This window comes from Salarias fasciatus, chromosome 6 (genome assembly GCF_902148845.1).
Source record: "Salarias fasciatus chromosome 6, fSalaFa1.1, whole genome shotgun sequence".
Lineage (NCBI taxonomy): Eukaryota > Metazoa > Chordata > Actinopteri > Blenniiformes > Blenniidae > Salarias > Salarias fasciatus.
Window position 1 is genome coordinate 16,664,456 of NC_043750.1, and position 240,709 is coordinate 16,905,164.

A 240,709-nucleotide genomic window follows, 5' to 3' on the forward strand; every position below is an offset into this window, starting at 1 on the left:
ATTTATGTGCCTGCACACTTGTTGGAACATTATGTAGCTTAGGTGTATTCACACATCCTCATCTGTGTGTGTGTGTGTGTGTGTGTGTGTGTGTGTGTGTGTGTGTGCGACACAGAGAGAGAGAGAGCGAGAGGCAGAGTGATTTGCATACCAGTGTACCATAATGGGAATGCTCCACAAATCCTGGCCTCCAGCTCTGGTCCACCCTACCCCCTCTCTCTCCCTCCGTCTCTTTTTCAGGTTCAGCGCAGGTTCTCTAATACTATCACTCCAACCATATGGCGGGAGCATCAGTTAAATTGCTGCTGTTTCAGCGCTGCCTGGCCCGCGCACAGATCAAACACTAACACACACACACACACACGCAGTCAAGCACACATGCACATCCCCTGGCTGGCATGTGTACAGATCCAAACAATGCCATATGGCCCTTTCCTTTCTTCATTTACTGTACGTAACCCCGGCACAGCTGAAGGACAAGAGGAACCAGCCGCACACATCTTCGAAAGCTGTGGAAAACAAGCAAGAGGGATCAAGTAAATCAGTGCACACAGGACTTCGTGTTTGGTTTAAAGTCAGACTAGATCCCTGCCTTCATGCTACCCAAAGCCACTTAGGCTTCACCACTGACTACGCAGGATGAGAGAGTGAAGATTAAATTATGAGATTAAATTAACTGAATCTTATCAGCAATGCAATGTGCTGCAGATGCATTTTTTTTCCAAAGTATGGACCTATCCTGTTTGCATGCTTTTTACTCATGTAAAAGAAAGGTCAGAGATTTAACCTCAGAGGCCCGGGTTTATCAAAGAGCTGACCGAACAACACAATTTCTAACAACCTTATAAAATGCACGAGTGTGTGTGTGCATGTGCATGCATGTGTGTCTATTTTGTGGGAACATGACTGTGGATGTTTCCTCTCCTCCAAGCCATTAGAAGGGGCTCATATAACCAGCCTCTGGTCTTCAGAGAGACACACTCTATAAATACACACCACTTAAGGGCCTGTGGGGTACTCAGTACACACACATACAGTACGCTAACATACACACACACACACACACACACACACACACACACACACACACACACACACACACACACACACACACACACACACACGGATACACATCCAACAAGCAGTAGTTCCAAATCTCCCTATTAAGCCTTCAAATGGATGTTTATGCTTTTGCTTAATAGGAATAGGCCTCAAAACTACTTCAAAATTAAGCAAGGTCAAAAAAAAAAAGTTTGAGCTGAGCAGAAAATGCATTCCACCTTCCTAATCTCTGTCTTATTGCTCTCTTTAACTACTTCATACCGCACTCGTGTGGCTTTGATTAACAAAATGAACGAAATGTTTCATTTCTAAAAGGCTTCTGGGAGCCGAAGGTGGCATTTTTAGAGTTCAACGGTTTTTTGTTTTAATGTAAGGTGAGCTATTGCTCTCTTCATACATCACTGTGTGCTTTTAGAACTTTCTGCTAAAAGGAGATAAAACTGTGGAACAGATGTCCCTGTTGTCCTTCTGCCCTATGTGTGTGTGTGTGTGTGTGTGTGTGTGTGTGTGTGTGTGTGCGTGCGTGTGTCGCGTTTGTGGTGAGGGTTTGTGTGAGCGTGGAAACCTTTTGGCATTTATATTTTTAGCCTTTTAGCACCTTGTTTTGGCAGCATGTTCACTACTTTCATCTCGTACCTCAGTAATGGCCAGAACAGTACTGGACACATGCGCACGCGTGCATGCACGCACCCATGCGCGTGTGCATACACACACACACACACACACACATACACATACACACACAGATGTATGAGCAAGCGTACACATCTGCATACACACTTTAAAGTCGGGTTCTCTCCTCATGTTGATGGTCTTCAGAGATTCGGTGTCCTCTCTTCACCTGGCCCTGGGCATCCCAGAAACATTTTGACATCAGAATGTCTTGCCTGGTCATTTTTTGACTGCCCATTTAGAGGATCCCAGTGGAGATTCTGTCTGCTGGTATGTCTGTCTGCCAGTCTGAAAGTCTGTTTGTCCAGCTCATCAAAGTGCGCTTTTTCTAATAGAATTGCCATCTGTCTTTTTGTCTGTCTGTGCAAGCTCCCTGTCCATCTGTTTGACAGTGCATATGCATGTAACTCTCCCTCCCACTCTCTCTCTGCCCTCTCTTGTTTTTCTGTTCTCTCCAGTTATCAATCTTTTTGTTAATTTATCAGAAAGACCATCTGAGTAATTGTGGGACATCAGTCTGTCCATCTGTCTGTCTCCCTGAGCAGAGCGACTGGCGGAATATCGCTAAAACTATTGTACTTTGTCTATAGGTGTTGCAGAAAAACAGGCCATTACTTGCTGGATGTCTAATACAGCTGGAATGTATGGATGACTTTAAAATCCATAATGAAATATATTGGATTTGTTTATTCGGAAATTAGATGAAGCTATAAAACAAAATCCCTGTGGAGATATGCAGGTTCCTCTCATGCTGGTGAGAAAATGATCCGCAGAATAATATATGAAATATTTCAAATAAAAAAGAAAAATGCCGAGAATGCAGTTAAGCAATAAAACATAATTGCAATGTGGGATTCCTTGTAGAGTTGAATATTTCACAGCTGAGCCTGACACATCCCTGGGTCTTCTTTGTTCTTTGAAAGGATGCCTCGGTGTTGTTTAACAGTCATTGCAGGTTGATCAGTAAAGATAGTCCACGCATATATAAAAATATGGGACATGAAATTATCTGTTTAATAGTATACAATAACTTAAATACTCATGTTACCTTTGTATATATGAGAGATACATTTACATAGTCACACAGTCTATGTAGTCAATTCTCAGTTATCCAGATAACAACTCTCTCTCAACTGCAGCTGCCAACTAAAAATTTACACTTTCAACAACATGTCACAACTCTTCAGCTGCTCTTCTCAAGGTGGGAGTCTTGTTTTCCCAGAATAAAGGTGTTCACCTGGGTAAAGGAGCTGAAGTCTCGAATCAAACGCCCCTGCGTATGATAAGCTGGCTACATTAACGTGCCTTTAGTGAAACATGAAACAGCTTTTCGTTTTTTTTAGTCATTGACCCTTTTGTTGTGAAAGCAAGAAAAGCTGCAACAGAAATATGGAAGCATGTTATTGCTGTTTTCTGTCCTGATGCGGTTCACCCGTGCCTGATTGCATGATTCCAGTCACCTGGTGCTCTGGGCTTATAAAGAGCTGTCTCTCTGTGTTCTGGCTGCCAGTTCGTCTTGACTTTGAGTTGTGGATTACTGTGTCTGTGTGTCCTTATACCTTCCTCCCTTCTATATGACACATGGTTGTAAATTACTGTTTGCTGCTAATGTCTTGGGTGATGTTCCCATGCAAGCTCTAGAAATGGTTTCCAGCTCTTTTAGTTCAGGGACCCCATGCAGCCAGTTTGATCTCAGTTCGACAGGCCCGGTAAAAACATAGCACGATGATCTATAAAAACTGACAGGTTCAAAGTATTTTCTTACATTTAAGGCAAAAAACACCCCCAAAACAAGCACAGAAAATATTTTTGTTATATTTGTACATTTTACAAAACCTGCCAGGAACAACCTGTAATTTTCTTTGACAAAGTCAGCGTCGCTCTTCAGACTGATGTTGGTGGAAAAACAGGATTTCTGAAATGTTTTATGCTACATGCTCTCACAAACTGATGCAAACACTTGTAGCATCCAATATTGTGCCCGCCAATAATGGAATCATTTTCATTGCAACCACATTCTTTTCAGAGGTTTTGTACTCTTTGTTTATGGAAGTATTGTATATGGCATATCTGTCAGACACATCGATTGAGGACATGCTGACACAAGGTGACGGCGTTTGTCAACATCGACATGTTAATGTCTTCCGTCTAATTTTCAAAGTCACACCACAGGCTGAATTAAATCTGGACCATCTCTGGCATCTTGCTTCTATGTACACAACGTGCTCACCAGAAACTTAAAGTTGACTTTTGTTTCAACCCTGTGCTAACTATAATTAAGTCTAAATATCACATTGAATCAAATTTATTGGCGTGATGAGGGGAAAAATAATTCTACTGTAATCTGACAGCGAATCTCCTGCCTACAGTGGAGGTTCTGACATGAACGCAGAGTGACAGAGTGCTCATAAACACTGTCACTCACAGCCAAGACAAAAGTTCTGTTCTGCAGATAAATGTAAAAAATATGCTGTTTAGAATAAAAGGAATTCTGTTGGAGCCCAAAAATGAATGTGAAATATATTGGTAGCAGTCTGTCTGCAACAAGACAGTTCAATACAACATCATCTTAAAAACAGAGAGAAGAATGAAGATCGAAATGTTTAAAAATATGTCATAAAGCATATAATTGTTTGCTGGGTTATAGAACGTAGTGTTTGGATATGCTTATATAAATACAAGTTGGTGATATTTGAGCATGAAGAGTAACAATAACAACCTGCAGCAGTTCACTGAGACCGTCCAGTACACCAACAAAGCAGAATTAATTCATTTTCCATCGTTGGTTATATTTTTTCCAGGGTCACAGTTGTATTTAAGCCGATCCAAGCGATGTCGGAAAGCAAACACTTTGGGACAGGTTGCTTGTGTTTTTCAAGCAAACAGCATAAACAGAGAAACAAATTCAAACCTGAGGGCAATTCATCATCTTCAGTCAACCTGGCTCGGGTCTGGTGGGAGGGAAACTAACACTAACACGACAAGAACATGCAAAGTCATTAAAGAAACCAAGGCTGACATTCAAACCTTGCTGTGAGCCACTTAACCATTGAGCCACCCTGTCAGGCCCGGCATTATCCCCCCTTTCTAGACAAAGCTTGATGAAGTCTGCGGTGGCAGCTATCACAGTGCAGGAGGAAAGAAGTACGCACTAAGTAGTATACCTCAGGGGGCACCTCGGGGGACTGACACACATGTTTAAGGTGCTCCGAAGCTCCATCAGTTCAGCTCAGAGCGCGGAGAGCATGACATCCCTTAAGGTAGACAGACAGCGACGCGCTGAGCTTTTGCCTACATTTAACAGTAGTTTGCATGCCGCGATGCACCTGTGAGGCCTCGTGTGTGCATGTTTGAGTGCGTTTAATCCTCTATCTAATCCATTCAAATCAACAGATGTTAAAACATGAAACCCAACCTGGAATCATTAGCAGTTATTTACCTCATAAGTGTAAAAGTGATTAGTCACAAGTGCTCCTGTGAGAAGAAACTGATGCACACACTTTGGGTCGCAGTGATGTTTCGAGACGTGAGCCTCGGGGACGCTGACTGAATGTGTAAGTTTTCATTTCAAGAAATTGTTCTGTGGCTCTCTCTCTCTCTCTCTCTACTTTTGTGTGCATGTGTAAATGCACGTGCAATATATTTCTTTCATGGGGTGATCCATTACTCTGTCAGCTCTTTCCCATGATAGTTAAAAGAAACAGGAACACCGTGTCTGGATAAAATGGCTTCATCTTGGGAGACAACAGCGCCTCATTCCTTTATTTTTCTCAAACTCCCTCTCTCTTCTTTGATCGCTTACGCCTTGACTGTTACAGTCGACTGTATAGATCCTGTCTGTGTCTGTTGGAGTCTGCCTACCTGCTTCTCTGGATCACTCCAGCTCCCCCACTTTTTTTTTTTTCTATCTATGATCATTGATCATTTTTTCCTCCCGCTGTCCCTCTCTTTCCCCACTGTTGCTCACTCTGTCTGTTTCAAAGATACTCTGTGTGTAGTCTTTTTTGTCTCAGATAGTGATGCCATGGTGATATGCCTCCTGAATGAGGGATGATCGAAGTAGAGGCATTCTGCTTTTATGAAATTGCAATAAAGTGGCGCGCAAATATGCTCACATTCACAGTATTCTTTTCCTTTTTGTGGGTTTCTTTTTGTCTTCTCTCAGCCCCTCACACTCAGGCACAAAGACACACACAGACACACACACACACACATACACACACACACACACACAGCCAGAGGAATCAAAGTAGACTCATTTCACAGCCTGTTTTAAATGTTACTTCTTCAAAATACCCTGGTATTTACACATAATTATTTTTCATCATTTATAGACTGATATTTAATTGTTCCTTTCTTTTAATCAGTGTATTTTTTCTTCAAAAATAAAATACACTGCAACACAGTTGATAATTGGCGAGCTTGTCAATACCGGGGCTGGTTTGTTTCATGTTTGAATCCTGTACTGGCCAAATAAAACATTTGTTCCATCAGGGCAAAGTGGAATCGTATTGTGTGTGTTCTCACATTTGCTTTGCATTGAATGAAATAATTTGTTGATTGAAACATGTGATTCCTGAATCACAGTTGTGCAAGGTATCCTTCCAGAGGTTTAACTCTCAGCAGTTTTTAGGCGGGCACATAATTCTTATACATGGAAAATCCAATCCACGGCATGTGTAACAGAAGCAACTGAAATACTTTTTTTTTTTTTAAGAATATGATGATAAATGGGAACGCCATCAGGAAATCAGATTACCTTTTTCATACCTGTTGAACAGCTGTTGAGAATACAACCACATATGGTGAATAATGCTCACAGTTAAAAGCGGCCCATGTATTTTCCCTGTGATCTATTCAATCTCATGTGTCTGCTTGACTGATGAGCATCAAATTGACCATCTTCCGCGATTCATCTGTCTTCGAGGTATGGGGGCACTAGCGCTGAGCCCAGCTGATCGTTGGCAAAGGCAGAGCTCACCCTGGACAGGTCGACGGCACGTCACAGGGAAAACAGGAGAGACAGCCGATCGGACAGTCGGGCAGTTTCAGACCACGTTCATACAAGACAGAGCTGCAGAAAGCAGTATCATTTTTATGTTTCCTTTTGGAAAATTCCAAGACGGTGATGTTTTGATAAAAATCAGCTCACAGGACTGAAAACACCTTGAAAGCGCTGTAGATTCCACGTCATGGCATGACAATACAGAGCGATCGTGTAAATGACTGTAAATGAACACATTGAAAAAACTACTGACTGTAACTATGATGCAGATATTCCATTACTATAAATTTCATAAATTCAGCATTTTCCCAGTTCAGAATTAAATGAAATCAAGGGAATTTCAATAATGTTGTACTTGAAACTTAAAACCTGAGTATCAAGAGATCAAACAAATATATTTTTAATAATGAGGATAAAAAAAGTTTGATTTTAATTAGCCTGCATGATTTACTTTCAGACTGCTTGAGAACTAAGAACATGTACAGGAAGCAAGCAAACTGCACTAAAAGGCACTGTGTCCTCTTCAAATGGGGACATTACTCACGATGAGAAGAGAAGGCTAACCACTACACCACAGTCTGGTCCTTAAATATATCTTGTAGGTGAATTATTTTTACAGAAGAGATAGGTGGGCTATAGTTGTGGGAAGCTGGAGCATATCCCTGCAGATACACCCTGGACAGGTACACTGTTCTTTCACTGGGCTAACACAAAGATAAATTTGTCAACCACAATCCCACACCTGAATCCACCACTGTTGCAACCCGAGTCAGTAATTGTCTTAAAATTGTGGATTGTGAGAAGATCTGTAGGAAATCCATCCGAGTACAAGAAGAACGGGTAAGCTGTAAACATGCAGCATATTATATCAGAGAACAAAACTCTTGATAAATGAGCACAATACAATATTATACTTTGTATTTTAAGCACAAAAGCTCAGTGATGACATGCTTTAACATTTTTTTTTACTTCTCTTATTCCCTTGCTGTCTTTGCCCTTTGAAACTCTGAACACACTGAGGCAGTGTTCTCACTTGTGGTGCTGCTCCAGACAGAAGTTAAAAAAAAAGAAAAAAAGAAAAGATAAAAGTCTGCAGTCTGGTACGGCTTGCTTCATGCTCACAATGACAATTTTAAACACTGAATCCAAAGACGAAAAGCGAACACATGCTTGAACAGCTGTTGTGATGTTTACTCTGAAACATGGCTTCCACAACAATTCAGCATGCTGGACTGAATACAGCACAGTGCATGTTAAGTTACTGTGGAGAGATTCTTTCCAGCTCGGAACTCACAGATAGCCTAATGTGTGAAACGCGTGAGTAAAAAATAATAAATTGAAACAAGGCTTTCCACAATAATGCACATTAATGATAATAAAGTGCAGCCTTGCAGTTCATTAAGTCAGTCATGCCGGTCTTCTCACATTCCTTTGGTCCTTTCTCTCATCGGTCGAACCACATCAGAGACATCTAAAGTGCAGAGATCTACTTTTGAAAGTGGACTGGACCGCTTGTTTGGTATGCACCAGTGCACAGACTGCACCGACACTCCAGACACGGGTTTGCTTTCGCACCGCTTTGCAGGAAGGTGTGTTCTCAGCTTCGCTGACCCTTTTTGTCTCAAGTTTGCACGCTCACCGTGTACATGTGCCGGTGTTTGCCAGGTACTGCCGTTCAATCCCACAGCCCAAAAGCATGTATTGTACTTCAATTAGTGACCCTAAATTAATCATGGGCGTCAGTGTGAGTATTTGTGACTGTGTCTCTTTGTCCTGTGATGAACTGGTGACCTGTCCAGGACGCACCCTGCCTGCACCCACTGTTCGCTGGGATCAGCTCCAACGCCCTGCCATCTGAAGTTGGATAGTATGAATAGATGGATGGAAGCAACGAGTGCTTTGTTTTGTAGGCTTGTCTTTGTTTCTGCCTGGTGCCTGCAAAACGCTGCCATACGGCAGTTGCTCACCAAGCTATTTGGCCGTATTGATAAAAGTGGAAAAAAAAAGAAAAAAGTCTTGTGCATAATCCAACAGCCCTGAGGTTTGTAATACAAAACAAGTTCCACATAGCCAAACTTTTGTACTTAACTCTCGCTGGCTCAACATAACATTGCAATTAGAGAGAATTGGTGTCCTGATGTTTCCTATGTACTGTTAGAGAGTTTTATCATTTTACTCTAAATATAAGAGACAGAGGTAAGAAGTACTTCTACTACTACTCTTAGAAATAATGCTAATGATAATAATAATAATCAAGCTGATGATTAATTGTGCACACAACAATTATCTAAAGTTTCTTCTAGAATACTTAAGCTTTTGTTTACAGTCTGAACAACTCTCATGAAGATAAGAAAAAAAGAAAACCCTGTTTAATGTCAAGCTGCTTCTGCCAAAAAGCGCAGAGGAGAGATGAGAAGCGAGTCTGATGAGGTCAATACGACTGGCATTTTCACTTGTAATGACGGGAAATACTTAAGAGTGAAAACATTTTTTTCGCTCTTGAAAGGACTGCTGCAGACTGAGTCCCTGAGTCGTACCGAGCTGCAGCGATAAAATAAGAGTGGGAAAAGATAAGCTCCGTCAGCAATAAACCAACGATTGAGCAATTAAATTAAGATATCGTCTATTTAGTTTGGAAAAGCTCTCAGTTGGTTAGCAGCACATAATCAAAAGCAAACAGTCAGAGAGGATATCTTACAAAAAAACAGACCTAAATGGTGCAGCGATAGGGCGGAGAGCAGAAGTTAGGATGTCGCACTGACACATGGATGAAAAACCGGACCAAGAAGTCATTCCCTGATGAGTTTGTCTGATACAAACTAAACTGCATGAAAATCAGAGGGGTTTCTGCTCTTTAAATAGACTTAATATTATTATTGTATTAGCAAACCACTCTTATAATGTGCAGAACAAAGTTCTGTGTGAGTTCATGAGAAGTGTGATGGATTTTTACCAGTTAATCTTTTATGTTCAAACATAACCGAGTCTGGAGCAGGTCATGTTTGCAGCATAAATTAACTTTAAAAAGAGTGATCCGACAAAATCAAAGAGAGCTACTGCGATGGAACTGAAAAGCTTGACTTCAGCCTCAACCTTATCCTGAACCCCTGGATTTGAACAGTTCTTCATAGTAATTGGAATGTTTTGTCATGCCGGTTTAATTTATTGTAGGTTTTCATACTTGGTCAGCATATTGTTTGGTTTTCACCTTCCTTTTCTTTAAGTGAAGCTGGTTTTTTTGCTTCTACCTGGCACCATTTTGGTTCATTTTTAAATTCCTCTTCCTCATGCAGTCATCACATCTTTGGTGTTGTTTAACATACAAGTTTAAAATCAATTTATGCCTGACGTTCAAAATATATATGTCACATTCCTTTTGTAACTATTTCCTCTCCCATTGAGGTGATGGGTAAATTCTGCAACATCATGTTGGTATTTACTACAACTTTCAAAAAACCTGTTTAAAAGAATCAAAACAAAACTGTTATCCACACAAACGGCGAGGATGTTACTATTCATCATTTATATGAGGATAATGAAAAAGCTGATTTTTCTGCGCCCTGTGTTCACACGTTATCCCAAATATAATCAGAGCTGTGATGAGACCCACGACAGGAATGCTGAAGCTCACAAATCGCATCGTATTCTTTAATCCGTCTCTCTCCTACACCAGCTTCATCATGACCGCTGTGGTGTGGAGCTGGATCTTTTCCCAGCCGGGGACGCTGGACAGAAGGCAAGGTGAACCTACGACGGGTCACCAGGAAATTGTGAGAAACCAAACCTTGTCCTGCAGTACCTCTTCTAATAGTCTCGTCACTTACAACCGTCCGTCTCTCTCCTGGTGGAGTATAAGCTGCTTTTATTGCTTCTTTTGTCAAAAGTTTCTGTTAAATTTTAATCAGGTATTGACTGTTGTTAGTGTGAAGCATTTAGTAGATTCATTTGTCCTAAAACTGGCTGCTGATAGATTATGAGGGCTTTCATATTAATATTTACACAAGTTTTATTTGTCTACTCGTAATTGGCTTGCAAATGAAAATCCAAACTATCAAATGTTTGGTAATGCCTGTGAGAACCGTTGCTGTCTTTGGAGGCCGTCTTAATTCACAAATAAATACCAACACCTTGCCTTGCAGTGCCTCATTTACACGCCTGTCATTATATTTCATTTCGTTGCCATCCCCCTCGCCTTTGTTTCATGCCAAGCATGCAGGTCACCACAATACCTGATGAATAGGAAAGTGCAAATCAAACTAGTACAAACGCTGACGTATCTCTGCACAGTCAGAAACATTTGACCGGAGCCCGAGAGCCCTCCTGTTGAAGGTTTGACATATGTAAATCATAACATGAATGGCCTGTAAAATGTAATTACTGGATTTTTCACATGATTGAATGGTCTTATTGGGTTGAAATAATTGCTGGAATGGCTTTCAGCTACATTTATTTTAAAACTATGTGATGTGATAATGAAAGCCTTGCTTTTAAATGTAACCCTTGATTTAAAAAAGTTTGTGATTGATTTATGGCGAATGAGTTGTATTCACACTTGAACTATAGATCATACAGATCTATATTTGAAAATGTAAGAGATTTATAAGGTTTGAGGTCGAGTATTTCTGTGTGCATCTTTACATTGGTTTTTTTTCCAACTGTTCTCCCAAGATTATGCATGAAATCATATATGTTTTTCTCCACTGAATGGTTCAGCAGACAATTGGTTTCCATCTGCTTTTATTCATGTCAGAAGAGCTGAATCAGGTCAGCTGGATTTGGTCGTATGTCTTGAAAGACATTTTGCTCCTTTTCCAAGTGGCTTCGTCAGTCCGTGATGTCCTCCTCGCCAGGCTGGTGAGTCTGCTTTGATTTGTGTTATTCCGAGAAACTGATGCTTCAATTTCTTCAGGAAGATTTCTTTAAAAGTTATATAAACATGCTCTGTATAAACAGTAATTCCTGATACACTTCTAAGGCATACAGGTGATAATGTTATTGAACGTTATTTTTTGCAATTAATTAACTTTGAAACCAACTTTTTACAACAATTTGTTCTCCACTATCTGAAAACATGCATTTTGGTTTAACCGATGAACTGGCGACCTGTTCAGGGAGTTACTTTCCTTCACCTCTAGTCAGCTGGGATCAACTCCTCTGCAGCTGTTAGTCGGACGAAGCATCTCCAGCAAGTTATAGTTTCAGGGGTCAAGAGAGGTTGTCTGCACTTAGCGTGGACCGAGAGTTTTCCTCTCACAGTCTGAGGCTCATGGACCAACACAGTTATGAACGTACTCTTGCACGGAAACAAACTGTTCATGTCACTGATTAGTGCATGCGTGATAGTGCGCTCATTCTCTATTTCAATACTGGGTGTGGGGTAATTCATTACTTGCTTGGTGTTCATGTCGAACACAGCATCCTGTACATGAAGGAGGAATAGTACAGCAGGATGTGTTGCAATATGCTCTCGTATGGTAACAACAGAAGGAAAAGGGGGGCAGCAATGCATTCAGAGCACCAATGGCATGCGTGCTTTGTTGTCAGCATTTCTATAAGGCAGTGATGTGATGATCAAAGGCGAGATTTTCCACAGTGCTTGAATTTTAAATACAAACAGACCTGGTCGAACGGTGTTCATTAGATCAGGTTGATAATAAACATGCATTTTTGATTCAAATCAATTCATGAAATGTGGATTTTGAGGGGCTTCAGAGGTTTGCTTGTTCAGGATTGAAGAAGAACTCAAACATAACGTCATTAACACGATGCTACTTTGAAGAGAAACACCAACCAATAAACAACGTGCCTTTGAATTATAGATGGAAGCTCAGCTACAGAGCCGCCTGTGAACAACTATGCTGTCAGCCAAAGTTAGTAATTATTGTCAATGTGTGAATCCAAGCAGCAGTGAAACTAATTTTCCTTCCTGAAAAAGAAAATTTCTGCATTCTGTTATTATTTTGATTATTTATTTAGTAGATTCTTAATATCAGGGATTAATAGTTTGAGGAGAAACTTGTTTACTTAGATTTTCCAATGATCAGGTTGATGCCGCTTCAGTTTATTTGCTTTATTCTTTTCATCCCATCTCTTATCAAGGTGACGTTTCGAGTTCTATGAATTTCAATTATGAGGATTTCAACTCAACTGCAAACAGTTTATATAGATGCATAAAACTTTAAAAATGTTGCTAGATTGTTTTTAATTCATTGAAAATCTTGAGCTAATGAGCAATTTATAAATCACTGGGTGATGGTTATTATTCAAGCTCCTCTGCATGTTGCTACAGAGAGCCGGTCGCAAATTCAGGATCCACTTGCTAAGCAAGAGCGCTCACACGCCAGTGACAGGGAGTCCCTCCTGGCAGAGCCACGCCGGGTGCTTTCCAGCACTGTTGCACTATCGCTACCGAACAGGAAGGCGGCGACTGCCAAATGCCTTCCCTTGGCCCTCATCTTACAGAACAACAAACGTCTCTGAGGACCGAAACCACACCAGCATGCACAGGGTGAAGCGGCCACACCGGGATTTATGTTGACCATATGGAAAAAAGATCCAGGCTTCGGTGGGAATGATGAAGAACCCCGACGAAGCCAGCCTGACAGTCATGCATGAGCAGGACTCAACGCAACAGCTGGATGTGGACTGACTGATATCTCAGCGTGTGTGTGTTTCTTTTGTATTTATCTACACTTTCTATATGTTTCAGACATGTCTAGATTGAATAACGAATAAATAACACCCGCCGTGCTAATAGAATGACAGTCACACAAACTCATTTTCACACAAAGCATTTTCAGAGTCCTCAACTCACTTCAAGTACATAATTTTTGGACAAAAAGAAAAAATGGATAACAGAATATCCAGAGGAAACTCATGCACATGCAGGAAGACACCTGACGGAAAGACCCGGCACCTATTTGAACTCACAACTTGAAATTTTCCAAAGAAAACCCAAGATTTCTGCTGAATACATCGTACATGTTTTCAAAAACACCATCATGAGTCTGAAGTTAATTCACTGCAGTAGTCGGTTTTCACTGCTGCAGCACTGATCGCTCAGCTGCTAGCACGTTGCCCTCTGTATTTTAATCCTGGATCTGAGTGAGTGGACTTTCCTCCATTGTGATTAGGTTAATTGAATATCCCTTATACTTGAAATCGTCCTGGTATCTGGGATTTTCTCAGTATCCTCTGTCAAGCTCCCCCTCTAGGGAACTGAACGAACTCTGAAGATCTTATTTTGGATTTGATTAATCCATTGCACTCAACTTAACTTTACATCCTCCCGTTTGCATATTTCAGCACAGCTATACTCATTCAAATGCAACCTGGTTATTATTCAGATTCAGCTGATATAAATGTCTTTTAATTCGCTGCTGATGGCATGCACTCAGCCTGAGCCTGAGTTTTAGAGGCGTTGGTGATTTGTGTGGCTCTGGTCGCATAAACATATATGTGCTGAAATCAAACATGCTTGAAATGAGCATTGAGTGATTTGTGTGTGTTAGCAGCTGACCACCTTGGTAAGCATTTATTTTATGGAGTGCCTTTCAACAGATGATATAAGGGTGTGTGTGTGTGTGTGTGTGTGTGTGTGTGTGTGTGTGTGTGTGTGTGTGTGTGTGTGTGTGTGTGTGTGTGTGTGTGTGTGTGTGTGTGTGTGTGTGTGTGTGAGAGAGAGAGAGAGAGAGACACTGCAGGGTGCACCGTTTCCATTAATGTCTGTACTAAGATGCAACTCAGCTTTCTGAATTATGTAAATGAGGTGCTGTAAATTCATGACAGAATCAATGACTTTCATTTTTATCAAATCAATCAGGCCTCCATCAGTCCGCAAACTCCACACCACTGCAGGACGCACGCACACACACACACCCGCACAAACACACACCGCAACGGCTCTATATTAATCCTGCCAAGACAGGTCTTAGAATAATGAGTTTTGGAATGATGTGTATACAGTCATAAATATAATTTTTGCTTTTAACCATCAGCTGATTCATGATAATTTGTGTGTGTGTGTGTGTGTGTGTGTCCGTGCATGCAAGTGTGCGTGTGCGAAAAGGAGAGGGAGGGAAAGTAGTGCGGCCTTTGTGATGAGTCAACTATTGGGACGTTACCAAATGGATCTCAGCCTGATACACTTAAAGTCATGAAAGATGAAGAGCCTGTGCATTTTACTACGGCGCTGCATATAAAGTCACCCGTAGACTCACTCTCAAATGCACACAGAAAATTGCTAACATTATTAATGGTGTGCTTTTTTTTTCAAGCTGAATTCAGGTGTGTGGGTAAAAGTGGAGCAAATGGATTATTATGAATCATCATCTCAGGTCAGAGAGAGATGAGAACCTTGTGGAGATGGACTGTGTAGCATTTAGAGAGCTTTGTCGGTCGCAACTGTATAATATACTTCGTGAAATAAGACTTTCAACTAGTATTTTTTGTGTTTTCATTAATATCTTTTTCATTTCTGCAAGTTGAACCTCTTTCATTAGAAAAAACATGCCTTGTTCAAAGTGAATGGGAAATGAATTTGGCAGACGATAAAGATAGGTAAAGAGATTTGAATGGTATATTCCCTTTATAAGGGTTACAGGCAAAACACCAGACTTATTTGCATGTTGTTGAACAATAAGTCACTCACATCCAGGCTTTCACAAAGAGGGAACTTGTAGAAGCAGCTCCACAAACGCTGACCACCCACTTACTGCAGAAGAAGCTCAGGTCTGTGAGGATCAGCTGTCAATACTCCCTCCTACATCCAGAGACGAGAGATGCAGCTAGAACATGGAAGCCACTTGTTAGCACGTGCTTACTTTCGCCCAGTTTGGTCTGAAGCAGAGATTTTTTTTTTTGAAAGTTTGAGATTATTAGAGTCACTTCTCGCTGCTTGAAGTATATTACATCTGTCAAGACCTCCAGATGTTTTGTTTGGCTTTGCTAATGTTTGTCAGAATGTAAGATTGCATTGTTAGCGGCTGTTGGCAGTGACAGAACGGAGCGTTTCTCATGCTGGTCAGACACTCTCTTTTGAAATATGTGATAGATAAGTGCCCCTTAATGAGACTTGCCTCACACTGTGAAAACCACTTATCAGGAGAAAATGAGCCCTGTTTACACAAGATAAGGCCCTCTGTTGAATATAAGGCAGCACGATGGATCACAAGTATATCATTATCATGATAGCATTTGCATGACACATATTGCAATCAGCTAGATAATTTCCAACTTTGAAGTACCAATTTCAATCTTGTAACACAATTACAATACTCGACAACAGTGTTGCGTTTTGTCTGTCAAAGTAATGTGCCTCTCCAGCCGACACTGTACGACCAACACAAAACAGACTCAGCGGCGGTTCAGAAGTGTCTGTGTGGTAGATTGTAACTGATTAGTGCAACCGACAAATGACTGCTCCGTATTCACGCCGTTATGCAATTCATAAACTTTTGTTGACTTGGTCATGTTGCAGAATCTAACTTACTCGAACCGCCCTGCATGGATTTTGTTCACATTCGTTGGTGTGATGATAAATGGGGAAGCTCTATAAATTGTGAGCAAATAATGTCATTAATTGCCAAACTTTAGAACTTATCACACAAGCCTTCCACCATCCACACAAATACATGTAGCAAAAAAAAAAAAAAAAATTACATGATTTTTTATTACTTTTTATGTTTGTGTAATGCTGTATAGTTAAACTCTTTCACTCACATTGTTTAAAGATGTGTAACTACGCTCAGTGGCAGGGAATCACACAGATCACTTGAGAAATGTTTTGCTTTGACAGATTCAGAGGAAATACAGCCTGCATGTATCACCCCAGCAATGCAGCAACTGTTTGCCTGGATCAGCCCTTCTGAATGTCATAAAAGTGGACATTTTTTTTTTTTTTTTTTCTAGATGAAGTTGCAGCGGAGTAACAAGACCGCCTTGGATGATAAAAGTTATGGGTACAACTGTGGGGCTTTTCACGAGCCCCTTCCTCCACTGAATATGTTTAAAAGATTGTTTTCCTGACCGATTCTCATGTCAACTTCAGGCCAAAATCAAACTTTTCTACAATGTTGAGTAAATTGCCGAGTCACGCGAAATGAAATGTACATAGTAAATACTCGTACTCGTAAATAGTACAAATTAACAAAGGGATGTGATTGGAAATGCATGTATGCACACGCGCGTACACACACACACAAACACACCTGTCCTCTTTCTGTCTCTCTATGCTCTGCAGACCAACGTTGACTGGCGCTCAGTGGATCATTGAGAAATGACGATTCACATAAAAATAGTGTACGCTGTACATGTGATACAACTTTTAATGTTTGATTTCTCAGGTTATTTTTGTGAGTGACTCTGTCTCTGTCTTTGCCGTGCTGAAAGATGACGATCCGAATCACCGATATTCGACACAATGTGCAAAGAAATACAAGAACTTGATTGATGGAGAGCAGAAATATTATTTTATCAAAACCATACAAGTATAAAGTTATTCTATGGAGCAGAAGTGAGGAGAACTGATAGGTCGGCCCATGACTGCAGTCCTACTTTCTCAAGGTTCAATAGAAAATTAATTTTACTCGACGTTTGATTTAGTTTGAAAGACGGAAGGCTCCTATTAAGACACAGGTGTTGCTCTCATCTTCAATGCATTTCGAACAAACCACAAACTCCTGGCATGCTGAATTACACAGTTCTACCTTGGCTCTTCCTGTTTCGGTACATGACAAGCATCTGTCCACTTCAGTTTGCTGGCCTCTTCTTTTCTCTTCATTATTCTCCCAAGTTCCATCAATATCACATTGCCACTTCCTTCCTATATCAAATAAAGTCCAGTAGGGGCTTTTTCAGCGCAACCTTGATCTGCCATTGAGAGACAAATTCAATTGTCTGTGTCATCATGTTACAACAAGCATTGCATTTCATGGTTGCTCACCTTATATCCTCCTCATTATCTATAATATCAAACCTCATGTCAAGTATTTCAAACTACATTAGGGGCTCTTTCCTTCTGCTCTCATCAGTTTTAAAGTGCAGCAGATATACCTGCCACTTCTGGAGCTCGTCCACAGGCACAGAATGCCAGTTGAAAGCAGAGGTGCAGTGAAGTCGAAGTGCCGCAGAGCAGTGTCACCTGGTGAAAAACACATGCATCCTTTCAATGCATGCACAAACACTGCATAGAGCTGTTTGTCTTAATGATTGGTGCATCACAGGAAGTTCAAACAGCTGCGATGAGCTTGCAGGGATGTGTGAGTGAGTTTGGCAAGCCTCAGCCTGGAGTTTTTACATCCACTAATGCATTAATACATTCTTCCAGCTGATTTTCCTGGATTGTATTTCCTTCTCGCACTGGTACTTAATCAATACTTCTGCACAAATGCAACTCTGCCCTGGGCCTGTTATTTATATGGATCATTGCTCCAGGTTCCAGCTAATTATTGGGCGCATTATCAGCGTAGCGTGTTGAGTGTCTAAAGCTATAATTCTCAATTTAAATGAAAAGAACCAAATACGAACATCCGGACAAGAATCACACCAAGGAACTTTGTTAAGCAAGAGTTTGCTTAATATATATATTGCCTTTTTTTTTCTTCTGGAAATTATGGCGAGCTGTGCAGCAGCTTAAACAGATCATCTCCTTTTGTAAGTTAGTTTTTTCACCTTCCCATAATAAAATGTTGGGTATGCCAAGAATGAGAAAGAACAAAACATTTAGAAAAATGAATGTTTTCATTGCACTGCAATTGTTTTGCATCAATAAAAGCAGAGAGGAAAAAAAACACAAAATCCACCATACATCATCAACTGTAACAAAAAGAAAATCACTGACTTCAAAAAAGTACTTATTGAGTGCAGAAACGTCTTCATTTTCTCCATTTAGGGAAGATCAATATAGCTTCAGGTTTAGAGTTGTTTAGAACAAACTTAAAAGTAGGATCTGAAAATAAATAGCAAAAATAGGCAAGGTCAAAAAGGAAACTGTGTGTAGCTGCACTTTAACACATGCATTAATCAAACTATTAATCTGTTCAAGATTCATCATACCTATTTCTGTGTGTGTGTGTGTGTGTGTGTGTGTGTGTGTGTGTGTGTGTTTGTGCAGCTGTATTCCTTTGCTCACAGCATGCGTGTGTGTGTGTCTGTGTGTGTGTGTGCGAGCGCTGCTGTGTCTGTGTGCGTGTTAAAGTGCTGTTGGGGTGCAATCATTTCCTGTCTCCTGGTTTAGAAAAGATGTTGGCATGACAACATGACACTTGGGAAGGGTTGCAGGGTAGACATAGAGGGAAAAGAAGAAAACAGTGCTCTGTAGGTCCCATAAATAGAAAACTAGAGGCTTCGTGCCAGCTTTGAGAGGAAACTTCATGTTTTGGATTTGTTTGTGAATGTACCTCGAATGTGAAATCAACACTAAAAATACTCCTAAATGATGAGAAATATTAATATTAATATTATAATGGTGAATGTAATGTTGGTCCAAAATGTGACTGAAACAACTTATTGTCATCAAATAAAATAAATCTAAATTGTTTCAAATCTCCAGCACAAAGATATTTCAAACAGCACACTAACTCACTCAAGAGATAATCTTGTCTTTTTTTTTTTTTCAATCAATCAGATTTTATCTTTATAAACAACAAAATCAGATGCATTTCCTGGTTTATAAGAGGATAAGCCAGAATAAGCAGTCATTATGATACATTAAAGTCATCCAGTCCTGCTGGCACATTGATCCCTCCTATCAGTCATTTGCTCATATATTATTCATGAGAGTGGCATAATCCACCATTTCTCCATAACCACAGATACCAGCGCAGATACACTTAAACACTTGGGCGCGACTGCAGCTCGATGATGAAACTTGGTCATTATCTGCACAAACGTTTTTCCCAGCGTTTCCACTGTCGGTTTTGCTCTGTGTTCGCTTGAGTATATTAGTGGAAAGCAGATATCAGTGTTTATCATTCAGGATACTGTTATATGGTGGCATTTTTTTTTTTAAACTAAAAGAGAAGATAAAATATTGAATGAAAATGGAATACAGAGCAAAACAGAGGAGGGAGGAAAAAAAATCTCTGGATGTTATCACCTGAATTATTAATCAAGATAATTCAACTCTCAATGACAAGAATATCTATTGCTGCATTGCACCGCGCACACACATTTTACACAACCACAAGTAAGCAATTGCACGCACGCACACACGCACGCATGCACGCACGAGATGCTTTTTATCTCGCCTCCTCAACAGTTATCTCTTCAAAATGGGTCAAGAAAAAATGAAAATCGAGAAACTTCTCAATACATTGAAATAGTGAACGAGACGAGGAGAAGGACAGATACACAAGGGAGGGGAGAGACTGGTGCAAGGAGGAGGGGGGACGGGGAGAGCTGTTTGATAAGAAAAGTTCCCTTTAAAACTCACGAGATTGCAGAAGGCAAGTCACCTCATATTTGAAGATACTATATAAACTTTTGTTTTCTCCCTGTAGTGCACATGTGCACCAGCTGTAATGAACTCTTCCCAAAATATACTTTTTTTTTTTTTTTTTCAAAAAAGTCCCCATTCCCAAGTGAAACTGCAGTTTTTTTTCTTCTTGCATTTACTTATTTTTGCTCTCTGTTACCAAGACAACAGACATATAAAACTAATGCATTTCTTTTTCTTTTTTTTTTTTTCAGTTACAATTTGCCTGTGGCTTCTTTTCTCCTACAGGTCAAGAGGTCCGAACACATCCAGTATAATATATCATTTTTATAGAATAATGGCAAGTGATTCAACTATTTAAAATTCGAAAGAGAGTTTGCCTGACAGAGGAGGCAGAAGGAGATAAACACTGACGTGGATAGAGCGATGGTGCGAGAGGAAGCAGGAGAGGAAGAGAGAGTACGGAGGCTCGTATACCCACAGCGGCAAAACGTGAGCCAGAAGACAGATTTCACTGGCTGTACCGTCCAATAAGAGCAGCGGTTGCTTCCTGTGAGTTTGTTTCGTCTTTGGCGTGTTCGGTAAATGTCATTCAAAGCTGTTCACTGACGATGAGCTGTTAACATTTATTACAGTCTCACGCAAACGGCAGCGGACCCTCCTCCGCAGAGAGTTGTTCACCCCTACTCTCATCAGTTTTATGATCATTATATTTAGGTCTAAATAGAATCAGATTGAACTGACAAACCATGGCGCTTTATCAGTTTTGGCCATGTGGAAACTTTAAACGGCAAACAGCTTCTGCACACTTTGCCGAAGCACTTTTTAATCAAATTTTAAGGCTTTTTTTTTTTTTTTTACTTGAATCAACACATAATAGATGGAGGTCATGTTGGCCCACGAGCGCTCCAGCTCTGCTTTGATAAAGTGTGTGACTGCGGTGCTTTTCGCGCTGCCTGTCTCTCACTGTGCTTTTCGAGCCTTCCTGTGTCTCTCTGGTTTCCCTATAGACGGCTATTTTTACCGTTGCTCGAAACGTGCGTCTGGAGATTCATATGATAGTGCAGAAGTCATATAGTGCACGTACACATGCATCACTCTGTCAGAGTGAAGGACTGATGGAGGAGAACCCAAATGTGGACTTAATGGTCTCATTTTCAGGTGATACGGGAGGATTTCTACATTTGGTTCACAAATGATTAAATGAAAAGGCTCTCATTATGAATGAGCAACATACAGAACCAAGAACTGGCTTTAATAATAATGCAGCAGCTTGTGACACACTGTGGTATTTGTTGTACCACTTCTGTTCTATTTTTGCTTTTGCAGTCTTTCGCACCTTCTAAAATGATGAGAATATTGAGGTTAAGTGTGCGTGCGCACACACGCAAACACACGATCATTTAAAATACCATCGCACGGTGCAATTTTCAAACACGTCCTCACAGAAGACCTTCACAGTTGTGCACTTGGTTATTGACTTAAAAAAGGAACAGAAATAGTTGTTTCATGCAAAGTGTGTGTGTGTGTGTGTGTATGTGTGTGTGTGTGTGTGTGTGTGTGAGAGAGAGAGAGAAAGAGAGAGAGAGAGAGAGAGACCTTCCAGCCCTCTATCATTACTGAGGTGTTGCTGTGACACATCAGCTCCACTGTCAGCACTGAGGCAGCCAAGGGACTGATTCCGATGGAAGATACACGTTATCTCAGTGGTAACACCTCCTGCAAGAAAATTATTTCGGACCTTGTGAAAATGAGAATAACAAAACACCTGAGATAAACTATAAATACAATAACTGGTACTTGAAGGTAAATTCCCTCTTAGGGCTCTTGGTAGATATAAGCTGATGCTGCTTGCAGAGGGACATCTCACAAGTGGCTGCCATAACGGCAGCAGTTGAATAGTTTTCATTGATTGATTCATCGCAATAAGCTGCTTCTACACTGCACAAAAGTTTGGTTAAAAAGTAACAAAACTCCCTGCGCCAAGCTCTACAGATTCGGAGACTGTGTATTAAGCAGGACAGTTTCTGTTTATCATGAAAGTTGCTAATAATGAGCAAATAGTAGTCATTAAAGAAACTTCGTAGTTTCTCGTAGTTTCATAATCCTGACGTTACTGATATTGAGGTATCTTATGTTGGCAAATAAAACGTAACTTGTTTCCATTAGTTTTTGGAGTTAAAATGAGACTGGACCGAGCATCAGATGGAAAACTGGCTCTCTGAGTTGAGTTTGCATGTTTCTGTCATGTTTGTGTGGTTCCACAGCATGGAAGACCTTCCAGGTCTGCAACTGTTTTTAGTGATTAATTCTGAGGTATTTTCACTCTTATGAAATTTCAACATTCCTGACAAGACATTTTTGATTTTTTTTTTTAGTATGATCTAGTTGTTCCAAAAGTGGGGAGCATGCCCCCTCGGGGGGGCTCGCAGCCATTGTGGGGGGTCACAGCTCAATGATGTGATGACCAGCGCCATCATGCCGGTAAACCTCATTGAAAACCTGACCTGTCAGAGCCCACATTCTGTCCTGGCTGTGTGAGGAGATGGGCTCCGAGCACCCAGCTGTTCGGCTTCACTGTGAGTCTGATTTGATTTTGCAAAGCTAATGTTCAGGTTTAGTCTCTCTCTCTCTCTCTCTCTCTCTCTCTCTCTCTCTCTCTCTCTCTCTCTCTCTGCTGCTTGTCTGTTTTTGTGCAGACAGGTGATTTTTTTTAAACATCTTGAGGGAGCTGAATGTCGTAGATTGAAAACTTGTAAGACATTATGCACTTTAAGTAAATTTATTGTCGATGTGATTCTTTTTTCTTTATTTGATCGGTTATTGTTGAACTGTACTTTTCCATCAAATATTCAGTCGAAGCACAGCCAAGTTTTAATGAAAAATTAATATATGTGTATGTTCAGGTGGCTTATAAAGGAGTGGAAAAAACTTAAGTTGTCCTAAAAAATACAAACTTTTGATCTGATTTTATAAAGGCTAGTTTTTTAATTAGTTAGTTCAGAAGATATTAAGATTTTTTTTTCATGTGAACTTTAGTATCCAAAATAAAATATATTCAATGAAAGGATAGCAGCGGGTGCTTACTTTTTCATCAGATGTTGTTTGTCTTCGTGCTTTCACCTGAAATTAAAACAACCAGGACATAATTTATGAAAAATATGTTATGCTAATATATACTTGATTAAATTGTTACTTTTTATAGTCATTCCAGGAAACAGGGTTAATCAAACTCAAGCTTTAAAAAAAACAACAACAGAAAAAACAATTAAATCAGCTAAATTGCATGATTGAATTCATTATTTCTTAAACACTAAAAGAAACCCCCTTGCACAAAACAAGGGTTAAAATAGCGACAAGGTCAGCCTGGAAATTATAATAAACTCTGAAAACAACCAAAAGCATTAGTTTTGTTCAATTAAAGTATTTCATTTTAAACAGGGTAAATTTTGAAGAAACTACATTTGTTTTACTGCGTGATTTTTATTTGCCATGAATTTTCAATAGCATGCAAGCATGAATTATTGTTTTTGTCCTAATTCTAAAATATTTTAGTTAGAACATGATATTATCCACATTGTTAGTAGTCATCACTAGTAATTGAATTTCTTTACAAACTTACAATAAACCAAATTGTTGTATGAATGCCGGTGTTATTTGGAGGTTTGTATTTCTTTCACATGTGTTTCAATTAGTCATTCAAACTCATTATTTGTAGTCTCTGACCCATAGTAATCCTGTAGCATGGATTTACAGGATAAAACGGAATGGACCATGTGGAAATGTTTAATAAGAAATCCAATGGGATTTCAGCGCAGTATGTAAATGAATGGAAATCGCCTGTCATGCATCGTAAGCGGTGCTGCTGAATTCTTGGAAGATATTTCAAATAATTATGTTGAGATCATAAATAATGCAGAATATTTAAGGGATGTAAAATGCATACTTTCCTTTGGATTTATTTTGGTCCCCTGCTTTTTTAAAAGAAACAGCAAGTCTGAAATATGTTTCCATATGTGTGTGTGTGTGTGTGTGTGTGTGTATAATGCAGCAACATTTCACTGCCATTGTACAGCCTTCAGCAGTTAATGAATGCTGAACATATTGGAGTGTGTAAAACTTGGCATTTCGTCATCAGCTGGAATTCTGTTTTCTGAGCTCAGTTTTTCTGCATTGCTTGCTTTCGGTTTCTTGTGTTTAATCACGGATCTACTGGTTTGTAAAACAAAACACCACATTCACAAGAAATATGCTAATGCACTTGCACTGGGCAGCTCGAATAATTAACTGTTCAGTTCCTGCTTTTATTTTCATCCAGTGACTTGATGCATTGAGAACAAAATCAACAAACAACTGAAGGATTACTTGATGCAAGACATTTTTTTTTTTTTTTTTTGATTTAAGCCATTTTATTAAAGTTACTAAAGGAGATTTATTTAATTAAGAACCATCGGGTGACAGAGTTAATGTGATATTTCATCTCATGCCCACCAAACCAAAGTGCAACGATTATGAAAGATGACAGTCACAGGTTAAAAGCAGTCGAAACAATTCACAAATACAGATGTCAGGTCGACAGTTCAACACATCAGCCTCTGTGACACATAACTGAATTCACGCACGGAGCGAAGACTGAGTCACTTAATGTGTTTATAATCAGTTTCAAAACTGTTTGTACTCAAATGTCAGAAAATATCTTTTTGTTTGTAACAGGGATTAACAAATTAGCTTTGTGGATTTATGTCTAAAGTCTTTATTCATGCTCGATGATGCAATATCCTTTGTAACAATAAGACTGCTTCTTGATGATTTGTCTTAATGATATGGCCTGAACAGCATTAGAATTATTAGTTTACAGACAATAATCCTCTTCCACAACGAGTGGAAAGAGGAATTTGCTCCTTTCTAAGTAATCATCAATCATCATCACACTAAAGAATTCATGTTTTTCTAAATATCCAAAGGAAAAACATTTTGACTTTTATCTTTGACAGAGAGCTACAAAACAACTCTTCAATCTGATGGCACCTTTTAGCCAACGCTTGAGTTCACTGCCTCAAACTGGTGTGTTGTGTGTGAGTTGCGCTGTGTGGTGGGGAACCCTGGACTCTGGTAGCTTTTTGGGATATTTCACACTCAAATGAGCTTCATTTCGGCATCATGTCAAAGCTTTGAACCAGAAAATGTACCCACAACTCTCAGGCGCTTTCGGAGTGAGACTTCTTGTGTCTCTTACTTTGAGCTTTAAGAAAGATTTATTTTGGCTCGGAACAATTTTCTGACTCTACGGAGAGCAATGCTGCAGGTAGTACATCTTTTTAGAATCAATTTAAAGATTAAAGACCTTTTACTTAAAATCAATAATTCCGTTTATGTGCGTTACAATGAGGATATATAAATTGTGTATTGTATGTGTGTGTTTGCTGAGAGAATGTATTGTTCAAAGGAAATAGCTTCTATTCTGGTCTGCTTGACTCCTGACTCCACTGTTCTTCACTGATCCATTCTGAATTTATTGGGTAACGTCTCCCAAGCTTTTTTTCTTTTTTTTCCTTTTTTTACTCATCGGAGCATTTTCTACTTTTTATTTTGAACTGGAAATGACTGTTGCTGCTAAATTTTGTCCCACAATGGAAATATTTACATCAACTCCTCACTGTAAAACATGGAAGCCATGAAGCTACAGCACCTTGGTAGTTATTCGACAGGTTTTCTTGTTTGTTACTTCACCTCAAATTGTAGAAAATTCATTCTAGTCAAAAAGTCAGTGAGCAGAAAAATACTTGACTGGTCAGATACTAGTTACTCAGAGTTGACTGTTATGTCTAGTCATCTCAACTTGCACTGTAATGAAGATCTATGGCTGAAAGCCAGAATTTACTGGACATGGTAGATCGCCAGGTGGAGCAGCAGTTCAGACTGTGGGTGTCATGGTGCCTCTGCAGGTGCTGTCTTCAACTGCCACATTTTGAAAAGCACTGATATCACTTGTGGGCTCAGCACTCCAGGTCAGTGGTGAGTGCACTCACATTCCCATCTGGATCTTCACTGGCCTCTCTGTCTTTACTGCTGGGAGATAATTCACTTTTCTGTCATGTTTCCTTCACCTAATTACCAGAAGCATGCTCTCCCGAGATAAATCATGCCGATGATGCCTGTTTAAGCACTGTGCTGTGTTGCTTTAGTTCCAACATTTAACCCGTCAATCACTCTGCCAGATGTGCTTTGGAGAGGGCGGCCGATGGATGAAAGGAACTTTGGGAGAACTTATCACCCCACTCCCCCTGATGTGGCACGAAGATAGAAAGCGTAATTGACTCCTGCACATATATGTGTGTTTGAGTGGATGTGCATGCAGCCCACCGTGTTCCTCCGCTGAGCAGATCATTATATGGTTTACACCGCCAGACGCCGCATGACGTCTCCAGACTGTCACAGTTTTACATCGAAAAGTCACTTTTACACATAAACACACACAGGCGCACTCCGACAAATACATTTGACAATGTGCCACAGCATGCAGACACGGAGAGACAGCTCATAACACACACTTCATTTGGTCTGTGACAGCTCGGTACATGCTGTAGATGAAAGAATTGACAGTTCAAGGTGACGGCTACCTTTAATCAATCCAGTGCTGCGCAGTGTGACGTGAGCTCTGGGTACCGGATTTGTCTGTGTGTGTGTGTGTTTGTGGTTGTGGGCACACATATGTACGCCTCCTCTTTTGTAGTGTTGGTCTAGGCAGGGGGTAGCTGACAGGTGTCCCTTCTTCTTAGCCATGCAATTTATCACCCCACTGGTGGTAAGGACCTTTGCCTGAGTGCAAATGCCTATAGAACAAAATGCTCTCTTCAAGTTTGCTTTCTCGCTACAAACAATTACAAAACAAGTAGCTACAACCAGAAATGATGAAATAATCCCAAAACAAAAAAAACCCAGGAAAATGTAATGATATTGTTCTGTTATGCCATAGCCACAGAGTGAAATAAACTTTCTTTCTCCTCCGTTCAGTTTCTTGCATTCTCATTATCCATACACTGACAATGCCAGTGGAAAAAAAAAGTCAAGGCATGCTGTGCAGCCATGAAGATTTTAAATCTTTTGTTCTCCCTGGCTTAATAATAAAGAGTGTTTCAGGGCTTGGTATGAGCCAGCTGTCAGAAATAAACCATGGCTATCAATATCACTCCCTAGATATCATTATTTTAGTTCTTTTCAATTAATTATGAGAGCGTGGTGAGACGGTACTTTAGATCTCATTTCAGGGCCTAAATTGGTTTGTGAGCATAAAAACCTTTATTGTGTATGCCCTGCAGCGCCCCTGCATGCGCTCACGCACAAAAATGGGGCGTGAAGAGCGAGTTTGGATATGGAAGTTAAATGTATAATTTTGTAGCGTGAGATCACAACGTTTTGCTGGATATCGACCAGTTCATCATCAAGCGTCAAGGTTTTATTTGAGCTGAAGGACTTTCTCTTGATGGTGTGTTCCACCGGATGATTTCTTTTTTTTTTTTCACCCATTGAAATGCACATTCCTCCACTCTCTCCCTGGTAACAGTAGCTTTCTCTGTGGGGAGCCCCTTACCATCACCCCACCCACACTAACCCCCACAACCCCCCCTGTTCTATTCATCCTCTCTGCTGCTGTACCAAATCAACCAGGGGTGAGGGCTTCAGGGAGAATTGGGAGGCTGATTGGTTGTACAGGAAGCAGGAAGCCATGGTGAACAATACTAGCAGGAGGACGGGCCTTAAAGTTAAGATAAAGATCCAATTACTCTTTTTCCATTTTCTAATATGGCTTTAGCTTTCTGCTGTTTTCCTACCGCTCTAGACTTGCTGTCTTCATCCGCTCCATCCCTCTCTCTCTCTCTCTCTCTCTCTCTTCTCCCTCTCCTTGGCATTGGACGGAAGGAGTCAGGGTGATAAATAGGTGGTGTCCGATGTGCTTCTCCTCGCCTGTCGTTCTTTCTCTCCTTCTCCTCCACTCTCTTCCTCTCCGGTCTCGGCTCACCGCACTCCCAGCCCAACACCGTGTTCATTCCTGTCAGCAAAAAGAGAATCACTGGAACAGCCAGATCTGTGGCACACATGCGCAAATACACACGTGCACGCGCACTTGTGTGTAGTAGACTTTGCAGACTCACACAAGCGTGGATGATAGCGGACTTGATCAAATAGACCACTGGTGGTGTGTTAATGTATAATCTTCTCTCTGGTATTCCACCGTCACACACTGAGTTTACAGTACATGCACAAACAGACTTACAGCCAGAGTCCATTAGTGATCACAGTGTGCATAGTCTGAAAGAATTACCATCAGTAGATTCCAGCATCAGCGGTAGAAATGCAGTTATTTATCCCAAACACTTTCTTCTGCGTGAGGTGGGTGAAACATTTAATTTGGAAAAAGAAAGAGGGAGAGAGGGCGAGAAAGAGAGAACAGGAGTCCAGGAGAGAGACTGTGGTCAATACCTACCTTAGTCATGATTGATAGTCACCCTGGAGTCTAAGCTCAGTGTAGCTTTATTCTTTCTTCACTCCAGTGACATCTGTCCTCTCGAAAAAAAAGAAAAACCAACATCAAAGTAAATGCCTATATCTCAAGCAGCACCATATATTTAAGCCTAAAAGATCTCTGAGTAGTGCAGAGCTATTTGGACTGTTTCTCAAGTCTTATATTATCAGTATGTTCCAGATGAGAAATACACACCACACGCTGCATTCTGGTTCATAATAGCACAGCCTGCAGTTACAGTTGCTTTTCTGAAAACATTTGCAGTGTTGTGCACTTCCCTTGACCCCTTGCTAGGTAAGTGAGTGTGTCACTGGAGTTTTATTGAGGAACAACTGGTGTAAGCATCCCCTCAATGCCGCCATGCATCACCTGTTGTATAATTGAAGAAGCTGAGTGCCTGTTAATGATCTTCTGCTTGACCCTGGGCCTGCTATTTGCATTGTTTTTAGCTTAGCACATGGCTAATGGCTAGCCCAAAGGCACGTTAGCCTTGCTGAGGATCGAACACCAATTTCCCTCCGTGCCAAGGGCGAGCTTACCAAATCATTTGGAACATAAGAGGAAAGGTGCATGCTTTGCACACAAACGCACTCACTCCTTCTCTATATTTCCAGGCGCAACACAGACTGCTGCACAGCTGTGCACAAACACACTGTATACTGGAACCTATGTGGCCTGGGGGTTTGTTGAACAGGAGCAGTGAAAGGTGCTATTTATTTAGCTGATGAGAATCAAGCTGTAAGCAGACAGGCTGTAAGGAGAGGTGGTACCACTCCAAGGAAACCGGCTGTTTTCCTAACCTAGGCAGGCTCTTTCATAAAGGTCAGAGAGGGTGAGGTGCAAAGACAGTACGCCACAAAAGAAAATTGAGCCTGAACAGAACCCACTAAACACAGAGACACATTCCCACACCCCTTCCATTTCTCTGAACATGTCTTCAAATTGGGTTGTAAAATGTGTATCTCTCGGGCTTATACAAAATCCAATCTGCAACAAGGAGGGGGTGAGCAACAGAGCAAGTGATAAAAACAAATAAATCAATTTAGTTGCCAGATTTATTTTCCGATCACAGAGAGCAGTGAGTAATAAAAACTGTATTACACCAATGCTAAGCTTCGCTTGCATTTTTCATTGATGTGCATAGCGTGTGTGTGTGTGTGTGTGAGTGTGTGTGTGTGTGTGTGTGTGTGTGTGTGTGTGTGGTCTCCAGGGGCCAAAAACAGATTTGTAGGGTCAAAATGCTGGGCCCCATAATGCTTGACAGATTTTAAGGTTTTAGGGCTCAGGTACAGTAAGCTAAGGTCAAGGTAAAGATCTAGAGTGTTTGTGCAGAGAAGTGTGTGTTTGTGTGTGTGTGTGTGTGTGTGTGTGTGTGTTTGTGCACGTGTGGCAACCCATAAAGAAAGCAATTCAATTTTGGGGTCATGTCATGTGTTGTGGTTCAACTAAGGTTAGGGTTAGGTCAAGGTTAGAGTAATGATTAGGCAAGCAGTAGTTACATTTATTTCCAGAAGACTTACCCTAACCTCCGCTGTAAGTCAATACAATGTCCCCGAAAGGTATGAACACACAACATGTGTGTGTGTGTGTGCGTTCGCAAATAAATCTGTAAGAGATAGTTGCTTTTGTCGGTAACTAGAGCATTTTGTGTGTGCGTGCGTTTGTGGCAGAAATGTGAGTTTCTATTCACCGAGCAGATGCACAATGTCATAACCAATACACAGTAAAAGCCCACTGGGTACCATTTAACAACGCAGAGATATCTACCATGGTATATGCGTGGATATAAACAATGTTATAGCCCCATTCCTGGCCCAATGCTGTCCTTATGCTGTGTCTATACTTCACTCACTTTATGGAACTTATTATTGGAAAGTCAACAGGCATAAAAGAGCAGAGAAGCTCAGCCAGGGTTTTTGGAGTGTCATTTGGCAGGTGCAGTGAGGAGGATACTGGGAAAGGGGTAGCAAATTTGCCTCAAATCAAAAAACTATACAGGAAATAATTCACTTGGACTGTATGTCTCTAGGCACTCAACATTTAGAATGGGCTTTGCTACTTTAATTGAAAGGGAAAAGAGAGACAGGCAAAGAGAGAGAAAAGCTGTTACAAACAAGAGCATGATTTATGAAATCCATCCCTCTGTTCGTCCGAGTGAGCTCATTATGCATGCCCAACAGAGAGGGAGTGAGAAGACGGATGAGTCGTCCCCGTGGCAGAGGAAGAGGAATGGCGGCGCTAAACTCCGCCGGTAATCAACTGGTGAAATTAAACATCAAAAAAACAGGAATGATTGTGTGCGGCAAAGCGATTTGTCTGCAATTAGCGACCAGTCGCATAACTCACACACAGGAACACATAAACACATTCATGCCTAATGGGACAAGACGTGTCACAGGGTGTGTATTTGTGTGTGTGTACGCAGAAATACGACACAGGATAACCATAAAAACAGTAAGTTAATAAACTTGAGAGACATTAACAGCATCCAGGGCAATTGCTGAACAGCTACTTCATTTGTCAGTAGCTCTTATTGAATGCTTTCTGAAAAGCTGCTGCTTGTATTTATGACCTTTTCACTGTCATTAGTTTATACTAGTTTACTTCAGCTGGAGGAGGAAGTGAAGAAACACATACATTTAGAGGAATATAATGAAACATATCATGATGAAACATATTGAATCCCCCTCGCTTTAGCACCAGTATCTCAAGTTCAATCAACTTTGAATGATATAGTTACCTGTACATCTTAATTCATACATTTTAAAACCAAAGGATTCCTCTTACACACTCTGATCAACGTCCATGAAACTATCTTATTCATTAAGGAAGCATGCAGATCATAGAGCCAGCTCTGTTCTTTGTTCCATGATCGCTCTTAGCACCTTTGTGAACAATTCTTAGGAAACTCTTTGTCCCACTTCAGGACTCTTAGTAGAAAATCCTCTCAAATACTGATGGAAAACATGTTGATAAAAAAACATTATAATGCCAAGTGTTGACTTGATCTAAATAAACTATCAGCATTTAATTATGTTAACAGAAACTGTTACCCAGTTGAAATTAGAGGCCCTTTGAACTGTGTTTCCTGTTGTGCAATTTCAAGCTGAGAGACGATGCGAGCACGGTCATTGTAAACAATCTAAGTGATTAAGAGTCAGAGACATTTACTGCTTGCTTGTGTAGCTTTGATTAAATTATGTAGTTGTGTGTGTCAGCTCTGCAAGGATAGTCCCTGATTATGTTGTGAGCATTTGCTAAGGTGTCTAATGAATTTCCCTGCATTGCAATTAAGCGCTTTCAATATTGCATCCGCATTTTATTTCTCCCGCAGTTTCCTCCCGGCCTTCTCATCTCCATCTGACTTTGTCTCCTTGCGAAGTTCCGACAGACTTTTCTTCTTGTCTTTCAGATGTACTTTTTCACCTCTCCCACATTATGGAAGAATGAGAACAAGCAGAAACCTTGTCACGGCAGAAAGGGCCATACCAAAAAATCCATCTGTGACTCCTCGCAAAACATTTGGTTCTTGGCAATCGGTGGCACACTTGCAGGGCTGGGTGGTAAAATCTTGGAGAGCAGATTTAGAGTGTAATACTAACACATTACCCAGCTGGGGCATGCTCGCTCTATCCAGTAAAAAGGAGGAGCTCTCCACAACTTCACTTTGTGTTGTGAGGGAGCAGAAGGAACCCCCACCCGCTCCCTTCCACCACCCCCTGTCCTAACATGACTCAGAATGTATCTCTTTGCAGATTTTTTTCCCTCCCTCTGAACAGAAAATGCGTGACAGAGGCAACTTTTAGCTCAGACGACTTCTGTGAATTGCATGCGAATTGCATGTCGACCTTTCAGCTCATGCCATGAAGCAGGTGAAATGGAGTTGACCCTAACCCCGCTTCCCTGCTGCATGCAAAGAAAATGGAATCTAATAGGGTTCATTAGATCACACAAACTTTAGGGCCAAACACAAAACCCACATCGACCAGAGTGTCGTTCTGGACAATACCCAGCCCGCTCAATCTCTATTTACCCCCGCTGTCTTCAATCTGTCTTTTCCTCTTTACCTTTGACCTTTTCACTTTTGAGTTTCCTCATACCAATCTGCTCTCTCATCTTGTCGTCTATTCTTTCTCACTCCTGCCATACTACTGACCTTTAGGTTTCATTCTTCCTCTATTTCTCTACCTCTCCTCTCCTCCTGGTCTGGGCTGTAATTCAGCTTGTTTCAGGGCCAGTTAGGCAGCCAGTGGAGTTAATCTGTCTTTTCAGGTCATAAATCACTGCTTGGCATCGCTCTCTCTTCCTCTATCTCTTTCTCTATCTCTCTTCTTCTTTTCTCTCCATTCCTTCATTGCTCTTACCTGCTGCATTAACATGGAGCACACTGTGAGATGATTGCATCTGACAGTCAATGCCGGTGTCCCCCCGCATGCATGTGTGCGCGCTGGCGTGCGCCTGTGTGTGGTTATCACTGCTTTAACACCTAACAGATAAGGAGTGAAACTGCACAGTCTGGAAGTGCCACGGCCAATAAGAAAAGATTGTTAAAACGTCAAGACCAATGAGAAGTGATGCCTCTCTCTGCGGTGCAGTTTGGATTCCTGTGTACGTGACCGTGTGTGCGCACGTGCGTGCGTGTCTTTGTTTGTCGGCCTTTTCGCGGAGACAACAGTGGCACACGCCGCCACTTACAACAGATGGAATGTACTGGCTGAAAATTCATTCATCAGCTCAGCAAAAACTTCTAGAGGACAAATTCAAGCTGACTGAGCATAAATGTGTGTTTATGTGCACGGGCGCAGACCCGTGTGTGCATGTTGACACATCTACAACCAGGCAGGTGCATGGGAAACTGTTGGCCCCTGCAACAGACAAAACCACATCAGGAACTAGAGTGGCGGAATTGATGGGGGAAGAAAAACGCAAGAGAAAGAAGGGGGAAAGAGAGAAAACAGCTTAGCGTAGCAGGAGGGAGAGAAGAGAAAGAGGGGGAATGCAGGAGGAGAGTAAAGTTGAATAGCAGGAGGGCGGGAGCGGGAGAGCTGTTGAATGAATGTGTTGTGGATCTATTGTGCTCCCCTCCTGAATGGAGTGTTAGTAAGCTAAGTAGTAACTGGTGATTTACAGCTCAGAGACCATATCAGCTGAAGAGGGCCAACAATAGCCTTTCATAAGCAACATCCAGAGACCAGAGGAACCGTGTAGGACCGTGATCCGGATCTAGAGTGGTGCAAAGTGTTTTGGAAGTCGGTGGTTGCGGACAAGAAGACACTTCAGATGAGAGAAAGGAGCGAGAATGAGGGGAATCTAAAGGGAGGGTAGACACCGCAAAACTGAGTCTGAACTGAACAAACAAGGAGTTGCTACATTAAAATTTTTTACAACGTATTCCTATTTGATTTTCAGATTTTTTTTTTTTTTTTTTTTTGTTCCAAAAGCTGCCACGGGACGAAGAGACATGCAGAAAAATGTTCAAACATACTACAAAACCTTTTTTTATGAGCGTGCCTGAGGGTTATAAATGTCGACTTCGCTGATTATAGATTAGCAGGTTCCAAGAGATGATCTTTCTCACTATGTTCAACAAAGCAATTCTCCAAATTCTCTGAAAGCGCGGACACAGAAAATAGACTTTGACAACCACAGTCTATGTCAGTTATAACTTCTGAAGTTTCGATTTGCTAATCATGTTTTCAACCATTTTTTTTTGTCAACCTTTCACTTTCTTTGTCAGCCAATTCCCTGCACTCAGTGAGAAATGTGGGGATGCCAGTCATTATGAGCAAAGCCGCCCAGCATGGGGACCCTGAACGAAGACCTAGCCACGGCATTAGAACAACAAGCCCTGTGACGAATGGGAGAAAATAGAGGGGTAGCAGTGTGCGTGCGTGCGTGCGTGCGTGTGTGTGTGTGTGTGTGTGTGTGTGTGTGTGTGTGTGTGTGTGTGTAGCTACAAGTCTGTCGGTCTGATTTGTTGAGAAAGAGGGATTCAGCTGACCATTCGACTCTATTGCACTGCAGAGTTGTGATAAGGGACACACACACACACACACACACACACACACACACACACACACACACACAGACCCGCACACACCTAAGCAGAGTCTGCATCCTATACCGCAGAGCCCATTCTGCTCTGCATATAGATTGCGAGGAAGATAATCTGAGAGAAGGGTTCGGCAAAAGTGTCACAGAAAAGATTTGCTCATAAAAACACACTCCCTTGCACGTGCATACCGGAAAAGCAGACACACACACACACACATACACACACACATACACACACACACACACACACACACACACACAGGAGTGCTGCAGGAGCAACAGTTGGCTGCGGTTCGCCTCCCCAAACCCATGAGACCTCCTTTCAGAGACCCTGGAGACCTCAGCCTCCATCCTAATACTGCTCCATCCTTTTCCAATTCATCCTCTCCTCTGTTCCGTCGCTCCCCCTCCTCAGCCCTTCCCGCCCCAGAGAGTTCTCAGTTCTGACAGAACAGTTAATCATACACTCTCTGCAGGTCTCATCCGATGTGTGTGCATGTGCCCGTGAGTGTGCTAGTGTGTGTACAGGCATGCGTGTGTCCAGATGTACACCTCCACTTTCAGCAAAATAGAGAATCTATCTTCATCTCTGGGTTTTTTTTTTAACCTTTTTTGCAGTAATTTCTTTGCTTATGTATTTTGCTTATGAGTTTTAGAAATATACCAGCATGAACTGCACTATTCACAGTTTTTAATCTCAAAGCGTCACAGAATCTTGCTCAACCTATTGCATTTGAGGAAACATTTATCTTCTGTTTTCCTTGAATATTTGTTGTAATTTCCTGTTTTTATTTTTAGCTGAAAATCACAGAGATCTTAGGTAACCTAAAAAAAAGGCGTTTTGACTAAAAATGAATTGATGCCTCTGTAGATGACAGACCTGTTACAGATGTTGTCTTGGTCTTTCTAAGTTCCACGAAACAAGGCGTCACACATCTTGAACAACACAGTTTCATGGTAAAATGACTTTCTAAAGAAAAGAAAACTTCTCCTCTGTTCCTTACCAGTATACTTAAAGAACAATTTCTTTCTCACCTTTGTACCAGTCTTCTTTCTTTCATTGTGATTTCTTTCTTTCATGACACCATTTCTCCACACTGAAAAAGCATACAGTCTGGTGTGATGGCATTTTGCTGCATATGCATTGCCTTCCACCGAAAAATATCCATCCATCCATGTTCTACCCCAATGGAATGCTGGATATGATCACCGGTCCATCACAGATCCAACACAGAGAGACAGAACACCACACACATTTACATTCATATCTATAAGATATTGGCCTCAACTGGAAACAAATGTATCCCCCTCCAAAAAACCCAGTGCATTACTGTTATTGTTCTTATTATCATTATTAATACCATGATTACTACACCAAGTGGTCTGTAACTGGGGACCAAGTGATAACCACCGTGTATAGCCATGCATTGACTTTCAGTCCATCGTAGCAGTGCAGTTAATGCATACTAATTTTAGGAACATCCAGTATTGCAAATTTCTAATTGTCATTTAAATAGAATTGAAATTTAAAAGCAATGCAGAGGTTGTGAAAAAGAAAAAGGGACAGGGCAAGGTAATAGTAATTAATTAAACTGAAAAGAGAGTCCTGTTGACAGTGAAACCAAAGCATGGTATTTGGATTTTTTTTAGCATTTATTTCATGTATTGCTTTATTTATGATGATTAGGTGAACTGAATTAGTTCTCTAAGGTAGCTAACGTGTTATTTGGAGTGCATTTCATGGTTTAGTTCTTACAGAGATCTGGTGTAAACTGCATTTTCTCATTCACCTCATTTTATTTGAATTTCTCATCCACTTGCATCGTTTTGCTTTTGAATGAAACTGATGTTAGCTCACAAATAACCAGCACGTAAACAACATTGTAGTGCAATGTGTTTGAGAAGTCTGCGATGAAAGAGGCATTGAAGTGATCCAGCAGCTTAAATGATATGCCTTTTTGCTTTTCTGTCTTAAAAGTCAAAAGTCAAGAGCCACTTTGAACCCTGCTCCTCGGACTGGCCAATGAAAGAAAACCACTGCTGAACACACTCGCAATGAAAGGGATTCTTTAAGCTACTGCAGCTGCATCTGGGAAAATGAAATCTAGACATGTTTCTTGATTCAAGACCAATTTCTTCATAATTAATTGATCACTGTGTGGTAAACCCGTGATGAGAGGGTTTTGATGAGATGAGAGGGAGGCCGCCGAACCGAATCTGAGGATTTCTGATTTGACGCCAAGTCCGTGCAGTAGTCCATGTACCAATAATAAACAAACCGCATACGTTCCTGATCAATCATGTTCGAAGTATTGTGCAGGCAGGGACAGTCCAGTGTTGTAACCACAGGAGACCTTTTTTTCTTTACATACATCTATATTTAGTGCAGACCTGACGTTAGTTTACTCACAGTTGGATTAGAAATCTAAGGGATTGCCCATTTTGTTTTGTTTTTGGGGGGAACTCTAGTTTCCATTCAAGTGCCAAAAAAACAATGATTTATTTATCCAGAAAGCTAAAGCCTTAGCTTAAAACGAACTGTGAAAATTGCCATTCGACTAGCATTCCCTCACTGACATGAACTGTTATCAGGTGATTGAAACCAGGATTGGTCAACTGAAGGTTGTGACTTTCTGCATGCAAGCTGGAATTCTTCGTTTCTCCTCAGTTATAAATGTGAAATCAAGATGATCATGTTCAGATGCTATGGAGACTCATTCTTGCAAATAACAAGACTGTCATTACCGGCTTTAGATAATGTCTTGACTGCAATGTAACTGCTGACAGCAACGCAGCATTGCTATTAAAAGTATGCAGCCATATTGGAGATTTACAGATAGAAACTGATCCTAATGGGTAAAATTATTATAAAGTGCCACGGTAATCAGAAGAAAGGCGTCTTCAACTTGAGCGTTTGGAGGCTGGTGTTAGTGAATGAGCTCTATCTCCTTGAGTCATTGTGAGTATGAAAACGGATCGCTGCTAAAAGTTGTAACTTTCCACACTTTATCACCTTCGCCTGCGGTGAGAGACCTCAAGAAATGTTGACCAAGTTGTTATGAAGGGTTGTAAGGCAGCCCGTATTTTATTTTGAACCGTCCTTTGCAATACTTGGAAAATCTCTCAGCTTGTGAAGTGTGAACCTACTGGGCTTATGCTTGATTTTGATGCGTGAAACTACAAATGTGGTGAAAAAATGTGTTGCTTCTCACTATGCTGGCTCAGTTTGTAAGGGGGCTTTATTGGCACTGTTGGTCTGGACCGAAGCAACCTGACGAGTTAAAACTGATCAACTCAGCAGGGAGAGGCAGCAGTTACATTTAGTTTAATGATGGGGTTTTTGTTAGATATATGCCATGTCTTAATAAAAACAACAATCATTTTCATGCATGTTATATATCAGGACCTTTCGGGACACCCAAGATGACTTTACACAAACTTCTTAAAAGAAAGTTTGAAAGCAAGAAAGAAAATTAGCACCAACATTAAAAATCTTTCAAGGATTTGCAGTAGTCTTTAGCTGTTATAATTATTGTTGAATTTCTCCTCTGAAATTCTGTGGATCTTCTGGGGATGAATAAAATACATTCCACTACTATGAATTTAAGTTGTGGGTTTTCTCAGATGATAATAATAATGAAGAGTGAATCTTTAATTATAACAAATTTATTGGATTTTATACTGAACAGATATTGTAACATAAAAGTATATCAACCATATTTGTTGAAAAAAGGCTGTCCGTTGGCGCTTTCTCTCTCTCTCTATCTCTTTTACAGATGTTGCACTACAAATTTGACACTGCTGTTTTCTCTGCAGGCCCTTCATTCTGTAAGCAGGGTTCAAACTCAGGTCCCATCTCAGGGTCAAGAATGAGGTGTCACTGGGGGGATTTTTTTATTTTTAATAATTGTGCTTGTGATTCTAATAAAGGTCATTCGTCATTGTCAAAGGTATTAAGATAATATATAAATATTTGTCTTTGAAAAACAATCAGTTGGTGTCATGAAGAAAAAGGTAATCACATGTGTGTATCTGGCATATAGAAGAGTATACAGAATATTGAAATTTATGATTATTGATCACTTTGATCACATCGCTAAATCTTTCCGAAGGACTTCATGTTCACTTTCACAGGTTTCACTTACAGGGTAAAATAAATGAAGGTGGAATCAAACCACCCTTGTTCTTCCACATGCTGGGGGAGACATATATTGTACACCCCTCCTACTCTCTCTCTCTCTCTCTCTCTCTTGCTCAACACACACACACACACACACACACACACACACACATATCCATCAAGTGCACATGAAAGTGTGAGCACGAGTGAATATTACAAGTCAGCAATTTCGAGGTGTGAAAATTGCTGCTGCTCTCCAGGATATTTTTAATTTCCTATTAAACATCATTACACTTGCATGATTATGCACGGAAACCACACCTCTGCACATGCACACATCCACATTACGCTCACACACACACTAACACACCTTCTCTCTCTGTCAAAGACAAACTCACCAAGTTCACACTGTGACTGACCATGCGATTCTCATCCTTGTCCTCCATTTCATTAGATGGGGGGAGGGGCGGGGCGGGGGGGGGGGGGGGGGAGCTATTCTGGGAGAGTATGGTAACTCTTTGTTGGTTCCACAGCTGAAGAGATATCTCCAATAGCAACTGAGACCTACGGCCTCCGCCATCAACCCCGCCACGGCGTCCGGCTCTCAAAACAGGTGCCGGTGTGTGTTTTTCCAGCAGGCTCATCTGTCTGTGTGTGTGTGTGCAGCTTTTAAGTGTGTACCTGTGTTCTGCATGTGTGTTTGTGTGTACACAGGGCGACACAGGATGCGATCTATCACTCACAGATCTATAACGGTGGCACACAGCTAGGGATGAACACGTTAGTGTCAGTTGCAGACGAGGGAGACGGGCAGAGCAGAGGAGTGATGTGACTGTTATTGATCCAGCCTGGTAATTACAGCACGATTTATTACCAGAGAGAGAGGAGGGGGGAGGGAGAGACAGAAAGAGGAGGTATCATATTTAGTTTGGGGTTGTAAGTCAGGTTTTTTGGCGAGAGTGAACAAGGTCAGAGAGAGACAGAGATGGATCACTTTACCCCTCCTTCCCCCGAGTGCCGTGAGATCCGATCACTGTTGTGCTTTCTGACATCCTCCCCTGTCTTTTGGCTCTCCGCTCACTCCCATCTTCTATTTTTTTTACAGCCTCCATATGACCATATGACGCAGACGGCTCAACCACAATCACTTTTGTTTTCTTTAACACTCGCGCTTGCATTTAGCCTCGCCATGCCTGGTGCCTTCTTGTCTGTCAAGAAGCGTCACTTGCAATCAGTGCCGAGATGAAGTGTTGATATGATATGAAATGATGGTGTCTCTGTCACTCTAACGAGCAACAAGCCTGCTAGTGTTTTGCGGCTTGCAAAAGTGTGGGAGTGTTGGGCTGTTTACAGAGATGTGTGGGCGTTAAGCATGATCTTGTGGGTATGCGTGCGCATTTATGTGTGTTTCTGTTTGTGTGGAGGCAATATTGTTCCTGAATATGTAAAAGAGAAAAAAAAAAACTATGTTCTTTTTGGCGAACCACATCCTGTCTTTCAATGACTCACAAAAGAAAAACACTGCCGTGCCAAAAGCACACTGCTCTGATCCTAGTCTCTCATACACAGGTTCGGTTGCACGGGAGAAGAATGGATAATTTCCCCACTTACTAAAATGGTTGCTAATGAGATTTTACTTCCGGCCTGAAGGTTGTTTGAAAATAACTACTCATGTGGATAGTCATTAAGATTATTTACCTTCCTCATTCATCAGAGTTCTCCACTCTTACCAGGAATAAAAACCTCCTTGACAGTGCACTGCTAACTTTCAATATTTTTCAGCCAGTAGTATTTCATCGAGTAATACGGTTTATCGAGTGTGATTTTTGTACCTTAGAAACACGCCGTGAAGCCCCACTGTTACTGTAAATGTGTTTCTCCACTTGTATTACAATGCTGCCTGGAGGTTTGTCATTGCTGGTATCATGTACTGTGGGCTGGATTAGATTAAAATTAGCTATTTATCTGGGTCTGTAAAACAAAAATACATTTGACATTATTCCTAGCAGAGTATAGTTTACTGGTGTATGTTGCTATGGTAATCCTGCAATTGGCAGCGGTCCAGTAATAGATTGATTTGGGTCCGGTTATTCTATACACGGAACTCAAAAATGGAAAATGTCTTTTCTCTCTGTGTGCACGCACGTGCATGTGTATCTTTGGCTTATCAATCTGCAAGTGCTGTATTGATTGGCCAAAACATATTTCCTCTAATGTGCTCGGGGATGAAGGGTGAGACGAGTGGGGGGAGCCGAGCGGCGCTGGGTGGGACAGCTTTCACTTAGCCTCCCAGCTCTTAAGAGAACATCTATCTATCAACATTTCCAGGCACGGGGAGGGGTCAGGAGCGTATAGGTGGTTCGATCACACACACATCCACACACACACACACACACACACACACACACACACACACACACACACACACACACACACACACACACACACACATCCATGCGCACACGCAGAGGAGACATGATCATTGAAATAGCAACAACAGCACGCAGTCAACACACCTCAGCAAAGCGAGCCTGTTGTTGTTTACACTGTGGGAGGCAAAGAGCTGATACATCTCCGAGAGCTGCTAGTTTGAGCAATAGATCCTGTGCTCTGTGGAAACAGCCAAGAGAGGAGAGTGTCATTATTAGTGCCAAGGCGCAGGTTCCAGTGTGTGCTCAGTGCAAGTATGCAGCAATCTGTCCAATGTTTTGTTTTTAATTAGGAGTTTGTAACGTGACCGCGGTGCCGTCTGAGAGCCTGCTGCCCCGACTCCTGCAATGATGTGATGCATGGTGATGATAATGTCTCTCCCTGTTTTTACACTTGAGCTCCATTTGCTCTCTTCAGGCCCCACAGACAGGACGAGAGACTCACACAGCCACCATTTAGCTCTCAGCGGGGAGAGAGAAGAGGGGGAATCAGTCGCTCCTCCTCTCTTATCTCTCACTTAACAAAAGCCTCTGATGAAGACAACAAGCATTCTGCCTCCCGCTCTCTGTCTCTTTTGCTCTTCTCTCATTTATCTCTATGCTCTCCTCTGTTTAACAGTCAGAGTGCTAGTTGAACATGGCAGCCCTGACACTTTTCACACAGTCCTTTGTTGTGTGTGCTCTCACATGTTTGTGTGGCTGCATCCTTGCCCATACTGTTATGATTTCGGGACGGCGTGCGCCGTTAATGACATCTCTCTCAGCACTACTGAGAAGTTATTATCCTGTAGTTTGTGGCAATGAGTGTCTCTATGACTACCTTTAGGTCACACATGCATGAAAACACATGCACTTAATGGCCACCACCGCCAGCCGCCCCGTGTGCACTCATCTAGTTTTCATTTCAGGGTTATTGTCTCCAACTAGCACCGTAGCAGAAGTGGCTCTTTGCTTGTAATGTGGAGGAAATGGGTGAACAGCCTCTCTAATTACACTTCACCCACTGACACTAATTTACATACAAACACAGTCGCACTCCAGTCCAAACCATCATTATATCCAGATTCCACTTTGCAGGGCATGATATTTTGGCTGTTATACTTCATTCAAACTCCATTTCTCACCAGCCATGCTTAGTCATTACGCTGACTGAGAGCCACAAATAGGAGACTATGAGCAAATGTGTGAAATATACGTAAAATTAGTGAAAAGAATATGAAAATAGTGCTCATATGTTCCATGCATACTTGAACGTACAAACAGAACTGGCAGCTGTCATCTCTTTCAGACTATCTGTGAAATAGGACAATCTTTAAGTTATTGCTGTTTTCTTCTTCACATGTCCTCCACACACACACACACACACACACACACACACACACACACACACACACACACACACACACACACTCGCACGCACTAAATAAGCTCTATTGTAAGGCCATTACAATGTGAATGGGGGGCCCACCCGCTCCACTGAGATTTGTGTGAGTAAAGAGTATGTCAGTGCAAATAGGTTAGAGAGATTGATGAACTAGTGGAGAGTGAAAAGGGAACACCTAATCAAGTTAAAACAGCTTTGATTGACAAGCTGTGGCTGGCTGACTGACACTACAGACCTCGGTCCTATGGAGACGACGACTCTTAACAAATACATATGAGTGAGGGAGGGCTTTTTTTTTTTTTAACGGGAACATAACATCACATAATAATGTCAATGACTGAAGAAGTCCTTTTCATCATTATTATTACCATGCAAGAACACGAGTGAGTCCTTTCCCTTTTTTTTTTCTTTCTAAGTACTACAACTTGTGCAGGGGGCGAGAGGAAAATCAGTAAGGCGCACCATTAACCTGCACCGGTGCGTATCGGTGTGTGACATCCCTCATTCAACTGTGAGCTTTTACCGGGGCCCCGTGATCGCTGATGCCCGAGGAAAAGCCTGTTTGTGTCAATCAAACCGAGCCCCCTCCCCTTCTTTCGCTCCTATCTCCCACCCCCATCTCTGTCCCTCGACCGCCTCCACTTGTGCAGGCGCTCTTCAAAAACCGGCGCATTTACGCGCGACAGCCGGTTGTTAACGGGCAAGCCCGCGATCGGCGCGCCTCCATCTAGTCGCCGCCTAATCTCCACCTTAATAAGCCGCGATAAAGGGAGAGGGGAGATGACAGCGGGGTAGACAGGGGAGCGGGTGAAAGCGAAGAATGATGAAAAGGGGGAGGAGAACGGATCATTCCGGCTGGCCGCCCCTGCTGCACTAGTGGAGAGGAGAGAGAGAGAAAGAGAGAGAGGGGGAGAGAGAGAGAGAGAGAGGGGGAGAGATGGCACAACGCCTCAGCATCCAAAACATACGGGAGTGGTGCGCCACCGAGACCGGAGCCCCGGACTTACCCGTAGCAGCGTCGCGCTCAGCGCTCGCCGGCGCGCCTCTCCCCGCACAGCAGCGCCGCAGCCCCGGGTAGAGGTGAGTGAGCGCGCCGGAGCGGGTTCCTATCGCAAAGTTCAGCGACGAACTACCCAAAAAGATAAGATAAGAAAAAAACTCTATTGCAATTAGCTGCCACAATCAGTCCAACAATGTCTTAAGTTAATGTGTGTGCCATATCACTGAGATTTCATTGTGGTTTTTCTTTGTTTTTTTTTTTTTTGTTTGTTTTGTTTTTGTTTTAAAGGATCATCAATCTATGAAAATTAAGATTTATTTATTCCCATCCCTGCTTAATTTTTAATTCTAAATTGTTCTCAACGCCACGGTGCTTTAAATGTCAAACCATATAATAATGCTTGTTTAACTTAAAAATATGATATCGATATCGTGAAGTAGCTTTAACTCAACATTATTATCATATTATGACATTATCTAAATTGGCAAAATATAGTCTGTTTTTTAGATCATTATTTTTCTAATTCGAATTTGACTCTGGATGGGTTCAAAACTTTTCTCATATGGGTTTTTAAAATATCAAAACAGGAGATATGTGTATTCCATTCTGTTTTTTTTTCTTTTCTTTTTTTGTTTTTTGTATATATATATTCATACTTTAGATAGTATGAACACTCACTATATGTGATGGCAAAAACAGCGCAAAAAACTTTGAGGTGAAGTGTCAGCGTTAATCAAATTGCAGCGCCCTCCGGTGGCTCCAAATTGTCGCATAGCTACCTGTAGTAACAGGTTAAATCAGCTCTGTCAGTGGAGAAACTCGGCTGTATAGTAGGTCTCTCCTTTCAAAGCTCACTTTAAATTAGCCTCTTCCCACACCGAGTAAGAGCACACACTCTCCGCAGCACACGGTAGTTTTTCCTTTGCACTCTTCGTGTGTGTCAAGAGCATTTCCCAGAGATAGTACTCCCATCCGAGTGCCAGTTAGGATGACACACATTTCATTAAAGCAAATATTACAACTTTCTTCTGCGGCTTGGCCTGAATACAAAGAGAAGTGTGGAGTTCTTTTCATCCTCTTTTTCTGGTATCTTACTTATGGAATATGATTGGAGTCCCTCTTCAATGACCTTCTCTTTTCGCGTTTCACTAGAGGCAGGGAGGGTAAAAAAAAAAAAAAAGGATAGAAAACGTGAGGAAAGACTATTGATATTCAAACAGACAGAAGGAGAGAAAAAGGGGTGTAAAAAGACAGAGTGGGGGGTGGAGAGAAAAGAGAGAGAAAGAGATGCTGTGAGATCTTTTCTTCTCCGTGGCTCCCGGCACATACATTAAGATGCTAATCCTGGTCTTTTTTGTCTCTTTCTATAATTCATTGCATTTTGTTCCCCTCTCCGCTCTACTCTCCGTCTCTCATATTCTTGCGCTTTCTCTCGCTCTTCATTTCCTCTGTACTGTCACGGGCTCCCCCCAGATTAGTGCTCCTGGCAAAAGGATTCCAACTCTAATTTTGTGGTATTTCAGATGATTAGGTTCAGAAATAGGACAGAGGTGCTCGGAGTTTGGCACAATTAGAGGAAGTCTCCGTAGAGCTTTATGGGACTGATTAGTTGAGCACCAATCCACCTCCCCACTCTGCCATATTAGCACACAACCAGCTGTTGTTTATTTGTGAGGATTGACTTTTGTGTTGTGTTTGTGCTTTTAACTGTGATGTAATTTCAAATGTGCTGGTGTGTGTCTGTGTTTTGTGTGTGTGTGTGTGTGTGTGTGCCAGAGGTTGGCTAAGCCCTAAGGATGCAAGTTGTTTTCAATCAGCTCTGTAGTTACCAGCTGTGCCCTCACATTCCCCTGGGTGGCACAACCTAGGTACACACACGCCTGCGAGCACGCACACAGAGAACTAATGCATACTATTCAACCTTGCCCAACAAATTCACTCTTTTTCTTTTCTCCTTGTCCCCTTTCTCTGCAGATATTAATCATCGCTCGCTCTGTCTGTGCATGCACTTCTTCCGTGAGGATTTGAAGGAGAGCTCCTCGGCCGAATTTCCTCAATCAAGATCTTCGTTCCCCAATATCCGCCAGCAGCTCCTTTCTTCACCTGCCATGGTGACATGACACACCCCTGAGTGGCTTTGCTCCTGTCTCACACAGATAGACATCCTGGTGGGTTTGTCTGACCCCGATACTTCTGCACGCAACTCCCCAGATTCCGGCAAACCGAAAAAGACAACTGCTTCCCGCGACACACGCAACACACGTCTGCGGTTCACGATGTCCGTGGCTGTGCGATTCAGACGTCACCTGCGTCGCCTCCTGCTCCTGCTGGCCTCCTGTTGTCTCCTCTCGCTCCTCCTATCTGCATATTTTCTCTTTACAAACTCTACCCCCTCCATGCAGCTTGGGCAGTCTGCCGAGCCGGCCTGCTCTCAGCCGCTCTCCATGTCTCCTTATCGCCAGCTCCCGTACCCGTACCCTCCGAACCCGCCGCACACACACATCCACACCGACCCGGTGGTGCTGGTGCTGGTGGAGTCCCAGTACTCCCAGTTAGGTCAGGACATTGTGGCAATCCTGGAGTCTGCACATTTTCAGTTCCGCATGGAGATCGCCTCAGGAAAGGGCGACCTTCCGCCGCTGACAGAAAAGGGCCGTGGACGATATTCACTCATTATTTATGAGAATTTGTTAAAGTATGCACATGCAGACACATGGAACAGACAGCTGTTGCATCAATACTGTACTGAGTACAGAGTTGGCATCATCGGGTTCTTTCGTTCCACGGAGAACTCCCCATCTGTCCTGAAATTCAGAGGCCTGCCGCTGGTGCTGAGGACCAACCAGGCGCTCTGGGACTGCTGTGTAGTTTCCAGCTCGCCTCTGCTCCACCTGACCAAACCCGGCACAGATCGAGGGGCCTTACCCGGAGACGACTGGACCACTTTCACCTCCAACCACTCCACATTCCAGGCCGTACTGCACGCGCGGGCTAAAGAAGGCACGGGGGCGGGAAGCGGAGATAATCCGGGGCCTGGCTTCAGCCTCGGCCTCCAGGCCACCGTGGTTCAGGACATGGGACTTTATGACGGGGTGAGGCGAGTGCTCTTCGGCCAGGGACTGGGCTACTGGCTCCACAGACTCATCCTGGTGGATGCGATTTCCTACCTCACAGACAGGAAGCTGACTTTGGGCCTGGATCGGCACATACTGGTGGATATAGATGACATTTTTGTCGGGAAGGAGGGGACACGCATGAACGCCAAGGATGTGAAGGTACTGATAAAGATGAATGTGTGGTAATGTGCGTTAGAGAGAAGCTGTGGGACTCAGAGGATACCACTCAGTGTAGGACCAGGTTTCTCATTCTGGTATCAACTTCTATGAACAATAATTGATGGCAGTGAGTTGTGGAGATAATCAAGGTTTACATCATCCCAGGAAAAGATTGTTCTAGTAGTTTACTCCAGAGGAATTTTCCTCTGGCAGGGGTGTATTGAGGAGGTTGTGTGTGTGTGTGTGTGTGTGTGTGTGTGCTGTCTGTGCATGTATAATGCCTCCATGTGTTTGTGTATCAAGTGCATATGTGTTAGGGTACAATGAGAGGGTATTCTCAAGCGGAGTTTAAGCCAGAAGAGGCCATTTAGAGGGACAAAGATGTGGTGTGAAAGAGGGAGAGAGGAGGGGCGCGAGGGGAAAAGAGAGGTAGTGAATGACCCAGTGAAAAGATGAATGGCACTTATTCCTCTTTTCCCACGTTCCTCCTCTTAGGGAAACTAAAGGAGAGTCAGCCATGCAGCCCGCCTCTCAAAATAGCTTTTGTTTCGACACACACGCTTGCATGAGCAAACACACATATACAGATGGCCTTGCACCTTTGCGCATGTATGAACACAAAAATACTGTATTTGTAAACACTTAAAATACAGATATCTGTAGGATTTGAATATTTATAAGAGGAGCGAAAAATACATTTCTGGTTCGCTGGAGGGTTGAAAAACTCCTCAGCAGGCGGAATTTCGTTTGAAAACCGTGGTCACATCCTCCCTCTGCGTTCTATTCCTGAGAAGAAAAATAAATAGCGTTGTGTTGAGTTAGTGTGTGTGTGTGTGTGTGTGTGTGTGTGTGTGTGAGAGAGACAGAGAGAGAGAGAGATGGCACATCTCTGAGAAAGGTGAGATTTATGCTGCTTTGTGGTTACGCGCATCAGCCGAAGAACAGAAGAGCTTATGCATCTCACAGCAGCCACAGGATACACATGATCAGAAGTGTGTGTGTGTGTGTGTGTGTGGGTGAATGGGTGGGTGGGTAGTTGTTTTTTCAATTACAACACTATATTAGAATGTCACTTTCACCTGTCCTGTCAGGTTGTGACAAAAAAACGGGCCTCCCGTCCGTGGCTGGAAGTTGAGCATGAGATGAGAGCTAGAGGAAGAAAAAAAAAAAAAAAAAAGAAACTGAAGCATGCAGTGGGTGGTGAAGTGGAGAGGAATTCCACCCTTGAATGTAAAAAGGATGCTTGTATCTAGAAAAAGAAAAAAAGAGTGCATATTCATGTACGCACACACCGACAGTGGAAACGTTTCCTTGCACACACACACATTCACAAAATGAGCACACAAGCGCTCTCTAGTTGGAGTTTTCATTTTAAGTCTGCCTGACTCTTCAGCTTTGTAGCATAAATATACATGAGGATGAACCAGTGCCATAACAGAAGGGCAGAGAGATGGGGTTGGAGTAAGAGGTGGAGAGAAGGGGGGGGAGATGGCAAGACAGATAGAGAGCGGGTCAGGAAAAAAAGAGAGCGGTGCCACTTGAAAGATTCACACCACTTCCTCCACATTTCATCTCGCCTCTCTCCTTTAGGATAGCTGGCAATCATGGGGAGAACGACTCGAGGAAACAAGGAGAAAATAGTTGGAGGAGAGAGGGAGGTATGGAGTGAGGCGGTGCGCGGCGCCTAGAGGAAGAGCCAGCAGCGAACTTTTTGATTTCATTGAAACAAAATGCTGAAGGGAGATGGGGAAGCAGAGGAGGAGACGCTAAGAAGCGGGAATATGATGATTTGTAGCAGCCCGCCCCTCAGAGATGGAGAGCCTCAGGTAGACCTGTCAGATTACAGCACCAGCAAGGCTTTATGTTACAAACGTGTCTGCAGAAATACTCCAGGTATTTTCACAATCATCTGATCAACAAGTTCACCTGACTGCTTTTTCCTTTTTGTCTTTATATCTGAAGTATATACTGTCAGCCTTTTGGTTCCCTAATAAGCGAAAGTCCTCAGATTAAATGACCACATGTCAGCCTCACGTCCAGCTTTGGGTAAAGGTGACTGATGAAAAGATGGCCTCTAATTTTTATTTTTTCTATTAAAAAGATGAGTGGTTGTGGAATTCAAGAAATGATTTGATTACGGACATGCAGTCATTCCCCTGCTGATACGGAGGTTGCGTTAAGTTGCCTTCGCTCTGGAAGAGACGGATGGAAAAAAAAACACGTAAGCTGTTTTAGATTAAAATTTGGGTCAGAGCAGTCTGATTCATGGTCATGATGACATTACAGACCATGAAACTTCGTTTGGCAGGTTCATCACGGCATCTTTGAATATTGCCTGCCGAGCTCTGGAAACAGTATTCTAGTTGTGTAAAAATATAATCTATTTTATAAGCAAATAGCAGATATAATACTCCCCACGGTGAAAGATTTCACAATGAATAATTTTGAATGACACATTAAGAATGTGAAAATGTAAATCCGCTCTGATCCCTGGTGCTTCAGAAACAGCTTATGTCGAACATTGCATCAAAGTATGTAACCGAGGTTGTTATTGGCCAATTAGTAGAACAAGGTGTTTGCGGGGCCAGTGCTGGAAATCCCCTCTTACCTCTGAAAAGCCAACATTCAATCTCCTGTTCTGCCTGAGAGAGGAAGAGAAAGTGAAAGTGAAAGAGAGAGAGAGAGAGAGAGAGAGAGAGCGAGGCCAATTAAAATGCCACCCTCCTTCTCTCTGCACTCTTCATTAGTCTCACCCCACGAGTTCATCTGGTGACAAACAATACCTACACCCCCTTCTGTCTGCTCGCACACGCTCTCACACACACAGCTGTATTTCCTCTATTAAAATGATTCACAGGGAGGCACCCCGCCGATGACATTTCTCAAAATGAGGGATGATGCCAGTCAAAAACTCTCATCAATGGTATTCGCGCCGCTGCTCGTGTTTTTTAATTCATGCATGTAGGATCTCTCGTGGTCGTTAGGGAGGTGTCAGATCCTCATCTTCACTTCTCTCTTTATCACCTCCACCTTTCTCCCCTTACACCTCCTCCTCCTCCTTCAGCCACCTTCCTCCTCATTCACTCATGGCCTGAGTCATTGATCAGTATCTTTGCCCCATTTGTATTCCTCCCTGAACCCTTTCTCACCGCTCGCTCTTGCTCTTTTCCTCCCCAAGGTGTTTTCTGCAGCAAGTTTAGATGACACCTGGACACATGTGAATACACATTGTGTACATTGGCTTAGAAGCCACGCTCTTTTAGTATGACTGGTTGTGTTTGGCGTTATCTACCTGAAGACAGGTTGTGGCTCAGCGATGAGTGATGAGTTCATCTTCACTTGATTCCACTCTTTTCTGTCATGTCACACTTCTAGCTTTATTTTTTTAGCCTTTTTAGGTTTCAAAGTGGCGAAAAGGTGATAATAATGCACTGTAGTGTAATAATTGCTTTGAGAAAAAATATTATTTAAATCACCTCTCCGCTTTCTTGCATCATTTTAAAAATGGGACAGAGCGTCTTACATCAATCCACCAATTTTAATAGCTCAGATAGTTTATTTTTTCACCTGATCAAATACCAACTTGAACACAGTGTTCCCAGGAAAAGGCTTTGAAAATATCATGTTCGATTGCACATAATATCCTGTTTTGTTTCTGCTTTTCATTTTGAAATGGGAGCTGTGGATTTCTGATGCTGTGTTACTCAGCTGAGTTCTAGGATATTGACAGAAATAGCAAACAATATGTAGAAAAAGAGTCACTGCACGTGAATTGAGTGGTGCAGGAGGTAAAACCAGTGGGAAAAAGAAGGCATCAGGACATAGTTATACACTACTAATACACCAAATGAGGTCTTCTGTAATTTTATGTTGCTCCATTCCCTGTTTTGTGCCTCAGAAAAAGAATCAGTTCATTAAAGAAAAAGTTCAAATATGTGCCTCCGATGACACAGTGGAGCAGCTTTCACCATTTGCATTACTTTGCTTAATTTGGCGAGTCAAATAATTACGACTTTCATGTGGGCTAATAAAGCAGAAAATGCTATATTGCCTGTAGGCCTGAAGTGAAAGCCGGCTTTAAAACGTAACTCAGCAAGATGGCAGTTTTTCTACCATGACTCTACAGTGAGCGATATACGACTGACAAGAACGCCTCATAAGCACACTTGAAACGAATGAGCAAGAATGTCCAAGCTAAGGTGTTGTTTGTGCCTTTTTCATGACTCTAGTTTGATCTGAAAGAGAAGAAACCCAAAATGGAATTGCACAAAATGGACTCGTTTCAGATCCCGCTGAAGGTTTTTGGCTGATCCGTCCATAATTTATTGTGCGGTCCCATTTAGAGTTAATCTTTAGAACTAATTAAATATGATGCATATTTACTGCTTAAGTCAATCAAACTAAGCTCTTTTCATATCATTCTAGTACTTTGCCAAATGCTATTACATAAGTAATGAAGAAAGACATAAACAATGGATGAAGGATTTAAAAATCAGTGGAGAGATGAGAAAAACTGGAGGAAGTCGATTGAGTTTCGGTCTTTATGATGACAAGCGCGCAATTTTGTGCTAATGTATCATTTGTGGGTTGATATTCATTTAATTAAGGCAGCCTTGATAAGAAAGCTTGGGTTTTAGTCCGTAATGGCTTTTTAAAATAATAGAGTTGCAGGTGGTAAAGAGTAAAAAGACATGACGTATAAGATAGAAGAGGAGAACAGGGTGATGCTTGCAGCAGGATGCATCCTGACATCTGCTCTCATTCATACCCCCTGATCAGGAGAAGTTAAATTATCGCAGTCGTCCCTGCAGGGAGCTAAAAACTTTACGGGGAAGCTATTTCAGCCGTAACTCCAAGATCGAAGGAGGACAAAGTAAAGGTGTAACCCAGAAACAAATGAGTGCAATGATGCAATTACTTGGAAATAAAAACCTGTGTGGCATTCACAACAGAAGAAAGACAACATGATTGGGCAATAAAAGTAAGACAGTTTGTCATTTGTTTCAAAATGTTGGCTCATTTAGAATCTGATGGCGTTGACTCTTCAGAGAGGATGGAACAGGGGCAACAAAAGCACGTCCCAGCACTGAGAACAGCTGCAGCATTTGCCAATAATCAAGTTTATTGGCAACCAGTAAGTTAGAAAACAAAATGCTTGAGTGTTTTAGAGATAAAGATTAAAAGATGTTCTCTATTTTGTAAGAAACTGTGAAGAAATTTCAGTGAAAACTTCCTTAATATAAAATGTGCAGAGATTTGGATGATCCTTCCAGATGTGTTTCTGCCATTAAATTTAAAACGAGCGAATATATTTGATGAAATGGTAAAATGAATTGCTTTCAACAGCTGATATGGTGACTATGTTATATTAGGGATAAAATATGACTGTGTGAGACTTGTAAATCATTGGATCCTGTTCTCAGTTCCACGTCACATGTCAGCGTTTGGAATCTGAGCTTATTTGAATCCTCAAATGAAAACGTTTCTCAAAAAAAGTGTCTTAATAACTGTTTTGATTAATTAACCGTTTTTGTCTGTCCCCCTTGCTTTAAGTCCAAATAAACTCTTGGGAGTGTGGCTGAGTGCCACGCATTTTCTTCCACCAAATGAGGCCCGGGGTTTGCAGTCACAGCAATCACTGAAACTCAAAATCCTTGAGGGGCTGCCAAGAAGAATTTAGTGTAAGTGTAGCGATGCCAAAGCAATCACAAGTACCTTGGATACGTAAATGCGAGTGAATAGATGATTTTGTAAAATATTCCAATATAATAAGCTGCACTGTCTTCAATTTGACAAGTGAGAGTGGGAATGAGACAGAGGGGAGAAGTAAGCAAATGGAGGACTGGTATTAACCGGTAAGGTGCTCCTCCTGCTCAGCAAATAGAGCTGCCTGCCTGCCTGCCCCAGTTAAATCTGCTGGTCTAGTGTTTGCGTGGCGTACGGAGACGCACACATGCGATACGGTTGACAAATCAACAATTTATACGAACTCTTACAAAGGAATTAAAATCCATGAATGTGCCGAAGCTCATGTGCTCTCTGTTTTGCCTTCAATTCTGTTTTGTGCATAAAATCCCATTAGGACATTTATAATTTTCTAATTACTTTTATTATTTCGAATCTCCCAGCCAGGCTTGAGGCTGGGAAAAGAAAGAAAAGTGAAAGAGGGGAAGAAACAGTGGAAAGGCGAGAATGACAGAATGGGGATATAGTGAAGAGGTGGATGGTGTAAAGGGTTTTTGAAAGGCAGTGAATGCCAGCTGTCCAGATGCCTGTCTCCCATCTGTTTGAACCCCAACATCTAGCTGGCACCTCTTCCAGCGCTTACCACATGCACACATGCAAGTACACACCGACACACGAGTGCTGTCACTCTCACACTCACACACACACACACACACACGCACACTAACTGGCATCGCTTCTGACACCAGCGGTGTTAGGAAGCTGTGGGATTGGGCACAGAAATGAGGGCTATCACAAACCGCTAATCCCAGCGTGTGTTTACCTTCATCACTCGGATTGTCAAGATCTCTCACATGCTACATAGTCCCACCTCCTGCTAATCCAAATCTTCTTTCTTATAAAGTATCTCATATGGCCCAATTTTAAACCACTCTCAGCTTTGAGCTTAGTATCCAGTCGACAGATTGGCTCTGTATCGGTTAAAGCTCCCATCCTCCAAGATCTGCTGCTGTTACCCTCAGAAAAACAGCGGGAGCAGACTTCATTGTACCTCAGAGCCAGACTTGGAGTTTTGTTATACGCTCGCTGTGGATGTTTGCGGCCAAGAAGCTGGCTTCTGTTTTTTGCCGGCCATGGTTTGCACTGAGATGTCAGCCTTTCCTTAAGCTCTTTCTTCTGGAAAGTAAGGTTTCTGAGAATGACAGTCGGGTCCTGTCTGCAGTTTTTCCTCTTTGGTTTGGTTTTCTAATGTTTGGTTGTCACACACAGTTTTCAGTTTTCCTTGCAGAGGTTGTGGCTTCGGATACGTTTCTGTTATAATTATAAATATTTTGCCGTTGGATTGCAGATTTCTTATTTAGGTTCCAAAAGTTAAATTTGAATCATACAGGTCTCAATTTAAGTACATCTCATTAAAAGTCAACAAAAGATTTTAGAATGAACTAGAATCATCCTGGAAAAGCCATAATCAAAAGGGTTTCACTCTAATCTACAGTGGCTTGAAAAGTATTCCCACCCTTTGAACCAGATGTGGAAGATGCAGTAGCTGATGACCTGTCCAAGGTGAAACCAGCTGGGATCTGCTCCAGAAACCTCACCTTTACTGCCCAGACCGTATAAAGTGGTGGTAGTAGATGGATTTAAGGAGTTGGATGGAGGATATAATGACTGAACTACACAAATAATATTGTTTTGAAGAGTAATAGGCACATTATAATAGAATTGTTTTTTTTTTTTTTTTTTTTTTTGTCATTTTACACATTACAGCACAATTTGTCTCTGCACAGTGCAACATGTTAAAATTGCATCCATAAAAGATTAAATGTTTCAAAAGACTGCACACATCTGAAGCAAACTGCTATAAACATCAATAGATAAAAATACCTCATGCCTGTATTCACATTCCGTTTTCACATTTCAAATTGTGATGTCCGGAGGACGACTCCACTTTCAAGCTTGTTTGTATACAGACGGCGCTGTCTGTTGTCTGAGACATGACACGAACATGAATTCGGCAAAATGAATCGAGGGGAAGTTTTGTCACTTTGCCAATTAAATCGGCTCTTGTGTCTGTCACGTCGCTGAATAGCTTCATAAACTGTCTCGTCTGTCATTACGTCAGCTGAATTTGTGAGTGATTCTGTAATTTTATCCATCAAAAAATTTGACGTTCACGCCCATCTCATGCCCCAGTTGGTCCACCCTTATGGGTTTAGCGCTTCGTGTTTGGACTCAATTCCATGTCCCAGAAATCTGTGCAGTTTTTGAAGATCTCTCTCCGACACTCGGATATCAGTGGTATGTTGGTGAGATCTGTGGATGTATAAAAATAACCAGAGTTGTTATGTTGTTTGTAGCTTTCAATTCTGTTTGAAATCTCACCAAGAACCCAAATTTGGTTGATCAAGCAGATCTGTGTGAGCAATTTGTTTCCCCGTGAAAGTTTTTGCAATACGCACTGTGGTCTCAGGCTCTGAGCGATTTGAAGACCGGCTTCTCGGTTCGTTCTCTGATGTGCAAGATTTGAAAGCCGACTGCCGAACAACAACCTCTTTGATGGAATAAACTGCACAGTCACAACATCCAATTCAAGACATCCGTGGCTGCTTTTCGGTGGCTCAGTTTGAGTTTTCGAACAGCAGTGCGGTGCGGCTCCTTTCAGCCGCACTCAAATGCGAAACCATCTGTAAATTTCAACAAGTAGAGTTTTTAAAATGGCTTTCTGAACACAATGGCTTTTGCCACACAATGAAAACATAATTTTCCCTAGTCAGAAATAGAGGTGACAAAATGTTGACCGTCACCGTGTGCAGGCGAAAAAAAAAGAAAAAAAGAAAACTGTTGGGCTGTTTGTGGCTTTGAGGTTCTCGTGATTCACCACAAACATTTCCTCTGTGGGCCTTTTATTTATTTATTTCGCTATGGATGTTAGGTAGCGGAATACAAATGAGATATTTAAGCCAATATGCTGCACACTTGGACACACACCTACGCTGGCACTCACAGATACCAGCACACACGTAAATAATGCATTTTGACCGAGCGCATCAGGGGGTGTATATTGAGTTACAATGCAAAGCACTCAGCTACAAACTTAATTTAATTCTTAAGTCACACAAGCACCAGTGTGTGCGTGTGTGTTTAAAATGTAGAGGATGTCATTTCGGAGAAGATAGGATCAGATTAGGGGATTGTGCACATCTGTCAGCATGTGGCCATCTTCAACGCCATTAGATTAGAGCTAATGAAGATGCTCCGTGCATGCGCGTGTGTATTTACTGGTTTTAAAGATACACACTTCAGTACTGAGAGGCTAAAAACAGAGGGGGGAAGAGAACAGGGAGACTGCCTGGAACCAATTCCTTGCTCTGACTTCAGCCGCTCGGGTCGCGTAAATCAGGAAAGGTTGTCTGGGGATCGATTAAAAGCAGCATGATGAAAACTGGTAGTAGGCATGTGACGGGAAGAGCCACCGGCCTGAAATATAAGGAGAATCGTAAAAGCTTGATATGTAAACAAATTGCATGTAGGGTAAAACTGTGAGAAGTGATAGCAAGAAGAAAATGAGGTGGGAAAGTGCGAGGGTAGAGGGATATAGACAGAGAGAGAGAGAGAGATCTTTCCTCCGCACCGCTTCAGCCTTCCTTTCAAATTAGAACAGCCCTGTCTCCTGAGAATGTGACATTTTCACAGAGCAGGCGAGGGAGAGATGGAGGTTCAGAGAAGGGTGGGAGGAGAGGAAGACAAATGGGGTAGGGGGGGCACACAGGCGGCTGCAGGTTCTCAGAAGCAGGAAGACGGAAGAAGAGAGGGAGAGCCAAAAGAGAGGGGGAGGCATCGACAAAGGAGGAAGAAAAGAAAAGGCGGGTGCAGAGGTGCTCACTCAGTTGTGGTAGGGATGGATGGAGAGAGTGATGAGAAGGGAGGAGTGTGTGCGGGGGGGTTATTAGTGCACCCTCCAGAGGCTACTAATGCACTGACCTTCATTAACTCGCATTACTGTTGGTGTGTATGTGTGCGGAGTGTGCAACTCTCTTTAGTTAACACTCATTACAGAGTCTTTGTTTAAAGGCCAGTAAACTAATGAAGTCATTAAATAAGAGAAGAAAATCCCAATTTGAGTATTGAAATCAGGGACTGGCACGACTGAGCAGGAGGGACCAGCCAGTGGCAGGACACAGGGTAACCGATTCAACACCGTGTGGACAACATGTGTGTGACTGCTGCGACTGACGAAGCATCGGAGGAGCAGCTCAGACATCTCCAGGCTGCAGCAGGGGAGAAGAGTATAAACCTAAATATACATGAGACGTGAGATTCATATCTGTGAGATAAGAATTTTATCTGTGGAAATGCGGGTTTCGAAGATACAGCGTGCGACGGCCGTGTGTTTCAGTGCAGTTGTTTCTCTAATGTGCGTCTCTCCGTCCATCCACAGGCACTTCTCGAGACTCAGAAACAGCTGCGGTCTCAGATCTCCAACTTCACCTTCAACCTCGGCTTCTCTGGAAAATTTTACCACACAGGTTAGATTTAGATTTTTATTTTCACACGTACAACACCGTATTGACACATCCACCGATAAAAAGTATCAGTATGGTGAATTCAGCTATTTTTATTTGCTATATTTGGTGCTTTCGTCCAACTTTTAGATCAACTCCATCAACATTAAGTTTTCAGGGAGCTGTACTTTATTCCCACTGACACTGGAAAAGAGGCAGGATGCACAGTTTAACAGTTTACTGATAAACGTTTATGGATTGTGGGGGAAATCCATAGTACTGGGATCAAATACAGGCAAACAGAGATCCTGATTTCTAAAAAAACCCAGAACATAATATACCTTTACCTTAACACACGACTTTGCCAATCATGAGCTGTCCCTTGATTGATAATAGCCAATAAAAAAGTTGTGCGTTTTTTTAACCTTGATTATTGTTTGCATCTTTTAAGCAGAAGCTTTTGAAAACGGCACATCACAATAATTATATAATCTATAGCTTCATAGTTACGGAGTGATCTTTACCCCGGCATCTTTATGAGGTTATGACACAGTGTGGTGCATTCTGGGCCGTGCTGTGGCTCCACGGACATATTTTATTGATTTTCCAGTTAAAGAATCTAAATCTGCAGCAGGAGAACAAAGGTGTGAAATATGCTTCATAAGAAGAAGAAGAAAAAAAATGAAGCAAAACTGAACATAATTATAATTAGAAGAAATGTGACACAGATTGGAAGACATTAACATACCATCTGTTATTGCTATGGCATCACTTTTCATCACCATGGTATCAGACCACCTGATTTAGCAACACGAACTTCAGATGATTTTCTCGAACATTACATCACCGTGAGAAGTTCTGTGTGGCAGCGACTTTAGTTTCCTCTCAGTCTGCTTGGTTTTTGTCTCATTCTTTGTCGTTTTTTTTTTCCTCCCCCCCGTTTCATGTCTGTGCGTACGTGCGTGTTGCAGGCACGGTGGAGGAGGATGAAGGAGACGATCTACTACTGAAGTATGTAGATGAGTTTTGGTGGTTCCCCCACATGTGGAGCCACATGCAGCCTCACCTCTTCCACAACGAGTCCTCGCTGCTGGAGCAGATGGTCCTCAACAAGGAGTTTGCTCTGGTGAGTTGGAGATGGAACGCAGGCGAGCCCGCATCTTTCTCGCCGCTGTCTGTTTTCTTCTTGTGTGTCCTTTTAATCACTCCCGTTTGCCAAGATTACATTTTCTTCAAGGACATCTGGAGCTGTAAGTAATTGTTGCTACTTTGTCACGGCAGATTACATGATGTTTTCAGGTTGAAGTCCTTGATTTCCGCTGATTGACTTCACTCGGAGTTGAGTCAGAAGAGACTGCACCATTTTTTTTTTTTTTTTTTTTTACAATGTTATATAGTGGACAGCCTGGATGAACATTCCTCTGTACAGATTTCTGAGGATTATTATCAGAGTATTAAAACCGTCTTCTGTTGACAATAAGAAATGGTGTGATTTTTGAGAAAAGCAGATGATATTTTGCTCAAATGTGGAACACCTGTAGAGAAATATCAACCTCAGAAACTCAGTGATCAGTTAAGAACAATGCAACAGTTGAAACTATGTCCATTAAAATATAAAGCAGTTGTTTCTCATTAAGCAGTTATAAGGCAGTTAAAATAAAGTGCTTTACAAGTAAAATGTATTATTATTATTAAAATAATATAACTTCAACATTATAGGAGTTCTTATTGACTGATGCACTTTTATATGCATATAAACATCAACTCATTACATTTTACACTTTTGGCTTGAGTCATATCTTGAATGAGAATTTATTTTCTGAAAAGGCTTTGTTTAAACCCCAGAACAGAGGCGGAGCTTGAGTCTCAGTGCAGAGGGGGCGGAGCATTCTTGACGGGCCCTTATGATAGTAATTTTACCATTCAAACAATACCTCATGCTACCATCAAACAACACACTAATGCTCACTTTTATTGAGCCAATCAAACCTATATGCCTCCGAAAGCAGAATAAAGTCACAAACCAGTTCACAAACTTGTTCTGAAGAACAAATACACACACACACACACACACACACACACACACACACACACACACACACACACAAACAAATGCAACCTGACAGCTGTCAATCTCAGAGTGTCCGTTGTCCATGGTGCTGAAAACTCAGATTAAAAACTCACTGGCTAAATCTGTACCTTCTTTGATACAGCTTCAATATAAAATGAACAGAGCTGGTCAAAAATTACATAATCTGTTTAGATAGATATAGACACAGCTATCTATATCTTTTGGAATTCACGTATATCAGGAAAAAAAAATTGACTCGGTGGTCTCTTATAGTTGAGAGCAGCATTCTGATAAGGATAATATTTTTGAAGGTTTCACTGACTCACCAATGGCTCCGATGTTAGGTTTGGGAAGTACCACTAGCAGCTAGCATAGTGTTTAGCATATTGTTTAACTTCTCTCCAAAGAGTTCAGATCAAGTGCAAAAGAAAAGCCTCGTTCATGCTGCACAGCCAATCAGCGCTGACTTACAGCTCTGATGCATTCATGGACAGTCGTAATGTAAAAATTTGCAAATTGGAACCCACAGTCATATGCGTATACCTTCTCGCACACACTGCACATTTTATTATAATTTATTTACGAGTAAATGTGAACACATAACATGAAACAGGGCCCTATGACCTTGTGGGCCCTGGGGCGACTGCCCCCTTGCCCCCACTCTGGCTCCGCTACAGCCCCAGAACAATTCGTTTATTTTTCCATTCCACCTTTTCTTGTGTGCTTTCATCAAATTTCACATTTTTGGTTAATTTGTGTGGAAGAGTTCTGAGAGCTCTTTGGAATTTTGCTAAATAACAACAATGACAAGCAATAACATCATTCAAGTGTTCTGAGTGAGAAACATCTATTTGCAAACATCCCATATTGTTGTGTTGTTTTTTGGAAGTAAATTAAGGTAATACTCATTGAAGAGCCCCACTCATTTAGACACGCTGTAAAATAATACAGTACGTTACCTATTAATGGCTTAGAACTATACTTACCATTTTAAAGCGATACTTCAACATTTTGGCAAATTGGCCCATTTAGCGCAATTCATTAGTCATTTCGAACAGTATACTTACTTTTTTTGTGAGGGCAAGCTGTTGTTTATTCAGAGGTGAGTCGGGGAAGGTTTTCGGGACGGACACAATGGAAGTGGATGGTATTTTTGTTCCCCCTCGTCAAACTCATCAAATACACAATCCAACAACCCCAAAACACTTTGGTGGGCAAATTATAATCCGCACATTCACTACGCTGTGAAATATTAATGCAAAATCACCAGATTGAGTTGTTTATGCGAAGATTGCTAAGACGGAACTACTTGTCTGGGCGTAGTGATTTCAAAAGAAAAAGTAGGTCCCAGTATTTGCTCTAGTGTCGTAACGCTACAATATTATTTGTTGGTGTTCCACAGCGTAGTGAATGTGCGGATTATAATTTGCCCACCAAAGTGTTTTGGGGTTGTTGGATTGTGTATTTAATGAGTTTGACGAGGGGGAACCAAAATACCGTCCACTTCCATTGTGTCCGTCCCGAAAACCTTCCCCGACTCACCTCTGAATAAACAACAGCTCGCCCTCACAAAAAAAAGTAAGTATGCTGCTCGAAATGACTAATGAATTGCGCTAAATGGGCCAATTTGCCAAAATGTTGAAGTATCGCTTTAAGTTGCTGTCAAAAGCCACATCCAAAATCAAAAATCCAGAAAATATCAGGAATCAGATTTGATGTCTTGGATTTAGGTACAGTTTCCATCAGTAAGTCATGTAGAAAAAAAATGCACGTTGCCAATATCATCGATGTTGTCGTGAAGTAAATAATCAGGGGTAAAATCACTGGCCTGTGAATATTAATTCAGTGTAATTGAAACCTGACACATGCTGCAGCAGTGCAAAAACATAGTTTTACCACTGACAAATGAACAGAATGCAAATGACCTGTTGGCAAAGGTGCATTTATTTTCACAGGCACACCTGAGCCCTGCTTAATCTCTCCTGGTTAATCTGAAGTCCACAAGGTTGAGTGCCTTTGTTGCTCTGTTCTGCTCTGCTCTCTGCCCTGCACTTTATTTTACAGTGTTTTATGGGCGTGTGTGTGTGTGTGTGTGTGTGTGTGTGTGTTTGTGGGTGATGATGGTTTAGGAATATTGCCGTGTCAGTCATACAACAGGGGGAGGACGGTGGTGGGGGGCTCGGTGCATGTTGTTGAAGGTGAACGTGAACATAAAGCGTGATCGCTAACCTCTGTTGTACACACACATACATATCTCACTCCCTCATTCCCCCAACTGCTGATGTTTGGCTTTGACAGTGTGTGTAGGTGTGTGTCAGAGCAAAGGACAACACCATCAGTCTTCGGGGATGCACCCACCCTCACACTCACACACATACGCACACACCTCGCACAAACTATATATTTTTTTAATTTCCAACCCGAAGGCCAACATCATAACAAATGCAGCACAAACCATGTACGTCTCCTACAAGGTCAGACTGCCGGGCTCTGCGTGTGTTTATGTGCTTTGTCTGGAAGTTGTAAAGGTGCCATGGTTTTTGTGTTTATGTATATAACCCTGATGGTATCTCTGTCTGTGCCCCCTGCCGTCCAGGAGCACAGCATCCCCGTGGACATGGGCTACGCCGTGGCGCCCCACCACTCCGGCGTGTACCCGGTGCACCTGCAGCTGTACGAGGCCTGGAGACGGGTGTGGAACATCAGGGTGACCAGCACCGAGGAGTACCCCCACCTCAAACCCGCCCGCTACCGCAAGGGCTTCATCCACAACAACATCATGGTAAGGCCAACCGCGGTTTGCTGATCGTAAAGGCTGCAATTAAAAATAATAATAATAATCATCATAATAATAATAATAATAATAAAACTCCTTCCACTGCTGCTCTTTGAAAATATAGGCATGGTTTTGACCTGTAAGTGGCAAAACATTTTAACCAATAAAGCAAGCACTTCTCTGTGTTGCAAACCAATCATCTCCCATATCCGCCTCCCAACAACAGACCAAATGGAAAGCGACACCAGTAATAATGGTGTCTGCAGAGCCGGCCGACTTAATTCCACAGAAACAAAGCTCATTTGGGACTGTTTGCGATTCGACTCTGGCCATAGTTGGGTTGACCTGAGCTGAGATTTTGGTCAAGTGTGATGCAGTTGTGTCAGATTTAAATTCAAAGTAATCTCTGGTGTTTTCCAGAAAACAATTCCGTACGCTGCAGACCCAATGCCCTGAGTTTGGTAAAGGTTTGAGCCGAGAAGGCTCCTGTTGTCTCAGCGATTCACGATACACATGAATGGAGATGTATGTAAATTCATCAATTGAAGGATCCAAACAGCGTTGAACAAAGACAGAAAAATGGAATTAAATGGCAAGTCAAATCATAGGTGCTGAGTGAAGACTGGTCCATCTGATCCAATCCAACAGAAGTTAATTTGGGCTCTGATAGAGAAGTGTCAGAAAACATTGTAGGTCCTAGTTTGGATCTGGGGGAACCTACATGGTGTTTGGCATGTGGTCATAATATAATGGTTGACGAATGTGCAAAGACACAGGTATTAATATTTTCATGTCTAGAAATCTATTTATGTCTCAGCTTTCTGTGCAGACAAATGCCTGGAACAGACACATTTCCACATTTTTTTTTTTTTATTATTTTGTCAGTCTACTGTGGTGTTTTTGTTTTTTTTTATCAACTATTTTTATCTTGTCAGGCAAGTCGGTGTATTCATTTAGCCAGTTGTTCCACAGCTGTTTGTTGTGGGTATTTCTTTGATACAAGTCAGAGTGTCTGTGCCGCACGCAGACATATTTTACAAAAACGGCCGGGCAGACAAAGCACAGATGTGTTGTTGTCTGACAACACAGGGTGAGTCAGGTTGTCCAGATAAAAGCGATAAATATCACAACCACACTGTGTCCTCTGATGAATTTCTGGCATGTTTTTATTCACGTTTGAATCGGGCACACGAATCAAACCGCACATATTACATAATATCTTTTTTACCCCTAAGGGGAAAAAAAATATTTGCTGAATTCATTTAGCTGAAATTAAAACAATGAATTATAAATTTGTAGAACAGATTAGTCAAAGCTGGCTCAAATGCTGACTATAATTTGTTTATAAGATTCTGTTTGGAGACGTTAAATAACTGCTCTTATCCTATTATCTTGCTGCCGACTCGTGCCTGCCCGTTCATATAAGTGTTTGCTGAATAGTAAATTGTGTGCTGATTGTTTTTGCGGTCTTAAACAGAAAATCAATGGTGCCGTGCATGGTTTGTAACCTCCTGTACGTGTTTGTGTTGGCATTTATGTGATATGAATTCTTTGACCTTGTCTCCGCCGCGGCAGGCTCGGCTCCACTTTAATTTAACGTTTAATGGCTTCCTAATGCAGCTTAAGTGGCAAACTTCTTCTTTTGTGTATATTGTACCAACACAGGATGCGTGTTAGAGTACAGATCTTGTCATGAGAGCATTTTTAGACTTTTTTTCTTATTAAAATAATCATCGGCCACAGCTCCAGACGGCTGGAGAATAAAACTTTTGTCACCCGTTTCACTAAAGCAAGTTGTCTTTTTCTTTTTTTTTTTCCCTCCCTCTGTCTCTCCTCCACCTCCTCTTCTTCATTCACTTGTCATTCAGGCCCTTTGTCAACATGCAAAACTGTTCCCTTATTGAATAAGAAACCAATCACATCTGACACCAAAATTACCCGTCCAAGTTGTTCTGCCATATTTGGGTCTTGAGCAAACAATTTGAACAGACAGCTGTGTCAATTTTCTAATCAGTCCGAGAAGTTAGCTTTTATTTCTTGACATCTTGTCACAGCATCATAAAAGACAGCCACCTAATCCTTCTTCCTCTCAGCACAATAACAAGCTCACTTTTTGACAGGCTATAATGTGTTGTTATACAATATCAATAGTGAGGTATCGAGAGGCATCAGCGAATCGTCGAATTCGCGAAAATATGTCAGCACACAAAGGCAGATTTTCAATGCTTTGCGGCGTTTAATTAAAAAAACACCAAGAACAGCAGAGAGTGATGAAAGAATTGCATGCGAGGAATAATGAAAAGTCTTTAGAAATGTCTGAGAAATCAGCAGAGAAGGTACTGACTCCAAATAGAAAAGAAACTGTCACTCCAAAATCACTTCATTTGATTATAATTGACACTCTGTTGTCTTTTACTGAATATAGCAGCCTATCACTACTTTTTTCAGCACAGTAAAGTTCATTTGTATTTTTCCAGTTCAATAGTTTGTTCACATTAGTTAAAAAAGAAGGACATTATGCATTTAATTTGGCGGAGTATAGACTATTAGTGGCTTGCTGTCTCAAAGTCAGGCTGCAGACCGGAGAGAAAACGCTCTCCCGAGAGGACGCCCTGCTGCAGCCACTTTAGATGGCGAGGAAAACTGTATGATCAGATCCCCCACGGGAGGCTCAGCTGGACCTCGGATCTGTGAATCATGACGCTGCTGCTGGTGATCTAAGCGGTCTCCTGTATACGTTGCAGATAATTAATTTACACCATGTCCCACTGTACCACCGAAAACAAAAGGAACAGCAGACCGCAGTTTAAATTTAAAATGAAGAATGAACTGCATGTGAGACCCATAAGATCATTTCAGAAACTGTGGTTAAAACAGTTAACTTTATTTATTTTATACTCTTGAGTTTACAATCAAATGTCTCAGTCCTGATCAAGCTTGCTGACAGAAACACATGTGGTTCACCTGAATGTGAAACAGCAGCCATTAAGACGACCTTGGGGTGACATTGTTCGTTCAGATTCTATTGAATAAAATGCAGAAAGTTTTTCCAACGCAGGGAATGTGAAAACGGCCCATCTTTTGCTCCAGGACACTGCATACTGCACTGACTGAAGAGCAAATGGGAGAAGCAGAGAAAAGAAAATCAGAATCAAAACTTAGCTCAGGGAAGCATCTCATTTTGCTTTTTCTTCTGAGAGCCATTTTTGCTGGCGATTTAAGTGTGTGGCTTTCGTAGCACCATATTTATTTATTTATTTATATTTAACCATCACGTCACTTCACCAAGGTTCACGTCCTCCCCGTTTTCTTACCTTTCACATTTGTTCGCTTCCGTTTTTTTTTTCTTTCTTGCAATTTCTGTCGATTAATCTCTTTCTTCTCTGCAGCGCGCTCCATCTTTGTTTGTTCAGAGGAGGACAGGAAGTTGTCTTAAGGCTGTAAAATTGGTGTTTGTGTGTCTCTGTCAGCAGATTGAGAGCCACCCACTGGACCCACAGTATCAGAACAAATCAGACTGAGATATGGGCTTGTGCAGTGAGAGTGTGTGTGTGTGTCTGTGTGTGTGTGTGTGTGTGAATGTGTACACACACATACTTGTTTGTGTGTTTGTGTGTGTGTGTGTGTGTGTGTGTGTGTGTGTGTGTGTGTGTGTGTGTGTGTGTGTGTGTATTCCTTTTTAAAATGTACTATATCAGTTTGAGCTATAGCTCTGTGGATAATTGGTTTGGTGAAATAGTGCTGAGTGTCTGTGGCTGTGGTGGCCTTCTCTCTCACTCCCTCTTTCCATCGTTTCCTTTCTCTCTCTCTTTCTCTCTCACTCTTTTGTGTGCGTGCGTGCGTGTGTGTGTGTGTGTCTGAGTGTGAATGATTCTGCAGTGTTTTATAGATAAACCAATATCTGCGCTTCCAGCCTTTACTCTCTATTTCACACAGAGAAGTGCTCCACAAGGAGTTTGCTATAAAGATCCCCTTCTCTTCTCTTCTCTTCTCTTCTCTTCTCTTCTCTTCTCTTCTCTTCTCTTCTCTTCTCCTCTCTTCTTATCATTTAATGAACTAATAAAAAGCCATTTAATTTATCAGCTGTTAAGCACTACTTGCTAACAGCCCATTAGTCTTTCATGGTTGTTTATATGGTTCTGGTGTCATCTTTGCTGTTTTAATTGCATAAATTTGTTAAAACGTATGTTTACATTTTAATAAAGGCTGTAATTACATATAAAAACAAGTGTAACAATCAAGGCTAATTCCAGTCCTCAAATATTAGGTCTTAAAGCAAAACATTTATTGCTATTGAATTAATGATGACAGAGACAATCTGTATAAACAACATGTTTTGTAGCTCTTACAGGGTGTGGTGATATTTTGGGATTTTTTTTTGTGGCTAAGTGTGCATGGTGTATGTGTTCCTGGCAGAAATAACAGTAATCATCTCCTCCTGCTTCAGTCGACAGCTCGTCACTAACATGCTTCGGTGCAGGTTAAAAAAAAAAAAGGCTGAAAAGTGCTTCTGGAAGATTTCAATAATCACTTGTACAAATCACGCCTTGTACTGGGTAATAGCATGAAAATAGCAGCTGTGCACCTGTGTGGTAGTCGTCCGGAGTGGACAGCAGTTTTAGGACCTGATGCGCCTTTTCACTTCAGCAAACTTTTTCAAAGCAGACATGGATATAGCAAATCATAATTGATAATTGCTCCATCATGGTGATTTGAGGATGTATGCACAACACCAAATCACTGGATATGGACCAGCCAAAAGCAACAGAGCTGTCGCTGAATGCTAATTATTACACCGGTGTTTATTTATCCCGTGACACATCAGAATGCCACTCGTGAAAACGGTCCGTTACACTCTGCAGCAAAATGACTCCGCCATCTGTGGCTACAGGTGACTTTGCCATATGCTGTACGACACAGCTCCGGTGAATTTCTAACCCGCGCCGCTGTCTGTGCGTCGTATTAGGATGCTGCCGCGCAAACGGGCCGCACGTTTCACCTCACCAACTTCCCACACTTACATCATTCACATTTGAATGTCTTTGGTTATTTTAAGCCTACCTTTGTGCCTACTTTGTACTGGAAATAGATGAATAATCATCGCTTGCGAAAAGCTTGTATACAACCAGCTGTTGTAGTTTCATTTGAATTTCTAATCGTTGCATCACTGGGATCATTTTATGTGCTGCTTCGAGGGGAATTCTATAGATTTTATGCATCAGTGTGCTGTGATAGGGATTTAAAATTATTGTTACGCATGTGGTAAAATTAGTTTAGTTCCTTTTATGATCTGAGAAGGAAACCTGTAGGGAAATTTTTGTCAACCGAAGTTAAATTTGCAAATTTGTGACTGTTTGCTCAGAATGTGAGAAGCAGCTTGTTCTTCATTGTTGCTTTAGGAGAGGAGCAAAAGTACACATTATCTGAAAGGTGAATGAAAAAAACAGTACAAATGATTGAACGTTTCCATCAGGGCAGTAAAAAAAAAAGTACAAGCTCTGAAATATATTTCATGCATAAAAGCTGAAAAAGTAGATCTGACATGGACATGCCTTCTGGCTGTTTCAAGTTCTTTCAGCGGACAATTTTAAATGTTTTCTTCTTGAATAACAGCAAGACGGTGGAAGAATCAAATATAACTTCCTTATTATTTTGTGTGTTCTGTTAATTGATGAATTTTACATTACAATTGATAAAAACACATTATTAAGAAAAAAAAATTAATATACTTATACTTGAGCACCCTACCAAAAGTGGGTAGTTCGACATCCCATCTCGCCTTTTCTTTCTGTGTACATGTCCTTGTGTGCGACACTAAAGTCCATTTGCTCAAACATCTTCCTTGGGAGCCGTCTCCATCGGTGTGTGAACAGGTAAATGTGACAGTGGAACTGCTGAAGTGGTAAAAATGTGCAGTGTAAGAGAAGTCCATTTACCATTTACTCAGATTTCCTCCCCAGTCCCTGTACTGGACATCCGGGCTTTTGGTGACTTTGAATTGCCCACAGGTGCGCATGTGACCGTCTGTCGATACGCGTTTGCCCTGCTGTGGTCTGGTCACATGTCAGGATCCCCTCGGGATCGACTCACGCCCCCTTCCAACCTATAAAGTGGATTTAGAGAATTGATCACTGCACTTTGGTTACTTTAGTTGAAATCAAAAAAATTGGAAAAGCAATATCGGCTGACAGCTTTATTGTACGTCTCTGTGTGTGTCTTTTTTGTAGGTGCTGCCTCGTCAGACATGTGGCTTGTTTACTCACACCATCTACTATAAGGAATACCCTGGCGGACCTAAAGAACTGGACAAAAGCATCCGTGGGGGAGAGCTGTTTCTCACAGTGCTGCTCAACCCGGTGAGTCATAGGAGAAACACACACACACACACACACACACACACACACACACACACACACACACACACACACACACACACACACGCACACACACGCACACACACGAGCCAGGGGCAGAGTGTAACACCTCATTTTGATTTTTGTACCTTAAAGAGGCACCAACAGGGTTTCCCGCTCTCACTCATAAGGTAACTTCCTCTCTCTCTGGCTCATTGTCTTTTATTTCTGCTATGTGTGTGTGTGCGTGTGTTTGTGCGTGCGCGCGTGTGCGTGTGTGTCTGTCTCTTTTCTTGTCAGGGGTTGCTTCTCACTGTGGAGCTGTGTTCATCTCCCCACTTTAAATTAGGTCTCACCACAGGGGGGTTGCTGTCACATACGTACACATGCACTCCCTCTCACACACACACACACACACACACACACACACAAACCCTCCCGTTCCCCGTTTACCCCTGCTGCGTATGTCAGCTCAACTCGATTCTGCTTTGAATTAAGGAACAGAATTAGGTTTTGGTGGCGGTTAAGATGCGCATCCACATGCACATGCTCACAGGGGCATCCGCACGCAAAGTTGACGGGGAAGCATGGAAAGTCGCAGGAATTGTCCCCAAACAATCTCTGTTTCCCTTCCTCCCTCTCTCTCTCTCTCTCTCCCTCTCTGTCTCAAACCATGAGCGTGAACAAACACACACACGAAGACGCTCATAGACCAGCAGTTGGCGGTATTGAAGTGTCAGGTAGGAGAGTGCTGAACTAGAGGAGCTGTCAAAACTCGCCGAACATCACAGAGTCAAGTGGAGCTTCGTACAACAACCCAATCTGGCTCTTTCTTCTTTCTCTGCACCACTTTGTCTCCCATTCTCTCCCGTCTTTCTTCCTTATTTTCTCCCTCATAATCTTTAACTCCTTTCACTTTGTTAATGCTCCCCATTTCACTTCAGTTCCTTCGCATTTTATTTATTTAGCTGGTCTTTTCTGTCTCTGCAGCCATTGCATCTTTTTTGTTTCTTTTCTTCTGAGCCCGACTGAGTTTGAGTGTTTTGAAAAGATAATAATACATGACAATCTCATAGAGGCGCTGTGAACGCTGTCTCAATTGACACTCGATATAACAAAACAGGAATCTTTTCATATCCAGTTTTACAGAACTTCTGTAATTGCTCTGAATTAGGTAACCCATTCCTGGGGAAAAAAAATAGAAAAAAATTCAGTTGTGCACATGAAGTGTTTCACATTTCCCCCAGCAGCAACAATGACTTTTTAATAAGAGACAAAGAACTAGCTGTTTGGCAGGGAGCAAAAACTAGAGGGAGTCTAATTTACCTTTTTCTGTCAAACCAGCAAAGTGATTAGGGAGTCTGGTTGTTGTCTATTGTTACAGTAAGTGAGACAAATTGTGTGAATGCAGCAAGTCAGTGGGGAAGGTGTACAAGGAGAAAGAGTCACTTGTGGCTCTAAAAGGCCTACCCACTGCAGTTTTGTCCATGCTCCACTGAATGAATAATAATGAAGTGCCACAATAATGTGGCCTTTGAAGAAAAAAAAGGCGGGGTGGTTGTCACATGTATAGCATTGCTAACAGTACAGTTACAGATAAATATGCTTGAATAAAAAGGTGTACCTTCAATTAAAAGTGATCTTTAGTTTATTTATAAAATGCCTCAAGACGAATGTCACTTCGTAGGTTTATATATGTTACCCTAGACATCAATACATTCGTAGTTTTAGGTATAAGGCAGTGAAATGTTGTCTCACATGAGCAGTTGGTAGATTTTTCAGGCTCAGAGTGAAGTTTTAACATGCTGTTTTCCTCAGCGAGGGTATTGATTGTCCTGCTCATGTAATAAAGCTTCGGAATTTATCAAAAGAGACAGCGAACAGTGCTGGCTGGAGCACAAATTAAATTGCCGTCGGAGATTTTGGAAGGTCTTATAAGCCATCATAAAGAAATCATTACAGTAAAACTTGGAAAATAGAAAATTAATAACAATAGAGAACAAGAGAATAGTAAAAAAAAAAAATCCAGAATTTTAGTATTAAACTGTAACTTCAAATATTTGAAAGAGGTTTTAATATTCCACACTAATCCAAATGAATTATTTGTTCATTTGGTCCAAGCTAAAGCTGATAACTAAGTACTTAAAGTGGAAATGTTCTGTTGTCTCCTGAAACCAGAACATTTCACAGCCAGTAAAATCCTTCTGTTCAGTGTAATAATTCATAATTTTTTCCATCAGATTCTTCATTCCACTCTGTGTGAAAAGGTACTGAAGCTGCCAGGCCTTATATACTTCCCTCCTTATCAAAAAAAAAAAAAATGTTGTGTAGATATTTTTCACCTCTGTTTGGGGATGTATAAACACCAGCCAAAAACCTGCCCAGGGAAGCACCGCTTGAGAATAGAATCCATTATCATTTCTATAATTCATGAAGTAGGAATATTTAAACACTGACAATTCAAACTGACTCACACTGAAAGGTTACTTTAATGTATTAAGGAAGCCCAACACAGTAGTAATGATGCAGTGATCTCTCCCTCACATAATTCCCAGTCGGCACAGGATTGCAGTGCAGATGAAGTACTAATGGTGATGATCGTAACGATTGTCCTGGTAATGACAACAACAACCTGGCGTGTTGTGGTTTTAAGTGCAGCTATTATGATGTAAATTGTGGTAATGCTCATTATAATTGTATTAATGTGATGCTGTAATAGCATTACACAACAACAATGGTGTATGATAAAATAAAATATAAATAAACCAAGCACTACAGTACAACATTACAGTAAAATAAAGACACAACACAGAAATTATGGAATACGTTGTTGACATACATTTTGGAGCAAACAGCACCATAACAATGGCCTATTTCCATAGCTGTAATCTCCACGCGATGGAAGGCAGCGCATTGTCTTTGTGTCGAATTGATGACATTTAAAATTATACCTTAATGTACGGCAGGAATTCTCCTCCATGAAAACATGCCATCAGATTTTCAACTTCCCTCTTTCTCATCAGTAAAGTCAGACACTTGCGTCCGGCAATTACTGTCAAGAACATTTCAATAGGTAATTTAGTGTGTGTGTCTGTGTGTGTGTGTGTGTGTGTGTGTGTGCGTGTGTGCGTGTATCAGTATCTTTGCTTGCAGCAACAGTGACGTCGCCTCATCGTGAGCTCAACAATCCAGGCGGGACGTATTCCCGTCCTCTCGTCCTCACACACAGCCACACACGCACACACACACACACACTTATATCAAGGTTTGAAATTCTTCTTGAAAGAAACACGCAGAAGCTAATTACATTTTTTTCCCTCTGTTTCCTCTATCTTTTGTCCTTTTCTCTCACTTTCTCCCTTCCTTAATCGCTGCAATAAGAGATGAAACTCTCCTCTTGTATCTCCAAATGGAGAGATTAAACATAAAGGCAGTGTCAACATTAAATGAGAGCTATCCGACTTGAATTACATCCTCACACACACACACACACACACACACACACACACGCACAGACACGGACTGATGACTCTTTTTTTGCCGTTTCCATCGGCAGAAGCGAAAGCTTAATTAGTGCATGCACTTTGTGCGTGTAATCAATAGTGTTCTGTAGCTCGCTGCTTTAGCCCCTCGGGGCTTCCCCATTGTTTGATGATCTGCACGTTGGTAACGTTGCCGCTTCCTGCTCAACGACTTTAAATCACATTTGGCTATTGTTGCCACTTTATCAGTGACAACAACCAACTTTCAACACATGCTGGTGTTTTCTTTATTTTTTTTTTTTTCCTCCCTCCCTGCATTTGCACGTGCTGTACATATTTGTATATGGGTGTGAGATCGTACTCAAGCCAGTTTGGATACTTTTGCATCACTCTGGGTTGCATCAATAGTCACCGAGCTCGACTTTCACATACTGTACACAGCACACTCCACAATTGATTAGGCTCTGCAAACAGCCAATAGGGCACAAGTCATTCCCCAATAAATGGCCGGAGATGGTCTGTGTGTGTCTGTATGTGTGTGTGTGTGTGTGTGTGTGTGTGTGTGAGTGAGAGAGAGAGAGAGAAAGCAAGCGGAGATGAGAAGGGATAGATGGGAGTGGAGGGGGTGGGGGGGTGAGAAGGTGGCAGACAGATTGAGATTTAATTTTCAGGTCACGGCATCTTGTGTCACTTGAGAATCCAGACACATACAGAGAGGAAGTGATGCACGTATAGACAGTCTCACACACACAGGCGCGCTCAGTCTTGTATTTCTATCCTTGTGGGGACCGTCCATTGACTCCCATTCATGTCTAGCCCCTAACCCTGACCCTTACCCTAACCCTAACCCACACCACAACAAAGCCTAACCCTAAAGAAATGTTTTTGCACTTTTACTTTTTTCAGTAACAACAACATGGTCAAGAAAACACTGTTTCTCCTACTTAGGACCGGAAAAAGGTCCCCACAAGGCACGTCGTTCCATGTTTTGCTATCCTTGTGGGGACATTTGGCCCCGACAAGGATAGAAATACAAGAACGCACACGCACACACACACACACACACACACACACACACACACACACACACACACAAATGAGTGCGTATGTTTTTGTGGCTGAAGTGTCTTTTTGTGCATGTAAGCGTGAGTGTGTCTGAGCGTGTATATATTTTGTAAGAAAGTGTCTCGCTGCCATAAGCAGAGCTATAGACATATATCAGGGCTGACATTTAGCGCTTAGCTCTGCCACTAAGCTTATTAGCCAAACACCAAATATCAGCACAATCTTCTTCCCTCCTTACCCTCTGTTTTACCCACTTCGCATCCAATCCCTCATTCCTCCCCTTTACTCTTCTCAAGGGCTCTGCAGGCCTCCGATATCCCTGCATATCTTCCTCTTTCTTGTCGCTTTCTAATTTTTATCTCATGCATGTTGACTTCGCTTGCATATTTACTCCCTTTTCTGTCATTTGCCCTCCTATTTTCACTCAGTTCTGCAACTGATTGCAGCTGAAAGCTTTAGCAACTCATCAAGACATGAAGTCCAACAAACACGCACATACTCATAAAAGATGCCACAATCCAGACTGAGAAATTACAACGTGCGAGTAACGCAGTAGGAATGTCAAAATCGCAAGGGCTGGTAGATGTTGACTGGAGCAGGCAGAATAAATTGAATCCAAATCATTTGCTGTATTGACGTTCAGCTTTCAATTATCCACTGATGAGACCGAGACAGTGAGATCGACCATGAGAGGGAAAGTGGAAAAGAATAAGAAGTGGGAAAAGGCCGACGACGGCAGAGGAGGGAATAAGTGGGCAGGTTTCTTTGGAAGCAATAACATTTCAATCATGGAGAATTGTATGTGGAGTTAAGTGGTCTGTGATGAACAGCGGCTGCTGTAGCTGCGCACACAAGGACATCAAAAGCGGGGAGATAGACGGGGTGCTGGGGTGGCAGCACGATGGCAGAAACATATAAATGCATTAACGCTTCTGAAGCAGCACTGAGTTGACACACAGTGTTGAACGGTGCTACAGAAACATCGTCAAACTCAGAATGAGTGAAGTAATGCATGAAACCTATACCAGTCCTACTTTGAGAGGCTGGAATGGGCATCGCACCCTCATGTTGGTACTAATGGCACGGAATGTGTTTTGTTGAGTGTTGACACCACTTATAACTCATCTTGTGAGTTTTTTTGTTGTTGTTAGCACCTTTTTTGCATGGATGGAAGAGAAACTGGAAAATATGAACCACAAGCTAGTTGGAGGGAAAAAAAAAATGTAATTTCTTCCGGAATGCAATCATGTTAGAGGGGATTTAAACATGTTACAAACTCTAATACATGACTGGTGTTCTCTTAATCTTCCAAGACATGGCATTTGTGTTAGTGTGCCTGTGAGCTCATGTGCACATGAATATTGAAGAACATCCCTCCATGTTGGACTGACATGCTTCATCAGAGCATCTGGGTCAGTATTAGATCAGAGAGGAGAAGAAGAAGAAGAAGAAAAAAAAAACACATCCACAAAGTGACTTTCTTTGCAGAAGCGAGTGAAAGCAAGGCTTTAAATGGATGAGGGAAGAGGAAGGAAATGAAGCTGCACAGGAGCAATGAGAGGAAAAGACAAGGGACTGAGATTAAAAGAGGGAGAGTCGGGGGTTGGGTTTATTTCTCTAATTTTTACACTTCTCTCCCAGTCCAGTCCCAAGTATGATTTGAGTCCAATTCTAGTGATAAATTATTAGTGCACTATTCTATATTAAAGGCACATGTGGGATTCAGAGCAATCCAATATTCAGGAAATGAGATGTGGCACTACATGACTAGAAAAAAGGTTTATACGGTTCAGCTAATTGATTTCTTAGCCACAGCGAGTCCTTTCTCCAAAAAAAAGGTTTAGAGTTTTTGTATTGCAAAATTAGCATTCTCTCGAGTGGCTTTATTTTACTGTTTGTTTTTAAATTCAGACTCACCTGCCAAGGTTACTCTCTCTGTATCTTCCTTTGTTTCCCTCCTCCCTGTAGCTTTTCTCCGGCTCTCCAATTTACCAACACAAATCATCTTCTCTTCTCGCCCTTTGTTTAATTTGGCAGCCAGTGTTTAATGAACGTTTCCGTGTTCAGTCTCTTTTTCCTGCTCTGCTCGTACGCCCGCACATGCGCCACACACAAGCACATAATACACCCATTCCCCCAGACTCAGACATCATAGGCTATTGAGTTGTTTGAAGGGAACATAAATCACTTTTTGATCACCTTGCCTCCTTTCAAGAAAGCACAAAACAACACAAAATGGAAGTCTTTGAAATGAGTCTTACTTACTCAGGTCAGATTTGCCTACTTTCACCGTATATCACTTCAAATCCTTTTCATTTCGTGACATTCGCTTTGTGCCAACTCGCCGACTGCTGCAAGGTGCTTGGTTGGGGAGAAATATCCCCTCTCAATCCCAAATGTGACTAGATGTTTCCAGTGAGATGCGGTCGGATTTAATTTTACACTTTGCTGAGAGTAGAGCTCCAAGTTCTCCAGTCATGCCATAAAGAGGCGGAGGGGGTTATTGGAGTTGTGGCATTGCAATTCAGTGGAGAGGAGGAGCGAGCAAACAGTTTTCACTGGCATGTGTTCCTGTTGTTCCTGGCTGAGTGCTTGGCAATGCCTCCACGTTGGTTCCACATTGTTGCCCTGACATCAGCGAGATTGAAACCTAGCAGGCAAGCTTGTGTGGTGCACTGCTGGTTTGCTTCGAGTGAGCACGAGATAAGACGGCGGTGGCAGATGCACACAATTGTTTTGGCACACGCCAACTCATAAATGCATCAACATTTGCATTGACATGTGCGCATTCTTGCTCGGGTGAAAAAAAAAAATGACATGCACACTCTTGCATTTCTCTTCTTCATCTTGTTCTTCCGTGGCATTCCCCCCCCACTAACAAATACCAAAAAAAGTATCCTCACACACTCATCTGTTCTCCGATTCTGCCTCCCACAGTGACTCTCACACATAAACACCCACGCGCTCCTCGCATCAGTATTCGGAGGAGATCAGTATTCTGAACAGCTTTCCAGGTCAGCCGGACGCTGATCCATCAAACCCCGACACTGTGTCGCTCTGTATCTACAGCAACCTTCGCCGTTAAGGAGGAGCACCGACAGTCCTCTGTCACCAGGAAATTCACCCTGTATGCTCGAATGAGCCTTTGTATGTTCCCCCATGTACTTGTATTAGTCATAGTTTACTGACATAAACCTATTTACGGAGTCACATTGCAGGAGAGAGCTCACAGTTTGGGGATGGAAAGCATAAATGATTGAATTTTAGGGGATAAGGGCCGTTTTTTTTTAAATGGGTGAAGCTCAGGCTTAGTCAGAAAATATTTTGAGGCATCTCGAAAATCAGTGTTTGTAACTGTAATGTTACCTGAAGTGAAAGAAAGTGTGTGTGTGCGTGTGCGTGTGTTCGCATTCACTGAGAGACCCTCGCATACTGACAGACAGGCAGTCATGCACATCCAAACACACACGCTCGCATTCAACAAATAATTCATATCTTAATGGCTGATGTTACCATTTCATCCTGACACGTTCTTGAGCTCACTGCAGTCACAAAGGAAGCCTGTGTGTGTGTGTGTGTGTGTGTGTGTGTGTTCTGTGCCTGCGTCTGTGTGTGCACGGGGGCGCGCGCGTCTGCGTGTGCATTTGTCTGTAGCAGTTATCTTAGCTTGTCTCTTTGATCAGCCTATAAAAGCACTGAGGCGTGGACAGATAGCCCAGACCAACACACTATCGCTCCTTTGCTCCCTCTTAGCGTCTCCTTCCTCCTCACACACATTAACCGTCCTGAACACACTCCCGACACACTCTGGAACACTCTCCCGTGTGTAGCTGCATCTCTCTCCCATCACCCAGTGGCTATGAGGAGTATTGTGCTGCCTGTTCAGCTTTATCTATCAGGAGTGGTGAATACATCGGTTTCACTTTATCTGTGTGCCTCTTTGTACTTGAAACTGTGTGGCGCTGAAAGTTAATGCACAATCTTATATAACAAAAGTGACTCTGGCACTTTGCAAAGCGATAACAAATATTGATACTCGCTGGACAGCCGCTCTGTTAGTGATTTTTAAAGCCATCTCACACCGAGAAATAATCTGTTTGCTTTCCATTGAAGGGACATCAATAAACATGGGAACTTGGGAAATGGGATTTTGACTTTATCTTAACTTTGCAAAATACAGTAAATATGTATTTCCTTCTCACCCCTTTTCTTTGTCTCTGCCGTTTCTCTCCAGATCAGTATATTCATGACCCACCTCTCCAACTATGGCAACGATCGACTGGGTCTTTACACCTTCGTCCACCTGGCCTCCTTCCTGCACTCATGGACGAACCTGAATCTTCACACACTCCCGCCGCTCCAGCTCGCAAACAAGTACTTTCAGCTGTTTCCCGAACAAAGGAACCCACTCTGGCAGGTGTGTGTACCATGTTTCACCCACATGTTTGGACATGTGTTTAAACAGTTTTGTTTCTGCCTGAGAACCTCACATAATCCCTATTATGTGGGTTCAACAATACTCAGGGAACGCGCTGAGATATTTTGCAGGGTCACACAAGGACACGGTGCATTTTATTTTATCTTATTAAATATAAAGATGACAACACAACATTGTTGTTAAACATAAATAACAAAATTTTTAAACTGTTTTTTGTTTGTTACTGTTTTTCTGAGGATGTTAACTGAGTGTATATGTATTTATATTCTCTTTTAAGAGACTGCAGGCTGGCAAAAAAAAAAAAAACAAATGACAGTAACTCACCTTTTATCGGTTACAAATCTTCTCTGATATAAATATATGGATGCATTGCTTTTGTTATGTATCATATTTACATGATTACTCTAACCTCCAATCCTTTGCTTTCCATGACTGCAGAATCCGTGCGATGACAAACGGCATAAAGACATCTGGTCGAAAGAAAAAACCTGCGACAGGTTGCCCAAGTTCATGGTCATCGGACCGCAGAAAACAGGCAAGACGCACAACAAACGCAAAGTCAAACACGAGCATGCAACAAAGACACTCCTTCTGTGTGCCCAGGTGTCTCCAGCCTCTTTATCGCAGCCTATTCATTTAATCCCCTTCTCTCCTTTGGTCCTGTCAGAGGGAGACAAAGGAGGAGGCTCTCGCTTCCTTTTTTCCCGCCCACGTGTTTCTCTACTTTAGATGCGTGGGGATACAGTACCGTGCTACCAACCTCTCATTTTCTTTTTTTTTTTTTTTTTTTTCATCTATCTCATCAAAGCGAAACACAAAAGGAGGAGCTTATTCAAAATGGAAATGCATTACTGGAGTCCCAAATGTCACATCAGTGTGAATTCAGGTGTTCTAATTGCCGGTTTTTGGGGTGAGAGGGGAGAAGGTCACGCATAGCTGCTAATTAAGTAGGTAATAATCTCTCGAAGGAGAGGAGGAGTCGTTACAGCTACATTAGCAACCCAACAACAATTACAGCACCATCAATTCTTATTTTATTAGACGGTGCCAGAGGAGCTAATAAGGCGCTGAGTGACAGGGCAGCGTTGCGGGATGTGTGGGAGGATCAGGAGAGAGGGGAGCAGCAGAGGGCACGGCAGAGGGCAGGACCGCAGCAGCCGTACTGATTGGTGTCAAACAGCTTGGAATCATTTGTTGGGGCGGCCTGTGATCACTGCACGCACGTGCACGCTTTTACACGCCGGATTCAGAGTGTCAACCACCATACACATGCCGAAACACATGTGCAGAAACGCTTTAAACATGCATGCGGACACGCTCGGACTACCCTCTGCTGAGCCGAGTTAACGAGCCGGTTATGAATTATGCCCTTTCTTACAGGAACCACGGCACTTTATCTCTTCCTGCTCATGCATCCCTCCATCTCCAGCAACTTCCCCAGTCCAAAGACTTACGAGGAGGTGCAGTTCTTCAACACCAACAACTACCACAAAGGCATCGACTGGTGAGAACACACACGTTCTCGAACCTCCTGTCTTTGATTCCTTGACTTTGCACTTTATTTGCAAGAAAGTAAGGTGAAAGGAAAGTTGACAAAGAACCCCTTTGTTTTATTTGGTAAAGGTGTTTCAGGCTGTTGTGTGTCTTGTAATCTTCAGTGACACATAAAACAGTTCAAAACTGTTCAACAATGTCTTCAGAATGATCTCTTAAGATTGCAAACATAAGCCAATAAACATATGGCTGCGTAAATTGACCCATAAATGGGTTACTTAACTGACAGAGACACAGCTGGTGCGTTCTCTAAAGTCACCCATAAAGACTTGACTCTGAAAATTCTTCATAAAACACTGCCTAAATTATATCATTAAGTTCATTTTAAGATCTTCCTCTAAGTACAGATAAAGTCGACAACTCCGTGACTTTAGAAGTTGTATCTGACTTTGAAAAAAAAAAAAATACTTGAAGATGTAGCCGTGTCTGCTCTGGGAGACTGAGTCCACAGCCAGGATTGAAATTTCAGTGTGAGGCATACGTCGTGAGTGTGCGCACGTGCAGGAAGTTCTGTCTGAGTTCCCTCTCTGTTTCCGTGACCTCAGGTACATGGAGTTTTTCCCGATGCCCTCCAACGTTAGCACAGACTTCCTGTTTGAGAAGAGCGCAAACTATTTCCCCTCGGAGGAGTCCCCACGGCGAGCTGCTGCCCTGCTGCCCAAGGCCAAGATCATCACCCTGCTCATCAACCCCTCTGACAGGGCCTACAGCTGGTATCAGGTAAGCACAAACACACCCAGAATACATTAAAAGCCCGTGACTGTGTGTGTGTCGTCTCCATATCCGCCTGCTTCATTAGGATACATGCTGCAGTTCTGTTATTTATATTACATTCGCTTTTTATATCCACTGTTGTGTTCAGCGAGCTTCAGTCGTGAGAACAGAGTTAATTATCCTGATTAACATACCTCCATGTATTTACCGACATCTCAGTACATGAATTCTACCAGGATCTTGAGAATTTCTGCTTAATCCTGACTACTTAATGAGATGTGTAAGTGGACAACGCGGCAGAATAAATGCTGTGTCATTGTCTATTAAAACAATCCTCTCTCAAGCGACGATGTGCTCAAGCCACACGAGCGAGTAATATTGTGATATAGAGCCTCTGAAGTTTACTTGGTGGTTGTGGTCCTTCATCAGCATCAAAGAGCTCACGAGGACCACGCGGCGCTGCGCTTCACGTTCTACGACGTGATCAGTGCGAGACAGGGCGCACCGCCCGAGCTGCGCTCCTTACAGAACCGCTGCCTCATCCCCGGCCTGTACGCCACTCACCTGGAGAGGTGGCTCACCTACTACCCTGCTAACCAGGTAAACAATCAATGACTTTTTGCTAAATGTGAATTTCTTGATTGAAAAACCCTGATATACAATATACAGAACTGTTTGTAACAAAATACTTTGTTTATTCCTGCCTGAATTCAGGGTTAAGGTTAGCCTACTCAGCTAAGCAGAGATTGGTAATTTGAATACAGCACTGACAAATAGGTAAACGCTCGGGTTTCACAGCATAATTGGGAATAATGGTAAACAAACAAATTTTACAGTCTCAGTTATGTAAATTGTTTTATTACTTCTACATTTGCTGAAGCAGAGCTTTGAAATTGAATTACCTAATTTGTCTCCCTACAGTCACTGCCGTTCAATCATAAACAAATTTCAAATACTGCCTAACGCTGCAAAATCACTTAGCTGCACTGTCTCAGATACTTTGCAGTCCGACTGCTCGATGGTGGCAAAATGTTTAGAGTCCGATCGTCGGTGGCCGCCAGTATCTGGTGCAAGGTGTTGTCGTCCGACCGCACAGCAAGAAGGTCCCAGGATGAATGTCTGAGTTAAACTGGTGACCTGCTGAGGCTCTGTGCTGCCGTCTCTCATCGTTAACCTGGATGAAGCAGGATTGAAGATGGATGGACGGATTTTGTTTGTAGGATACTTACACCTTGTCTGCAAGGATCAGTTTGAGGCATTTTTGCATTGTGGATTTGATAATTTGTTTGTTTCATCCGCACACAACGTTCATTTAACATTAAATTACCAGCAGCTGTTTCACCAAAAAGAAAAAAGACATCAAAAATCATGCAGAATCTTCCACATATGGCGAGAAGAAGAAAAAAGTCCTCACTCTCTCAATCTGCAAGTTACAGTATGAATGATATATTGTGTGTGTTGCTGGGTGTTTGCACTGAGGCTATTCTCCATAGGTTTCAAAGAACATGTGAAATGAAAGCTTTTCTTTTTATAACTGAAACATATGCACGTACGTACTTGTATGTATCATTTCAATGTTTCAGTCTAAAAACAGACCATTCCAGTCCACATGCTGCCTCTATCAAACAGGAAATACCTACTCGGCATAAGAGTAATGTGATTTATTGAAATCTTAATTTTAATTTTCTTTTTCTTTTGTTGCGCTCACTGAATTTGCTCCTGTTGCAGTAATGTCGCTGCTGTCCGCTGTAAGCCTCTGGTCTGACAGTGTAACTCCATTTGTGTGTAGGTGATGATCATAGACGGCCATCAGCTGAGGACTGACCCTGCGGCGGTGATGGATGAAGTACAGAAGTTCCTGGGAGTCACTCCTCACTTTAACTACTCCCAGGCCCTGACGTGAGTCTCTCACTGATAATGTCAACCTTTGTTTTCTTTATCTGCTGTGAGCGCCTCTCAGTGTTACCTATCTCTGGTCTCAGTGCATAGCAGCTTTCCATTACAAAGCATTGTTTTTGAAATCATTATAAAGATTAAACTTCTCATAAAAAGTCTCCAACTCCAACTGTGTAAAAAGTCTGACACCTGCTGGTGAGCAGTGAGGTATTTATTGTGCCGGCCGTCAGCGGGGTTTCCGTCTTTGTTTCTGTGCAATGATGCCCTCTCCGAAACACGGCACATTTGTTAAGACTTAGTAAATATCTGATTGTGCACAAATTTCACTCCCGTTTGTCAGATCAAACAAAATGCTATTTTTTTACTGGGAGCAATGAAAAAGACAGATATTCAGCATAATAGTTATTTATATGAGTGGAGTAATTTATATGTCAATAAGTAATTAATAAGTAGCTATCAGAATGAAGCGAATGCAAGGAAATATTGCTTTTTAATTATTTTCTCAAGGTTGCTTGACATCAGATTAATTATCTCATATTGTGATATAGTGGTGTATTAAACTCTAACGGTTCATTTATTTGATTTTACACAGATATTGTGTGTGTGTGTGCGTGTGCGTGTGTGTGTGTGTACACTCCCCTATTAAATAATAGTTTTGTTGTATAATATCAATCATTTTTTGGCAATCTTTTTCGAAGGTCAGAACGTGGTGAAGCATCAGCCTACAGAGCGATGACTCCATACCTCCATCTGAAAAAATAAATGTGCTTATCCAAAATAACTTCAGTAGGAAAAAAAAACACACACACCGGGGCCAATTTTCCACATGAGTATTAAACTACATATTTTGGAAATAGCGAGATATAATTGTGTAACAAATATATAATACATGTTGCAGCAAAGTTTTTATAATCATATAATTCAAATGGCTTCATTCAGGATCAAGATCAAGTCATTACAGAGACAAAGCGAAGATGGGGAAAAGGACATTTGAAAGGTGAACAAGGAGTGATTATTGCAAGTGGCTGAAGAATACCTAAAAAATGGAGTAGATGAAAATTAAAATGACAAAAACAAGCTACAAACTGATGTTAAAATTCAAATAAAGCAATTCAAACCATCTCAAGTAATATTACAAACAAAAATAAAAATGCTCTATGTAAAGAAATAATCTGTTTCTACACACAGTCATCTCTCTTATCCATTTATGACAAGGATATTTCAGCGTCTTCCGTACAGAAAAGTCAAACTGCAGCTATTTTTCAGTAGAACAAACTGTTTCATGACTCTCCAGTTCATAAGAATGCGTGTTTTATCCACCAACTTCTCACTTTTCATAATTTCAAAAGAACATTTTTTCATCACCAGTTGTATATTTTAGTAGATGTAGTACAAACATGTAATGCAATGTAACACAAACAACAAAAAATAACGTGTAAAATGAGTTTAGCGGTGTAGTTTGTGCATCAACTGAATTCTCTTCACTTCACGTCCAGAGAATTGGCTTTGGCTCGGTGATGCAGTGTCTCAGCTCATTCTCCAATGGAGAGCTTGCATGTGACCTTTATGTTTCGGAGGAGTGGTAAACAGTTTATTTCTCAAGCACCACTCATCAGAATGCAATCTGCCTGCGAGCCCTCAAGTCTCCAGACAGGGACATCTAGAATTTGTAGCTTAGATTGGGACAGAGAGGGGCTCTATCTCAAAACGCGAGCCCACATGCATACAAATAATTTGTAAAGAGATGCATTTTGACAGAATAATAAGGAAGCCGTGAGTGTGTGTGTTTGTGTGTTTTGGCAGAGGACAGAGTTACACAAAAGCCTAATCTTTCTTTTCTCCTCCTCATTCTTTTGACATGGCAGCAGTCTGACAGATCCTCAACACTGGAGCCTATTTATTTAATCCCCCTCTCCTTTCTTCCTCCTGTCCTGTCAAAAGAAGAGCTGAAGAAGAAGAAGAAGAAGAAGCACTTAACTCTTTTTTTTTTTCTTTTATTCACCCACTGATGCATACTGATGAAGATTCATTTTAATTACATTCACACCCTGAGCATGGGAGTAAGTGACTTTCTAATGTTTAGACGCTTGGCAACTTTTGCCACACAAATTCCAAATTAAAGTTTTGCACAAGAGTTAAAAGTCACACATGCGATGTTCTAAACTAGCATGCATACTTATGCACTGTTTTGAACAGTATTTACATACACTCACTCATTCATAACGAGGACAATTAAAAACCACCATGAAACACAACATGGATCTCTGAAGAAAAGGAAAAAAAGAATAGTTGCATAGAGAGTATGCCCAGGGAGAACATGGAAACCTCACACAGAGAAAGCTTGAAGGATTGCTACTGTGAGGTGCTAACCACTGTACTTCCAAACCAGTTTGCTAGAAAATATCCAGAATTCAGTTAGACAGAAAACCTGCAAGGCAGAGTGCATAAGCACTGATCCCACGCTGCTACACACATGTTTATATTTATGTGATTGTGCATAACCATGCGTGACGGAGAACCACAAAATGCAATAATTTGCAAAGGCACTTTGCTTAGAAAGTCACCGACCATTTCTGACAGGTTGTCACGTAACATGCTGCGGGGATGTAACGGTCTTTGCACTTTGATAAAAGGAACAGCACTTTCGATTCACAAGGGATGCTCGGGGAAGCTCAGACAGGCATCTGATTCATTAAAAGGTTTCTTTCTCACATGTGGGCATTTTTCCAGGTTCAGTCATGAAATGTTCCTTCTGATTCAGTCATTCTTCACTCACCTCACTTTTCTGTTTTGTTTACCAGGTTTTCTCCTTTTTTGATATCTGATATTAAAATTATTGCAAATCTGTTCCAGACTCTGTATTGGGATAAATAATATTTTTGTCAATAGATCATTGAAAACAAAAGTTCTTTCCAGCTCATATGTCTGCCATTTCTCCGTGGAAACTCAACAAACTCAAATAGTGAAACAAACAATACCAGACATCTTTGTTTACTTTGTTGTTTTTTTGTTTTGTTTTGTTTTTTTTTTGCTACTCCTGCTCATGGTTTACTGTATGAATTAACCAATACACTTTCCTTTTGCTGAGTGTTTGCTCAGAGAGGGAGAGAAAGAGATTGAGAAATAGCGAGACAGGGTTGCAGAGCCGAGATGACAGCCACAAAAAGGGAGGGCAATAGAGACAGAGAGATAAAAGCAGACAGCGCAGCAGTCAGTGAGGAGCATGAGACAGGCTGAGAGTGCCGAATGCGTAGTAACATTTCTGTCTGGTTTGTATTTGTAAGATGTCTGCTGCTCTTTTACTGGTTTGATTTCTTAAGAAAGAAATATCAAGAACAGAAGCGCTGAAGTTTATCATTACTTTTTTTTTTTTTTTTTTCTCCATGTCTGCTTCCTCAGCTTCGACCCACAGAAAGGCTTTTGGTGCCAGCTCCTCGAGGGAGGAAAGACCAAATGTTTGGGGAAAAGCAAAGGACGGAAGTACCCGCCGATGGAGCCAGAGGTATATCTATTCCATGTTAATCCACAGAGATAAAAGATTAGATATTTGTATTGGATAAAATGCTTGAAAAAGTGACAAATACAGATGGAAAAGCAGTTTTCTGACTGACAGTGACAGCCCTCAGTACCGTCCATCGCTGTGGCAAAATTTCCCCCAGGACTCAGCACAGGGGTTGGAAACTGTCAGCCAATCAGATCCAGCCACCCTACAACCTAATTATGAGGACTCAGTAGTGACACCAGACCCGCGAGATCGAGAACGGGGCAGACTATAGAAGGAGGGAGTGAGGTAGAAGGACGAAATCTAATCCATAAATCTTTGTCCTGGCAAATGCTCTGCAGACGAGAGCCCAGACCTGCAGACAATGAATCACATTCTCGCTCTCACATGAAGACAAACACCCAGATAAAATTTGTCTTCCCACCTGTGCTCGCACGCCGCTAATGGCTGAGCCTCGGTGTCACCTGTAATTAAACTGTATTTGAGTTTCCACCAAGGAGACAGAAGGAGAGGACAGGCGAGAGGAGGAGTAATAAGAGAGACGAAGGAGCAAACACAGGAGATGATAAGGGATAATAGATCTCATGCATCCTTCATGTAATTTTCTTCTTCTCTCTGATTCTCATATTTCTTAGCTTTGTTCACGCTACTGGGCATTTATAGGCCCAAAAGCCTCCCTGCCGAGAAATAAACTGATCTAAAGATTGTGGCACATTGTTAATCTCACTATGTTTCCTGTTTATTCCTCCTCAAACAGTTTCTGTCTCGTTTTCGCTGCTCATTCAAACCCTTTTTATACTCCTTGCATTTCCTTTCCTCACCTGCTTTTGGCTGCAGCTCAGACTGCCCAACCCTCACTCCCCACTGTTTCACTCCGCTGTCCACGTTCCCTGTCCGTGTCTGTATGTTGAAGCATCTGTTTGGTTCTTATCTTTCCGCTCCCTCACGCTTGTCTCCCGTGCATCTCTCTTTCAGGCACGTGCGTATCTCTCCAGGTACTACAGGGAACACAATGTGGAGCTGTCGAAACTGCTGCATCGCCTCGGACAGCCTCTTCCCTCTTGGCTTCGAGAGGAGCTGCAGAAGGTCAGCAGTTTGCTCATTTCACCCACTGCCCTGCGAGTCATCGTCTCAAACGCTGTTAAACAGGACTTTAACTAAACATCCTCGTAATTTTTCATTGTTATGTTTTTTTTATGATATAATTGCAGATTATTTCTTGTTAGAAAACAAATTTTATCATGCATAAACACAAGTGAAAGAAGCCAAAGTTTACGCAAAATATTTGAGGTGGGGAAACAATTGCTCATGAAAAACACAAAGAATCTCAAAAAGTACTTTCTAGGGCTGAAGACAGGTAATCTTCTAGACCGAATTGCCTCCTAATCTTTTTGCTGTATTCAAAGAATAATAAATTCCCAGGGTTCAGTAATAGAAGTGACAGTCTTACCTTGATCTCTACAGAGCTGGGTATTTTTTTTTTATTCATTTCCACGGTTGACATTTGAATTAAGATGTAAACCAGGTGCAGTCACATCACTGTTTCACATCTTTTCCCTCTTCTTGTTTCTCCGTCCTCCTCTCCACCCCGTCCCTCTCTACCACTTCCTGAAGGTTAGATAACCTTTGCATCCATGAGCCAGGGTTAAAGGTCAAGGAGTCAGAGGCCAGAAAGCCACCGCGAGCGTCTGGACCTCCGGATGCACTGTCTGTGGCCTTTTTGTGGACCCTGAGGTGACGGCAAGCACAGGGTGCCTTGTTTCACCGAGGAGCTGTGACGCTGCCCAAGGCAGCAGGAGTCATGGAAGCACGCAAGGAAACTTCATGAGCTGAAACGATGGATGGATGGATGGATGGATGGACTGTCTGAGGTGGTGAAAGCAGCTCTGAAGTGAGTGGGACTGAGAGGAAGGACGGACCCCGATATCACAAAGAAGAGGAATTTGGGAGACGCTCGGAAGTCTCTGATACCCAAACCCTGTTCTGAACTGCTGCGAACTATCAAGCAGACCTGCAGTGACTTCAGTGTTTTCTTTTTGTTTGTTTTATCTTTAAATTATGTTGCCAGAGCAGCGCTGGTCAGCTGTGCATGGCTCTCATGGAAGGGACACAAAAACCACCAAGTATGTGTTTTTTTTTTCCATTTATTTAGTTTTGTTTGTTTGTTTTGTTTTTGAGAGAGAGAGAATGAGCATGGAGGACAAGTGGATAAACTCAGGGGGATTGACAGGCTGTTACTTTCCATCCTTTTTATTTTTCCTTTTTTTTTCATGTTAAAAGTTTGGGGTATTTCCAAAAACCTCGTTCACCTTTTGAGATGTCACTTGATGCTTTCACTCGAAAGTCAAGACTGGAAATGAGTCACTGAAACAAAAAGCATGGCCTGCTAATTATTTTCCCCAAGTTGTCCAGAGGAATACTGTGTTCATTTGACAAAGAATGAGGACAGATGCCTTCGGCTCTGAGGAGACAGGTTTGGGGAGAAGACCAAAATCCACCTGTTGGATGGAACACGTATGAGTTCTAAGACTGTTCCAATAGCTACTGTAACTGCAGGCGGTTTTTGTTTCATCAGTATCTCAATTTAATCTCAACCTCATTCTTTTGTGTTTATCTTCAGTTTCAATGCAAAAAACCCTAAATGTCAAACACAGAAACCAAAATTAAAGACGTGGTTACGACCAAATGCATACAATGTTTTTAATGACCTGCTAACACATCACATTTGGTTGAACATTGCTACTCTTATTTTCATCATTTCATTATTTGCATATTAAAAGCCAGCTGCCAAGGTTTTAACCGGTCTTTTGTCCCACAGCCATCACCTGGACAAAGTGTGTGTAGGTTTCCAGATGGATACTTTTAATGCCTGTCTTTATAAAGTTTGCATATTTTCCCTGTGCATGTGTGGGTTTTCCCCAGGTGCCCTGGTTTCTTTCCATAATCCATCTATTTGAGGGTAACTGGTTACTCTAAACACACCCTGCCTTTTCCAATTCAAGCCCCGTGCGATCCTGAGCTGCATAAAGCAGAAGATGAATGGATGAACACTTAATGCAGTGGGCGACAGTAGCTCAGTTGGTAGAGCAGGTCGTCTTATAACTGGAAGGTTGGCGGTTCGATCCCCGCTCCCGCAGGCGTAAAACTGTCGTTGTGTCCTTGGGCAAGACACTTCACCCACCTTGCCTAGTATGAGAGTTGTGAGAGTGAATGGTTGGTGGTGGTCGGAGGGGCCGATGGCGCAGATTAGCAGCCTCGCTTCCGTCAGTCTGCACCAGGGCAGCTGTGGCTACAGCAGTAGCTTACCACCACCCAGTATGGTGTGGATGAATAATGCAATGTAAAGCGTCTTTGAGTGTCCTGAAAAGCGCTATATAAAACCAATGCATTATCATTATTATTATTATTATTATGGTGACATGCAAAACAATGCACTGATCAAAAATATTAATAGGATTACATCCCCTTCGTCTTCCACACAATGGTTTCTTCCATTTCTACATACGTCTGTACGCCGATGTGGAACAGTGTCAAAGGTAAGTGACCTGCATCAAGTAGGTCATTTTTAAAGACTAGCCTAAAACGAGTCCAGTCAAACAATATTTCTACTTATTTCTAAAACAAAATACAGAATTGCTTGTGACCAGACTACATTTTCCTCACTCAATCACCCCATGAATACATCTTGTGTGTAAACCAAGCAGTCATACAGATGGATCAGTGCTGATAGTCAATAATGCTGCAGTATTAAAAATGTAAATAATGTCACCTTTGTGCATTAAATGGCTGCAGTGAGCTACTGAAGGGCCAGTTTGTCTTCAGTCCGTCTCTTTCGATTGACAGGTTTGCAGTCTGTTATTATGGGACTGGGGACAGAATAGATGTGAGATTTACATGTGACTATTGGTTCTACTGGAATATATGCTTATTCAGACCATGCTGCAGCATAGTATTTTTCCTGAATATACAATTTTTGGTTGTGTTTTGTTGATAGCTTTCAAAATAAAGAGAGACATTGCTTTTAATGATCACTGACAGCAAAGCATAAAAATCCGTGTCTTTGAAAATATAAATATAATTAAGTTTGTTTTTTCCTACCTTAAATTCATTTGAGGTGTTTTTCCATCTTTTCTCTTATTGTCAGTAACCACCATGGTCCATGAATGCGTCTTTTTTTAGTCCAACTAGGCCAGAAGGTACAGAAAATAAAAGGTCTTTTTTTTTTTTTTCACACCACAAAAGCAGCAAATAACTAGATTTTGACTCTAATGTCAAAGGCAATTTTCTAAAATGTTCAAAAGCAGGCTGGAGTGCTGCTGGAAAAGTTTCTTAATGGTGTCATTAGGCAAATAAGACAGAACAGAACTGAACACGAAGAGGGCAGGACCCTCATGCAGTGTCACAGAGCCTAAGGTGAGTTTAATGTGTGTGTGTGTGTGTGTGTGTGTGTGTGTGTGTGTGTGTGTGTGTGTGTGTGTGTGTGTGTGTGTGTGCTGCATAATAATGACCAGAGGAGGGTGCTCTGGGACAGAAGACTCAGCTTTATTGACGCTTTTATGCAGATGTAAAACAAGATGAGTTCTGATGGAGTCACAACGTTTATTGATATAAACATTCACCTGCAACCTGCCTCCCCTTCCGTGCTCATTATTTAAATGATATGTCTGCCAGGAGTTTCTTTCTGTGCAGCCTTCACTGGGGAAATCCAGAGACACAACACATTGTGACACTTTATTTTCAATGAGTTCATGTATTATTTATGCATTTAAACATTTCACTGCTGCCTGAACAAATTTATGGAAAACAAATAATTAAATTTTGTTAATGACTGCTGTTGGAATCCATCGAGGCTCAACGACAAACACTTGACACTTGTCTTTTTTTAATGCATTTGATAAAGACAGTAAATCACTTTCCTGTGTGAATAGATAGATAGATAGATAGATAGATAGATAGATAGATAGATAGATATGAAAATACTGTTAATAAAAAAAACAGCTTTGGGGACTGCTCAAGTGGTGGAAATTCCTTCAACAATAAAACATCAAATTTCCACTTCAGTGAGTCGGACAGGAATGAAAGCAGAATGTATTTTTCCTAAAATAAAGTGACAACAGCACAAATACAAAAGTGATGTAGTTTTATTGCTGTGAGTTTCCTTGAAGAACATAAAACTACACATCTGAGAAATATAGACGAAGTACTGAAAAAGTAAAGATCAATGGTTATTTCAATTTTACTGGAAGACTGAATTGTGAACAAGCATGTATAACAGTAAGAATTATGGGACCTAATCAAACCAAATTGTATGTTTTAAACATTTTAATAATTAAATGGACTGAAATAAACTTGCTAGTATTGTAATTTATAATGAATTGTAATTGATGACTTGTTCAGACGTGCTTAGAATGACCACTATCCCACCATTAACTGTTAAGCTAATCATTTATTAGGCTGGTTGCCAGTTGCTGTGAACCTTGAGAGAAGTACAATGACTATAAATACTGCAAATTGCAAGTACATTGCAGTGCCTCAATAATTACCCGTGTGACTCGCATCAATACTAAATTGATTACTAAATGTTTTCATTTTGCTCAGACGTCATGCCGTCTCTCCCTGTCAAAGTTGGTCCCGGGTCTTGTTTGTCTTGTAAAATCAGGACGACGAGGAAAGCTGCTGCCATTCCTGCAGGCAGTGTGTGACATACCAGCTGTGTGTGTGGGGGACTGTGTGCATACACATTGTCTGACATGGGGGTGTCCCCTTTGACAGTTTGCAGTCAGAAACAAACCTGAAAGAGCCCCGCTGTTGAAACCGCCGTCACAAACGTATGGGGACATGTAACATAAAGCGCAGCAACCTCTTTAACACACACTTTAATTGAAATCTCAAGTACTCAAACGCCCTCTTTTTTTTTTTTTTTTTAAACAAAGTTTTAGTTCATGAACAAATGTTACAGTACAGTCATCATGAGTAAAGCAGAGCAGTGTCATTTCTTTCAAGTGTAGCAGATTGTCTTTTTCCAGTGTTGTCAGAAGCTTGACAACAACTGCATTAACAGAACATTAACAAAGTCAAATCAACATTTATGAAACCGGTTTTGTGCTTTCATTTCGAAACACTTCATTCGCTTCCTTTCTCTACAAATGCTGCGCAGCACAGAGTCCAAGGAAAAATACTGCCTGGATATGAGGAGGCCTGAGAATCATTTTAAAGTTACTGTAAGAAAAAAGAAATGACAATATTTACATTTAAAGATTGAAATGAGGTTTGTAGCTATATTTGTAAAATACCTATCTAACTATAAAGCACCAAATATCATACAATAAGTACCAGAGAAGGGTTCTTAGTGCAAGGATGCAAATTCATATCATGCAATGACTGTGTGTGCATGAGTGCATGCATGTATGCTGTATATTTTAACACTGTGGTCCCTTTTGAAGATTCCTCATCATAACATAAATTATAATTTCATAACAAAAAGGTAGCAGATAAAACACATTTCAAAAAGTCTAGTATTCAATGACAGAAAAAAAGAGTTAAGTTATACCAAAGAAGTTTAGTTCAGATACCATGTAAAAACTTTTAATAAACAAAATAAGTGCTGATGACTTCGATGAGAAGAAATGAGTCCTTCCTCTCTCCAAAGAGGCTTCGAGCAACATCAGGTGAAAAAAATTCCAGCATTGTTCTTTCTGTTCTGTTTGAGAGTCAGGTCACATCACCGGAGAAACAGTTAACTACATCAAGACTGAGAGGTAAGTCGTTCCACTTTGCGCTCCACCTTTCATCGCTTTCTCTCGTCACGTCCGGTCACCTTCCGTATCCAGGAGCTGAAGGCGGAGACTTTGGTGTAGACGCCAGGGGACTGTTGTGTCCTGCAGGCGTGACCCCAGGAAGTGACCCCGTAAACCACCCAGCCCCCCCCTGGGCGCTCGCACACCAGCGGACCTCCGCTGTCGCCACGGCAACTGTCCACGCGCTTCTCCGGCTGGATGCTGCCGGCGCAGAGCATGCGACTCGTGAAGGCGCCGTGGAAATGCTCCTGGCAGTGGCGGCGGGGCAGGAGGGACAGCGGGGCCTGCTGCAGGGTCTTGGAGTACGAGCGGCCTGAGAAACAAGAGAGAAGCAGGCTGCCGTTCATATTCTCAATACCTACCATAATCCTAACCCCAAGTGTTTTGGGTCGACGTTTTGCACTCATGACACCTTTTGTGATGATAAATGGTGATAATGCGACTTCGATATTGTGAGCAGCTCTCTGACATTTTGGGTTCAGAGTGAACTGTCTGTCTACCTTTTGGATCGAATGTCATGACATTTTGCAGAGACAGTTATGCCCCAGAGGATGAAATGTATTTCAAACCTTTCATTCTGTGCCTTCACCAGGTGTTTGATTTATGCTTTTGATTTCGCTGACAAGAAACCTGTGCATTGGTGGACCAGACACAACATGCTTTCTATTTGTCGAGGCGTTTTCAGGCATTTGATTCGGACTCCCCTTTTTGTTTTTTCTTCCCAATTGGGAAGAAGGTCTTGGTTCGTTCAGGACCTGCTGATCTGTCTTAGCTGGCGTGAGAAAGACAAGGGTAACTCCAGAAGAACTAAAGATGCACGGGGACGGATGTCTTGGCTTATTAGCTCTGAACATCGCCACTGCTACCCCATGTGGGCTGAGCGCAGAAAGAAAGATGTACGGATGGCTAATGGTGAATTAATATTTAATCTTCCTTTTCTGGTCAGTACACAGCAGACTGCAGTTGACCGACTGAATCTCATTCATTACAGTCTAATCACGGGCATTAGAGGGATTTAGCGTTCGGTTTCAGTGCTTTTGGCAAAGAATGGGTACAGCTTTATTTCATTTCACAATGATTCCTGGTCCGTGTCCCTCTCTTTTGTTTTTAATCCAATACTCTGGCGTGCTAGCGCCGCAAACAATCAGCAGGGACACAGACATTAACTGAACTGTCTTGGCTTTCCAAATTGCATGATTGGAACCCACCACTACTGAAAACTGATCCCAGGCCTGTGTCGTGTCTGGTGTAGGTTTTTTTTTTTTTTTTTTTTTCAGTCCCTCTCTTCCTCCGATGCCCTCTATGACCAAACGGCGTCATTAACCATCCGCGGCAGCTTCGAGCCTGATGTATGTGTGAAATGTGCTTGCGTGGGTGATATCGGAGCGGCGGACGGCCAAACATAAACAGCTGTACAAAGCAGACGTATCGCCTCAAGTCAAATAGCAGCCACCCAATATCACTATCGCTGAACAGCCTGTGTTGTCTCAGTAAAGCAAACTAATAAAAACGCTCTCTCCCCCATCCGCCCACTCAAGTACGTACAAACATCCACATTTTATCACACATGAATTCTCCTGTCACGGTGGGGGAAGCGAGACACGCTCTGCGGTGAGGAGTGCATGTCTCTGCATTAGCGTGCACTGTGAACTCTCGGAGCCCTTTGTGAAGTAGCTGCGGTGAATGAGATCAGAATGTAATTTTTTAAAGATCACTTTCAGATGTGTGTGTGTGTGTGTGCTCAGTCGAGGGGGATGAACAGATACAGATGGAGTCAAAGAAGCGTAATTGAAGTGAAGGATTGACCTTTAAAGACATCCTTTGAGTTTATTCCCTCTCTAAATATAAGGCAGATTTGTTTGGATCACAGTAAAATGTCTAAAATCAATCCGAACGCAACACATAAATAATCATAATGTATTCTCTTTTTTCTTTCATCACTGTGTAGTTTGATTATAGCAGTCCTTAACCAGTCTTTTCAAAACGGAGGTTTCTGTTTATTTCCAGCTGTGCCAAAAAGGTTTTATCACATTGTGCATTTTATGATGAAGCATTTCTGCTGGTGAGGTTTGACTTAAGGAAAGTAGCACCGCTTCATAATAAAGACATTATCACGTTTTATTGAAATCTAAAAGTCCTTATAGGTTTTAAAGACAATTAAAGTACGAACACATTAATAAAAATGTCAAAAAAGCATCTCCGCCAGATTAATAGGTTACAAAGCACAGGTTTTTATATTGCAGCTTCTTTGAATTTCTCTATATATTTGTCGATAATGTTGTGTTGGGAAACTTTCAGGGTGCTGTTTATGGGGTACACTCCTGCTTCATGTTAAATTTTTTTTTGGTGAGTTTGGAAAAAGGTTGAGTTTGAGTCTGTGTTGTTTGCTGGGAAACCCTCCTGCACCAACCCCGACCTGAGCTCAAACAATCTTTACATGTATTATCTTTTGGATCAACATTTGACTTTCAGCTGCACTTTGATTTGTGTTGAAAAACTGTCATAAAACATCTTATTCTTCATGCAAATTTCAGTCCTTTTCTCTTCTTGCATGACTGTGAACTGTCATTGGGCCATCCGGCTCCTCCAGGCATTCACTCATTCTGCATCCAGCAAAAATGCACATGCAGCAAAACTTCATTGCACCAACTGCAGATATTGGCTCAACCTCGCTATCGCCAGCGAGCGCGACTGGCTGTACTCAACTCTGAAACACGCTCCATCTGTTTTTCAGTATTTTTACGATACAGAAATCACACAGCCTCTGTACATTAATAGAATATCAGAGACAAAAGACCTATGCTTTAAAACGAATAAAGAATTTTGCTTTTGATCTCTTGAGATTTCACTTCATTTCATGAAGTCGTGCACTTTGCTCTCCCAGTGATTCACTCGACACTCGAACACACTCACTCACCCTCACCTGTGTCGCCCCAGCCGGTAATGTGGCAGTTGCTGGCTTGTTTGAGGACTCTCTCTTTCCTCATGGGCAGACAGGCGGGAAGGACGTGGCGGCTGAATGACACACACTCCCCCGGCATCTGGCCCACCGCCCCCGGCGACAGACGAACCAGCGCCAGATCGTAATCGTTGCTATGGGAATGGTAGCTCGGATGGAGGACTATTTGATCGACGCCGTACTCCTCCTCGTACTCCTCAGGGACGAGGGAGTGGTAATCGCCCACTCTGACTTTATACTGCTTGGTGCTGTTTCCGTACCTACACAGGAAATATCGAGGAGGAGCATTAGATATGCACAGTGTGCTACAGTCCCCCTGCTGACACTTGAACCGTAAAAATTTCAACCTTCGGCAGCAGACACCAAAATACACCGACACAGTTTAGCTCAGTGAACACAGCGGTAAACTCCTCTGCAGCATTTCAGAGTCAGTGTTTTAATCTAATAATGGGGAATATTTTAGGTATGTTGACTCTTATTTCCACACTGAAATCTAAATGTATCTTCCTTTGAAAGATTGGCCCGATTCGCATTCATTGTCAAACAAACAGGCTACAAAGCTCCTTTCAATGCTTCAAAGAGCAAAACAAATTCTAACTTGGACAGTAACTGAGTCCTATCAGGAGCGATGACAATAAATCTGCCACTGTGTCCACGTATTATTGTATTTATGTCACAAGTCATAAGATCACATAATGGGATGCTTTCCATTTTCTTGTCGTCGATGTTTGGTGTTGAGATGCAGGAGGAGGGGCGGAGAGGAGTGGAGTCGGGTGAGTTCGGGACAAAGATGAGAGACGTGAGAAGAAGGAGGCCTTAAAGACTCGGCCAAGTGTCTGTGTCCAGTTACAGATGGTGGAGCGTTTCCGGACAGATCTCCTGACCTGTGAATGCCACAGTGTTTCTGGCAGAGCAATGGCACTGCTGACTATACACACCCACACACACCCACACATGTGCAAATACACACACACACTGATTGGCACTCATTTTATCTATAAAAAGCTGGAGCTGTAATGCGGTTGTATCGGACTATGAGGTTTGATTCTGCGCTACATGATAATCCCAGGATTAAAATAGACCTTTAAGACATTACTGATGCTTTGACAACCTGAGTTATATTAAAATTGGCAAAACTCCAACTGTAGTTACGGATTATTAATAGGTTTAATATGCTGACAGTATGTGGCCACTGACCAGAGGTCGGTTTTTATTAAGGTACTAATGCCAGTGTCAGGAATGAGGTAATATGATCATGCTGTTAGCTTTAATAGTTGCATCCAAACATATCCTCATTATATTATCTGTGCGTGTGTACACACCGGAACATACAGAATTTAGTTAGTTCTGCACACTGCAGCTGCCGGGAAGTGTTTGTTTTGGTGTGTGTTTATCACTGGACTTGTGTGTGAATGTGTCACCCTGTTTTGGTCACTATTTATGAAAGGTGACACTTGAAAGTCGGAAGTCCCTATCTTGGTCTGCATACTCTGGCTTGCGTGCTGCGAATTACTTTTCAGAGGAGTCATAGTTGCATTTAAGAGCTCGGCAGACTGAGGACTGTCAGGTGGTCAAGCGGGCGACATAACAACGTGTTACAAACGTCTTATCTGACAACATCCCTCACATGTTCCAACGTGCTATTTAAGTGACATTTAGTCTTTCTGCGGCAGTCTGCCGGATATTACTATTGTAGTAATGGTGTTGTTTTCATAATGGTGCTGACAGATGATTTCCACAAGCCGCAGTTCATTATTGAAACCCATATAACATGAAAAGCCAAACCCCAGGTGCCTCCAGTAGTTCACAATCACAATCATACAGTGAGTATTTTTCACCAGTGTGAAGGGAAGCTGTGACATGCAACCTCAAGATTATTCTGTTTAAGACGTGGATACATTTCTGATGGCCAGCTATAATTCCCATTGTTGCCGTTTTCAATCCCTTATTTTTTAGTAAGTACAAAATTAATAATTTAATTCTGCATTTACAAAGTCAATCAATAAATCATTTTATAATTAACTACAGACTGGTTAATCAGACATCTTGATTGCGGGATCCAGAGGGGTCCCTTGTGTGTCGTAATGAGGGGGTAGTTGGCAGTTTCACATACTAGAAATGAGGTTTCCATATAAGAAGTTTAACTCTGACACTGTGGCCTGGGAATGGCTCAAGAAAAGGCACTGGAAAGGTCTGGAAGAAAGACTGCTTCCTCCTTTTAATGTGGAAACACCAGGATTTATAGTGGCCGAGCCGCTGAGGCCTGTAAGGAGTTACGGCTCTCTGACCAAAACTCCAGCGCGATAACTAACACACACCAAAGGATATCACTGTTAAAATGCAACCGGGGTTTTTTTTAAACTATATAAAGCTCAAAGACCGACTCTATGACAGGTGTAAATTCTCTCTGTGTTTTCTGCTCGGTTATCTACTGTGTGCATTAGGTGAAATATTTCAGAAGCTCCCAACAGAGGCCCCTTGACCTGATGAAGTTGAGATTAAGTACTTGCCTGGGTTTTTTTTTTTTTTTTTTTCTTTGCTACCTACACACGACCACAGCTAAAGCACCGGTGATTCATGATTAGGTTTCTCAGGCCAGACATAAATCGAGCATGCCGCACTGTCCATGTACACAGACGCTATAGCTGAGTTTGAAACTAAAACATCAACGTAATGCCTGACATGTCTAAGCCCGAAGAAACAGGCCTTGACAAATGCATGCGCCGGCATACTCGAGTTTCCATGAATACAAATAACTTTTAAACTGTAACACATGCAGTCGCACAATAGCTGCATGTGTTGGTTTGACTGTGGAGGTGTGGCTCGACCTTTTGAAGCAGTGTGCAGATGTGAGGACCCAGCAGGTGTGGATTAGAGTTGCTCCACACACCAACCGCCCATCTCCTCGAGATCCTCGCAAACGAATGGCAGCCTGCCATGGCCAGCCTCCCCTGAACACGGAAATATACAGAAACAGGCATAGATACATACAAATACAAATACACATGTCTCATAAAAACAAGCATGAAACATTAATAGACAAGTGACCTATATCACAATAACGACATATAATTCATGTAAAATCTCACAAAATACTAATTTTTACATATTTCTGTTAAGTAAAAATATGTTAACAAACTCCAGATTTGCCTTTTATTTCCCTTTGTTTCCAAAATAAAAATAAATCTACATGAGTGTTATTGTGAAAGGACGCTGTCTCGCATGTTTTTAATGTGTCCCTGCTTCATCGGGGTGTGTTCATCATCATCATCAAGGTGGGCAGAAAGCATGATAACGAGCCATTCATAACAATCAGGAGTGACGAGCAGAAGGAGAATTAAAACCTGGAGGAGAAAACCTCCAATTCGACCCCACCACTTTAGATGAAACCCTCATTTATCTTCGCAAGAAACCGAATATTTCCACATTGGCCTGTTCTCACAATTAAGAAACGTCTTTGCATGTACCTTCGGATCAACTGTTTTCAATCCAATAAACCACTATTCTTTGTTCCATATGTCTTTGGCAGGCTCCCTGCGCTGTTATTAATCCCTGCTGTCCTTTTCAGCTCACCTCAGAGAGTTCTCTCCGCCAATGATTCGCCGTTGGCGAGTGTGTACGAGCCGCAGACCGCAAATTGAGTTGACAGGATCTGACAGAGACAAAAGAGGAACTGCTGGTTGTGTATATGAGAGAATGTGTGGGAGGGTGATGATTACTAAACCATACATTTCAGCTCAAATGCTGCTCTTATTAAATATTTAGACTAGACAGAAACATAATAAGTTAAAAAAAACCCCAATCTTACTATGAGATGTGAACATGAGATAAACAAGAAAATTAAATAAATAAGATATCACATGTATAGACTCTGTGTCTGTGACGTTCAAATCTGCAAACCAGGGAGACAAAATACCCTCCTGCTCTGGTTTGACGTTCAACAGTGTGTACATGTGAGAGATATTAGCACATGGGCTGGTAATAGAGAGCCCAGTGTGAGTCTGCCCTGATGTGTGACAGGCAGGGTGAAGCAAGAACATAAGCTCTCTACATTTCACCATCTGGATTTACACTTGACAGATGTCTCACACTTTCTTCTTAAAATTATACATTTTCCCATTAGTTTCTGGATGTATACGGCATAAGGGAAGCGTTTGATAAACACGTCATGTGGGCTTTGTTTAAATCTCAGAGGCTCTATTTATTTTCAGAGAAACATCGAGTCAAAAACAGCCCTGATTAATAGACTGACCTTTGACTTCTTGGTAGCTGGGCTGCCATTCGCCGTAGTCGCATATGACCCCGGCATCCTCACTGTGTCGACAGTTGTGTGTGCCTGGCACCTGTTTGATGCAGTCCGCTAAGGATCGCTCCTCACCACTGCACTTCACATTGTCCACGTGGATGGGCCCCGTTCCTTCGCCAAAGTATGCCATCACACGGGCCTTCGCAACGCCACTGCAGAACACAGACAGCGGGATAAGTCCTTGTTTTATTAAGCAGTTAAACAGTTATAACTGGCAGAATATTCAAAATGCATAGGCTGAAAATTTGTAAAAAGTAAGAAAAAAGCTTTATTTATGTCAGGTAAAATGCATGGCACACGCTGGAAGACCTGAATTTTCAAAATATTTGCTTCTGATACTGTGCGCTGTTTGCGGAGACTCAGTGGAACTTGTTGATCCAACATTGGGAGATAAAGCCATCGAAGCTTTTGAGGCAAACTCTCAGTGTCCCTTCGTTTCAAACATTCATTTTAATCCAAGCTCTGAGAACCCTGCCAACACATTTTGTTACAGCATGGACATAATAATCAAAAAATGAGCTGAGTCTTTATCCATATGTCAATACTATACTTAAAAAAAGTCCGTATTGATTCTGAACTCCCCTGCAGACAATGGAAAGAAGCCAACAGTGAGCTATTGTGTTCTCTGCTCTGTATTTGTGTGAGACTATGAGCTATAACACTTCTAACACTTTTCCAATGAACTGCAGTTTATGAAAAATGTTTCTATCTTTGCTTTGTAATGCTCTAATGACATCTTCAACCTGTTGACTCGATCAATTTTTTTTTGTTTGTTCCTGTTTTGATGAGATTTTCTCCTTCGTGAAATGATTAGACGGTCTTTATATATGTTTGAAACACACATTACATTAAGAAACGCCTCCAAAGTAAGTACACAGTGAGAGAGCTGAGAAGACACATCAGTTGTCTGTATGCGGCTTGACAAACTTGGGTGGTGATGACGTATTGGTTTCGCTGTTATGGTTCGACATTCTCAGGCTGTGAGGTAAAGCATGTCAAAGACTTTCCCCAATCTGATAAGCAGCAGGGCTTGTATCATCGTCTCACCTCTGACTTCAATTAGGAAATTGTGAACATACAGGCTGCAATTGTTTACATTTGGACTGCAACTGTGATTTTAATCAAGATTGATAGACGACTGTGGGAGAGGGTCTTGAGTTGCTTCCCCAGAGTCTGGAGGGTGACGGGCCTCGTGTCCTCCGTCATCCACTGGGGATCTCATGTCTCTGACTGAGACACCTCATGTTGTATCTGTGTCTCTCTAACAGCTCCCTGAGCTGCGTTCGGCAGATCGAGGGTGAACCTCAGAGTCGCTGGGAGTTAAGCTTTCAGGCTGACATCATGCCTGCATGCTGTGTTCCTGTAGCGACGTACAGCTGTAATACAGCAACAGTTAAAAAGCAGCTCGGTCTGCTTTGGATATTAACTTCAGAAGTAGGAAAGTGGAGTAAAGTGTGTTTTTTCAGTAATGCATGAAATTCCCTGCGATCAGGAATGTTCTCTGGAGTCAATTATTACAGATGCCAGTTTTCCATTAAGCATTTCCCAAAGTGCATCAGTTTTTATGAACAGGATATAGAATTCATTTGAACTCAACAGGTTGGTTGTAGACACAGGTGGACCTCTGACAGAGTTTCAGCACAGCTTTAAGAACACACTCTTTTTGCATTATGCACAGCAGAGGTGTGGAATATATGGCCACATGGGCTCAAGAAAACAATCGGCCAGAGGGTGTGTTTCGGTCCACTGAGATTGCACTGTTTAAAAAAGAGTAATGGACATAACACAACCGTGAGATCCGACTCCAGGGAACAGCGGTGCCGTAATGAGAGCTACCATACCGATTCAACGTTAAACCTGTACTCTAAGGATCTCTGTAAACATATGATGGAGAGCTTAAACAGAGAGTTTGACTCAAAGAAATAGACACAATGCACCTACTGGTGTCAGGTAGTACGTTTTGGCTGAATCCAAATTTTAAGCTGTATAGAAAATAAATGAATGGAATACATTATTTATGTTGCCAAAATGAAACATCCAATTTTCTGCCAGCTACATTTGTGGACATGTGCAAATTAGAAGCTCCAGTCAATGTGTCTGCAACATTTTTAAGGTCTGACATTTTATTTTTTGTGCACTACATCCAAAAAAAATTCCCTTTTGCTTTATATCAGTAATTACAAACTAAATATGTCTTTATCGTGGCAGCATTAGCATGTACAATAAAAAGGTGTTAAAGTAAAGTAAATGTAAAAGTCCGTAGGAATGCAGGAAGATGTTTGGTGTTTGTGACTTATTAGCAGTTCAGACGTCATTTTTTCAGAGTGACTCCGGGTCAGACTTATCGCCTTTAAACATAACCTGCATTAAAGTGTGTGCGTGTGTCTGTCAGTGTATATTTTGCTTTATCACCACCAGAGTGACCTCTAACCCCCGGGGATGCTCTGTATGTCGTGATCTTTCACCACACCCTGTGGGAGACGGCCTGATGGTCCTAACATGACTTTAACACGCCTCTTAACAGGCTTCATTTAATTCTCACACTTATGCACTCCAGATGGGGCTTTCATCTACACACAGATGTGTCACAGAAAGTTTTTTTTTGTGGGGGCTATAGTATGACTATCCCGCGCTGAGGACATAAGAAAGGGTACGAGGAGTTTTCCCCTTCTGCCATTTTGTCACTGTTCGTGAAAATGACTCAGTAAATAGATATAACGCAATGCAGGATGTTGAGACACTCACAGCAAATATACCCTTTGTACAGTCGGCCTGCTCTATAATTAGATGTTTACCTTGGCACCAGGAAAAGGGCAAAGATAAAATCACCTATAAAGGCAGCTGGCAGCATACCAGGCCTCATAAAAAGTGCTTCAGAGGTTCAGAGCACAATCCGAAAAGATCAGTTAATTAAATGAAGCAATGCAAAACATCTTAGCGGTAGAAGTGGTCAGTAATTCTTCTGTGAAATAGCTCAAAAATCTTGAGACGTGTGTGATGAAGTGTGAGGCGGAGGCAAGTGGATCGAGAGATGGAGAGATAAAAGACAGAAAAAATGAGTTTGAGCATAAAACAGATGCCAACCGTAAAAAAAAAATTGTGATGGTTTTAGCAAACAGTGGAGGCAGTCTGGTTTCACTTAGGTGTGTGTGATGTATCGACCAATCACATGATGCCACGGCTGAAAACTCAGCGTGGCTCCCAGACCTCACTACCTTTCAAACATCCTTATCTTTAAAAAAAGACTTACAATAAAAAGTGAAAGGAGACAGATGAAGTGTCAGGAATGAGAAAGCGAAGTGGGATTGTGTACAAACTGCCACACACGCAGTGTTGTCATAGATACATGTGTTAGACGGCCTATTTAGGGGATCCAGCTAATGTTGGAGACAGTAGGAATCATGATTCTAATTTTGTAGATTTTAAATATAAAAAATTGGAATCAAATAAAATGATAACACAATTACCACCAGGGTCTTTCAGTTTGGAGTTTGCATGTTCTCCCTGTGTGAGTGGATTTCCTCCCACACCCCAAAAACATACATGTGAGGTTAATTGTTGGCTCTAAATTGCCCCTACATAAATTATCAAATCAAACACATTTATATATCACAACCTTACCACAAATATCAGCGTCAAATAGTCTTACATTATTTACATTCTCCGATTCACAGAGGGTTTTAACGCAAACAGGTAGAAGTGGTGATCGTGGAAGGAAGGCCAGCCGCTGTTAGAACAGCTTCACCAAAGTCAGCGCTCGGGCTTCCATGATAAGTTGTTTCTGGAAAACTACCAAAAGCCACAAATATTTCTAAGAGGTTACCCTCACATGTGTGAAAATACCGTATACATACCTGTAGCCCAACTGTCGGCAAACCACCTCTGCGTCATGATCGGTCCATCCGTCATCGCAGACGGTCCCCCACTGGCCGGAAAGAAAGAGCTCTACCCGGCCCTCCCTTGGGCTCTCTCCTCCCACGAGTCTTATTGGCACATCTGAAGGAACAAACACACACACACACACACACACACACACACACACACACACACACACACACACACACACACACACACACACACACACACACACACACACACACACACAAAATTTAGACTGACAATACTAAGACTTTAACTTGCTGGAACAGATTTATTCCTGTTCACTGAATCTGCACAAAACCCAGTTAAAAACTACTCAACGGCACTGAACACACACTCCCTGGAAAAACTGGACCCTGCAGGCTAAAACATAGAAAGAATGAAGGCATGTGCACATGTGTTCTCTGCAAAGCAGTGGTAGGAACACCTGTCTGTTTTGTTATATGATGCCACCTCGGTTCCTCCGTGTGTTTGTGCAGCCACTCTGTGAAATGACAGTTTATTTTCATTTGCTTCCAGCTTTTTGCACACTGTGCTCCCTCTCCTCTGAAGGCTGCTCACTCAAACTGCTCATCAAATCAGTCTGAGCCTCACGTTAAGACAATCCATCAATTGTCTGGAAACAGATGCCCTCGACATGCACACAGAAACCACTTGAAAGACACACACACACACAAAAAAAATCTCATTAAAGTGCAGACTAATGCTTTTCGCGTCAGTGGACAGTGTTAGGATCAGTTCACACACTTTCCAAGTGTCACGTCAAACTCAATTATTTAAATCAACCTATCTATGTTGATAAATCTGTTTATGATAATGTTTTTAACATTTTGCATAGTTTAAATATTGCATATATTACGAATATAATTTCTGAAACTTCAGCATGAAACCATTCTCTGTGGCCTCACTGAACTGAGAGAAAAATGCCAGAATTGACACATTGTGTGAGTGCCTGTGTGTGTGGGGCATTAGCATTGTAGGGGGGTAGGAGGGAACGTAGGTGGAGTTGATTGTGGGAATGTTTACTTCTCAGCTGGGGCTGGCTATTGAGGAAATGCTCTTGTTTGTCCTCTTGCTTAGAAACACAAACAGTTTCCCCCTCTCCTAGCATGCACACGTCGAGTTGTGTTTGCATCACTTTGAAGAAGATTACGTTGACTTACATTAATTTTCTGCAAGAGTTACCTGTGTATTAGCCCTCCAATCTTTGTTTTATGCGACGGGTGTGTTTTTTTTTCCCTTCTCCACAATTGTCCGAGCAACACACGTCTCCACTAATACAGAGAAACATGAACAGGGACACACAGGAACACATGCACACACCCATACGCAGCATTACGACTCTGATGCCGCCCTAATGCGGCGATCTCTCACAGCAAAGACTGAAAAGAGGAAGAGAGAGTTCAAAGCACTGCCTGCTCTGTGTCCGCTTTTTCCGTTTCCAAAAACAACACCAGCCAATCTGCCCGTGGCATGCTGACGGGCTGAGGAGGGATTTATACTGACACGTAAACAATTAAACACAAATACACAAAAAGCCCACAGTTAAATACGACGTGGTAATGACATAATTCTTTGGTCGGGCGTCTGTGAGTTGAGAATGTCCCCCTGGCTCCGCAAGCATAAGCTTCCTGAAGCCACCAAATGAAAGAGCCATTACAGTCTGCATGCGCTGTCTACATCAAACAATCTCACTCGTCCAACTTATCATCGCCGAGGATATAAAATCCTCGCCGTGTCACGTCTGTGACATTGACCAGATTTATCGGACTCGTGTATGTGTCACGTAACAGCAAGACGAATGGCAGACAAACAGTACAGTGTGGTGTGAAATCTGAGCCCTCGCTCTCCTCCATCCATCCCTGTCTCTCTCCATCTTTACTGTTGTCTGACGGCTGTGAACACAGCCCTGATGAATGGTGCCACCATTCAGCACTTCGCTAATCTGTCAGCAACTTCTACCACCACCAAACTGCTCCCTGTCTCTTTGAGGCCTACGCTGACGCTCGGGTACCAGTCGCTCAGGAGTTTGCACAAAACGACGGTTTATAAAAGTGTGCTTCGTCATGATGATTTTTTTACAAGAAACCGTGTGATTAGGGCCGCACAAGCCAAATCACAGCTGCGCTCATTAGAGTGAGCATCACATACTTCAGCCCGTGTCTGTTGGCTCTTCTCTTTAAAAGTAGCCAGAGCTAATTGGCTGCAGGTGGAACCTGTTGGAGATCAGATTTCAGATCAGCTTGCACTTCCATTACCTGCTTTTATGACGGGAGAGGAAACTGCACAGACTCTTTCATCATTTCATTTCCTGCTCCCTTCTGCCTAAAAGGTATAGTGGCGTTTTACTTCTTTTCATAACTAAAATAATTTGTTCATTCATCCACTCCAGTTTCTTTCCCATTTTAACTACTTTTAAGTTCCTCACTGTTATTCTTCTAGTGCTTTATTTCATTATTCAATTACATTATTAATATAAAGCATATGATCTATTCTCACAAAAGTCTTTAACAGTTCTATTCCACTTGCCGTGCCAGAATTCAGCAGACAGATTGCAAAGCGTGACGCTTTTAGTCTGCAGCTACCTAAACAGGACATTTCCAAGATCTGAACAGTTCAAGTCATAACTCACAATCGCAATTAAAAATCCTAACAACAACACTGATGCTACATTTTGTGCAAGTGAACTTTGTGCACAGCAATTAAAAAAGTGCTTAACCATCTGCTTCTCTGGATAATGAGAGCAAATGCTGTGAGTCGTATCTTTATATAGTGTAATTAAAACCAGCGCAGATTACTTCGTCTTACACAAGAATTTGGAGCACATCAATAATCGAGTTGAACATTGCAATAATCCAGATTAAAGAGATTAAGGCTTGTCATTTTGTGCCAATGAAGGATTCAAGAGTGGATTATTTATTTGTGAGGATGCTACTACCATGAATTAGACTAAGAGTGACTTACACAGTTGGTAATACTAGAAATGAGCCAACCAAGATAAGGGGGGATTATGGGGGGGAGGGACTAAACTTTTTTATTACAATTTACTCAACAGGGGATTCCAAAGAGAACTAGAGTTTGATAAATCTGCTTAAAGATGTAAACTGATTTTGGAATCTTTGAATGGTGTCACATAATTAAAAAAAAAGTCAAATGAGACAAATTCTGAACTTAAAATCAAGGAGCTCCCAATTCATATGATCAAATTTGTACTGAAAGGCAGCTAAACAATCACATTCAGCCACTAGATGACAGAAAATCAAGTCATAAAAAGAATATATAACATAACATTAGGAGCAATCCGTTGTGATAGTTTACACTACAGAAAACAAATCATACAGTCACACATCTACTGTATGATGAATATGTGAGCACATGTGTGTGAGATCCTCCTGTTGAAACTGTTACCCCGCAGTACTTCAAGTAGTTGTTACCATAAGATAAAAAGCCTCACTATTTGGAAGGCTGTCTCCGCTGCGTTCAGGGCTGCAGGCGATGTGAACGTCTTCGTGGTGTGTGCAGTCGTGGTGGAGCCACTCTCTCTTGTTGCACAGCAGTATGCTGGGCTCCTTCCCTGTACAGCTCACATCATCCAGAAGAATCGGGCCCGACCCCACCCCAAAGCGTGGGACGGGGGTGATATCAAGTCCCTCAGACAGCAGAGTCTCACCTAACCTACGAGACAACAGACACGCACAACACAAACAGAAACGACTGAGCAGTAACAGGACACGCTTGTGATCATACATGTGCGTATTGACGAATTTCGCATTACCTGTAACCGAGATGTCGACACACTACTTGAGTGTTGGAGTCTGTCCAGCCATCATCACAAACTGTCCCCCACTGACCGTGATAGAAGATTTCTAAACGCCCCTCATGGCTCCCTGCCCCCCCGACCAGCCTTGTTGTTCCATCTGTAGAAAACAAGAGACATTAAAAAAAAGTCTTTTCCCATGAGTATACCTTTGAAAACGGGTATTTTTCAGGGATCTGCATGTTATATATTTTGTACTTTAACCTTGAAGACGGATGTCGTCGCACATTGTTAGCTTGGCAAAACACCAGCCTGTTCCTTCTTTCCCACAGTGTTTGTGCTGGCGGAGCCACAATAGTCAAGCTCCATATTTTCAGGCATGGCCACTCTTCTGAAAGCTAATTGGTTTTCTGTCTCTTTGAGCCAAGTTGCCAATCCTCTTCCAAAGAAAATGTTCTGACTTGTAAGAAGGTGAAAATACATGCAAATAGGAACATTACCTGTGGTTTAATTCAGCTTCGGTACTCTGATAAGATACAAAGCCTAATGTGTTGTTATCAGTTCGCCCTGTGGCTAGAAAGTCAAAATAACTGCCTGAGAAAGATCTTTTTTTCTCAAGTACCAAAAACTTCAGGGTCATGGGTACACGTTCTCCTCTTCACAGAGATATGGTTTGAATCCGTAGACAAGACATGACCTCTTGTGCAAAATACCAGGGTATATTAATTAGATCTTAAGCCATTATTATGGAGAGCTCACTCCATGTGTTGGCTCACCTGTGAGAGGGATGCAAGACACGCCTGCATCCTCGGAGTGCAGACAGTTGTGCTCCCCCCAGGCGCTTTTTGGACACTGCTCCAGGGTGAGCTCATTGCCTGTGCAGCGCACCTCGTCTAACCACACACGGCCCGAGCCTTTGCCAAAATGCGCCTGGCTCCATGCCCTTGCTACACCACTACAAAGAAAGGTAAAGAAGGCTGAAAGGTTTGCGCTGTAGTAATCCTAATGTAATGAAACACAGATGTCCACACTGGCCTTGCCTTACAAAGTACAGGCTACATGATATTATGTTTGTTTACTTTGAAAATTAAATAGCATACTCTTATTGTGTTTCAAGCTTATTATTTAGAGGCTTCCAGTCACACAAATCCATGCAAAGATAATCACTGCGGCCCATTTGCAGAGAGTATAGTGTTGCTAAATATGCATATCTCTGTGGTGCTAGAATTCATGCAGGAACAATGAGGCTGATTCACTATCTGACCCCCAGATGTTCTTTACTGCTCACTCCTCTCTCTGTGTGTCTGAATGGAAAGAATAGTTGTCATACTTTTGGAGACAGAGGGAGAGAAAGATGACTGGACACCCACATTGACAGCTTCCTTCTCCATCTCTAGCTTTCCTCACTTACATTTGTAGAAAAAGTATTTCAGGCTAGTTATTGGTCTTAAAAAAATATGAGTGTGCAGAATGAAGTGTACATGCACGGAATGCTTGCAGAGACACCTCACCTGAGCCCCAGTTGTCGACACACCACCTCTGCGTCACTGTCGTCCCACTGGTCGTCACATATGGAACCCCACTGTCCCGCGTGGAACACCTCCACTGTGCCCTCGAGCTCTGATCGCCCTCCTACGAGTCGTACTGGGAGCATCACTGCAGCTGAAAAGCACAAAAGCACATGGTGAGCTTGAAGAATCCATGCGAAACAACACTCAGTAGGCTGCTTGGTTACATCTTATGGTCTATATTGAAGAAATGTCAATATTCAGAAACTTCTGGATCATACTTGTGCAAAATTTTATCCATCCAATACAGATTCTCTCATTCCAGAACTACCTTTTTGCTGGGTGCAGGTGACGGCTGCAGCCAAAGAACACTCTTCTCCATTCCAGGTAGACTTAGGACACTGAAGCAGGTCTGGTTCTTTTCCCTGGCAATGCACTGCACTCCAGTGAATCTTGTCCATACCTGACTGGAACAGAGGAACTGCACGAGCGCGACCTGAGACCCTGGAACGAGGTCAATCGGCAAAAAAGCTTGTTATGGTAATATGTAGTTCTATTAAATACAAAATGTCATTAAACTCCCGGAACTTTAATGAAAATGATGACAATTCTTTTAAAATACAAATACTCTTAGTTATGTTGGTTAAACTAAGCAGCCTCTTTAACCTGGCAGTTACCAGCAGTAACCAGAGCTGTCCGTCTGTTCAGGATCTGCTGTTCGAAGCCACGTTCAGTCAGCAGTTTCACACCCAACAGCTTTGAATAAATGGCCGTGTGAAAGTCATCACCAGTGATTCCAGCTGACATATGGCTGACATTTGCCCCCTTTGCTCTCTGCTGTGAGCTTTCATTGACTCCTGTGTGAATATGCACATGCTGACATAAATGCACACAGTCATGCGTTCGTGCCAGCGCGCGTTGCCCTCATTGGTATTGGTGACACCACGTGCAGCAAGCAGCACACAGAATGTATCTGTCCTCCAGGGAGAGCAGAACTCTTTGTCAACCTTTCGCGCCCCTTCTTATGTGCGCTGTCGATACCAGTAATCTGTTTACGGGCTTCCCCAGGGAGTTCCACTCGCTTCACATCATCTCACCGCCCCTCCAGACCACAAGACTGTGGTGCGTGGAACAGAAACAGACACAGGCAGGGAGGCAGAGGGCGAGGAACAACGCAAATAGCGGAGCACTAAAGGTATTTAAAATACCTCTGGGGAATGGAGGGGTGGAATGCAAGGGTCACACAAGGAAAGTGCAGACACTACGAAGAGGGAGGAAAGAGGGTCCGCATGCGTAAGTCTGAAGTGACGTTAACGTCTGAAATTCACACCAATTTTCCATCAAACTGGATCCGTCAGACTGTCAGAAGCTTGAATTTATGAGGCAGATGGGAACTCTGCTTGCACCTGTGTCTGTATATGTGTGTCAGAGGCAAACAGTGAACATGTGTGTATGAATGCACGATCTGTCTCCCTCACCCTTTCCCCAGCTGTCTGCAGACCACCGCAGCATCTCCGTCCCCCCAGTCGTCACTGCAGACGGAGCCCCACACTCCTCCCAGGTACACCTCCACCCTGCCATCCAGCTTGGACCGGCCGCCTTGCAGACGCACTGAACCTGGGGTGGGAAGAAGGGTTGGACAACTGTACATGTAAAAACAATACAGCCTGTGCAAAAAACTATTCAAAAGGCTGCAATAACCAAGGGGGGTTCAAAGTGTGACAGGATCAGAGCCTGAAGTGCATTATACGGTCTTTGTGTGTCATCTCCCACTATCATTTTTACACTTGTTCGCTTAAGCCTTTCTATAAATCTATTCATCACTATTACCATTATAACAAATGCTCGAAAAACATTTATCATTTAATCAACTTAATAATGTTTTGGGTCCGAGTATAATTTTTGCCTTATATTTCTTTGTTTATCAAAATTAGTTTAAAAGCACACAAATAAGAAACAGAAAAAAATAATCTGATGTGAATACAGAGGTATGGTTAAATATAAGAATTTAATAAAGGGCTAAGAGGATTTTGAAAAAAATCGTTATGGTCAGCAATTGAAAAGTAAGAAATTGCTGCATGAGTAGAGTTTTATTATAAAATGGTAATGATTCACCTGATTGGATTATACTCTCAAAAATATTATAAAGTTGTTAAAGCATGAGTTGAATATATTTTTTCACTACAGGATTTGACACAAAGCAACCTGAAAATCATACAACATGTTCAGCCTCCAGGCCCTGTACCTCACAGTCAAGCTATTAGTGATTTCAATATTTTGAAAGACACACTGAAAAGAGCTTCTCGTGTAATTTGTGAGGCCTGAACCTATATGAGCTTTGCAGAAGAGACATACATTCGCATAGTGAGTGCAGGCATTAGTCGGAGTAACCTGAAGAGTGAGAAGGGCAGCAGAGAAGCTCTGGGTTCATGTTTACATACATGCCCATATACATGCACAGGTTGATATGAGCCTCACTACCATCAGCATGTCTGAGATTGCTTTCAGATGCCAGATAAAGGTTTTCCTCCTTTCTCGGGTAGTAATAGACTCCTAACAGATTCTTTACACCTCATATGAGTTACTCAAAACTGGATTAATATAGACTAATTCATTGTGTCAATTACCAGAAGAAAGTTTTGTTTTTTTTTTCCTGGCTGTGCTGAAACACAGGCCAAGTCTAAAAATAACACAGACTACCTCTCTTGTGCCACATGGTAATCACACACTCTTATTTCTTTCACCACTCTGTCTTAACTCACACTTCACTCTTATCCAGAGTTGTACAGTTTGTAGGCCAGTACTCGTTTAATGCTTAACTGATCATGATCCCTCACACTGCGTTTTAAAGTCACACAGTTCAAGTGTATCTTCACATTGCAGCACAAACATTTTTATGCCTGCCATCACATGCCTGGCTCTCACGTGGGAAAAGTGAAGGTGTGTCCCTGCTAATTACTTCAACATGGACTTATGAGGTGAAGACATTGTGGAGCTGAACTTGTCAGAACAACATGAATTAGATTCTTCAGCTTCTCATCAGCACAAATAAATTATATTTATTGTCGCCCATGGAGGTGGGGAGGTCTCTCATTGTTCTTTGTTAAATTATAAATAATAATTCACAGCACTGAGTGATTCCAGCTTTCATGTGTGATGCCACTTGGGTTGTTTCTACAGATCTGGACTGTTAAGGTATTGTCTTCCAGGCCTGTGTGTTTACCTTGTTTACAGTCGCAGTAGCCCCAGTCCACCCTGCCTCTCTGGTTCCTGAAGAAGCACCAGGGTCGGATCCTCCCGTCCGGGTTGCGGCAGTGGTTGTGCTCTCCTATTCCTTTCCCCGGGTAGCGGTCCTGGAAGCCGACCACCTCGGTCCAGTTCATGCACCGGGTGCCGGACTCGGTGACGTCCACGGCTCCCCGGTAGAAGGCGTCTTTCCCCCGGCTCCGCGCGCAGTCTGTGAACGGGAGGATGAATGAAGGGACGCTGCCGCAGGAGCAGCGGCCGCCGATCGCAGCCAGAAGCGCCGCCACAAAGGCGAGAAACGGCACCATCCTCCTAAATGAGATAGCGCGAGCAGCCGATGCTGGTAACAGCACAGACGTCCGGAGCGTGTTTCATCAGCTGACGGCTCGGAGCGACCCGCTCCGGACTCATCGTCGCTCCGCAGCGAGCAGAGAGTGAGGAGCGCACCAGCGGCAGGAGCGGCGCGGATCGATGGAGCGCGCGCGCCAGACAACCCTCCACTAAACACTCCAACACTCTGCCCACCTTTACCGCATCTATGGCTTCAGATTTCCTTTTCTTTCTTTCTTTTTTTCCACAAGTGATAGCCGTCGTACTAATTTTATTCAGATGCAGATTTTGTGTGGGGTTTTCCAAGTTTTATGTATGGAAATGCATAGAGTGAAAGCCTCCCAAAACAAACTCTCTTGAAAAGAGTTTATGATGTTCATGTAAATGTTATTGTTTTATTTTATTTATTTAGTTTATTTGTTTCTTTCGTTTAAAACAACAACACAAAAACAAAAATGATGAAAATACATCAATGTCATTTTGGACACAAAACAAACGAAAGAAAAGGAGCAGAAAGAAGAACAATCTTATTATATCTGCCCTTTGCATACAAATGATTTAAACTGATACAGGCAAAAGCATGTAAACTCTGCTTTATTGCGTTTACTTTTCTAGTTTTGGTACTTTCTATGGCACTTAAAGACTTCCTTGTATCAATGACGTCCATCATTCATAAATCCTATTCATTTATGTGAAAGTTTTTATATAAACTATCCAGTGACAGTTAGCCCTGTGTTATTGATCGAAAATAGTCAAAGAAAGCAAACAAAACATTATCATAGATAAATGGCATTTCCACAGACCCAATCTCTGGCTGCTCCCAAAAGGCTGAAATCTGCACTTTAACACTTTAAACACATGGAAAACATTTAGTTTCACTTTTGCATTATGGATTTCATTTAAATAGCATTTCACACTATTAATCACATTTGCAGTCACACACCAAAGGAATTGGCTGCCTCACAATCATCAATTGAAAGTTGGTTTTTTTTTTGTTGTTGCAAGGCTCAATTTGAATTTAAAAGAAATCTACGATTTCATACGTGACAATCTCATTTAATCGTCCAGCTCCATCATTTGAATGGATTTGAATGGAGTTGGACTCAGTCCAGAGAGTGACCAGAGTGGATGATGCTCAGAAAGGAGCAGCAGTTCTTTTCCACTGTAATAACTGTAGGTGTTCCACAGTGTAGGACAGAACACAAAGGAAAGTCTCATGCCAACTGCAATCAACTCTTTAACTTGCAATAACCGACAGGTCATGGGTTCAAATGTTGGCCAGGCCTTTCAGTGTGTGTTCTCTCTGTGTGTGTTTGGGTTAATTGGTGACACATTAAACAGTCCAGATGTGAGATTGAGTGTGTGTGGTTGCAGGGGTGTTTCTAGACCCCCTGGGGGCCGTAGGCAAGAGGGACTATGGGGCCTCTCAGGCCCAGAATCATGATGAATGAAGTCCAGGACGAAGGATCAGCAAAGAGACAGACAGACAGACAGACCGACGAACAGACAGACCGACAGACAAACAAACCATGACGATTACATTACCTCCGCTGTCAGAGGTGTGTGCTCTAAGTTCGTCATACCACAGAAGTGTGTTGTTAACCACGCTGTCAAATAATGTGAATGATTATATACAGACTTTACTAATGTGTTTTGAAGAAAATGGTTGAAATCACTTTGCACAGACTCAGCTAACTTTTCTGGTGCTTGGAGGTGGATGACTGGGAGTTTGGGACAAAGTCCCTTGGACTACCTGGGACTAACTTTTTTGTAATGTAACACACATAGCTTACACATTCCCACTTACCACTATCATGTTTTTTTTCTTTTCATCCTCTTCTTGATTTTTCTTCTCTAGCGTGCCCTGAGGGATATGTCCACTTCATTTTGTGTGTTTGACAACGCTGACTGCTCGTTGATGCAAGGGCTTACAGTCATGTCGGCCCCAAGCCCCATGCAAACTGGCAAGGCTCTCAAGTCTCACGCACTGAGCGTGACAGTCACGCATTTCAGTCTTTTGTCATGCACTCACGCCGCACATTGTATTTCTCACGCTGAAAAGAAAAATACCGGTAAATTTATCTGGTGCACCACTGCTACGGAACTGGGAGGACTCAAACACATCTGCAAGCCTCTCACTTACCTGTCAATCAAAAAAAGAAAAAAAGGGGGGGGGGGGGGCAGTGCAATCATTCATTATCATCCATCATTCAACTCTGTGAAACTCCTGTGTATATTTTTGTGTTTCTCACATTTTTCTATTATATTGTACATATGTGTCTGTCTTAACTGTATGTCTGTTAATATTATTATAGTGTACATATGTACCTGTTTTAAAAGTATATTTGAATTATATTTAATTTATATCTGCTACTTATATTTGTTATTTTTTAATTATATCTGTCTTAGGAGTACATGTAAATTATTCATTTATATCTGTTATTTAATTATATCTGTCTTAAATTTCTATTTAAATCATATTTAATTATGTCAGTTAGCTTACATCTGTTATTTAATTATATCTATCCTAAATTTATATTTGAATTATATTACATTTTTTTATTTATGATTGGGTTTTGTAAATTTCACATTTCACATTTCTATTCCATTTATTTCTTTTCTCTGTGCTGCTGGAACACTGCATTTTTCCCCCTGTGGGACAAATAAAGGACTTTCAATCAATTCAAATCAATCTAAATTATTGAAATGTCGCTGCGTGATAACATGAGACAAGGCACCAATCAAATTTGATTTGTAACTGTAGATAGCATTTCTACATTTGCAAAAGAATAATTAAACACAATAGATGTATGACAATAGATATCTGTACTTCCATTAAAAAGCTGCCTTTGAATGATCAGGAGTCAGGACTCTGTGGCTGTAGCTCTGTCACTTCACGTGACTCACTTTGCACCAATATGGTTCCTTCTTTCTGTATGAAAATATCATTCAGAACTTTCCTGACTGAGGAGTTTGCAACAATGTATCGTTTTAAATGACGTCATCATCTAATTTGACCTAGATACGCAAATGAGCCTTGATGTAAATTACAAGATGACAGAACGTTACTAAGTGAGGAGTTGGCAACAATGTGTCAGTTTTAAAGGTCTTTTGTGTTTTTCAAAACACAATAAAGTGCATCATATTTAATTTAACAATTTAATGTAAATATTAACATTTCACAATATGCACTTTCATTTAAATCATTTTGACACTGTAATATGTATAACACAACTCACCATTCAGTTCAATTCAGAATCAATAAGGTTCCTTCTTTGCACAAACTTCATGTCATCTGAACGTCTCCCGCGTGCCTTTCGTGTCTGGAACACGATCTGTGATTGGTAGGAAAACGCTGACGTCTTTCAGGTGCGCCACGGATCATCAGCCATCGCCATAAACATGTTCACTTGATATAAACACCAGCGTACTCCGCACAGAACACTGACGGGTGGAGTTAGTTCACGATTAATCACATTTTTGCTTCTTAGTTGTGATTTTTTTTCTTTAATTCATCCACAGAGCTCATTCCCTCCAGCTGAGTAGATATTACTAGATGGGTATTTTGTCCAAATCGCTTCAGAAAAGGTAACTCCACCCACAGTGCTTGACTCGGACTGTACCGGTAATTATTACGAGTACTCCTATTGTGATTTTGAGCGGCTCGCCGACATTAGCAAAAGTTAGACCCCGTTATAATCGTCTATCAGCTTTGAATGGGCAGTTTGTGTGTGATAAAGTGACCAAAAGGACTCTAGATACATTCGGGAAAATACCCAGAAGAGAGAAATGAACAGTCGGCTTCAGGAAATCCGGGAGAAACAAAAACTCAGGCGGCAGCTGTTAGCTCAACAGGCAAGTACCCTGCGTTGTTAGCAAATTGCTAAAGTAGCAGTCACATAAACACACGGGATAGTTCACCGATCAGTGTGCAGTGCATTAATCCTTACTGTTACCAGATGGTTTGATTTGTTTTTTTTTTCGGGGGTAGAGATGTGTTGCAAATCCACGATGAAATAAAAAAGTCTTTCTTAGAGAAAGTTGATTTTATCTTCGATGACAATGAATGACAACGATTAGTTGGAGGATCAAATATCTACAGCAAAGATTAAATATCTACAGTAGATGTGGAACAAAGTAGGGCAAAACAGAAGAGAGAGGATGCATGGATTTCTTTTAGCAGTGACGGTGTTCCTTTGTTCCTTCATTTGCATTGTGCGAGGTGCTATAAATTGATAGGTTAATTAATAGTTTTGACACGAACATGTAATCATAAAAGCAATATGAAGGCAGAACTTTTAGTGTAGTGTTTTACTGACATCCTCTAGTCTAAAGTGATAAAACAGTTTAATAGTTGCTCAGATCCTCAAATTTGCAAAATTTGTTATTCTTTCTTTTGTTTTACAAGCTGACTTCAAATAATATCTAATCACATTTAAAGGGATTTTTTAAAAAATATATATAAATCACATATATATTTCAGAGCATGTTTTGGTTTGATGCCCTAGCTTTAAATACTCACATGTCTAAGATATACACAATAACATTCAGCAGATATTCATATATTAAGTGAAAAAAACTGATTACGAGGCAGGGTTTCAACTACTTTATGCACTGGACGAACTTACCTCACTGAAAGAGATGATTTGTGTATCCACATTGTCTGATCAAAAGAAGAAAATTATGTCGTTTTACAGCGTTGCTTTTTAAAATTTGTAAACAAGATTTTGAACCTGTCTTTTCTCATTCAATCACAGCTGGGAGCTGAGAGCGCAGACAGTATTGGAGCTGTCCTCAACAGTAAAGATGAGCTCAAAGAAATTGAGGAGACAAGAGAAACATGCAGGTAAGTTGTGCAAAAATTATTTGTTGTCATTGAAAAACAAAAAAGTGCTTTGATTTCATTTTGTGCTGAGGTAATAGATACTTCAGTTAAACCTTTCTTTCACTTTAATGCTTTGAACAGTAGCACTCCATTTAATATGTCCCTTTTCTTGATAGTTTTCTGTTCAATTTTTGTGTGCACTGCTAAGATGGGAAATATGTGTTTCCGTGTGTTTTTCAGAGCTTCATATGACAGCTCAGCTCCTCCCTCTAAAAAGAGAACGCAGACAGAGGGAGAAGACACAGAGGAGGATGTGGAGGAGCAGAAGGTGAGTGCAGTCTCATCGGGGTTAAAGGTATTTACTACTGCAGTTCAAAAGAAAACATTCAAATTCTCTGAAAGTAGTGCTGATAGCTGATTTACGCAGCACCTTTAAAAACAGATTTGGGCTCTGGGAGCACATAAATTCCTTCATTACAAGTGAAAATAATTATAATCAATTAATTTAAAATACAACATGCATTTGCCTTAATAATACAATGAATACACTTCAGAGGGAAACAGCAGTGTAGACTCAATATTCTATGAGCAGCTTTTTCTTTTTCATAAGTCCTAATGTCATTTTTTTAATTACTTTTTCCAATTAATTGCTGAATTAAAGAAAAACATCTTGTAGATCCCTAAGTTGCATCTCCCTTGCATTCAGATGTGTTTGGCTCTGCTTCCACTGAAGTCAGTTTAGTCACCAACACAACAAACTGGAGTTATTTAGTGGTGAGTATATGTAGATTTCAGAGTGATGGTTGTGGTTTGCCTACGCAAATCTATTGTTTGTTACATACACAGAAAAAAGAGGGAACCTTTTTTAACAGGCCAATTTATGCAAAATGTTTCAGAGCAAGTGTAGATCAGGCTGATTTAGATGTGTGAAATGAGATGTTGCATACTGTGAAATGTGAGTTTTCTGAAAACGTCCCCACAGGCTCTTTGTTCCACAGCTGATTGATTTACTTCAGCCTGTTGTGATTTTGTATGCATGATCTTTATGTTTTCAGGATGAAGTAGAGGTGCAGCAGCCAGATGAAAACAACCCGTATGAGGAGGTGTACAAAGATTCAAGCACTTTTCTTAAGGTTAGGACACACACACACTCCTTCTCCTTCTTGTCTGCCATTTATCATTTAGCTATGTTTCCACTGTTTGATTTTTTTTTTTTAGGGAACTCAGAGTTTGAATCCTCACAATGACTACTGTCAACACTTTGTGGATACGGGGCACAGGCCACAAAACTTCATCCGAGACGTTGGTGAGTGTGTGTTTTGTGTTGAAATGTTTGTGTGTGTGTGTGCTCATGCCCGTGTAGTCATGTGACCTCTGTACCGTCTGTGCTGCAGGCCTGGCTGACCGATTTGAAGAATATCCAAAACTCCGAGAGCTGATCAGACTGAAGGATGAACTCATCTCCACCACCAACATTCCTCCGATGTATGTTAACTGAAGATATCAGACTGAAGTATTTATCTGAGCGAAGTGTTGGTTTGGTTAAAGGTGTGTATTTCCATGTGTTCAGGTACCTCCAGGCTGATCCGGAGCATTTCGACCTCCAGGATTTGAAGTGCAAATTTGATGTGATCCTGCTGGAGCCTCCTCTAGAGGAATATTACAGAGAGTCAGGCATCAGCCACACTGAACGTTTCTGGACCTGGGATGACGTACGTGTGCATGTTCAGCTCATTTTATCCAGCAGTTTGTCCTGATATGTTAGTAAATCCTGAAAAGGAGCAAACGTTCACTAGTGAAACAACTGATTGGAGGAATAACGTCAATTCTATGATGATATGAAAAATACCAAAAGTGTAGTAGTTCAAATAAACAACTAAAAAACCTTAGAATTATTTGTTTGTTTTTGTCATTTTGCACACTTATTCTTTCCATTTTCTCCTCTGCTTTTGTAGATCATGAGACTGGAGATCGAGGAGATATCTGCTCTCCGTTCGTTTGTCTTTCTCTGGTGTGGCTCTGGTGAAGGTCTGGACTTGGGCAGAATGGTAACAGGCTTTCTTTTTCAGTTAAATGCACCGTTCAATTCAGTGAAATGGGGGTACGGGCTGAACTCCCTCTCTTGACCAGCCGCCACTGCTAGTTAAGCGAGCAAAACACACAATTCCTTCAATTACTTTGTTTTCCCGATTTCAGTGTTTGAGGAAATGGGGCTTTCGAAGGTGTGAGGATATCTGCTGGATCAAGACTAACAAGAACAACCCGGGAAAGACCAAGGCACTGGACCCAAAAGCAGTTTTCCAAAGAACCAAGGTGCAATACAAAAAAATACACAACAAAGCACAAATGTCATATTTATTGTACATTTCAAGATTCTCTGTGGGTTTAGTTTTTAGATGTCATGACAGACATTAACAGATGAAACTGTTGTTCCAGGAGCACTGCCTGATGGGAATCAAAGGAACCGTACGTCGGAGCACTGATGGAGACTTTATCCATGCCAACGTGGACATTGACTTGATCATCACCGAGGAGCCAGAGATGGGGAATGTGGAGAAACCCGTGGAGATCTTCCACATCATCGAGCACTTCTGTTTGGGCCGCAGGAGGCTGCATTTGTTTGGACGGGACTCAACCATCAGACCAGGTATTTTACACATACTTTAGATAAATGATTTCATGAATAAAATGCTGAGCGAGACACCTTAAAAAAAAAACCTTCATTATTTTTATTGGGGCGCTCATGAAGGTCGAAAGGCTTCAGTTGTATTTCATTTCCTGGATAAATCTGTGTGTATTTGCTGCTACAGATTTTTTCAGACTTGAGCTCTTTTCCTGCAGCTTATGTCCACTTTGTGTTGCTACAAAAGCAATGAAAGAAACTGTTGTCACTTTCTGAAACTGAAAAAGTTATCGAACCCTTCCATGGTTTGAATCTTGGAGGTGCAGTAGCATGTTTAGCTCGAGTTAAATATTGAATCACAGACAAAATGTTTCCTGTGTTCCCAGGCTGGCTGACAGTGGGCCCTACTTTGACCAACACCAACTTCAACCCCGAGGCCTACGCTTCACATTTCGTTCCGCCCAACTCCCACCTGTCTGGCTGCACCGAGGAGATCGAGAGGCTGCGGCCCAAATCCCCGCCTGCCAAGCTGAAGTCGGACCGCGGCGGAGGAGCGCCCAGAGGAGGGCGCGGGGGACCAAACGCCGGAAGAGGTGGAGACAGAGGCCGAGAGAGAAACCGACCAAACTTCCGTGGAGACAGAGGAGGGTTCAGAGGCCGGGGGGGTCTGCACAGGGGCTTCCCACCCCGCTGAGGCCCCGAAACCTCACACAGAACCAGACTAATCATCTGAAAGCCCATTTACAGTATCTGGAAGCGCAAGATCACACAATAGGTTTGGTTAGTATGCGGCAGCACAAGTCAGTAAATGTGATATTTTTCTTTTTTTTAAAAAAATGTTTTTAGTGTATTAATATTTTTTATGGCTCGATTGAGATTGGAGGGGTTTTGCCAAAATAAACGTTCTTTTCTTTAAGTCTGTATGAGTGCTCATCTTTTCAAAGAAAGTTCCTCCGATGATTGAAAATGTCAATATAACAGCGCTCCATAAATTTCACAAGCACGTGACAGAATTTCATTAAGTGCGCAGTGTTACATGGTGTGAAATTGGAATATTCAGCTGAATTGATACATTAATGAAATATGTGATTCAAAGTGCCAGGCTGTAATAATATACATTTTATAATGTCATTTTAAGTAATTACTTTTCAAACGCTGTCGACTGGTGTGTTACTTTCAGGTGAATTCCTGCAAATGATTTTAAGGCTGTGGCATATACTTGACATTTTTGTCAGAGCAGATTTGCTGAAACTGGTGAAGTGTTCCATTCAGAGCTAATTTTGCAGGCTGTATACACACAGTGATCTGCTGCAGCATTAGTGGATGCCATAAATTAAACAAGCGGACATTCTGTACTTATTGTTTATGTGTTAGGAGAAGGTGTGAACAGGCGTAAGGATTTGCGCAAGTTTCATGCAGGTCAACAGCTACTTCAGAGGATCTTCAAAGCTACATTTGCTGAAAGGCATTACCACAGCATGCAGTGGTCAGTGTCAATGCCGTGTGACTCCATCCAACAGAGGGTCTTCTTAAGCTCAGACTGATGCTGAATTAACTGGAAAAATTTCCAGTTTTCAATCTAACTAAGCATTCTTTGGGGCGTGCTCTACCAAAGAGCCATATTCGTTACTTCACAGCTTCTTGTCTAGACAGTACAGCACACTTTGAAAGATCTGGATGATTTCATCTATTAGCAGGTCAGCTTTGTTTGTTTTAGCAGCTTAAAGTCGATGCCCGGCATATTAGGCATCATGGACAAGGCTCAGCCAGAGGCGGAGCGTGGGTCTCAGTACAGAGGGGGCGGAGCATTCTCGACAGGCCCTTATGATAGTAATTTTACCATTCAAACAATCCCTCATACTACCATCAAACAACACACTAATGCTCACTTTAATTGAGCCAAGCAAAACTATATGCCTCAGAAAGCAGAATAAAGTCACAAACCAGTTCACAAACTTGTTCTAAAGAACAAATACACATAGGCACGCACACTCACACATACAAATGCAGCCTGACAGGTGACAAGGTGTCAATCTCAGAGCGTCCGCTGTCCATGGTGCTGAAAACTCACATTAAAAACTCACTGGCTAAATCTGTACCGTCTCATTCAAAGATAATATTTTTGAAGGTTTCACTGACTCACCAGTGGCTCCGATGTTAGGTTTTGGGAAGTACCGCTAGCGGCTAGCATAGTGTTTAGCATACTGTTTAACTTCCCTCCAAAGAGTTCAGATCAAGTGCAAAGAAAAACCTTGTTAATGCTGCACAGCCAATCAGCGCTGGCTTACAGCTCTGATGCGTTCAGGCACAGTCGTAATGTAAGAATTAGCAAATTGGAGCCCACGATCATATGCGTACACCTTCTCGCACACACTGCACATTTTATTAAATTAATTTATTTACGAGTAAATGTGAACACATCACATGAAACGGGTCCCTATGACCTTGTGGGCCCTGGGGCGACCGCCCCCTTGCCCCCACTCTGGCTCCGCTACAGGGCTCAGCTAAATAGTGAGTTATGAGCCTGGAGAAGCATTGAAGAAATAAGGGAAAATCAAAACCAGCAGGCGGACCAGAAAATAGACATCAGGTCTCCATGTGCCAAGGCAACTTCACCATCTGCGGAGAAAAATGAAAAACTAATCCTGACTAATAACATGTTTTAACCACCTGTCAGTGAGAGTTACACCTGTAATGACAACAGTCCACCACAAGAGGGCTGCATAGCCCCAAAGATAATCGATACTGGCTCCATCAATTGAGGGTCAACCAATCTTTCAAAAACTCAAATTCAGCTCAAGAATTTAGGCTGATAAGAATATAACAACAACAAGAGAGAATATTGGTTCTTTTAAAGTGATAATCCACTGAAGTTTTTTCTCAAACTGGTTTTGTGTTGGAGAAAAGATCTGCTCCTCAGCAGATGAAGTCACATCTTCACACTCCAGGAACAATTTCTTTTTTGTGTGTGTGTTCAAGTAGATTTTTTTTTCCCCACAGATCCACTGATTATTTTTTGTTTTGTTTTTAATAAAGATGTTGATTAGATAGAAAATGTGTTGTGCGTTGTGTTCCGAAGACTTCTAAATAAATCTTAGCTGTATACGTGGCTCCTGGATTTGACTCTCAGGTTTTGATTTGTTTTCTTGGCGATGACAGCTGTGGAAACAGGATGCAGACGCAATTTAACTTAAAAACTGATATGAGATAATTTCTTTTATTAACTTTCTTTATTACTGAGCTTATTGCCAACAGGCAGGAAACAAAAAGTCAAGGAAGGGGACAACGATTTCCATTTTTTAATCCTTCCCCCAGCCCCATCCCAAACAAATGAAAACAAAAAACAAGGAGCTAAGATTAAAATAAATTAAATAAAAGAGGGGGAGGTTGTTTCCAGTTCCGTCTGATATAACATTTTGAATGCTGTGAATATATTTTTGTAGATTTAATATGCATGGTCTTGATTCCATTCTGGGCTTGGTGGCTGCTCTTCCTGAAGTTTGCTGAAGTTTCCCCCTGTCCCTTCATATGAAGGTCTCCCTCACCAGTTTTCACTGGTTTCTCCCAGAGTCTGTCTGTTGATAATCCTAAAACAAATTAAAGGATGCACCCTGCTACCGTCCATAGTCAGCCATGGTAAACGCCAGCGCCAGTGGAGAGCTTGTTCTCAAGGTGATTTTTATTCTTGAGGACGCAAAGGCTCAATGCTAAATCTCTACTGCAGTCCTGGTCTCGTTCCATTAGCAGTTTCAGCTAAAGCAAAATGAATCGTCAGACAAGTCACTTTTAAAAACCTGACGGAGCTGAAAACCTAACTAATTCATACAAAGTGGTTACTATGTCTGGCTCAGGAATCAACTTTTGGAGAATTAACTGCTATTATGTGACATTTTTTTATTGCTGGGGAAAGATTCAAATGTCTGAGGGCTTATATAATTTATCTGGAGGAGTGAGTGGTCGGGTGGGGGGTTGTTGAGATATTTCATAAAGCAAATTTGCGATTTCATTAAATGTTAAACTCTTCACTGAATACTGAGCATCAAATCACGTGGTAACAATGTTGTGGTTTATTAGTGTGGAAAAGAGGGTAAAGCCAAGGACATGGCCAGTGTTTCTGTTTGTTGCTTTTGTATGTTAATTCCTAAATCCAGTTTGGAAAGCGTCAGGAAAAAGCTTCACAAAAGACACTGTTATCAGTCCTGATAGGGAAAAGAGAAAATAAACAAATCAATGCTGAAGGGCTTCTTTTGGGATGTGCACTCTCATCCTCTGTGTCGCAGATCCTTTTACAGTCCTCTTCCTGAAAAAACAAGTCAAATCAAAACACCGAGTTTTTAGTAGACTCTGAAAGTTTAGCATTTCACTGTATTTACTAAGCTTCAACCAAAGCTGCCAATTCTCACAGACATGACTATAAATGTGGTGTGTCTCCAGGCGGCGTTGCTCTGTAGTCACAGTTAGTTGACCACAGCATTTGTTTACATGGACAGCAAAAGCTTTCTGCTTTTGCTTTATTTGACCCACCAATGCAGTTATTGTCATGTTTTTTTTTTTATTACTTGACATTCTGCCTTTCATTGCCTGCTCCTCACCTTCCTCTGGTGTCTGATTCCTGCCCTGATGTGTCTGAATGTGTGATTGACTTCACCTGGTGGCGTCGGTATATGTTGAGCTTTTACCTGTCTGTTCTGTTTGCTGTCTGTGTTTCAGCATTGTTTGTGTTCCTGTGAGTTCTACATTCCTTGTGCTCCAGGCTTCTCTGTGTTTGGGTTTTTGTCTCAACGGCAACAGCTTTGTTGACTGCTTGCTCCCCTTTCTGTCATGATTTTTTTTTAAAAAAGGAAAAAAAAAAAAAAAATCAGCTCTTGTAATTTAAACAGCCTAATGTTTGGCCTAATGAGTCCTTCCCAATCAGAAATCCTGAACAGTTTCATTTCCTTGTTCCTTTTATATGAATCTGTGCAGAGTTAACCTTTCTTTTGCCACGGCTTTGTTTTTTTGCACCAGACTTCAGTGACTCCTCTCTCCATTTCCTCAGGAGATGCTCAACCTCTGATTTTTTTTTTCCTTAACTAATGAATATTTGTTACATTCTGTTTTGAGTTACTGAAAATGATCTGGTTCAATTTGCCCTACAAACCCATGTTTTTGAGGAAAAATGGTCAATCTGGGCATTCAGGATAAACTACCTACATTACATGATTTTCTCATTCGTTTTCAGTGTAAAATACTTTTCGCTTCCAGACTTCATGATCACTTGACCGAAAATGTAGATCCAGGTTTGAGGTCAAACATTCAGCTGACACAACTCAGTACACTTTGACCGACTAAATGTTGCTGAGTTTGGGCATGATGGTTTATTTGTTTATCCGTTTTCCCCTGAGCTTTATCCAACAGTTGAATGTTAATATTTCCTGCTTGATGAGTCTGGTGAATCTACAGTGATTAATGGCCGTCTTCATTGTGTTTGTGTCTTTGCGGTTTAAAATGTCACTTGATCCTTGAAAGCTCACATATTGCTTCTCTAGTCCTCAAAGAATCTAAACTAGACAGTTCATTTAACATTCACAACATCTAATGAAAGGACTTCTGAGGTTGTTACTTGGAAAAAAAAGAAGAAAAGCTTGACGTCATCAAGCTAAAAAAGAGAATAAATCCTGAATTCCTGAAAATTATAACCATCATTTCAAGGTGACATTAAAAGGTGAAATGACAATGACAGCAATATTTATTAAGCTGGAATCGTAAAAACGCAACATCTTTCACCAGCATCACACTGTTGCTAATGAAATTCATAATCACATTGAACAATTCACATTATTTTCCCTCTTGGGAAGGAAACAAAACACTGGAATCAACCTCTCCTCAATTCCACTTCCAAACACAAAGGAGCAGATGTGCGGCAGTCCACTCTGCTTATGAAACCCACTCGCATTACACATATGAATGACTGGTCTGAAAAAACACTAGTTATCAGCAAAATGTGCCTTTTATCGCACCCTTCATTAAAAATCCCCCATGTTTAATTAGAACACATCCGCCACACTTGAGATACGTCTGTCACTGGCGGAGGCCCAAGGTATTCAGGCTTGACAGCACTGGCTCTGGTAGGCTACACACTGAGAAGCATGCGAGGGACGATGACAGTCACTTCATGAAGTATGAAGAAGGTGAAATTGCATTCATGCAAAGCTCGTTAATAATATGAAATCAGTCTATTATCAAATAAATAAAACAGTCCTCCTTGGAGTGTCAGTCTCATTTAATTTGCTTTAGTCACCCAGATCATTGTTCATTAGATTTTTTTCCTTACTTGGTGAATATGGAGGCTTTAGGCTTAGATCTCAGTGTTTTTGAATCTTCTTTTTTAAAGCAGAAGTGTCATGTCACTGTTCTTTTTCTTCGTGTCTGATACATTTGTTCTTGTAAGATGAAAAAATGAATTACATGCACAAATTTAATGGTAATAATGGAACTGAAAATAGATAAAATCACATTTGTTTCTTCTGCAGCTGATCCTTGCACCACGTCACCACTGGAAAGATGCCATCAAGAGTGAGTTCCTACTGTTTGTAAAGCTTTTATAATGCAAGTTTAATCATCCAACACTTTGCAGGCACAAGGAAATTGTAAGTACATGGGAATGCATTAAAATGAAGCAAAAATGATATATTATGTAATGATATTATTGAGATTAAAAATAATAAAAGCTAAAAACAAGTTAATGAATGAAAACATCACAAAGGCTGCATTTAAGAATACTGAAGACAAAAATAGCAAACAATGTAATAATCATAGCTTCAAATGACTTTAACCAGAAGTTATGGGTTCACTTTACTGGAAAGCTGCACTGAAACAGTCTATTTAAGGCCTGATTTAAACTCTCTGACTGCAAAGGTCAAAAATTCTTGAATGTTATCCCAGAGGAGGAAGGCATTAAAACTAAAAGCTGCTCCACTTCGATTAGTGCTGGTTGATCATGGATCCACTGAAAGGTCTGGACGCTTCATCATAACAAGAACAGCAAGGATGTATCTGAGACCAATTAGTGCGTAATCGTCCAGCAACAGAGCGTTAGAATCTATCTTCAGAGTCACATGAAGCAGCGAGGACTGGTGGGACATGCTTCATGTGGACAGACGGCAGGAGGTGGATTGAACTTTTTGTTCAGATGAAAACATCCATCTTTTTCCTGCATCCTGCTTAGACTGAAAGTAGTGTGTTTTTGCTTTTCACTTTAAACTGTTGTTGCTTATTTGCGACCTAACGGCATTGCAACATTAGTTCCAAGACAATTTGGTGTAAAGTTTTGAGCACAGTCTAATAATTTTTGTTCTTTTCTGTGTTCGGTTGTAGAAAATCCTGCCAAACTTGTCACTTCTGTGTTTGCTCTTCAAGTGTTTTCATATTAACTGGAACATGATTGTGAGAGTGCTTCTAATTTGATAAAATTGACGATTTATACTGAAATTTCCATCAACAGATTATGCTCACATTGTCATTACTCACACCCGCTCTCGATTGTTGCTCAGTGGTATTTCAGTTCGATCGGATTCTTCCATTCAACGGACAATAGAAACGGAAGGCTCTGTGATCGCTCAATTTCACTTAAAAACGGCACAGAAATTTCAGGCAGAGCTTCTCCGGCGGTTTTCCTTTTGTTTGAGTTCTTTTGAGACCACGTGAGCATTTTGTGTTGGAATATTAATTCCTCACCATGATGGCCAGAATAGTTGTGTGTTCCATAAATTCATGTTTCTGCCGTTACACCATGCATGACCATTATTATTAACCTCATTATTTCAGATACAACCCCAGTGGAGCTAAACGGACTTGGGAACAAGAGAAGAACAAGTGCAAAAACAGACTTCAAAGCAGTCATTAACAAGGCTTTATTCCCTCACAGCCTCTCTGCTGTATGTATGAATTCAGTGGAATTGATTTGATATTGTAGATTGTTTCCAATCCAATGAAAATAATTACTTTTTGTACTGGGAGTCATCAGGGACATGGAAAGGACTGCATCCATCTCTAAAAATTCTTTCTCTCCTAAGTGCTCCTCTCATGGTCCACGCTAAAACGTTGACAGGGTTTTCTAAGGACATGTGGGTCATTTTCTACGAGAACTGATTAGTCAGGATTTGGTACTTTTATATTTGTTGATTTATTTTCCAGAACATGCCGTTCAGTGGCCGTTACCCTGGTAAGAAGTGAACCTGCATCATAGGATGGAAAACTCTCTGTGTTGAGTTAGATATCTGCATTAATTCCTTCCCAGAAAGCTGGATTTTCTCTTCTAGAGGTAATTTCAGGGTTACTTTCAAGTGTCCTCAAATGTCCTCGGTCAACCTGATCAATGCACCAGTGGCATCTTCCACCGTGTTGTTCGATGTGTAATCATATTTTCATGTTCTTGGACTCATCATGTATCACTTTGCTGTTGTCTCACTGTCAATAAATTTTCCTGATTTCTATTCCCTTTTCTCTGGCTGACTTGGAGGTAAAACACTCTGCTTATATTATTTAGAAAATTAAGTCATGTTCAATTTTACTCCATTCCAGTATCTTATTTCCTGATCATGCAGAAGCTGCTTTCCTTAGATTCAACACACCAAGAGGCTGCAAAATGGCTGCATGTGTCATCTGAAAGTGTGAAAATGTAAGCCTGTTGGCTGCCATTTGCAGTCACTTGAATTGCGCTGGCAGGGGAGCAGGCAGCAGATTTGCTTTGTTACTGTGGTTATTGTTGCATACAGCGTTGCATACAGCCCACTTCCCACCTCTCTCATCCCTCTCCGCTGTGTGAAGGCAAGGTTGACACAGACATGAGGGCAGACCATCATCTCTCCTCCTCACAGGTCAGGTGAGTACCACTTTTCATCTCTTGTCTTTGTATACATGTTTTCATCTATTTCAACAAATATCTTGAAATTAAACCTTAACACTAGATTTTTAATGCTTGCACGTCAATATTGTCTGAGTTGAGTCACACAGTAACATTTACTTTCATTAGGATGAGAAATGCTGATTTTGTTGAAGTTATGATGCTTTTACACTGTTTAACGAAGACATTTTTCTTTATTATTTGATTTTACGGTGCAATTGTTTATTGCTGGATTATAAAAACACGCAATAAACAGTCATTGGGGTGTTTAAAAAAATAAATTACTATTTGATTAGCTTGGAAGTAGGACATTACAAAAATTCCAGCTATATTTAATAAACCACCAAGTATCTGATGTTGAGTGTCTGGGTCTGTCTGTGGCAGGAGAGAAATGACAGACAAAAATTAGATGGATAAGATTCAGCAACAGTGCTTGTTTGGGGGAATGGGATGTGGATATGAGTTTATACTTCTAGTTTAAGAGAACTGAATTTCCTAAAAGGAAGATAAGGTAGATGAAGCATGCAATCATTAAAAATATGGGTATCATTGCATCTAAACAGACTTTTTGTCAAATATGTTAAAAAAGCTTACTAGAATCACTAAACCTTTTATAGAAATATAAGATTGTAAATAAAACCATGCTCAGAAAACAAATTGCTGAAAAAATTGACGTTTTCAGTCCTTTTTGGTCAATCCTCAGGGCTTTCCTTTCATTAAATATTAATCAAATTAACTTTTTTTCAAATTCATAACCATATAAAAAAAAAAAATTTTGTAATTTTATTTCTGTTTTTTTTTTATAAGTATTTTGTTATTGTTTACATCTTCCCCACACACCAAAGCCAGCAGTCACTGTTGTTGTTCTTTGTTACCCTCCCTATGCATTTATGACTGAAACAGATCTGTGACCAACGATTTCTAAAAAAAAAAAAAAAAAAACCTCAAGAAAAAAAATGTATGTAATTTGTGAGTCACATAAATGTACAATCACTTAGTCAGCTGATGCAGAATTTCAATTGGTGATGATTTTCATCTTTTGTGGTTGTTTCTTGTGTGCTTGTGAAAAGATTATTATAAAGTGTGAAAACTGTTCAGGTTTTTGTTCTGTCCACATCTAAAGCATTAAAGTTGGAAGGACCTTACAGATCGTTTACTTGAAATATATCTTGCAGCTGTGTGTGTGCATGATTTTTTTTTCTTTTTTAATAAATAATTGGATTTTATAAAACTTATGGACTTGCAGTAGTAATTCATGATGAATATGCTGGGCAGATGCATGTTCGTATTAAAATATTCACTTTTTTTAATCTGGAGAAGCGATGGGAAGTTTCTCAGTCCTAAGTCTTCCACCCAAACTGAAAAGAGAATGTGTTTTGTCTACCACCTCCCGTGGTCGCAGCTCCGTCCCTGCGGTGTTCATTAAATCCCCTCCAAGTCAGCTGGAACATCTGTTCACTGTTCACTCCACTGGCACTGGAAATTTAATCTGATTATGCTCATTACAATCACATGTGTTCTGTTGTGAGCTACTGTAATGAGCATTGCAAACAACCGTGTTCTAAAACCTCTCAGTGAATACTTCTGTTCTCACAAACCCATAAATTACTAACAGAATGCATTCACTGTTTGCATTGTTGATTTTAACATATTTATTATATATTTTGGTCCTTTCTGTTTCTGCAATAAAAGGCCTGATAAGAGGTTTCTTTTGGATTACTTTCCAGAAACAAGTCAAATAAATCCATTTTTTTCTCATTTTATCAAGATCTTTTCTGTTGAAATATTCCCCTGATATGGTTCACTCCCACCACCACGGGGCCAGCGAGGAGCTGATATGTCAGATAAGGCCAACATAGAGGAAAAGTCTTTCAGACGTCTTCCATTCCAACACCAAGTTAAAACTCATTATGAAATGAAATAACAACTGTGGTGCTGTGGATGAGTCTAAAATAAACACACCTGTGCTTGCTTTGTCTGTTTTTAGCATTATTATTTTCTAACTGAAGATTATGAACAAACTTAAAAAAAAAAAAAAAAAAAAGTTACTCCCCACTATGTCTTCATGTTTTGACAGGTTTGATTAAACCATGGATAACCTCAGCTTGGGGTGGCTCGAGGAGGCCAACGACTCCCTCCAGATGGAGCTTGGGTCCTGCACAACTCTGAGAAACCCGGCCTCCCGCATTTTCCTGTACGCCTTCCTCTCTGTCGGCATCCTCTGCACCGTGGTGGGAAACTTCCTGGTGGTCTTGGCCATTGCTTACTTTAAGCAGCTGCAGTCTCCCACCAACTCCTTCGTCATGTCCCTGGCGGTGGCCGACTGCCTCGTGGGCCTGGTGGTGATGCCTTACAGTATGATCCGCACCGTGGAGGGATGCTGGTACTTCGGCTCCCTTTTCTGCCGGCTCCACTCCAGCCTGGACGTCATGCTCTGCACTGCGTCCATTTTTCACCTCAGCTGCATTGCTTACGATCGCTACTACGCCGTCTGCAACCCCCTGCTTTATTCCCTGAAGATGTCCAACAGTCGAGTGGCTCTGCTCATCGCCGTTTGTTGGGCGGTTCCCATGTTTATTTCATTTGGCCCCATCATGCTCGATCTTCACATCGCCGGTGTCGACGTGCCGATTCCTCAGGACCTTTGCGTCTTCCTGGTCAATCGCGTCTACGCGGTCATGGCCTCCCTGGTGGCCTTCTACCTGCCCATGGCCATCATGCTCGTTGCCTACTGGAAGATCTTCAAAGCTGCCAAGCGCCAGGCCATGCAGATCAGTGCCATGGAGAGCCAGATGGCGTCCGGAGTGGGAAAAGACTCCAGCAAGAAGAAAAAACACCGGAATACAATGAAGAGGGAAGGAAAGGCAGCAAAAACTTTAGGGATCATCATGGGAGTTTTCCTTCTTTTCTGGATGCCTTTTTTTACCGTCAACATTGTGGACCCGTTCATTGACTACAGCACGGAGGTGGTGGTCTGGGACGTTTTTCTGTGGTTAGGCTATATCAACTCATCTCTAAACCCCTTCCTGTATGGTTTCTTCAACCGTTCCTTTCGGAGAGCATTCCTCATGATCATGGGCTGCAGGGTTTGCCTTCCTGGATCATCTCCGGGGATGGATTTATCACACACCAGGAAAGAGGCCGATCACCCTTAAAATAATAACCATATCAGTTCGTTCTGTAGAAAGATTAACACTGTGAGGGAATGGTGTCAGTTAAAGCAAGGGAAATATCTTTTTGTGACTCAGTCACACGCTATTATTAAAAGTGGTCCAGTCAGGAAGGCTTGGTCAAGATTAACCACTCCTTTAACCAACATTAACAGCTGAATTCCACAGCTGAATATTTGTGACAGGAAAACCCTGTTTTGACTCGGCCACGGTAGTTTCTTTTTTTTTTTTTCCCAGGACTGCTACTTTCAAGTAAATTAGCTTTGGATGATTTCCATATGTTGCTCTAGTTAAGGAAGTAGAGTTGTCCAGTGTAAAGAAAAGTGTGAGTTGTATCAGTGAAATCCAACCACAGCATGGTGAACTGACGGAGTAACAGTGACTTTGTGTATTCCTCTATTTATTTCTAAAATGTACAAGCATCTTTGTAAAAGAACTGCTGTATTATTGTTGCCAGAATATCATCTTTCAAAATAAACGCTACAAAAGGGAAGTTTGAAAATTAGAACATGTTATTTATTGGTCACTGTTGGGGAAAAAAAAAACTTTTCTGCATTCAACCCATCCTATTGGTGTCTTGCTCAAGGACTCATAGTAGTAACCCCCATTAGCAGTGGGATTCGGACCTTTGAACCGGATACCACTGCTTGGAAACGCTTTGATTCTAGGACAAGTGAAAAGCTTTCTCTTTCTCCTTCTTTTTCAGACTAAATGTAAAAAAAAAAATTGCACTATGTACAGTAATAAAAGCAAGACCTTGAATGAAGAGATACAGACTTGAAAGATGCTCCAGAAGGCGACATCGAAGATCTACAGCGATATTCACTCTGATGATTCACATCTCAGCATACAAAAGACATGCGGATTTCTTTTATTCTCTTCTGTGCTTTAACAGTTTATCTTCATAAAAACTGTCTGAAAGCAAGTAATTCACTGCCAGTATCCTCACCTCACCTGAATGGATCCTAAATACGAAGAACAGACAAGAAATCAGAACTTTTTTATGCCTGATCAAAAACATTTCTGAAGAAAACGGGACTGCCACCCATTTTTTTTTTCACGTTAAAAAAGATTCAGGTTTCAACTCACTTGTACTTTTACTTTTACTAGGTGACCGTGGCGACCAGACGCCTAATCTCCAGGCAGTTGTCCGCGGCGGTGACGAGGTCGCAAATTGGACGGAAAGCTGAAACCTGGGGGACCCAGGTTAGGTGGGGACGTCTCGCAGGTCAGCACCAACCTTCACAGGGAGGAAGAGTCACCGTGCAGTGCACTTTTTTGGTCGGTCCTGCCTCTCCAAGCCACGCAACATCACCGATCGGCCTGATTCTTCACTGTTTGATGGTGACGGGCAGAGGGCTGGGATTTCCCGCTCTTTAGTAAACTTCGCTGTTTGTACAGTGGTGGTACCAGTGGATGCCTAGGATGTTGTGGAGACAGGTTCGGTGGTAAGCATCAATACATCGTGTGGTCAAGGCGGAGAGGGTCCAGGTGTCACTTCTGGATAAAAGCACAGGAAGAACGCACGTGTTGAGGATGCGGAGTTTGGTCGAAGTCCGAATCTTGCCGTTGCGCCATACTCGCGACAGTCTTGGAAGGTTGGAGGTGGCGAAATGTCTCAGTTAGTGTGAAACAGTCCCAGCAGAACTTGCATCCCAGACAGATGAAGTTGTCTACTGTGTCAGTTAACTCGGTACTGATATTGATTGTCCATGATGGACATCCAGATGGACACCAAAAACAAAGTGACATATGACACTGTAGGCTATTGTCTTTGTTGTTGTCAAAGATATTAAAGGCCCGGGAGGAAGGCAGTAAAATGATGAATATCAGGTTACAGGAGGTGAAGCAGGTCTGACAAGGCCATCCATCCATCCATCCATCAATCAATCCATCTTTAATGACAGGTTAAAGTTAGGAGCACCTCAGCTTCATCAATCTTGGGCCAGTCATTATCTTCTAAACATTTTAAAAATGTAACAGCAGACAACGTTTTTTTGTTTCCACATTTCAAAATTACTTCAGCCATTGATTTTAGTCGTTACCATAATTATTCATCCACTTTACACACACTCTCAGTTTCAGCTGCCTTTGTGTGGAAGTTTGAATTAATGTACATTTCAAGCCAAAAAAGCGATTTAGGTTTCAGGGGAAAAAAGTCAGTATTTTGACAGCAGTCGTCTGGTCCATTGAGCCATAGTGTTAAATGTTGGAAAAATTACCCCTTGGTTTTGTGTTTTGTGTTGTTAAGAGCGAGCACCACCGGGGTAATTGAGCCTGCCAACCAGCCGGCCATTTATCTGAACCAGGTATGTTGACATGGAGCAAAGGGAGCGAACCAAACCCTGGGCTATCAACGAGAGAGAGCTGTGCCTCCATTTGAACAATCTGACAACTGACAAAGAAAATGGACAAAGTGCGTTGGACTGTGGCTCGGTGTTGCTTTAAGGTTTGCAATGAAGATGAAAGGAAAAAAAAGATTTTTGGAAAACTGAGTAAATTCTTGAAATATAGAGTATTTTCTGACTTTCTGATTTTCTGTATAGTAATCTTGTGAGGCGCTCAGCCATGAGACCACAGGACTCGCTGTGCATGGCAAATAAGCCCCACTCCAGATAGTCAGGGAGCAGACAGCTTTCTGCACATGATGAACTTTGGAGCTGCAGTCTGTTTATTTGCTCTGAGCCACAGTCAATGTCAAGTCTTTGTTAATGGAGCATCAATGCTGTCAGTTCACAGTGAAAAACCAAGACAGTGGCTGTCTCCTTATATTGTCAAACTTGAGACTGTGAACGTTTAATCCTCACAGAATGGGAGGTTTGGACTTTTATAAATGAGAAAATGTTGTATGAGAGAGACCTCTGTTAATTTCTGAAGTATGAGTAAAGAAACATCTTCTTTTTTTCAGACAAGCTATCACCTTTCCCCCCTTCATTTATAGGCCTCGTTTAATTCAGTAAATATTTACATCGCTGGCATCCAGCAGGCCACATGCAGGCCCTCTTTCCCAGATAACAACGGTAATCTATCTGTAATTGCTGCATCACTAAATGTATTTTACGGAGAAAAACTTCAAACATGCAGGTAAATTTAATAAACTTAAAAAAAACACAGCTTGAACTTGAAGTTATACATAGTAATAATGGTTGTTATATTCTTGTGGTTGATGTGCTCAAGACACTTTGGCCTGCTGTTACTCATATCCCCAAACACTAACACTACTGTCATTCTAGCATTATCACATTTTACCAGTAATTGTTTTTATTTCATTTTTTTTTCTACAGTGGTTTTAGCATTTCATCCCTTCAGGGCCATAATAAACTCAAGTATAAATGCTGCTGTTATCTCGTTTTTCTTGAAGTTTATAGCTTTGGGAACAATTCTAAATTTGTAACAAGCACAAATTTAACTGTTTAAGTTCCCCACAAGTCAGGGAAACATTTTGGAAAACTCACGCTGGAATTTGGCTAATAACAGGAAACAATTGAGATTTGAGAGTCTTGATATGGTCTGTTTTTCTCTGATCTGTCTCGCCTGCAGCGCAGCCTGATGTGCTTGTGTTACTCACATTCTTATATTTCCTTCGATTTCACAAACTAAGAAATGAGCTCGGCTGTAATTTCATCCAAAAATGAGAAACACATCAATATGTTTTCACTTCTTCTTTATTCTTCGCTTTTTCTCTCACACAACATCAAAAAATACAAAAAGCATATTATTTTTCACATTAGCACTCGCTTAGCAATGCAAATGATAGATAAGAGAGCCACGCAGACTCAAGTGTACAAAACAACATCAGGTAAACTCATAAATTCAACAGAATAAATACTGTGCAGCATCTTTATTCTTTGCTGGTCTCTGATCTTTGCAATGCCTTGTCAAAACAGGAAAAAAAAAATGTGGCAAATCATAATCCATTCTGATTCTGACAACACTTAAATTTCAGTCACAGCTCTTCAGACTTTCAGAACATTTATTTCAATACCTTTATTTTTTTTTGTATTTACTTTTACAAAATATCAAACAAAGCCTTCACCAGACGTTAGGAGTTGTCGTCACACAGTGTCAGCTGACAAAAAGTTAAAAACACGAAGGCCGTTTGATATAAAATGTAAAGAAGAAAGTGTCACGGTAATAATGATCCTGGCTTTTGTTAAATGAAATGTAGATGCACAGAGACTTCAAGTGGAAGAAATAAACTTAAACAAAGTGACTCTCGACATTCAAACTGTGAATTTAAGCAAGAAATGTGCTGTAAATGAACACGATGGTCACTTGGAGCTGAGGAATGGTTTTAGTCCTGTTTGTGTGAGGATCAAACTGTTGTTCTCAGCTTTAATCAAGCATCGATCCTCAGATATTTCATTCTTTATTGATGTTGGTCCAATGTGGGCCTTTTGAAAAATAAATAAACAAAGGATTCTCTGGTGGCCCTCTTAAATGTCAGTCTCTTTCAGGCCATAACATTCGGCCAAATCATAGAACTGATAACCGCTCTGCTCACAAGAGCTATAAATCCCCATGGAGATTGTGTCCACTGTGTTCGTGTGGCCCATCGCAGCTGTGCTGCCTTTCCCCGTCCCTCCTTTGATTTTATTTGACAGATTGTTCACTTTCTCTTTCAGCTGGAACGAGGACTTCTGCAGTGGCGGAAACAGGCTCCATCGCCTGAAACCCAGCGGGTGCCTTTTCCCCTTGTGCAGGAAGGATCCACTGCAGGATTCATGCACAATGAAGCTGGGCTTATAGTCCCCCCTCTGGTCCCTCGTCACCCCCCTGACAGCGGTCCGCCACCTCTGGTCGTAGAAGCGCCGCAGCACCCTCTGCTTGTGGTAACACTGGCACCTGAGGAGCCGGGTGAAGGCTCGCTGGAACTCCTTGCTGGAGCAGGGGTAGATCATGGGGTTGATGCAGCTGTTGAAGTATCCCAGCCAGAAGATCACCTTGAAGACGGTCTCAGACGGTTTCAGAGATGGAAAGAAAGAACCTGGAAGAGGCCATCACAATGGTTTTGTCAGGAAATGTGCCTATGTGTACAGTCAAATTCAAACATTTTATGGCTATGTTATTAAAAAAAAAAAAAAAAAAAGAAAGGTGAAACACAATATTGAATCAAGACACATTTTGTTATTGAGTTTAACCTCAAATAACGAAGTTACAAACTCCAAAAATGTCATAAAAACCCCCAACATCTCATGTCAACACAACATTTTCACACTGTTGAGAATAACTCTCCCACTGTTCATCAATTTATAATAAAAAATGTATCTGTGTGTGTGTGTGTGTGTGTGTGTGTGTGTGTGTGTGTGTGCACAGTATAACAGTAATATGCCATGCACATACACTTTCAGCGCTCTCACACGAGGATACTGTTTTTGTGATGTTTTACTGATTTACTGCAGTAGCGGTTTGGCGATGTTTATTTATAGGGCAGATATTTTTAGAACAGGCTTCAACGAAGCGCCTGCTCAGTGACGCCATTGCTTACGTAGAGTGTGTAATCGTGACACTTTTTTTTCCTGCTGTTTCTTAAATGAACTCAACAGCTCCACGCCTGTCTTGAATAAAATAAACTAGAAAGGGAAGTCCCCCCCACCCCCCCATGTGGTACATGCACGAGCTGAGGAAGCGAGCTGGAGGATACACCCTGTCATGTAAGATGTCTGCTGCTGCTACGCTCCAAGGAGAAAGCTCATAACTGTTGTAAAACCACCTGTCACAAGTCCAGCGCTGCTGCTGCTGCTGCTGGAGCAAAAATGTATACAAATCTTGTGCTTGTCATTAGTGTAACTGTAATGAAAAAGTAACATGCTGTGAGCAGCCTCCAAAATATTCTTTTTCCCTCCGTGTTTGGCCATATTGGCAAAGGATAAAAACATGTTTTTCTTTCCTTAGGGCAGACAAAAATTAACAAAAACAAAATCTGTTCAAGCTTTTGGTTTTGTGGTTTATGCCATCAAACACTAGTAGTTTTATATGAATAAAAGTCTTTTAAATTATCGCAATTAAATAAGATATTTTTGCTTTGGTCAAATCGTCATACTTGTGATACTACTTCACTATATCAAGGTGTGACATGCATTTTCTCATTCTTGTTTTCTTGCTTGTGACTGCAGATCAGACACACTGTTGACCCCAGACACAGAAGCAGCGTGTCACAGAGCTAATGTCAAATCTGGTCTGCCCAGACCCACATTTTCATCTCAATTCTGTTAGTCCAATGAGGAAACGTGAAATGGCTTTTATGTGATTTCCAAAGTAATGGCTTCATGTTGTTTTGACATCAGCCCAGGCGACAAACTGCGTGCTGACAAATGCAAACAGGAGATTTGGGCCCAAGGAGAAAATCCGGTAAATCAGAAAGCGCAGTTCAGACGCTTTGTCTTGTTTTCGGCGGGACTGGAGTGTTTCGTGCTTCACATCTCGCTTCTCCTTTTCTGTCGTCGGTGTGGAAAAGTCTCCATAAACCAGTTCTAGCTAACGTGATTAATGATTGAGACTAATAAAGTGATTAATGGAGATGATCCCCTCCATTGATTCTCTGCTCTAAAATGATTAAAAAATAAAGTCATTCTGAAGGCAGACACCAAGTGATTCACCTCTCTGACGCACAACCGCAACACCATGACAACAGGCATTTTTCTCTTTTTTTCAAATGTGCCTCGGAGATAAGGGCCTGTTATAATTCAGATGTCCCCCACTTGGTATCCTCTCTGACTGGTGGAGTTTTTTAAGTTCGTACTGGATGATATTCTAGTTTGGATTCAAGCAAGACGCAACTGCTTTGAATACACAATGAAACCCATGCGGACGTCTGGGGACCCCTCCAAATTTCTCTGACAACATTTAGTGATGTCTCTTCAATGTGGACAGAATTCAGATCAGTCCTCTTACACACTCAGTCTTTTATATTCAGACATTGTTTGAAGATTTTTTTTTTTTTTATATTAGGGATTTCACAGCGTGATAAACTAACATAATAACATTGTAATGACTACAACAAAATATTATTGTTGATCCTTTCTCAGTTTCTGGACTAATGCTCAGGTATATGGCTGATAGTAAAGCATGTTGATGTGAATAACTCACAGGAGGATTTGAAACACATAAATAAATAAAGTTTTTATTCTGTCTACAGCAGCGCAGCACCTGCTGCTTCCTACTGGAGATGTAAATATCTTGGAATCACCAGAGACTTCACAGGGGTAAATGAATATGTATTCACAGCGGAATGACTCAAAGGCCGCCTGCGTATTTGTGTAACTACAAGAGCGTGCCACAAATTGGGACACAATGGCGGTCACTTACGTGCCACTGATGTGTTTCAATAGATTTCAGACAGCGGTGCTCAGTGGGACAGAAAAGAGGTCTGCCAATGTTTGGTGGCACGGGCAACACTAATTAGTAGCAGCGGTCTATTGCTGGACTCGGTTTTTTCTGGGCTACAACAAACAATGAATACAGTCACATCGAGACAAAACAGGAGAAAACGGGTTTAAGATGCACATGTGGATGTAATATGTATGAGTTAAAAAAAAGAGTACAAAACAACAATAACACCCTGGGGATCAGGGTGGGATGTGTTTCGCTACATGGTTTCTGTTCTATATGACAAATTAAATAAGTAGAGGAAAAGATCTTATATGCAATTATAAAATTAGGTTTAAGGAAAAACTATAAGTGCAGACTAAACATGAAGGTAGCACAATTATTTCAAAATAATGCCTCTGGCTGTAATGGAATTAGGCTTTTTAATTTAGTTAGTATTATCTAGTAATATAAATCATGGTACAATATATTATTGTACAGTTTCTTCATTGGTATTTAAAGTGTCAATTCACATGTGTTTTGGTTTTTATTAACAATCCTTTTGAGAAAAAAAAAAATCAGTGAGACTTCATGCTGGTTGAATTGATGAGAAAAAAGAACAGGGAAGGTTCACAATAAAACGAGTCAATTATCACACACGGGTATCCCATCAGAGCCAAAATGCTGATTGAGGTAACACAATCCTCGTTTTTATCCCACAATGGGGGAATTTATTGCACTCCCAGCATGCTGAGAAACTCCAAAGCACTATTTCCATTCATTCCATCGGTTTCTGGTAAAATAGGGGAGTATTCATGAGTCAGGTGCACTAATCTGAGCAAATGATGTTTGTGCACTCTCAGTGGAGTTTCAAATGACTCACACTACTCCAGCTAGATTTGCATCATCAGACCAAAGAGGCCTGATTGGAATAAGAGGTGCAAAAAGTGCACGTCTGCCTCTCAGTGAAAGGGTACTTATTAATGCTTATTTCTCCAATGTACCAGTATCGACGTCCGTCTTCACTGACCAAATATGGGCAAACAGAAACAGGAGGGATGAGCTGCGAGTGCTCATCATCTGTCAGCAATTTCGAGAACAAACGGAAACCCCCCACAGGGATAAATCGACAGTCTTAACACTTATCGATCCGCAGGGACTTCGCATTCTAAAATGCTTCCTCAGGGGAGGTCAGAGTTCAGGATTGCTTTGTAGAACAGCACGGATTCTGCCGCCAGATGGTTTTCAACAGGGAGACTGAGATTCCTAAGAGTTGTGTGTTTTATTTAGGTTTAACATCCAAATTGCATTAGATCCACTGACACGCTGCAGGCACTGCATGATAGCTGGTATCTGCAGCACGGTCCGACTGTTTTTAGCATGCAAATTAAAAGGCCTCCACCATCTACTGGAGTCATAAATTTAAAGCAACTCAAGATGGAACATTCTCTATGATGATGAGCCCTTCTTGCTGAGATCTGTCGAAGCCCCCAACGTCTCTGCTCATATTTAATCACATGAAAAGATCGAGGATCTGTTTCACGCCTCTGCTTACAAATATACCTGCCCTTTACTCTCCCATTGAGCGACTAACAGGATTAGTGGCACCAAATTTCACTTCTTGAACCCCACCCTCTCTCTCTCTCTCTCTCTTGAGCAAGCTTGACAGAGTAATTGAATTGTGTAAATTTAGAGGTGCAATTGGATGGAGAGTGCTGAGTGAGTGCTATACTGTTAACATAGTGCCCATTTGTTCCAAATGGCTTTCAAAATCAATTACGTGAAATGTGTGCAAAATTTAAATTCATGAGGCCAATTGCTTGTTGTATGTGTGTATGTGGTGCAGAGGTTAGCACCTTCAGCTCACAGCTAGAAAGTCCAAGCTTCAATTACAGCCCAGGGGCCTTTCTGTGTGGAGTTTGCATGTTCTCCCTTTGTGTGCATGTGTTTTTCTTCCATCGTCCAAAAACTTTGCATGCCAGGTGAAAAGCGAACCCTGAATGAGCCCCTGCTGTTGTGAGCATGTCTGTCTGTGATGGACTGGCGACCTGTCCAGGTGTATCGAGCCCTCGTACTTGGATAGCTGGGATTGGCTCCAGCGCCACTGAACCGGATCAAGCAGCAAAGAAAACAGATGGATGGATATGAGTATATGTGAGTGTGTGCTAATATTATTACCTCTGAGTCTGAGTTCATGGCTGTAGGTAAGCTGCATATTGCACCCTTCACTGTGATTTATGAATCCACACAATGACCTGAATTAGTCATGCTTTGTGAAGGGTGTTTTCAACCGTATGCCCTGACAAGAGACTGACTACCGCTCTATTCGTGCCTGTGAAAGCTTTCAGCATTTCATTCATTCAGAATTGTGGTTAATTGTTATTAAGGACTGGTTTGGGCTACTCAGTGGAGATATCCAGTGACCTCTGGGTCACAAGTGACCCTCAAAATGCAAATAAACACATATGTTCAGATAATTGAATGTTACTGTATAAGGTTCTTGCTGAAGCACGAAACCAAGGTATCTGGTTTCAGAGAGCTCATTACTGAAGAATGTATGTCTATTATGACTGCTGCTGCCGCTGTAAGAATGTGATATTAGCCATCTGAAGAAAAAGGCTCTCAGAAAAATTTCAAGCATGAAAACGAGTTTTGACCTCGACTAATGAAAACATTGCTTCTTTCACCATTATAACCGTTTCTGGTGTGGTTCCCAAAGTAAACAGCATTAAATCAAGCATATGTTTCTTTTGTTATGCCACAATCTTGTTCTCGGGCTTACTCGATGATGTAAGTGCAGCAGGCTGTGCTGTTTTTGTTGTTGTGTCTGTTTGTTAAAAAAAGAAGAAGAAGAAGAAGAAGAAAAGTCTGCTGGCTTACTGTTTCAAGGACCCGCAGACATGAAATGTTGCAGTACTTCAGGAAAGGCAAATACATATAATATTTATGTTGAAAATTAACTGGGAGGAAGAAATTATCTGCCATTATAAATAGAATTTAAAAACAAAATGTTAAAAAGTAAAGTTCATCGGGCACTTTAAGAGTAAAAATTAACAGTTTTAGCACTCTAAAAATAATACAATGTGTTTAAAAATATATTTTTGACTAGATAAGTACACGAATTACACATTTAATCTGAGTGCACAGAAAAGGCGCAGTGAGCCTCCTGGAGCACATTTTACGCAGCTTTACGCAGAGAAATCGAGTGAGAACGCAGAGCCTACCGAGTGGCAGAAAGAGGAAAAAGGGCAGCCAGCAGAGGATGAACATCCCCACGACGATGGCGAGGGTCTTAGCAGCCTTTTTCTCCCGGGAGAACTTCATCAGCCGAACGGACAGAGAACTTCTGAACGGGTGGTTCTTGCTGCTCTTGCAGCTGGCGGTGCGCGCGTCCTCCGGCGCGCTCCGGCAGTGTATCCGCAGGACCACCTCCATCGACTTGTTCCTCTCCCGCTTGACGCCCGCTTCCAGGCTCTTGGTAGTCCTCCGGGCCACCACGTACACCCTGAAGTACATGATGAGGATGACCATGAGCGGGAGGTAGAAGGAGAACAGCGAGGAGAAGAGCGCGTATCCCGGCTCCTCCGTGATCCTGCAGATGCTGTCGTCCAGCGGCGGCGGCTCCTTCCAGCCCAGCAGCGGACCGACGGAGATCACCGTGGACGAGACCCACAGCACCACCAGGATGGCCACAGCCTTCCTCTCCGTCATGATGCTGGGGTATTTCAGGCAGTGCTTCACCCCGATGTAGCGGTCCACGGAGATGATGCAGAGGCTGAGGATGGACGCGGTGCAGCAGAGGACGTCCACCGCAGCCCAGATGTTGCAGAAGACCCGTCCGAACACCCAGCAGCCCAGCACCTCCAGGGATGCGGAGAACGGCAGCACGATGATGCTCAGCAGCAGATCCGCCATGGCCAAGTTGACGATGAAGAAGTTTGTGACGGTCTGCAGGTGTTTGTTGCACACCACGGACAGGATGACCAGAATATTCCCAACGATCGCCACCAGGATGAAAACGGAGAGAAAGACCCCGACCCCGACAACCTGCGAGTCCATGGTGAAGTTCCTGCACGTCGTGATGCTGTCATTGGGAAACAGCATCTGCTCCAAGAGAGATCCATTGACACCAGCCTCAGTGAAATACGTCCCATGGTTGCTGTCGTTCCTCAAGTTAGAGGCTGTCATTTTGAAAACGCCATAAAGAGAACTTTGGGCTAAGTTTTTCTGAAGAACGCAGAGTGACGGACACTGCTTTCAGTCTCTCGTCCGTAAGACCACCAGGCAGTCCTCCTCCTCCTCCTCCTCCTCCCGGTCAACATTTAAAGCAAGGCAACACAACAAGAAAAAAAAAAAAACACAACTACATCACAAATACACGCGTGACTCAGACGCGGATTAAGTATTTAACTCAGTAAAAAACTGCCTGGGTTGATTTCATGATGGATTAAAAAAATACATCCACCTGCAACGAAAATGAAAAGTAAAATGCTTTGTTTTTGGTCCATTTAGCTGCAGTGCCTTCATGCAATGGCTTTCCACTGGTGGCATCCTTTGTAACAAGTCCCTGATCAGAGCTGGTACAGCAGGTCTGAACCTACAGCTCCACCCACACGACACACACTCACACACACACACACACACACACACACACACACACACACACACACACACACACACACACACACACACACACACACTAATGTTGCCTTCACAGCCTCCACAAGAGAGCGTAGCTTTCAGTGTGGTCAAATAATGTATTTGATCTGACACGTTTCATTTCATTACCTGGCCTTATTTTCGTGTGCAGAATAATTTTAAGGTCTCTTTATGTCTTCACGGGACATAAATTGCATTCAAAAGTAAATAAAAAAGAGGAAAGACAAGATTAAAAAATGTCCACATTCCCCTCTCATTATAAACTTCTCTTCAGTATAATCAGATCAAAAAGCTACCAGATACCAATCAACCTGTTTTAAACTCATAGTGTGAAAACCCAAGTGTATTGAGGCGCTTCCAAGCTCCCCAGTGACCCTGCAGCTGCCATCTCCAAGTGTGCACAGCTTAAGTAGAAGGACAGGCCTGCATGAGCCACCAGAGAGCCTGGAGGAGACGGAAGGTCGAGGGGCAGAGTCACAGAGAGGACAAACAAACCCTGCATGGGAAAACATCTGACCCAGACCAGCCGTCGGTGGAGTTATGGGGTGTGTTCTGACATTATAAGACACTGTTCCATTTAGTGCAATAACTTCAATTCAGTTGAAGTTAATTTATAGCATAAATCACAAAACGCTCATCTTAAGGCACATGACTTAATTAATAAAAAAAAATGGGAGAACAGATGCCACAAAAGCAAGTGTAGCTGGAGATGTTGAGATACCCCCACCTCCACCCCCTACCCCCGGAACAAGAAGAAACCACCAGCAGAAGAGCCCATAGAGCGACAAGTGATAAATAACCAGAGCGATGCATGACAATCGAGGCAGGAATCAGATCAAGAGCTTTTATCTCCACACTTCAGCAGAGAATATGTCTAAAAATGTTATTTCAGTAAGGGGGATATTATCTGAAAGAAAGAGGTTGTTTGCTCGTGAAAAGAACAAACATTTTTGGATTTATCTATTTCTTTGCAGTGACTGTGTTTTGGGTTTCTTCTGTATTTTCACTCTTTTCATGGACATCAACATTTGTTCCATATATGTAGGTGATAAACATCGACAATGTTGAGGAATACAATAGAAAGGATCCGTCATGAGGTCTCAGGTGATGAGTGAAATACTGGTGGAAGGACTGCAGTGGATGCTGGGAGTGGCTGAACTGAGGGGGATGACTGATATAAATAGAAAGAGGCTGATTAAGGTGAAGTGAAAGGTGGGGAGGAGGGTTGTATACTATGCGTATTCTCTGAAAGGCTGAATGACCATTTTACTTTGATATTGAAAGAGGCAGGAGTAGAGACGGATTGACTCTAGAGAAACCATGGTGGGTGGTTAGGCTGATCGAATTGATGAAAAAAAAAATCTACAAAAATGTGCGTATTTCATTTTGAATGATTATAGACGGGGCATTCAGTAGTGAAGTCAAACATAAGCTCCATTTAAATATAGTGACTCTGAATGTGGAATAGTGAAAGTAATCAGACATCAGGAGTATCCACAGAGATTTTTAGGTTCAGGAGGTTAGGGATTAAAAACACATTACTTTAAAATGGGCGCGCTTTGTCAGTTGTTTTTATTGGCCAGACACTGAAGATATTTGTCCTTTTTGTTCAGGAGTTCAAAATGTGAAGCCATCAAACTCAGTCTTGAATATTATAATTTAAGCTATTCTCCCCCAAAATACTGACTGACAACACAGTCTCAAAATCCTCAAAATGTCAGCGCCAACGGTGTCGCTTTTTCAGCACACACACTAACAGCAGAGTTTTAATAATATTCAAGGAAAACATGAAAAGGTAAACCACATATGACTGGTCTCACTACAATATTTTGGAGCTATAGAGCCTAATATTACATTATTGTAGCGTTACTTTAACAAATGTAACAGGATATTTCAAAATAAGAGTCATCAATAAACCTTGATGAACAATTTATTATCCTGCGACGTTATCAGAGTAACATCGTTATATCCTGAAAACATTTTACTGAGTAAAAGCTAAATCAGAACAAGCCGCAAACAGCACGCATATATTTACAGAGTTTTTTGTGACAAGGTCAAAGGGCAGGATGGTACTCAATTTATTCTGACGACACGACATTACACAAGCAGCATGGCACGCCTTGTGTCAAGGTAAGATTGGTCCGTTGTCTGAGCTCCGCCTGTTGAATGAAGATGCTTCGGCAGTGATTTAAATTCACGGCTGAAGCTGAGGACAACGCTGCCGTCACCTGTCTGTCACCGGCGAGCGAAGGTCAGGGAGTCGTGACGCCGCCCTGCAGGATGCTTGATTTGTGCATGATAACGGTGGCGCCGCTTCAGGGGAAGAGTTGAAAAGAGTGTTGCCTTCACATGAATTACAACTTGCTTTTCAACGTGACTTGATGTTAAGGGTTGAATTGGAAAAAAAAAAAGAAGCCAATCAAAAAGATGAACGAAAAACAGGTCTTTGAAGGAGAATGCGCATCTCGAAGAAGATGAAGGGGCAGCTTGAACGCCTGAAAGAGCAGGAAATCGTTGTTGAATGACTGTATCCAGTCCATTCATTTCAAGGCTGATGGAAAACAAATGCTGTGTAGTCCTTGTTGGAGGTGGCTGATTCAGGACCGAAAAGTCGGCCCCACGGTGAGAATATCTGATTTGAGTTCTCAGCCTCCAGGCTTTTAAGCGTGGAGTTTTCATGTTCTCCTTGTTTCTTTATGGGTTTATGGGTCCACTGTAGGCTCTGTGATGGACTGGTGGCCTGTTCGGGGTGGACCTTGCTCATGGGCGGGCCCAGGCCAGCTCCTTTCCTCCTGCTGGACAGAAGATGATTGATCAGATGTCTTATTCAGTGCGTATGTTTTGCTGGCAGATTAATCCATCTGGTCAAACCATCTGGTTTACTGGTTAAGTAAATATTTTCCAGGTCTTACAAATTTACCTGCAAGATATTCTACTCATGACATGGTTCCTGCATAATTGATGGAAATATATTAATTGGAGACAAACTTTGCAGAATTTGATATAATTAAGAAACCACCAAGTACGGACAGCCACCAAATACCATGAAAACATGTGGAAAAGTAAAACCATCACTCATTTTAACAAGGTGTTTTCAATCTATAGATCAGTTTTTTGATCCTTTCTTGGAATCAGACACTTCTTAAGATGCTTCTGTCTGTGAAATGATAAAAAGCATTCGAGTCTCACCCCCACACGATTTAATGATGTCTTAATGATAATTACACAGCGCATAACAGAACCACTGCAAACAAAGGAGACCTTTCAATGATGAGATAATTATTACTGTCAAAAAAGTGTCAGTTTTGGATGGATGATGTTGATTCCTGACAGCTTTAAAAATGTTTCTTGTCAGTGTTTTTGAAATGATGTCTTTTGAAAATATCTTGCATTGTAAATTCCCCGCAATTCCCCCAAATTCGTGCATTTTGCTTTTCTTACCTCCACAAGTGCTGGATGTTGGACAGTAAATACATTAAACTGTGAAGTGTGGTGTTGAGAAATATGGATACAGTTATCGGGTTGGTCTTTTATTAGTTTTCTGTCAGTTTTATTCTTAGACGCAGCTGCGCAGAGGAACGGAAGTCGTCACATGAGCGTAAATCACGGTGAGGATGGTAATCATTAGCGGCACTAATGCTCACACATTTCAATAATTAAGCAGCACAGCTCAATTTCAGACAGGACTCTGGTCATTAGCATCATGACGAGCCTGTCATCGTAGTACAGGAAGTGAAATGTTACCTACCAGTTTTTCTTTTACACCATTTCCAAACCTCGTCCTCAACAGCAAATTCATGTTTAAGCGTGTTAGCAGGTTTAGCTCTAATTAAAATAATTCTACACTATTGTGCTGGTAACCAGTGTCAAAATAGTGTTTTGGTGATTTTTTTTTTGCCATTTTTCACAGGGTTGTAGTTCGTTTTCAGCTTGATCAATATTCAATAATTGTGTGTGTGTGTGTGTGTGGGTGTGTTGTGTGTGTGTCATACATATTCAATACTCTTCAGCTAATGAAATGACCCCTGGAATATTGCAACACCTCCCACTTTCTCTCAGAGGTTTTCACACGACATCTTTAGCAGCGTGAGAGATATAAGTGCAGTACAGAGAAAAAAAAAGTTAAACTCGTAGCAAAACTTTTCCTCGTCCTGTCGCCTTTCTTCTTTGTTGGTATAATCAGGCTGCTGCTATGTCTGTATGTATCACATTAAGCTGCCCTCACATTGTTGTGCTACTAGTTCTACATGTCTCTGGTAATATTTTTGATCCAATTAAAAAAAGTCACAATGAGCTCAGCGTGAACAGGACTAGAATGAAATTGTTTTTTTCAACACGACGAACCAAAACATGTATCTTCACGCTTCAGTGCCGCCGATTCAAACAAATGGATTGTTATCGAGACCTGCAGAAGCCCGATAACGACCCATTCATGAGAATGAGGTGTGTTAGAGGAGAAGATAAAGCATGCAGGGTCTGGTAAACACAAAAATGTGCACACAATGATTTAAGCACCTTTAAGCACCATCATCTGACTGGCAACTTTGGCAATGATGAGCGAAAGATTTGGGTTTGATATTGAGTGTGTCCTTTGTGTGGGCGGCAGGGCTTCTGTTTCCGGTCACCATAAATCTGCTCAGCTGTCAAGAGGCACATCCTCATTATTGGATCTATAAAAAAGAGACACAACCTCATCCAACCCACCTGCTCCTCCTTAGAGGGCTTAATCAGCGGCCACGCAGAGCCAAGTTCAGGCCACAGTGAGGAGGAAACATGCTGTAGCTGCACTCAGACTGTGCTTCAGATAATGAAGTACCTTGTGGATTCTAGTTACAGGTCACCTCTGATCGTGTCTTTAACCAGCACACTGAAGAAACACATTCTTTACTTGACTGAGTGTGTTCCTCAGATTTGACATTTGAGGCTGTTAAAGACGAAGCAACCGTTTTGACGTTGGATTTTTTTTTCAGGTGTCTGCTTTAAGGCTGGTAATGATTTTCATACCCACACAAGGCAAAGTCTCACTCGCCGAAAAACACTCTAAAGGCAAAAAGCTGTCAAAACACAGAAGTGTAGCTGGCTGCTTTATGAGTCCTGCAGAGGATTACTGGGGAAAACAGAAAACGCCTGCCCATTCCTATTGCAGGTTTCCACTGACAGCAGCTCTTCATACATGTTTAATGTGAGGTTTATTGTGAAAGTCTTGACTTTTCTCTGGGCGGTAGTTCATTGTGCTGCAATGCTTATCTACACTGTCAAACAGCATACAAAAAAAAAAAGAGCGATTGTAAATTTTTTGACTTGATTGACCGTTGATTGAAGCAGTAGTAACTCAGATTTCTCAGTATTTTTGAAGATAGGAAAATTCTTTAGTTTTGGTGTTTTAATTCCAGTTTGTTTCAATCATTCACTTCCATTTATAAGCACTGTACGAGGCGCATCAACCATCTGCACCAGGCAAAGATTGTATATATTTATGAAACAAAATGAAATATGGATGAACTGTGCTCGTCCATCTTCAGGTGAAAATGACTAACTTTTTAAAGTTTCCAGTTTCTCACAGATGAGAAGAAGAAATAAAGAGCCTTAGATCAAATTCACATAGTCTCTTTATCATAACTTTTACTCTTTCCACCCCAAAGTTATCCAGTTCGAACCTCTGGCCTCAAGTTTGACACTGAGATTACAGATGGAAAGCTGCTTTAGCATTATCTGCCTGGACAAACAAAAAAAAAAAAAAAAAAAAGAAAGGCCACCACTTGGACGAGCTTCAGCATCTGGATCGCTGTGCCTCAGCTCTTGATGACTTTTCATTCATCCTGTGTTCTTTCTTTTTGGGGAAACCCTGAGAGTGTGAGAAAAAAAAATCAACTAAAAATGATGAAATGTAGCTGAGCTCCAGAGAAATTGATATGTCTGTTACTGCAGCACATCAAGTAGGTTTTTTTATTATATGAAAAATCAATTGGCAATTTGCTTTTTATGACCTAAATTCCAGCTGTTGTTGCTGGACAGAGGTCACTAAAGTTTAGCACTGTCAGTTTAATCTGATCAGATTTACAGCATGTTGCTTTCTTCCAATCTTGTAGTGAAGCTGATGCAGCATGGAGGGGCTGATGTGGCTTCTGCTACGTCCGAACATCCGTACGGCTGTGAGAGTGTGGAGCATGTGTGTTTGTGGGCGTAAACGAAAAAGAAAACAAATGAAAAAAAACCCACAAACCGTCCTGTTCAGTTTTACTCCAGTCACATGCAGCGATCTTCGACCTGTATCAAAACGCCTGGTATTTCCTGAGATAGAGGCAGTCCGTGTGTAGCGAGCTCAACATCCCAGTCAGCTGGGCTGCCTGCAGATTCATTTTTCATCTTAAAGCATCTGTCAAAGACTCCGACATCGGCCGCGCTCAAAGTAAAATAAATCAAGAAAGGATTACATTTATTTCTTTGTGTTATGTTAAACATTTCAAGTGATGTTCCGAGAAGACAAAGAGGAGAAGGGGAGGATCTTGACTCTCCATATTTTGGGTGCGATTTGTCAAACAGCTAACTAGATATTTGTACATCCAGGCAGTACACACACAGACACACACTCAAACACACTTTCTCGCCTCCCTCCCAAACTCTCAATATGGTAATCCACCCTCGACTTTGACTGTGTGCCATCTTATCAGTCCTCGGCAGAGCGCTGGGATTCAGCCGACCACAAGTCATGTCATGCTTTGATATCACTTCCTACATGATTGTTCAAAGACGCGAATGTTTGAAAAGGTCAAATGGTCAGGCGTTTCTCATATTGCTTTGTGGGAGGAAGAGAATTGACCCACATTTCAAGATTATTTGAAGAAACAACAACATACGCATTGTATATTTGCATATGTTAAATGATTTGATGCAAAACATTTTGCTGTGATTTTTTAAAAAAAAGAAGAAAAATATTTCTAGTATCCTCATCTCACACTTAAAAAAAACCAAAAAAACAAAAAAACAAAATTTCTGCAGTAAAACTGCCTCCACTTTACATCAAAGTGAAAAACAAGGATCTGTCCTTCATGCTCAAGTTTCATTCTTAACCAGCTGGAGCAGCGCATGCCTCTCACCCTCTCTGCATTCAAAAGTGTTGATTTACACCTGATAACTGCGCCTGAGAGAACACTCTCGCCACGCAGGGGATACGACGGAATTCACCGATTTGCTGCAACATTATGGAAATGGCTGCATTTATCACACTTTTACCATCCTTAATTAAAGCAATTACCAAACCAAAAAGGCCCGTCGGCAGGTGGAGAAGAGTGGAGAAACAAGTGGCATCATTATCTTTGGTGAAAGCATTGTCCACTCTGACTTTGGTGGTGGATTTCTAACATTTTAGTAAGAGTTCAACCTTTTTCTGCTTTCAGACAAAATTCATTCTTTATGTCATCATCACAGCACTATGATGTAAATAATGGTTTAATTTAAATTTAAATAAGGTTATTAAGTCACCTGGAGAACATGGCTCATATTATGATCGTCATTTGTCCATTGGTCTGTCTGTGATCCAGCGTCAGAGCCACTGTAACTAACAGAGTCCCAGCACACATGCAGACTGGAAACTGAACCACCGGGATTGACCTGGTCTACAAACCAGAAATGATCAACACTTTTTATGTGGATATTTTCATTCAAAACACATTCATATACAGTACTGTGGTTTTCAGAATAGAAGAGCTAATGAACCAGCCAATTCCCAGAAATGTCCTGATTTCCTGATTCCCCCATCATGTCCTTGGCAATCAGGAGATTTTATGAATTTCTGAAGATATCTGGTTTTCATTGCTTTTCAAGTAACTATGAATAATTATTTAAATGGACTGGGGGCTTGTGAGAAGCTCTAGGAGCAGAGTAGTATTGATTCAAATCTGCATCCAACATGTCCGCTAAACTAGTATCTTTGTCAGGCATAAGGAATCTTTGAGTAAGGCATCAAGATATTAAATTATGGTTCATGGTTTGACCTTGTATTGTACACTATATGTAGTAGTTATTTAAAGAAGGTGTAAAACCATTGCATGTCATGTTCATACCAGACACAGTCCCACATGTGTAAATACTAAATTACAGCAGATATCCATCATGTTATAATTCATTAAACTGCCATAAAATTTGTAATTTTATGAATGTCGAGTCAACACAGACAAAACAGTGACATTAAAACATAACTGCTTTAATAAATGCAACTTTTATCTTTTACTATTTAATTTATGGCTTTAAAATCTGAACCAAAATAACCAAAATGTTGTGTTTATTCTTTTAAAACATGAAGACTTGTTACTTTTTGGATAAACAGATATAAACATGAGCTGAATTTGTGGACATGTCGGGAAACAAGCAGGGGGACGTTTCTTATCTGATGTTCTGACTTTGTGCTTGTGGTGGTGTTTAATTAGCGAGCCTCAAAATGATGTGCAAGTATTGAATAATAAGAGGAATACAAATAAACAAGGTGCTCCCACAGGTTTTATTATTTGACACTTTATTTCTCTACACACCATTTCCACTTTTTTTGATTAGGGTTCATATATCGCCCGCTGGTTTCATGTCATATTTCAACAATTACCCTGTTTAATCATCCAAATTGATCTGCAATCTGGATTACAGGTGTTATGAATTTTTGCAATTTCATGAAAGAATGATTGACTCTTAAATGATGTGCATGAAAAGAAAAAAAAAACTAGTGCAGTGAAAAAAAACATTCATGATAAATACTGTGAAGCTCTGTTAGGACTTTTGTCATGAGACAGAATCGCACCTGAGCAGAGCCGATAGAAGCAATTTCTGCCTGTGTTTTCATTGTGATTAATGAAACATATCCAAAGGAAACGGAGCATTCCTTCTGAAGTCTCCCGGTGTTTGGATTTACCTCAAGGCTGTTTGTTCTTCTGCAGAGAGACGATAAATGGAGCCGCATTGAGTCCGTGCCTGGTGGTGGTCTTCCTCTCCTAAAGAGCTGGATTTAGAGGTGGCCGGTGACTAAAAGCTTCACACAATCACACACACACACACGTGTCAAAGATCCAGATAGTCAGAGGAACGTCGAACACACGTGAGATGAATGGTGTTTACTGGAAGCAGGTTGTGTCTTTTGAATTTATGAGAACAAACAACATTAACATAAAGGAAATGCTTCTCATGAGTCTGAATAAAACCTTTTTTTTTATGGTTAAAGGTGAATTTGATGCACTTCACTGATTCATGGACTGTTGCACCCTTAATGTTTTCAAAGGTCAGGCCACAACCGACTCTGTATTGTCTCAGTCACAATATTCATAATGCACCCTGGAGTCCAACGGACGGAGCCTGTCTGTATTGAGCATTTCTTTTTCTGAGAGCAGAATCCTCAAGCATTGCCTGGACGGTCCAAAAATTCAGTCTGATTCAGATTTACTCAAAATGACGGGGTGAATCAGAATCACACAGAATAATGTTTGTTGGCATTTTGTGATTAACTGTTTGCTAACATGAGGTCAATTGGTGATTCTAAATGTGAGTGTTTGTATTTTGTCTGATGATGGATGGATGGATGGAAATGTTGGAGGAAAGACAGTGGAGGCCAGTTCAGCAGTACCAAGGCTGCTCCACTGTCTTTTGACTGGCAGGAATGACTAAAAGTATCCTAACCAACAAACAGGAAACCATCATCAAACATACTGTGTTTACATATTTAACTGTATAAATATGGAATATTGTTCAAAAAAATGTTATTTTTGTCAAAAAAGTATGAGAAACTTGACCACAGTTTCTTTTTTAAATTGCTTTTGTACATGTTTATTTAGCAATTAAAGATGAAAATGCAATGCTGGCTTGATCACTGCATCTTAAATCCAGGAATAATCACTGGATGGAGATTTGTTTTATAAAGTGTCAGGACAGAGGAGAACAGTTCTTGCAGCACACTATCAGAAAGATGACGTAACGTTGCTATCGAAATTCAGCCTGAGTTTGAGAGCATGCTTTTTTTTTCCCTTCAGTTCACAAAGTAGCAGGACTGTGGATTTGCGTCCTCTCCGAGGCATCGACATCTGAGATTTTCTATCTAGATAAGAGCTGTGCAAGCATCTATGCAGCAGGAATCATCCTTGAATTTTAGGCATTTTGGGACATGCACTGATTCATTGCACTCTGCAAATTATAGTTGGTGATTCAGTGCAACTTGACACTTCTATCAAGACCTGGAGCACGCATTATGAATAAATGAAACTACCCCATAAAGTACACTGAATACAAACAGCACATTTATTATGATGAAAATATAGGCAAGCGTCAGATTTGAAGTACTATATTTGAAAAGCAATTTAAATCCAGGCCCATTGGACACCTTTTCAAACTATACATGCAATGATAGGTTATCACTGTAATTTACCGGAAGCTGCAACAAAGAGTAAATATATCGACAAAGTATATTAGTATAAAAAGTGCCATAACAGATGCTGATCATGAGAAGTGTCACCTACAAAAACAATTTATCACATAGAGAAAAATATCCAACATGAAGGAGAAGTGGAAAACCTCAGGATTGATCCATGAATGAAGGAGGTCGTGCAGACGGTTGGTGTAACAGCAGAGCAGGCAGGACAAAAGATGGGATGAAGGCTTGCGTCTTGAAAAAGCTGATTGTTGGATTAACTGATACATTTGTAATATTTGTAGAATATTTAACACTATGGGAAACCAGAGATGGCCTTCAGTGTGAAGGAAAAAAAGTCGACTTCAATATAGAAGTGCAGTCACCAAACTCAAGAGTGGCACTGTCCACCCAAGAAATAATGTTTTTTGAGGCCTGCCTGAACTTAAACTCTTGAATCCTGAAGAACGTCTCCGAAATGGAATAAATCAAAGTAAACATGGAATAATTAAAATAACTTGAATTATGTATCCAGATGGGAAAAAAAATGTACATATCTCTCAACAAAATTCTTGTACTGTTTAGTCCACCACAGCTGTTGTTTCTGTAATTTTTTTCCTTTATAAAATTGTAATTTTAAAACTGCAAAAAATCAGAAAATAAAAGCTCATAAACATTCACAACAGCTCATCAGCATTTATTCTGTATATATTTGAGGAACACATTTGAAAAATTACATGTAAACGGTGCACTACTCAACACTGATTAGAAAACACGTAGCAGGAGCCTGAAATGTCTCTGCATTCACCCAGACATCAAGAAAAAAATAGGCAAACATATGAACCCTCCACGTTTCTGCTTCCAGCTTTCCTCTAAGGCCTCATTTAGCTTCACAAGCTACGTTCCCTGTTATCTGTTATGACAGACATATGCACGAGTGCAGAGGCAGGGGTCTCAGTACAGAGGGGGCGGAGCATTCTCGGGCCCTTATGACAGTAATTTTACCATTCAAACAATACCTCATCCTACCATCAAACAACACACTAATGCTCACTTTAACTGAGCCAAGCAAACCTATATGCCTCAGAAAGCACAATAAAGTCACAAACCAGTTCACAAACTTGTTCTGAAGAACAAATACACATACACACGCACGCACACACACAAATGCAGCTTGACAGGTGTCAATCTCAGAGCGTCTGCTGTCCATGGTGCTGAAAGCTCAGATAAAGCCTCACTGGCTAAATCTGTACCATCTTTGACACAGCTTAAATATAAAATGAACACAGCTGGTCTAAAATTACACAATCTATTCCGATAGATATAGACACAGCTATCTATATCTTTTGGAATTCACGTACAGTATATTAGAAAAAAAAAGACTCAGGGGTCTCTTATAGTTGAGAGCAACACAAGGCACATTCAGATAGCCAGGTGCTTAAGACCACAGCATTCTGATAAAGTTAATATTTTTGAAGGTTTCACTGACTCACCAATGGCTCCGATATTAGCTTTTGGGTAGTACCACTAGCGGCTAGCATAGTGTTTAGCATACTGTTTAACTTCCCTCCAAAGAGTTCAGATCAAGTGCAAAAGAAAAAAAGTCGTTAATGCCGCACAGCCAATCAGCGCTGGCTTACATCTCTGATGCATTCATGGACAGTCGTAATGTAAGAATTGGCAAATTGGAGCCCACACTCATATGCGTATACCTTCTCACACACATGGCACATTTTATTATAATAATTAATTTACGAGTGAATGTGAACACATCACATGAAACGGGGCCCTATGACCTTGTGGGCCCTGGGGCGACTGCCCCCTTGCCCCCACTCTGGCTTCGCTACAGCATAAGTGTATTTCCTTATTTGTTTTTATTTTTGCATTCATAATAAACTCAATTACAGAATTGAATACAGAAAATTTTGTAGTGTAATGACAGCTTCCGGCCCACCTGCAATACCTCTGTGGACCACCAGGGGATCACAGCCCATGCTGAGAATCATCATAGCAACTGATTCAATGAATAGCAATAACTGCACATCTCTGAGTTCAAATTCATCCAGAAATAAAATTATGGCTTAATGACATTGACATTCTGCATCCCTGTTAATCACTAGAGACACAAATGTTTGAGAGTTTTTGGAAACTGGCTTACAGGCCACATGTAATGCCACCTGCACTGTCAGCTGCCTCGTCTTAATTGCATTTTACTGAAGTGTCTAAATGTCTACAAAAAGCAATCCACAGCATGAAGTAATTTAACAACACTAGAGAAGTAAGTTCACATGCTATTTCACACAATGCGATCTGTGACTGTGGAATCTTTTGAAATGTGCCACGCTTGACAATTTTCCCCAGCCATTGTGAGTTATCACCAATCAGCAACTCCTTATTTCATCAGGCTGTGCTGTCCGAACGGCAATAAATCACCACGAAGCACAGGTTTATATCACTCGGCATCCTTTCCGGGAGACGTGCAACCCTGGAAGCTACAGGCGTGACACCAATCATGTTCCTTGTGTCCTTGTTTCAAAACGACCACTTTATGAAGTCAAATGACTCACATCAGACCGAGACGGACTCACTCTGGACAAGTCTGACTGAGTAAATCTGTCCTTTTCTATTACTGGAACTGCAGCTGAAATCCAGCCTCGGTGAGCAAGTAATGAGATCAGATCAGAATTAGGGGGTCGAATGACGAGAGCGCTGAACAGAGGGAGACTTTATGAACAGGATTCTGCTGCAGCCTCCAGCGCAGGACTGTGGGAACAATGTCAGGAGAGGAGACTGCACAAGTTGACAACAGAATGCGCTCATAAGCATGATCAGTATCCACCTGCTGCTGTTTATGTTAAGAAATCTGCTTAATGCTTTAAATTTGAAATGCAATTCAAACACATATAGAGCGATGTGTTTATATGTATTGAGTGATCTCTGATTAGATTTCCATGATCAACTCATAAACAGGTTTAATCACATCATTTGAGGACTTGCTCACATAGTGCAATGTATCTTCTGTTGCTGAAAAAAGCTACACAAGTTTATATGTACAACACATATTTATTAAACTAATTGTATTGTATTGTCCAAGATTCCAGGAGCAGTGCCAAAAATGTTGAAAAAAAAAAAAAGATTTCAAAAGTGGAGATGGTAATAGTTTATTTGTCTTAATCAAAAAACGGAACACAATGTGAACCAAGAGGAATATCTGTAATTGTCGACCATTTGCCTCCAACACAGTCGTATTTTTTTCATCATACAGTTGCACAAATCTGTAGGGAGGCTGTTTCAAACATCTCAGAGAATTACCACAGATTTCCTAAGAATATGTGATTAATGAATCTCTTGTTTCTCCTTCTAACACTCTACATTTTCCACCCTGTTGAGATAGACCTTCATTATAACTTCCACAAGATGCCGTTCTGATGGCATTGCCTGATGGATGAGCGGCTCTTTTCCCCTCGCCTTAGTAAATATTTCCCACTGCTCTGTATACCGAGGCCGCAGATAAGTGTGTGTGTTGATTTATTTTCTAAATCTGAGTAAATGACGGAATCTCTACTTCCTTCCATCTCACAAACTTGGACTTGAAAAAAAGGAAACTCAGTAAAATGAGTAATCTAATCAGATTACACTTCCTGTATCCCAACACTCAGTGTTTTCAGTCCCCACGCTTGTTCTTTTGCCCTCTCTTTGACACAGCGTCCTTTAATTACAAGCCACCGGCAGAGTTTACGGAGACGTCTCTCCTGAGGCCTGCTCTGTGTATTCTGAGCGTCTTCCAAAACGCTGGGACCCCGCAGCCCCGTTCTCACGCTATGGAGACTTTGTTAGGGGGTTCTGTGTGCACGTGCTTGCATACATTTGTGTGTTTGGTTGTGTGACTGAGTGAGTGCAGACAGAGGAAATCAACACGACTCCCAACAATAATAAAGTGAAAACACAACATACACAGAAGCTCGTGACCCATATTCGCTGTGAACCTTACTTCAATGCTGCAAAACAGTTAAAAAGATAAACTGTAAAAAATATTGTTCACAGAATTAGAGGTGGAACAATTCTCTGAAATTCAACTAAATCTCCCTTTTACAGTATTGTGTGTTTGAACGTCTATATGCATGTTTTCTTTTTTTTCTTTGGTTTCTCTCTTCACTGTATCTTGTACATAGCAACTGCATCTTGGCAGGAAAATGATGAAATGAGCAAGCATCTCTCTCCCAAATGGAAGAATTATTCATCTTCAGGGATGAAGGGTTTTCATTGGCTTCCTTATTACTCTTTTTTTACCTCCCCCAAGGAGGTTATGTAATCAGGTCGGTTTGTTGGTTTCTTGGTTGGCTGGTTGGTTTGTTGGCTTGTTGGTTGGTTTGTTAGCAAGATTCCGGAAAAAGTAATGGACGGATGGCAATTAAACTTTGTGGACAGATAGGGAGTCTTTCACATAGTTGGGCATACCCGCCGACAGGGGGCGTGCGGCATGCGGTGCGGCTTGGTGACTGATTTTCCCTGTGGCGGAGGTCTGCGCTCTCTGAGTGCCAAATTCTAGTTTTTGTTTTGTTTTTTTTTTCCCCCAAGATTTGAGATAATTTATTCAACCGTAAGCTTTTCAATAAAGGAAACAATTTGGGACGTTTGTCGGAGTGGCATTTAAAAGAATAATCATGCATTTTAGATTGCAGGAGCTTGAAGTAACTGAATAGTGTTCACTGTTTATCTTGATATAAAAAGGTGGAAGTAAAACATATGTTAAAAGAACGCAAAAGATGGTTCTACTTGCAGGCTATTTTAAGATATTGCAGTCATAAAAAAAGTATCAATTGTGAGGTCGAAAGGACCACCGTGACCCACTTCTGTCAGTCTTGCTGAATGCCACAGTGTCTTTCCATTCACCTTCTACACTGCTTAATCCAACTTAGAGTCACTGGGGACTGGAGATTCTCTAAGCTGACAGGCTACCTGTCCATCACAGGTCAGACTGCGCTTGAACTCACACCTATTTGGACAATTTTACAACCACCAAAATTCCAACTGGGACCAAAACAGATGGATCGTCTCACTGCGAGGTCTTAGATAACAAGTCAATCTAACATCAAAACAAAATTGTTTTTGGTAACAAACCTCACAACTGAGTTGGAGGTAATGTTGGTAAGGAGTGTGAAGAAACATTCGATCTGTTCTTGATCTACTACATGAGCAAAACGCAGTTCAATACAGCAAACCTCCTGAAAACAGGAATCCTACCCATGTCACCCATCTGTGGTACAACACAGTAAATTGAAGGTTTTTTTTTTTCACTAATTGTTGCTAATTGCTAATTGCAAAGTTAATATTTGTGGCACTTGTTTTAATTGTGATAAAATTTTAATAAAAGGACCAATTGTGTATTACACAGCTAAACATCTCAATATTGTTTGAAGAGGACACACACTTTTGGCTTTTTTTTTTACTGTTGTGTGGGTAATTATGTTTTAATCTCTTGGTGTTATTGGTTTCACTGAAAACAAGCTACTCAGCTCCCATCATGCATCCCATCATGTTTTTGGAACCTGTTCTCATTTTACAATCTAATCTATACTTTAATTTGAGCTATTGTGTAAATTATTTCATGTTTCATAGTCGTATTTTGGTTGTTTTTCATTTCTAGCTGGACTCTCTGATCTCAGATGTAACTGGTGTCACCGTGGAGGACCGTGGCTTTGCTGGTACAGCAGATCTTCTTCCGTCCCCAGGCTGGCCCCAGGTTTTGATCTCCCATCTCACTTTGTGACAGAGTGTCTTTGGGCCATCTTCTATGACACTAATCCCAGTTCAGGACAGTGAGGCCCTGCAGCCAATCCCAGCTCAGCTGACAGGTTCCCAGGCCATCACAGGACAAACACAGAGACAGACAGCCACACACACTCATTATTAAGGTCACCATCTACCCTCACATGCATGTTTTTTAGTCTGTGAGAGGAAACCAGAGTACAAGCAGAAATCCCCACATGGGGAGAACATACAAACTACACATAGAAAGATTTTTGGTCATTTCTGATTACCGTATTGCTTTATTTTTATTTATTTATTTATTTATTTTTTCACTGTGGTTATAGCCTAATCTGCTCAGTCAGGGTAAACTAATGCTCTGCCATGTCTTTAGTCTTGTCTCATCTGGTTTTGCCGCTCTTTGTTGTTCATATTTCATATTTTCAGTTGTTGATGTCCGCATTCATGCTCATCTCTGCTTTCCCGCTGCATGGCTGTAGCATCTTGGCTTTCTGCCATATGAATGTTCTGGATCCTCTTCCTTCTGTAGCATGTTGTTAACTCGGCCCTCCATGAGCTGCTCCCTCATTACTCCTTCATTGTTGTCAGCTGTTCCTCGTTAACCTCTCACTCCTGGTTTATAGATACATACAGACCTCAGCCACATTTGATGCAAGTTTATCTTCGTCTCTCCTTGCGCTGTTTTTGTTCTTTGCTTATCTTGTCTGTTAAAATCTTTGCGATTTGGATCCACTGTTCACTCCACGCCCATTTCCCGGATTTATACAAAACTTAACTGATCTTAGTCAGACACTCCAGATTCAACCTGTGCTACCCATACAGGTGAAAATGCGGGATGACAATCTCCATTCAGGTTTTTGTCCACTGCCAGATGCTACTTTTCACGGTGCGTATGTGTGTTTCGTGGGATTGGAGTCTTGTAGAAGTTTTGCCCAACACACACTCCAAAAAGCACACAGTGCATTGAAAAAGTGCATAATTCAAAGACTGCAAAACATAATTATGAGTTGTTAGAGGATGACTCATTGTTCAAAATCTAAAAGAAAGCCAGATCTGTAGAGAAGAGATTGAGCTTTTCTTGTATTCATACCAAACTCAGCGGAGCAGGTGTTCTTCTAACTTTGGGACGGTCACTTGTCAACATCTGCTCCCTTTTATGCCTGAAGAGAAAAGCTGCTGTGAAATAAAGATACTCGAACTGGAAGGAGTGCGGGGGAAGTTTTCAAGGGTGAAGAAAAAAAAAAAGAGAGAGAGCAAGAAAATAAACAATAGAAACGGATATTTGTGCAGAGTCAATGTCTGAAAATTTGAAGAAAGTCACCAGCAGTGTTTTGCTTGAAGGACTTCTGTGTACATCTCTGCTCCCTAAAGTTAGTCCCTAAAGTAAGTTTTACTGAGTCATAAAATCACAAGCGTCAAACTCAGATCGTGATGAATAAAAGTTTACAGAGTTGAAGGATTTTTTGGAATCATTTCTAACACATGTGGCACCAAGGTGCAAAGAGATGTCAAGAGCTCTGGTTTAATTAGTGTTATTATAATCATCTAACCAGAGGAGCTCGTCACTTTGTGAATAGGTCTCACGGGTATTGTTTGAGTACAATGATGCCTCGATGATTTGCTTTATTGCACTGTTACATAATGATTCAGTGATTTTTTTGGACGGCAAAGCTTTTCTGCATATTACGTTTTGAAAAAAATGTGCTTTCCGCCACTTCCCTGTGAAGGAAGATTGCCTCTGCTTCTGTTTAGTTTTCTCAACTGTGCCCATATACAGTATTCATTAGTCCCTGCATACCGTCATTAGTCACTTCTTATCTCTAGCGTTCCAACGAAGCTGGAAACACAGCCGCAAGGAAATTCTGTTATGCTGGATGGGATATGTTCTCCCCCTGGGTCACCCAGGTGCCAACACTGATTTACATGTAACATTTAAATTCGGCGCTTGCTTATTGTCACATCATCGCTGTTATATAATCAGCAGGATTTAAATAGCAGGTTGACATTTCATGCTAGATTCTGGACAACTGTGCTATTATGGTTAACGGAATTGCTCCTTTTTTTTGCATTTGAATCTATTTGCATCATTATTGTATGTTTTGCAACTTTGTTGTTGTCGTATTTCACTTCTTCTACTGTCACCATCTTCCATGACAAAAGGCCTTGGTATCGTAAGTGATTGTAATTGCACCTAATAGTATAGAATTTTCCGTTTACCAGACACAAATGAGGACTGAAGGCAGTGTTTCATCATTTTCTATTATGTCTACTCCAGCTCTCCAGTGACGAGCTGAATTTCCTTCAACAAGTCTTAGCGAGAGCTGCAGTGTGGTGCGGTGGTGAGGACTCTTCCCTCCCCACTGCGACTCTGAGGTGGTCTTTTGTGAAATTTCTGTGTTCTTCCTGTGCTTAATTGGCTTTTCTCCCGATAGTCCAGCTTCTAATAGCCTAAATACATGTCTGTTCTATGACGTTAACGAGAGAATCTCCAAGGAGGAAATGAAGGATATGCTAAAGTTGGTCTTTGGAAGTGGACCACATGTAGCAACAAATGCTGAATCAGAGAAGTTTATTCTCTCTCCATCTCTGTTTATTCATAATAAATTATGCTAATTCCTGCTCCTCTATTATTGTCATTACTCCCCCTGCTTTCTAAATCATGCTGTCGTTAATCTGGAGATCAGTGCACGTGTTAATATGACTTTAAAGAGAGGATGCAGGATGGAGAAGTATGACTCAAACTCAAAGACGAACAAAAAAAAAAAAAAAGAGGTAACACTTAAAGTATGCCGAAGTACAAGAGGCAACTGAAACAACACATACTGAGGAGGGACTAAGACGGGTGACGAGGTGTAATGTCGAGTAAAAGTACAGGAAACACAGGAAACCAAATACACACAAAAGGAGGGCTTCACAGGTGTAACATGAGGGGTGGATTTCATCAAATAGGTGAGAGCAGAATCACACCACAGTTACACACCACAGTGAAGAGGGAAAAGATGCAGGTGTGACACAGATAGGTCCGACAGAGAGAACTGATGTTTACAAGACCTGACAAGATGAAAGCACACCGTAATTCTCTCTATTGGCACCTCCTCCTTCATTCTGATCAGGAAGTCCTCTGACGAACCAGTCGGCCGTCAACTTTCAGTCCCAGTTCAGGTTGAAACATTGACACTTTCGATCACAGTTACTTAAGATGTGTCTACCTCAAGTTGGAGTCCAGGTATGGGGGTCTCTCTCCTCTCCTGGTTCAAGAACCTGTGCTTGTGAGTGTGTGTGATTACCTGTCTCTCACGCTGTGTTTGTCCTGTGATGGACCCCCAGAGACAGTGTTTTTTTTTTTTTTTTTGCATGGATAGATGGATGGATGTCATCTCATCACAATTTGCCTTCATTTTTATCAAAGTAAAACTAATACCATTTATTCTGCACTACTTTAATTTTTCCTCAAATGACAGTTGATATTCCTAAAAGCAATAATAGCACCAACTCAGAAAAATAGAACTGCTAAAACAGTCAGATCAAGAAGGCCATCCTCAAACCCGGTCCAGGTTTTGAAGAGAAAAACACATTCCAGTAACATTTTAACAGTTTGGTTGTTTCACTGAGAGTTGTGTTTTCTTTGAAGAAGGGACTGGAGGATGTGGGCAGATCAGACAACCAGGATCTGAAGCCGTTTCATTAACAGCTCGGTAAAGTCAGAGGAGTCTGCATGAACGCTGGGAAAATAAAGAAATAAATGAATGAAAACCACAGTCGTTACTTGTCCTAGAAGATGGGCTAAAGATCCAGTCTCAAAAATGACAAAAAGAGAAATAAAAGTGAAGAATTCCTCTATTCTAGTAACATTGTTAAACTTGAAGTCTGGTGGCTTTTGGTAAAGCATCAGTGTCAATATGCTGCTGTTTATCTACATCTTGCAAGACATGCCTGGAGCTACACACACACACATCAAACAGCATAAAGTCTATTTTATTGCGATTATTTGTTTAAATGTCAATTTTGATGAGGTGCTTATTACTATAGTTTATACGCAGCCCCTGTATAGAGTACATATTGATGTAGATATTGAGCAAACATTTCTGGTTGACCATGATTGGCAGAACATATCCATGAACTCACCCAAAAAAGTCTGCTGGGAGGCTTTTTAAACCTTTGGTTTTTTTTGGCTCTTACAATCCAACCTGATTGAAGTTTATGCCCAGAAAATGAAGTGCCCTGATCTCAGAGCAAAAAGCCTTCCCAAGAGCCTTATTTGCAGCAAAAAGGGGACTTTCTAAGAGAACTGATATGAGGGCTTGAGTGGGGGAAAATGCAAATTATTCTCTCTTGTTAATGCTATTCCATAAAACATGCAAAGATACTTTGACTTTCTGAATATTTGTTAATGAGTGGAAAATGAATGAGCAGAAAAATCATTTTGTTTTTAAGTTTAAATGTCTTATGTGGCATCAATTAAGCTTTGTCATGTTCAGATTTCTTAATGGGAAATCAAAAGTGTGCACTTGTGAGAGATAAACTGGGAATGCGGCCACCCATTCCCATGGTTCCCAGATCTGAATGACAGTGTCTGAAACAGGAGATGAAGCCTGCACAGCTCAATTAAAACCACAACACAAGCAGGATCTCATAAAGAGTGCAATCATGCAACAAAATATTCTTAGTGGTGCACAGTGAGGATTTATTAATAGATGAATATGACTGATGATGCAATTATCAATTAAAGCAAATAGTCTTTCATCAAATAAAGAATGAATTAATGGTATTATTGACAGGACATGAAAACTTGTTGAAATGTAAAGGTTTTACTTTAGTTTCAGACATTTGACTTTGATCTTGTTTTTTCTAAAATCCTGCCTAATGTCACAAAATGCAGCTCACATTTCATCGAACTGGCCCAATACGATTCTTTCCTGCCTAATGTGTTCAAAACAAACCCAATTAGTGAGAAACCTGCTCAATCTGGCAGCCCTGCCCAGTTCTTTTCCATTTAGTGTATCAGCTGCAGTCAACACCTATAATGAAGCTCGGAGTGCACAACTGTGCCTGTCGTGATGTTGTCTGCTGCGGATAATTGTGTTATTTCTGAGATGCAGAATGTGTGAAAATGCAGCTCAGGACAAAGAAAAATCAGCAAAAACTTTGCCTTCAGACTTTGGTAATGGTGTTTCTTTTCTTTTTTAACCACCAATAAGCAAAGCAAACTTTTGGTTTTGTCTTGGTGTAGAAAGAAGACACTAGATAACACATCATTTTTAAAAGTTATGTCTTCTGCAGAGCTGGCATTGTAATAATTGATGAATATCTACAGATAATGATTGGAAATAGAGGAGGTGGGCAGCTCACAAACTTATCTCATTATTAACCAGTCTCATAAAGTCAGCAGAGAGACCAGTAAGAGTCTGGAAACATTTAATAATCTAAGTTTGATAGTGAAATATCGCAGCATGTTTTTTAGGCTACAAATGGACAGGTGTATGTTTATATGTGCTGATTAAAATTGCCCCCCCAACCTTGACTGATTGCCTGTTTGGTTCTGGTGATTTGCGGCAATTACTTTACAAATTATGTTCACTCTCCTCCTCTCACAGCTCACTAAGGAAGAGTGACGGGTGCAAGAGGCCATGGCGCTGAAGTGATTTGAAGTGTATCCACTAAACTATCAAAGCTCCTCATTCACTGTCAAGTTAGGGCTCAAACGGTTTCTCATCCAGGCCGAGTTTCGTGTTCAGAAAACAGATGTGAAAACATACTGACAGACACGCAGCGGAGGATGTATTTGAAAAATTATTAAATGCTATCCCTATAAAACTCAGTTTGACTGGGTTTATCCATTTCATCCATGTCATGGGTGATTTATTTCTGAGTGATGCCATGATAACTGAACATCCAGGTGTTTAAACATGTTGTTCTGGTTTACTTCAAATCATCCTGTGATTAACATGGTTACTACTTACTTCTTCATGAAGCGACTAGATTACTTCACTTTCACTGTCAATGAAATCAGCAGGGAACATCAAAAATAACTAAATTATGTTAATTAAGTGTTGTTACTTAAGTGTCGCAGAGCTGTTGATGCTGTCTGGATCGATCTGATGACTGATTAACACTTTAGATTGAGCTGAACAATCTGAAGCTTCATCAGTAGTTTGAAGGAAGATGCTCTTCTGTCTTAATGTTTGCACTTCATTCAAACATCAGAATTGATTATAGAAACTAATTACATTAATAGCACTAATGAGCATCATGGATATAAGACAATGACACAGTTGTTCGCAGTCTTATGTCCCTTCAGTAAGCCCACTGAAGCGTATTTTAAATTTATTCTATGTTGCAGATGTAGGGTTATTGGCAAAAAAAAAAAAAAAAAAAGTTGATTATCAGAAAAGAAATATGTCTGCCTGTAAATTGTTGACCTGAAAAGTAGAAGAATGCTTTCAAAAACAGTTCTTCTATGTTGGTTAATGCTGAATGTACCTCAAAGAGCCGTTTCTCTTAAGAGACAGATGTTTAATGATAAGTGATGTTCCACCTGAACGAAATCTCTGTTTCTTAATTTTCTTTCTCCGAGCAGTCTTTCTTTTATCTTTCGAGGAACATGTTGCAATAACAAACAGTCTAATTAGCCGATGTAACCTCGGCCTGCTGTGAAGCAGAGCTCTGCGGTTTCTGTATTGTGGCTGCACAGGTCGGTTCACATAACCCCCGTTTTGTCCAGTGGAACTCAACAGCAATGTTTATCTTTCTTTCATTGCTGTGTGTGGTTGCATGCTCCGTGCAGTTTTTGTATTTTGTTGATTGGGAAATTATGCAATGAGAACACAGTGATGTTGACTCTCCGTTGAGATTTCCACACATTTTCCACTGATGAGCATAAAAGTAGCATTTATATATTCTTGGTTCAAGAAACTGGTGTCCTCTCGCTGTTATTGGAATTCAGTCAACAGCCCCCAGCAGAAAAAGATTAACAATATTCCGAGACTTCATGATATTAGAAACAGGACAGGAGGAATCCCCAGTAGGATTCTTTCATATGCCGCGTGACTGACTGATTTCTTTTACTTGATGGATCTTGACAAGTATAGGAAAGTATTATCATGCTTCTTATCTGGAGGTAGACTTTGTGTGTGAGTGTCTGCTGCTGTGCACGCGTGCTTTTATAATTCATCAGCGTTATATTAAACCGGTAAAGACAAATCAGACAAAGTGTAACTAAAAATAGCTCAAGACCTTCATTGACATTCCACGTGGCTCAGCTCCAGCACTAATGGACATGTCGAAGCAAAATACTTCCATCCAGACTCCATTTCATTTCTGCATCAGAAACAATAATGAAACAGCACTTTGTATAATCAGGTATGCTCAAAAGCCACAAAAAAAAAGGCTTCACTGAAACAATAAACTTTCAATTTCCTCAGTTCTAACCATGAACAATGAGATGCTGTTCCAAAAGAAAAAGGGAAAAAGGAAATGATAAATGGGTAGACATGAATTTGTGTAAATAGTGTCTGTTTTGGCTTTTTTGACTATTGAAAAGCAAAACTGTCTGCATAAACTTGAGACCTGTTCATTGTCCTCTTCTAGCACAAGGTGAACATGATGAGCAAGTGGAAAATAAATATGGACTGAGTGTGTGCAGACAGACAGAGGAGGAGAGGTGACATTGGCCGACGTTGACATATCTGTTTTTTGTTCTCGTTTCTTCTTTCTTCCTTCTCTCTCTTTCCTTGTGCCTTGACATTTGAACTAATCACCGCTGAAGAATGTCAATTGCCTGCTATGATCCTTCGGCCTGCTTGAATTGAAAGTCTTGTTGCATGTTTTCATGTTGGGAGGAGTTAACGCCCTGCTCTGTTACGTCTCTGAACACGTGTGCCCACATTAACTCCATGATGCAGTGAGCGACTCGAGCAGCAAAACAGCCTCTTGTGCGTTCATTCGGTTGCTTGTGTCACACCATCCATATCCGTACTCCCAGAAAAATTGAATTTCCCGAAGCGTAATTTTGATGCTGTTTCAGAGAATTCAGAGGGGAACTGCCGGGGGAGGCAGCTCCCGATCCACAGGCAGATCACTCAGTCCTTATCTTGTTGTGATCCCTGGTCGACACGAAGCTCAGATTTCCATCAAGACTTGAGGATTTACTGGAGATTTGCTGGAGTCAAATATATTTCATAGAGTCGTGGAATGTGTTTACCCTCTGGATGCCTGTTGGTTTTCTCGTTGAAGTGAAAAGGGCTTCAGGCACCTGCTGTGAGACATCAGCATATTCAGCTGGAACATTTTTAAAAAGCCAAAAAACATTCTTCAAGATGAGAAAGCTTAGCAAATTATTATGTATTCCTTTCTTTCTTTCTTTCTGAATAAAGGTCTACCCAATAAGACCTCTGATGAACTGACAGTAAATAGGGGCACCAGGTTGTTGACTCCATCTGAATGGATGAAAATGCTGATTGAAAATGTTGATTAAGCTGAACAATGAAACGCAATAAAATGTGAAAGTATCATTGTGTTGTTTTGTTTCCATCACAGTTCAGGGGTCTCTCCCTTCTTGGCCTGCAGCGTTCAGCCCATGAGCCACCGGCCCACGTCCTGCCGTAACGAGGCGACTTGCTTTCTCTTATCTGCCGGTCTGTCTGGTGCCGCGAGACGAGCATTAAATAGGGGAATTCAAATGAGGGTTTTGTGTAATTTAGACCTCATTTACACACCAACCATCTGCTGTAAATTGTATCATTTCAGCGCTGGATGGAGTGATTGGATGAAGCGGTGAGCTGAAAGCACAAAATTAAATGTGATGCAGGTTCAAACCCAGGCTGGGCCTTTCTATGTGCTTGTTCCTCTTATGTATCAACAATCTAGTTTTCCTCCCACAATCTACAAAGATGTGTCGCCTGAACTTTCTCATAAGTGTGAACGTGATGAGGTGCTGATAGTATCTGGTCTGGAACTTTAACCTATTCTTCCCTGATTCCATCTTGTTGGAAGACCCCGTTGGCTCAAAGACCCTCCCTTCTCTGCAGTAGTTGCTCATCCACCGGACCACAGCCTTTATTTTGAAGGCGATTGGACGTGGACCTACTGGACTATTTCTGCCTGAAGAGGCGTTTTTTGCTAACAGCTTTAAGGAAGTGACTCACACAGCACACCAGAAAATCAATGAGGGCCTTTGGTTTCTGTAAGAGTCTGCATGTTCTGGTCAAGTGTGAAATCAGGTCTCCTCCTGGGGGAGCACATGGCACCGCTGTTGGCGTAAACGTACAAAATCCATTCAAAGTTTGCTGTAATTAAAGTTTCTGTCTGCAGTTTTGAATCAACACATTATGCTTAGTTTTATAATTGATTCTGATTATTGATTGATAAGATATTCAATTTGCTCTTGCTCATGTTGATGTTGTCTCGGTCTCCCGGTGTACGCAGCGCGACCTCTCGTACTGGGGAGGGAAGCACCGGTTTGAACTGTTTGCTCAGCAAAAACAGAATTAATGAATCCAAAGTTCAACATAGTTAACAAAAGTTAAACATGATGAGATCTGGGATTTTGGTGCTTTTACTCTGTGCAAATTTGAACTTCATTGTGATTCAACGAAACCCAAACAACATATATTGAGTTTTAGGGCTTTTCTTTCAATAGTCCTGCAAGCTGTTTTTCTGTTATGACCTTGAGAGTGATATTGACAATCATTTGGATGAATGTCTTTGTTCTTTAAAAAAAATCTCAGTGGGAGGTATTGTGTGTCGTTCACTGACAGAATGTGAACATTTTAGCTTTTTTTTTGTTACTGCAAACTCTTTTGGTGTTGTTGTGAGACCACAATGAAGGCTGAACTCGGTGGATATTTCTCTCAGAGTGTCTTCTGCTGCAGGTGAAGTTTAAATAAGTGATGTGAAGATATCGATTGATATTCTGTGAACTTCTCAGTGGCATCTGAGTACACTTCAATCCTTCATACATCGCATTGAGGAATAAATTCAAGACAAAGCTTTCTCTTTTGAAAGTCTGTAATCATGCGCTGTAATCATTCAGGAGCCGAATCGGCAGTAGTCGCTTGTCCATCACAGGATGGGCACAAACATACTATTACTAATATTTCACACTGACAGGCAACATAGAAATTATCATGTTTTTGGTTATTGGAAGAACTCACAAACACATTGAACATACAAACTTCACAGAAAATCCCCTCCAGGATGGAAATAAACGGCTCATATTTTTCTTGTGTTACTCCGTAGAGAGCTGACCACTGTTCCACCACGCAGCCAAAGTTCAGAGTTTTTATTAAGATGAATGGACATGATTTTTTTCATCCAGGGCTGGATTAATATGAATTTTTGCCTGTAGCATTGTTCTTGAGAGCTGGGGCTGTGTTATGTTCATTTGATTTTCTTTACACTTGCAAAAGTAACTTTGAGTTTTCTCCAGTATAGTCATTATTTTAGAAGTAAAACAAAAACAAAAAAAAAAAAGATTAAACCACTGAGAATAGCTATGCTTCAACAACTCTTTCAATAAGCAGGTTTTCGTCCCTCTGCTTCTGTGATTTCCATGCAGTTATTAATGGCGCTGGCTGTGAAACAAGCTCACTGTGCTCTCTGTCGTGTCCCCTTTTGCTGAAGCGAGCACCTGCAGCAGAAATGAAACGGCACACTCTGTCATTGACTTTAAACTGCTAAATTTGCTCAAATTCAGTTCATGAGTAAGCAAAGCAGATCAGCAAATGTTGTTCTCAATGTGTGGGTCTCAGCCATATAGCTGCAGAAGAATCCAGAGACCTGTGAGTGAGTGGAAGCATTTTTGTACTTTGCATACATTCACTAAACGTCTGGTTTTTACCCTTCAGGCATTTTCCTGACACACTTGAGCCGTTTGTGTACCCAAGAGCACACGACACAACACATCACAGTGAAACCTTTTAGCCATTTTTCAGGTTTTACATTGATTACTTCCCTCACGGCCTCTCTGCGGTCAGTACATGCAACCTTTCTGCTACATCATGCTTTAATTAGAGCATTTGTCAAATTGCTTCACCGTGTATTTACCTTCATCAGAAAGTTCAATCTCTGCGTCAGCCCTGTGCGTATACTGCCAGGAGAGCGGTGATTGCTATGCAGCAGAGGATGTGGTGCGAATGAGATCCGCAGTTGTGTGTGTTTGTGTCCAACGGCCTTGAGCAGCTCTGCTGAGAGCCACCAGCTCGCTAAAGAGAAGGGCTTGATGTTGATTTTCATCATCTCCGATAAATGCCACCCGAGAGCGCCGTCCGTCCGAAGAGAAGATGCTTCTGAGATTCTAACTGAATTAATTCCGGCATTAACGGCCATAGCTGTCAGTAACTACAAAGTCTATTTGCCTACAAATGGGAAAGAAGCTTTTAGCATTCAGACGACTGAAGCACGAGAGGCCTCCTGAGGAAAGTCTGCTTCCAGTGTTTAGTACTTAGCCAAGGTGGCCTCAGCTACACTCGTTTCTGCAGCAGCAACAAAACAATGCTAAAGTTTTCTCTGAGTTCTGTTCTTCTGTGTGTGTGTGTGTGTGTGTGTGTGTGTGTGTGTGTGTGTGTGTGTGTGTGTGTGTGTGTGTGTGTGTGTGTGTGTGTGTGTGTGTGTGTGTGCGTGCGTGCGTGCGTGCATGCGTGTTTCATGCATTCTCTTGTATGATGAATAAATTCCTCTTGATTGATTGTTTGGGGCAGATTTATAGTAGCTATACCTCATTCTTACATGTACTTACTTATTAGATTATAGAACTACAAAAGAAACGGTGCACAAAGGGGAAATTCAGTTAAAATAACAAACGATAGGGACAGCAACGAAGGCACAACAATGAAAAAAAGCATGCCTGAATTGTTTGTATGCAGCTTCTGCACTTAAGTGCACTGAAACATTTACGGTAGCTGAATGAGGCTGGACATACAAATAAATGAGGCAATGTGGAAACTTAGCCAGTCGATCCATCTGTAGTTAGGGGAAGCATGTGGAGCTTGACAGAGGTTTTATGTGTTTTATAGATAAATCTCTGCAGGAGCTTTAAAATCCATATGCTCCCACTGTCCTCATCGCAGACACATTTTACAAGTGAAACTTAAAGCCCAGACTTTTCTTGATGTGTCTGCACAGCTAAGGTAATCTAAGCTGCAGCTCTCGCCAAGCCCTGGATAGACGAACCGGCAGACACCAAGAAAAACATGTCTCAAATAGATCAGTGTGTAACCCTTTCCTCTCATGTCCCATCCAGCAGCCAGCTCCAAAGAACTGCTGTTACCAAGACCGCATGTGTCTGGATTAAGTTGTCAGAGCTTGACTTTCCTTAAACTGGAGAAATAAGCCATGATTCAACATGGGATTTTAGAGATTAAAAAGTGAAGCATACATTTATGACTTCTCAGGTAAGACCCAAGACAAACACAGTTGATGTTTGCATTCACCAAGAGCATTTTTAGCAATAACATCAACTCCTTTATTGTGAATAACTTCACTTGTGAAGATCAAACATTGGATGTGTTTGGGAGGAGACTGATTGGGAGAACTTTGATATTTATGAGTTCATAATCTGGTCAGCTCCATGAATGGCCAACACTGAAATCTTTTATATAGAGCAAGAACAGCGACAGGAGGTCATCAAACACTCTACAATGATCACTCACTGTCCTGACAATGTTAACTTAACTGAACTCACTAGTATCAGTAACATAACTAAACCACAATAACACAATAAAAGGCGGTTGTGGTGGCGGGTGTGGCTAAGCTTGGCAGAGGGAGAGAGGGGGAGATGGAGCAAGCTGGAGAGAGGAGAGTGTGTGTGTGTGTATATGGGGGGGGGGGGGGGGGGGGTTTCTCTCAGGTGTGAGTAGTTAGTGATCTCCCCCTCCTCCCTCTCCCGGGGCTTAAAAGAGTGCTCTACAACAACCCAAGGGAGAACCCACAGAGAAGGCGCAGCGAGCGTCTCAGGAGAGGAACTGCAGTGAGCGGCCAGCGTCTGAAGGCTTCAGGGTTTGAAGGAAGTGGCTGGGGGCTCTTGGAAAAGGCTCCCCGGGTTTCGAGTTTTCTGTTTGTTTATTTAATAAAGACAGTGGAATGACCATGGGCTGCGTCCAATCCATGCGGTGGACCCCGCGGACGGCAAGCAAGCCATCACAGCAACCACTAATAACACTAATCCCCTTTAACCATAATAGCCACATTTGAATCACCCCAACTCCCATAGTGCTTTGCGGCACAACAGTGCAGTCATGGGTGTAAATTCCCTCATACTAAAGTGTTTTACACAAATTACAAAACACATGAAATGATGGAAATACAAAACTTTTTACCAGTGAAGAATAAGTGACGGTTGCTGCTCTTATGCCTTCAGAGAGATTTTTCTCTGACAAAGACTTTTTATTTTGCCCTCCGTCCAGTCCAGAAGGCTCACTTATATCAAACCAGGTCCGATGTAATACCAGTGACATTATGTTTATATTCACGGAGCTCAACCGTGGTGCAATTTAGTGTTACAAAGATTTTAAAGGGTGAATTCCAAAAAGCACAAACACACACTCATCACAGTATGCACACAAGACACATTCTACTCATCCACACTATAATAAACACATCCATAGTGCAATAATCATCCACAAATATTGGGAAGAAACCAGAATACGTAAGGAAAGTTGAAGCATCCACAGTAAGAACATGCAAATTTCACACAGGAAGCCAAACTTCAAACCCAAAGTATGTGTATCATCTTCCAGAGTTCTGCAGCTGAGAGGAATGTGTTTTTTTTTCGTACTGCATAGCTTTTCATGCCTTCATGACCAAAATAAATAACATAAAAGGAGGAAAACACCAGCGACCTCTTGGACAGTGAGGTGGCTGGGGCTTTGGGACCGAGCATCAGTTTGTTCCACTCTAAACATGCTAAAGAGATTAATCTCTGTTTTGCGCTCCACTTCAACTGTGGGAAAAATTCCTCAGATGTCATTAGGGGGAAGCGTCCTCCATCCTGTCGTACACAGAAAGTGTGAGGAAACCCAAGAAGAGACCCCCAAGTTTCAACCTCTGTGCAGATGGTCAAGTGTCGCCGATGAAGAAAATATTTGGATGATTATCCAGCCGTAGTCTGAAAGTAAACACCACTACTACAACCACAAAGTGCCTTTTTCTTATCTGAATATTTATTAGTCCACATATTTAAGATGAATCATATTCATTTTCTGGCACAGATTTGGAATATTTTGTCTGTCTGCTTAAGTTTACTTTGGACTGTGAGTTTACACAAACATTTCATAAATATATGACTTTATTTGCTTCAGGTTCTTTTTTTCTTTTCTTTTTTTACCATTTTGACTATTTATTTATTTTTGTTTTTAAAGTGACTTATTTGACTATGACTGTGAACAAGTTCTCAAATTTCAACATAGAACTGACGGTTTGTTGTTGCCTTTTGGCAAATGTACTGTATGAATGCTTCAACTTGATTTCTGCATGAATGTAACTTTTTTGTCTTCCTTGAGAAATTGACTTGTTTATGTAAAAAAGCTGAATTATTAAAAGAAGTGAATTCCCAATGCCATGCAAATTGAGTTATATTATCAGAGAAAATGAGCAAAGATGAACAAATTCATCACTGAGTTTTCAGTGTAATCAGAATAAACAATCAAGCTTAGTAACTATGTTGTTGTAGCAAAGTTTCCAAATATTTTTGTGCATATTTGTAATGCCTATTATCATAAGCCCTAATAAATTAATCGCTCATTATCTATATCCCTCCAAAAAGCAATTTTTTTTTGTTTTTATTGAACTTTTCCCAATGTCCTGTGTGAGTAATGTGACCCAGTTCTGATTGTTTTGCTCTTTTGTGGCACGGATCCAGTCTGCTTTTGGAAAATCTAACAGGGAAAAGACGCATGCATTCAGATGTATTGAGGGTGGACACAGGCCTTATTCATGTGTGGATAATTCGTATGTGACCACTGTTTAACCAGGCTGATCAGCCGTTCTTAACATTGCGTCTCTGAAGTTATCAAATCTGTGACTGGTTAGTTTATTTTGTCACATCGTGACAATAAATGAGGAGCATGAAGACAATCTGACAGGAGGAACATTCGGCTCAGTGGTCAGTTGCAGAGGTCGCATGCCTTCTCAGTCTTTAGGGAGAGGAAATAATTGTAGCATATGCATAAGATGCAATTATGGCCCTTTTCCTCCTTTATTGCCTAAACATCCTGGAAATGTTTGACTAACTTCTCAGGCACCGTGACATCAGCATCAAACATGTCATCATCTATTTTTTGGCTTTGGAGTTCATTCTTGGCTCAAAGGGAAGCTTGTAAACACTACAAGAGTAATGCATGTGTGATGTTTCTGACGTTACAGGCAAGAGTAATCGTGAGAATAAATATGGGTCACTTCATGAAATATGTGCATGGTTTTAAAAAGAAAAAAATAGATTTATGCAGCAAATCCAATTTGGGCCTCAAGACTTTGAGTGTAAATGTGGCCTAAGGTGATGCAGAGGAGCGTCTGAAGAAATGAGAATACCATGGAAAAGTTTATCTTCCCTTTGTCTGTATTACACAGAAACTAAAATATTCAAAGCCTTTTTGTTTTAGTTATCATAGGTTCAAATGAGAATTCACAAAAATAAGAACAAGCACGATGTCTAAGCAACTTCATATGCTATAATCATTATTATTCTATTTTTTTTTTTTTTAATGAGGAAGTTAGAAATTGTTCAGGTGAATTATAATAAATTGTTAAACTTCTGACAAAACTATCATGGTGCACACTTTATTTCTTAAGTCATTTTTGAGATTTCAACTATGTTTCATGTTTTGATTCAATTCAATTCAATTCAGCTTTATTTATATGCTGCTAATTACAACAAATGCAGGTTTCAGGTTCGTGGTCTTCCCCTCCTGATGTCTGATTTGCTGCTCTCTTCCCTGATGTGTTTCACCTGTGCCTGATAGTGATTTTCTCATAATAATATATTGGCTGTTTTCTGTGTGTTCTGATTTGTGTTCTGTGTCCATTGTTTTCTAATATCTCAGCATTTGCCTCCTCTGGTTTGGAGGTTTTGTGTGTTTGGAATTTTCATTGTTCAGATTTTGATGATTGAGAGGAGAGCTGTCAAACTCTTTTTCTTCACGGATCATCTATAGCTGCTTCTCTTCACAAACAGATCCTTCAGCCTTGTCCAGTGATGACTTTGTCACCCAGTCTTAGTATAGACAGTCTTTTCCTGAATGAGAAAACATGTGAACCACAAACCAAAGCTGCTTTCTGCAGAGCACACAGTCTCTACACTAATGTGTCCAATGCTGTTAAAGCTCATGTCAGCACTATTGAATCCCCCTTATAGGTAGAGTCACACTGTAATTCACTCTGTTCATTTCACTTTTAAAGATGCCAAAATGCATTTACTTGCAGTTGTTTTTAACAAATCTCGCAACATTCAGCTCCATTAAGACTGACTGCAGTTAAACTTTGATCCTTGAGCTGAAAAGATGAGAAGACGCTCTTGCTTCCACCCGACTGAGTGTGAGAGACTTCTGACTGCTTCTTTCTCCTCTTGTTTGTTTACTGTAACCACAGGATTAAAGGAACACGAGGTGCCTGTGTGTAGAGATAGCAAATAAAGAAGGAGATAAAAGGAAGAAAGAAAAAAGTGTTTTCATTACATTGTGTTAGTGATGGAAACATTTGCCGGTTAGCGTTTAGCCCTTTCAAGAAGTTTAGGGATTTATTGGCTGATGGCCCTGAATAGGCCATGCTGGAGTTGAAGTTGCTCCATTATTCCACCAAAAGAAGACATTTCCTGCTGCAAACCTAAAATAAACCATTGTTCATGAGTACAGTGACCACATTTCTTTTTGTTTTTTTCCTGGAAATGTGTACCTTTTTAAATCCTGTCCAGGGAGTTTAGCTTTACAGCACTTACAGAGGGAACAAAATGCTTCCAATCTGCATAAAATACATTTTTAACTAGTGTCTTAATGAGGCTGCTGTTTTATTGCTGGTATAATTACATTAAAAAAACAACAGCAAACAATGAAAGATATTTTCTCGCAGCTGGGGTTTTCTGAACAGCGCATGATTACATATCTTTAATTCAAGTCCAGTAAGACTTTAAAAAAGAGAGCAACTATCTGTCCAGAGGAGGCAGTAATTCCACCATTAATCGCAGTAAATATTTTAGATATTTTTGTGCCATTGGTTGTCTAAGAGAGATAATATAGGTATAAAAGCACATGCTGAAGTCTCTTTGAATTAGTGTCCTTGATTATAGAAAGACTAATATTCCATCGTAATTTTCTATCCATGCAGATACTTTGTATAAATTAGAACTATAATGTATCCTTAGTGTTCCTTGATGGGTCCTCTTTATGTGTTTGATATTAAAGTTTACTCTATAAAAAATGTGCATAATGAAAATGTTACAAATGTTTCATTGAGAGAGGAAATAAACTTATGTCAATGTTTGAGAGAAAATGTAACACAAATAAGACTGAGAAATATCAAAATGTGCTTGTATGTTATGAAGTGTTTTTGTTGGTTTTTAATGTGTGGAGCAGATTTGAGTAAGAAATACAATTTTTAAAGAGTAAGTCTAAACAATGAGTTAATAACGAGTTAATTACACATTACTACTTTACTATTGTCAGCTAAACTCGGAAATACCGAACTGTCATACAGGTTAACACGACGCGGGATATTTGGCTTCATCTGATTACGGCCCATCACCACAGCAACCGAAAAGACCCCGTGGACTAGAGTGCATAAACACACAGCACTCCAGTTCGCCAGCCTTGGGAGGTTTCAGATTGCTGTAATTTTCTTTAAAAGAAGTGAGAAGTAGCACAATGTGGTGGAAAACCTGAGCCAGGGTACACAGGAGAGAAACGGAGCTGTAATGTGACAGCAAATCCTCCACTCCGGGGAGTTTTGTTTAATTGGTACAAAAAGAGCTTGGGTTTATTCCTGGAATCGGTCCACCTGAAGAAAACCTGAGCTCAGAGGGGAAAAGAGTCAGTGAACTTCTGTAGGAGTTAGTTAAAATATGCCATCGGCAGCTTTTAAGGAAGTGAATGGGATCATCAGGCGAGACTTCATCAATATAATCTCACTTGCTCTCAGCCAAGAAAGACACCTTGACACTTTACAAAGCAGCTTAAAAACAACCACAGCTGCAACAAATAAAGTTGGATTTAATTTACCAGGGCCTAAGTGAAATATTAGGTTAAAAATAATCAATTATCAAATAGCTTTTTTTTTCTGTGAGCTAATAAAGTCACTGATGTTGTCTTGCTGCTATCAAAACACTGGATAATCTCAAAAATATGAGGACTTTGTTTGGTTTCTTGATTTTATCGTTTTAAGGAGGAGTAAAAATTATATTTATGATGCTTGAGGGTAGTTTTGTTCTTTTTCATAACCTGCACCACTGAACAGGAAGTTTAATTCTCTTTTCTTTTCAAAGAGAAAATTGTTGAAGGATATCTAAGAACATGCCAACATTAGTAAAAGTATTTACACAAAAATATACAAAAAAAGCATAAATACATAAAATAGATGATCGTAGTTATAGAAGGCAACACAGCATCAACTAATTTTAAATTCTTAGAAATCTGCAGCTTATTGAGCAACATATGAAAAGAGATCTGCCCAGAAGAGTCCGTTCCTGACGAGGAATCTCGGTGCCCACCAGGATTCTCATAACCCTGCATGTCAAGCGCAAGTCTCCGGACGAGGTCCCCTGGGGTTTTGAGAGAATAAAGAATAGTTTAATTTCACGGTTATTGCATTTCCTGAATGCAGAGGCACTGCCCAGGGAGCGCATTACCAGGAGTCCTGCAGGATGAACCTAAAGCATCCCTGATTTGGTCAGTATCATGAGCGGAGAGTGGAGCATAGTCCTCTTTACTGAATAAATTAAATAAAACTCACACGTGGGTTCAACTAGTTTAACTCCCCTTTGGTTATATGAAGCCCTTTATATGTGTAATTGCTGAAGAACTTCTTAATAAATGGCCAGCAATAACACTCTGCTGTGGCTTTATCCACAGAGAAGTGTACTGAAATACCCACGGTAATGGCTGTTTTCTTTCTTTTTTTACCCTGTTTGGCAGGCAAGGCGTACATTATATGATGGAGAGCCTTTTAGTGCCAGGACAGTTTTTACACTTGCAACAGGAAGAGATTGGGAATCTCCAGACAACAGGTTGTTCGTGACATATCACAGTTACCACACCGATCCAAACAGCTTCCAACAAACAACTGTTGCACGGGCAGATGAGTCTGAAGGTCACTTTCCAGACATAAACAGACTGATTACTATCAGACACATAAACTACACAAGTAAGGAATAGAACAGAGACAAATACAGAAGTTAATAAATGTGACATATTGAAGAATGGTGGCAGAAAATAAGCAACAGCAGCAACACGTCTCATTCATAACACATGGGAAAGGGAGAGAGTGTGCATGTGTGTGGGTTTGCCCAGACAGCACTGCACGGGTGCTCGGAAACCCGTCAGAGCCGAGGGGGCCCCGGAGGTCCCAGCCGCGACCGATCCAAGGGAGCACGGGGGGAGAATGTTTTCTTTAGAAAGAAGGATCTTGTTTTTTTTTCTTTCTTTGTTTTCTCAACTTTGTGCAACAGCTTAACACAGATACCTGTAGGTTATTGAGCGAAAAGAAATTATACCTTGATTCTTCAGAGGAGCTCATCTCTGATGCTCTGTGGCATTTTGCAAATTGCTATGGCAGTAATATTTATTGTTGCTTTCAGAAGGTTAATCTCTATAAAATCCAGTGAGTTAATAATTTACAGAGTTTAGTACTATGTTGGATTCTAGTGTTACAAATTGTAATGATCCAGTTGTTTGTTCTTCATGTTGTTCATGATTATTTCGTCCCTGTTTTTCTCTTTGGCCTCCTGTTTCTTGTCTTCTGCATGCGCCGTTTCTCTCATCAAGCCTGTCTACCCTTTGCTGAGGGGTGCCAGATCTAATTGACTGTTTCCAAATAGAAGCTCAAGAAGAAACTTGTGAAACTCAACAGAAACTCGCCCAAATAACAACCTTTCTCATGTAGAAAACATTATAGACCCACAAAGCTTCACAGCTGTACAAACTGACTCTCTATATGCAATCATTAATCCAGAAATAGCCAGGACAGATTGTTTTCATCATGGTGTGGCAACCTGTGAAAAGTCAATTTAAATGTGAGCAATCGAATCTGATAATCTTATAGTCTCTCGCTCCAACTCAGGCGACATTGACACTGAGAAAAACTATTTCAGAATACTGACATTCGATTGATAAACAACTTTCACTGAGAGCAGGCCCTGAAATTTCTCCCATAAATAAATAATAAAAAAGAGTGAAAGGACGCCACAGTTTGTGGAGGTTACGCAAATCACAACATTTCTTAGTTGAGCATAACATTGCTCAAGCAAAAGTAACTTCTCAGTAGCTGAAAAAATACCTGAGTAGGAGTGCTTTGATTAAAAGCTAATAAAGCTAACATAAACGGTAAGAAAATGTTCAGTAATGTCATTTATATTATTTCACAGCGCAAGTTTAGATGCAGTGAAACAATATATGTTGTGAAACTGGAAATGAATATATCCTATTAAAACAACACATGAAGTTAACTTTAGCCAAAAGGACGTGGTAATAAATTAATTTGATCCTTTTGAACTTATCTATTTATTCCCCAAAACCTCTGAAACAACACAAGCTCAGTCAGAACAGAATACAGTGTGTAGTTTTACATTGCTGTTAACTTGACCACTTCTTTTACATTTTCTGAACTGTGTGTTAGGGTGATCATATGTGGTTTATGAATTAATAAAAATGTTTGAATTAAATTAGATGATTAAATTAAAATGGGTTTTCTCATTATGCAGAGAAGGGATTTTGTTGTGAGATTTGTAAAATGTTAAAACATTGACAAAAGCAGAAGAATTAAAACATTATTTTTTATTGTAATGGGTGAAGCGTGCACACAGTGTATACATCCGGATCAATGGATTATTTGAAGACAGCCAGTTTATCATTCAAGAAGGCGCCTCTTAGCAAAAGAATCAGAAGGAAATTTTACTTTAAGGTGTGTGAGTTGCATCAAGAAGGGAGAGGAAAAAAGAGATGAAACCTCATGCATGCAAACATATCGGAGTCTCATGTTGAAAAAACATGAGGGTTGAAGTTGCTCCTTATTCTTCAAAACCACACTTTGATGTGTCACAGTCAATATCGATTGGACTCAGTGAGATTTTAAATGTGAGCTGGCGGCTAACTGAATTAACGAAACCTGCACAGAACAAGAGGATCACACAATTAGTACACAACAAGTTGTCTGGTATACTGTGGAGTGACATAGTTTTGGCTTTTCACTTCATCATAATCAACAAGAATGTGATAAAACTGAAATGTACATTGTGTATTTCAAAGCCATAGCCTACATTTTACTGTTGCAGCTGACTTTGCAGTTCATGCTTAGTTCTTAAGTAGCCTGAAGTTGCGAAACACACGTATGCATGTGCGATGTTACCGATGATGAAAGTAAGTGCAATCCTGAGAATCACATATGGGTCACTTGGAAAAAATACATGTCAATACACAAAAAAAAAGAAAAAGAAAAAGATCTTTCTAGACCGCAAATCCAATCAGGCACCAAGACTTGCTGTGTGAATGCAGCCTGGTCTGAGTGTACACTGCACAAGTGTTAACACTAGCAGTCTTGTTGCAAAACAAAACCACAGAAACAAACAAACAAAAAAAAAATCAAACTGTAATTTAACTGAGAGCATTTAGCCATTATTAGGTAACGATTAAATGTCCGTTTCACGCCAATGTATGTTTTTTTTCCTAAAACCACAATTGTTTCACGGCAAAGAGCATGACAAAGTGAAGTCTTTAAGAAAACAAATCTTGTTTATGGCTAGACGTTCTTACAGGATCAGAAAGTGCTATTTAAATGTGAGCAAGTAAGCACATCATGAATTTTTCATGCACTTGTGAAGACAGGGGCTTTACATCTTTCTGCAGGCAGCTCGCGGGAAAAAAAACCCCTCAATGCCGTGCTGCATGTACTACGGGAGATATCCACAACACAACAGTCATTCAGAAAATCTAGGTTGGTTAAATCCATTTTCGATACGTCTTTTTTAATAATGTTATACATGTGGATATTCTCAAATCAGATCATTCCAAATATTCATTGCTGTCATTTGAGGAGTTCCTCCATTCACAGTGTGTAAAAGCAAACCAATGTGATACTGAGGACAAAGTGTGTGTTTTCACTTTCGACTGTAATCAATATCATTTCCACAAATACCCTACGATACAGAAAAAATGTTTTGCTGATATTATTAATGAGGCATGGGTATACTGGGAAAACACTTACGCTTCCATTTTTATCCAGAAAAGGAGTCTTCGGCCTCGGTAGCGTGTTTTGGAAGGTCTTTGTGTTCCTGATACTCTGTTTCTAATCTCATTATTGTGCAGATAGATCACAGTGTTTCCACCAGAACATTACTGTCAGTGTTATCTGTTGGAACTTTTAATAGACTGCTAGTGCATTTAACTCCTCACACTTGAGTGTGAGGATATGCTAACACAGCTCAGCCAGGTTGATCATTACCATCATTATTCCTCTAAAAGGCTGAACTGCAGCCGCTGCAGCAGCAGGATTTCAATTAGGATTCCTCTGCTGTGTTCAGCACCTACGGAAGCTATTTTGCCTCGTGTGGAAGATGTGCGGCTTCGACAGAAGCAAATAGAGAGTGGCATTTTCGTAGATGTGAGTTATGTAAGGTTCGGCGCGACCTGACTGTGAAAAACAGAGCCATGCTTCATTGTATATGTCAGGGTGGATGCTGGCAATTGGAGGTGGCTTCGTCTGACTGATGATGGGGACGGGATGGCGGCGAGGTGGAGGCGGATGAAAGGGAGTCGGACAGGTCTTGAGGAAGAGGTGAAGGCTGTGAGCGGGCTGTAATAACAGCACCTGTATGTGCAGCTTTTCATCTCGGCTAAAACAAGGACCCTCCTGTCTGTCTGCACCCCGTTTTGATGAGAGGAGCTCTAACCTGGGTCCTGATTCTGCTCAATTCAAGGGTTTTGCAGCCTTCACAGGTGTGACGCCGCTTGGTGACTAATCAAGGAGTCAAGTGACAATTCAGCTGCCAAAAGAATACATATCCAGCAGTCTTCATTCCTCAAAATGTCTCAGATATACAGCTAGTAAGTGCTGTGTTGAGAAGGTAGTCCGTATTATCTGCAGTGGGAGTTAAAGGTTTTGGCCAAACCATTTTGGGCTATTTTCTTCAGAAATAGCGTAGCGAGCTCATCCGTCATCCTAGCTCGCTGTCAGGGTACCCGGTCTGCAGGCCGAGAAAAGAAATCACAAGTCATGCAGGCAGCACAACTTTTCATGCAAACAAAACATTTATATTTTTTAATGTTTCAACTTTGGAGGAGTTGCAGACCACCTTCTGAATTTATTGTAGCAGTACCAAAAACCATTATTGTGTCCAGTGCAAAGCAGCTCTGTTACTATATCCCAGAACTCCTGTTTACTGTAGAATGAACTTTTGACTGTATCCACAGTAGCTTTGATACAATAATGGGAGTGATCAGATTCTGGATAGTGCTTGAAAGAACACATGTTTTATAGTTTGGTCATGGCTTGTCTGGTAACTAGTTCAGGAGTTTGTTTCTTTAACAAACACCCACATTATTAACCATTTCCCTCTTATTAATGAATGTTCAGCTGAACTGAAGAATCAGCCATTAACTTGACCCACACAGTGCTTCCAGACCAGCTAATGGGTCAAAGCAGCAAAAAAAATAAAACTGTATTCTATTATGAGTTGATAGAACATCCGCTGCTTTATGGTGTGTTCCCAACGATGCTGCAGGAGTTACCGGGATAACATTAGGATGGTTAACCTTGCTGCTCCATACAGAATAAATAGAAATAAATAATTTCAAATGATACAGCCTTTTTTTACTCTTACCATATTTTGATTTTTGAAATCCATTATATTTTTTGTCAGGTTCACTGGTGAAGCAGCCATGATCAGTATGAGGGGGTGATCGATTTTATCCCAATAAAAAATTAATTCAGACTGAAGGTTGACGTGTATCCGGCCACACCTCTGGCAAACTCAGTCCAGATACAGACAGGTCAGGGTTTTTCTTTTTACCAGCTGAGTTTCAGTTTTGTGAGAAACACTCGACTCTTTGATTCACCTCACTTGATAAATTTCTTGCTCCATTACAGCGCCTATTATGTGTTCAGAGATTTTCTTTCCCCGTCAGCAGTTTTCTGTGCTCGCTTGAACGTATCCCGACCTGCGTGGAGATAAGAGGTGCCCTTACGTCTCCCGGCACCGCTCTCAATATAGCCCAGAATTACTTCAAGCTCCACTGGCTATCACAGCCTAATATGTGCAATTATGTAATAGATTGCTAAAGGTTTTCAGGAAATGAGAGCAATTTTAGTTGTCAAATTACCTGTTCTTTTACAGAAGATGATACTGGCCAAGATGTTTTACATAAACAGCAGATTGAACTACTTTTTCTATGTATTTAATCACTTTGGCACTCTCTGGCTTTTCTACTCTATTTTCCTGTTTTTCAGGAAAACACTTGTTCTCCCTAAAACGGAAAGATACGCAGATCATTATGCCGTGGATCACTCCTGCTTGGAGATGATTCAGACTTTTGATTGTGACATAGTTTTGGTTTGTTTTGTGTGTCTTGGTGTGTGTGTGTGTGTTGTTGTTTTTTTTTCTGTTACAATACTCTCTGATACAAGCCAAAAAAAAAACAAAAAAGTTTTTTTATGTATCAAAAAAGCAATCCTGCTGGCATCGTTCCTCTCTGCCAAATGCTTTTCTCAAAGCTCTGCCCAAGTGCAAAGAGAGTCCTGCCAGTATGTTGCTTCGAAGCTTCGGACTGATCTCCGCTCAGAAAGCCAGCTGGTGTCGTCTGCTGCCGCAGTCAAAACAGATAAAACATATTTGGTCCTGACAGGCTGGATAATGGGTATATAGAGAAGAATGTCAGTCAATGGAGATGATTTATCCATTTTTAATCAAGCTGCATTTTCATTTTTTGCCCAGAACGCCCAGGACTGTGATAAAATATAGTTAATGACAGGATTTGAAATCATGCGCTCAATTGTCGGGCACCTGTTTGCTTTTTGTGACCGTTTCTTCTGTCTTTCAAGTTATGTTACTCTCTGTGGGTAATGACCATCTCATTTTGGCTACTGCCCTCCTGGGCCTGTGCCTGGTAAGATCGTTCAATAAATATAAAGAAGAAGAAAAAAAAAACTGTTTTCAGTAAGTATTGTAAATACTTGCATTCTTGGAGGTGAATCAATCCTCCCACTTCTTTGCATTAATGCATCCCAACAGAATAAAGATTAGGCTTTGACACACACTATTCATTGTTAAGTGCGGATAAAGTGTGTGTCGTCGTACCTCTCAGTAATCCTTCTTCATCCAGGCTGAGGAGGGAGTCAGGTATGAGCAGATTCATATTCATCATGTCGATGCAAACCTTTACACACTAACCGGTGCAGAAGTACATCAATGCACATTACATCTTAGTGATTTAATTTCCCACTTCAAGGATGACTGAAATGAAGAGCACCAATGTTGGATGAAAGAAAACCCTTTCTGTCGCACAATTAGCTAGAAATAATATGTTTCCCAAGGTTATCTGTGTGCTCTCCATGGCTTCTGTTTACGGTGCGCTGTCAACATCATACAGTATAGATGAACGAGTCTTGAAATAGTTGTCATAATATTTGCATGTGCATTCTGAATTTCACCCACATGTCAACATGTCTCGTGTTGTCAAAACCCAAGTGCACTAGTTTCTCCGTCCCGGAACCTTATTGTTATACCACATTCTGCTCCAACAGAGAAAATAACTGTCTGAGCAGCAACACACAAAATATGCACATGCTGTCAGTGTACTCTCTGTGGGGGAGCTGTCATTTTGTTCGGCAGACGGTGGTAATAATGGAAGTCTGCAATCCCAAAATAGGCTCTTCCTGCAGTTTCACTTAGTATTTTTATATTGCACAGACATTTAATAACAAGAACTTCAACAATTAGAAGTTTTGGCAGCAGCTGCCGCGTTCGGTGCTTTTCAGCGGCTCATTTCTGACAGAAACAATACCAGATCTGATTGTAGCTCACGCCGATCTGATTGACAAGAGGTATTTATATTTGGCATTTGAGCACATGTGTAAATAGAACACATGCTGTTCTCCTGTTCTTTTCAACCCCCTCTGCTTCTCTCATCTTTGCCCCTCATTGAATTCATCTTGTCTTGTTATCTTCGAACTGCATTTTAAGAGAAAAAAAAAAGTGTTTCCCCCTCTTTATTTCTATTTCCATCCACCCTCCAGTGCTGCTACAAGCGAGGGAGAACTTCTGGTACTATTTTTAGACTTCATATGGGACGGTCTACTTTTATCAGATAAACATTTTATTGGCATATGAACTGAATGCATTTTCTCATGTGATCCCATTAATATTCTAAACTCCGCTGCAGTGGATCAACTCATTTTTATCAGTTTGCAGTGACATTTACAGTGGTTTACAAGTCTGTTAAACAAAATATGACATATTGCCAGTTGCAAGTGGGAGGAGTTCAACCGCAAAGAGCTACTCAGTCAGTGACAAAAGTGAATTATTATGGTTACTTTCACAAATATTAATTGACTTGTTTTTTTCAAACCATCATTACTCTCACCATGATGCAATGAACCCTGTGGAAAAAGAAAAAAAAAGAATAGTTAAGCTTTGTTGAACTGTTTTCATTTTTTTTTCAAACTATATGATGCAAATTTAATTAAATTGCTGAATGTGTCTTAATTTTAATTGCAGTACCTAATGTTTGCTTTCACAAGTGTTTGTTTAGGCCATGCGAGCTCCCTTCATTAGCAGGTTGTCCACCTCTCTGAATGATGCTGGTAAAGCAATTAGAAGGGGTGCAACGGACAGCTTCCTCAATCATCACTGACCTTTTTCTTGAACACAAACTATAAACAGACTGCATTGTGCCATGAAGAATAGAAGACACACAGTAGAGAAGCTTGAAGAAGAAGCTAGAAAGGAAATAAGACCGCAAGAGAGAAAGATAAAGGTACACTAAACTATAATGTCTCTCTGTTCGAACAGAGCTCAATGCAGAGGTGTAGATTGATGTGTGTCCTGCTCACTTTGTGAAATTGCCCTTGCAGATATTGCTCCATGCAACACTCTGAACTCGTATTACATGCAGGAACTGTTTACTTCTAAACCGCACAGCTCATTTTTTTTTCTCCCTGTGTAACCGTGTTGTTAACTTCGTCTGACCTTTACCATTCTTATTATCTCATTATTTAAGGCAAATGTTTCTGTGTGCTTGCCTTGGCTTCTACTTAATCTCACCTCATTTCTCCCACCTATCTTTGTGTGTGTGGAAATCAAGCTAGAGGTGAAAACTCTGGGAAAATACCATTAAGCTGAAATGTGTCATTGCACAGTCAGGCAGGGGTTGTGAGCGAAGTCGAGGGAGGGGAGGGTGAGCTGGGGGGGAGAGCTATATCTAAGGGCGATGACTCATACCGAATGATTGCATGCCGTTGCTATGTAGAAGAGAAGTGTGTGTGTGTGTGTGTGTGTGTGTGTGTGTGTGTGTGTGTGTGTGTGTGTGTGTGTGTGTGTGTGTTCAATGAACATAATAGGAAGAAAGCTCATCTATTGTTACAGACACGTATTTTACTTACTAGAGGGAGATAAAACAGCATGTGATAGGATTTGTGTATAAATTAAGATTTATCTCAAACAAATGGATTTTATGTAAAAATTTGTATTAGACATGACTGGTGACAATAAACTTACACCCTTTTAGATCTTCATGAGGAAAGAGACGTCTGAGGTTTCTCTAAATTGCTCTGGTATGATGTCTCTTAATGGTTCATTTTCTGTCACAGACAGACAGAGAAGATGACAGACTGTCTGAAAATGCCTGTCTTATAGAAATGAACTAAGTTTCAACTTTAAAGGAAAAGTAATTTCAATATTCCCACAGTTTTGAAATATTCTCGTTTTCTGGTTTTGTTGTATAAATTCAACACCCTGGCTATAAATCTGTGCTGACTTTAATGACATGTCCAGCAAAAGGCTCAGACAGATCATTTGTATAAAATGTTCAGTTCTTAGTCAAGTTAAAACAAACAGGAGTATGAAGTAGAAAGTTCACCTAATATAAGCAAACCACTGCTTAACCCAAAAAACATGAAAAAAAAAAAAAAGACTGACAAATAGAATAACTCTGGAACAATCGCCAAAGAGACACAAGACAAACTCACAGCAGAAAGCTGCTCAGTCTTTTTTTTTCTATCTCCTCCCAGTACTCGAGCACTTGAGCTTCTTGTGCAGTGTGACTGAAGCTGAACTAACCTTGTTTTTTTTATAGTTCTTGCCATCTCTGATAAATTCTGTTGCTATGCACACAGGGGGCTTTCAAATCCGCGAGGGTGAAATGTATTGAACGTATCGTAATGAACATCCATCCAGCTAAATGTATTTTAGTGGCTTCACAACTGTTGATTAGTGGAGCAGTAAGCAGCAGTAATGAGATTCTACATCCTGCCTTCAATAAACGTGATGGGATCATATAAAACATAAGTTTGCAGAGTGAAACCGGATGATGAGTCTTTATAAATGTTTTTAGAAATGTTTTATGAATCACCTTTTTATGACTTCATGTTTTTTTTTCACTTTCACTAAATTGATCAAACACAGAAGAGACATTTGAATGATTTCAAATTGTGACTGCACTTTTTTTTAGTTATCCTTTCATTGTCGTTAGACACTGAAAATGTCTCTCAGTAATGATTTATTATTACAGAAAAACCAGTAGCTTCAATTAAAACCAGTTGTATTATTTGTAATACTGATGATGATGTATAAAATTATTTCGATTGTTGCAAGCCAAAGCAAACTCTTTCTTTGAGGGTTTTTGAGCAAGTTTTCCATGAGTCGTCCCTTTTAGAGGATTGTGGGAGTTTCTGGTTCGTTTCATATGTCTCTCTTTAAAATGCTCTGATATCTGTGACTGTGTCCTCTGATTTGAATCAATAATTCACTCTTTTCTTCTAAATGGATCTACGGCCAGCAACAAGATTTCATTGGTTTTTGCAGTTCTGTTTCTCTTCCGCGGTGGTGGCCGGGTAGTTATAGGATGAATCTGTGTGACTGCACATAGTGGCACGTACTGAATTGTTAATTTCCTGACATGTTGGCTGAACTCAAGCTGTGTCCGCTTCCTAATGCGCAAATGGTCTTGCTTGATCATGCAGGAAAATAAAAGAAATCCCCCTTTTTGTACAGTACGTGACCTGGAAAATCTGTAAAAGCAAGGGCAGCAAAGTAAAGAAGGCTGTTTTTTTTTTTTTTTACTTATTGCTAAACAAAAACAGCTACTGTCAATCAAGTAATCGTTAAAGTAGGGGGTTGATTGTTGCATGACGGGGTCAGAGCAGCAGGATGATGCTTACAAGTTTTTTCATCATCATTTTAACCCGAGAAAGTGAGATGAGGCAGGCAGCATGGACAGTAAAATAAAAATAGATTTTTCAAGCTTCGACCCTGAATCCAATTAAACGCAAGTGACGGAGTGAAGTGTGGAGCCCACTCGTCGTATTTTTCCACGGGCTGAGTGTGTTATCATCATCAGAGGACGAGCGCAGGAACACCATATGTTTGTTTCTCAGTTAACAGAAGCTTAACTTTTCAACCATTAATTATTTAAACATTTTTTAAAACCTTTTTCTCTCCTCTTCTTTTTGTTTTCCTGTGCATCATCACAGGTGAGGGACAAACAAGAGGAGGGCAGACCTTTGCTGCTGTGCATGTGCATCAGTGGAGTCAGCTGGGCTTGATTTAAAACCCTCCTGCTCACATATCCAGCTCTGCTGGGAAACAAAGCCAATAATGAGCATAAAGACCTTCCCCTTATGTTTCACTGTGACATTGATGGTTTATGACGTGAGGAGTGATAAATTATAGTGGCAAACTAGACCAACACAAAGGGTGTGTGCATGAACAGATGAAACGAACATTATTGATGTTTCCATTTGTTGGTGCAGAGTGAGCATGCATGCATTTGTACTGGAACTCTGCGCAAATGAGTGAAACTGTCTCTCTTTTCCAACTTCCTTTGTAAAATGAGTATTTTGATATCTTGGATAAAACTCCTTATGTCTGGCCATTCTATCATGATTGGTGTCAATACGCTCAGTGGAAAGGTTAATGTATAATTTATATTCTGATAAGACTGAAAGGATGAGAGCAGTGGAAAAAGTAAGGATGTGAAAGAGGGCTCTGCTTAAGACACACAGACTACATAAAGGAAATATGAAGACGAGGTGGAAATTGTGATTTGATGTGATCTATGGATAGAACCACTTCAAACCTGTTCTACTAAAAATGTGAAACTGTTCATGTATGAAGAAAGCCAGAGCTGCTTAGTGTCTGCCTTGCTCTGTGACCACAAGGCCACTGTCCTCTGGTCGCAGTCTGCATCCCACAGTCGTGCTTTTGTATCTTTCCTCCGTATGTGTTTGGCTTCCCACTAATTTGCATGCGTTCCCTTCTCGGTGGCTCATGTCAGCCCCCCCCCCCCCCCCCCCCCCCCCCCCCCTTGCACAGACCCCCTTGGGACCTGGTGAGTTCGGAGGGTAAGTCAAAGCTTATGGGAACTAATCTTCACCAGTGTGTGCTCTTCCTCTCACACCACCGTGCTTCAGGGTCATTTCTAGTGTCTTGAACTGAGATGTGATGTTTGTGAGGAATGTAGCCTGCAGCAGGACTGAATGATAACACACACGCTGATATGAAACAAATGTGAGACTATTTCTGCTTCTAACCAATAAAACTTTAACATGCTGAACTGAATCTTTACCAAAATTATGTTCTATTAAATTAAAATCAAAGATTAAATGTTGAAAATCAGAAAAGTGACAAGTTTTAATTAACATGATGTTAATAGAAAAAAAAGATGATTAGCACAAATAGCCTGCGAGGGCTTCTAGACTGAACAATCATACTATCTCAGATATCAGTGACTGTGTGTAGCCGCCTTAATTTCCTCTCAGACTGAGAACAACTGTGAGATGTAAAAGTGCTGAGCTGTTTACCAACATGATCATCATTAGACACAAGCTTTATGTTCAAGCCAAGAGGTAAACAGCTTTAATTGTTGAAGCTGTTATGCTATGCTTGTTTAATCAGCTCTATTTTTACATAAATCTTCTTTTAACTTGTGGTTTTTATTCATTGTGTCCTTGGGTTGTCTTGAATATGATGCTCGAACCGATGTCCCATTATTACTATTTTTTTAATTGTTAAGCTACTTCCAAGCAGATGCTTTTCTTTTTTACATTACAACTTATATTTAATGTGTGTCAAACTTTATCAGGATAACTACAGTGCACTGCATGTTAATGTATGAGCTAGATTATACCAAGATGACACTTTTACAGCTTTTCTTCGATGCCGATGACATGATAGAGAAGCCGGAATATCCATCTGACAATTATCTTTAAATGGATGATGAAATTCATTACGATGGGATTGATTATAGAGCCTCAATATGCCCATTAATGTCTTAACCAAGTAGGCTCTCGAGTTATATCAGCCATTAAGTTCTGTGTGGTTAATCATCTCTGCTATTCTGGCTTTTATTACATCAGCTCATATATGTTGATGCTCTTCCTTAGGATGGTGACAGAGCCGTTGAGTTCCTCTGAACTGATCTGTTTTCTGGTGTCCTTTCACTAAATTCACTGTCGTGTCACCGCCACGTTTGTGACAGAAACATGGCAGAAACAAGAAGGAATTGTTATAGTTCCTCCAGCGGACTCGTAGGAAGTTGAAGCTAAAAGTATTTACGATGTGCATTGAGAAAGGCCGTGCTCATTACTGCAGCAGAAGGGGTTTTGATTTATATCCAACTCACACGACTGAAAGTTTTAGATCCTCTTCATCTTTAGGGCCATTTATCTTTTGAAAGAGCCTCTTCAAAAAGGTGTGAGAGCTGAGCTTTTAATGTCCCTTGCACTTCTATGGCTCATATTCAGTGATCTCGTTTTGACACGGTGTTCATTTTTTGGGGTTTTAGGTTAATGTTTTATTAACAGACGTCATGACCAGCTCGCTTCAAAAGATATGAGTAGCATGTTAGGCCTGACGTTACACAAAATGTAACAATGAGTCTGGTTGATGTCTGAAAAGGATCATTAGCGGATCCTTTTGCTGGCTGCTGAAGTGGATTAGTCAGAGGATTAGCTTGAATTGGGCTAATGTGTGTGCAGGTAAGACTGTGATCATGTTAAAAAAAGATCAAACAGTCGTGCTTAATAATCCTGAAAAGTTTATTCTGTGACATGCCCTAAATGCAGTGAGATTGATTATTTCTGCCTCGTATCGTGAACCTGTTCAAATGGATGTGCTTCTCACTCCTGAGAGGTTTTGTGCAGATTTATCAGGTGTGAGCTCATAGTGTTAAAGTGGCCGTCGTGATTTATCAGCAATACTAGAGTAAAAATGTTGCATATTTCAGCATAAGTTAGGGAAACTACGCACTGTCATTCTAAAGCAATTTTTCTAAGGTGAAACTTAATGCTAAAGTGGAACTTTTCTTTTAAACCAGAAACAATCATTCCTGAGTCATCAAAGAGTTTTATTAAAAAAAAGAACAATTTATTACCAGAGCAGTCTGACACTACAGTCTAATGATTGGAAATTCCCATTGTTGTAGAAATGAACACTCACAGAAAAGGTCTGCACACTTCTAATCTGAAAATAATGAAAAAAGCTACAGTGTCGAACTAAGACGTGTACAGTTTGCACTTAATTTAGTTCCAAAACTTTTGGACCTGATCCTATATTAAAACATTGATCTGTACATTCTCTATTTCACCATAAATGTGCAAGATTTCTTGTGTTTTTATTTGAGTTGCTGGAACTTTTAACTTTCACATGTCATGGTAAAGTAAGCTAGAGCTTTTTGACTGAATAAGCAGGAACAGACTGAACAATGTGGAAAATATTGACAAATAAACTCAATGGTTTGCAAATCTGATTCAAGATTCAGATGTTGAAATTACAACAAGAAAAAAGGTAATTTGGCAGCACTTTTATGAAATCGGGATGTTTTTGGAAGCTTAATTTCACTTCTGCACACAAAACACATTAAGTGTTTTTGGAGAAATGTGGTAATGATCTGGCAGTTTCTGCATTCATCATGTCTGATCTGTGTCTCATCACACACTGAAAGCCACACATTTTCATTAGGTTTCCATATATGCAGGTTTAAATGAATTCATCAGCAGGAATGACCGCGCAGTCGGCCTTCAGTTTACAGCAGCAACTGTTTATAGCTAATAATTATTAACTGTGAAGACAGAGCATGTCTCTGAGATTATTGCAATGAATGCACAACGTCAACAATAAACAGAACACACACACACACACACACACACACACACACACACACACACACACACACACACACGCGCAATCTTGTATTTCCATCCTTGTGGAGACCGTCCATTGACTCCCATTCATGTCTAGCCCCTAACCCTGACCCTTACCCTAACCCTAACCCACACCACAACAAAGCCTAACCCTAAAGAAATGTTTTTGCACTTTTACTTTTTTCAGTAACAACAACATGGTCAAGAAAACACTGTTTCTCCTACTTAGGACTGGAAAAAGGTCCCCACAAGGCATGTCGTTCCACGTTTTGCTATCCTTGTGGGGACATTTGGCCCCGACAAGGATAGAAATACAAGAACACACACACACACACACACACACACACACACACACACACACACACACACACACACACACACACACACACACACAAAACATAGCTTGAAAATGTTAAAAGAAAAATGGCTTTTAGACCCTCTGGCTACAGGCTGCAGCTGTGTGTATGACAAATCCAAAATGATCGTTGGAGGCCTAAAAATGTCATTTCAGTCTGTCAGTGACACAGAGGAGAAATGTTTCAAGACATCACATGTCTCAAATGACAAAATCCCGGCGGACATGGGGCTGTGATGAGCCGCAAATCTGTTTTAAGCCTTAAAACCTTTTAAATAAATAAAATCCTTCAGGAAAGCAGACTGATGGACCTGCCAAAGGCCATAAGCTGAGAGACATTGCTGTTGTGTGTGAGTGTCTGGTGATAACAAGCACAGCATCGAGCCAATGATTTCTCATTCCTCATTAGTTCCAGTCAGCTGTGTTGAAAGATTTACTCACTTCCTCAGAGGTCGATTGACGACAACAGCAACAACATGGTGTGGCTTATTAGTTGTCGTGCAATACATGGTTAAATATTGTAGATTAGTGCTTTTTGTAGTGTGGATGATGAGGAAGGCTTTGGGTCGAATAAGCAGGAGAAAAACGAGAATGGTTGGTCGAGAGCGGTTCCCAAAGTGTGGGCGTGTCCCATGTGACCAGTCACAGGAGTTGCTGGAGGGACACAGATCGGCCATGTGATGACCAGCCTGACTCCTGCAGGAAGCTTCATGAACTACCTGAGGAGATCAGTGTTTTCCGCTAAGTCAAACAAGGAAAACACTACGGGAAGGACTGGACTAGACAAGTGAACAGTGACGTGTTTTTATCTTCCCACATTTTTAAAGCCGTTTGTTATCGTTGCGCTATTGTTTCACCGTGTTCACAACCAATCTGCTCTAGTGTGGCAACACTTTCAATCTTTTTTACTTCCTTTGTGGCTCATCCAAAGAAAGGGCATTGTTTGTTTTGTTTTGTTTTAAGTTGTTTTTGTGTGTGAGTGTGTGTGTGTGCTGACAGTATTTTCAGTCATGATTGAGTGTAGTTAGTAAGATTCTGGCACCTGTCTGGTGAGATGGATATTTAGTCATCAATAAGACGCCACAAATGGCGGCACAGAGCACTTTGGGTCACGTTGTTAATTCAAAAGCTGCATTATAACATGAAACTCAATTAAGCTCTCATTACACAACTGACCCAGCTAAAAATATCATAACAGGCTAAAGAGAGTTAATTACAAATTTTTTACACATATTGTACCTTCTGGAGGGAAATACAGCCAGACTTCTGTCCCCCTTTCAACTTGGCCTTTTCACTATAAGCAGTGGCCGCCGCACAGAGTATTTTTCTCTGGACGTGGATATTTTTTACCTCAGAAGTGCAAAAATAAGACCGTTTTTATTTATATTGAAAGGCAATACTGCTGGAGACAGAGACTGCTGTGCTGCAGAAAAGTATGAAAGGGTCGGTGAACTCCAGACCCCATTGGTCAGCACAAATATTAATAACATGAAGTTATTTGTTGCACTGACTGATGCCCCAGATCTGAATGTTTATGAACATTTGTTGATTCAATACATTCATCGTCTCCAGTGCACTATTTTCCCTGATCTAAAATCCCAACTTGGTGAGCGTCTTAATTGCTGGTAAAATATACAAGACTGTTGAGGGATTTTCAACAGTGAAAACAAAGTATGGAGAGCTCTTCGATGTCAATCCTTTTGTGGAGCAATAGTCTAGTTTGCACGTGCACGTGCACGAACACACACACACACACACACACACACACACACACACACACACACACACACACACACACACACACACACACGTCTATTTAAACCAACACTCATGCCTTAGTATTGAAGTTAACATTTAAAATTCTTCCTTTGAAGCAGATGTGGAGCAGTGGTTAGCAACCTTGACTCATAGCAAGATTGTCACATGTTCAAATCCTGGCCTGGCCTCTCTCTGTGGAGTTTGCATGTTCTCCCTGTGTGTGCATGGGTTTCTGATGGGTAATCTGGTTTCCTCTCAAAGTCCAAAAACACAAATGTGAGGATCTGTAGCAGAGCCAGAGTGGGGGCAAGGGGGCTGTCGCTCCAGGGCCCACAAGGTCATAGGGCCCCGTTTCATGTGATGTGTTCATATTTAATCGTAAATTAATTATTAGAATAAAATGTGCAGTGTGTGCGAGAAGGTATACGCATATGATTGTGAGCTCCAATTTGCCCATTCTTACATTACGACTGTCCATGAATGCATCAGAGCTGTAAGCCAGCGCTGATTGGCTGTGCGGCATTAACAAGGTTTTTCTTTTGCACTTGATCTGAACTCTTTGGAGGGAAGATAAACAGTATGCTCAACACTATGCTAGCTGCTAGCAGTACAACCCCAAACCAAACATCGGAGCCACTGGTGAGTCAGTGAAACCCTCAAAAATATTATCTTTATCAGAATGCTGTGGTCTTAAACACCTGCCTATTTGAATGTGCCTTGTGTTGCTCTCAACTATAAGAGACCGCCAAGTCTATTTTTCTAATATACGTGAATTCCTAAAGATATAGATAGCTGTGTCTATATCTATCTGAATAGATTGTGTAATTTTAGACCAGCTGTGTTCATTTTATATTTAAGCTGTATCAAAGATGGTACAGATTTAGCCAGTGACTTTTTATCTGAGTTTTCAGCACCATGGACAGCGGACGCTCTGAGATTGACAGCTGTCAGGCTGCAATTGTGTGTGTGTGTGTGTGTGTGTGTGTGTGTGTGTGTGTGTGTGTGTGTGTGTGTGTGTGTGTGTGTGTGTGTGCGCGTGCTTGCGTATGTGTATTTGCTCTGCAGAACAAGTTTATGAACTGGTTTGTGACTTTATTCTGCTTTCTGAAGCATATAGGTTTGCTTGGCTCAATAAAAGTGAGCATTAGTGTGTTGTTTGATGGTAGGATGAGGTATTGTTTGAATGGTAAAATTACTATCATAAAGGCCCGTAGAGAATGCTCCGCCCCCTCTGTGCTGAGACCCACACTCTGCATCTGGTGAGGATAAGTGATGACCCTATGTGTGTGTGTGTGTGTGTGTGTGTGTGTGTGTGTGTGTGTGTGTGTGTGTGTGTGTGTGTGTGTGTGCGTGTGTGTGTGTGTCGTGTGATGGACTAGCTCTGCCCAAATTCATAGTTAGGTGGGACTGTGTCTCTACCTGAACAGGATGTGAGTGGTATAGAAAATGGATGGCTGGAAACAGATGTGCCTGATTTTCGCCCTGAAACGTGTGTTTGGTTAGCCTCCCATCCATCAATTAGTTCTCGGTGGCACAATACACTAAACTTCCCCTGAAGTGAAAAATACACATTCTTATCATGCTATTTGTCTTAAATCTCTAAAAACTAATTAAAAAAAAAGTCTTCTTGTTAATGAGCAATACTTTACATTACTTATATTATGTGTTGTTTTTCATCTGTTCTTCCTCAGGCAGTTAAAAGAATCACCTGTATTTCATTCACTCTGAAAAGCTGCAGGAGCAGATAATATATTAAAACCTATTAAACCACAAGTGATCCATCATCATTGTGAATTGAGTACCTTGGACGTTCGCTCCATTGTAAACATACTGAATCTGCAATTGTGATTCTGGTTCTGACATTGCCTCTTGGCAAATTGTGAAACGTACTGATGGTTACATAAGGTACAGGGTGCCAGGGTACAACCCGCAGAATTAGAATTTAAAAGAGGCTCTCAGTTTGAAGGCAAAATTTATGTAAAAGCGTCAGGAGTCAGACAGCCTTGGATGGATAATCACCGAATATAGACACAAGCTGAACAAACACATTAAAAAAAAACAAGAATAATGCGAAGATGGCTGGTACGATTGTCAGACACTAAATCATTTTCTATATGAAATATCAGGAATTCACCCAGGGTTACAATAAAAGTATGATCTCGCAGACCCGTTGCCAGACATTCATCTCAGGGGGGTCATATCAAGTGTATGGGGGGGGCACAAATGTGCGTTCAGCGGGGGTGGTGGTGGTGGTGGTGGGGGGGGGGGGGGGGGGGGGGGGGGGGGGGGTTCTTGCCCCTGCGTAGACCCGGTCCTGTTTGAAGCGCTGATTGGCTGAAGTGCGCTGTCAGTCAAAGGAGTAACCAACACCCCCTGCAAGAAGTTTCAATGGGCTCCTATCCAGGCTAAGCTTAACTCCAAATCCAAATGTGGATGAGGAGTGAGTGGGTCTGGTTTACGAGGCAAATGACAATAACCCAGACTCTTTCTTTCTCCCTTTACTGCCCAGACCGGTCGATACTTGAGCTCCTTTTATTTATTTCTTTACAGTTGTGTTGAAACTTAAACACCTTCTTCTCTTCTTCAGCTGAACTGATTTCCTCTTTGTAGATGGCGGACGCTGGCGCGCTTTGGCTGCCGCTCCGTCTGTGTTGCCACTAATTTAACACTGTCATCTCTACCCTGGTTCCTGATCACGCTCTATCTGCCTCGTTTTAGATGCCCAAAAAACTTGGATAAGGACTTTTTACGATCATCAGGATATATCACTTCCAACAACTGGCTTACCGCTTCTGCTCCTGTCCCGCGCCGGTTCCTGTCCCACCAGCTCCTGTCCGGTGGCTGTTCCACACAGCTATTCCATCTGACGGTGTCTGTCCTGTATTCTATCATCCGGAGTGGTGTCCCTCGCTGTCACGTCAATCTGTCCTCTGTCCCACTGACTGTCCGCCCAGGATCTAATGATCCCAGTGCGTTCGGTCCGGTGGGAGCACGAGTGCCCCGCTGGTCCACAGCCTTGCAGTGATACACACTCCCATGCAGACGGCCCGTCCTCAGACTGGACCCCAGGCTTCGGCCTTCCACTGGACTCCTTGCTGGGCGATGACTTACATCCTGTGGACTCTTGTCAGCTCTCTTTGCCTCTCTGGATTTAATCATCAGCCTCATCCCGCCAGTATCCAGCTCCGCCGGTCTGAAGCTAATGCTAGCTCCCTGCTAGCATCTGCCACTCGGCGCATGCCGCCGCTGCAGTACTCCGCCTCTGCGCTCCATGGGCTCAACAACAGCCATCATCCGGCCTGCGCCGCCTCTCTCCAGCACCTCAGACTCCTCCGCAGCTCCCGTCCTCCTCATCGGGGATCTGGGCGCTCATTATCCCACCACATCGCCTCTGAAAACGCCATTCCCTCCATCTGGTCTCATCGTTCAGCCACTTCCGCATTACGTCATCACAACAATCCACACGTGAGTCGGACCAATCTCCGCCCTCTTCCCCGGGACCCACAGCACACAACCAACACACGTCACCTCAGTTTCTCCCTCCTCAACATCCGCTAACTCAATAATAAGGGACTCATTCTAAATGAATACATCACTGAAAATAAACTGGATTTTCTCTGTTTGACTGAAACCTGGCACAAACCCATGGACTATTTTGCACTTAATCAGACCACACCTCCTGGATTCACCTACATTGACAACCCCTGTTCAGATGGACGAGGTGGCGGCACTGCAGTAATTTTCAATAAGGACATTAAATTAACTCCCATATCCCTCACAAACACCCACTCCTTCGAACACACTGCCTTCAAACTGTCCGGTCCCTCTCCACTTGTCACTGCTGTCATCGACCGTCCCCCAAAGCCCAACACCTCCTTCCTATCAGAACTCACAGACTTTTTGACCCAGTTAAGTGCCATCTCCTCATCCATCCTCCTGCTCGGTGACTTCAATTTTCACATTGACAATTCAAACTCCAAACCTGCTGCTGAATTCCTGGACCCTCTCACCTGCTTCAATATCACTCAGTATGTAAATTTTCCCACACACAATCACGGCCATATTCTCGATCTCATCTGCTCCACTGGTCCCACTATACACAACCTTTCCAGCCATAACCTAAACATATCGGATCACTTAGCCATCACATTCAGCATACACATTCCCCTCACAGCCCCCATAACAAAACGTGAAATAACCTTCAGAAACCTCAAATCCATCGATCCACCTGCACTTTCAGCCCTCCTCACCACCAAACTGACCAACTCCCCTCCACCACCGTCCGATAACCCCTCTGATCTGGTCTCTCATTACAACAACACTCTCTCCTCCTGCCTCAATGAACTTGCCCCCACCAAAACAAAGACAGTCTCTTTCACTCACACAGCCCCCTGGTACACCCCCGAGCTCCATCAGATGAAATCCCGCAAGCGCCAGCTTGAGAGACTGTGCAAAAAATCTGGTCTTACTGTGCATTTATAAATCTACACAGAATTCATTCAGCAATACAAAGATGCACTCAACTCTGCTCGGTCCTGCTATTACTCCAACCTTATCCACTCCGGCTCCAATAACCCCAAGGCACTCTTCACTACCATAAACACACTTCTCAAGCCCAGAAATAACACTTCATCCTCATTCACTACTGACAAATGCAATAGTTTTCAGTCTTTCTTTCAGTCCAAAATTGACACCATTTACATTTCCATTGACCTCTCTGCCACCCCCATTGCTCCACCTGACTCTCCTCCCCCTACTTCCTGTCCACAGTTCTCTCACTTCTCACCCATTTCCTCTGCTCAGTTAACACAAATTTTATCTGGCATTAAAACTCCAACATGCTCCCTGGATCCCATTCCCTCCTCACTCATTAAAACCTGTCTTCCCATAATCTCTCCACTCATCACTCAAATCATAAACTCCTCACTCTCATCCGGATCTGTCCCACAGTCTCTCAAGCTGGCTGCCATCACCCCCATTCTCAAAAAACCTGGTCTCGACCCCGACAACCCTGCAAACTTCCGGCCCTTTTCCAACCTTCCCTTTCTGTCCAAAGTCCTCGAACGAGTCATTGCTTCTCAACTCCAAACCCACCTCAGCTCAAACAGTCTATATGAACCCTTCCAGTCCGGCTTCCGTTCAAAACACAGCACTGAAACAGCTCTATTAAAAATCACTAATGATCTCCTCCTCTCTTCTGATTCTGGCCATCTTAACATCCTCATCCTCCTGGACCTCACTGCAGCTTTGGACACCATCAGCCACTCCATCCTCCCGGCTCGCCTCAAATCCACCCTCAACATCACCGGCTTCGCTCTGTCCTGGTTTCAGTCATACCTCTCCGATCGTCAACAGTTCGTCCACATCAACCGCTGCTCCTCCTCCATAGCCCCACTGCCACAGGGCATTCCCCAAGGTTCGGTGCTTGGTCCTCCCCTCTTCATCCTCTACATCCTCCCCCTCGGCAACATCATCTGTCGTCACGGTCTCCGCTTCCACTGCTACGCTGATGACATACAACTTTACATCTCCACCACATCCATACACCCCAACATCCACTCCACCCTCACCCAGTGCCTCACAGACATCAAAACATGGATGAATCACAACTTTTTCAAACTAAACAGTGACAAAACAGACATCATCATCATCGGTCCTCACAACATCACCAAATCCGCACAACAGTTCACCTTAAATTTTGATAACTCTACACTCACTCCATCCCCGCTGATCCGCAACCTCGGTGTTCTCCTCGACCCCACTCTATCATTTGACCCCCACATCAAACACATATCCTGGACTGCATTCTTCCACCTCAAAAACATAGCTCGACTCCGCCCATCACTCTCCTTCTCTGCTGCTGAAACTTTAGTCCATGCTTTCATCACTTCCAGAATCGACTACTGCAACAGCATTCTTTAAGGTACACCATCCAAAATTCTCAGTAAACTACAGTACATTCAAAACTCCGGAAATGGCCGCATCATAGCAGACAGCAGATCACAGGACACCCGTTACGCACAGAAATAGCACCAAATGTTGTGCGTAAAGCATTTTTTTTTTGACTAAAACCATGACCAGCCAGCCTCCCCACCGCCATATTCACCTGGTCTGGCCCCAGGCAACTGCTTTTTGTTGTCAAAGATGAAACTGGAGCGGCAACAGAAAGGTAAGACAGGCATACAGGCGGGGGAGGGAAAATCGAAGTTCTATCTTATCGGCACAGTTACGCACGGTCATGGCAACTCTTCTGAACAGTGAAAATCTTGGGTGCAGCGTTGTATTCAAGCCAAAGGAGAGTATTTTGAAGGTGAAAGTTTCAAATAATTGCGAAGATTAAAAAATAAAAAGTTATAACCACAGTCCGAGAAGTTTTGGGTCCGCCCTCGTACGTAGAATATGAGCAACAACCCTGGACAAAATATCCTGCAGTCTTGGTCAATTTATAATCTTTTTTTTATTCTTTTTCCTCAATGCACAAACACACACACACACACACACACACACACCCATTGTGACATAAAGTCCATTCTTCTTTTCTAGCGTCGCTGTTCCTTAATAAAAGACACTTTTTTTAACCTATTGTTTTGGGTTTCATTGAATTGTGCCTAGAAATTAGCTCTTTTTTTTGTTTTGGTTTAACCTAATTATGCCTGAAATGTAGCCCTCTTTTTTTTGTTTTTATCCTAAATTTGTTCTGAATTTTTTCTTCTTTCCCTCTGTCTTTTTTTTCTCCGTCCTCAGTTTCCTTTCGATTTCCAGCTGAGCGAACTGGACAGAAATCACTTCTTCCAGTTCTTCCGGCTCTTCCCACTGCAACAGCTGAACAGTTTCCTCCACCAGCTCCACCGGCTCGACTTTTTAACTGGCTCCACCGGCTCCACAGTCTCTACTGTCTCCACCAACTGTCTCCACCGGCTCTTCTGTCTCCACCGGCTCTTCTGTCTCCACCGGCTCTTCTGTCTCCACCGGCTCTACTGTCTCCACCAGCTCTTCCGTCTCTGCCGGCTCCACCGGCTCTTCTGTCTCCACCGGCTCTACTGTCTCTACCGGCTCTATTGTCTCTACCGGCTCTTCTGTCTCTACTGTCTCTACCGTTTTTGCTTGTTTTTTTCTGTTTGTCTAAGTTGCGAATGTTCACTTTCACTGTGGTTTATTAATCACAGAGCACATTTATTAGTTTATATCGTTTTCAGGTTTCTTGGTGGGTTATTTGCCGTCCGTTTGGGGGTCTGGCTGCAGCCATGACCACCCTCAGACAGCTCACCCGCAGACACGGTGTCCGGGTTATGGCCCTGCCCCCTGCAGCCTGGAGGACATGGCTGTGGGGGAGAAGGTGGGTGACGATAATGTGAAGTCAGTCGTGGAGATGAACAGCGCCGTGGTGATCTTCCTGGACCAGGTGGAGCAGGCCAACGCTGTGGTGGAGTCGGGGACAGGTTCGTCCCGGTCCAGCCGGCTGTCCGGGTCGTCCTGTTCAACGTCTGATGGTGAGATGGAGGGACGGGTGGAGCAGGATCAGGGTGAGACCGTGATAGGGGAGTCTCATAGTGATTTAAACAATGAGGCTGAGTGGAGGAGGGAGTGGAATTTACTTCATGCCAATAAAATTCTTCTTGCCAGGCCAGATCGTTTCCACTGCTGCTCAAACATTCGATTGCTGTTCCAGCTAAACGCCTTGAAGATGGACAGAAGGAGTCTGAAACACTCGGCTTGTATTTGGTTTTTTTGAAGAAGAGAGATATGAATCAGTAGCCTTTTTTCAAGGTACCTCCAAAATGTACAACAAAAGCTGAACCATTTATTTAATCAGAATACAAAAATACACATCTCAGTGACTCCAAATCATAAATAGTTAATAATAATAATAATAATAATAAAAATAATGATAATAATAATAATAATAATGAATTTTATTTATCATGCACTTTACATTTGTAAAACAAATCTCAAAGTGCTACAGTGGAATTTAAAAACAACAGTGACGATTAAAAGTAAGATACAGGCTAAATTAAAAAAAAAAAAAAAAACTCATACTTTGGCACATCATGAAATACAACAGTAAAATCATTCATAAGCTTTCACAAACAAAAACGTTTTCAGGCGAGATTTAAATGAGTCCACCGACTGTGATCAGTTAACCATGCATTCTAACCATAAAAAGGCACAGAAAACAGTCACTTAGTAGTCATAAAAATGATCAAGTACTTTACCAAAAATCATCCAGATAGTAATACAGGCGACGACCGTAACATTATATTCCAAATGTGAGAACACAAAACACGTCATATCATTTAACCTCAGGCAATGAATATGCAAATATTTGTTTATACCTACATATATATCCTTACAAATGACAACTGTGCCATTGTAAACATAATGTACACAAATAAAACTCACTTCTCTCCCATAGTTTCAGGACTACATGCCAGCTAGCCTGTCTTCTTAAAGATCGTTGCATGGGTTCTCCCGGGGTTCTGGAGAACCAGGCAGTTTGCAGCATTATGTACAGTCCACTGAAAAGACACGGCGAGGGGGGGAGGTGGCCTAACACACCCAGATGGTTCACACACACACACACACACACACACACACACACACACACACACACACACACACACACTCACTGAGGAGCAGCAGCTCGGTCATCGTTCAAGCACAAACCAGCACGAAGAGACGGAGACAGAACCAGAGTCTGAAATGTTCAGTCTGATCTGACGAGACTAAAACTGTTACGGTCTGTACTGAGGCTCAGACGCAGACAGCAAGACGGAGGCGAGTCTAGAAAGTTCAAAGATCAGTTTATTCTGGGGGTCAGGAAGCGACGAGTCCAGACGGCAGGTCGGAATGGGCAGACTCCGAATTGTCAGTGGCGAGGTTTGGAATTGGCGTCCAAGCTCTGCGTCTTGAGACTGTCCGGGGCAGGTGGGCAGCTGGAGAGGCAGAGAGCTGCTGGGCGCTGTGGCGAGCTGATCGAGACTCCAAACTGCAAACAAGGAATAACTAGGTTAACTCGAGCGGCTACAAAGCTGAAAGAACTGACACACGTCACACACGGGCGTTCATGTTACGATCCAGGGCTGACTTCCAGCTCGGACGTCACTTAAATAGTGCCAGGGCTCCAAGCAGCTGAAAGTCATCCCGCTAACGAGCTGAACCCCCGCTGCAGCAAACCTCCTCTCCAGCTCCACCCACCTGAAAACCAAAACCAGAACCCGCACAGCGCCACTTGGAGGCCGCTGCAGTGCGGGACATGACAAAAACACCTTCAGTTAGGAGCAATAAATCAGGAAACGTCTTTTGATTGACAGACTGCCCATTTCTGAGAACCAAGAGAGGAAGATCCCGTTTACACGATGACGATTCAGGTGAAAACGCAAAGTTTTAGCTTATTTGTTTCAGGAAAGTTTGATGTTTACACGGAAACGCTGAAAACGACGTGGTTAGCCGTTAGCATCGCCGCCCAAACGTTGCCACAAAGTGTTGTTTTTCCTCGTTCCCATGGAGACAGACTGTTTTCGAAAAGTTCCACTTTGGGAGCAGCTGTCAAAAAAGGTCCGTTGCACCATTGTGGAAAGTTTTGCGTTTTCACTTGAAAATGTTTTCGTTGTAAACGGGGTCTGAAACCGACATGAGGCCAGAGTTCCAGTCAGGGGTGACTGGATTCTAGACTCTTCCAGCAGGTATTTACTGACCGACCAGCCGATGGATTTCTTTTATTTAATTCTTTTTATTTTCAATAAAACAGACGTGTCTTCATAATGGAGAATGTGGATCTTGATCAGCTGATAGGTGGTTCCTTCAGGTCTGGGGTCAGAACCGGGACTCCACTGGATCAGCAAGAACCGTCACAGCTGTAGACTGAATCAGTTTTAAATCCACTCCAAGTTCACCAGCTCTTCTCCAATTAGTAAAAATCCTCTCATTATGGACTTTCTTAACATGTGCAAATCTACTTGTGAGAGCCAGAGGCTGAGGGAGACCAGGCGACCCCCAAACAGACCCGCTGCCAGACATTCGTCTCAGCGGGGGGCATATCAAGTGTATGAGGGGGCACAAATGTGCGTTCAGCGAGGGGGGGTCCGCATGTAGCGTCGGAGCGAGGATGGTGTGGTGCGTGCTCGTGCTAATATATTTTGGGGGATTTAGTTTGAGGGGGCACAACATTTATTTGAGGGGGCCAGGCCCCCTCTTGCCCCTGCGTAGGCCCGGCCCTGTGATCTCAACTGAAAACTTTTCTTTCTGGGTGGAATTTATTTAAAAAACAATGTCTTGTCATTCAACCAAAATTGATCTCAGTGTTGCCATCAGCTGCTTTTTTTTTTATCATTCCACTATAACTCTGAGTTTTCCTCCCAGGGGCTGAAAAGATTAAACAATCAATATCAAACATTTAGAAAGTCTGCACATTTTGTGCTTAAATGTAGGGAGTAAAAGCAAAAGATCATTAGATAAACTGAACAGAAATGTGTAAATGAAACACACCCTAGGCTTTTATGGACTTTTTGACACACACCAAGGTTGTGCATAGACATCCTTCATGTTTTGACTTCCGGTTAGTTAAATGAAGACTCTGCCTTCTGCGTATTCATGAGGACGCTGCGTGAGCCCTCCCAAGTGAGCGAAATGGAATGTTTTTTCAGGATTTATTCACCAGCGAATGAGCGCAGAATATTGAGTAAAACTGCCCCACCCTCACATGTGCATCAAATTTATAAGAAGAAAGAGGCAGATGTTTGCCAATCACAGCGTGTGCTCACCCTCACAATGCTAAGAATGGGTCTAATCAGACTAATTCACAGAGAGCACCTGTGGGAGGACCCCGGAATTGTAGGGCCTTCAATTCTACTCTATCAACCTCATTCAGGGCGTCAGATCACAGATCCTCCACACACACATCGGAGTGATTACAGCCAGGATAGACAATACAACACAATGCAAAATTGCCTGCCTCAATTATTAGATTGTCGTGTGAAAGGCACCAGGTTTTGAAGACAGATATAAAATAAGGAGAGGTTTAAAACAGCCCCCTCTGGGAGACTAGCAGAACTTGTTATTGATCCTGTTTCTGAGCAACTCTGAAACTGAAGAACAAAAAAGAAACCCCCCCCCCCTTCCCCCCAAAAAAACCCATCAACTTTGAAACTTTGAAAACCATCAAGAGCTACTTTTGAATACAAATATTAGATGATGAATTATTCATGTATTTCATTGTTTACAAAGGTCATTGGAAGCCGAAAATACACTGTTTCTGGATGAAGTTCAGTGATAATGCTGATATTCATATGCTGTCTGGGTTCGTGTTATTTGAGGTTCACTGAAAGGCTCATTTTTACAGGAGAGCTGTAGTAGTTTTCCCACAAGCTGTTTTCTTCCTGCTGAGAGTCATTTTTCCTTTCATTATACCCTACACATTGTCGTCCTTCCTTCTTTTCCTCACTTGGCTTCATAACCTTGAGCTGTTGATGTGAACAGCATCAGTGCAGTGATGCCATATGTTCAATGAACGCTGCTCATTTCAGTCTATTGATTTGTCCTCATTGTATTTGTATCATTTTTAAATCAGGTTGAAAAAAAAATGTCACTATTGTCAATCATAAAACACATATATTCAGTTCATTTCCAATGTTATGTATACAAGTGACCCGATTGCTCTATCTTATAGTCGTGAATATTACACAGAGTTTGCAGCCATAACCAATCAATGAATAGAAAATATAGAAGCCACAACTCTCAAGTTTAAGGCTGATCCATTATTAAAAGTTTTTGAATATTTTAATTTCCAGCAAAAACAGCCGCAAGATGCTGTAGAGACAGGAATGGGTTGTTATATAAGACATAGAAAACCTCTTTAATTAACAAGGGACTGACTGTGAATGCAACTCTTGACTTTTAGACTTTTCACCCTTCATCACAGCCAAGAAACACAAAACATAAACTGAAATCTCCATGGTGCAAAAAAAAAAAAATTTGCATGTTGAGATATTAATTGTGTTCTCCAAACAAGGTAACCATACCGGAGGAGGGTACCACAAATGTCCAAATACTACTTGATGATTGGAAGACAAAATGCTCATTAAGTCAACTCCCTTTTTTGCCACAGTAAAAACAAATTTATGCACAGTGATTTGTGCCATGAGATGTCCTTATATATATCTCCTGAGCACCTTGAGAGAGGGATCGTCCCTCAGAGTGGTGGTGTGGCAGGACCACGGCAGGTCCTGTGTGATGTTGACACCCAGATACTTGAAGCCTCTCCGCTCTCTCCACCTCTGTCCGGCTGATGCTGAGTGGGTGGTTCGTCCTCTGCTGCTTCTTACGCTAATCCACAACCAGCTCCTTGGTCTCACTGATGTTCAGAAGGAGGCTGTTGTCTCAGCAACAGTCCTTCAGATAGTAAGAGGTTGCATATTTCTATGAATACCGGTGTGAGTTGGCTGAGATGGGCTTTTAGGACACGGCCTGTTCATGCAGCTTTCCTGGTATTCATGCATCGAAACATCAGTCCACTTCATGCTCCGTCACGCTGCACATCTCCTCTCTGCAGGGCAGGACACAGGATGCAGGATGCAGGATGCACGCCTCTCGGCTGGGAGCTTCGAAGCGTGCATAAAAGTTGTAAAGTTATTTGCTCAAAGCAAGCAGCTAATACACCCAATTTATAAGCTGAAAACTTTTGATGATAATCAATTGAGTAACAGAACATGGCATACATCTCAAGAGTTCAGATTTCTCCAGAGGTATTACTTTGCTATGAAGGTGTGAAACAATATGAAAACTAATAAATGTTTTAGGATGACTTATACAACAGAGAATTATAATAGTTCTGTTGAGAGTTTAAAAAAAATCCTGTTTGGTTAAATTTGACTAAAAAGAACAGGAACATTTTTGCTTATGTGGTAAAAGTTATTTTCATGGTTTCACCTGAAGACAATGACTTTTATCTCCTCACTTCTCTTCTTTCCTCTTTCTTCTTCACTTTTTTCTTGTCATCCTGGCAGGAAATCTCTGTTCAGCTCCACTGCCATGTTTACGTGCCCAGTATTACTTTTAAAAAAAAATATTCAAAACAGCAAAAAGCCAGAACGGACGTGTGTCAGAAAGAAGAAACACTGCAGAAAAAAAAAAAGAAACAAGATTGTTGACCAGTTGTGAAATTACACTTCACTCAAACTTGTACGCAATAAATCGCACACAAGAAAAACAGCAAAGTAATTCATCATGTGAGCACAATAGATCCAAGAAGACGAGTGAGATATATGTCAGTAAAATTACTGTTTACAACGCATTATTCAGACAGCCTGGCTCTTTGGTTATCGGTCTGACAAACTGTTTTGACAAAATGAACTGAAAAAAAAGAAAAAAGAGATACACTGTGCTCAGTGAAGTCAATAGAAATCCAGAAAAAAGTATTCTGTCATACTTTTTTGACGCTTAATATGCACGCGCAGGGTTTTGTCTTTGAAGTTTGACACTGTGGTTTGAATCAGACTCAGGAGGTGACAAAATGTTAAACAACTGCAAAAATAAAAAAAACTGTACAATATGAATGAAGATCAAATCCAGCTCTCATTAGCTTCATCAGAAAAAATTAGATTAAACCACTTGATTTTGAAAGATTTTGATAACACTTAAAGTGAATTTAGTGTTTGTCAGAAGGTTTGTTTCTGGACCTGTCATACTGGTCTCATTACTGGTAAGAGAAGCAAAACCATTCTGTTTTTGTTGGAAAAGATTTCTAACTATATGAATATGCAGAGCCAAAAATTTTGAAGCTGTATTCATCCATAGAGTTTGATTTTAAACATTGCCCTTTTGTTTGATTGTGTCTTACATAAAACAGCCGTTGTTTAAACGCTGCCAGAAGGTCTGATTTGGCAAGGTAGCGAAACGAGCAAAAACACAGCAAACTCCACTAGACCATCATAAAAGGGCAGCTCAACCTTCTTTTCAGGCTTTTTCTCATCTCGTTCCCCCTGCTCTGCGCTCTGCTCCCTTCTCTTCTTCTTTTCTCTCCCTGTCCTTTCCAAGACCTCCCATTAGTCTCGGTCAGTGTGTGCATGTGTTAGATGGAAAATCAATAGCAAATTGCCATCAGGATCACAGGACACACTCAGTCTCCTGACTGCGATCGTCCCCATCCTTTTTTATGAGCAGCTGTATTAATTAGAGCCAGCAATTGTTGCAGCATGTACGGCATAATGTAGAGTGGTGCAGACATGAATTATGACAGAAAAACACAGACCGGTTTGTGTTTTCAATGAGCATAAAGGTATTTGGACTCATTTCCAGTCAAGTATATGATTGCTGTGCTTACTTAGGGAGATGCTCATTCAATCTTTTTCACAATTAAATTAGTGTTTTGCATTTCAGTCAGTTAACCACTGGTTTTTTGTTAAATCCCACAAACTGCAAGGGATTTATTTGTTCCCTTTTTGTTTCACTTTGAGGGAAATGCATAAGTAGGGAAAGTGCATTATATGTAAGAGTAAGACACTGTCTCTTGTGTTTTTGAATTTGAGTCTTTTTTTAATACGTTTCCTCCATACAGCATATGGAGGTGACAGCAGAAGTATTTAATCTGTATACTTGTGTGAACTGACCCTTTAATCTTCCATTTTCTGCCCAGTTTTGGTGCGAGTCCCGATGTCCCAGTGGCTCCCTCCACTCAAATGGTCTTTTATCATCAGTCTCGTCTCTTTGGAAGGTTTCTGAATTGCGAGTCTATCAACCTTTTGACCCGAAGTGGATTTCACACTGTAGGTGAAGAATGAATCATGTAGGAAAAGGGGTGATACAAGAAAAAGGCACTAAAGGCTAAATGGTCTGGAAATCAGATAGAAGCGTCTGGTACATCACATAGGGAGGGGTGACGTCAGGAGCTCCTGCGAGCTGCCTTTCGCCTTCAAAAGAAAGAAAATCACACACTTGCAGACAAGTTGCCAATAGGTTATTTTAAACCCACTGTGACACTTAGGATCATTGAGGCTGGATATAGAAACGTAGCTATAGGATGGTTAGAGTATGAAATCGTATATGAATTATTATTAATTCAATAAGAAAAATAAAATGTTCATTTCATCTTTATCTCACAAGACTTTGTTGGCATCGAATCAGCAACACTACATCAATATCACCCAAACTGCTGTAATTTCCCTGAAGCAACCCTTTGTAAAACTCTTTGTAAAGGGCTCGGTGGGGAAATGGTTTGCACATTCCCATTGTATTACAATGAATTAAGACCTGATCTGATCTTAGTTTCATGTTTTCTGAGGGGAATTTGCATGTGACGTTTTTTAAGTTTAAGCAATCGCTCCAGAACCCAAACTGGAACCCCAGGTTGAAGGAGTGCTTATCATATTTACGCTCAAAGATTATATTTAATGTCAGGAATAAAAAATAGCATCTGTTTTGAGGAATGCTGAGGAGCCTTTCTAAAAACAGAACGTACCATGATTGATTGTATGATTGTATGTGTCTCATTGTCTATCTGCTGTATATGTACGTTACTTTTAGTTATGAAATTGCCACAGTGCACACTTTTTGTCTCCTGTTTTAATTTTGAAGTTCTCACGCTGTCTCTTGCTCCCAGCTCCTCAGCTTCCCCTCCTCGTGCCCTGAAGTCTTTCTTCGTGCCTCTGTGTGTGATTGTGATTGTCTTCACCTGCTGACAGCCTTAATTCTGTTTCTTTTATCTGTTTTTCTGAGCTGAACTGCTCCCTCCGATCCCGTTTCTTAGATTCCCTGTTATTTAATGGAGGGAGCACTTGTTATGCAACCTGCTCTGTCTTGACCTGCTCCTTGCACTTACATGTTCCTTGTCCTTGTGCTTACAGAGGGTGGTGGGTGGAAACATCAGTTTCTGACTTTACATCGCAAATTGTTATGTAAGGAAATAAAAAACAGATGAAAAACAATAAAGATAATATTCAAACAAACAAAACTCCAATGCAAACAGGAGTTTGTACCTACAGAGCTGAGCTAAACACTGTCACACACATAAAAACACGCAGACATGCACACACACGACAAAATAGCAACAGACAGACTGAAAAAGAAGATGATCACAAGTCAATTAGAAAGCAGAACAGCCACAACATTAAACAGAGAAAAATACAAATACATCAACTTGGTAAGTAAGGAAGGTTCATTGATCCCTGACTGCACAGTTTTCCTGAGCATGAATAGGTTTTCTCTGGGTATTTAGACATCCACTCACAATCTAACGTCACGCTTTATAAGCTGGATTAAGTTTTGATTCTAAATTGCCCTTTTGTTTCCTTGTGCATGGCTCGGTGTCAGCCCATTAATGGACTGCCGCACCCAGTTTGGATGAAGTACGTATGAAAATAGAGGACCTTGCAGTGGCATGCAATTTATAGTCGATCATTTCTGTAATTGCGCTGCTATGTCAAAGTGTTGCATAGTTTAAGACATACGGCAAATCCTCCCTCAGATGAGATATTAGACGTAGCGCTATATTTCAAATATGCTCACCTTCACGACTGTCAGGGATACATGTCAGACTCTGACCTGACTGCACATCAGTGCAAAATGAATTAGGCACAGACGAGGGTAGGCGTAGCATTTCGAGCCTGCATATGCATAATCGGGTCAAGATGAGTCTTGGTGAACAGCTGGGCTCTCTGCCTGAGATGCAAATGTTCCAGGCACACCGATTGTCCCTGGTGTCTTGCTGAAAGCAAAACAAAAAAGCAAAAATATAACTCTCATCTCTGAAATCGTCTGAAGAGTGGGGTTCAAATTCATGAAAACAATTTTTGGTGGACAATTTTTAATAGTTTGAAGAATTTAAGCCCCAATCAACATTAGCAATTAGTAAAATTGGAATACTTCGTAATTTTGGCATCACGATGGTTAAGAAAACAAGCTATGCTAATGTCCACTTTTCAAGTGAGTGTATACCAGTGTGTGGGCATTTCAGTCAGTTCATATCTCAAGAGTTTCATGTTTCTTAATTGCACCCTGTAGCAACACACCCACACTAAACTAGTTGTTTGCTACAGCTCCACTGACGGTTTGAAAAAAAAAAAAAAGCCTTTTAACTTGCTTTGGCCAATTAAATCAGCCTGCCACAGGCAATATACACCAATTCCCTCTCCTTGTGTCCAGGTTGTGTTTTGTTGTGCAGCTAAATGAAAACCACGCTAACTGACTCACACTCAAGTAAACATAACAGGTTTATATTTTGAAAAGAAAAACACCTATTTATATTGAGAAAAAGCATAGAATACAAAAAGAATAATCATATAATATTAAAAAGCGTAAAGCGGGAGTAAACAGTTCAGTCCGATTATGAGCCATATTCACATGCCACACACAAACAATCCTGATAAGGTCAGCTTGTCATGGGTGCTGTCATCTAATACTCAATCAATATAAATGATTCTTCCACCTATTAAATCAGCTTTGGAAATGCAGCTTATCGTATTTGAAAGATTTGTATGTGATAATGCCACACGAAGCAAAAAGGACAAATCCACACGGTGCATACAGCGAAAACTTCGTCTGTATCATCGAAGCCAAGCCACGGTGACTGAATGAACACCTGGCCGCATACCTCCCGCCCAAACATACCATCACAGACCAGCCTCCCCCACCACCTCCCCCCAGCTGTAGTCTCCAATGAGACAAATGGACTCTACGGCCGCATGCTTTCAGAGATAGCAAAAGAAGTATTTCACACTTATTTCAGCCAAGCGAAAGCCTCTCTATAAATCTACTGTTGGAAATTCTGCGACAACCTTTCATGTGTTGCCAAATTTGGGAGGTGTTTTGACACATGGGTTCCCTCTGGGTTTCGAGAAGCTCTCGGTAATACTGATGGCAGAGCTGAGTGCTTTGTAGTGATGCCGAAGCCTCATCCAGGATGCAGAGCTGGACACGCGAGCCGTTTTGGAGTATGTTGTTATTCAGTCATTGATTATCAAATATCCTAACCAACACAGCGCTTATTTTAGCCAGGAGATTAATAAAAAAAAAAAAAAAAAAGAAAGAAAAATGAAGCAAACTAGAATTAGTTTTCACAGCAAGAGTTGCAAAAGCCATAGATCACAAAGCCGTTCTGCCACCACCCTAAACAAGAATATCATTTGTTGAATCTCCTTGATGGTGTCCACCAGTGGGTGCAGGCCTCATTGTTCAAACACCCTGACATCCAGAGTCGATCCATTCTGTTCTCTGCTCAGACGCTGATTCCTTCATCATGTCACCAGTCAAACTGTCATTCGCCCCACAGACAGCCTCCAAATGACAAGTGCTGCACAAAAGGTTAATACCCTGACAACTTATTATTCATGACTGTGTTGCCTGAGTTATCAAAGTAAGATTGTTTTAGGGACATTAGCATTCTTTTAATGAGGATGCAAAACACTGTGAACCAGTACAATAGTTCAGCGGACGACAGGTGCAACCTATCAATCACATTCAGCAGGACTATAACGCTCCAGACTGATGAGCTGCAGGGTGACAGTGTCATTCACATTGAAAAATAACTCTTCCATTACTTTAAATGATCTCCTTTAATCATATGTTTCTCATGGCCAGCCTCAATAATATATGGTAATCCCAGTTTTCAGTTATGGGAAGGTCAGCTTAATAATGTATATTAGTCCTTTAAGGGAATAAATGAGTAAAATAAATACTGATAAGCAGACAGCAACATGTTGGATTCATAAGGAAAGCTAATGTTAATTTAAGGCTAATAATCCATCAAACATGCAGCCAATAAGGCCTAATGTCAAGATTACTTATAGTCAGATCACTCCCGTGTTCCTGCCAGGAGTGAGTTAGAATTACAGTAAATTACAGCCTCACTTTTAAGACTTTACTCATTTACTTATCTGCTTTTGCACTTTGATGATAAAGAGAGAACCATTCTGCAGCTGACATGCACTATTTGTTCAAAAGAGCTTTGTAGACACCAATATAAACTTCTCACGAAAGAACATTTTAAGTGATAAAACTTATGTTTCTGACAATAGTGAGTACATTCTTTTTTTAAAAAAAAAATAACAACCACAATCTGTTTGTCCAACTTATGCAGAGCAATACTTCCTTGAATTTCTTGAATTGTGGAACTATACCTTGAATTGAGCTCAAGGAAAACACATTTCTCACAGAAACCACCACATTCCACCTTTACTGTATCTCTATAATATTCCAGGAAAGGCCACCAAAATGCCAGCTGTTGAGGGAAAAGTTTGTGTTTTTCGATGGTGGGCGAGAGTCATAATCATTTGGCATCATTGTAAGATGCATGATTTTAAATATGAGAGAAATATGGGGAGCTGCTGCACGGATGAACGGTCACTGTATTATTTCACAACCTGTAATCTGTTCACAGTAGGGATGCACGATATTGGATTTTTGCCGATATATCGAAACCCCTTTTGGCCAATACCGAAACTGATACCGATAATCACAAGGTTTTTTTTTTTCACTGTAAAGAAAGCTAAGTCTCTCCTATACTGGAATTTACATGTTACTCTTATTGTGACAGTCTTATTTGTTTAATTACACACATAAAACAAGACAAAAAACATTTGATTTTACCATAAATAAGAAATGTATTAGTTTTTCAAACTCAAGACATTCAGTGTTGAAATACAGAAAAATATTTTTTTTAGATCACATGAACTTCAAACTTTTTCGGATGGAAAACAATAATAGTCCTAACTGAACAGCCGACTTGCAGGGTGCTTCCCTGAAATGATACTAACAAAGTGCTTTAACAAAAAACAAGCAGTGCAAAAATTTAAACTAGCTAGCTCAGACCTAAAATGCCAGTCCATTTCAGTATAAGGAATGAGGATAAAGAACAAAACCATTTCATTTAAAAACTTTTTTTTTTGCGAACTATGGATGTCACCGAGCGCACCCAATTACTACGTCACCCTATCGGCTGTGAATATCGGCAGAAATTTTCATATCTGCAGATACCGATAAACGTGTTTTTAAGCTTTTATCAGCCGATACCGATATTGTGCCGATAATATCGTGCATCCCTAGCTCACAGCAAACAATTGTTTTAAATTAGTGAGTGAAAATTTCATATGACAACAGACACTGTTCACTGCTTTAAGATAAAAATAAATACAGGTCCAGAGAGGCTGATAGGACATCATTTGCTTCACATAACATGTTATGTAATCATAATAGCCTTCATTTGTTTATTTTGTGAAGAAAGTGTTGCAGTGTACACTTTGGGGAGATGTTGTTGTTGTTGTTGTTGCATGATTTCTTCTTTCTATGGCTTTGGTCAAAACACCCAGTCAATTTTTTTGGGAAATCTGCAAACATTTTCTCTGTCATTCAGTGATGCTTTGCTTCTTCTCATATTCTTTTTGAATCCTTTTCATAGAGTTGGGAAAAACACATCTTCCATCCTCAAATGAGAGCTCTTTCTCAGCAGTGAAGGTCTCGCTTCAGAAGTCACTCCCCTGTTGCTGGATGTAGCACAAGCTGTTTTAAGCTGATAGGAGCTGACGTATGTGCCTTTCTGTTTTCTGATGAGTGCAGCTGATTCTGAGAAGGTCAAAATGATTCTGCCATACGATCTGTGGGTGAAGGATGTCATGATAGTATATGCATCTCTAGGGTGAGCTGTTGATTATTTTTCAAAATACAGCCACATCAGTAAATATATATCCAACTCTAAGGTCGTGACGTGATTGAGGATCTGTCAGTGCAGGACTGTCAGGTCACACTTTCTTACAGCTCCCTGTGGGCGAGAGTGGGTTGCATGTCCAGAATTGCTCTGGGCTAACAGATTGGTCTAATATCTGAAGTCACAGACAGGAGTTCACAATTAAGTCTCTATGATCATTCCTATAATCAAATATTGTATTCCAAAATATATAGACAGCTGTGTCTATATCAATCTGAATAGATTGTGGAATTTTAGACCAGCTGTGTTCATTTTATATTTAAGCTGTATCAAAGATGGTACAGATGTAGCCCGTGACTTTTTATCTGAGCTTTCAGCACCATGGACAGCGGACGCTCTGAGATTGACAGCTGTCAGGCTGCATTTGTGTGTATGTGTGTGTGCGTGTGTGTGTATGTTTATTTGTTCTTCAGAACAAGTTTGTGAACTGGTTTGTGACTTTATTCTGCTTTCTGAGGCATATAGGTTTAATTGGCTCAATAAAAGTAAGCATTAGTGTGTTGTTTGACGGTAGCATGAGGTATTGTTTGAATGGTAAAATTCCTATCATAAGGGCCCGTCGAGAATGCTCCGCCCCTCTGTACTGAGACCCACGCTCTGCCTCTGGAAGATAGGCTTAAAAACTGTATTTTGACTGCATTTTGGCTGTTTTCCTGTTCGGTCCACTCTGTTAGGTGTGTGCTTGCAGTCTGATGGCTTCTGCCCTGTGCTCGCGAGACAGCTTTTCAATTAAACTAGAAATCTCGTCATGATTTAGTCTCGCGAGATCTCTTAACACGAGATTTAATCATACACAGAGGTTTCAGGGACCAAGATGTCAGGAGGAAATGCTTTGTGATCCTTTCCATTGCAAACAAAGACCTAAAAGGTTTGGCTGGTGACCATTTTAATACACTGGACCACTATTTTTGTGATTGTTCATTTTTCCTCTGGTTCTAATATGAAAACAAAAGTTTATGCTGTGTTTCAGTTTAGCTTACTCCGTAATGCGTCACACAGACAATCAAAAGGATGAACAAATAATCACTGTGCATTCGTGGTCATTGATGCTTTTTGTGCCGTTCATAATCCTGTCCATTGCTTTCATAAATCCTTGTCCTTGTGTGTCTCTCTTCTCAGGTCAGAGATCAAGTTGTCCCATCCTCCTTGTCTTCTCTACACCTTGATTGTGTACACTTGTGTCTCATTAACACACACCGACTGGCCCTGGGTCAGTGGTTGCACTTCAGTTCTTCTCCAGGTTAGTTATTTTTTGACTTTATATCATCCTGCTGTCTTGGATACTTTTTTGCCATGCGACTGTTCAACAACAAACAAAACCTCAACTGACCACCAAAATGAGAGAGCGGTTTTGGATGACGTGTCCCACACGGTTGATTTGTTGCTTGTTACACCAGATGCTCGTCTTGATGCAGTCTGAGCAGAGAGGTTTCATGGGATTTATTCAGGGAACTACAGCGATGATTCACCAGCAGTGGGATTGAAAATCTTTTAACTTCCCGTTAAAGCGCTTGCTTACTTGAAATGAAGGCCCTCTGTGACATCCTGTTCAACAAGGATAATAAACAGCTTCATCACCGAGTCTGGACCCTTCTCTCCAGAATTTCACCATGTTATTTTCCCTCCCTGCTGGTGTGATGTTTGAAAACTCTCCATGAGCCTGCCCTGTGTGCATTCTTCCACAGTCCCAGGAATTAGTGGATAAATCTAATTTGCCCTGAGGTGTGTGCATGTTTGATTGTCTCGCTGTGATAATTCCCAGTCGCAATCTTGCTATCCATCCTCATCAGAGTTAACTGGGATAAGGTCCAGACACATTCATCCATCCATCCATCAATACCTTTTTTTTTTTTTTTCCCCCAGTCAGGGTCATGGGACACTGGAGCCGATCCCAGAGATGGCAGGGGACACCCTGGGCATGTCGCCAGTCTATCACATGGTAAAAACAGCTTTCATTATTCTGGATATGCAATAAAAACATTGAAAATATTGTTATATAGCACTTTGCACTTATCAAAATATGCATTTATTATATCAGGCCTTTAATGGCATTTTTTGAACCTGTCACTTTCATTATTTATGAATGTGAAGTAGTTATATTTTCTTGATTAAAAAAAAAAGTTTTGCTTAAGCTCTGAACATTTAAAAAACGATTACTGCTTTTACAGTTCATTTATTTAATTATATTTCATTTAAATGTATCATACGCTAAATCTGATGTCCTGCGTATTAAGAATGTGTGGGAACATTTGCTTTAAAAACATTTTGTAATGAAAGATCCTACTTAAAGTCGTCTCCAGAATCTCCGTAGTACGTTTGATTAGCTCTTGGTCAGTTTGTGCAGGAAAAGATAAGACTTGTTGGCTGGGAGACATGGTTCTCTTTCACTTACTACAGCAAATACAAACCTGTCACTTTAAGTAACTGCCTTGTCTGCTTGTATTTCACTTTAAAATAAAAAAAGACTGGTTGGAAAGAGCAAAAACCCAATACCATAACTTTGCCTCACCCTTTTCATTGCTTTCAATCCAAGAAGTAATTTTATCAAATAAGAAAGAGCAATTGCAGCTGTCACTAACACTGAAAGAAATCACCCATGGAGACAGTTTTGTCTTCCATTCTAACATCTCTGCAATCATCAAAACTGCATTTCTTTTCTATTTCCATAGCAGAAATATAGCTGTCATCTTTCTTTGTCATCTTTTCCTCATGTGGAATGACAACACAGAATTACAACAAAGCAAAAGAGAAAAGGGTGACAGACAGTGACTCTATTTAACATGACAGAAACACCGTGTTTTGTCCGAGATCAAGGCAAATGTCATAATTATTTGTCTTCTCCCATTCCATTGTTTGTCATCTTGCGCTGGTCTTTCATGAAGCTCCTCTGCCCCATAGTGTAGGGTACGGATACCCCTCCTGCTGTCACATTTGTTCCATTTCAGAGGATTAATTGCTCTATGAAAAATGTTCACATGTATGAAAGATCATATAAAACTAAATACCTGGCGTAAATCAAAATTTTAGACTGCATGAAAATGTGGATGTGAAGCACAGACACCGTTCAGTAAAATGCACATTAATATAAATACTTCAAAATGAAATACAATGATTTCATTCTAAACTACACTAACTATAATCAGAAGTAGAAAAAAACAAAACCTTGAATTTAAAATGAACACAAGAGACGTTTGTTATCATAGCCTCCCACCTAGTGGCAGTGGTGTATCCCTGCAGATCATCTCAGTACACAGGAGAGAGTCTAATTATAGGGTCTTAGTGGAGTTTTTCCTCATAACAGCATAGCAGAGTAATGTACAGAGGGATATTTTCAAGCTTACTTAGCTGCTGTAAAACTCAGCTCAGCAAAATGTACAATATTTCTCCTACTTGTCAAATTGGAGTCAAATACTTTTCATGCTAAAATACATTATTTTAGCATGAAGTGGTCACAATATTGTACAGTTCTGTTATTTTGCAGGAATCAGTCCTGAAAGTACAATATGATTGGACAGGATCAATTTTATGAGTGCTGATCTTCAGAACAGCATTGAGATGATTCATGAAAGACCAATTTCTGTTGTATTATTTTGTTTTCCTGGTTGCAGATGACATTGATTTGAAGGAGAGAATATTAACATAGAAATACAAATGCCATAGTTTTATACATTTGTGGGGCAGCTATGGCTCAGTTGGGAGGGCAAGTTGTCTCTCTGTCAGTGAATTTCAAAAACAACATGAAGTCAAGTCCTTTGGGGATTGCTCAAGTGGTGGAAAAGCGCTTTAAAAGTGAAATCCATGTACAATTGTTGTTTTGTTTAGTGCCTATCCCTTTGTAGTTTATCAACTGAACTACTGGTCTTGGCGGAGAAGAAAAATAGAAGCCATGCTTCAGTTTTCTATTCCTGTTTATCTGGCTGAGAGTTTTGGCTGAAAGCAAAATACACCCGATCCTCAAACACAGTGGACTGTGAAAGGGAATCAAACTGCTTCGAGAAGACTGGACTCAAAATGGGGAGTGATGATCACTGCATCCCCATGAACTCCCTGAAAATAAAGCATCGTTTGTAGTTTTATCGAATTAGAGCTGGAATTCAATTCTCAAATATGATGTTGCATAAATGACTCAAGACTTATACCAAACACCTCGTTATCTTACAACTGTGTGTGAGCAGATGATTACAAAAATCAGAAACTTACTGGACAAGGAACATATTTGATATGAAAAATGTTGGTGCATGTTGCCACATCATCTTTGTGCCGCTGTGTGTTTTATCTACACAGATGACTGAAATGGACCAAACTGAGATTTCACTTTATCTGTGCCACCTTTTTTCACAAAAAGTGAATTGAACAAATAAAAAACATTAGCACAGTTTTTAAGATATAACACTAAAAGCCGAGGCTGTAAGGAGAAATATTATTCTACTTCCCATTATACTATTACATTTATGGTAACTCGGAGACATTTCATCCTCAATACATAAAACTGATCGCTCTCATATTTTCACTTTCATGAGGTAATTATTTCAAAGTAGCTGCTTTTCCACTAAAAATTAAAAATGCTCTTTAAACAGATGGATTCTTCCAGGTGGTCCTCTCTAAAAGTTGGGCAGGAGAGGGCGCCTGCAGAGTTTGGCTGATTTCTTATTTTTATTAGATTTCTTGTTTTTTGCTGTAATGTTCTCCTTTATCACACAGTGTGCTTCAGTAACATCAGAAGCAATAGGAAATAAACAAGCTCAGTGTGTAGCTGATGGACAGACATCTTTGCCTCTCCGTATGAATGATCTGCTCGTAAAATGAATGATTTGGCTGTTAATCCGGAGGCCGTTAGAGGCTTTATAGCAATCATGTTGGCTGTAAAACCAAATGTCTTTTACACAGAAAGTGGTTTATAGCTTCTCACGGCTCATATAAGGAAGAACCTGCTGTAAATTCTCAGATCACTCTCAGTGCTGCTAACATTGCTCATGGATTTCACTAAGCGTGCTGTACATTTCAACATGTCCACATAAAATCCATATAAAGATAAGAACAGATCCTGTATACGGCCAACAAACAGCACGGCTTTACAGCAGTGCGGGAAAACTCATCTTCTACCAAAACATGTTTCTTCTCAGCCTGCTCTGTTTTTAGCTGTGATGAACACAGTTTCAAAGGAATAAAGAAAGTGGGGAAGAGACTGAAGCAAACGTTAAACTGCGAGCTGATCTGCATGCTGCAGGTCTGATGTGTGCAGGAAGTACAGATCATGAATGTTCAGGAGCACAGCCAGAGATCCAGCAGGAAGATACAGAGAGACAACTTAAAGGAAAGAGCACAGACTACTGGTCATAGACGTGTAATGTAGGTGCTGCGTTGAGCAGAGAGTAAGAAAAGGAAAGAATTCAGTGCAAAAAAGCAGCACTTCAAGCAGCGTAATGCTGTTACACTGTAAGTAGAAAAAGTGTTCAAATAAACCTGGTTGTGGAAATAAGGACTGGTTTCTGAAAGATCTCTAAGAGCTATGCTGCGTTTTACCTTTAGAAGCAATCTAAGAATGTTGTGTTTTCAAGTTCTGATAGAATATAGAATAATGTGGGAGCACGAGCAAAAATTAGCCAGTATATGTAGAAACAATGGAGTTGTAACAGTTTTTTTGAAGATATCCAGTGATGATGATATGTTATTTTAGAGATTTTTTTTTTTTTAATTGTGAAATGTGTGTGCAGCCTTCTGAATCAAATGCTGACTTTTCTGAAGCATCATTTGGATATCCTGATAACAGGGAATGACGGTCAAATCCTTCAGAAACAAATTAAATAAATGAATATAAATGATTTTAGTGACATTATGCAGGCATAAGAAAATCGTGGACTCAATTGATCTGGAGTCCAAAGATGAGTCCTGGTCACTCGTCCTTTGTTGCTCATAATAACTACTGTTTTCTGAACAGTTTAGAGAATTGTGATGGAAATAAAACAAAAACAAACTATGGATACTAGGGATGGCTGTGATTCAGTCATGTCAAACACAAATAAATTCTATTCAAGAATTCAACCATTCGCTAGTTTCGTTTCCTGTAAATCTCTCTTAAACAGAAGTCCATTTATCCTGCAAACAAAACACAAAGCATTACCTTCATTTGGCTTTGGCTGAAATGCCAAGGCGAGACAAGTTCTACGAACATGTAGCATTACACCTTGAAAATAACATAAAACAGAAATATATATATATACATTTATTGCTTTATGATCAAAATCCCCAATGAAAAGCAGGTTCAGACATAAAGTGGGAGCAGGAGCTGCATCTGCGTGAAGCTGGAAGCTTTTCACCTGAGTTTTAAGGGCATGCAATTTCCCTACAGGCCTAAACAAATACTTGGAACCAAATGACAGAGATTGTGAAAGGTTACCTCTCAATGTGCCAGGCAGAATGCGCCATCCCACAGTCAAAGGTGTTTTTTTTACCTTTCCTTCAAGAAGCCCACTTCAGCCAGGCCTGGAGCAAATTATAGGATGTTTCTGACAGCTCTGAATTTTCTTCCCTATCAGCGCGACCAGAGTTCTGCCATGTTGAACTGCTTGTAATTGGTGGATTCTGCAGGAATATCAAAGAAAAGAGAAGGAACCTGCTACGTGTTGACAGCATGAAACACAATACACTGATGTCACTCTTTCACACGAGAGGAATTAATTGCTATGGCAATGTAGCTTCTTAAAAGTGTTGGAAAGTTTCAGGAAGTGGTACTCATCGCATGTCTTAGAAGAGTTTTTTATATTTGATCAATTTCCAGTCAGAGAGTGAGAAAAGTTTTAGTTGTATAGGCAGATTACTTTTTCTGTAATTATGTGAAAAGATTACATATGTCGTCATTATAATCAAGAAAAGCTTGATCTTCTGTTTCCGTTCGATAATCTCACCACAATCGATACAATATTAATCTGAGTGATGCAACAAAATTATACGATGAGGAGATTTTAACTTGACTGAAGATATAAGACGTCACTAACTTGCATCATCCCTCTTTTAAGAGCTGAAAAAACCCACACCGATATAAATTTCTCAATATTTCAAACAACACAAACTGCATATGTGTGTGCAGGTGCACTGGTGACTGAGTGTATGCGTGTGTGAAGCGAATGGTTACGAGGATGTATGTGCATGGCTGCTGCTGCTGCGCCTCACTGACGAATGTCAATTTCTCTGATCGTGTTCCTCATCCCTATTCATGCATTCACACACACGCACCAGAGCCACGAAACAGGCTTTTCCTATACAGCTGACTGATGTGCTGCGTTTCATCAGATAGATAGATAGATAGATAGTCACTGTCTGGAAAGTGCTACTTTTTTTCTGGGTTAATACTGCACCAAGAGCTTTGCAATTATAACTCAACCATTGGACCTGATTCAAAAAACTAATGAGGAAGAGGATTAGCAGTGAGGTCCATGCTAATGGTGAAGTCATTTCACTCTTAGACAGCTCTAAAACTCTCCAGGTGGATTTAGTCTGTGTTCTCAGGCTCTTTTGAAATCCGCTTATGTGTATTAGGCTAATGATCCAAATTCTGTAATGATTTTCAATCACACACTTCAAAACAACAAGGCAACACTTTACCTTCTGACAAATTCTCCTCCCGTGTGTTTTTAGCTGAACACACACCCAGATATGCTGCTATTCCTGTCATGTAAGCAGAATTATCAATAATGACAAAACAAATCTCAAGTTAAATTAATATGTTCTTAAGGTGTGTCTATTTGTCACAGTTCAATACAGCCATGAACACTGTGCATGTGTTGGAAAAAATGTAAAAAAAAAATAATGACTGGAACAGAAGAAAACAGTTTGAAGATTATTTTAGACATGAAATAATAAAGGCAAATGACATGGTAATACAAGATATGAGCTAATGTTTGTTCTTTTGGTGACAACATAAACAACACCTAACGGGGAAACAGTCAAAGGATGACAAGTCATTTCAAGAAAGTTATGTAATATTATAAAGGTTTTCATCATTGAACCATCTGAGTGTGCTTAATACTGCTGCCAAAAATATTTGAATTGAAATCATCGAATGTGGAATTGAGCTTCTAGATCAATTTAGTTGAGATCTTTGTGATGCTTAGAAGATTGCTGTCTGAAAAATGTATGTATTAGCCTGAAAGTTGTTACATGAAGCATCACGAAATCATGTTTTATTTATAAAAAAAAAAAAAAAAACAACAACAGTGAGTGAAAGGACTTCATTAGCCTGTATGTGAATTTTCACAGAAATGCATCAATATTGTTCTTCTTGGCTATCATGAATCCTCTTCAGTTTAAAAGAAGGTTCTGTGACATTTCCATGAGAAGGTGATAGGCATTAGTCAGGCATTGTAAATTAATCCATCCTTCGAGTGGCGGTGTTTGAACACAGGGATCATGATTATGAGATTGTATGGTCACATCGGTAATTACCCCTTACTTTATCATTATGTTTCGCTCATTGATTGAGCCTTTTGTATTTATTAAAGACCACAGAGTCTCACTGTGACGAATGACTAATGGCTAATGCCTCAATTGTTTCCACTCTTGTTCAGTCCTTGAAAACTGATTATAAGAAACTCTGAACCGCAGCAACAAACAATGGAGGGAACATAATTACTGATAAAACAGTCTGTTTTCCCCTGTTTGCACTCATTCTTTAAATCAGTGACTCTTTTAATGAATTCTACCACCTGCAGCAAAATTATAAAGAACAAAATTACTGTTAAAATAGATCACAGTGTGTCCCTCAGACTTTTTTTTTTCTTTCCACGGGGAGTCGGGACATAATCTGCAGTCCTTATTTAATGCATGTTTTTGAAATATTTTCTCCATTTTCTGTTGAATTCAAAATAAATGAAAACTTATGACTTTTTTCAATTATTATTTTTTTTTTTCTATGTGTGGGAAACTGTAATCATGTATTAAGTGCAGTTTTAGTAGCTGTTATTTTTTCAATTATTCCACAAGAATAAATGGACAAAATATAAATACATTGTTCATCACAGTCACACCAATGGAGGCAGCCGCCGTTCAAGACGATCCAATGGGAGTAGTTCAGGGTTCGGTGTCTTGCTTAAGGGACAGAAAAGGAATTGAAGATGCAACATGTTGTATAAGAGACAACCTTTTAGCTTTTTTGGGAATGTTGAAGTTTTTGAGCAAAATGTTAAAATTGTAAGACAGATAACAGATTCAGCAGAGCTGAAACTTCCAATTTACATATTAGTATACAGTGCAGTGTTGTAAATAACACGCATGGGTAAAAAGAAAAAAAAGTTGGAGTTTATGGGGACCAGTTTCAGATTTAGGTTGCATGTTTTCCCTGTGCATACAAGGGTTTTCACTTTGACTTCCACATAAAACTCAAAAACATGTATTTTAGGATAAGAGACTCGTAATTTCACGTGTGAATTTGAGTGCATGTGAGGTTGTCTGTCTCTCATGTCTTTGTCCAACCGGCAACCCGTCCAGAGTGTATATTGTCTCACAACAGGGGAGACAAGGGAGGAAATTGCCAAGGTGCAAGGGCTGACATTTGGTCAGTCGCAATGACAATATGTCAGGATCCCCTCCGACTTCTGGGGCTTCCCAGAGACGACTGACATTTGTTTTTATCGTCGATATCAAGCACACAGCTTGAACTTAGACTGCAGGAACACATTTGGAATCTCCCTGATGGGACTAATGTGCTGCCTGCTGCAGTGAAACGTGTTCGAAATGAAGTTCACCTGTCCTCAGGGCATTCAAAATAAAATAAAATAACAAGAGGATGATGTAAAAAGAAACAGGAAAGAAGTGGTGACAGAATGTCTTGTATGAAAAAGAAGTTTTTTGGGGCCCCCAGAGTGTAAAAATGTTTTCACCAATATACTGTTGAAATATTACAACAGACTGAATGAACAAACGATGCTCATGAATTCTGCTTCTACTTATTATGCTGCACAGTAATGGTTGTTTTTATCATTTTAACTGAAGTTACTTTGCTAACCAACTAGTCCCAGTCTGTGCAGCTAGTTCTTGATGGAAGCTGGTGAAACCAATTACTGATTCGAATGGCATCACCGCAACATCTGATCAGTCGACAGTCGGAAGGGGCCAAGCAGCTGGAGCTGACACTGGCTGACATAAACATAAAACATGTAACGAACAAAAACACCAACTGCTCAATCTCTGAGGAGGCGGACTGAATGCCGCAGGGACTGCTCAGAGTGCCGGAGTGGGATTACCAAAAGTTTGAAGATGGATGCCTCCGCCCAAGAAACAATACACATTGCATCCACATTTTTAGTGTTTTGTTTAGTTACTGTTTTGCTGTTTTTATTCACAGAAATGAAGGTTTCATAACCTATCTCATTTAAATTTGGCTACACTGACATTCAAACTCTGACTCCTGTATGGAGTCGTGTATGTTCGTTACTCTTCTATTTATATGCAAATCCATGAAAAGTACGTATACAAGTTCTCTGCAAAAGCCCTCCTTACTGGTGACATTTTGGTTTCCACAGTGACCTGTCTTCAAGCAATAATTACAAAACAAATAATGAAATGCTCTCGTGGGTGTGCATATCTTTCACTTACATGCACCTTGATATGATCACCATGACAACGGGACTGGGTGGCACTCAACAATTTGGGAAAATTGCCATGGACTTGCACGCACGCACACACACACACACAACACAGGGTTTTGCCATCAATGGCTACAGTGCGTCCTCTACAAATCCTTCAGTGAGAGAGGTAGAGTAACAATGATGGTGATGTAAGACTGGTAGTTGCTACCACCTTGAAGAACCGTGTTTCCCAACTCCCACTTCATAATATTTGTCTGCAGCCAAAAAACATATTAAACCTTCAAAATGGAAACAATATAGCCATCCATGCATCCATCCATCCATCCATCCATCCATCCTCCCTCTCTACCGTTTCCAATTCACAGCAGTGAGCAGGCAATATGTAGACTTTGTACATTTTTTATAGCTTATTACTTTATTGTTGTTTCCTAATTTGAAATCTGCATTATTGCGTGTGAAAGCAAGCGAGTCTACCCACAGCGATATAATTCTCTCCAGAGTCCTCCAAAGCTTTTCTTGGTTTGGATCTATTCACCAATGGCTGAGTCAGAAACTCAACATTCGTCTCCCGCAGTGAGAGGCGTTTGGAAGGTGATATAGAGAGACGTGACAGAGCAGAAATTCTATGTTTAATCAGTGCAAAGCGAGATACTGTAAATAGTTACTTGTGTATGAAGTGGTGGAGTTTTTCTGATGACTATTAAACCAAGTCCTGTCACTGACCTGTCTCGTTTTTTGTTGATGATAGGTGGATGGTGCTGAATGTGTGTCTGCAGGTTTTAATTCTAAACCTCTGTTTTCTTGCATGTGGCCTTGTAGTTCTGCTTATGTCTGCACTGTTTTTCCCTGACCTAACATTTTTGCATATTTAAAGTCTTGTATTTTCTCTTGTCGTTTGTCACACTGCAACCGTGTTAACGTACTCTTAGTTTTTATGTTTTGTTTATTTTTTATCTCACATCACAAATGTATCGCATGAAGGTACATATACCATATTAAACTGGCTCTTCACTTTTTATATTCATAGTTTTACCTGCATTTAAATCGAGAGGAACCTGTTTGCTCAGCGTTGCAAAAAACGATACCGTTTGTCTAATATCTTGCTTTTTCCATGTAAAATCAGCAAGGCTGTAGAGCTCACTGATATAAATGAAGTGCATGACCTAATTCTTAGAAAGTGGAGATCAGTGATCGGAGTGATAAACAATGAGAAAGTAAAAACAATCTGTTTTTAACCCAGTTTGTGAGGGATTGTGGATCTGAGTGTGTCTGAGGACAGCATACAGTTCTGGTTTCATCATGGGAAATAAATCAAGTCATGAACAATTGTGATAAATTGTGGAGAAAGATCAAACTAATGCAGCACATATGTCTATCATGTATCAGTAAACTGATTTGACTGTTTCTTTTTTACTTTTCATGCTGCCGTCCCTTCCCACCCGCTGTCAGAAAGCAGGAGAGCTTTCTGACGGCAAAAGATTCCAGGTCAACAGATGCAAACTGCAGGAAACCGAGTGACGTTGTACCAACGATAAATTAAAAAACAAACCATCAGCGAGAACTTGCTTCTTTTCAGTTTTTAACCTCTTTGTCTCTTTTTCATTTCTTTGTCTTTGGATGTTGCAATTATGTGAAATTGTTTTCAAGCTGTTTGCCTTTCTCCGCTGAGAGGCTGCAATGACTGTTTGTCGCAGGCACATTTCAGACGAACTGCGGATATTGGGTGGCAGCAACCAAGAATATCTCCGAGTTTCTAATTCTCCTCTTCGTTTTACCACACACACACACACACACACACACACACACACACACACACACACACACACACACAAAGTGACGATTCCCTATCACCTGTCTCTTCTTTCATGGTTTATTTATTTTATATGCTCACAGGAATGTTCTGGCATGACCAAGGAAAACCGTAAATAATTTATTGGTTGAGTGGATTTTCTTGCTGGGGTGTTGAAAGGCCTCTCAAAGGGGAACATTATGTCATGCATACAGCTTTTTCAGCCAGACCTTACACATATAAAGTATTAAACAGCTCTGTTGACAATATTAATTGCAGTCTGAGATGATGCTGCCATGAAGCGAAAGAAAATATTCTTGGTTCATGTGAAAGTAACATTCATTATTACAGAAAAAATATGCTTTTGCTTCATTTTTGACATTGGTTTCAACATTAATTTACCCATCTGAAGCATTCATGCATGCTTTGCAACACAGACAGAACTGGTTAGGCATCGGATTTATTCTGGAAATGAACTGGAAATGAATATGTGAAGGCGAGATATTCTTCAGGCCAAGAACAGATATTAATGTGATGCGAGCATCCACATAATACAGATCTGTTCAAGTCAAGGTTTAAACAATGTCAGCACAATGCGTAGCTGTGAATAAACTCCTGACACAAGTCTTCTAAACATTTTAACATTATCATAGCAGCAGTCACAAATTTTTCACAACAGTACAATGAAAAGCAGTATTCCTTTCACAAGGACGTACATCTGCAATAGTCACTTGTATTGTCACTGGAATCACATTATTCCAAACAATATTTGAGCTAATTTCAACATTTTTTAGCTGTTTTGTCTTCGACTGTGTCGACAAGCTGATCTAATTCAAATAATGGCGGAGCCACTGCTTTTTTTTTATCAGAGCTGCTCTGAATAGGACCGAACTCTTCTTCATGAGTCATAGCAGATATTTAACTTATGCAGCAAGCCGGCATCCGCTCCTTTGTCCTTATTTGCAAGCGGCACAGAAGCTATAATGGTCGCAGCAGATGGCACATTAAAACTACTTTGTTCTCAGCCAGTGCGGCATGCAGCAGGTAGCAAGAAATGAAGCCAGTTAAGAGGAGTTAAAGGGTTGATATACTATAAAAAATGACTGATGTGATCTGACCAGGCAAACTTTTTGGAATAGCTTGTGACTGGACGCTCACAACAATTGTGCTGCTGTCCCTGTAAAAGTAAATCTGGATCAGATGCAGAGACTTTTTTTTGGTCTCTCCTTTGAAATATATTTTTCTGTTTTCCAGGGTAATTATATTTTCATTATTAGTACGTTTTGCAGATTTTGTGAGACATAAATTTTGTTAGAATAGAATAAAATGGAGTTTTATTGATTCTTTACAGGAACATGCTTTATTTCAGCTGCTCCAAAAGCTCAGACTTAGCCTTGACAAGCACACAACCCATATTCCTGCAAATCCCAACACTCATTACCAGCAAATTCATAAATATTTATGATAATAGATTTAAGGAGCTCGCTCATAGTCACCAGGGATTGGCTCCAGTGCTCAGTTACTCTGAGCAGGATATAAGCGGTAACGGAGATGGATGGATGGATGGATGGATGGATGGATGGATGACGTGTTCAGCACTGCCCTGGTTTCAGAGCAGGTTGCGATCCCTCTACCAGCAGTCAGACCACGCTGAGGATGTTTTCAGAGCCCGTGGTGTCCGGTACTCTTCTGTCTGCCGTTGTGTGCTGAGGCAGCAGACTGAGAGGCGCAGATCAGGAGGGCCGGCGATGCTGCTGGGGTTGAACCGGAGTCTGTGGCAGCAGGTTCAGCCAAGAAGATGTGTGTAAAAATGTACAAGAGAATGTCACAGGAAGCCATTACTGCCTTTGGCCATCAGTCTCAGTGTCACACTCAATTAAGACAGTTAATTATTCATAGAATACATTTTTATTTTTGCTTTATTTACTTTGAATATTTGTCTTTACATGTGGCATCAGGAGCATTTCCATATTGGATTAATAACTGTTCTCTTTATGTAAGACATCACTTCGCTGCTGCATTAGGCTGTTAGAAAAAAAACAACAACAAAAAACAGCTTGCCAGACATCCCTAATTATTGTCGAGATTTGTAGTAGTAACATCTTAATGGTAACACATGTTTGACGATGGAGAATTCTGTTGGACTAAATAAACCCTTCAGCGGCAGAAGCAGTGTGAGATGTGGGTCAAATGCAGTGTACCGTCAGCTCTTTCTGCCTTTGTTCAGCAGGTCTGCTGCTGGTGCATGATTTCAGAGCTCATTTGTCGTGTCTTCAATAAACAAGCAATTTAGGCACGTGGGTGGAGGAGCTGTCAAAACGCATTTATTTTCACATTTTTTATTATTGGGATCCTACACTTTTTTTTCATTTTCCCAAAGATGAATCAAATTAGCTGTTTCTTCAGTCCATTCAGGAATGTATGTTATTGAACACAATCATCCAAGCATGAACTTATTATTTTTTCATAAAGAAGAATCCAGTTATTACAGCAAAAATATTTAGTTAATAGTAAGTTCAGAAGAATTTTTTTTTTTTTACTTTTCACTTTTTATATATAAATACAGCAAAACTTTGGGGGTTTTTTTGATCCCCTACAGCTGGTTAATATTGAGATATTGAGTTAATATTGGCAGGTGTCTGTCCTGCGACTGATTATTGAACGAACAAAACATTTCACTGGAGCGATCTATTTTTACTCCTACATGCCGGACAGAAGAAAAACTGCAGCGTTTCAGGAACAGATTCATCACTTTTTGTCTGAAGTAAGTGTTTTCTTAGCTATAGGAGCTGAACTCCAGACAGACCACCGGACCATAAACCCACTGGGGACAATGACAATGAGGTACCAGGTCCTTCAAGCCCCAAACAAGAAAACAGGTCATTTTTCATTGCTTTCTAAAATGACCTCTACTTCTATGCCACTTTCCCAATTTGTTCTCATTCTTTCAAAAATCCCACTGACCTTCACACTTGGAAGAAATGTTACAGTTGTAATTCAGCAAAACATTTATTCCTTTTTGTTTTGTAATATGAAATGTTTTGTCAAAGACAGGATGCACACGATTGTCTCCTGTTTTAAAGATATTGGTTTGACCTTGTATTTTTGCTTCAAAGAGAAGATTTAATTTCCTAAAAGTAAAACATGTCAGATGAGCAACCACCAAATGTTAAGAAACTGTATTGCATCACTTTAAAACATGTTTCCTGTTTGACTTATGCATTCATCACAGCAAACACAGAGATGCAAGACTCCTAACCACCACACTCTGATTTTATACTGACTCTGAAATTATAAATCACAAAAAAAATGCATTAAATTATAAAAACATAAATTTGTCATCTTGCATGCTTTTTCCTTTTTTTTATGTGATTAATGTAGTCAGAGACACTCAGACAGAAGTGCAATTGAACCCAAAGTATAGTGCACTGGGTTCAAAGCTTTGAGCTGACAACTAAACAAACCATCAGGAGTAAAAAGCCTCCCTCAGTTTGCATATCACATTGACAAATGGTTGTGTGCTCGTCTATTTTACATACCGAGATAAACAACCGTCCATCTGCAACCAGGACAGGTTGCTTATATTATTCTTTGTCAGCAAGGAGCAATAGGTCTTTGTTCATCGACAGCCCGACAGCCGTAATATACAATAGTGTTCTTTCAAGGGAAAATAGAGGCTATTGTTTAACAGAAATGTGACTGTTCACCTCTTACTAGGACAGTCAAAATGATTGAAAGTCACAAGCTGGAAGCCAGATCCACCACAGACACATTCAGGGTCACTTTTTAGACCCATACTGTTTCTGTTCATCTTTTAAAGTTCTCTGTGAAAGTAAACTGAAATCTTTTTACAGTGATGGTTTGTGGGTATACTGAAAGCCTACAGTGCCTATCAGTTATGGTGTTTGTCAGATATATTATCTCAATGGTTTTATTCGGTGGATTTCTTTCTCTTGCAGCATCATACATGTCTATGTGACTAATGCATCTTCTGGCGCACCTGAAATTCCTCCCTGTTGCTGTATGTGGTTGGTTGCTTTGCTTTTGCTAAAAAAAAACAAAAAACAAACAAAAAATCACTACATATAATCAACATTCTGCACACAAACATTTCGATACATTCACATCACGCTGTATCTTCTTTACTTTAAAGCCTGACAGTTTACTACACTTTATGCATTGATTTTTACAGCTAATGGACGACCCAAATAACAAGCCATATACAGTGGTTGTTTCATTCTTGAGGTAAGTTTTCATGGCTTTCTCAAAAAAAGAAAATTGCATGTTCTCTCTATCTGTGGGTGTGTGTGTGTGTGTGTGTGTGTGTGTGTGTGTGTGAGAGAGAGAGAGAGAGAGAGAGAGAGAGAGCATTTTAAGTAAACCATCACACCGTAGTCATCTTGTGATCTCTGTCGAATAACTGACTTTTAAGTTTTACACATAGTTCATAAAGGTACAGCATGTTTTTTTTTAATGTTTCTCCATTTAATAATAGTCTAATTAATGCTCCTCATAAGTATCTTACCTGTGTGCCTTTCTCCTTCAGTTCGGTGTCATGTAGGAAGCGTTTCATGCCTTTCAGCCCCCAAGTGAAAAGAAAATGTATTTATCACATAATGTGTTATTTTCCCTGTAATATTTCTTTCTTTCACATTCGGAGACAGTGATCAAGAGTTGTGCCATTCAGCAGTGCTGCAGAGTAATCTGTCTGCATTTGTGCACAGCCGTGTTGTTGACTCTGGAGAGAAACCGACATTAAGGAAGGAAATTTATCTTTCTGACTAATCTCCCCCCTGTTTTATACTGATGAAAGCAGGAAGAAAACATAAAGCTTTACCTCGTTCCCACTGGTGTTATCCAGGTGTTTATCATTTTTGAGTCTTTCCACATCAGAACATCAAGACGGAGGCAATCAAGAAGCTTTTAAATTTAGTTTCTGTTCTTGTGCTCATTAATGAAACCCATTTCAGTCTCGTGGAACGGAATGCATCTTCCTCCAAAGACATTTATTGTTCTTATATTGTAACAGTGCCCCGTTGCAAGGGAAGCACAGAAGCCCTCTGGTTAGTAGTTAAAATGTCCACAAGTTCAATATAAACCAGCAAGGCTGCACTCTGGCAATGTATCCGCTTGGAGACCTCCCCTTGAGATCTGTTTATATATGGATGGGAGTCATTGAACAGGACTCTGTGGCAGTGTATATTTCAAATCCTCTGACAGTACACACGCCATAAAACAGCCAGTAGTCAAGGATGTGTGGCCTCCAGTAGATGACCAGGTCCTGGGAACGTCCGCGTCATTCTGTGTTTATTTGCCTCTCGTTTGATTGTGCGACCAAGTAGAAGAAACTTAAGCGTGATATTAAATGCCTGGCATTTATTCAGTATTTCATTGTGTCTCAGGGAGTTCCAAAGGAAAAACAATTCTCCTCAAAATTCTATTTACGTATATCATTTGATCCAATGAAACTCCAGTGAACCCCAGGACTGGACAGTTTTTTTAAATTATGTCTTAAAAAATATTTTCAATTCCATGTTATAGCTGTTTTTAACTCCTTTTTTTTTTTAACTATGATGCCTAGGAAAAAATCAAATCCACTGGAGAAATTCTCAAAACAAAGAGGAACATGAACGATTGACTAATTATTCAAAGCTATTATACAACATGTAACAGGCAATTTTAAACTTTGTCACTTCACATTTGACCTCTATAAATCAGAATTGTGAAGCAAATTTTTCAACATGATTGCTGCTGATATGAGGTGAAAACAAGTAATGAAAACTGTAATTTTATTTTTCTGAGACTTTACACATACAAAGTGCCTCAGAGTGCTTGAAAATTACGTGTAGAATATAATTAATATGAAAAAAAACATTAAGATTTATAGCTTAGAATATCCTAACAGGCACTCATGTCATATCTATTGCTTGAATTTTTGTCAAATTGACAAATTTGAGGTCACTGAGAGGGGAACACCCTGAACACGTCTTCTCACTGTGAGGCCAGAGAGCTAACCACTGCTTTTACAAATAAAACATGAAAAATGAGACATGTCTCTTGGCAGTCCATAGTTCTCAGAATGTTTTCCCATCAGTATTAGAATTCATCAAACTATATAAGCTGACTATAATCGGTGCTCTACATAAAAGGTTTGTTATCAATAAAGAAAAATAATTAAATCATTGGATCCACTTTTGTAATCTCCCACAGGAGCCCCGTCTTTCCTCAATGCTGGTTTCCAGCGCAACACATGACGTCCTCGGCAATGGAAGAGGAAGAATTTCCAGGTCAGATTTCTCTGAAATAAACGAGCACAATTGAAAGCACCATGCGATTCTATAGGGATCTGTGTGAAGTCGAACTTGTAATAACAGCACTGATGTCACTGGGGTTACTCTGGCTGGCTCATCAACAGAAAGACATTGTGACAAGTTCAGGTCGAGGGTCTAAAAATATTTGGGCCTTTGGTTCGCAGAGAAGGTCGAAAACAAGTAAACAAGGATTTGCATCATGGGAGTTCTAAGATTCAGCGTTTCTGCAGCTTAAACATATGTTGGGGACTTAAAAATGCAGATGGCTTTCATGTGTGCTGTGTTTCAAGGTTTTCAGGTGATCTTTTGCTTCAAGTACGTTGAAGACTTTCACACTTTCTTTGAATTTACGATGCTTGTGGATCTTAATGTCATCCATGACTCAGTTGGTGATGTTGAGATCAAGGCTATGCTATCTCTTTCTACTCTACAGGTCTCGTTGTTGTTATTGTTTCTTTGTCTTTCCCCTTAAGATAAAGCACATGGCATGAAAAATATTCAACATAAAAAATATATATATACAGCAGCATATACAGTAGCAACTGATGTGGTAAGACCCAATATGACGACTGGAGAAGGCTTGTTACTGATCAGATTACTGTGGTTGACTGTGGTCACACACATACATATTTAGTGGTAAGTATTGATGAAGGAACTCCATTTCATTCATGTAGCGGCAAAAACAGCACAGTCATCTCAAGGCACTTTACAGAGAAAGAAGCCCATGAGCACTAAGGAAAAGCATCCTTTCAACAGGAAGAATCTTTTGCAGAACAGGATTCATTTCTTTGTCTCTTTGTCGCGCCTTTCTCCATTTCTTCCAGCTCCAGTCATTCCTCATGTCCTCTTTGTGATAACGATTTTAGGATGGTCTATACAGTGGCTGTTGGAGTCACTCTGGTGAAAGGTCACAATTTCTCCAAGCCCGGAGTGTAGCTAATCTCCTTTAGGGAATGCAAAGGTTTCTCATTTCTTTGGAGGGATATTGGTCCATGACAGATCCAGGATGGCGTCATCTGAGCTGCTTTCCAAAGAGCCGGGGCAACGACGAAACATGAATCATTCATCCTGCCACAGCTGTGGCTGTGAGTTTGCATCAGCGGCTTCGTAAACACATGAATGTTTGTGGAATGCGTTGATGAAACTGGGGAGACGCGCGCTCATGGAACTGGTGAGATTTAGTTTTAGTGACATTTCACATCCTTCTCTTTTGCATTCATGTTGGAATCACTTTTTCATTTGTGTTAGGGCAACACAGCAACTTTTACAATTGTTTTTTTTTTTTGGTGGGGGGTGAGGACAAAAACAACTCATAAACAAAAAGTGTTGTAGAGATGGTTGCTGAAGAGTACTTTCAAGCTCACTGAATATTATGAAGCAGGAATGGATAGCAGTAGAATTAAATCACTCATCCACTAGTTCAGTTTATGTGTGAAATAAATTGTTGGGCATGAAGTGAAAACAAGTTTTTTGTTGTGCTTTTTGTATTTTACCACAGTGCCATCAAAAAAAAAAAATGCAATTTTTGAGCATTGTTTATTTCCTTGAGGAGGAAAAAAAGATGGCAAGTTAAACCAAGGAGTATACTCTACATTTACACTATCTATCTTCAAACAGGGACAAACTACATTTAAAAGAATAAACTTTCTGTTTTCAATTCAGTTACTGATGTTAAACAACGCTGTAGCTTCTTAATCTTCCTCTGTATTGTAACAATGAAACAAGACATAACAACTTGCAAACGATGGAAAATGTTTACATGTTTAGACAACAAAACAAGGTTTAGAAAAAGATTATGTTAACTGTCATGGGACATTACTTTGCCATGCCACAACAGGTAAACCATTTTATTCCATGGAAAAAATAAATGCAAGATAAGTCACAATATATTTGAGTAATCCTGCAAACACAAGTTCAGCCGGGTGTTGGTTTCAGTTAAAAAGAAAAGAAAGAACATTATGAATAACTGTCTTATACTTTATTATTCACCGTTGCTTCAGTAAAAAACTATGGGGCCAAAAATATGTAATATAAATATACGCATATGTAATCACCTAATCAATTCTGTTTCCCCTCCTGATTAATATTTCATATGAATTTTGGCTTCACTCCATTCTCACAGTTTTGTTTGAAAGAAGATTCAGATTCACAAGCGAGCCACGAAGACAAGATAAAAATGATCAGCAGATGGTTTTTCATTCAAACACCAAATCCCATCGTAGAGCGTGTATCTCTGGGAAATCCCCTCTAAGCTTATCCAGTCAGAACACTCCTCACAACCTTGGATGCTCGCAAAGCGAGCCACGGGGTGATGCAGAAAGGGCAATGCCATCACAAACATACCGCTTCCTTCCTTTTCAGAGTGCATAATATTCCACAGTACATTTCACAAACATAACTGCTTCTTTACTGGCAAAGAAATAGTCCCTTCAAGCATTTTATTAGACGAGTGTAGAAGGACAGTAAAGTAAGTTTTTAGGGGGGTCTTGGCATTATTTCACACTTCAACATCTCAGGCTTTGAACAGATGAATATTTTCACACTATGTTCGTGTTGACCATCAGCACCTGGAGGATTTTACAGTAGTAGCATAATGAAAACACAAAACATATTTCCCAGTGAGAACCATTCGGTGTGTATTGCACTAACAAATCAACTCACACTTTTGCTGTTAAATGACTTCACAAACTCAAAGGGATACGAAAAAAATAAAAAGTGCCTTTAAAACAAACCCAATAATATATCATGTCTGACAGTTGTCTAAATGATTAATTTCATCTCATGTATCAAATCATGAACAATCTTTTATTCATGACTTACAATGCTACACTGGGTGGAGGAAAAAATAGACTACCTAATATTAAAAGGAGTACATGTTTTACAGTAAAAGAACATTCTTTTTTATATATAAGCAATGCACAATGAAGTATACATATCCACATAGCAGAACTACACTGTTTATCAAGACGAAGAGGTTGTGGAACGAACTGTTTTTTGTGCCAAATCAAATGTCCTTGATTCAAACTGAAGAGATGATTGTGATCATGTTCAGACCAGAATCATGTAAAGTGGTGTGCACATTAAAATGTAATCATTCTTGCTCTTGTGCTCGGCTCTGCATTTGAAGGGCAATTTGACACATAACTGAGCAGAAACCCATTTGGACATCTGATTGGCACATCGCAGGAGATTCTTTCAATCTCAAAAATGAATTTTAACAGACGGTGAATAGTTTGAAAATCACCCCGACCGACTGATACGCTTGTGCGGATGTGAGGATAATAACAAGAATGATCCAGACAATGTGGTCAGAAATGATATGGTGATTGCTCCTATAATTATGTCTCATTGAATGAAACGATGTGATTGGACATGTTTTTGGTGAATGAAAAAAAATCACTTGCAAGCACTGATATGAAAGAAACAGATCCTGTGTTTCACAAACAAGCTGTTTAAGAACTGAGTACAGAACATGCAGTCTCATGAGTACTGTGATCCTCCAAACATGATGTTTTCATTGCTTTTTCCTGTGTTGCACATTTGTTTGAGGAGTATTTCACGCTGAAGAATCTTTTGATTGAATGAAGTCTTTTCATGAGAATTGTGACTGTACTCATGATCGTTTGTCCTTCTGTGGAAATTGGAAATTGAAAGCTCATTATGGGACAAGGATCTTCTCTTTGAGGTACTTAAAAAAAATAATTATAAAGTTTTTGTTACCCTATTTTACTCATAAAACAATAAGTGATAAATGGGCACTTTGTAGTTTTTTTTTTTTTTTTTTTTTTTAATCTGCTGTTAAATACTTTTGTCTATGTGGTTAAAGTGAAAGAGAGACACTATTTGTAATCAATTGTGTCCAAAAGATCCATCACAATGAAGTCAGGCAGATATTTCTTCACCTTGCATCTTGCATCACCTTGGGTCTTCAGTTTAACAAGAAAACATGTCTTGAGTGAGACACATGTAAAGATGATGTACAATGCCAAGTTAAATTAAACAACATTAAGTTACTTTGCAGCATGCTCTGTTACATCAGATAATAATAAGTAAGGTTATAATATGTTAAGTTTTGTTATGATGAGTCATATTACATTTCGTTATGTTACCATATCTTTTTAGTTCTGTTGCAACACTTGAAGTCGGAATAGTTGAAAAAGCTGTGCTGCCTCTCAGTGTTCCTGTACGATTTGTCACACAGATCGCAAAATACACTTAAATTCCAAATTCTGGCCATCATCGCTGTCCTACACCCTGACCCATCCCCCTCCCTCCTTTTTTTTTTCCTGAGTTCCCTCCTTGCTTTTGCCAAATTACCACACTCATCAGAAATCACCATAACTCATGTTCTTCTGAATCCGGTCGGTGTCAGCTGGAAGTGCCTTGAAAACCTTTTGACTGATCTTTTCAACCGCTTGAATGGCTTTTGTCAGAAAGGAAAAGAGCAACTGGAGAGCCAAATTCATTCTCCCCGTGGGGTATTAACCTCCAATGTCAGTTTTTTTTTGTTTTTTTTTTTTTGCTAGAAACTGCAGCAATCCCTCTTTGCTGTCCTAAATTCTTTCTCTTTGACTCACAGGATCAAGCATGGGATTTTGAGAGCTCGGAGACTTCAAAACTTAATTATTCAGCCCCGCGGTACAACGGATTGGGCGTAGTGACGACCTCATTATGTTAGGAGTGCAGAGGAAGCCGGTCCAGCGACGCTTTCAGATGATGGTCCCTTGAGCTCTTTGCCGTTTGCGTGGAAGAGAGGCTGCAGCTGGACACTGCGCTGGAATGTGAGCGTGTGATCCAAACAGATGGGGTTATGTAAGCCGAACCTGTGGAGCACAGTTATTTCGGCATGTGCGATGCTGTATGACACATGCCACACTTGTATGCTATGGTAGATGCACACAGGAAATACAACAAATCCCAGCTGTGAAGCTGCAAAGCTTCCCAGGCAAAGAGGAGCTTATCACGCACTGCTCTTTGCTGCTTGCCTTGAGCTAAATTTACTAAAGAAGTTGACAACTGCTCAAACTCAAAGATAGGTTTATTCCCAGTGTAGCTGTACACCAGGTGGATGAGTCCACTGAACCAGATAGTGAAACGCCACTTATAATAGACTGCAGGACAACTCTGAGGCCACACCATTGTCACTTCCCCCATTTGACAAATGGGAAATAGCCTGCTAACATGATGTGCTGGATCACTGCCATGTGCTGAAAACACAAGCAGATGGCGAACAACGGACTGCTGTTTCTGTTCTTTTTCATCTCCCAAGACAAAGACTGAGCGAGACAGAAAAAAAAAAAAATATAAATAAATACTGCAGGAAGGCATTGTGCACAACTGGCTGTAATAATGTTTACCCAAGAATAATTGATTTGCCATTACCGCACAGATCATCATATTCCAGTTGTTCTGATTCCGTTTCTGATTTCATAAAGTCTTAAGTTTGAAAAGCCAATTTCTCGTTGATGCTGCAGCCACAGATCGGAGATTAATATTGTTAATTTACTTGTTTTTCTTTAGAGATTATTCATGCTCAGCGATTGCTTGTCTGACAGAACTACACAGCATCAAAGATCCATCTAATTCAGCAGCGTCTTACTCACCAAATATATTAGCTGAAACTCGGCGTAATCCAATTTCCTGGGGAGACATAACTTCTGAGGCTTTCGGCGATTACCTGCTCATTTCAGACTGTAATTGTCCGCAAGTTCAGCAGACACTGCTTGTGAAATAATTTGGTGAGACTTTCCTCTAAACCCACTCCTAGCTGACGTGGTGATGACAGACTAATTAATATTCTTTTATGAGTTAAATACTTTTGCAAACAGCTAAATAATTTGTCTCTTCATAAGTAACTATTTCTTTTTATTTTCTTTATTTGCTGATTGTGTATGTAGAAAAAGTAAAGGTGAGATTTATTTATGTACTATAGTGTGCGTTCCAGTTGCCATGCTGACATGTTGTCATGTCTTGGGTTTAAGTCCACGCCAGGCTTCTCTTTATAGTTTTCATGTTTTTTTTTTTTTTCTTTGCGTGGGTTTTTTCCCAGGTATACTTTGTTTTTCTTACACAGTCCAAAGACATGCATCTGAAATTAATTGGCGACTCTACGCTCCCCAGCGGGTGTGAATGTGTGTGATTGTTTGTTTCTCTGTGTTCAGACTGGTGACCAGCTGACCTCCTGTTTTCACACAGTCAGGAATCAGGTCCAGCCTCCTGTGACACTCAGTTGGACAAAGTGGTATAGGAGACGAAAGGATAGATTTATTTCCAACACTAGCA

At 41.0% G+C, this 240,709-nt stretch overlaps 5 protein-coding genes across 7 annotated transcripts; 3 read left to right on the forward strand and 2 right to left on the reverse strand.

Annotated features, from left to right (window-relative positions):
• The first annotated feature begins 43,334 nt into the window (after positions 1 to 43,334).
• Positions 43,335 to 87,746, forward strand: ndst3 (N-deacetylase/N-sulfotransferase (heparan glucosaminyl) 3). 3 transcript variants are annotated; one of them, XM_030093759.1, is made up of 15 exons: positions 43,335 to 43,765; positions 45,660 to 46,960; positions 57,084 to 57,171; positions 58,119 to 58,273; positions 61,815 to 62,000; positions 68,222 to 68,350; positions 77,129 to 77,311; positions 77,771 to 77,867; positions 78,713 to 78,836; positions 79,432 to 79,606; positions 80,030 to 80,200; positions 81,390 to 81,499; positions 84,896 to 84,998; positions 85,974 to 86,084; positions 86,618 to 87,746. In XM_030093759.1, the coding sequence occupies exons 2-15, from the start codon at positions 45,962 to 45,964 to the stop codon at positions 86,645 to 86,647; spliced, it is 2,661 nt and encodes an 886-aa protein (XP_029949619.1). In that variant the 5' UTR covers positions 43,335 to 43,765; positions 45,660 to 45,961; the 3' UTR covers positions 86,648 to 87,746. The 3 variants fall into 3 exon arrangements, with proteins under 3 accessions (XP_029949619.1, XP_029949621.1, XP_029949620.1); XM_030093761.1 differs by having other exon boundaries at positions 86,613 to 87,745; XM_030093760.1 differs by lacking the exon at positions 43,335 to 43,765 and adding an exon at positions 45,494 to 45,553.
• Positions 87,747 to 90,885: 3,139 nt separating this feature from the next.
• Positions 90,886 to 111,758, reverse strand: prss12 (serine protease 12). Its single transcript, XM_030093331.1, has 13 exons — positions 111,428 to 111,758; positions 109,683 to 109,821; positions 108,536 to 108,708; positions 108,208 to 108,358; positions 107,473 to 107,651; positions 106,715 to 106,856; positions 106,394 to 106,614; positions 102,915 to 103,056; positions 99,007 to 99,212; positions 98,328 to 98,406; positions 97,583 to 97,705; positions 94,719 to 95,014; positions 90,886 to 92,108 (listed from the first exon to the last, which is right to left on the reverse strand). Exons 1-13 carry the CDS (start codon positions 111,756 to 111,758, stop codon positions 91,786 to 91,788), a joined length of 2,505 nt encoding a protein of 834 aa, XP_029949191.1. The 3' UTR covers positions 90,886 to 91,785.
• Positions 111,759 to 115,409: 3,651 nt separating this feature from the next.
• Positions 115,410 to 120,144, forward strand: mettl14 (methyltransferase 14, N6-adenosine-methyltransferase non-catalytic subunit). Its single transcript, XM_030094058.1, has 11 exons — positions 115,410 to 115,635; positions 116,538 to 116,626; positions 116,846 to 116,933; positions 117,661 to 117,738; positions 117,824 to 117,911; positions 118,000 to 118,090; positions 118,176 to 118,317; positions 118,561 to 118,653; positions 118,802 to 118,918; positions 119,042 to 119,252; positions 119,615 to 120,144. Exons 1-11 carry the CDS (start codon positions 115,570 to 115,572, stop codon positions 119,920 to 119,922), a joined length of 1,371 nt encoding a protein of 456 aa, XP_029949918.1. The 5' UTR covers positions 115,410 to 115,569; the 3' UTR covers positions 119,923 to 120,144.
• A 10,058-nt stretch (positions 120,145 to 130,202) lies between these two features.
• LOC115389753 (5-hydroxytryptamine receptor 4) lies at positions 130,203 to 131,267 on the forward strand. Its single transcript, XM_030093332.1, has one exon. It carries the CDS (start codon positions 130,203 to 130,205, stop codon positions 131,265 to 131,267), a length of 1,065 nt encoding a protein of 354 aa, XP_029949192.1.
• Positions 131,268 to 134,935: 3,668 nt separating this feature from the next.
• On the reverse strand, positions 134,936 to 142,874 carry adra1d (adrenoceptor alpha 1D). The gene is made up of 2 exons (XM_030095130.1): positions 141,815 to 142,874; positions 134,936 to 136,269 (listed from the first exon to the last, which is right to left on the reverse strand). Exons 1-2 carry the CDS (start codon positions 142,776 to 142,778, stop codon positions 135,719 to 135,721), a joined length of 1,515 nt encoding a protein of 504 aa, XP_029950990.1. The 5' UTR covers positions 142,779 to 142,874; the 3' UTR covers positions 134,936 to 135,718.
• Between the last annotated feature and the right edge of the window lie 97,835 nt (positions 142,875 to 240,709).

Excerpts from the sequence above, each read along its gene's own strand:
- LOC115389753 (XM_030093332.1), top strand. The coding sequence starts at position 130,203 with ATGGATAACCTCAGCTTGGGGTGGCTCGAGGAGGCCAACGACTCCCTC.
- prss12 (XM_030093331.1), bottom strand. The coding sequence starts at position 111,758 with ATGGTGCCGTTTCTCGCCTTTGTGGCGGCGCTTCTGGCTGCGATCGGC. Across the intron at positions 108,709-109,682 it reads TGCAGACAGCTGGGGAAAGG|GGTCTCAGGTCGCGCTCGTG; the intron begins GTGAGGGAGACA and ends ACCTCGTTCCAG. Across the intron at positions 97,706-98,327 it reads GGCGGAGAGAACTCTCTGAG|GGGAGGCTGGCCATGGCAGG; the intron begins GTGAGCTGAAAA and ends TTCCGTGTTCAG.
- adra1d (XM_030095130.1), bottom strand. The coding sequence starts at position 142,778 with ATGACAGCCTCTAACTTGAGGAACGACAGCAACCATGGGACGTATTTC. Across the intron at positions 136,270-141,814 it reads TTTCCTCTTTCTGCCACTCG|GTTCTTTCTTTCCATCTCTG; the intron begins GTAGGCTCTGCG and ends GGCCTCTTCCAG.
- ndst3 (XM_030093759.1), top strand. The coding sequence starts at position 45,962 with ATGTCCGTGGCTGTGCGATTCAGACGTCACCTGCGTCGCCTCCTGCTC. Across the intron at positions 62,001-68,221 it reads TCATCCACAACAACATCATG|GTGCTGCCTCGTCAGACATG; the intron begins GTAAGGCCAACC and ends TCTTTTTTGTAG. Across the intron at positions 80,201-81,389 it reads CCTACTACCCTGCTAACCAG|GTGATGATCATAGACGGCCA; the intron begins GTAAACAATCAA and ends ATTTGTGTGTAG.
- mettl14 (XM_030094058.1), top strand. The coding sequence starts at position 115,570 with ATGAACAGTCGGCTTCAGGAAATCCGGGAGAAACAAAAACTCAGGCGG. Across the intron at positions 115,636-116,537 it reads GGCAGCTGTTAGCTCAACAG|CTGGGAGCTGAGAGCGCAGA; the intron begins GCAAGTACCCTG and ends ATTCAATCACAG. Across the intron at positions 118,318-118,560 it reads GTTTCTGGACCTGGGATGAC|ATCATGAGACTGGAGATCGA; the intron begins GTACGTGTGCAT and ends CTGCTTTTGTAG.